At 49.0% G+C, this 282,173-nt stretch overlaps 6 protein-coding genes and 1 long non-coding RNA gene across 16 annotated transcripts; 4 read left to right on the plus strand and 3 right to left on the minus strand.

The window, feature by feature from the left end:
* The first annotated feature begins 1,405 nt into the window (after positions 1–1,405).
* On the plus strand, positions 1,406–155,740 carry TCF7L1 (transcription factor 7 like 1). Of its 2 annotated transcripts, none has more exons than XM_045079088.1 (12): positions 1,406–1,666; positions 1,750–1,813; positions 2,030–2,157; positions 136,163–136,246; positions 148,951–149,083; positions 150,079–150,184; positions 150,462–150,545; positions 151,270–151,413; positions 152,106–152,265; positions 152,346–152,453; positions 153,232–153,307; positions 154,348–155,740. In XM_045079088.1, the coding sequence occupies exons 1-12, from the start codon at positions 1,421–1,423 to the stop codon at positions 154,779–154,781; spliced, it is 1,767 nt and encodes a 588-aa protein (XP_044935023.1). In that variant the 5' UTR covers positions 1,406–1,420; the 3' UTR covers positions 154,782–155,740. The 2 variants fall into 2 exon arrangements, with proteins under 2 accessions (XP_044935023.1, XP_012906513.2); XM_013051059.2 differs by having other exon boundaries at positions 150,082–150,184.
* Positions 141,131–165,898, minus strand: LOC123391751. Its single transcript, XR_006606452.1, has 2 exons — positions 164,867–165,898; positions 141,131–145,121 (listed from the first exon to the last, which is right to left on the minus strand). It is a non-coding gene; the product is annotated as an uncharacterized LOC123391751 (long non-coding RNA).
* LOC101672654 (pollen-specific leucine-rich repeat extensin-like protein 1) lies at positions 162,704–163,857 on the plus strand. The gene is made up of 2 exons (XM_013051208.2): positions 162,704–162,818; positions 162,991–163,857. The coding sequence occupies exons 1-2, from the start codon at positions 162,773–162,775 to the stop codon at positions 163,722–163,724; spliced, it is 780 nt and encodes a 259-aa protein (XP_012906662.2). The 5' UTR covers positions 162,704–162,772; the 3' UTR covers positions 163,725–163,857.
* A 4,699-nt stretch (positions 165,899–170,597) lies between the features above and the next one.
* RETSAT (retinol saturase) lies at positions 170,598–183,434 on the minus strand. Its single transcript, XM_004742316.3, has 11 exons — positions 182,996–183,434; positions 180,853–181,035; positions 180,294–180,535; positions 179,601–179,802; positions 178,938–179,135; positions 176,824–176,943; positions 173,100–173,238; positions 172,767–172,876; positions 172,515–172,681; positions 172,151–172,310; positions 170,598–171,916 (listed from the first exon to the last, which is right to left on the minus strand). The coding sequence occupies exons 1-11, from the start codon at positions 183,165–183,167 to the stop codon at positions 171,777–171,779; spliced, it is 1,833 nt and encodes a 610-aa protein (XP_004742373.2). The 5' UTR covers positions 183,168–183,434; the 3' UTR covers positions 170,598–171,776.
* A 17-nt stretch (positions 183,435–183,451) lies between these two features.
* Positions 183,452–209,198, plus strand: ELMOD3 (ELMO domain containing 3). 4 transcript variants are annotated; one of them, XM_004742313.3, is made up of 14 exons: positions 183,452–183,671; positions 186,281–186,403; positions 186,539–186,563; positions 187,856–187,933; positions 188,399–188,468; positions 193,130–193,198; positions 194,180–194,271; positions 196,304–196,427; positions 196,706–196,828; positions 200,488–200,618; positions 205,324–205,476; positions 207,290–207,366; positions 207,616–207,743; positions 208,246–209,198. In XM_004742313.3, the coding sequence occupies exons 2-14, from the start codon at positions 186,342–186,344 to the stop codon at positions 208,446–208,448; spliced, it is 1,335 nt and encodes a 444-aa protein (XP_004742370.2). In that variant the 5' UTR covers positions 183,452–183,671; positions 186,281–186,341; the 3' UTR covers positions 208,449–209,198. The 4 variants fall into 4 exon arrangements, with proteins under 4 accessions (XP_004742370.2, XP_044935025.1, XP_044935026.1 ...); XM_045079090.1 differs by lacking the exon at positions 183,452–183,671 and adding an exon at positions 184,517–184,662; XM_045079091.1 differs by lacking the exons at positions 183,452–183,671; positions 205,324–205,476 and adding an exon at positions 184,523–184,662.
* A 2,058-nt stretch (positions 209,199–211,256) lies between these two features.
* Positions 211,257–222,735, minus strand: CAPG (capping actin protein, gelsolin like). Of its 3 annotated transcripts, none has more exons than XM_013051205.2 (10): positions 222,638–222,735; positions 217,507–217,542; positions 217,155–217,327; positions 216,902–217,056; positions 216,531–216,698; positions 215,173–215,322; positions 214,728–214,820; positions 214,154–214,286; positions 212,253–212,341; positions 211,257–211,433 (listed from the first exon to the last, which is right to left on the minus strand). In XM_013051205.2, the coding sequence occupies exons 2-10, from the start codon at positions 217,527–217,529 to the stop codon at positions 211,368–211,370; spliced, it is 1,050 nt and encodes a 349-aa protein (XP_012906659.1). In that variant the 5' UTR covers positions 217,530–217,542; positions 222,638–222,735; the 3' UTR covers positions 211,257–211,367. The 3 variants fall into 3 exon arrangements, with proteins under 3 accessions (XP_012906659.1, XP_012906661.1, XP_004742369.1); XM_013051207.2 differs by having other exon boundaries at positions 222,624–222,662; XM_004742312.3 differs by lacking the exon at positions 222,638–222,735 and adding an exon at positions 222,453–222,631.
* A 17,633-nt stretch (positions 222,736–240,368) lies between these two features.
* SH2D6 (SH2 domain containing 6) lies at positions 240,369–247,960 on the plus strand. Of its 4 annotated transcripts, XM_013051210.2 has the most exons (16): positions 240,723–240,803; positions 240,931–240,956; positions 241,303–241,337; positions 241,546–241,628; positions 241,722–241,833; positions 242,400–242,458; positions 243,262–243,328; positions 244,245–244,276; positions 244,729–244,774; positions 245,178–245,256; positions 245,434–245,464; positions 245,589–245,613; positions 246,056–246,114; positions 246,381–246,464; positions 246,642–246,800; positions 247,344–247,960. In XM_013051210.2, the coding sequence occupies exons 1-16, from the start codon at positions 240,801–240,803 to the stop codon at positions 247,458–247,460; spliced, it is 1,017 nt and encodes a 338-aa protein (XP_012906664.1). In that variant the 5' UTR covers positions 240,723–240,800; the 3' UTR covers positions 247,461–247,960. The 4 variants fall into 4 exon arrangements, with proteins under 4 accessions (XP_044935028.1, XP_004742378.1, XP_012906663.1 ...); XM_045079093.1 differs by lacking the exon at positions 240,723–240,803 and adding an exon at positions 240,369–240,423 and having other exon boundaries at positions 241,546–241,833; XM_004742321.3 differs by having other exon boundaries at positions 240,722–240,803; positions 241,546–241,833.
* The last annotated feature ends 34,213 nt before the right edge of the window (positions 247,961–282,173 follow it).

Raw genomic sequence — 282,173 nt, forward strand, 5'->3', positions numbered from 1 at the left:
GTGAGACCCAGAACGCTTCTTCCCAACTTCCCTGCAGCTTTGAACTTCCTCGCATCTGTGACTTTGTCCGTGTGTGGGGGAATCGCTGTAGAAAACTCCCTGCCACTTGCGATGAAAATAGTTTTTAGGTATTCCCATTCTGCCTCTCAGTCGCTTTTAAGATGGATGCTCTCGCCAACGCTTCCCCAGTGTGGATGGCACGAGATCCACTTTTTAAAACTTTCCCGAACTGGCTGGAGAGGGATGCTATCTTAACGTAATTCTAAGAGGCATTTCTTTCAGTACGAGGATGTTGGGTTATTTTTTATAGGCTCCTTGGCTTCCGAGGCAGGTCTGTGGACGGCTTCAGAGGTCACAGGCACACAATTTTCCTTCGCAACGAACCCAATCCGAATCCTTTCTGAAACGAGGACTGTGCACATTATTCGTTGACGGACCTGGTCTGGAACTCTGCGGCGATCTTTGGGATTTCAGCGGCGGCTGACTTTGGACACCTGAATGAGGTAAAAAGCCTGGGCTAGGGAGGGGGCGCGTTGGAACCCCGCAGGAAGGAGGAGTGGAAGGGCGCCCGGGATATTTCAGGGTGCCATAAATTTGCGCGATCCTCTGTCCTACGCATCCGGCGAGGGCAAGCCGACTGGCGGGATCCGTGCTCCGAACTCCAAGCTGCGAGAGTCCGCGGCAGGTCTGTGTGTCCGAAGCTTGCCCGCAGGGGGCAGTGCCGCCCGCCAGCGAGCCGCTGCGGTGGGAGGGGGTGTGGAAGCGGTGCGGAGTTCTGGGGGTTCTTTGGAAGAAAGTTAGGGGATGCCTAGCGGTGGGGGCGGTGGGCTGGAGGGTGCGGGAGGGCCGCCGGGGGCGCAGGGCGAGGCGCAGGGGTGGGGGACAGAGAGGGGAGGAGGAGGGAGGGCGAGGACGGTACGCGCGGCGGGGAGGCGCAGCCCCCGGAAGGTGTGAGTGAGCGGTGTGCGAGTGTGAATGCAAGTGAGTGTGTGCGCGCCGGAGCTCTCCGGGTTCCGCGAGGCGCGCGGGTGTCAGCTTGCAGCCGGGGCTCCTCCCTCCGGCCCCCCTGCCCAGGCCGGCGATCCCTCCTTCCTCCGCCGCTCGCCCCTCCCCGGCGGGCCAGGCGCTGGGACGCCCCGGCGGAGCAGGCGGCGGCGGCTGCGACGAGTTGGGGAGCGCTGGGCTGGGCGCTGCCTGAGGGGCCCGAGCCGAGCCGCCCCCGCCCCGGCCCCGCCGCGCCGGCCCGCTTCCCGCGGGGCCACGCCCTGTCAAACTTTGTTGCTGCGGCCGCCGCGGCGGCGAGCCGAGCGGGCCGGCGAGCAGGAGGGAGTGAGGGAGGGGCGGGCGCCGGGCCGGGCCGGGCCGGGCGCGGGCGGCGAGGGGCTCGGAGAGCGGCGGCCCCGGCCCGCGCGGCCCCACCATGCCCCAGCTCGGCGGCGGCGGGGGCGGCGGAGGCGGCGGGGGCGGAGGCGGCGGCTCGGGCGCCGGGGCGGCCGGCGGAGGAGACGACCTCGGGGCGAACGACGAGCTGATCCCCTTCCAAGACGAGGGGGGCGAGGAGCAGGAGCCGAGCAGCGACAGTGCCTCTGCGCAGCGGGACTTGGACGAGGTCAAGTCGTCCCTGGTCAACGAGTCGGAGAACCAGAGCAGCAGCTCGGACTCGGAGGTAAGGAGGCTCCCGCGGCCGACCCTGGGGGACCCCGGCCCCGCGCCCGCTCACCCGCCCTCGCCTTTGTGTCTCCTCCGCAGGCGGAGAGGCGCCCGCAGCCCGCCCGGGACGCCTTCCAGAAGCCGCGGGACTATTTCGCCGAAGGTACGTGTGGGTCGCGGCAGCCCCCAGTCCCGGGCCCCGTTGCGCCCAGCGCGGCAGCTCAGGCCGCCCACGGTTCCCCCGGCCCCGCGACCGTGCCCCTGCTTTCTGCCCCCCCGCGGCCACAGCCGTCCTGGAGCGCGGTCCCCGCCCCGGGTCCCCTGCCGCCTCACCGTCCCGGGGGCCTGGGCCTCACCCCCGCCTCGGTCCTGTCCGCAGTGAGAAGGCCCCAGGACGGCGCGTTTTTTAAGGGCCCCCCGTACCCTGGGTACCCGTTCCTGATGATCCCGGACTTGAGCAGTCCGTACCTCTCCAATGGACCCTTGTCTCCCGGAGGAGCGCGCACGGTGAGTGCCTGTCCGGCCGCGCCGGGGCGGTTGGGAGGCCGGGACGGCGGGATGCGCCCCCCGGCTCGGCGATGGGGTGGGGGATGGGGCCGGCCCGGGAGGATCCCAGGCAGAACATGTTTGCGGAGTTGAACTATTCTGTGGCGGCCAAGCGGTAGGCTGCGCTGGGCAGTGTCTGGATGAAAGTAAAGTTCCAATGTATTTTCCCCTTCTGTTGGGGAGAGGCTTTGGGGTTCACTCCAGGGGGTCTTCCCTGGCCTCCAAAATTTCGTTGATGGCGGTAAAGGAAAACTTGGGTTTGTGTCGGCTTTTTTTTTGGCGCGGGGGGCGGGGGGGCCTCGCTTTCCTTCCTGGAAATCCGTCAGCTTTCCCTGGCGGTTGGGCAGTGGGCCGGGGGAGCTGGGTTGGCGACGTTGCCCCCGACTTCAGTTTCACTGAGCGGCTGCAAGTTGGTTCCTAAGAAACCCAGGATTCGCGGCGGATTATTCACACCCCAGCCCCTGACCCCCAGCCGTGGAGCAGGGGCCTCAACTGTTCTGTGGAGCTTGGGATTTTAAACTCGCCTAGATGATTTGGAGGGTGACCCGAGGCATTCTTCAAGTTGAGGAACTTGGCTTTTTCCCTCTTTGTTGCCGGCTTTTCTCATTTAAAGCGAGCGCTGCGACACTTTAAACCTGTTAATGGGCGCGCATTGTGTGCTGCGCGCTGGCATTTAGAGCCGTGATTAAGCAAATTGACCGGGCCCCAGACGACGTGCAAATGAGGGAGGATTCCATCGCCCCCTCCCTGGCCCTAAATTCGCGCCCCCCGCGTCGCGAGGGGCGCTGCGCCGGGTTGGCAAGGCCTTTGTGTCCCCCGAGCAGCCAACTCACCCCACCCCGGGGCTTACTGCCCAGGTGCTAGGTCCGATGGCGGATATTCGGTGAGCGCCTACCTCCTGTGACTGTGTGCCAGGCTCTTGCGCGCTGTCCCTTGGGCTCCACGCGCGCCGTGGTGGTTCTCTTTGCTTACCAGTGCCCGCCAGTTAGTTCTTGATTCGGGGGCGGGAGGTGTTGGCGCCTCAGGAGCAGGTCCGACAAATTCACTTTTCGCTTAAGCTGTCCTTAAGTAGTAATCATAACTAAGGGCCGTTTGAGAAATGCCTGGTGGGAAATGGGCGCTGCTTGCTGGCGTGGTACAGAGTCGGTGGAGAGCGGAGGCACCGTGGTGGGCTCGGTGGAGGCGCTCTCCTGCCCGGAAGGGCTGTGGGAGTGGAGGTGGGGGGCTCTGACCTGGGGAGAGGGGCGTGGGACCACACACCTTCACCTTTCAAGCCGGGAAACCCCTGCAGCTTTGTCCCCGCTTTGGAGCACCCCAGGAAGTGCTGAATCTAAGCTGGATATAGGCATCTGACTGGTGCCTTTTCTCATTCATATTGAAAGTGGGTAAAGTAAAAGTTGAGCAAAACAAGCTGCATTGACTTTGTAGGTTTCCATTGATTCCTTTCTCTGTGCACAGGTGTAGCTCGTTTCTGCTAGCTTTGAAAGCTCACTTTTGCTCGGGTCCCTGTCACTTTGTGTGAGATGCTAGCAAAGTCCCATTTTTCCATTTACCATTAGATGTCTGGAAAGTAGAGTCTGGGAGGCATTAAGGTCCATGAGTCTGCACTGATCCAGGTCCTGGTGCAGATAAAGTCACCAGAAATGTCCCAAATATGACCAATCATTTCCCTGGAGCAGGCTATTATTCCCTTACACCCACCTGATTCTCTCTAGGGTGTTTTCATTCTTCCTCTTTGAACCGTGGCCCTGACAAGTGCGTCTTCCTCTGTTGCTCCCCACCCCCACCCCCACCCCGAGAACCCCAGGGGGATGGTGTTTCTGTTTGTGTCCATTCCCTTCTTTCTTTCAGCATCTTCTACTGTCCTTTGCTCCTTCTTCCACTTTACATGTTCTTTTGCCTAAGAACTTTCATAGGCTGATTCTCGCTGGTACCGGGGATTCCTGATGACTAAATCCAAGCCTGCTGGGGAATTTTGGAGCCCTCCTTGGAGAAGCCAGCCTTTCTCTGCCTGTCTCTGACTGTCCCTGCTCTTTCCTCCAGCTGTTCCCTGCCCAGGCCCATGTCACCGTCTTCCTTTTAAGCCTCCAGGGATGCTTGCATCTCTAGCTGTCAACCTTTCCTAAGGAACTTAGGGTGCCCTGTCCCACTCCCATACATAGGCCTGTCCCCCTGGTGAACTGCCCCGACAGAACTAATTTCAGGTTCCTGTAGTTCCTGTGCCCCTTCTGTGCCCATAATTGTGTTAGGCCTGCCTGGTTATGAAGTTCGTTGGGAACGTTTCCTGCCATTAGATGAGCTCCAGAATCTGCTCCTTTTGACCCTCTCCTTGAACATCATGGGCTTTTAGGAAAGCAAGTGAGGAAACACTTAAGCACTTGATTGTCTGGCCGGTAAGGTTGAGATGATGCTTTTCCTGTGGGTGATTATATTGTGATTAAAGGGATTCTCGCAGTGGGCAAACTGTAGGTGCAGACAAAGTGGCCCTTGGTTGGGGTCCAGGCCTGGTAAAATGAATGCAGATAGAGGGGATGGGGAGGGAGGGGTGGGGCAGGGCAGGGGTGCCTGGAATATATGATCTCTCTCTTGGCATCCCAGGTCTTTTTTTTGTTGTTGTTTTACTACTACATTTCACGACCTTAGGCGTTGGCCCTCTAAAGCCTATGAGTAGTATAAAATTAGGTGACTTCAGTTCTCTGCTGCTCTCATGCTTTCTGGAAAAACCAAGCCACAAGCAAAAGTCGGGATTGGCTAGGATGTTCTCAGGGTGTTAATTGACCCTAGGAATTGCAAGCAGCAGGGCTGCAACACCCTCATCCCCTGTCGTAATTCCTGTGGGCTGACTGGGGGGCGGGGGTGGGGTGGGGAGGCAGCTGGCCGGTCCTGCAATTTGGGCATCTCTTCCCCATGCCTTACCTTTGCCCTGCACTCTGGCTTGGCTGGGAGGCTGGGAAGTGGCCTCTTCCTGAGGCTCTTTAGAGAAGAGGTCCCCTTAGCCTGGGGTGTGTGCCAAGCCTCCCGCCATGATTCATTCTCCTCTGGAGCCCTGGGGACCCCGTGGCCTCTGAAGAGATGAATAAGAGCTTCAGAGCAAAAAGGCTTCATGCATTTACTAAACCACGTTGGTGTCGTTCACTGGTTTTTCATGAGGAAAGCGTAAGCCAACGCAGGAGAAAGTGGATGTTGAAAATAGTGTTGAGACTAATAAGGGCCCAGACAAAAATGCTGAATGTGGTTCGGTGACTTAGCTAGGAGCTGGTGGAGAGGCAGTGGACCGTGGCGTGAGTGCTCATTACATTTTGGAAAAGAACGGTTCTAGGTAGAGTTGCCAAGGGAGTCTCTAGTTTTGGGGTCCAATTTCTACATTTAAGAGCTACTATCTTGTAGCTCAAGCGTCATCCGTGGGCACCTTCCTCACACCAGCTCCACTCAGGTTTCTGTAGGAAACGTTCTGTTCTCCAGATGTGTGCCTGCTTTCAATCCTTCGTATCCCACCGCTACCCATGGCCAGTCTGGCTAGCATCCTGGATGCGCCTGGTTCCTTCTGACACCAAGAAACCCCAGCAGACATCTTTGTGTGCAGAGGGAGAAATGGTCTGTCTTTAGGAATTGTATGTAGGAGTGAATAAGTAAATCCTTTTCTTTTGGAAGATCAGTATATAAACGTGCTGCTTTTGGTAAAATTTTTTAAAGCCATCTCATCTAAATATAACTTCTGCCCCCCCCCCCCCCCCCCCATATAACTCAGTGTTTAATGAGAGTTTTTTACATGGAATGAGCTTTTGCAGGGGTCCTGCCTGGGTTGCTGCAGTTTTGGCCTTGGATTTCTGGGGTGATGGGATGACAACGGGTAACTCTCTGTGGAGGGAGCTTGAACGCTGTCTTTTTCCTTTGGGTAGGTGGGTGGATCGGGTGGGGAATGCCTGACTTGCTTTACTTTTGGAAAGTTCTAGGTTGGAATACTATTCATTGATCTCACTTCTTGGGATTCTGGAGGAGAAAGTAGGCTAGGTTACAAACAGAAATCTAACCTTGAACAGAGTGTTCCTGCCTTTACAGTGAGGTGCAGTATTACCGCCCCCAGAAATTGTGACCTGAAAAATAATTTAAATGGTTAAGTCTTCGGAAGCTGCCTTCAATCCAGATCTATACAGTACAGCTTCCTACTTGCGTTCCAGTTTAAAGTCAACTTTACGTGCCAAACTGGGAAACTTTAGATTGGCACCCTCAAGATGAACTCGGAACTCCTCAAGTTCATCTGATATTTACTGAGGACCTGTCATGGGCAGCAGGAAACAGGATGAAGTCGGCCCAGCTTTGCTCTACAGGGCGTAAAAATTGAGCAGTATGAACATAGACCTCTCTGCGGTGTTGAGAGTCCACAAAACCCAGAGAATTTTCAGAGGAAAGAGAATAAACAAGTTGTTTTGGGCTAGCATGATCAAGGAACACAGGGAGAGGAAGTTGTTTTGAACTAGTCCCTGAGGTGTCTGACTGTCGCGGTCGGTGGAGCATGTGACTCTTGATCCCAAGGTTGTGAGTTCAAGTCCCACACTGAGTGTAGAGATTACTTAAAAATAAAGTCTAGCGGGGGCACCTGGGTGGCTCAGTGGGTTAAGCCTCTGCCTTTGGCTCGGGTCATGATCTCAGGGTCCTGGGATCGAGCCCCGCATCAGGCTCCTTGCTCAGCAGGGAGCCTGCTTCCTCCTCTCTCTCTCTCTCTCTGCCTGCCTCTCTGCCTACTTGTGTTCTCTCTCTCTGTGAAATGAATAAATAAAATCTTAAAAATAAAATAAAATCTGGTGGCTGCCTGGGTGGCTCAGTGGGTTAAGCCTCTGTCTTCGGCTCAGGTCATGATCTCAGGGTCCTGGGATTGAGCCCCATATGAGGCTCTCTGCTCAGCAGGGAGCCTGCTTCCCTTCCTCTCTCTGCCTGCCTCTCTGCCTGCTTGTGATCTCTCTCTGTCAAATAAATAAAATCTTAAAAAAAAAAAAAAATCTAGAAACAATGAACCATCCCTCCCCCACCAAAACCTAGACTAGTCCTTAAAACTCAGTCGTTCTTTAAGTCAAAGTGATCCTCGTTAATTATAAAAAATTGAAACAAACAGTACACTTGTCTCCCACCCCAATTAGGAGGTAGAAGCCAGCACTGGGAGAGGAAAGGCCAAAAGTTCAGGGCTGTTTGGGGTAATACAAGTTATTCCATTTGCCTGGAAAGGATGAGGGGCAGGGGAAGCATTTTAAAAGTTCCGCTGGGAAGTGATGTGACTGGTTGGTGTGCTTAGATCATAGTGATTGGAGGGAGAGGACCCAGAAGGAGCTACGAGGGTTAGGAAACTCCTGGGGATTGGGGCAGAGGTGAAAAGTGCCCAAGAGTATCTGAATGGAGAGGAAGGATAGGAAGGGAGAGACTGGAATGGTTGCTTGAGTTTCTGCAGAAAGGGGTAGGAAGTGGAGGCAGAAGGTGGCTGATGTCACAGTTAACTCTCTCGAAGCCTCCGTGACCTGGGGGAATGCCTTCTTCTCGGCGGGGCACTGATGTGCCATCTTTGCCTGCCGCATGCTGGACAGATGCTCAGACTGGCCATTTGGCAGTAACAGCTCACACAGGCTGTGAGGGGCTTTTGTCTGGAGGAAGTGCTGAGTTTGATCGGACACGCATGGGGTCTGAGGGGATGATGATGAGTGGATAGTTGATATCGCAGCAACTGGGTGATGCAAGAAGGGACAGGATGCTCAGAGCAGAGAAAGAAGTCGCTGAGGCAGCATGGAAAGGAGTCTCACCAAGGTAAGAGGTGTACCTAGATCCTGTGACATTCTCGAAGCTGGTCCTCCGTGTCAGACGCCATGAAGAAAAGACGAGAAGATGGCGGCGTGAAGAGGAGCTTTGGGAATGTAGCAATTAGGAAGTTATTGGTGCCCAGTGAGAGAAGTAATCCAGGCAAGTGAGGGTGATAAAGATAGGGAGAGATATTGGCTCAGCACTTCCCAGCTGCGTGCCCGGACGCCTGGCCCCAGGGAGTAGCCCATCCCTCCTGCAGCCAGAACCCCAGCCCAGACTGGCAGGCAGCCTCCCCTCCTGCCCCCTGTGTACCTTACACATTTCCTGTCCACCATAACCCAGAAGATGTTGAAAACCAGAGTCCGGACAACCTGTTGAAGTTTGGCTGCGGTAAGAGGAGGGAAAGAGGAGCGAGGGGCCGTGGAGAAGAGTCTGTCTGGGACGCTGGAGTGGGAGCTTGTTTGTAGGGCAGTAGTGTGGGATGGAAGATGAATGGGGAAGAAGACAGGAGGAAGAAGAGATGGCACTGGAAATGGGAAGAAGGCAGTCTTGTTGCAGTGATGGACGTTCTCCTGATTGTGCAGACTGGCCCTGGAGGTGCAGATGAAGGTGTGGAAGGAAGCGGGGGTGGGGGGGAGGTGGTGGCAGAAAGTGAGGGGCAGTGTATCGGGTGGCTGGATAGTTTTGGTATTCTCAAACCAAGGGCCAGTTGGCTAGGGTAAGGGTCCTGGATGTTTTGGCAGTACAAGCCCGCGCTCCGCATCCCATGAGAAAACCCAAATCTTTTGGGAACCTTTTAGCTCCATGTTAAATAATGAAAGGTTGTTGATTGAGAGCTAGGACACACCTGGGACATGTTTCCTCATTTTAATGTCTGCAGCTGGCTGATTTTGAAGGAGGGTAAAGATGGGAATCAAAATACAACTCATTTGCTGTCAGAGGCAGTTACTGGGATGTGATAAATAATTGGGATGGAAAAGGACTGTCCCGCTTAAAAGCATGTAGAAAACTGCCCAAATGGGCTAATCTGATTGTATTTTTGGAGGTTTTTATATGTCCCATGCTTCATTATCTTCTCTCAGACTGGATTGGATTTCAGGGACAATGAAATAAATTGCAGTTTCCAAAACCTTGGCATTCGGGAATAAAGGGAACACAAGGGAAATAAAGGGGGCTCGCCCATTCCTCTCTACATTATAGGCGGCTCAATGAGCAACACTGGGGTGCTGGAGATTTTCTTTATTAGACTCAGAAGGTTTTAGAAACACTCTGAGTTACCTCCATTGACAGATACCTTTAAGGTTCTAAAATAAAATTTGGAATCCTAAATATTTTTGTTATATATATAGCTTGCAGATCTTCATGGGAAAATGAACAATTAGTTTAGAAATACATTTCAGAGTTTGAGAGTAAACCATAAGAATGTTTTCCTTAACATGGCCCTTTTCAGAAGCTTTTGTGGAAGTGGTAAGGGGTGATAACTAGTTACCTGGAGTCCTCAGGACAGGAAATAAATTCATACTCATACTCCCAGACTGTGCTATAGCATTTTAGAAATCTCAGTGGGGAATTGGCTTCCAGAGTCTCTGCCTCTGCCCCTCCCCCATGCACATGCTCTCTCTCATGCTCTCTCTCTCTCTCTCAAATAAACAAATCTTTTTTTTGGTTTTTTGTTTATTTTTTAAAAGATTTTTATTTATTTGTTTGACAGAGATCACAAGTAGGCAGAGAGGCAGGCATAGAGAGGGAGGGGGACGCAGGCTCCCCGCTGAGCAGAGAGCCCAATGTGGGGCTGTATCCCAGGACCCCGGGATCATGACCTGAGCTGAAGGCAGAGGCTTTAACCCACTGAGCCACCCAGGTATTCCTCAAATAAACAAATCTTTAAAAAAAAAAGGAAGAAAATATATCTGTTTCATTCAAGAGGAACAAGGCCCCACGTTTTCACCATAGTTGTAGAAAGTAACCATAAAATAAATAGAAACAAAAAATTCCCGAAAGAAGAAACTACAAATAACAACCACATATGTGAAACTAATGTTTAGCCTCCTACGTAGTGGAAACATGCTAATAAGGAAAAAAATGTGAATAAAGAAAAGGATCTCTTTTTTTCCCCCTATCAAATTACCAGAGATGTTGTCTTAATATGACTTTTAACTGCTGGCACATGTATGGTAAAGTGGGTGCTCTCATTTGCTGTTCATGAAGGGTGTGAATAACCCCCCAAGGGCTCCTGGGTGGCTCAGTCTTTGGGTGTCTTCCTTTGGCTCAGGTCATGATCTCAGGGTCCTGGGATCGAGCCCCGCATTGGGCTCCCTGCTTGGTGGGAAGCCTGCTTCTCCCACTCCCCCTGCTTCTGTTCCTTCTCTTGTTGTGTCTCTCTCTGTCAAATAAATAAGTAAGATCTAAAAAAAAAAAAAACCTCCACCCCATTTGGAAAGCACCTGGCAATAGCTCTTAAAACTTTAATATTTCTTATAGCTTCTAATCTGCTAGGAAGTAGGTACTTGTTATTCCCATTTTGCTGCTGTGCAGGCATACTAATAGGGGTCAAGTATCTTGTTCAAGGTCACACCAGTGGTAATTGATGGTGCAAAGATTTCAACTTGGTTGTGAGTTTAAAGTCTAGGTCTTCCCATTCTACCCTTGTGACTGCTCATGTGCCTGATGTAACTAAGTCCTCCTCCCATGGTGAGGACAGCTGACCTTTGTTTCTCAGTTCAGAAATCCTGATGGGGGTTACCAGTTGTGGTGGGGGGTGCGTAGATTTGTCCTGACTTAACAAATTGGACCTGGGAACGCACCTTCCCAAATAAACAGCTGTCGAAGTGAACGGCTAGGGTTTAAGTTGTTCTAGGAGGACTGTACTCTGGAGGACTTAAATAACCTCTCGTGGGTGGCCCCCAGAAGTTCACCACCGCACGTTACCCTCTTTGGAGAAGAAAGTGGTTGTGTACCAACATTAGAACTTTTTTGAACTTGCGGACAGTTTTTCCTTGTTGAAATCGGTAAGGCCTGGGGGGAATACACAAGTGGGTCTCTGGTGTAGAAGAAGGTGGGAGGAGTCAACTTGCTTGCTACCCCTGCAATTTGTATTACAACATTGTTTGGTTAATAAACCAAGCTCTGGTGAACCAAGCGTGCAAATATTCCCTTATTGTTTATTTTATAAAATATCGGATAAATTCATTGCCTTTTTAAAGGTCTCTATGTTCAAAACCAGCCGCGGTCATTTATAACTATTTCAGTAAGTTGACTATTAAATAAATACCAAACATTTACACAGAGAAATATTTTAAGAATTGCAGAGAATTGGGGCGCCTGGGTGGCTCAGTGGGTTAAAGCCTCTGCCTTCAGCTTGGGTCATGATCCCAGGGTCCTGGGATTGAGCCCCACATCTAGCTCTCTACTCAGCAGGGAGCCTGCTTCCCTCCCTCTCTCTAGGCCTGCCTCTGCCTACTTGTGATCACTGTCAAATAAATAAATAAAATCTTAAAAAAAAAAATTGCAGAGAATGTATTAGTCTCCTCTCTACTCTCCTTTCTGTGTGTGTGGGGGGGCAGTGTGGGTGTAAGATGATTTGAAATTAGGATTCAGCTCATTTGGTGCTTTTTCTTTCACTTCCCTTTCTGAAAACAATAGCATGGTGGAAAGATGAACAGGAGGGCCTTCTGAGTATGGGGATAGAAGTTGGGGAGACACTTGGGGTCCTAGCTAAGCCCTTCTGGAGATCTGGGTATTATAAGACACTAAATCTTAGTGAGATAAATGTCTTATACCTCATACAGTGAATGGGGCCATTATTTGTAGGAACGTCTGTCAAAAAAACATGCAGAAAACAGAAAAAAAATAAATGAGAGATAGTAAACCTATGATTAAAAGTATAGCTGGACCTAGGGACATCTGGCTGGCTCAGTTAGTGAAACATTTGACTCAGGGTCTTGAGTTCAAGTCCCATGTTGGCCTTAGAGCTTTATTTATTTATTTGTTTAAGAGGCAGACAGAGCACAAGCAGGGGAGGGGCAGAGGGAGGGGGAGAAGCAGACTCTCCACTGAGCAGGGAACCTGTTGTGGGGCTTGATCCCAGGACCCCCAGGATCATAACCTGAACTGAAGGCAGAGGCTTAACCAGTGGAGCCAGCCAGGTATCCCTGAAGCTTACTTTTAAAAAAAAAAAAAAAAAAAAAAAAAAAAAAAAAAAAAAAAAGACGGATTTAACAATGAGGAAGAAGTAGGAATAAGTAGGAATAAAGTGGTGGTATGGAAAGCTGATCAGTTTACAAGTTCAGATTTGTTGACAGTAGTGATTTCTGGTGTTTCGGACTATATTTTTCTCCATAAATTTCAAAAAGGCTGGATTGGGGTTGCTAAGGTCAGATGGATGTATGCCACCTACCTGCTAGGGGTGGTCCTCCCTGAGATTCTTCTGCAGGGACCTTGCCTGGGTACCTTTGGAGCCCTCCAAGCTAGAAGGGAACATCCAGCCCACCCCACCCGTGAGCAGCAGAAGCTCAGGGAGATTGTGAGCTTGCCCAGGAGCCAACAGTTAGGAAGGATGGAAACAGGACTAGGGCTCGGTTCCATCATCAGGCTTTATTACTCTCTCCACTACTTGGGGGGTCTACAGTGAGCCTTGTAGTGCCACAAAGGAAGTATGCCTCAAAATACTTACTTATTTTATTAAATCCTAACACCTGATGCATGATAAGTGACTCCCAGACATTTGTTGAATGTTGACAGCATGAATATTTAAACATCAGCATTTTAAAAAATAGCCTGTAGGCACCTGCAGTGTTCTTGGGGCACTGTGTATTACTGTTTACAACTCTTACCACATTGAATGCCTGCACGTCTGGTCTCATAATCTGTCTTATCCCGGAGGAAGCTGAGACAGAGCTAAGTGAGGGGCCCTCAGTTCCCTTTCTGGAAAGTGTTGGAGCCATCATTCCAGCCACAGTGCTAGCCTCCCCCTCTGCTGAGCATTGACCACCAAATTCATGTGAAAATGCCCTTTGGAAATAATGTGTACAAGTTAAAAGAGGAGTGAGGAGTAACATGTCTGTATTTATTCATTTTGGTGGCATTTCCAGCCCTTTCCCTTAGGGGCACTTTTAATCCCTGCTTCTGCCTGGGACAGTCAGTGTCCCAGCTTCAGTGTCTGGTCTCTTGACAGTTTCAGAGACAGTGTTCATTGTTGTCTCTTTCTTTGCTTTTCTGTGCTCTGTGGCTCCGTATAATCTGTTCCCTCCAATTTCCCTTGTGTTTTTCTTCTCACATCTTGAAGTGGTGAACTTGTTTCTTTAGATACCATGATATAAAATATTGTCAGGTGCATCTGTTGACTCGGTCTGTTGCCTGCTTCCTACTCCCGGCCAAGTTCGACTTGCTTGTGTACGTGTGAATATTCTTCTCTTTTCTTTGTTTTAAATTTTTCTTTTCTTTTTTTTTTTTTAAGATTTTTTATTTGTTTATTTGACAGAGAGAGATCACAAGTAGGCCGAAAGGCAGGCAGAGAGAGAGAGAGGAGGAAGCAGGCCCCCTGCTGAGCAGAGAGCCCAATGCGGGACTCGATCCCAGGACCCTGAGATCATGACCTGAGCCGAAGGCAGCGGCTTAACCCACTGAGCCACCTAGGCGCCCTAAGATTTTATTTTCAAGCAGTCTCTACATCCAACCTGGGGCTTGAACCCAGAAAGGAGTCACATGCTCCACCAACCGAGTCAGCCAGGTCCCCCAGAATATTACTTACTTTCTTTTTTTTTAAAAAGATTTTATTTGTTTATTTATTGAGGGGGAGAGAGCACAGGTGGATGGAAGGGCAGAGTGAGAAACAGACTCCCCAGTGAGCAGGGGCTGGATCCCAGGACCACCTGAGCGGCAGGCAGGCAGACGCTTAATCAGATGCTTTAACGGACTGAGCCACCCAGGAGCCCTGAATATTATTTTCTAGGTAAATTGGGTATAGTCTTTGCTTATCAATTATATTATCTATTTAACTATTTTTTAGGAAGGTCCCAGAGCGGGGAGGTAGAATATTAGAGTAGGAGTGTTAAAGATACGTGACATGAAAACACTTTTTTACAACATAATCTTTTCTGTGATAAAATGCTTGTCAGGGAGGGAGACTGTGGTACTGAATTCTGGAGTGGGAAATGGGTCATGATGGCAAGGCTCTCACAAGGAGAGTTAACACAGGGAGGGGCTAGGATGGTGAGAACAACTGGAGTTTGGGAGAGCCCCCCCTTAAGAGCGGTTGTGTTTGCTTGGCATTGAAGGAGGAGAGAGGAGTTGGGTGTGGTGAGTGTCCCAAGGCCTGAGGGATAGAGGAGCAGACTCTGCCAACGGGCCACTCCTTTCCCTTGGGGAGGCAGTATGGCTAAAGGGGTCTGGGACTTGAGTTTGGCCACAGTTGACGTCCCCTTGAAGCCCAGTCCAGCCCTGGTCTGGCTCTGTGCTCCCGTATCCTAGGGTGCTGTTTGGCAAAATGGGGACAATGGTGTATTTGAAGGTTACTTAATTAACATTTTGGCTGTGAATAGACTGCATTTCAAAACCAGGATTTGGGACGCCTGGGTGGCTCATTTGGTTGGGCAACTATCTTTGGCTCAGGTCATGATCCCAGGGTCCTGGGATGGAGTCCGGCATTGGGCTCTGCTCAGCAGGCAGCCTGCTTCTCCCTCTGCCTCTGCCTGCCACTCCCCTGCTTGTGTGCTCTCTCTCTGACAAATAAAGATATAAAACTTAGAACAACAAACCAGGATTTGCGCAAGACTAAAACTAAATGCATCATAGAATGAATCTCTGGGATATAAAAAGAAATGAGTAATGTCATCCAGATAATTTGTAGTATTATTACAACTTTATTAAGATGTTTGGTGACCAAAAATTTTAACCAATATCTTTTTTTTTTTAAAGATTTTATTTATTTATTTGACAGAGAGAAATCACAAGTAGATGGAGAGGCAGGCAGAGAGAGAGAGAGAGAGGGAAGCAGGCTCCCCGCTGAGCAGGGAGCCCGATGCGGGACTCGATCCCAGGACCCCGAGATCACGACCCGAGCCGAAGGCAGCGGCTCAACCCACTGAGCCACCCAGGCACCCCAACCAATATCTTTTTTTAAGATTTTATTTATTTATTAGACAGAGATCACAAGTAGGCAGAGAGGCAAGCAGAGAGCGAGAGGAGGAAGCAGGTTCCCCTCTGAGCAGAGAACCCAGTGTGGGGCTCGATTCCAGGACCCTAAGATCATGACCCAAGCTGAAGGCAGAGGCTTAACCCACTGAGCCACCTGGATGCCCCTTAACCAATATCTTAATAAGTGGAAGTTTTCCTACAGTGTTTTAAAATATCTTTATAAGAAATGATTAAATGGTATAGTCATAGGGGGACCAGAAATGCTTCAGCAAAAGTAATTAGCACATCATTTTTCAGTTCTTAGAGCAGATTATGAATTTATATGGTTATCAATTCACCTTTGGAAAGAGTTACATATCACTATAACAGAATTGCCAGTTTGTGTGAATTCTTAATCAAATAGCTCTCAACAGAATGACATATATACTGTTAGTTCATGTTAGTTTTAACTTTTTAAAATAGTTTCAGATACAGAGAAAGTACAAAATAGTACAAAGAATTCCTACGTATTTTCCTCTAGATTTCCCCAAATGTTATTATTTGCTATATTCTTTTTATCTTTCTGTTTTTCTGTAACTTTATTTCTGATCCATTTGAAAGTAAGTTGCAAATACAGTGCTCCCTTACTCCTGGATAATTTCACAGGTATGTTCTAACACCAGAGACAATCGTCTCAATGTGGTTATCAAATCAGGACATTAACATAGGCCTATTGTCTCATCTGAAGACCTTATCAGTTGTTGCTACTTCTCTTTAAACGGTCTTTTGTAGCAGAAGAAAACATTTAAAAGAATTTGGGGGGCACCTGACTGGCTTAACCCAGGGAGCATTTGACTCTTGATCTCAGGGTTGTGAATTCGAGCCCTACATTGGTTGTAGATACAACTTAAAAATAAAATCTTCAAAAAAAACCAAAAAACAAAAAAACAAAAAAAAAGGGGGAGGTGTCCAGGATGAGCCAAGTCATGTGTTACACTTGGTTGTGTCTGTTTAGCCTTCTTCAGTCTAGAACAGCTCTTTTGTCTTGTGTCTCTTGAATTCCCCACTTTTGAAGACTCTAAGCCATTTATTTTGTAGAGGAACTTTGAATTCTGCTTTTTTCCCCAGATGTTTCGTCATGAATAGATTCAGGTTCTCTGTTGCTACCGGGTTCTCTTCTCAGCAGGCACCATCTATTTTCCCCCGCTACAGTTGATGTTAATTTTGATCACTTGGTAAAAATGGTGTCTGCCAGGTTCCTCCGAGGAAGTTACTATTTTTCCTCTTTGTAATTAGTGTCTTGTGGGAAGATACTTTGTGACTACATAAATAACCTGTTTCTCATCAAACTTTTTTCCGCTGTTTAGTATCCACTGATGTTTCTTACCAGAAACAGTTATTACTCTGCAGTGGCCAAATTGATGGTCACATTTTGAAGAGTTTCGTCTTACTTATAAGACAAAGAACAAGATCTTTTTGGTCCATGGGGGATGAAAAAAATGAGCATTGGGTTGTTGTTGTTGTTGTTTATGACAGTTTCCTCTTTTCATGGTTTTTTTCATCTTTATTATGCTTGGATCATAGGTGATTTATCAAGAAAGTGTGGTACATGATTTTGAAATCTTATGAAATATTGAGGTAGCAAACTTGGCATTCGGCTCTGTACTCTCCAGAGAATGTAAAGAACTTCCTACTTAAGTTTTTAGGTTTTTATCTGATGATTCCTCTGGAGTTTTTCAGTCTGGATTTTGTTAAATGCAACCCTATGATGTCCTGTAACATGTTTTTCTGTCCCTTGTAGTTTCTGACAATTGTTAGCTGGATTTAGATGCTTTTCTTTCCTTTTTTTCTTTTCTTTTTTTTTTTAATTTGAAAATCTATTTGTCTTTATTTATTTATTTTTAAGATTTTAGTTTATTTGAGAGAGAACATGAGGGAACATTAACAGGGGGAACAGCAGGGAGAGAGAGAAGCAGACTCCCTGCTGAGCAGGGAGCCTGATGCGGGGCTTGATCCCGGGACTCTGAGATCATGACCTGAGCCCAAGGCAGATGCTTAACTGACTGAGCCACCCAGGGATCCCTCTGTTTGGCTTTATTAAGTGACTTATGATTCAGGCAACATCCCATCCAGCAGGTAGGGGGAGTCCCCTGAATTTAGATTCATGATCAAGCTTCAGGGTTCTCTCTCCTTTTTAATTTATTTTTCAAAGTCTTTTTCATAGATGGGGGTCCTTATTTTACGAAACACTTAAGGTCTGGTTGTCTGTGAAATTCGCAGCCACTGATGGCCATCACCTCCTTAGCAGTTTCAAAATGGTGGTAGTCTGTGTCGTTTCTTCTTCACCTATTAGCTACATTTTTTTAAAAGATGCATTGATGTATTTTAGAAAGAGCATGAATGTACATGAGTGGGGAGAGGGGCAGAGGGAGAGGGAGACAGTCCTCAAGCAGATTCCGCACTGAGTGCAGAGCATAGTGTGGGGCTGAGTCCTAGAGCTTGAGACCCTAAGATCATGACCTGAGCTGAAATTCAGAGTCAGATGCTTAACTGACAGCCACCCAGGTGCCCCTCATCTATGCTACTTAAAAATACACACACACACACACACACACACACATTTATTTATTTGGCAGAGTGAGAGATCACAAGCAGTGGGGAGGGGTAGAGGGAGAAGCAGATTCCCCCCACCCCCTGCTCCCCAGCAGGGATCCCGATGTGGGACCTGATCTCAGGACCCTGGGATCATGACCTGAGCAGAAGGCAGGCACCCAACGGACTGAGCCACCCAGGTGTCCTAGTATTATTCTAACTGATACTCCCAGTTGTTCTATCTTTAGCTGGTAGAATCCTCTTCCCCTTGGCTCCTGAGTCCTTTGGACACGATCCCAGTGGTCTTTGATGGTTCCTTGCTTCCTGTTATGGGAGGACATTCCAGGTTCATCTTGTGCTTTCCCCCTTCCCAGATCAGCTATTTCTAGAAGGAGCTCTGATTCCTTTTAGTGAAAAATGTTATTTAGAGACCACAGTCTGAATGCTGAGGGTGCATATATAGTTTCTAAGGTTACTCTATTTAATGTTATGAGCACACCACTCGTTTCTATAGAGTTTAGAAGTAGAATATAGTATGCCTATTGTAATTTAAAAACATTGATAAACACTTGCTCAAAAAGTATGTACTGTTCTCCTTTTTAATGTACTCTTAATATTAGTAATGCAGGTAATTAGTCCTATTTAAGAATTGTGGTTGTACATTGTAATTGTTTTCTGTATGAGATTAATGTTTCATGCTTATATTGTATTCTTCTAATAAAAAATAACATACTTCTGCCAACTGATAACATTTCAAGAAGTAAAGCTCGTAAGGAGATTTCCCCTAAACTTTACATGTAGAATGGTTGCCTGGGGACATCTGGGTGGCTCAGGTCATGATCCCAGGGTTTTGGGACTGAGCCCCTCATCAGGTTCCTTGCTCAGTGGGGAACTCCTGCTGCTCCCCCAGCTTGTGCTCACTCGTGCTTTTGCTCTCTGTCTCTGACAAATAAATAAATCTTTAAAGAAAAAGAATCCTTCCCTGTTTTTGAAGGGACATGTTCAGATAATGATGATGAATTCAAACAAACTTCATTTCCTTATTTCTCCCATTGTTACACTAATTAAATATGTTGGTCATCCCTGTGGTTATATGATCATTAACCAAGCAGAAATTCAGGCCTTCTGAAGGTTGAAGCTGGAGTCGAAGAACAGATTTCCATTGGCTGTTGAGACCAAGGCCGTATTTTGTTATATTCCTAGGACCTACCTCATAGTTGCAAAGATGAAATAAGGTTGTATGCAAGCATGGAGAACATTGTCTGGGACCTACAGTAAGGGCTTCGTTAAGGCAAACTCATTATCAGCATTGGCAGTCCTGGGTTTTCAGGACCTCCCAGCCTTTGTAAAATTTAGTCTTTATACTGAACCATTCTCTGGGCACTTACTGATAATCAGTTTTGGATTGCAAGGACTCTGGCTGCCATCTGTCCCTTTTGATCACTGTCACTCCTAGCACAGTACTTTATACACAAAATCTGCACATGTGTATTTGTTATTTATTTACATTTCCTTCTTTATGCATCTTATATAATAAACAGCAACATCTGTCTTCCTTCTGGGCATTGTAGGCTAACAAGGGGAGTCATTGTTCACTTCTGGTATCTTTCAGGGTTTAATCTTTGATAACTTGATCATTGGTGGTGATCTTTTTTTCCTTTTTTTAAACTTTTTTTTTTTTTTTAAAGATTTTATTTATTTATTTGACAGAGAGAGAGATCACAAGTAGGCAGAGAGGAAGGCAGGGTGGTGGGGGAGCAGGCTCCCTGCTGAGCAGAGAGCCTGATGCGGGACTCGATCCCAGGACCCTGAGATCATGACCTGAGCTGAAGGCAGAGGCTTAACTCACTGAGCCACCCAGGTGCCCCTTAACTTTTTTTTTTTTTTAACAGGTTTTTCTTTCTCTTTTTTTTTGAAGAATTTATTTGGGAGAGAGAGTGCATGAGAGAGAGAGAGAGTACAAGCACACAAGCAGGGGGCAGGGGGAGAGGAAGATGGAGACGCCTTGCTGAGCAGGGAGCCTGATGTGGGGCTCGATCCCAGGACCCTAATATTATGACTGAGCCAGAGGCAGATATTTAACCGACTAAGCCACCAGGTGCCCCTTCGGATGGTTTTCTCAGTTCATCCCAGTATTGAGGCTGTGCGTACATCTTTTTTTGGTGGGGGAGGGGAAAAGGGAGAGGGAAGAGAGAAAAGTCGTAAGCAGGTTCCACACCTAGCTCCAAGGCTAATACTGGCCTCTATTTCACAATCCTGAGATCATGACCTGAGCTGAGATCGAGTCAGACAGTTAACCAACTGAGCCACCCAGGCGCCCCTAGGCTGTACATAGGTCTTTCCCAAAATGAAGCAAGCGTCTGCTGGCGGTAGACCTTTGATTCTGGCCCACTGGTTTGTAGCTGTGGGTTTTCCCTCATCTGTGATACTGGGAGTATGTCAGCAGTTGTGGAAGCCATATGTTTTTATAGGTCTGTGCCAAGGAAAATACTTGAGGATTACATTAGCAACCCCAAGGTATTTTGGCTGTTCTGAGAAGACGCATAGTTTTCCCGTAATATGAACAAGAGCTTTTGTTTCATACGGAAGGTTCTTGTAGGCTACAAGAACAATAATGCCTCTCTCAGCATTTCCCAGAGTAACATCCTTGGGATGTTATTGGGTGGGACAGGACTTGGGGGGCCGTTAACACACCAGTGTGTACCAGGAATCTCTTACAGGGGAGGTCATTGTGCAGGATTCCTCCGGCCCTGTGTTTGGAATACTACCCCCACCCCAAAACCTGCCCCCCCTCCCCCACCCTCCACCCCCACGCCCAGCTTACTGCCCCCTTCCCACTCTCCGCCTCCCAGCCTCAGATGTGGTTCCTCCTTCCCTGTATGTGGACTCCCTTTACTGTTGGGAAAGAGGTGGCCTGGTCTCTGGATACCTGTCCCTGGAGCCTCAACTTACTTACCCCACTCAGGGAGTGGGGCTCTTATGCTCTCTATTGTCTTTATAGCACCAGGCATCCAGAAGGCCCTTGATAAGTATTTGTTGGAGGAATGAAGGAACCACAGGATGTTTTCTTTCTAAGTGGCATCTCATAGAACTGGTGTTCCCCAGAACTCTCTGGGAACAGTGGTTGGGTCTCGGCTACCATTCTACTACTTGTCAGAATGACTAGGACCCTGTAGCTCTTCCTAGTTCTATGTAATTTCCTCCATGTTTCCAGCTAGCAGGGAACTGTCCGTGTAGTTAATAACTTGTCTCCGTGGCACATAAGTAATCGGTCGGGATTAGAGCCTTGGTTTCCTGAGGCCTGTCTTAGGGCCCATTCCCCCAGCGCTAGGGACATACATAGGGACTAGTGTTGCAGATTGTTAGGGGAGGGAGAAATCAGATGCCCCTTTGTACACTAATTCATGCAAGCAGAACAAAGGTCCAGCTTGGTTTTCAAGTTCAAGTTGGCTTATACGTGGTCCTGGGTGAAGATTATGATCTTGGGCAAATTAAAAAACAAATGTTAAATAAGTCATAATAAGGTAGAAAGGGAGTTCAGGATTTTCGTTTTTAAGCACTTTGGGGGTAAACAGACTTCTTAAGGCAGACATTCACTTCCTCCTCCACTTAACCTCTTTCTTCCGTCTTTATGACTACTGTTCATTTTTACTTAGATTAGCAAGTGGGTAGGTGTGTACACATGGTCTTGTGTCCATGGATACACAAGCCTTGGCTACCAAGCCCCTAGCTCTTCTGAATGGGGAAAATAGAAGTTTCCTCAAATCCGCTAACACATTAAGTCCAAGGCAAGCTGCCCTCTTCCTTAAGAATAACCCACAGCTGCCCACTGCCCTGAGGCGGCCTCCGTTTCCTCAGGGATCTCTCAAGGTGAGTGTGCAGGGACACAGCACACAGAACCCCCTGTGTTCTCCCCCAGGCCGAGTTTCTGAGCACACTCTTGACTAGGCCTGGGGAGCGTGGCCTGGCAAGTTTTCGCACTAAATGGGACCCTGTATGTGCAGGCCAAAATAAGTCTGCAGGCGGTTTTTACGAGCACAGTAACTGTTTCACAGATGGAAAGATGCTTCGGAGTACTGTGTGTGTTTGTGGTCTCAGTCCCTGCAAAGTTGCCTCGCGCACACGGCGAGGACTGTACCTGGAGCGGTGGATTTCCTCTGTTCTCACCCTGCTTACCTCTTCCCTCTCAAAGTGGGCGGCCTGTTATTCCGTGTGCACGTGCGTGTGAGTGTAGATGACTCATTCTCAGCTGGGGCCATTTTTCCCCCCAGGGGACAACTGGCAAGGTCTGGAGACATTTTCCGTTGTTCCGACGAGGGGGAGAACTATTACCATCTAGCAGGTAGAGGCTGGAAATGCTGCTAAACACGGCAAAACGTAGAGGATGGATGGTTCCTCGCAACAGAAGATTTGGTCGCTCCAATGTCTGTTGTGTGGCAGTGGAGAAACCCTGGTGTGCAGACACATGTTGTGTACACCCGTGAAATAAACCGTGTGGGTGTGTCGGTGTGTGTGTTTTAAGAAGGGACCTTGGAGAGGCAGTTTACATTTTTTTTTTAAGATTTTATTTATTTATTTGACAAAAAGAGATCACAAGTAGGCAGAGAGGTAGGCAGAGAGGGAGAGGGGGAAGCAGGATCCCTGCTGAGCAGAGGGCCCAGTGCGGGGCTCCATCCCAGGACCCTGAGATCATGATCTGAGCTGAAGGCAGAGGTTTAACCCGCTGAGCCATCCAGGCACCCTGCAGTTTGGATTTTAGTTATGGTGGAAAGACACCGGGGTGGAGAGAGTTGCTCATTTCATGGAGCTAGCGAGAGACAGCAGGACTGGTCCTGGAGTCCCTCGTCTGTCTGAATAGCGCTTTGTGTAGTGATGACAATCTTATTCTTTGAGTGTTCTCTGTGTCCCAGAGAAGTATCGCATACATTCACTCATTCAGTTCTCCAAAGGACCCGATGGGTACTGTGGTTTTTTTCCGGCTTCATTCTAGAGGGAACCAAACTTGTCTGAGGCCACCTAGCGTTCCAGGGGCAGGGACTGGCAGAGAACCCAGATCTGTCCCTCTGCTATGAAGTGGCACCACCTCCCTCCCGCTGGGCCACCTGGAGGGCTTGCCTGAGCTTGAGGGACGAGGTCTGAGCCGTGAAGACTGGGTGACCCTGACCTGGGGAGTTCCTTCTAGGAGTTGCATTTTAAAGCTGCTGTTTGGGAAGGGTCAGTGCTGCCAGAGCTTTGTCTCTAAGAAACCCTGAGCTGTAGAACCCGCTGGCCGAGAAGGCCTCTGGCTGGAGAGCAGGAATGCCGGCCTGGAGCGGAGCGGGGCGGGGGAGGGCAGGTTGGGAGAGACCCTGACCGGTTTTCCCACCTTCCCCTCCTTTCTCCCTGCTCAGGGGAGGTCCTGGGGTCAGTGGGCCGCGAGGGGCAGTTAGTGGTAATTCCTCATCATTTGTGTAGACAAGGAGCCTGGCTTTGGAAGTGTCTCTTGGGATGAGAGACTGGGGGACTCTTGTCAGAGTGCTGCATGGAAGACCAAGAGGAAAGCAGGCATTTTGTGGGGAGGAAGGAAGATACGGAGCCAGACTCCTAGGGAGGTCAGCATCAACCACTCCCCCGTATCCGTGAGGCACCGGCTGCCCAGCCATGTAACGCGCTGGGACAGGAGATGGGGCAGCGGCTGGGAGCAGCCACCCAGGAACTGACCAGTGGACAGACTTCCTTCTCCTTTGTCCCCTCTGCCATGGGTGCTCTAGACCTAGGCCACTGCTCCCTTCTGGGACCACTCTATGCTCTGGGTTTAGTGTCCCAAAGACCATCCAAGTGGAAACCTAGCTAGAGCTCCAAGATCCAAACTTGCCCATGGGCTGTTTTCGCACTTCATAGATGTATTTTGTTGTGAGGAGGTGTGAGCCTGTTTAAAAATAATTTCTGACCAAACTTTTGCTGAGAGAGGTTTGGGGGCGGAGAGAAAACCCACGTTGGAGGCCTTAAGAAAAATCACTGTGTTTTAAGTTGCCAAAAGTATTGTTGCTTGGGCCAGAATAGTTCTCAGGGGACCATAGTTTTCCTATCTCCTTTTGGGGGGGGGAATTCCAGGGCTTTCTCTTACCGCTGTATCTTTTCTCTGCATGGGGTGCTTGAATAAAATGTCGCTGTGCCTCTCTCTGTAAGTGGATAATTGAGCAGAATCGCATGCTAATTTATCTCTCAGCCAGCCCTGCGGTGAGGCCTGGTTCTTTGGAGGTGGTCCAAAACCAGACAGCCGCAGCTCACCTGCTGAAGGGCCCCCGTCACCAAGGTAGGCCCAAACCCCCAGCTTGCCGCACTGTCAGGAGGGTGTGCTCCGTCCCAACAAAGCTCTCTGTTGCTGGAGAACCGCGCCTTTAAATCTGACTGCGTTTCCATCCCCGCTACAGACCGTCTTCCCTCAGGCCAGTTTCTGTCTTGGCCTTGGCTCTGAGGATGTGGGAGCACAATCGGGCTTTGTGGCAGGAGGCTTCGTGGAGCTGGGGAAAGTGGGATTCGGCCTTGTATAAATAAAGAACAGCAAGGAGCTTCAGGAAGAGGGGATTCCTGGAATGAGAGAGACTGGCGCTCGAGACAGGAAACTCTTCCTGGGGTTTCTGCAACCTCTGCAGCTTCTCCGAGGCTTGTCCTGCCTGTGGCTTCTGGGCAGCCCTGGAGCCTGGTGTCCTCCTCCTGGAGCCGACCGGACTCCGTAAGTCCCCCGGACCACCTGCTGACCTCCAGGAACCTGGCTTATGCCCCTTTTGTCGTCCAAAGAGAGGTGCTTGGCCCTCTGTGAGGCTCAGCTGTGTGCTTGGTGTCGGGTTGGCTGTCGGCTGCCCTGTCTTTCTCAGGAACCAGCTGGGCAGACAGATACCTGCCCTGCTTGGCTTTTCTTTACTCTTTGCATTTTGGTCAGGGATGTCCGCTCCAGAAGGAGCCCTGGAGACAAGGAGGGCATACCTGGCTGCCTGTGCTTGGGGACACGTGGTACCGTAGGAAGGGAGGCTTAAGCATTCCTTCTGTTTGCCATAGCACTGCCTGAATTCTGGCTGGTTTCTTTTTTTTTCTTTTTCTTTTAGTTAAAAAGAATTTTTCCTTTTTTTTTTTTAGTAGTTGCTACACCCAATGTGGGGCTAGAACCCACAATCCCAAGATCAAGAGTTTCACATTCTTCTGACCGAGGCAGCCAGGAACCCCTGTCTGGCTGGTTTAAGTGAAGGCCTTTTGACATCAGAGGTGGGAGAAGCCCGGAAGAAATTAAAGCTCATATTTAGGCCTTCTTGGCCCAAGGCTTTGATAAAGGGGATGCTTAAAGAGAAGAGCTACATCTGGTCTCCCTGTTGAGGCAGGTCTGGTCTTAAAGCGTCCTGCTGGCCGTGTGGCCTCCACAGCCTCCTGCCATGTCCCTACCAGTTTCCTTCTGCCCCTTATCAGGTCCTTCCTGGCTCAGTTTCTCCATCTGCTGCTTGGGGGCCCAGTTTCCTCCCAAAGTGTCTCCTCCCTGGTAGGCTCAGCCCACTCCTCTTCCCATGTGCTTGGACTGATGGTCACTTGGTTCTTCGAGTATCAGAGCCCACTGCTCGCAGAGAGTTTTCCGGAACGGGTACACATGCCCAGCTGGAGTCCTGGGACACTGTCACATGAGGGATGAAGGGCGCCAGCTGCGTGTCCTATCTTCTGCCAACTCTTTCCTACCTCTGCCGAAAGTTTGTGTTTTGTTTTCTTTTCAAATGGGAAAAAAAAATAATATACAGGAAGAGTGATTCTCTGGTATATAGTTGTATGAATTTTGTTTAAAGATTTTATTTATGTGTTTGAGAGGGAGGGAGAGAGCGCGTGTGCACACGGGATGTGCAAGCGCAGGGAGGGGCAGAGGGAGAGGAAGAGAGAATCCCAAGCAGAGTTCCCACTGAGCATGAGCACGGAGCCCAGCTTGCTTGATCTCCTGACCCTGAGATCATGACTGGAGCCGAGTTCGAGAGTCAGACACTTAAAGACTGAGCCACCCAGGTGCCCACCGTCTTATGCATTGTAACATACATAGACTAATGCAGCCGCTGGCCGCTACAGCTGCAAACCACTAAAAACTACTCCTCCCTTTGGCCCTGGCAACCCCTGTCTCTCTCTACCACTCTTCTCCAGGATGCGTTGGCCATGTTGTGGGCATCTTACCAGGAAATTCACTGGTTTCTGCTGGTGTAAGAAAAACATGAAAATCAAGTCCACTCTCTGGAAAGCGTCTCATTTTTCTCTGCCCTTTATTCTGACTGCACTGAACTCTGCTAGCACTCCTTCAGTGGGGACACGCCAGCGTTAACCCAGCCTTCCTCCTTCTCACCTGCCTCAGCCGTGTCTACTCATGACATTTTTTATCAGTTCCATCCCTGTTTTCTGGCGTATGGTGAAAACACTTCTCTTAGCCTGGGGCTTCAAAACTATGTGTGATAAGAAGACACAGATGAATTCTAAGTGTAAAGGAATTTTGTCAATAATAATAACCCTAAGCTAGAGACTGCCCAAGAAAGAAAGAGGAGTTTGAAAAAACATGCACGGGAAACTCTAAACAGTGGATTTGAGCCCGCCTTTTGTTTTTGAAGTCTTGGTACATGTTAAGAAAGTCAGGAGTTAATTTTGTTCCAGAAGATCATTTGCAAACATCATCAAGAACCCACAGCTCATTGCTGTTGAATCAGTGTAGGACAGGGTGGTTGTCGAGGTCTGTCTGGCCTCTCCTCGCTGGTGTGGGAGAATTAGGACGACCTGTGAACCATCAGCACCCAGACAAGAGTGCCCCTGCTGGGCGTGCTTTGGGGAATGTGCCCTTGTCCTTCTAGCAAAGGCTTTACCATCCACTTTGCTTAGAAAAAATCTGCTTCCCCAGCCTACCTGTACCCCTGAGCACTGTAACAGCTTCGCCCCATGAGAGATTTTTCCTGTTAAACCAAGTGTTGACTTCAGACTGTCCGGGATACGTTGTAGGTGCCCAACATCCTGGTAAATTTTCAGATTCTTAGATAGTTGGGAGGCTTCCATGAACTCTGGGTATTTTTTAGCATACATAAAGTCTATGGAATGGGATTTGGGTGTTTGGTTTCTAGAGCCAGAACTTAAAGTGATTGGCTCTTGTGGGAGGGGCACAGATGTGGGTCTCCTGGTGGGAAGAAGCTGAGCTGTTAGCTAGGGGAGGTGCCCCTCGGTGGGGAGGGGGCATCCCCTGACCTCCAGGCCCTCAGGGTGGGGGGCTCGCCCTTCCTGCCTCCTGGCAGCAGATGGTTCCCATCAGAGGAAGGGATTGACTTCTGTGTGCAGAGGATGGCCGCCTGTGGTGGTGGTCTTAGGTCTGGGGAGCCAGCTTAGCACGTGAAGCATGTGGGCCATAACAGGAAGTCCCTGTTTGTGCTCTTGAGCATATTGTGTCCCTGTGCAAGGGTGAGAACGATTTTCCCTACCATGGGCTGAAGGTTGTCGGCTCTTTGGCCAGGTTGGTGTCAAGGTCCTGACCTGAGAGTAGGAGCCGGAGCTGGAAGAGAGCTGGGCCTGGCTGCATCCTTACGGAAACTCAAGCTCCCGATGGCTGGGCTGAGCCAGGGTTGGGACCCAGGGGCCGAGGGTCCCAGGGGGCAGGCCCTACCAGGCAAGCCAGTGGTGGACCACAGGCCTGGCGGACTGCCCTCAGAAACCGAAGTTTGAAGATCACAGCTATGAGAGGCCCCTGAAGGTTAAGAATTCCTGGCCCATCAGAATTCCCTGGAGGCTGCCTCCCCGCCATTTTTTTTTTTTTTTTTTTTTTTTTTTTTTTTTTTTTTTTTTTTTTTTTTTTTTTTTTAAAGATTTTTTTATTTATTAATTTGACAGAGAGAAATCACAAGTAGACAGAGAGGCAGCCAGAGAGAGAGAGAGAGGGAAGCAGGCTCTCCGCCGAGCAGAGAGCCCGATGCGGGACTCGATCCCAGGACTCTGAGATCACGACCCGAGCCGAAGGCAGCGGCTTAACCCACTGAGCCACCCAGGCGCCCCTTTTTTTTTTTTTTTTTTAAATGCCTGACCCCTGTGCCCAGAATCTCTCAGTCATGGGACCCTGGTACTTATATGTCCTACCTTTAAATGTTGGTGGGTGGCTGGGTTGAGACCCTCCTGCCTTGGGCAGTGGTGGCATCTGCAGGCTGCTCTGAGGCTACAGATGGAACCCAGTCCCAAGAGGAACGTGGGAGAGGTCAGAGGAAAGTCAGGCATTGCCGTATGTATCTCAGCCGGGCCACCCCTTGTTACATACCAGATCCCCAAACCAGTGCTTGTCATGTGTGCTTGGGTCTCTGCCGAGGTATGGTCTCCTCTGTTTCTAGTCACACAAAATCATTTCAGTCCATGGATCAAGCCATCCCATGCCCTTTTGTTCTCACAGAAGACATTTCTGGTTTCTTCTCTAACATGATCTCTGAGGGCACTTTCTGTTGCCATGGGGGTGGCTTGTCCCCCCTCTCTCCCTACCCCTGCATGTCCCTCAGTTGTGGTACTCTTCACTTTAATAGCTGTCAGCTTGTTTCTGGATCATTTTTTGAGTTCCTGGCACGTAGGAACTTACTAACCAAATCTTATTAAATTGATGTTCTAATGAAAGGCATTTTTAACTCCCTTCCCTCTCTGCCACCATCCCCCCTGTTTATCAGGATTACTCCTCCGCTCAGACCCAATAAAGGCCGCCACAGACCGGACCTGTAAGAAACCAGACCCGAGGCCAGCCCCAGCACGCTCCTGAGAACCACTAAGATAAACACAAAATGCACTCTCGCCGAATTCTGAGAAGGAAAGGCCCTCAAAGGTCACAGGGTCCAGTGGCTCTCAACCCTGGCTGCACATTAGAATCATCTGGGGAGCTTTTAAAAAATGTTCCTGCCCAGCGCCCCCCCCACCCCGCCCCTGAGATTTTGATTCAGTTGGTCTGGGGTGGGGCTCAAGCTTGCGTGGAATTTTCTTAAAGCTCCCCAGGGGCTTCTAATATGCAGCCAAGTTTGTAAACCACTGCCCTAGGCCAAAACTCCTCACAGAATATTTGAATGAAAGGATTACAAAGATCCTGCCTGCTGAGGGGATGGCCTCCCAGTAAGTCCGGGGCGGGTGGGAGAGTCCCCATCCTTGCACTCCTGGGTTCCCCAAGCCCCTTCTGTCCTCCAGTCTTACCCTCTGAAAGACTTGGACTTGGACCATCCCTCCTGCCCAGGGACCAGAAGCAGACTCTGAACAGACTCTAATTTTACATTGATGAGTGGCACCAGAAGGAGACGGGCTCCGAATTAAGATCTCTTGTCCCGGTCCATACATTGGACTTCCTATGTTTCACATGTTGCATTAATTTGTGAGGGCTGCCGTGACAAGACGCCACACGCTGGGTGACTGACCCAATAGAAACGTACTCCCTCCCAGTTCTGGAGCCTTGGAGTCTGAAATCAAGGTGTCTGAAGGGTCTTTTCCCTCCTGGGGCGGTGAGGGGAGGCTGTGCTCAGTCCTCTCTCCTTGGCTCTCAGAGGGTCGGCTCCTCTCTGCGTCCCTTCACGTTGTCTTCCCTCTGGGTGTGTCTGTCCAGATATCTCCCTTTTATAAGGACCTATTTATAAGTCCTATTGGATTGGGGCCTACCCTCCTGACTTCATTTTAACTTGATTCCCTCAATGAAGACCCATCTAAGGTTACATTCTGAGGTAACTGTGGGGAGTGGAAGGGGGAGTGGAAAGGACTTCGGCATAGCCCTTTGGACTCCTATGCAGTTCAACCCTAACTATTAATCCTCCAAGTTTTCTCCCTTAACTACAGCTTTTAACGGGCAGAACGGTGCACTTTCTTTCCACCGTCACGCTCAGAGCGCAGAGCCCGGGCCTGGTTGATGGTCAGCATTCAGCCCTAACTTGCTGACAGACTGACGTCCGTTTTCCTGGTTCTGGGTACACTTGGAGGGTGATGGCTTACTGTCAGGCTTCCCAGAGGTGGGTAGGATTCCTCTAATTTCCTCACTGTGGCAGGAGCGGCTGAGGGCCCGAAAGAGAGGTGACCGTGAGGGGTGGGCCTCGCCTGCCCCTGATAAAGGCCGGAGTCAGGTGCTGGTGGTGCCCCCCAGCTCGAATGGATGCATTTGGACTCTGGAGGAGAGGCCCTTGTGGGGAACTGGTGGTTCTTCGGAAGGTATAGACGTTATCATTGGTAACCAGGTTAGGGAGTAGCGACCAGGGTGCTTCCCAAAGCTGCTTACTCTAGAGGTTGTTCTTCACACGATTCGACTCTGGACAGAGTTCAGGGAGGCTTTAAACACTTGGCTGGAGAAAAAGCGCACACTTCTTTCTCACGTACTGAAAACTTGCATTTCCTTCAATTATGAATGGATACAATCAACCATAGTGACATTAGCGGCACCTGTGACTACCACCAGTAGGAACTGTAGAGACTTTTTTTTCCCCCAATCTGTTAGAGTCCTTGTCGTCATCTCTAAGTATCATTAGCCTTATCACTACTTCAGAATTAAGATGGTTAGGAGACTCCCGGCTAGGTCATATTTAATATGGTAATTAAATATTACCATACAAAAATTTTAAAATATTTTGATAACTGCAATTTGCTCTAATTGGCTGCCTTTGGAATGCTATGTATTTAATTGGTGCATTTAATACCGTTCTGGGGAAGGTTTGCAGGCTTCCCCAGGCTGCCAAGGGGGCGGGAGATGGGTTGGGGTGTGTATCTGTGGCATTAAAGAGGTTAAGAAGCCTTGGTTTGTGTTTGTAATAACCCCTTCCTGTCCCCAGTGGGTGGGTAAATCCAATCAGTGAAGATAATTCTAGATTGCAGTCTTAACAATCACTGGTTTAGTTGATATTTGTATCCTTTATTTTTGGCCCGTTGGGGCTAAGCCTGTGTGTGTGTTTGTGCATTGACGTGGACTTGGATATTTCTTCCTATCAGAGACGATAACATTAGGGAGACATTTTAGAACCAGGCCAGCTTTAAATATGGCCTCGAGTGCTGTTGGGTCCTGCTTGGGAAAGCTGTTCTGTCTCTGTCAGTCTCCTTTGGGGCTGAGAGGGACTTTTGGCAAAATAACGTACTCCTTGCAGAGCCCAGTGTACTGGGACGTGTTCTTCTTGTTCACTGTGGAACCGTGCAAGCCTCACACCAGTGCTTGAACTGCCCATGTTGGACATGAAAGTTGGGCTCACAGGACCAGTTCCAGGTGGCCTGGGGAAATGTTGAGGGTGCCAGCTCCCAGGTCCTGGTGGGTGTGAAAATGAGTTGATTGTAGATGACTAGATTTAGGGTTTTTTTTTTGGTGGGGTTTTGTTTTTTACTTTCCTTTTGAAATAATTAGAATCGTGGATAGTTGTAAAAATAGTACATAAGAGTTGTGGGATCCCTCTCTGCAAGGTTCCGCTAGTGGAGGCATCGCCTATAGCTCAAGCTCAAGATCCTAACCAGGTCATGGACAATGGTATGTTACTGTTACCGCTAACTGGTTCACAGGCTATAATCAGTTCTCGTCGTTTTTCTCACGCCTTCGCTTACGTGTGTGTTTGTACAGTTCCGTGCTGTTTTATCCCATGCGTAGGTTTGTGTAAACACCACCACAATCACATTACAAAACCCACAGTATAGCGAGTTATTACCAGTTTTGTTAATCAAAGTACTGCCCACCCGCCTTGAGGCTGGAGATAGTGATTTCATGCATCCACGGGCCTGGGTAGCATTTGGACCCTATGCCAGGTGTGTCTGCCATCTCCAAGGTCGGATCTAGACCTGGACCCCACACAGCAGGAGTCTTGGGTGGCGGCGGTGCTCGTGATCCGTAGCATGGCATTCTAGGCCCGGGTTTGGGATCAGGGTATTTCTCTGAGCTGGAGAGTGGGTGTAAAGCAGGAGAGTGCCAGGGGATGAGGGCTATGTCCAACTCTTGGGAATCCAGAGCCTCACGGGGGTGAGAGGACAGTTAGGGAATAAGGAGGTGCCCTGGCCAGGCCTGGGCAGACATGGTGAGGGATGTAAGGAAAGGTCATACTCAGGTAGGCCTAGAGGTGCCTGGTGGCCCTGCTCGTCCTTCCCCCCATCCCTGAGTAGATTGCACTGCTGGGCCGGCTTCCAGATGCAAGATAGGCCTCATGACTTCTGTGTTTTTGTCTATATGTAACACGTGAACAAGACAAAGCCTGTGATGGTGTTCTCTGTTTGTCTCTGACTAGGGCAGGGCAGGGCCCTGTGTGATAGTTTTGGTCCACCCTGGGCCCCCATCATCACGTGCCAGATGACTTCTGGCTGGGTCCTCGGGCTCTTCCGCAGTGGACTGGGGTCTGTAACTTCAGGCTCTCTGATGGGTAGTTGTTAGGGTGGAATGCAGTTAGGATGTTTTAGGGAATGGCTTGGTTTTACTGGAGCCTGAGATAGTTAAACTCACTTTGAGATAATTGTGCAAGATGAGAATGGAGAAAAAGGAACAATATTTTCTTGTAATTAAAAGTTGAGGTAGAGGGACGCCTGGGTGGCTCAGCTGGTTAAGCAGCTGCCTTCGGCTCAGGTCATGATCCCAGCGTCCTGGGATCGAGTCCCACATCGGGCTCCTTGCTCAGCAGGGAGCCTGCTTCTCCCTCTGCCTCTGCCTGCCATTCTGTCTGCCTGTGCTAGCTCTCTCCCTCTCTCTCTCTGACAAATAAATAAAATCTTAAAAAAAAAAAAAAAAAAAAAGTTGAGGTAGGGGCACTTGGGTCGCTCAGTCGGTGAAGCGTCTGCGTTTGGCTCAAGTCGTTATCCCAGGGTCCTGAGATCGAGCCCCGCATCGCGCATTGGGCTCCTTGCTCAGTGGGGAGCCCTTTTCTCCGGCTTCCTCTGCCTGCAGCTCCCCATGCCTGTGCACTCTCCCAGAGTTCGTCCTCTTTCTCTCTGACAAATAAATAAATAAAATCTTAAAAAAACACAAAAACCAAAACCAAGTTGAGGTAGCTGAAACCTGTGAGTCTGCACACTTGAGTCTAGAGCATGGCAAGGTCGATTTGAAAGGTAAGCATCTTGGAGGGAGGAAGGTGAGATCTCAAGGACCAACATGTTGGCTAACTCTCGCAGAGGGCTCCCGCAGCCTGGCTTGCGGAGATGCTCCGACCGCCTTCCCTGCAGTGTGGAGACAGAGCTGGCTCTCCCCTCTCCTGCGCCATCTTAGAGTTGGGGTGGGGACTGTGAGTTTCCTAGGTAGGCCTCATTTTCAGAAGCACCAAGCCTGGTGTTTTCAACAAAGTGAGCAGTCTCTGCCTGGAGGGTTAAGCCAGCTTGGGCAGGAGGGGGCATGTCCTGTATTTTCATCGAAAGACAGTTGAGCAGTATAGAAAACAGAGATCCAGACATATGAAGGAGCAAATGGCCCTGCGCAAATGCAGAGCAACACATCACGGGGCACCCCCTACTGCCGTAAGAGAAGCCAGAATTTCCAGTTATATTCCGTAGCGCCTTCGTGGGCAGTTTTTGCCCCTGCCTTCCTGCTGCTAGTCAAAGACTTCCCTTATTGTGAAAGGGAGAGTTCTCTCTGATTCTTAACCTCTCTGCTAACGGGAGCAGGTTCTCTCTCCTACAAATCTTGGTACTGAACGTCTCAAGACAGAAAAACAGACCTTAGGAAACTCACCCAGAGTGGAGTTCTGATCATTGGTTTTTCCCACCTGCGCAGGAAGGCCACACCGTAGGAGGTGTGAAAGGATGCTCTTCTCTCCCCTGTAGTCACTCCCAGCCTGGAGTCTCAGCAGGAGGATGGGCAGAAAGCCTGTGGAGAGAAGGCCGTTGGATTTTCCTGCCTAGGAACATCTTAGGAAAATGCACTTGTTGTAATTTTTTATTTGCACCTGCCAATAAAAAAATAGTGAGGCAGTGGGTTTTCACACTTTGGGGAAGGATTGTTTAGAATGAGGTGGGGTGGGGGGAATTCTTTTTGAAAATGCAGATTCCTGGACTTCATCCTTGGATGTTCTGATCCAGACAGGCCAGGACTGGGGATCTCTAAGGATTCCTAGGGGCGATTCTGACAGCAAGGAGGCTTGCAAATCTTGGGGTGTGTGCTCTTAATGCACTGGGCCCAACAGTGGATTTACGTGAAGTTCTGCCCCTGTCAGGAGCCTTCAGAGCTTCTATTGTGGGTAAATGTTGGGAGGGCCAGGCCTCTCCATCTGGTCTGAGGAAACAGTCATTCTTGTAATTCAGAATGAATTGTTGTTCCATGTGTGGTAGGACTGATAGAAAGACCTATGTCATGGGACTGATCTGGGTCATGGGGGAGCTCTCCTGTCTGCTGGCTTTGCAGCATTGGCCAAGCCATTTGGCCTTTCCAAGTTTCCATCTTGTCATCTGTAGAATTATCGTAAAGCATGGTGAGGACGCATGTCGAGCGTCTCTGGTACTGAGTAGCTGCTGTTTTGATCCTATTGAAATAACCTTCCCCAGCTCCCTCCACTCCTACTTCTGGCTCTAAAACATCCTTTGTTACTGCTGGAGTCCTCATGGAGACTAGTTTCTCAGTCTTCCTTGCTCTTGGATCTTCTGGACCATCCAGTGAGATGGGCAATGCTACCCGTCAAGGCCTGTTTGAAACGTCTCCTTGATGTTGCCTCTGGAAGGCAGATTTTAGTCACATGCCCATCGTGAGGCCTTCCTTGTACTTCCACCTCAGGTTGCGTTCTGCTGTCTGTCCAGCTAAGCAGACTCCCAGCAAGACTCTGACAGGTTCCAGGTGGGGATGTTCTGGTAGTGAAGCGCCGTTCAGATAATAATGAGACCGCCCTCACATACTTTGTTCCACCCACACTCCTCGTTCCCGAACCCGCTTGGCACTTTCTTGTCTCAGGGCCTCTGTTCTGTGTTCCCTTCACTGAGAACATTGTTCGCCCTAACTGTTTGGCTCTGATTTAATAGTTGCCCCCTCAGTTCCCTGACCATCTCTTCCAGACTGCAGTGCCCCTCCCCCTACCTCCTCCTCTTCCTCCCCTGCCTTATCTTACTCCATAACACCTACCACCGATGGGCCTCCTTCACCCTGAACAGTGCCCGGAACATAGTAGGTGCTCAAAAAACAATTTTTAGTAGGTGGCAGCGGGATTTAAAAAAGATTCACATGCGCCTACTTTTCTCACACAAACCTTATTTCCAGAGAAAAATTAAACTCATCACATCAATTGCCCTTTCTTTTTTTTTTTTAAGATTTTATTTATTTATTTGAGAGAGTGCTTGAAAAAGATAAGAGTGAGTGGGAATGGGGGGCAGGTAAGGCGAAGGCAGTGCAGGGCTCAATCCCAGGACCCTGGGAACATGACCTGAGCCAAAGGCAGACACTTAACCAACTGAGTCACCCAGCCGCCCTGTCAATTGCCCTTTCAAAAGGAGAATGAAGATAATGAGAGGATCTTCTTGGTACCTTTTCCTGCTCAGTCTCAGCAGAGGGGGCCTCACCCAGGTGCCTAATTGAAATGATCTGTTCTGAGCACTGACATAAGTACCAGCCTGCACTTGCACAGCTGAGGAGCAGGGGGCTAAGGGGTCCCGGCAGCACCCAGGTGTTGGCTGACAGCCTGACAGTGAGCTCCAGAGGCAGGAGGCCGAGACCAAAAAGGGGCATCATACAGGGATACTGAGAAGCACATTGGGGAGGACATAGTCTTTTTATTATAGCATGGGGTTCCTGTTGATTGATCATTGAAACAATGACCTTGAATTACTAATAAAGATTAAGTCTGATCAACTATGCCTGTATCGGAAGATAGGGGATTAGCACATGTATTCAGAAAGACTCCCATCCAGCTGGTTTTTAAAAAAACAGCTTTATTGAGATTTAAATCCCATACCATAAAATTCATCCCTACAGAGCTGGGCGACCATCACCACTAAGTGTAGGACATTTTCATCACCCTTCCCCCACCGCCCCAGCCCTTGGCAACCTCTAATCTGCTTTCTTTGTGTTCTGACATTTCATGTAAGTGGGATAATTCCATAGGCAGTCATCGGGCCGGCCTGCTTTCACTTAGCATACGCCTTCGAGGTTCATCCGTGTAGTTACAGGTCAGTGTTTCATTCCTTTTTATGGCCGAATAGTAGTCCATGGTATGGCTAGGCCTGCCTCATCTTGCTTATCCATCCATCCCTCGATGAACATTTGAGTTCTTTCTAGTGTTCGGCTACCATTGAGCCATGGTGAAATGTAATGAAAGGCTTGAAGGGGATGGAGCTTCCTGGCTTCTGACACCGGGGTGTTGTTGCCTGGATGGGTATGAGGTCTGCCTTGGTGCACATGTCTCATCTAGCTGGTTGTTGTCGACTCCGGAAGTGGACCTTCCCCACTTCCGGTGGCCTTTCAGAGCCATTGTGCCATGCGTGTGATTACCGGAGTGTTCCTCTCCTCTGGCCCGTCAGCCACATCTGAACGCTGTAGCCTCCCCAATGTCTCTCCATCCTCCACTCTTGCCCCGCTGGTCTCTCTCTCCACAGCCTCCTGTTGGGCGCCCCTGGCTTCCTCCAGCTTCTTCCGTGTGTTCTACCTTGCTGGGGCACAGGATTCTGCCTCAGTGACTTCAGGTCCCTGTCCCGATCCCAGCTGTCCTCAGGAAACTCAGGCCAGCTCCTCGGGCCTTTTCAACATTACCTTGAACTGTTAGCTATGTTTAACTGAGTGTTTTCTCATTTCTACGGGAGACTGTCTTCTCCTTTGATGTTGTTGTCTTACCTTTGGGCCTCACCTGAGCCATAACTGCAGCGTGGCACAGACATCAGGGGACCCCCTGGGCTTACCCAGAGCAGCTCGCAGCGGGCGCTCTGTGAATGCTGCCTGGTGTGGTGTCTGGGAGTCACGAGCCCTTTACCGTGTAACTGGAGAGGTGGGAGGTATGAATGGAGGCACCTGCCCAGCTGTATAATGGTCTCTGGAGCAGGGATCAGGTTTAAATCACTTCAAATCCTGCTTTAACCTCTCATTGTTAATTCCTGATGGTGCGTGGCTGAACTAGCGGGAAACTAACCTGAATTTTGGTCAAAACTTGAACTATGGATTTTCTTTCTGATCACGTGTATCTGAAGGGACCTTTGCTGACTCCTGTTCCTGTTCCTGTCAGCTATCGATCCCAGACTGGATTAAGGATTTGCAGTTAGGATTGGCTGGCAGAGGGGGGCGGGGGGTGCTGCCTCAAGATAATGAAATCAGGAACAATGAGGTGGGGCCCCATTCTTACTGGACTCGCCATTCTCTGTTTTCCCAGTGGATCAGGTAATCTGACATTAGCAGGTAACTTGGTTGAGTTTTTCCACTGCTTCTCAGTGGTCTGTATTCATTGTCTGCTGAGATAACAGTAAGCAGAGAAAGAAGAAAATTAAAATAGGAAGCTGGGAAGGCCAGGAAGATAATGTGTAAACCTGGTAAACAAAAGTTGGCTGTAACACAAGCCAGGATGTGACCAGGTACTTCTGACCACCTCTGCGCCAGCCCCCACATTTTCCTACCTGTTGGCCTGTCTCCCTGCCTCACTGTTATCAGACATGTTTAGGTCAGTCTTCTTTTTTCTTTCTTTTTTCTTTGGCTGTTGTTCCTGAAGAGAAAGGACCAGATGGATCTCTTAGAATCAGAGTTAGAGACCGGAAGGGACAGTGTCAACTTCCTTCTGATAAAAAATTCGGTAGCTTTTGTAGGAAGCCATCGCTTCCTCTTGGCTGTGCTAAGAGGTGCTGTCACCTTTCCCTCTTAAAACAAGAGTGGGAAATGGTGTGAAATCTGTCAGGCTTTTTAGGGTGAGTGAAAACACTGGAGGCAGCCAGCCTCGGAGGCTCTGGAGGTAGGGCAATCAGAGGCAATTGCCTCAGGTGTATCCTACCTCTGTGGGGCCGAGAAGCACCAAGTGGATGGGAAGCTGTGGGGTAGCAGTCTGGGTTTTGAGATCTGGGTCCGAGGCTCCATCTTCTCTTAACCACGTGCTTACCTGCCTCACAGCAGTGGTAAGAAGTGATATCTGGAAGCACCTGAGCCCACCTGTTCCTGCAGATGGCTGATGGCTCAGCACTTCCCTCTCCCACATCTGCATGGTCAGAGGACGTGGGGCTGGGCAGTTTCTTCCCATGGTGGACAGCTCCACTTGTGGGAGGATTTCCTCCTTCCATTCACCTATTTTCTTCTCCATTCCCCACCCCGCCAGCGTCCTCCACGGTCGGTCTCACGTCTTCCATATCCTTGGCTGTCAAGCTTTCCTGTCTCAGGATAACTTGTCCTTATGTGGGCTGTGGCCTTCTTAACCTTTATACATGCTGGCAAAAATAGTGGCTTTCGGGTGCCTGGGTGGCTCAGTGGGTTAAGCTGCTGCCTTCGGCTCAGGTCGAGATCTCAGGATCCTGGGATCGAGTCCCGCATCGGGCTCTCTGCTCAACAGGGAGCCTGCTTCCCTCTCTCTCTGCCTGCCTCTCTGTCTACTGTGATCTCTGTCTGTCAAATAAATAAAATCTTTAAAAAAAAAAAAAATAGTGGCTTTCTACAAGTTACATGTTCCAGAGGAAGAACAGTGGGTCCTGGAAACCTGATATGTTTACCATGTATTTTTTTTTTTAAATGTGAAATTCCAAAGTCAATATCCACCACATTTTGTAAAAAGGAAAAATGATGATAATCCTGTCACCTAACAAACCTGTCCTCATTTGAGTGCTTCCTTTATCTCTGTTCTGACGAGTCCATATTAACGCTTATACTCAGAGTATCTACACAAGAATTTCGGTGGTTTATCCATTCACTGTGCAACAGTTTCACCCCCAGTCGTAGGCACAGCACAATGAAGAATGAAGAACACTAACATCTTGTGGTCACAGTCAGCATTGGGACGATGGCACCTCTTTCTGTGGAACGGATAGATAATCACATGTTAACTGGTGACACGAACTAGTTCTGACTGGACAGATCAATGATGTCGCAGCCCCCTACCCCTGAGAGAAAGCAGGGGACCTTGGGGGGAAGGGAAGAAATCCGCGGGAGATAGCGCCCCATTCTGGTGTCCCAGGAACATCTCCATGTGTAGGACAATGAGCTCTTTAGAGCGGAAAGGAATACGTTTTAAAATTGTTTTAATCTTTCCGAAGAAAAAAGAAAACAGTACTCTTTTTACATACTTTCCAGAATTTCCTGTGTTTCATATTAGCTGGGTACTGTTTTGGCTTCCTTTCGTGGTAGTAAACATAGTTTGTTTTGTTTAGCAATTTCCTTCCCCCTCAAATACCATCACTGATCAATCCTGCCTTTGCCTGAGTCATAAATTCACAGTTCTCTTTCCTTCCACCTCTCACCCCTCCATTTACTCCATTTTTTTGAGCTCCTGCTATGCACTACAGATTCCAGAAGGGGCTGGGGGGAGGGCGTTGTAGGAAGGCAGTGGGTGCTGGAATCCCAGCATCTAGATGCTTCCACCCACCCTCTCTGAGGGCTCACGCTCTTGAGGCCAGGAATGCTGACATTTAATGAGCACTTACTAGATAGTTTTTTGTCCGTTTTATATATAGGGAAATCGAGGTCTTGTTGAGTGTCTAGGATCAGAGAGTGCTATGGCCTCAGGTAAAGGTCTGGTTTAGCTGTGGTTGTCGCCTCTCCTGTTTGAACTTTGAGAAGCAAGGTCCTTTGAGAAGGACTGCATTTTAAAACATGATTGTCTGGCTTAGTGGGTTAAGCCGCTGCCTTCGGCTCAGGTCATGATCTCAGGGTCCTGGGATCGAGTCCCACATCGGGCTCTCTGCTCAGCAGGGAGCCTGCTTCCTCCTCTCTCTCTCTGCCTGCCTCTCTGCCTACTTGTGATCTCTCTCTGTCAAATAAATAAATAAAATCTTTAAAAAAAAAAAAACATGATTGTCTTAGGTATCTCAAGTGAGGGGTCACAGTAGAGCCTAAGGCAGCCCTGGTGGGGTGTGGACCTCCTGACTGCAGCCTGTTGTGGGTGAGTGGAGTTCGAGTGGAAGAGACAGTCAAGAAGAGGGTGCAGAGGAGAAGAAAGGGGCTCTTAACCCAAGATGGGGAAAAGTGGCCACCAGTAGTGGGGGGGGCCTTTCAGAGTCCCTTACTGGGAAAAGTACGGGTCCTGGAAGATTGAGCTGATGTCTGACATTTTGGATCCGCATTCCCTCCAAAGCCTCCTGTGTTCTGCAGACATTGTCTTCTTTTGCTGCATAACGGTAGTCGCCTATTACTGTTAAAATCAATAGAGCTACTTACCTTGAACTTAACCTGATGTTGACCTTTCCAGTGAAATTGGGAACACCTGGAGTTTGTTTCCTTCCAGTTGGGCACGGAACAGTTTCTGGTTTCCCGTGGAATGAAACAGGGTATAAATGTTGGAGTAATGATTCTCGAATGCCTCCAAATCACCTGCGGGCCTCGTCACACATGGCCGGGCACTGCCCCCAGAGTGTGTGCTTCTGTAGGTCTGGAGCGGGGCCTTGCGAGGCTGCATTTCTAACCAGTTCTCCCGTGATGATGGTGTTGCTGGTCCGGGACCGCACTTTGGGAACGACTCTACCAGAGCATCTCTCAGATCCGGGTCTTTGTTCCCCCTCTTCGCCCCACAAAACCCACACCGTGAGTGTGGTAGAGAGCTGTAGTCTAAAAAGAGGATTGATTTGGTTTTCGGCACAGAGTACTCAAGAGACTTGGGCTAAGTCCCAGAGCTAAACTGTCCCCTGGCCCTGTCCCCCCCCCCCCCCCCCCCCCCCCCCCCCCCCCGCTGAACCCCTCCCTCACCTGCCACGCCTTGCAGGGGTTAGGACAGGGCTGAGTGAGCTGCCTGGTGTGGCGAGGGCCTGGGGGCACTGCTGCTTACCTCCTTGCAGCATGTGGAATTTGACAAGCTAAGCGTTTTCCACCGTAAGTGCATAAAAAAGATTTCTTACCCTTTTTCGAAAGAAAGAAATACAACCTTTCTCTTGAGTCATGACTGTTGTTAGATGTGGAATGAGAAAAAAAAGCAGTTAATGTTCTTTTCTTCTAAACACATTCTCTGACTTTCTTTAGCTGCAGAAGACCCCCCAGAGTTCATTTTTAATGGTTTCAGGGATGTGGAGGAGTCTGATTCTCCTGCTCAGGACGCAGCTCAGCGAGGCCCCGGGCACAGCTTCAAACCCAAGTGACTGGCCAGATGGGGCAGAGGGACACCGGCTGGAGAGGAGGTCAAGGAGACCGACCCTCTCTGGGGCAGGGGAGGGGAGATGTGGGCTGGGAATCCGATGTTGAGTCTCGCAGCTTTCGAGCCTCAAGGTGCTCTTTTTGGTTAACTTTGGACCAGCAAGGGGTTAGCCAGGGAGGCTGTGGTGTGTTATGTCTGCCTGCAGGACCCATGGCCATCTCAGCCTCCTGTGGCAGACCTGGCTTGTTACCATCCCCCCTCGAGTGCACCTTGTAATCCCCATCCTGGCGAATCCTTGGTTCTCCACGCTGCAGTCCTGCTTGGTCCTCCTACCAGTGACTCCCCACCCTCTGGAGGTCACGGTTTCTGTTCCTGCCTCTGCCACCACCTTGGGTTGCTCTTTTTTCTCACTGAGGCTATTACAGTAGTTTCCAGCCAGTTTCCAATCTCTCCCCTTCCCAGTCCGTCCTTCTACTTCTGCCGTCGCCTTATCGCCATGCTAGCACCTCCTGGGCCCCGGCTGCTCCCCAAACCCCTTGACAGTTTCCCATGGCCCAGGATAAAAATTTCGTTTCTTGGCTTCCGAGCTTTCCCATCTGGGCCCACCGTGTCTGGCTGGGGTGCGAGCGGGGATGCTGGCGAGGGCCTGGACAGTCATGACAGCTTCTGAAAGAAGTGCATTTGGCAAGCTGATGACTTGCCAAAGGACAGACCGCGGTGAGAGGATTTGCTGTTCTGGCCTCAAGTAGGAACGGGGAAGAGGACATTGGCGAAGCAGGGGAAAAGGCCGTGTCATAGCAGTGGGACAAAGCCAGGGAGAAGAGCCCAGACATTAGGGGCCTGGCTAAGAAAGGCCCCATTCCGTGCAGTTGGCTCTCCCAGGGGACAGCTAAAGAGGCCTGAGCTTCTAACGTCTGGTTTTGGTGGTGCTTGTTTGGGGCCCCATGGAACATTCTGGGATGCTAACCCTTAGAAGGGCAGGCCCAGACTGCTGATAGCCAGGTCCACAAGAGGAGGGCCAGAAGGAGTTGGTGCTTGAAAAACTTTGTTGAAGACAGTAGATGGGCTTTTTAGTTTCATTTTGAGTAAGTAGAAAGTCAGTGTTCCTGATGCTTGGGATCCATGGTATCTTTTTTTTTTTTTTTTTCTAAAGTTAACTCTGGGTTTTTCAGGTTTTATTTTTTAAACTTTTTTTAAGTCTTTTTTTTTTTTTTTAAGATTTTATTTATTTATTTGACAGAGAGAAATCACAAGTAGGCAGAGAGGCAGGCAGAGAGAGAGGAGGAAGCAGGCTCCCTGCTGAGCAGAGAGCCCGATGTGGGACTCGATCCCAGGACCCCGAGATCATGACCCGAGCCGAAGACAGCGGCTTAACCACTGAGCCACCCAGGCACCCCAAGTCTTTTTTTTTTATAAGTAATCTCTACACCCAATGTAGGGCTTAAACTCATGACCCTGAGATCAAGAGCCTCATGCTCTTCTGATGAACCAGTCAGACGCCCCCATAATGTTATTTTGATAGAAAAAAATAGAAGCTTCCCAAAGCCTAACTCACCTCTGTTAAGGAGGGAAATGGAAAACAACAGAGGGGTATATGGTCTGTGTCTAGGAGGACTGTTGGAGGGGCTGTCGGAATGTTCTCCTGCCTCATCAGAGCACCAGGGCAAACACTGGGTCAGTGCCATGACTTAGATGTCAAGAGGGAGCTGGAGCTACTGGAGCTTGCCCTGGGTGTGGTGAGGGCCAGGTGGTCCTGAGTCTTAACAGAGAAGGCACTTTGCTGAGCTCTGGAGGGAAAGAGGAGAGGGAAGGGGATAGGAGCTGTGCTTCAAACAGCTGAAGGGTGTCCCAGGCTGCAAATTCAACTCTCTAGAAGGTCAGATCTGTCCAAAGTTGGGATAATAACCCAGCATCAATCATAATAGGTTATTTTTTTATGGGACACTTTACAGTTTGATAGGCCCTCCTTCTCTGGAGGGAATTCAGGTCCAGGGAGGGGTGTTGTAGGCTCTCTTGAGAGTTTGGGGAGTCTAGATCGGTGTTCCCCAAATGTGTATCAGAATTACACTTTCAAAATCTCTGAAAATGGTTTGTTCTTCACTGGACCCATAAAACCCTGCAAAAATCATGCAAATCAAGAGGTTCAGATCTTCGTGTTCACTTTAAGAACACGTGTGAAGCTGCCCAGGCCGTCCAAGGCATGCATATCTGAAAAGCCACCAAGTATCTGAAAGATGTCACTTTGCAGAAGCAGTGCGTACCTGCCATTCCATCAGGGCAATGGTGGAGTTGGGAAGTGTGCCCAGGCCAGAGTGGGGCTGAATCCAGAGTTGACAGCCCAAGAAGAGTGCTGAATTTTTACTGCACATGCGTAAAGATGCAGAGACTAATGCAGAACTTAAGTATTTAAAGGTCGATGCCCTCTCTGGTCATTGCACACAGCCAGGTGAGCAAAGCCCCCAAGATGGGATGTAGAATTCGCAGGGCTCATGGGCGGATTCACACATACATACCTGAGCTCTCCTCCCTTCCATGTTGAGATGATCTTTACCGAAAAAGAGCACATTGTTCCTAAACCAGAAGAGGAGGTTGGATAGAAGAAAATATCTCCCAGAAGAAACTGAAGAAACAAAAACTTAGACCTAGTAGCAGTAATAAGTTCTGCACAAAAAAATGCAAACCAAAGTAAAAATAAGCTAAAAAAAAAAAAAATCAGACTTGGGGCGCCTGGGTGGCTCAGTGGGTTAAAGTCTTGGGTCATGATCCCAGGGTCCTGGGATCAAGCCCTGTCCTGGGATCCTCCTGGGATGGAGCACCGAATCTTGTGATCTCTGTCAAATAAATAAATAAAATCTTAAAAAAAAAATATCAGTCTCTTGGGGCTTGCAAAGACCTGCTGAATCAGCATCTTGGGGGGGGGTGCGGGAATCTGTATGGGGTTCAGGCAGCTGTTCTGCCCAACATCCCTAGGAGAATGTCCATCCTACATGGCAGAGACCCCTGCCTGTCATGTTCTCTATTGGACTCCTAGTGTCTGCCACACAGTAGGGGCCTGACAAATGTTTGCTGCATCCGTGTGCTATTTGCCAACATAATTACGTTGATCTCTCCTAATGCCGTCCTTGTCAGCATGTGGCCCTTCCTGCTCTTTAAACACGTGGCAAGTCTTCACTCTGCCCAGGCTTTGCTCGCACCACTTCCTCAGCCTAGATCACTCCCCTGCCTCTTCCCCTGTGAAGTCCCATGTTGCTGTTGCCTGCTGACAGCGTGGCGGGCGCTGTGCTGGTTGTCACTAATCCCCCAGCCAGCCCATTACATGTGCTGCCCCCACTTTCACAGTTCCTTCCCAGCCTTTCCCCTTGTGTCCCCACTAAGGAGAGAGGGTCCTGTGAGTTTCTCTCAGGGTGTAGCATTCCTTTTTTTTTTTTTTTTTTAACAATTGGTTATTTATTTTAAAGATTTTATTTATTTGCAAGAGAGTAGTGCACATGTGCCCAAGCAGGAGGATGGGCAGAAGGAGAAGCAGACTCCCTGCTGAACAGGGAGCCTGATGTGGGGCTCGATCCCAGGATCCTGAGACCATGACCTGAGCAGAAATCACTAGGATGCTTAACTGACTGAGCCCCCCAGGCGCCCCCCTGTAACATTCTTGATAGCATCTAGGTGCCCTCCCTGGTGCTTATCAGGGAAAATATTTTTATTTTATTTTATTTTATTTTTAAGAGTTTATTTATTTATTTGACAGAGAGAGAGAGATCACAAGTAGGCAGAGAGGCAGGCAGAGAGGAAGGGAAGCAGGCTCCCTGTTGAGCAGAGAGCACCATGTGGGGCTCGATCCCAGGACCCTGAGATCATGACCCGAGCCAAAGGCAGAGGCTTTAACCCACTGAGCCACCCAGGCGCCCCCAGGGAAAATATTTTTAAGCTCAAAAATCTCTATATATGAATATATGTGTATACACACATGTACATACTTTTTTCAAAACCTAGGGATCTTCAGAATTGAAATGAATGTTTTTTTTTTAAATTTATTTAATAGAGAGAGACACAGAGAGGGGGGACACAAGCAGGGGGAGTGGGAGAGGGAGAAGCAGGCTTCCCACTGAGCAGGGAGCCCGATGCTGGGCTTGATCCTAGGACCCTGGGATCATGACCTGAGCTGAAGGCTTAATGACTGAGCCACCAAGGTGCCCCGAGATAAAAGTGTTTAACTGAGTTTAATGTTTGGTTATATGGTTTCTGTGTAGTCATCATTGCCCCTTTAGTCGTCACATCGCTCCCAGGTGAGGGATTTAGAAGGCTTGAGCTCCATCTTGCATCATAATCCTGAAGGTTTTTGGATGCTCTTCTATGGAGGATATGGGTTCTGGAGGGTTCTGTGGTCGTTAGCACCCCTTTGCCTTTATCTTCTGGCTCCCGAGGGTCTCTGCTCCTTGCCTTTCACATTCTTCAGAGATTAGTGACCTCCTGAAGGGAGGCCTCAGGAAATAATAAGCATGGGAAGCACTGACCTCTGGAGCGTGCCCTCCACACCAGACGCTGTTCCAAGTGTCTGTTCATTCCCTCATGTCATTTTTATAACAGCCCTGGGAGCTTAGTACCTATCGGCTCTGTCCGCTGTGTCTCCGGGTAGGGAGAATGAGGTGCTCTGAGGTTCTGTGATTTCTTTAATGCCACGTGGCCAGCAAAGAACAGGTGGTTGGACGGCCTCCTCCCTTGCGGGTCTGAAGCACATGAGTCCCAGGCCTGGCCCTGAGGCCCACCTTGCTCAGGGCTCACTACAGATGTTCACCTTCTGCTGGTGTGCGGGATAGCTGCTGCTGGACTGGGGTAGTCAGCTGCTGCTCCTGAGAAGAGAGAAAGAGAAACCTGGGAGAGTCACGTTTCTTCAATTTCTGAGGCTGCTCTGGGTACCTGCCTGGCTTGGGATTCTTCTAGGGGATTGGGGAAGAGACTTCGAAAAGAGGAAAGTGTGGTGAGCAGGGGGCACCTGCGAGAGGGCTGGGGCACCTGGTGAGCAGACCTGCCAAACAGGAGTGGCCAGCACGCCTCGGGGGCGGGGGAAGCATGGAGGGATTGCATTCCTCGTCCAGTCCAGTTCGGTGTGTGGCCAGAAACGAAGTGTAAGTCGTTCAGACACGTCCTTTACAAGTGCCCAGGGAAACGGTCTGCTTTGGAAGACTGAAGGAGATCTAGGAGGCTGTCCAACGACTGTGTGCTTCTGTGCTGAGCCTGGGCCCGCTTGCTGGGCAAGGCAGCCCGTGAAACAAACAGCCCTTGGGAACAAAGAATATGTGATAAGGGAGAGAATTGAGCACAGCCAGAGAAGTGAGAAAATCCAGAATGCAGGGCAGCCCCTGGAGCCAAGGAGAAGCATTCTCTTCTGTGATGGAATAATCACAGAGGAGCCAGAGGTTGCCTGGAGGAGAAGGAAGGGGATGCTGCTTGGAGGAGAAAGTCTGAGGCCAACATGTGCCCCCAGCAAAGAAAACTGGTCTGCATCCTTTTTTTTTTTTTTTTTAAAGATTTTATTTATTTATTTGACAGAGATGACAAATAGGCAGAGAGGCAGGCAGAGAGAGAGGAGGAAGCAGGCTCCCTGCTGAGCAGAGATCCCGATGTGGGACTCGATCCCAGGACTCTGGGATCATGACCTGTGCCTAAGGCAGAGGCTTAACCTGCTGAGTCACCCAGGTGACTCACCAGGCCCCCCACCGTTTTTTAAAAATTTAAATTCAACTTAGTTAACCTGTAGTGCATTATTAGTTTCAGGGGTCAAATACAGTGATTCATCGGTTGCATAGAACACCCAGTGCTCATTACATCAAGTGCCCTCCTTAGTGCCTGTCACCAGTTCCCTTCCCCTCCCACACACTGGTCTGCATCTTAAATCTAGGTTTATTGGTCCTGTGGTTATGTGTCTGGTATCATCAGGGGATGCACCTGGGGGCTGCTGGTTTCCCCAGGACCTAACTCCGTGAGCACCAGTGTAATGAGTGCCCTTTGTCTGGTGCCCAGATTGGGGAGTGGCTACAGGAAAGGCCTGCAATGTAGCCCCTACCCTCAAACACTGTCATAATGGGGAGACAGAGAACTCTGTGGAACACAATTAAACCTCTTTGGGTGGGCCCAGGGGATGGCTGAGGCCACACCGAGAGTGTCAGATACAGAATGCCTAAGGATGCAGGAGAACAGAACTGTCTGTGGCCTTGTGGAGGAGGCAGGATGTGAAGCAGACCTTGAGGAGTAAGTGGGATTTCATTTGGAGAGGAAAGGCAACAACGGTCACAAGGAGAGACAGGGTCCTCAGAACTGAACTTGAACGTCGCAGGTGGAAAGGTGGACAGCCAAGGCTCTGGGACCAGCCCCGGAGCTGCTGGAGCTGCCAGCACAGACTTCCTGATCCCGGCTGCCTGTGAATCAGGACCCAGACTTGGGCTGGCTGGCCTGGGGTGCCAGGCAGCCTGTGGCAGGCAGGAGGGCCGGACGGGGGGGGGGGGGGGCAGGAATGTGTTAACACCAGCAGCTGGCTGCTATCTGATCCTGGCCCTGCTGAGACTTCCGCTTCCCCCATTGTTAACATACCAACCCGCCTGGGAACAAATGAATGAGTGGGTAGAAAGGGTCCCTGTGTCGGCTATCAGCAGCGGGGATAAAGTAACCCCAGCTCCATGCTCTCCAGAGAGCTTGTCCGGCCAGCTTTTGACATTGGGAAACCCCAGGTGGGAAATGGCCCTCACGCATAGAAGCCCGCTGATCCTTGTTGGTACAGAATACCTCTTTTACAAAATGACCCCTCAGATGGCTTAGCCAGCGCAAGTTAATTGCTGTCTCCAGTGCAAGCCTGTAGCACTGCACTTCCTTCTGGAACCTAACCTTTCCATCTAAAAGTTCTGTCACCTTTCAGAGCATTGGTTCCCAACTTTGTGCATCAGTCACTGTAGTAAGATTGCTAGGGCCTGTTCCCGCAGAGCCTGCATTTCTAACAAGTTCCAGCTGCAGCTGCTGCTGCTGGTCCAGGGACCGCACGTGGAAAACCACCGTACTAGGGCTTCTCTGCTCTCCACCGAAGCCAGTCAGGGCAGGAGGGATGAGAGAGAGCAGAAGTCAGTCACAGTTCTCCCACTTAACTCCAAGGGCATCTGAGAAATGTCTTTTCCTGAGCCCAGGAGGAAAATAAAATGGCATTGTATTGGCCACAATTCAGAAGCATCCTGGGGGCACCTGGGTGGCTCAGTGGGTTAAGCGTCTGACTTCAGCTAAAGGTCGTGATCTCGGGGTCCTGGGATCGAGCCTCAAGTCAGGCTCCCTGCTCAGTGGGGAGTCTGCTTGTCTCTCTGCCCAGTTATCCCACTTGTGTTCTCTCTCTCTCTCTCAAATAAATAAATAAATAAATAACATTTTTTAAAAAGCGTCCTGATTGCACCTGATGCCTGCTTGAAATACTAGATTTCAAAAACCATTTCAAGTATGTCAGGAAAATAAAAATTTGCATTTACTCTTGGCACGGGTGCCTTTCAAGAAGGCCTGATGCGGGGCGCCTGGGTGGCTCAGTGGGTTAAGCCGCTGCCTTTCGGCTCAGGTCATGATCTCAGGGTCCTGGATGGAGCCCCGCATCAGGCTCTCTGCTCGGCAGGGGGCCTGCTTCCTCCTCTCTCTCTGCTGCCTCTCTGCCTACTTGTGATCTCTCTCTGTCAAATAAATAAATAAAATATTAAAAAAAAAAAAAAAAAAGAAGGCCTGATGCAGTGGAGGTCATTATTGAATTTCCAACTTGTCCCCCCATGTTAGTGTAAACCTGAGTCACTGGAGTCTTAGGTCCCTTGAAGGATGGTCCATGGTATCCCTAGTCTAACTTTTATGTCTTATATATAGGGAAGAACGCTGCAGACAGTAGTCAAGTAATTATTGTGCACAGTGGACTTTGTTTTGGATGTTCCTTTGTTTTGGATGGTGTCTTCATGTCTGTTGCCTGCTGACTCAAACCTGTACTTGCCTACGGCAGGAGGGTGTCTGAATGTTAGCCATGGTGAATAGACATGTCATTTGGTCCAGACCTGTTTTGGGGTTAAAACAGTGGGTGAATTGGTGGGTAGTTGTTACATGTGTTCCTGTGCTTAGCGCCCCAGAGGATGCAAGAGGACACCCCTTCAGGCCATTTTCAGTGAACCTACTTAGTTCTCGAGGCCAAAGCAATCCAAATAAAAGATGCAAGGGCTCAGCGGGGTTGGCAAGTGTGTTGGCCAGTTGTTGAAGGAGAGAGGCCAGCTTAAGGGAGAGAATGGCCCTAATGAGTCTGTGCTGCTCAGCCCGGTTCTGGGGCTTCAGGGTTAGTTGTGGGAGCTGCAGTTTTAGCAAGGCTTAGACAAACAGATGATAGTGAGACAGAGGCCCAGGGCTGGAAATGGTGGGAGGTGATGGGCCATGTTGGCTGCCATGATGTTGTAAAGTCGTGAGAAGGGGTGGAATATAATGAGTAGTTCAGGGGGAGGACAAGGGGAAGATGAGACCAGAGCAGGAGCTAGACAGAGTGAGGTGGGACTGAAGGCTAGAAGTAGAGCTTTTGAACCGCCGTGGCAGTCCAGGAGTATGGAGCCCTGCTGCATGGCACAGCACCGGGACTGTTCACGTGGAGTGTGGCAGGTTCCATCTTAAGGCCAGGACTTTGAGAGAGAAATTCGTTTAAAGGCAAAATGAAGTGTCTGTGTAGGCTCGAAATCTGGAGGGATCTTTCTGTGGAGCGGCTCTGACAGCTGTAAATGCCAGGCAGGACCTGGGTAGATAGAAGGCGCACCGGGATTCCCAGCAGATACACAGTCAGATCAGTATGTCGTGTACCTTAAACTTACCCAATGTACTATGTCAGTTATATCTCAATAAATCTGGAAAAAAACAAAAAAGGAGAAGGCATTCTAGTCAGCAAAGGGGCCCTGAGGGTAAGGCACCAAAAATGGCCTGAGGAATGGCCCTGAGCTACCTTGACAGTCAGGAAGAGGGGCTGGACCAGGCCTGTTAGAGGCAAAGTTATGGAAAGTAGAGTCTGGCTAAGAGTTGTGGGATATCTCAGGGGGAAGGTGGCCGGAAGGTGATTTTAGAAGTTTAGTGACCAGTACCTGGATTGGGTGTTGGAGGGGAATGAAGGGACAATAGACACATTTGAGAGCCAGCTTGCGGGAAAAAAGGTCTTCTAGTCTTCGATGGTTCTGGCATCTTCATGATGGTGATTGCAAAGAGGCTTCCTCACAACTCCAGCCCTCAGAGTGTGACAGTTGGAGGCCGGCTTCCTTACCTGGAGAGCCCAGTGGAGGATGATGTCATCCATCCACCCCTTCCTGGCCCACCCTTGCAGGTGTAAGCACACAGCTGCGGCACCGAATCCTCTTTCCATGGATGCCTCTGTGTGTAGACGGAGAGGGTGGCCCCGCTGATGTCCCCTCTCTTGGTATGGAGGCCAGGGCAAGGCAGGCTCTCAGTGACTATGTTTCCCTCAATTTGAGTACCCAGCCCTGTGCTGCCCTGCCTGGGCCTTCTCATGTCAGGAAGTGGGCCTTTGCCGGGTGACGTGGCCCAAGAGCTTCTATTCTGGCCAGGTGTAAGGTCTCTCACACGAGCCCTTGTGATCCTCACAACAAGGGGAAGACTCCAGCATCTCAGAGAGATCAAAGGTCTGCCCCAGGATGTCACAGTGAAGTTGAGTGACAGGGTCTGCCTGCCTGTGTCTCAGTTCTCTGGCTACACATCTGGAGCTTGTTCCAGCACTCAGAAACTTTCTTAGTCTTGGGTGAAGAATTTCTCTTCCTCAAGAATGTGATTGCCTACGCAGGGACTTAGGAACACCTGGGAAATCAGCTTTGGGTGCGTGTGCGCTAGGGACAAGGAGTGAGGTCGTAATAAGCAGCCCACACTGAGGACCTACCCTGCCAGGCCTGTGGATCGACTCAGGAATCCACGCACAGCGTTTCACGGATGAGGCCGCTGAGGCACAGGAAGGCCAGGTGCGTTGCCCAGTCCTGGGCAGGAGTCAGACGTTACAGCCCTCACACTTAACCTTGGGGTAGCTCCAGCACCTCACAGAAGCTCGCTTGGTCCTGAGAGCGTTGTCCAGTCTGTGCTCATGAGTGTTCTCAGGAAGCTGACTTCAGTGAGAGAATGACTATGTCCAAGCCTGAGGTGCCACACTGCACTACGACTGTGGCAGCTCATGGCCTGTGGTGGCTTTTTGAGGCTAGCTGGTAGAGAGGAACATGGTCAGAACTGAGAGGGCCCTCATTGCCTGTTTGGCTCACATTGGTGAAGGCTCAGCCTCCCAGTGTGTTTGCACTGCTGCCTCATTTTAACTTGAGCGTCATATTTTCTGAGCAGCCTGGCTAGGAGATAAGGGTTGACTTCCCAGTCAGGAGAGAATACCTGGAGAATGTTTTCAGGGCCCCTTCAAAGTGACATGGAAGAGCTGAGAGCTTGTGGCAACCTGCTGTGACTCCTCCTTGCCCTAGGGGGCGCTGTGGAGACTTGATGCTGCCTTTCTGAACACTTCCTGCCTGGCCTCCGAAAAACAAGAAATGGTAGCCTGAGACCTCATGGGACCACACTTCCTGGATTTAAAATTTTCATTTCTGTTGTTTTCGTGACTCTTAGACTTCAGATTATATGACACAAATTCATGGTTTAATAAATATGATTACATGACCATATGGCATCCATCGTGCCTTCTGAACTAGCATAGGGGAAAATTTTGTTTCTATAGTTGTAGGGTTAAAAGCTTAGTTTTTGATTCTTTTGAAGTTGGTGATATGTTCAATGTATCTGTAACTAGGATACTCTAAGAACAAGTTCCCTGAAAGGCATTTGCCTGAGTGATTCCATAAAACATCCACATAAAAGAAATAATAAACCCAGGAAGGAAGATGCTAGATAAATAATAAATACATCTTCCATACTATTGCCCTGTTTAGAATAGAAATGATTTGTTTTGAGCTAGATCTGTTCTGTACTGAGGAAACATCAGCAACTCCCTATTCTCTTAGTCCTGTGTACACTCTTCTTCGCATATAAGTTGGTACATACCCGGTATGAATGTCTGCTCATGTTGGATGAATTTAGTTTGGTGAAAACTTATCACCAGCCTCACTACCACCAATGATTGTGAACTAGATAGAGATTTTGGAAAAACTGACCTTGGCATTATCAAGTAGGTGGAACTGGTCAGAAGGTCATCTTTTTCCTCTGACTCCTTTCTAACCTCCTCTTTTCTCCCAAGTATATAGTGCATGTTTTCGTTTTATTTCTTTTTAGAACCTCCTCTTAGCTGTGAGCTGGAGAGTTCTTGAAATTTGATTCACCCCAGGATTTAAAGCTCATATCTTCTCTCTCCCCAAGGAATTTTCTGGATGAGTCCCTAAGCCAAAGGTATGACTGTCTAATAGTGGAATTTCAGTCATCTGGGACACACCAGAGAAGTTGTGTTAAGAGGCTCTTCCTGGTGTTCTGTGAATTACAGAACTCGTTATCTCCATGTGTCCTGTATTTTTTTTCCCCTAAAAGTTTTACAGTTTCATATTTTACATCTAAGTCTGTGATCCATTTTGAGTTACCCTATATATAAAGCATGAAATTGAAGTTGAGGTCGATGTTATTTGATGTCTGGTTGCTCCAGCACTGTTCGTTGAAAAGGCTGTACATTCCCCATTGAATTCATTGCACTGTTACCAAAAATCACGCGGGCATATTAGTGTGGGGCTGATTGTGTTCTGTGTTCTGTTTATCCCTCTACCACTACCACGGAGCCACAATTATTGTAGCTATATAGTAATCCTTCACATTGGTGAAAAAGTTTCCTTTATTCTTTTTCAAAATTATTTAGACTCTTTTCGGGCCTTTCTTTTATGTTCACAAAGAAACTTAAACGCCAGTGTTCATAATGGCATTACTCGAAGTTGCCACAAACTGGAAACTACCAAGATGTCCTTCAATGATGAATGGTTCAAGGAACTGTGGTGCATCTACATCAGGGAACACTACTCAGCAGTGGAAGGGAGCGAATGACTAGTACATGCAACAGTGTGGATGGACCTTCGTGAAAAGATGCCGTGTAAAACAGCCACCCTTCAAACCCTACATACTACGCTATTCCACTTATCAGACATTCTTGAAACAGTACAGTCAGAGGTGGGAACAGGTCAGTGTTGTCAGGAGTTAGAGATGGGGTAGGTGATTGGGGGCCTCCCCATGAAGGGGTAGCATGAGGGAGTCTTGTAGGCATAAGACAGTTCGATGACTTGATTGTGGTTTGATGACTTGATTGACAGTTCAGTGATTGATTATACAAAGGTACACATGTGATCAAGTTTCATGCATTCTCTTCCCTCCACCCTCACCCCCACCAACAAGTGCTTGTAAAACTGGTAAAATCTTGGGGCACCTGGGTGGCTTGGTTAAGTGACTTTGGCTCAGGTTATGATCTCGGGGTCCTGGGATTGGGCCTAGCGGGAAGTCTGCTTGTCCCTCTGCCCCTCCCTCTGCTCATGCTCTCTCTCGCTCTCTAATAAATAAATAAAATCTAAAAAAAAGAACAACAACAACTAAAAAACCAACCTGGAAAAATCAGAATAAGCTCTGTGGATTGGGCCAGTGTCACTATGCTGGTTGTGATGGTTGTACTATAGTTCTGTGTGCGGGGTGTTCACATTGGGGGCGTCTGGATGAAGAGTGCCTGGAACCGCCCTATTCCTTTCTTTTCCCGTCAGTGTATAATTATTTCAAACTAAAAAGTTAAAAAGAACTCAGAAAACAATGTATGGTCTGTTTATGTTGCATCGATAATGGCAAACCTATAAAAATACAGACGTGTTGCCTCTGGAGGGAGAGCAAGTGGCTTCTTCTGGTTCTATAACATTTTATTTCCTTAAAAAATAAGAAGTAAAAATAAAAAAACAAATCTCAGGAGAACAGCGACTGTGACAGAATGTTACCATTTGTGATTTTGGGTTGATGGGTTTATTGGTTTTTAGGTTGTTCTCTGTCCTTTTTATATATTTGAAGTATTCTGTTATTTAAAAAAACGTAACAAATGCAAGAAAACCGGTAATTGTGCCAGGGTGCATACCTGTCTCCATGTTATCTTGATCTGTTCACAGAATTTATCTGAACATTTACTACTTCCTCAGTAAAACTGCTACTCACTCACAGACTTCTTGCTTCTCTCCATGAATTACTAACTCTGAGTCGGGAAGCCCAAGAATGTAATCCATCTTTTTTACTGTGACAAGCTAATTTAATTTTAATTGCGCTTTATAGTATTGCATTATGAGGAGGAACTATCTTTAATTATCTTTTGGGGGATTGTTTCTAAAGTAATATGATCTGGGGAGCTGAGACTCATCCCTTCCAAGAGTAGCCACCTGCCCGTGAGCATAAAATATTTGTGCGCAACAGTGTAAATAGATTTCCCTGCTCTTCTGACCGGCTGAGCCTGCCCTCCCCTTGAAGCAATTAAAAGAATTCCAGGTGGGTGGTTCTCCCCTTCCTGGTCCTGTTTAAAAATACAAATGTCAGTTCAGAGATCCCCCCCCCAGCCTCCAGAAAACTCCCAAGTGAGTGAGTGGCACAAGAGGGGACCAGGTTTTTCCAATCCTCATTGAACTAGTGGCTGTGTCCTTTCGAGATCATTTTTCTTGGTGACGTGTTAAACAATCTCAGGTCAGCCGGAGTCCTTAAAGGTCACCGTGGGTGTCAGGAATGCAGCCCTGACCAGAGTATGCGCTAGGCACACGGAGGCACCCTTCAGCTCATCTGGCCCAGAGCCCCATCTTGCTATTTTAAAAAAAAAAAAGGTATTCTGTTTATTTGTTGTTTGTTGGCTTCTCATTTCTACCTCTACCCCCTCAGCTTTCTCCATGCATTGCTATCGTGTGCTGCTGTTACCCACTTGGAGGTGGTGGGGGGGTACTGTGTGGTTGGCGCCCAGAGATGCCATTGAAAATGTAGAGAAGTCTTCACACTGCTCTTTGTGGAGTGGTGGCCTCCCTTCCCGTAGGCAAACCCCGGGGCTGGAGCCCTCCCGGCTGCCCAGTGGCTTTTGTGTGTGTGCAGCTTTCAGCTCCTGTCCATCAGTCTGAATGGGCCCATTCAAGGGCATTCAAGCGCCTCGGAGACCCCGGCCGCCTGGACACAATCAGCTGAGAAGGGCGCTGTGGGCCCTGCACATGAGAATGCGCCGGCTCGGCCTGCCTCCAGAAGCCCCGATTGTTCAGCAGAGCCCGGGGCCCAGGAGTGAGCCCAGAGGGGTGACGCTGGACAGCTATTTGGGGCTCATTCATTCTGTGCGCTTGGGGGCTCAGGAAGGGAGGGGTGGGAATACCTTGCAGCGAGGGAGGAATGTGCAAGCGTGGACCTGCTGGAGCTTATCTTTGGCTCTGACCTTCAGCTTTTATCTTTGTGGATCACCCATCTGATCCCCTGCTTAAGAATGGAGACCTTGCCTTTTTTGTCTCCATAGCGCTACATCCCCTAGGCTCTCAGTAAGTGCTTGTTGAATGGGTGAACCGGGTTGATGCTCCTTTTATTTAGGCCAAGGGTGCATAGATGTAGATGCACTTTACTGTTCCTTGAAGAGGCTACAGTGTCCTCTGTCCCTGGGGTACGGGCAACCTTCTGAAAGAACTGGGATCGCCTCATGTTTGCAGGGACAGTAGACTTGAGACCCTGAAGGGACAAAAGAACATTTTCAAGGCAGCAAGTGGCCGCAGAGGATCTTGTGGGCTGTCTCTGGAATCCGCAAGATCAACCAGAGGCCAGTTTGCAGGAAGGGGCAGTACCTTGGGCTGGCTTGGAACCAGTTGGTGGTGGATGCGGATTTGGGGGCATGGACTTAATCGGCTCCCTGTGGCTTGTGCCATTTGGCAGCCAGCACCCTGGAAACCCCTGGCTCTCAGCTCTGGCTTGTGTCTTCACTGTGGCTCGGGCACCCTAGGACCACACTGAGAACAGGGGGGAGTGAAAGACACAGACCAGAATGCCAAGAGGACCTGGTGTTCCCCAGCTTTGCAAAGTTGCATTTGGTGATCACAGCAGTAGTAGTGGTATTAGCTGAAGAAATAGAATCTTCCATTTACTGGGAACTGACTGGATTAAGTGCTTTCTATGTAATAATTCATTTGGCTTATGCTTTAAGCTGTTTTTACACACACACACACACACACACACGTAAAACATATGCATTGTAAGTACTTTAAACACTTCGAGGTAGGAAAGATTATTATTCCCATTTACAGATGGAATAGCTGAGGCTCAGATATAATTAAGTGGCCTTCTAAGGCTTATGGCTGAGATTTGTGGAGATAAGGGCTCAGGCTCTTTTGTGCTAAGGTGAGGGCAGCTGCAAGCATTACTCTGGGGCAGAGAACCAAGGGATTGTCATAATTTCTACCTCAGTAGCAACTAAGTGTACAAGTGGGCGAAGGGGCTGAGGGAGAGGGGAAGCAGACTCCCCGCTGAGCGTGGAGCCCAGTGCAGGGCTGGATCTGCAGACCCTGAGATCATGACCTGAGCAAAACCAAGAGTCAAGAGTCAGACATGTAGCCGACTGAACTGCTCTTAAGCTCCTGGCGGTAGAAACTAAGTTTTAAGAGAAAAGCAGAAGGGGAAACACACACCTTTATTGGGACCATGGTGTTAAAAAAGAGGAATCTTAAGCAGACTTTCAGAGCCTCACAATTCAGCTGGGGAAGTGAAACAACATAGACGCTTTGCAAACTGCCCTCAGACAGAGGGGTGGTGGCATCTGTGCTGAGGACAGCAGGGCAAGAGGTTTCCCCCACCACCTGGGGAGGTGGTCACCATCCCACTGGGACAGATGCATGGCCCTCAGAGGTGTTGATTTGCTCCATGGCTCATGGAAGGATGGGGATCCACTTAATGTGTTGCCGGCTTCTAACATCAGACCCCTCTGCCTCTCTCGAAAGCACTGGCACAACGCAAGGACTTCGAGACAAATGTCCTGTCCTAGCTCAGATTGGGCCAAGTCACGGGACTGGCTGTGAAATGGCGTGGCCCATGCAGAGGCGTACGCAACACATGAAGCAGAGTGTGTGCTTGGTCCCCTTCTGGGGCATGCATCAGAAGTTGATCTCTGCCCTGGGTATGGCCAACTTCCTACAAAGGGACATGGCTCCCTCTTCAGCTGCAGAGAGCAAAGCTATACCTGGGGAGCAGACAAGAATTTTCAACTCCAGACCACAAAGAGAAAGCATGTTGTAGCATGGAACTTGGCGTAGTTTTGTTTTTACTGTGGTTCCAGAATCCCTTTCTCCTCTGCCTTGGAGACCTGGTGCTAGATGCGTGGACCAGTGTTCTTGCCACCACAGGGCTATGTGGGTCCTGTCCCCGGTGGCCGCTGCAGCCTCGGGAGTCTCTCTTCAGAGACTCTGCCACCCTCACACCTGGGGGACTATTTCAGCCTCGAGAACATGGGTCAGACAGCCAGTGACAAGGTGTGTTTTCTGCCAGCCTCACTTATAATTCTGGAAACATTGGAAAGACCTTGAGCAAATGACTCAACCACTCCAGACTTGGCTGTTTCAACTACAAAATGGGGATAACCGTAGACACGGCGGGGGAGGGGAGCTTCGTAGAGATGACACAAGTAAGACACACAGACCTAGTAAGGACTCAGTGAAATGAGTTTCAGTTTTTTCAGTTGAATGGACTGTGTTTAGGGCTGGGAGAAGCTGAGGGTTATTATAAGGACCCTACTGGCTGACCGCTTTCAATATATCAAGCAGTTGGGCTAAGATGCCCTTGGCGTCTCTGCCCTTTTATCCTCATGGGTGATGGGGGGTGGAGCCCAGATAGGACAGTGACTTGTCCAGTCTGGATGGACATGTCTGGAAACTGGGAAGTTAATTCCTAGCAGTGTTCAGCCTGGACTGAATCCCAGACCATGGGTTTGTTCTTTTTTTCCCTCTCTCTGTCTCTGAAGGACATCATTTGGACAGTTGGCGACAGTTGAATAAAGTCTGTAGATTGGATGATAGTATTGTGTCGATGTGAACTTTCTGATTAGGCCAATAACCTGGTAATGTAAGAGAATGTCCATTTTTAGGAGATGTATACTAAAGTATTTAGAGGTAAAAGGTATCATGTGTGCAACTTAGTCTCAAATGTTCAGAGAATAAACTATATGGAGAGAGAGAGGACAGGTTAAATGTTAACATTTGGGGTGTTTAAGTAGATGGAACCCATTTTACTCTTGCTATTTTCCAGTAGGACTGAAATTATTTAAAACAAACCTCCCCTCCCCCCCAAAAAAACCTCATCTGGGGGCACCTGGCTGGCTCAGTTGGTAGAGCATGTGACTCCTATCTCAGGGTCATGAGTTCAAGTCCCAGGTTGGGCATGGAGTCTATGTCAAACCAACCAACCAACCAATCAACCAATCAACAGACCCTCATCTGGTTAGGGCCATTTGAAATAATAGCAGGAGGATGTCAGAGTCATTGGAGAGCAGACCTGTGATCAAGATGGTGTTCCTAGCAACTTCTGCCCATGTGTGGTCATGGGGGGAGGTCCATGTGAAAGAGTGGAGTGTGGGCGGCTCTCAGGAGTGGAGTGAGATAGACCATCTGAGTGAAGAAGGGAGGAGTGGGTGGGTAAACTGAGAAGAGGGCTGAGAAACAGGAAGGAGTACTCTGGCAATGGTGTGGGCAGGCAACGGGAGAACCTGGGGGCTGCCTGCAGACTCGGCTCTAACTTGGGCCTTGGAGAGTGAAACTGTAGGAGAACCAGGCCGGGTTCTGATGGGCAGGGCAGTGGCTGGGTGGTTCAGAAGATCCTAGGAGGGTGTATGGGACCCCAGGGTGCCTTAAGACCGGTCAAACTTTAAGAGTAGGGTGCAGAATGTGGGCTCCCAGGTGCCCTTGAACCCAGGGCAAAGAGCCTGTGTGATTTACACAGCTAGCATCTGCTGGGGCCATATCACAGTGGATACCTTGGGAGTGCACTGTGTTGGGGTAGCCAGGAGGAAACCCCTGGCAGGAGATCTGGGGCTGAATCCTCCTCAGGCCCTTGGGGGTGGCAGCAGGAGGCTCCTGCTGGCAATGGAGTCTCTGTTGCGACGCCTTCTGTGTTCAAGCACCCTAGTTCAAGTTTAGTCACTCCACTTTATCTGAAAGTAGCACATGAATGGTTTTTGTTGCAAAAGATTCAAATCAAATAGAAGGAAGGGGCCAGCAGCCTCCTCCAGCCCCAGCCCTCAGTCCCATCCCAGAGGTAACAGGTGTGGACAGCTCCCTACGGTCCCTCTTCAGATCTCTGCAGTTTCATGTTTGCAGAAGGGCTGGGCTTGTGGGCTCTGGAGCCAGACTTCCTGGGTTCACGAACCACTGCCTACAAACTTTGTAACTTGGGGCACTTGACCTACCGTCATCGAAGCCTGCATTCCCTCATCTGTAAAATGAGATTGATTAATCCTACAAACCTCATGGGGGTCTTATGGACACTGAATTAGCACATTGAAAAGTAATCAGAACAGGGCCTGGCATGCAGTAACTGCTCAAGAAATGGTAGCTGTCCTTATTTATTGATACATAAGGACCTATTTTTGTTGTTGTTAAAAAACAAGTCCTACTCCGTTTTCATCAGTAGGGTTCTTAGTTGCAAACAATAGCTCTCTCAACTGGCTGAGAGCCGCAGAGAAGGCATTTCTTGAAAGGACATCAGGGTGGTTCCCAGACTTGCTGAGGAAGCCATAGACTCAGTCTGTGGAGACCAGGCAGCAGCCCAGACGACAGCCGCCACCACCGTTATGGCACAAAACCAGACCGATGCCCTGCTGCAGTTAATATTACCAGCATTTGTGGCCCCCAGCAGGAGAGGTGGACCCTGTCTCCCACCAGGACTTGAAAGGGGCAGGGATTCCTAGATATGGGGAGGAGTTCAGATGCCAGGGGCCAGTGTCTTCCTGAATAGTCTGTTGTTTGCCCGAGTTGTTGTCTGCAGAGATACACTAGCCCAGTCTTTTTTCGGGTTTGTGTAATATTCCCAAGAGGATCTTGACTTACACGCACTTAGTGATGAACTTGTAGGTTGTTTATGTTTCTTGCCCTGTTGCTTCTTGCCCCACCAAACACACTTGTACATGTATCTTGACAGCAGAGTGGCTTTTCTGTTGGGTGGATTCTTAGAGATGGAAGAGTATACATGTATTCTTTTCATTATTGTTGAAGGTGATATTTCTTATATTCTGTGGACATTGAAAGACATTTTTAATATAAGTAATTGCCACTTTAAGGAGTTTTTTAAAAATCATGATAAAATACACGTTACATACTATTTTACTATCTTAACCTTTCCTGTGTGTATAGTTTGGTTACTATCTTTGCACTGTGGGCAGCTATCTGTCTCCACCCTCTGTCTCCAGGACTTTTTTCATCTTCCCACACTGAAATTCTGTCCCCACTGAACAGCTCCCTCTTCCTCCTTCCCCTGGCAACTCCCTTGCTACTTTGTGTCGTTATGAATTTGACGGGCAAGCAGTGGTTAGAGTTTTCTCCCCAAAGTCATCCACACCAGAGTGATTGCAGGAGGGCTGAGGGATGATTTTGTTGGGGAACTTGAACATCTCTGAAGCGGGGCGGGGTGGGGGGGGGTTGGGGGGGGTGTAAGGAGTGGAGACACCGCTGTAGGCGACCACTCGGGTTTTTTGAGCATCTGCCACGTGCCCGGTGCCCTGCCCTGCTCTGTGCAGTCCTTCCTTCCTGCGGCAGCTGGTGCCTCAGCGTCACCACGAGAACTCTGACAACTCGGGATGCCGGGGCCAGGCCCGGAGTGGGCCCCACTCATCGGGACTTTGTAAGGCTTCAGGTGATTGCAGTGTGACGGCCAGGTGAGGAACCCCTGCTCTGGAGGCCAAATGCCCTTAATTGCCACCTCCCATGTGGTTTAGGGATTAGGATCATTCCTAATTTCAGGTCTGAGAAAGTGTGACTCAGCCGGTGTCCCACCTCCTGGCCCAGACCCCCTACTGCAGAGATTTCACGGCTGCCCCCGTGGATGGAGAGGGGAAGCAACAGGCACCCCCCCCCCACACACACACATTACCCCCCCCCCCCACACACACACACAGAGGCGGCTTCTCTGTCTTCCTTGGTCCCCTGCTGCCTCCTGGTCTCATCCACCTGCTTTCAGATTATTTGAATACAACCTCTCTCGTCTCCCTGCTCGGGGTTTGCTCTGCCTAGAATGTTGTTACCTTCACCCCTCAAGATAATTTCCACTCATCTGCCCCACTCTAAATTAGGCCCTCTGTTCTTTTTCCTTCATACTGCTGGAAACACTATGCAATGATAAGTTGTCTGTTTTGGTTCCCCAGTGACTGGCGTGCAGTAAGTTAGAGATGCATGAGTGGGAAGAAGGCAGTAAGGAGCAGGAGCACACACAGTTGGGAAAGTCCGGAGAACTCCCTGCTCCCACAGATGGGCCTTAAGAGCAGACATGAAAGCAGCCTGTCTTTTCAGAGGCAGATGGGGAGCTTGGAACAGTTGGCTGTGATCTTGGTCAGAGTTAAGGTCACCTTCTGAAAGTGGGGATGACAGGCAGTGGAGCTAGGATTGTGACTCGCGGGCCCCTTCATGTCAGAGTCTCCCAGAGAGCCTGACCCCTAGTGCTGCTGGGCCCAGCCCAGACTTGGATGGAACTGGTGCTGGCAGGTGGGAAGACAAGGCTGTAGCAAGGCTGTAGCCGACTGACCTGGGCTGGAAGGTCAGAGGGGATGGAGCTGAAATGCCTTAGCAGGAGCTGGGTGCAGGGTCTGGGTTGAATCTGCTATGGCTTGTGCAGCTGGGCACCCTCAGCCAGACCACAGAGCCCTCCCTGGACGGTGAGCAGGTGACATCAGAGCCTCTGCTATGGGTCATGCTTTGGGAGTTTCTCGAATGTTGGACTTGATTTTTTTTTTTAATAATTCATTTTACTATGTAAAAATGTGCAACCAAAATAAAATATGTCTGATTAAATACCTCACCTTTCAACATACCGGAGACTAATTTTGCACTGCGTGGAGCCACCACGGTGGCTCACACTGGGGCAGCTAAGTCCCCTCTTCACTTCCATTTAGGCTGGAATTCTTACAATAAGGTCAGTATTGATTAGGAAGCTTGTAGCCACACCCCCGGCTTGTTAAATATTCAGGCATGCGTATAGTCTGCTCTCCTGCCGTCTCGCAGACCCATCATGCAGACCTGCGCTGGTGCTCTGGGTGGGCCTGTCTTGGGGTGTCTTCCTAGCTTCGTGGCCAGTTTAGTAATGTGTGAATTGTTCCTTTGTGGAAGTGTCTTGTGATGATGGGTGGTTCCATTGCAGGGTTTGAATGGTTTGGTTTCTGTGTGATAAAGAGACAAGCAGTTGTGTGGGAAGGGCAGTGTTGCCTAGTGGTTCAGGGTGTGGAGACTGGGCGTGACTCCCAGCTCGACCACATGCTACCTGTGTGGCCTTGGGCAAGTCACCTCACCTCTCTGCGCCTCCTTTTCTTCATTTATTAAATGATAATAGCATTGTGAGTTTACATGAGTACAGGTAACATGCTTAGAAAAGAGTCTACCAAGTAACTATTACTGTCTAAGAATTTTCCATTGTTGTTTCTAGTGTTGCTGTCATTGTAATGATTGCAATTTGAAACAAAATTGTGTTTATGCATTCTCAGAGTATATTGCCTCCAAGGGGACCACACAAAAAAATCTAGCTATGACAATGGTGCATGGCCCTCCATAGGGTACTTGAAGAGAGACACAGTGTATCTATGGTATTGAGATTTCATTGAGTGGGGAGAGCACAAATAGGCAGAAAAGTCTATCACATACTCCTTAAGGTGGGCAATAATGAAAGAAAGGCTGAGAAACCCTGATTTCACAAAAGACTATCCTGAGATCAAAAGGCAGTCTCCTGAGGGGGCACCTGGGTGGCTCAGTGGGTTAAGCCACTGCCCTTGGCTTGGGTAATGATCTCGGGGTCCTGGGATCGAGACCTGCATCAGGCTCTCTGCTCAGCGGGGAACCTGCTTCCTCCTGCCTCTCTGCCTACTTGTGATCTCTCCTTCTCTCTGTCAAATAAATTAATAATATCTTAAAGAAAAACAAAAACAAAAAAACAGAAGGCAGTCTTCTGAAAGCCTGTTAGCATTTGCTACCACTTCCTGTCGAAATCAAGATGTTCCCCAGTCCTCTGCAATTAAAAACAAAATTCAAAAATACATCACAATACGAGGTGGCTGTTACAAGACAGCTCTCGGCTACAACCAGGGAATTCAGGGTGCTGCGAAACACCTTTGTTCTTCTCATTGATTTACCTGATTTTTAGGTCAATGATTTGCATGCTCATAACAGAAAAGGTGCCCCTGCCCAGGTTGTGGCCAGCCTCCCGGGTGTGCTGGGCGGCCAGCGCTGTGTCTCCAGCAGATTTGGTGGCAGGTATGGGCTCTGGAGAGGCAGCTGCCTGCATGAGCACTGGACAGGGTAGCAGAGGTGGAGAGCGGTGTGCGGGGGTCTTGCAGGGTTGTGAGGAGGTTGATGGCACTCCTCAGCAAAGGTTCAGGCCTCCTCTCATTCCGCGTGACAAAAGACAAAGACCCTCTTGATGGCCACAAAGGCTGGTAGAGGGACTGAAGCCCCCAGATGGGGGTACAAGCTTGAAAACCAAAGCAACTTGACCAACAACCTTCGGTTATAGTCACGTGGCCTCTCCATTACTCCTGAATTTCCCGTTTGGGGTTTTATTAGCTTGTAGTCAAAGGCGACATTGTGAAGAAACCCAGATTAGAATTCCGCTTATAAAACAGCTGAGAGAGGGAGAGAGGGATGGAGAAGCCAGGGAACTGCCCTAAAAGTCGTTGAGAAGTTACTCCAGAGAATCAGAACCCAAACGAGCCGTCTCTGTGTGTTCCTGTGTTCCGTGCAAGTGCAAGTAGGGAAGGGGCTGTGAGCGGGACCCCGGGAAGAGGTGGAGGTAGCTTCCTCCTTTCTGGTCTTGAGCCTGGAGAGTCCTCTGATCTGGGAAGAATTTCCCACGGCCAGTGGCTAGGTGGAGGCCCGGACAGCCTCCCACAAACATACTAATGAACAACACGCACTGGCCATGACTTTGCCAATTGGAAACAGCTTTGGGGCCCCAACACGAACGGGGAGCCTAATGCAGACCTGACGGGGGTTTCACCGGCTTATGGGAAAATAATGAATATCAGATAAACATGTTCCACATAAGTGAGCGCTTTGGGGTAGCTTACCTGAGACAGGGAGGCGGAATAAACCTCTTCTTCCCAGCCCTGGAAAGAGAACAGGTTTGTTTGGGGGAGGCCGGGTGGGGCGCGGGAGAGGGGTGGTTCCATTTTACCAGATCGGAAGGTGAAGACCTTGTGCCTGAGAGTTTGCAGGGTCCCCTGGCTGAGGCTGCAGCCAGCCTTCCTGTTCCTCACACCGTGGCCTGTGGCTGTTCTGCTGGTTCAAGTTGGAGTCCTAGGTTCCCAAGGACGAAATCGTAATCTGATCCCCACCCCCACTCACTCTGGTGACCTCAGTGTGCATCTTAGCCATTTTGTACTCCAGATTCTTGGTCTATAAAATGGCAACATGCTGATCTTTTTGCTGATCCCCGCCCCCCCCCACCTTTTTTTAATGTGGAAGAGACCATAAAATGAAATTCCAGTTCTAACAGCCAGAGATGGCGAGCCACCTAAAATTTTGTCCATCTCATGTTTATGAGAAAGGATAAAATAACAGATATCTAAACCAACACCAGGGACTCTTTTAAAAGCTCAAATTTTAGGGCAGTAGTTCTCAGTTCTGGCTGCATGTTAGCATCAACTGTGTTTTTTTGAAAGTTCTCCCTGGGTGATTCTGATGGGCAGCTGGGGCTGGGAGTCGTCATTCGGGGTATGCCAGTTGGATGTAAAGATTTCAGGCCTTATTCGCAGAAATATTGGGCCAGAGCGTTTTTCCTTTTCTTGCTTTCTGTCACGGCTTAAAAATACATCCGATTTATTTATTTAATTGAGATCTAATTCACATCCTATAAACTTCACGCCTTTATGAAAGCGAACCGGGGTTTGAGTACCCTCGCAGAATGACGCAGCTGTCACCGTCACCTCACCCCAGAATACTTTATCACCCCCAGAAGAAACTCATCTCTGCTAGCATGCCCTCTCTTTTACCTTCTTCCTCCAACACCAGTGACTGCTAATCTACTTTTTGTCTCTGTGTAATTGCTAGTTCTGGACATTCCGTGTAAGTGGAGTCACAGAACGTGTGCCCTTTTGTGATCGGCTTCTTTCACTTAGCACTATTTTTCCAAGGTTTCTTCGTGTTACAGGGATAATCAGGTTTAAATAATTTTCTATGGCTGAGTAATAGTCCATCGCATGGATGTACATCTTATCTACTCATCTGTCAATGGACAATTGCGGTGTTCCCACTTTTTTACTGTTATGAATGGTCTTGTTATGAGCATCTGTGCACAAGTTTTTGTATGAAAATAGACCCATATTTTCAGTTTTTGTGGGCCTGATGAGTGGAATTGCTGGGTCAGACGGGAAGGCGGTGTTTAAACATTTGAGGAATTGGCCATCTTTTTTCCAGAGTCGTTCACCATGTTCTGTTGCTGCTAGCTGCTAGCAGCGTGCGAAGGGGGCATGACTGTCACTCCGGCCTCCAGCTGGAGGCAGGAGGTAAGGCGTGTATTAAAGTCTTCGTTTTCCTGCCACGGAGGTACCACCACTCTGTTGGACCGACTGCCCACTAAAGGTGGAGTATTTCACGTCTTGAGATGCCGGATTCGTGAGCAGATAGATGTTATGCACATGCCCTCTGGGGGAATTGATGGGTCCCAGAAGCCTTTGTGGGCAGCAGGCAGGAGTGCCTGTCCGCTTCTGTCCTTTCTTCTGGTTTGTTCATATAAGGTTTTCTACGTGATTTTCTTCCCTCGTGTGCATTTTTAAAACTGGATATTATGTAAAAATTAAATCACTACCTCAGTTGAATCCTGGGGATTGAGAAGCCATTGATACAGACTGTCATCTAGTAGGCTGCTTTCTTCAGAGTTCTGTTGCTAAGAACTGACCTGCAGTTCTTTTCTTGGCGTGATGTTCGTCTGTCATTCACAGCTGACCTTTTATTATTGACCAAGATAGACTGTTCCAAATTGATGGTCCAGCTGCTTAGGGACATCACCTCTCACTTGTTGGGCTCTGTATCCTGCCTGGGAGGGCTCTGGGCAGTGGCCTCTGGGGAATATGAGGTTACATGGCCCCAGGGCGGTCTCTGGGACTGGTCTGTTGGGATGCCATCCACCTTGTGGGGGAGTTAGTGGCTGTTCCTCTACCCACCCAACACTGATCTTGCCATCTTGGTGGCCCTTTTATCCCTGAGACCTTTTTGTGTTTGTTTTTGCCCAGAGAGGCTCTGCAGTCCTCCATGGCCCTGTGGACTGGGTGCCCTCAGAATGTGTCAGTGGGTTAATGGTTTTGTGCCAAGTTCAGACTCTCATAGAAGATGGTTAAGGTAATAATGCAAAAAGATCTGTGAACAATCTTGGTTTTGCCTGCATTTGGGGGACAAGACAATATTCCCTCTTACTGATTAACCCAATTATGAACTGCCAAGTCCTGGGCTTCTGGAGGGTTCACTCTTGATCAGTTATTGTTGCACTTCATTTTCTGGAAAAAGTCAGTTCCAGAGCCTGTAATCCTTCAGCTAGCATCTGGCAGATTCTGGGTTGAGAGTGGGATCTACGCAAAACCAGGCTATCAAAATCTTGGCTAACTGAGGCCCTTTCATCTCATTAAACTTGTTTTAAAGGATCTTTTATGGGCTGGGAGCTGTTCTTGGTGCTGGGAATCTAGAGATAATGCCTCCCTTCAAGGAGCTTACAGTTCAGTAAGGAGGCCCTCATTTATTGTACTCAATTTTATAATTTTAGCAGGAAAAAATAAACCCAGGACACAAAGTTTGATAAGATGTTTTGTTCTAGTGGAAAAGAAAATAGGCTTTTAAAGATTTGCCTTTAAGGGGTGCCTGGGTGGCTCAGTGGGTTAAGCCTCTGCCTTCAGCTCAGGTCAAGATCTCAGGGTCCCGGGATCGAGCCCTGCATTAGGCTCTCTGCTTGACAGGGAGCCTGCTTCCCCCTCTCTCTCTGCCTGCCTCTCTGCCTACTTGTGATCTCTCTGTCTCTGTCAAATAAATAAGTAAAATCTTAAAAAAAAAAGAAAAAGATTTGCCTTTAAGACAATGTCCATAAATCCAGTCTCCTGACTGTGAACAATTACTCCACTCTGCGATCAGAAATGCCATTTGGAACGACAGTGTGAAGGAGCTCCATGGTATTCTGGTATTCATGGTATTAAACAAAAATGTTTAAGTTACGTTCATTCCTCATACTAAGGTTTCTCAGATACTTAAGAAGCATCCTCACTGATGCAGTACCAAAGGGGGATTTCAACCCATATTTTAAAATTAATTTTAGGGGGCGCCTGGGTGGCTCAGTGGGTTAAGGCCTCTGCCTTCGGCTCAGGTCATGATCCCAGGGTCCTGGGATCTAGCCTCGCGTCGGGCTCTCTGCTCAGTGGGGAGCCTGCTTCCGCCTCTCTCTCTCTACCTGCCTCTCGGCCTGCTTGTGATCTCTGTCTGTCAAATAAATAGATAAAATCTTTTAAATAAATAAATAAATAAAATTAATTTTAGTACTCTTTTATAACTGGTATGGGAAGAAAAACTTGTTTGTTCCTTGCTTCTATGAATCTTGTAAGCAGGGTTGATGCATGATCCTTACTATGATTTAGGTCTAGAATGTACCACCTGCCAGGCTCACAGCACCTTGGTGAAGAGGACAGGTGTGGTCTGACTCCTGTCTTCTGTGTCATTTTCTTCCTTATTCACAGCCATCAAGCTCTTCCCACCTTGGACCTTCCCTTGTGCTTCCCATTCACCCTATTCTTCATGTGGATAACCCCCTCCCAGCCTCCACGTCACTTTCTCTAGAAGACTTCCCTGGTCCCCTCATCTTAAAGAGCGCTCACCTCTTCCTGTTCTCATAGCTCCTGCCTTTTCTCCTCTGGCACTTGTCTTCTATTCACACACATCTGCCAGGTATCTGTCTCTCCAGGAACAAACACCAAGTCTAGTCTCGAGCCCTGTTCACAGAACGTCCATCATGGCATCTCCATCATGGTTGGCATTTACTAAATGGGTAGATACCCGGGTAAACGGGCAGTCTGTTGGGCAGTTTGGCAGGTGGGTGGGTTCCTTGCTTGAACAGCTACTTGAGCACGGTGACACGGCAGACACTTTCAAGGGACTGGCTGGGCATGTAGCAATGAATCAAATGTCACTTCTCCAGTTGCTTACCTTCTAGATAGGGGGAGAGACAGTGAACAAACACACAGTGTATCGGGTGGTGATAAAGAAAATAAAGCAGAGTGAGGCCCAGAGAGAGTAAAGGTCAGGATGCCTTACACACAGGTGTCAGGAAAGGTCTCACGGAGGTGAGATTGGAGCAGAGACCTGAAGGAAGTGAGGGAGTGAGCCATATCTAATTCATCACAGAAAAGCTAAATTCCTACCATTCCTTGTTTTCAGAGTGATTTCTAGGTATGTGTTTATCTTGTCACATAAGCAGTGTTAGTTTTTGCCACCAGCCTGGAGCTGAATACCCCAGTCCACTGGAGGCGGACTGGAATGGTAGGAGCTGCCTTTTTATGGAAGAGACAGTTCCAGAAAGCGGTGGGGGTGGTGGTGGCGGCAATGTTTGTGGTCCACATTTTTTTTTTTAAAGATTTTATTTATTTGATAGGCAGAGATTCCAACTAGTCAGAGATGTAGGCAGGGAAAGAGAGGAGGAAGCAGGCTCCCTGCTGAGCAGAGAGCCCGATGTGGGGCTTGATCCCAGGACCCTGGGATCATGACCTGAGCTGAAGGCAGAGGCTTTAACCCACTGATCCACCTAGGGACCCCTGTGGTCCACATTTTTAATCTTCAGTTTGTTTTTTATTATCTTGAAGAAGTGATAGATCACAGAATTCTGACCCCTTCCACCGCCACCTTAGGAGTCAATATGAAATTAAGAAGAGCAAGGTGACTTTTCAGAATATTCTGGGCTTTGCATGTCATTAATATCTTTCTCCTCCAAATCTTTTATAGAATTTTACAGCCATCATTGAGTCACAGGGACAAATATTTCTCTTAATCTAAAAAGCGCCCCCATTAAAACACAGTGTCTCGTTATGCGAGTTTTCTCCAGGTGAGACAAGTGAATATGTATGTATCTGGTGGGAAAGCAGGTGAGCCATGCAGGAAGGGCCTGGACTGTGAACAAGGCCATAAATCCCTGGACGCAGCCCAAGGAAGAAGGCAGTTTGAGACTCTAATGTCGGGCCCACAGGAGGATGGAAACCCAGGTGGCATCTTTACCTTCCTTTGCTTGAGGCTGTGGCCTGGGTTACACAGGAGGCTACTGGCGCTTGCTTGTCCTGCGTGAGTGCCTGAATGAGACCGGAGGGCTCAGTTGGATACTCTGTAACCCTTTCCATCTCCCATTGTTTGGGGGTGGGGTGGCCATGCCAGGGGTTGTAAAGGCCTGCTTTTCTTCCTTTGATCTGCCCATTGCCTATGCTCCTAGGAGGATCTGCTCCAATATCTGATCGGGCCTCTTGGGTCAGAGGAGGGAGTGGGGAACTATGATAAGGTCACTCAGAGGCATCAAACCCTCAGAACCGTCAGGACAGTGATTCTCAAACTATAGTCTCTGGACCCCGGCTTCATAGTCATCCTGGGTGCTGGGTGCTTGCTGAAATCCACATTCCCGGGTCACCCCGGGGCGTCTCATTGACACCCAGGGCTGACTTGGGGAGGAGGCCCAGGGAATGGGGAGCAACCCCTTTGCCTAGAAACCTGCTACAGATACTGTAACTTCGGATTTTAAAATGACCCCCCCCCCCCGAAATGGCCTGTATGCACATTCCCAAGGAGACCAGTTGAGCAGACAGGGAGCTCAGTCAGAATGTTAATGAATGAGGAAACTGTCCACCTTCTTTGCAAGGATCTATATTTGAGATATGGGTGTCTCTTAGTAGTAACCCAAGGCAGCATTTGAGTCTCCATAGACTTAAAATCCTGGAGAAGGGGGGGATCTGGAAGGGCCTGTCCTAGGTTATGCCCATGGGGATAGGACATGATCTTCACAGGTCATGTTGATGCACCAGTACGTTTTGAGCCCCAGCCCTGTATCAGGCCTCCTGGGGGGGCACTCCCCATGATCTGATCACTACTGGCTTATTATAATGACCTCAGCTCTGCCTCTTTCTTGCCTCCTTGGTCTCCTGTCCTGCCTGCGCCTTCCCCATACATGCTGTGTCTTCCCATTGCCGTCGCAGCTTCTCCTGGGAACTTTCCGCCCTGCTGGCGAGGCCTTGGGCCTAGCACAGCTGTAGTCCCTCTCTGGCACCCTAATATTTCTCCGGACAGCAGGGATCTCTAGCACTGCCTCAGGGTCATTGCCAAGTTGACAAGATAGACTAGAAGTGCAAAGGGCTAGGAAGGGAGAGAGCAGGGTTGCATTGGTACAGTAGCCAAGACAATAAAGATTGGAAAACAACTACTGTTTACCTGGAAAACCCTAGAGGATCAAGTGAAAACCCACCATACACAATGAGACATAGTCAACGCAGGAACAGTTTTCAGTAAGCCATCGAAGGAAGCATCTGATGACCGTGTGGAGGGCTGGGTTCATCCGGGCCGTTTTCAACCCCTTGTCCTTGTCTAGTAGGACCTCTCCCTTTCCTGGAGGATGATAATGGAGCAGCAGGTTGGGGTTTTAAACAATAATCCCACTTCTGGAGTGCTTGCCTTGTGCCAGACCTGGTTCTACGCATGTTTTTGAACTAATAAAATCCTCACACCAGCCCTGGGAGGCAGGGACTACTAGTGAGTACCAGGCTCGTCTTCCTCATTTTTAAGTAGGAACACGGAAGTGTGGAGAAGCCAGAAGACGGTCCTGAGGGAGGCACGGCTCGGGAATGGTAGAGTCTAGGATTCTGCACAAGGCTTCACCAGCGTAGGACGGCCTCCTGCCACACAGCATGATGGGTTTACTCCCAGCTCTGCTCCTTCACTTTGAGGGCAAACCTCACACATGAGAAGGGATTTGGTAAACATTGTCAGATAAGCTTGTACTTCTAGTGCAGTTTTCAGGCTTCAAGACAGCCAACAAGAGAGCTCAGAGAATTCAGTTAGCCCAGGATCCAAGTACTTTATTATTTTCTGAGAGCCTTTGAAACATAAACAGTCCCCTCATTAATTAATGAGGAATTGATTTTCCTGCCTGGAACCACCGAGAGAGCAGATCAACAGTTATTTCCATTCTGTTCCACGAGCTGTGACTTTAGGTCAGAGACTAAACCCCTCCGAACGTCCCCATCTTCATTCGTTTAAAAAGAGGCTAGATCACTATAACCAGACTCAACGGGTCCTTGTGACGATTAAACTAGCTTGTACGTGGAAGGACCTGGCACATAGTAGGGTCTCTGTGAAGGTAAGTCTCTCCCCTGTTCTACCAGGATGACATGAGGCTGTGAAGGGTTTCACAAAACATGATGACTCCTAAGACCCACTCCTTGCCCTCCATTAGCTTCTCATTTAGGTAGGAGGGGCTGTCTGAAACCGCAAACATTTAAACCCTAATTCCAGGACTGGAAGGAAAGCCCTCACCTAACAGTGCCTGAGCAGATGCCTGAGGCTCTGTTGAGAGCGCCCGTGATCTGCGCCTGTGATCTGTGCCCGTGATCTGCGCCCATGATCTGCGCCCGCTGACCCAGTCTCCTTTCACTTGTGGCTTGGGGCTAAAACAGTGATCTCACAAAGTTAAAAAATATCATGTAAAAATCTAGCATCCCTTAAGAAAAAAAAAGAGGTATAGAGGTTCTCCGAGGTGTGCCAATGCTGGGCTTAAGCTCCTGGTGGTAACAGTCTGCAGCGTCCCCTCTGATGGGCTGGGCTCAAACCCTGGTTGTGCCCCTCAGCAGTGGACATGATCTTCAGCCAGTCACCTGGCCTCTCTGTACCTCTGGGCAGTGCCAGTGCCTCTCGTGTAGTCTTGCTGTGAGGATTCAATGGTTAGTCCATGTGAAAGGCCCAGGCACAGGGCCCCCTGCTAGGACACACGCGATAATTATTATTGTGGCTGCTGTTGTTATCATGACTGCATTCCTCCTGGCCCTGGGATGCCTTCCTGTGTTTGACCTATGGTTCTGAGGAAGGCTTATCGGAGCCTGGGGTCTGGACGGTGTTTTGTAAGGATCTGTATATTGAAGAGTCTGAACTGAAAGAGGGAGAAGAGAAGACGGGGCGAGGGACCTACAGGAGTAGATGTAGGGAGGTGGGAAAGTGGGGGTACTTCGTACAGATGCATGTGGTCTTCTTGTTTCTGTTGAGTGTTTTCTCACATGTTTCCATGTGAGCTGCAGATAGGCTTGGGCCTGGGTACAGGTCAGTATCTTCAGCCCTGGAGGAAGGTTATGCTCATTCACGGATTGGGCGTGCCCAGTCCTCGGCTGAGCAGGCTGTGGTCAGGGTCACTGTGGGGTCCAGACAGAGTCGTAGGAAGGGTCAGAAGACCCTCCTGTGTCAGTTACAGGCTTAGGACGTTGACCAGCCTTTAGAAAACTGCCTTCCCCGCTCCCCCCGTAGACTAGAACAAGACAGAACTTGTGCCCCAGCAGAAGAGACTGTGTTTGAATGGAGGAATCTTGGCAGTTGGTGGTAATAGGGGAGTACACAGGCTTAGACAGGGGAAATGGGTTGACCTAAGGGAAGCCCAGAAGATGAAGAGGAGAACAAAGAGGAGGAGGAGAAATCGCCAGTTGTCCTGTGTGCCAGGGACAAGGGAGGACTTGTAGTGGCTGGATGTGGGGAATGGACTCCAGCTCTCTTTGGGACCCGAGCAGCTGTGATAGGAGACTGCTTTGGGCTTCAACATGCTGAATTTGGGAGTGGCCTTTGTCTCCCTCATTTCCAGTTCTGAAATTGTCAAATAGTCCTCCTCACAGACGATCAAATCCCCACAGTATCTCCGCAAATCAAGAATATGCTGTGATTCTCCTGTTCTCCATCCAAATGACACCTCCAAAAATATCCTCTGTGAAATCCCAGGCCCCGATGTTTTATTTGGAAGGTAGGGTCACTGTATTTACGTGTCAGCCGTACATACTTGGACGAGAGTATGAATTCCTAAGGGTCTGCCACTTCCGGCTGATCATATTAGATCCTTTGCAAGTGTCCAGTGTCGTAATACGCCAGCAGATTTAGAATTTTAAACAGCCATGGAAACAAACAGGTGCTCAGTGCAGCTAAAAATAACTGCTCTGGGAAGTGAAATTGGGGCCATGCCAAGGAGTTGAGGTGAGCAGCGCTGTGCTTCAGGAGGTGGTCAAGGCTGTGGGGAGAAAACCAAGAAAAGAAAAGCCCGTTCCCTCCTAGCCATTAGGGGTGTCTGCCTTTCTCAGAATCTCTTTCTGTGGCTGTTTGTATCCTCCAAAAGGAAATTTGATGAATCCACCCCCCGCCCCCCAAATCTAGCTTTTCTGCCTAGATTTCCCAGGAAGGCCCTTTGCAGTAAGGGCTCCTCCTGTGTAGGGTTGATGACTGGGTGGCCTCCTCTCACTCCCTTGCAGTGCTTCCCACTCCGAGGGTCTCCTGGGGCGGCGGGCAGTGCGCGGGTGACTGGGGAGCAAGCACTTTGCCTCAGCAGCCCGACCCTGGAGAGCCCTTGGAGCCCAGGCATTCCAGACCATTTAATTCTTCCTCTCCCGGGAAGGGCCTCAGCCACATCCTCATGGCCTACTGCCCTTCCTGAGGAGTGAAAGGTGGTGGCTGTCAGCGCATAAAGGATAGAGGGTGACAAGTGGGGTAAACACAGCTTGTTACTACCAGATTCAGTTACTGACCGTGCTTGAAGCTCAGTGGCCAGGGGCTTGTCCAGCCCTCGAGGACATGGCCTCTTAGGCAGCAACAGGGGTTCTGGGAAGAGGAGTTTCCAGTATCGTGGGAGGGTCTCACAAAGCTGATGGAGCGGACAGTGTAGTGATGTTATCGTAGGTTTTCATTGTCGGGAATTTTGCCCTGGGAACCTTGCTTTGACCCCCAGAATCGCCAAAACTGCACAAAAGACCTGTTTTTACACCAAAGACGCAATGTGTGATTTCTGCTGATTCAGAAACAAGCAAAATTCCATATGGTGATAAAGTTTAGGACAGCAGCTACTGTGGGGGCAGAGGAGTGTTGACTGGGAAGGGGACATGGGAGAACCTTGGAAAATGGATCCTGGAAGGTTCCCTATCTTCATCTGGTGGTGGTTACATGGGTTGGTACATACAGAAAAATAAATTGGGCTGTGTATTTAAGATGTGTGCACAGGATATATATCTCAGTAAATAAGGAAGGAAATGAAGAACGTGTGCATCAGGAGGAGGGCGACGGGGAGAAGCACCTTGGCGACATTTGAATAGTCCGGCTTTTACTGCGCTCGGAGTTTGCTGTTTCACGGTCCTAAAAAGGTCCTAAAGGTCCTTTTAGGTCCCCCAGGTCCTAAAAAAATCTGCCGTGGGTCAGCCACAAAAATTGGAAACCCCAGCTACCTATGGAGAAATACAATAACAACAAGTTTCTTTCCGAGTTTGACCGTTAAAAGAGAGTAATTTGGAAATTGCCAGCCTCGCATCCTGAATCGGTCTCTCCGTCGTTCCACGGTTTAATGAGGTTATTTAGGGCACCACGGGAAAGCTGACCCAGCCTTAACTCACGGCTCTGCCACTCAGGAGCCCTTGGGAACCTTCTAAAAAACTGTTGCCCTCTCGAAGGCGATGTGTCTTCATCCACGGACTGCGGGCCCTTCAGTGAGGAAGTGGCTGTCAAGTTACTCAGTTCAGTGCTTAGTACTTCACAGTGATCGGTGAGCGTTAATGCTGCCAGCGCCCCCGCTGCGGATTGCCACTGTCACCCGTGTCACGGAGAGTGCCCCGTGCACCTTGGCAGCCTCTTGGCCATCCCGTCCCGCATGACCCGACTTTTGCTGCCGGTGGGCTCGCTCCGGGATGCAGAGGCCCCCTCGGGCTTGGCAAGGAGCATTGGCTGGAGCGTCTGCCGGTTCTCAGAGCAGGAGCGTGGTCGAGTTGGACGGCAGTGTACCCACGTTGCAGCAGCTGTGGCGAACATCTGGCTCTGATTATCTGCCTGGGAATGGCTGGGGGTGGGAGCTCCGTGATTTATAGATGGCTCCTCTGGCTGTAAATCCCATCTCTAATTGTGACTTCTCTGTCCCTAATTGTTTGCAGAGAAGAGAGGAGCTCAATGGTTTACAATCCCTGGCAGAGCCGGAGGCTGCTGGGGGGTGCGGTTTGTTGCTAGGACACCACCGTCTTTGTTTTGGTCCCTGCTCAGCAGTGTTTTTAAGGCCCTGTATACATTTCTCTGTATTGTTAATGTAATTTGTTCAGGCAGTGAACAGCCAAGTTCAGCCGAAGGAATCTGATACTCATAACAGAAACACCAGAGGCCAGGTTTTTGTGGTCAAATTAGGGTTTTGAGGCCTAGGAAGAGAATGAAATGTTTGAGCTGGGCCAGGGGGACAATCTCCCTTTCTCCTCTGTGCGGACGCTGGCCTGGGTTCAGCTGCCTTGCAGAGCTTGGCTTGGGGCACCCGATCCTCCACATTCAGGGCTGTTAGGTGGAGAGCAGGGCCGCCCTCCTCCAAGAAAAGGAATGCAGATTTTATTCAAAAGGGATGAAAGGAAGCTTACAGAATGTGGGCAAGTTTGGGCCCTCTCTGCCCAGCCTTCTCCTCGTCCTGTTCCAGACACCTTTTATCTACTCCCACTCCCGCCCCTGAATTACTGGACTGGTGCGGAAATTAATAGCGGGGATCTGATGAGAAGGTATGTGACTGTGTGAAATGCAATTGCCCATTTCTGTTGCCCGTGAAGACCCGACACCCCTCTTGCCATCCTGGGAACTGCGCACCCCACCATACTCGGCGTTTTCCCAAATGATGGATTCCACACAACTTTCAGTGAGTGGTTAGCGATGTTAACTCAGTTCAACTTACCCTCTCCATTTTGCCTCAAAACAAAGCAAAACAAAACAAACATCACCAGTCCACATTTTCCATGCTTTCTTTTGCTTCTAGAATGCGTACAGGCTGTGAAATTAATCAGGCCAACATTACCAACCCCCTTCCTCCCTGCCGGCCTGCCTTGGAAGAGTGCCTGGTGTGCACGCATCCGTCCATCCATTTAACAATTACTGAACACCTTCTGTGGTTACCAAATAGAATATGATAGGGTCCTGGCCCTGGGGAGCTTAACATGCAGGGGAACAAACAGGAAAACCAGTCTTTACAGTCCATGTGACAAGTGGCTGGCAAAACAGAGCGGAACCTTACCTGGAGGACCTGAAAAAGGAGTACTCAAGCCTGGAGGCATGAGGGGAGGACCTGGTGAGGAGATGTTCCAGCCAGGCCTTGCAAGAGATCATCCAGCACTAGCTCTTGGAGTAGCCTGGGGCCCACTAGCCTTCCTTCTGTCCGCCCAGTGTCCGGAAGCCCCCTGGGGAGGGGAGAAAGAGATATCATCTTCTTCATGACCCTTTTGTCCCTAGACTGCTGGTGATCGACCAGGAGTTTTCAGAGGCTAACCATCCTCCATTCAGAAGGTGAGTTGCTGGGTCACCAGGATGGCTTAGTCGGTTAAGTGCCTGCATTTGGCTCAGGTCTTGAACCCAGGGTCCTGGGATGGAGTCCCCCACATTGGGCACCCTTCTCCACGGGAATCTTTTTCTCCCTCTGCCTCGCCCTCTCTCTCATGAATAAATAAATAAAATCTTAAAAAAAAAAAAAAAGGCACGTTGCACATGTGTTGAGCATGACACATGGATAGGCCCCTCCTGCCTTTACTGTGTCTAGACACTAACTTCTTCAACATAGAACATGCTTCCTTCGGCTTTATGGGCCTTTTTACCCAGCCTAAGTGTTCATAAATGACTTCACCAAATCAACCAATGAACTTAGTGTTCTTGATGATTACAAAATCAGTGAGATTGAAAGATGAAACCAGGCAAATTATACTGACTTTCACCTGAAAATTTTAACCTGCTGTGTTAGGCAGATATTAAATCTCCATGTAACTAATTGTTCACAGGAGAGGAAAGTTAAGGTGTTCTACACTCTTCATTTCCAAGATCATCCTTTACAGTGAATGAGTCTAGAGGACAGAAGCCACTTTCTGTTCACCTATGATGTCGCGACTGGTGTCAGAGCTTCCTAGCCTCTTGGCCTTGTGTCCCAGCTTGTTCCAGGGAATGCCATGCCCTGAAGCCGTGGGGACTTGGCAGTGTTCCACCCCTTACCTGTCTGTGCCAATGTGCTCACCACGGATTCTCGGGGTTCTGTGGGCATCTTTTCTTTTTTTTTTTTTTTAAAGATTTTATTTATTTATTTGACAGAGAGAGATCACAAGTAGGCAGAGAGGCAGGCAGAGAGAGAGAGGAGGAAGCAGGCTCTCCGCTGAGCAAAGAGCCCGATGCGGGACTCGATCCCAGGACCCTGAGATCATGACCTGAGCCGAAGGCAGCGGCTTAACCCACTGAGCCACCCAGGCACCCGGGCATCTTTTCTTCTTAGAAGTTTCTTGACACCCCTGCCCACCAGTGACTTAGAAATTCCTTGCCCATGATTGACTTCTGTACCTTTTTACCCAAATTAAATTAGCACCAGTCAGTTTGTACTAAAGCTGTTGTTTTCTTATTTGTCTCCTCCATTAAATAATGAATTCCTTGGGATCGGAAATAGTATTCTTCTCTTGCCTATGTTCATTGTATATTTGTGGGGTGCAAATTTCATGTATATGTCTTTTATCCCTTAAGAAGTTTGGCACTCCAGGGGCACCTGGGTGGATCAGTCAGTTACGTGGCTGCCTTCTGCTCAGTTCACGATCTCGGGTCTGGGGATCCAGTCCTGCATGGGTCTCCCTTCTCAGCAGGGGGTAAGCTTCTCCCTCTGACCCTCCTGCTCATGCTCTCTCTCTATCAAATAAATAAAATCTTAAAAAGAAAGAAAGAAATCTGGTTTTCCAGACATAGGGTTCCTTGTCAAAATGCTAAAATTTAAACTTTAATCATTTTGGTGAAAGTATTCTAAAATGTATCCTACACTTTCCTAACTTTTTGAAGAACGAAGAGAGACTCTTTTCTGTTGCATTTTGTTTTGTTTTTAATGACTTAGGTTCTGCTGTATGAACCCCAGTTTTGTGGAGGGCTGAAGTGAAACGAATCTTTCATGGGCTTTTTATAGTATTGTAAAACCATTAAATGTTTGAGTTGAAAGAACAAAAACTTGAAGCTGTCTAGTTTCTAGTCTTTTACAGATGAGGAAAATGAGTGGGAGCCAGCAGCCAGGTCTTATTTCCTAGCGGGGTTTATTTCCCATCACGACACACCTCTGACTGCCTCTACTTTCTGCCCCACCCCATCCTGAGTAATGAAATGAGGTGGATCTGTGTTCTCTGCAGCCCACCGCCTCAGGCTGCGAGGCTGCACACCTTTGTGTTGAGGGGAGGCAATGAGATCTCTAACCTCTGCCCTCCTTTCCATGAGGGGAGGCAATGAGATCGCTAACCTCTGCTTTTTGCTAATTCCCAGAGTGGGAATTTGCGATACTCATCTAAATATTATACTTCTAATGGATTAAACATATATTGTATAACCAAGAATTGATAAGTGTTTAGTTTCACTGGAAAACTGGTCATAGTGTCCTTTACCTAGGGTTGATGGACTTGATTTAGGAACAGAGTACTTGGTTCTTAGACAGCCAGATAGTTTGCAGCTGACCATCTAGGCAAAGGGAAAAACTGGAGTAGTAATACGGAAGGGTATGTTGTAATGGAGGGTGTATAAGGTGTTCAGAAAAGGTTAAATGTGTTTTTTGCTTTCTGTTTAAAAAAAGAGGCAGGATCAGGGAAGGGCAAATTAAAACCATAATGGGATGGCAAATATTAAAATAAGAGAATATAGGTGTTTGTGAGGATATATGTTAATAAGTGATGCTTCAATTAGTATATAAATAGTTTGAGGAATGATTTGGCAATACGTAATAAAATTGAAGATGCACATATCTTATGACCCAGTAGAGCTCTCCCAGGTGGCCCGAGACATGAACAAGAATAGCCATTGTTCATTGTATGTAGTAACATAAACTAGAACAGGGGCGCCTGGGTGGCTCAGTGGGTTAAGCCGCTGCCTTCGGCTCAGGTCATGATCTCAGGGTCCTGGGATCGAGTCCCACATAGGGCTCTCTGCTCAGCAGGGATCCTGTTTCCTCCTCTCTCTCTCTCTGCCTGCTTCTCTGCCTACTTGTGGTCTCTCTCTGTCAAATAAATAAATAAAATCTTTAAAAAAAAAAAAGAACATAAACTAGAACATAGTAGTCATTCATACATAACATAAGTAGAAGAGGAAACACAGCCATATAGTAGAATGAAGAGAATTAACCAGACCTATGTGTACTAGCATGAACAGATTCCGAAAGTCTATTGTTAATTGGAAAAAAACAAGTTGCTAAAGCATCTCTAAATTGTGGTGCCATTTATATGAATGTTTAAAACTCCCAAAAGAATGATAATCTATTGTGGTTATGTAGGAGAGTGGCCTGGTGCTTAGGAGATCCATGCTGATGCCTATTGGAGGATAAGGTGTCATGATGTCTACAAATTACTTTCATGTGGCTCAGCAAAATAAAAGTGTATGTACACATATCTAGGGAAGAGAGGTAAACCTAAGGCAAATTTGGGAACGTGCTACTGATGGTAAATCTGGTTGAAGAAAGGAAGAAAAGATGGGTTTTCATTGTATTTCTACAACCTCCCTGTAAATGTGGAGTTTTAAAAAATAAATCATTGGAGAAAACATCCAAATTGAGCCTGTAAATTGTAGATAAAACACATGTAATGAAAGTATTAAAACAAAGCAGAGGCATGCTAACCGGCATGTTTGGACAGTAGTCGCTTCTGGGAAAATGGATGGCTGAGTTTGGGGACTTAAGCTCTTTTAATATCCTCCTTCCCTCCCTCCCTCCCTTTCTTTCTTTCTAAATCAGGTGAGAGTTATAAGATCAATAGGGGAAAATGTGACACTGTTTAATATGGGTTATGGGTATGTTAGTGTTATTGTTTGTTTCTTTGCATTAGATATAGTTTTATTTGTAGATAGTTCCATAATTAAAAATATTTTTTAATAGTTCTGTAACTAAAAATAATATTTTTTAGAACTATAAAGAGGTAGATAAGTAAGTTGGCTTCATTTTTAAATTAAAAGTTATTGTTAGGTAACTGGTATCAAAATCCTGATACCAGACAAGGGCACCAAAAGAAAAGAAAATTACAGGCCAGTATTCCTGATGAACATAGATGTAAAAATCCTCAAGAAAATGTCAGCAAACCAAATTCAACAATACATTGAAAGAATCACACACTGTGGATCAAGTGGGATTTATTCCAGGAATGCAAGGATGGTTCAACATTTGCAAACCAGTACCATACACTACATTAATTTAAAAAAAAGATAAAAAGCATTTAACAAAATTCAGTATCCATTAAAAGCCTTTCTGGGTATAGGGGATCATACCTCAACATAATAAAGGCCATAGATGACAAGCCCACACCTAACATTATACTGAATGGTGAAAAGCTGAAAGCATTTCCTCTGAGATCAGGAGCAAGACCAGGATGTCCACTCTCATCACCTTTATTCAACATAATATTGGAAGTTCTAGCCAGAGCATTTAGGCAAGACTAAAGAAATAAAAACACCTAAATTGGAAAGGGAGAAATAAGACTGTCATATTTGCACTTGACATTATATATAGAAAGCCCTAAAGATTCCATAAAAATCTATTAGAACTAATAAACAATTCATTAAAATCAACATATGAAAGTATGTTTGCATTTCTATGCACCAATAATGAACTGTCAGAAAAACAATTTTAGTTTCATATACAGTCTCATCAAAAAGAATAAAATACCTAAGAATAAATTTAACCAAGTGGTTGAAAGGACCTGTATCCTGAAAAATACAAGACATGAACGAAAGAAATTGAAGACGACACAAATAAATGGAAACATATTCTGTGCTCATGGATTGTAAGAATGAGTATTTTTAAAATGTGCGTACTACCCAAAGTAATGTACACATTCAGGGCAATTTCTATGAAGATTCCAATGGCATTTTAAAAGATTTTATTTATTTATTTATTTATTTGACAGACAGAGATCACAAGTAGGCAGGGAGGCAGGCAGAGAGAGGGCGGGGGGGGGGAGCAGGCTCCCCACTGAGCAGAGAGCCTGAATTGGGGCTCGATCCCAGAACCCTGAGATCATGACCAGAGCCAAAGGCAGAGGCTTTAGCCCACTGAGCCACCCAGGCGACCTACTTTTTTTTTTTTTTTAAGATTTTATTTATTTCCAGTGGCATTTTAGAAATAGATTGAATAATCCCTAAATTTGCGTGGAACCACAATAAACACCAAATAGCCAAAGCAATATTGAGAAAGAGCAAAGAGAAAGTTCTGGAGGCATCCTGCTCCCTGATTTCAAACAATATTACAAAACTATAATAATTCGGCACCTGCGTGGTTCAGTCGTTGAGCTCTGCCTTTTGCTCAGATCATAATACCAGGGTCCTAGGACTGATCCCCACATAGGGCTCCCTGCTCAGCAGGAAGCCAGCTTCTCCCTCTCCCACTAGCTTTGCTTGTTATCCCTCTCTTGCTGTGTCTTTCAAATAAAAAAATAAAATCTTTAAACAGACAAACAAAAAATTATAATAACTGACAGTATGGTGTGGCATAGAAACAGCAACAGATCAGTGGAACAAAGTAAAGCGCCCACAAATAAACCATGTATATATGGTCACCTTATGAAAAAGGATCCAAGGATTTACAGTGGGGACAGGGCTGTCTCTTCGATAAATGATATTCAGAAAAGTGGACAGCCACATCCAAAAGAAGAAAACTGGACCACTATCTTAGACCATACCCAGAAATTAACTCAAAGTGGATCAACAACTTGAATGTGAAACCTGAAACCAGAAAGTTTCTGAAAGAATACATAGACTGGAAGCTCTTTGACACAGGTCTTGGTGATGACTTTTTGAATCTGACACCAAAAGCAAAAATAGTCAATAAAGAAAATACTACTAAAAAATTTGTATACTTCAGAGGAAACCAGCAGAATGAAAAGGCAACTTTCTAAATGGGAGAAAATACTTGAAAATTGTCTATCTGATAATTCCTATGACTCAGTAGCCCCCCCGCCAAAATCCAACTTAAAAATGGGGCAGATATGAATAACTGTTTGAATAGATACTTCTCTGAATAAATATTTCTCTGTGATAGACACCTCTCAGGTGCATCTTGGGGTTTACTGGTTCCCAGAGTCAGATGGGAGGGAACAAGACTGCAGGGAGACCAGTGGGCGTTTAGATGTGGCCCCGATGCAAAACAGACTAACACCCAAATCATTGTCAAAAGAGCAAGGCACATTCAAGCTTCTTTGCAACCTGGATCTAAGCCTGTCTGAGTGCATGGAGTTCCTGGAACAGTAAACACTAAAGTCAGACTTCTGCGGTGTTTTGGGCTTCTCTGATTTGTACTAAGTCCAGCTTCTCGGGTAGAGTTGGCAAAGAGTAGGCAGGATATCACACCTCCGACTAAAAGCTGGGCAGGCTTAAGGACAGAGCCAGACTGGAAATCAGCAGACCTAGGCAGAACCCAGTTATACAAATACAACTATTTGTCTATCCCTAGTGGATGTAAAATAAAGACCAAAAGAAGGGCCAAGAAGCAAAAATCTCACCCTGTTTTCATCGGCGGTTTTATTGGGTGTTGGTATTGTTATTCTGAGTCTGTTGTGTCCTGTATGTATTAAGTAAGGAGTAAATGAGTAATGATGCTGTGGTTACTGAGAGTAAGAATTTTCAGTATGAAGGAAAGGAGGCTAAGAAAAGATATCTGAGTCCTGAATGCAAATTGGAAGGACCAATATAAATCTGGATGCTTAAGGGTGCCTGGGTGGTTCAGTCCTTAAGCGTCTGTCTGCCTTTGGCTCGGGTCATGATCCCAGGGTCCTAGGATTGAGCCCTGCATCAGGCTCCCTGCTCAGCAGGAAGCCTGCTTCTTTCTCTCCCACTCCCCCTGCTTGTGTTCCCTCTCTTGCTGTCTCTGTCAAATAAATCTTTAAAATAAATAAAAACAAATAAAAAATGTATTTCCCAACTCTGTCCACTGAAAAGGCCTAGAACAGTCATCTCAGGAGCAGTTGACAACTCTCGTGCTCAGATTCTGTTCACTTATTATCATTTCCCCCTTAAAACAGGGCCTCTAGGAGAAAGAGATGATTTATTGTACAAGGTGAACCCAGAACATAGTGTCAGGTAAGAAAGTAGAAAGCTGTCAAAGACCTGGAGAGACTTGGGTATCCTGGTTCACCATTAGGGATTCAGGTACTAGGACTACTAGGTCAAAAAGACCTAGAAGCCAACCTGAAGAAGTCAAAGATGAAATAATTAGAGCTTCAGTAACAACATTATTTATTTAAACCCTTAAGTTCACAATGACTCTCAAAAAAAAAAAAAAAAAAAAAAACCCAAACCAGCAATATTGGTCTCTTTTGGAGGAAAACAGGGAGCTAAGTAAGTCATTATTTAAAAACTGATAAATATGGGGAAAGGATGTGACATCTGTGTTGCCTGTGTTATGTACCTTGTGTCGCTGGACCACCAAATAGTTGCCAGGAAAGTTTTTCTTTACAGAAGTTTCCCAGCTAATAAATCAAGAAGAAATAGTCCCGTTTCTTCTCCCCTAAATAAACTAAACTAAACTAACAGTCCGCCTGAGTCTGATCAAGCTTCTCAGTCTGATTATTCGTTGTTAAGAAATACATGGTTCTGAGAAACATGTTAAATGACAACATGAGGGTATGAGTAACAAAGTTCAGACTGTAGAAAACTCTGCAGAACCAAGAACCTGGTTTCTTCAACAGATGATACAGAGAGAAAGAGGGAAAGTGAGAGACACCCCCCCACACACCCTCCACCAAGGTCTAAAAAAGATTAAAAGCTAAAAAAAGAGCTATCCTTAAACTCTTACGGTGCATGGACCACATTTGGATCCAGACTGAAATAAACTGTAGGGGAAAAAATAATTTATAGGACAATCAGCACAGTCTAAAAGCATAGCTAGATACTTTATAATATTAGAGAATTATTGATAAATCTTTAAAACATAATCATCCTAGAGGAATTTTAAAATTTTCTGTCTTCTAGAGATACACATGTACCAATGAAATGGTATCCTGTAGTTTGGGGTTCAGAGTGGGGTCTGCAGGAAGTGGATGGGGGGTAGATGACCCGAGGTTGGCCATGAACTAGTCATGGAACACCAGTGATGGTTTAACCAGCTTCGCTGAATTCTTCCACTTTTGCATATGTTTGAACATTACCAAAATAAAAAGTTTTAAATATTTCATTTGTATTCACCTGGAAGCATCCAAGATAGGATTGAAGAGCTTGCTGGAGAGTTGAGTGTCTGAGTAGGACCCCTCAGGACCTCCCAATGGGGAGGGAGGGCAGGGAAGGGTCGGACGGGAGGGCCTGGAGAGCTACAGGAGGGTCTCCAAGAAGCAGATGTGAGGGTGTGGGCTTACTTCTAAGTGGATGTAGGTGTGCTGAGCATAGTAAGGAGGGAGAAGGAAGCCCAAGCTCAGGGGATGACCATTGCCATGGAGATAAGGCAGACTGCAGTTTAACCCTGCATGGGCTATGCTTTCTAATATTTTGTAACTAACAGAGCTTTGAGTCCTCAAAGCAACCCCCTGTGAGGTGTGTTCTGGTCTATCTCTGTTTGACAGTTGATGCTACCGGAGCACAGATCAATTACTCTCTGAAGGTTGCCTGTTTGTTAAGTGGCAAGGGCAGGATTTGAAGCCAGGCAGACCCGGAGTCAGGGTTCTTAACCTCTGCTCCGCCACCTTTCTTCATGTCAGCGCCACTTCCAGACTTCAGGGGAAATCTAAAACTCTAAGAGGTTGTCTTCCCATAAACCGCCAGAGCCATTGGTCACCTGGACCCCACTTCTGGGTCTCTTGGACCATTCAAGTGTCAGAAAATGTGGGGAAGAAGAGGATTGGCAGAATGATACCCGCTTGTATTTTTACTGAGTAAAGATATTAATAGAAAAAAACTACCCTCTACTGTCGCCGTAATTTCATTTTGAGAAGAACTTCTTAATAACAATAATCAAAGGAGAGAGAAAATGAATTCACCCAACATTACAGGTCAGTCCTTTACATTGTGTAAACTTAGCTTTAGCGAAAACTCCCCCCTTCGTCTTTACTGCTACCATTTTGATAGGTGCCACTGGTGGTCGCCACAGCTTTCAATGCCGCTGGGCCTTATTTCCTATCATTATAAAGTTTTGGGTTCTTGGAATTTGTCTTCATTGGGAAGTTTCTCAGCAAATAGATATTCGATTGGCTTAGAATCAGTCATAAATAATTTGGTGGTATTTGGATATTTATTTTTTAATGCATAATCATTGAGCAGCTCCTAGGTGTTGGGGAATGTCTTAGGGACTGAGATATAAAACAAGTTTGGGTCCCCAGCCTGGAGGGACTGCATTTCAAGTGAGGGATAGTAGTTGGTGTCCAGTTATGGGTGAGGACCTGGGGAAGGTGCCTAGGCAGGTGTGGAACATAGCCTGGCCCGTAGGAAGGAAGGGGGAAGTGGGGGTCTGGGCTCCCTTCAAGGTATGGAACTTGATGTGGGGTCCCCAAGGAATTCCTTATGGTTTGAATTAGTCAGAGGAAGCAAGGCGGGGGATGTTGTAATAAGGTCTGCTGAGGTAACAACAGTTCTTAGAAATTAGGGCCTTTTGTTTTGAAGAAAACTGAGGAGCTCTTGAAAAAGGGTAATACAATCCCAATTTGGTAGAACAAAGAAAGGAACAGAAAGATGTAAACGTCTGCATGCATGTGTGTTTATGTGGGGCTGTACATTATTGAAAGGAAAGGGAAGATTTACCTCAGACCTGGGAGAAGCAAAATCAGAGAGAATATTCCCTTGTGTTCATTGACCTATTGGAAGAGAGAAAGGGAGGGAGAGGCATGTGTATTAAAGAAAACTTGGGGGTAGAGGAAAATTTTCTTTTTTTAAAAAAAGATTTATTTATTTATTTTGGAAAGAGAGAGAATGGGGGGAGATGGGCAGAGGGAAAGAGACTGAGTCACAAGCAGACTCGACACTGAGCCCAGAACCCTCCTCGGGGCTCGATCCCATAACTCCGCAATCACTACCTGAGCCAAAACCAAGAGTTGGACATTTAACTGACTCTGCCACCCAGGCACACCCCTCTCTTTAAAAAGTCACTTAATAGGGCGCCTGGGAATAGGGCGCCTGGGTGGCTCAGTGGGTTAAGCCACTGCCTTCGCCTCAGGTCATGATCTCAGGGTCCTGGGATCGAGTCCCGCGTCGGGCTCTCTGCTCAGCAGGGAGCCTGCTTCCCTCTCTCTCTCTCTCTCTCTGCCTGCCTCTCCATCTACTTGTGATTTCTCTCTGTCAAATAAATAAATAAAATCTTAAAAAAAAAAAAAGTCACTTAATAATCCCATCACCCCAATGTAACCACTCAAATATATTGGTCCAGTTTCTGGCCAACCTTTCCTGTGGTGTGTAAGTTTCATACTTTTCAAACATCAGTGTTTTCATCCTGAGGTGTAATTTGGAGTTTCGCTTTTTTCATGTAAATTCTACCCTAAGTGTCACCCTCAGTCGATACACTTAATTAACCATTCCCCTATTTTTAGAAGTTTTGTTTTTTTCTGGTATTTCACTCTCACAAACGATACTGCAGTATCTATTATGCACAAAGCTTTTTCTGAGTTTAGGATTACTACCCTAGAGTAGGTTTCCAGACATAAGCTCTAAGTAAAAAGCTAGGAACATTTTTAAAACTCTTCATTGCCAAATTTCCTTGCAATGGGCTGAACCAGTTTACACGGAGGGCTACCAAAAGCCCCATTTCCTCCATACCCCATTTTACGGTACTCTTGTTCGTGGGGGCAGAGTCAATAGGGTTGAGTCCTTAAAAAAAAAAAAAGGAATAGCTTCAAGTTTTCACCATTTTTCCTTGGCGCTACACGGTGTACAGTTGGCCTGATTGTGTTGCCAGAGGAAAAGCCTGAGGGGATGGGTGGATATAGCCTTTTAATTAGCTGTTAGTTTGTGGTAAAGGAACAAATGTTTTAAGCTTTCCAAAACGTAGTCTAAGCTTGGATATATCCCTTGGTTTTTGAAATGTTGGTTCCCTCAGGATTAATGCTCTCTTCAGGGGGGAAGAACATATAAATGTTCCCAGAAACATTATAGGGTACGTTGAAAATACTTTGAAACTCTGCAGGAATCTTGTTGATAGCCGGGGTTGCTAAGTTAGCTCGAAGGAACAGCTCTTGCTGATAACTGATCATCAGGGCCCTGGGGAAGTCAGGTCTGTTAGGATGCCCTGGGCCCCAGGGTTGCGGTCCTGGCCCGGCCACAGAAGAGCATCTCTTCTCGGCTGGCGGATGCTTCCTCCCAGCAGCCTTGTTTGTATTTCTTCTTTCAGTTGGAAGTGGGTTTTTCCATTCCTAAATTGCTCTCAGAGACCTGATAATCCCTTCACATCTGAGAATAATTAATCACTGGCTGAGATCACAGGGCTATCTCGTCCAACAATTTGTTGTCTGGCCTCTCCCTGGACACCTGCAGTGATGGGGGCAGCCAGAGCAAATTGAATTCCTCCTCGTCCACGTGAAGAGTGCCTTTCACTCTTCAGAAGACAGCCTTCTCCTCTTGTCTTCTCATCACACTGAATGTCTCTAGACAACGTAGTTTTGAATGTCCTCAGCCTGCTGCTCCAATCGGACCTCCTGGGAGGAGGTGTATCCAAGAGCAGAACCCCGTTCCCTGGGCACTGCTGGAGGGTGTCAGCTGTTGAAGGAGCTTCCTGTGTCCATCCCTGGTGGAGCAGAATTGACCCCCCACCCCCAGTGTTAGGGTCACATGTAGCTGTCAGTTCAGTCCTGTCCCACTTCGATGCCCTCGGTGGTAGGATGTCTGTGGTTGTAGCCCTTCATCTCTCTGAACTCTTGTCTTCATGGGTTTGCCCCGTTCTCCCAGAATAGTGTAGGGGTTATGTGTGCAGACCCTCAGGTCAGAAGAGGTTCAGACTGTGCCCTGAGCCAGTCAATTAGTTTCACAGTGCCTGTTCCCTCGTGGATACAGTGGTACTCTGACAGCCCCCCCCTGTGGTGGTGCTTGTGAGGGTTAAAGTGAGTTACTATTAGCCTTATACTTAGAACAGCGCCTGGGCATTGAAAGGCCAATGAAAAAGTTCGCTAGGTTAACTATCATCTGTCACTGTCGCCTGTTGAGATTCTTGGGTGTCCTCGTTGTGTTTTCTCCAAAGCCAGCCAGGGAGCCTCCCAGAGCAGCAGCCAACATGGCCCAGGAGCCTGGGCTGAGCAGCTCAGAGCTGGAGAATTGAGGCTCCCACACCATTCCTTCTGGCCTGCCCTCTTTTGTTTTGAGGCTTATTTTGTTTTTGTTTTTTGTTTGATGGGTTGGTTTTGTGTTATTTTTAAATCTCAGAATGCTTCATAATACTGAACTTGAGCAAGTGATATGTATATATCTTCCATGTAATCTAAGCCATTTCTCTTGAATCAGATTTTCTCCTCTGAGCTGCCTTCACGTGTTCATTACTCAGTCAGTACTGACCACGTACCTCCTGTGGGCGCCATATTGCTCTGGACACCGGCCACAGGAGTGATCTGAGCATCCTGGTGAATCTCTCATTCCAGGGAAGATATGGGTAGACATCTGTATGTCTCTCCCTCCAGGTTTCGATGTTCTCTCTGAGGTTGCGTTCACCCTTAGCATGAAGACCTTGAATTTGCTGTTCAACGTGGGGGCATGAACCCACTTGACCATAACTGCTGTCTTTTCAGCCTTCTTTCCACTGTTTTTTCTCCTCATTAAGGAACATCTCCACTGTTTTTTCCTCTGTTTTCATACTCAGAAAGAACCAACATCTCAGAAAATACAAATATTGATGTTCCTCTCCCAGTTGTGGGTGTCAGAATAGTTGTTATTCATGCAGTGCTTCAGTTCTCGAATTTTTCATCTTTATCTCAACCTGGTTAGAGATCACAGCAACAGAGATTTAAAAGAGTGGGCTGCACTTAGAGCTTGGCACGTATAATTTAGGGGAATGAAGCAGATTCAGTATTTTATCCTGGCCTGCAGTGTCAGCACACTGTTTTCTTGCCTGTCATCTAAAGGACTAAATTTAGACACCCCTCCCCCCCTTTTTTAACATACCATAAAATTCACTTTTTGTGGAGCACATTTCTGTAGGTTTTAACAAATTGTACCAGCACATTCATGATCTAGAACAAGCCCACCCCACCCCCTGAGTCCCCTGTGACATCCCCATTCAGTCAATACCTTCCCTACAGTTAGTCTCGAACTCTGGCAACCACTGATCAGGTTTCTGGGTCTATAGTTTTGCCTTTTCCAGAATGACATATAAGTGGATTCATACAGTGTGTAGCCTTTTGAAATTGGCTTCATTCACATAGTAAAATGTATTTGAGGGGCACCCGGATGGTTCATTCAGTTAAGCATCCAACTTTTGACTTCATCTCAGGGTCATGAGATCAAGCCCCACTCTGTGCTCAGCAGGGAGTCTGCTTGAGACACTCTCTGTCTCCCTCTCCCTGCTCCACCCTCCAGCTCCCTTACACACACACACACACACACACACACAGTCTCAAATAAATAGATAAAGAAACATTTTATCTGTTTGACACAGAGAGAGAGAGAGACTGCGAGAGAGGGAACACAAGCAGGGGTAGTGGGAGAAGGAGAAGCAGACTTCCTACTGAGCAGGACCCTGGGATCAGGAAGGACCTGAGCTGAAGGCAGCCGCTTAAGGACTGAGCCACCCAGACACCTCAGATAAAATCTCTTTGAAAAATATAGTAAAATGTATCTGAGATTCATTCATGTTGCTGCTCACATCAGTAGCTCCTGGTCATTACCCGTTAGTAATTCCATCGTACAGATAAGCCAGTGTCTGCGGATCCGTTCACCTGTTGAAGGACATTGGGATTCTTTCCAGTTTGGGGTGGTTATGTATAAACGTTCACGTAACTTTTTCCTGTGAGAGAATAAACTTTTAATAAGACTTTTTGTTTCTCTATTGATTTTTACTTTTTTACCTCTCATGTTCTGTCCTGATTTTAAAGGCTGCAGGAATTTTGGTAGCATGTCTGATCAATTACAGATGGCAGTGCAACTTTGGAAGGAATGTTCTCCTTCTTTCAAAAGGAGATTTCAAGTATTCCCAAACAAATGCCAAAGACTCTCCCATCTCTAAGAAGTTCTGGTTTTAAACCACATTCACCATCCACTGGAATTTATTTTATGCCTGAAATAGATGGTCTGCTTAAATTTTCCTTTGTTTTTGGTTTGATATCTTTTGAAGTCACAAAGGCAGCACAGTGCTCAGCAAATGATACAGATGCCAGAAGTCCAAGAATCTCAGAACGAGGATTTATCCTCTCGACTTTGGACATGTGGGAAGAAGAGTGAGGTGAGCGAGTGTGTAGACAACAGCATTATTCTAATATGAGGGAGGAGTGTTGGGAATGGGATGAGACCTGGGGATTTAACTTGTTTCTGAGGGGCATTCCCAAATTCTGCTTTGGAATAATTCCCCAACTGCCATTTAATCATCTCCATTAAACCCTGCCCTGTCTAGTGCTCTGTGCTCCAGACACCGCTCTCCTGGGCTCTCAGTAATAGCTCAATTGTGTGTAAGTGACTGTGAAGAGGCTCTGTGTGCTGGATGAATAGCCCCCATCTCCATGGAAACCGGTGCTGGCTGAGGGGCTGACCTTTGACCCACTTGTTGCCACCATACTGTTAACCACTGGTGCCTCTTGGGTGGAAAAAGAAAGCAAGGAAATGGCTGTCAAAGTTATTTTTATTTTCCTTTAGTTTAAGCCTAGATCCACACTAAGTAGGAATAACACACCAATATTAGTCCAGAGTGCTTAGATGTTATGACTTTAATTTGCTTATAGATTCTGCCTGTCCTCCCCAACTCTCCCCCAGGCTTTTTTCCTTATCCTGCAGTGTAGAGTTCAGCCATGTGTGGTGGGATTGGTTTATCTTCACTCTCTGGAGATGCCCAGGAATATAGTTCTACGAGGCAGTTTGGAAAATGGGCAGGACCCTATACTGGGAGTCACTGTGGTGTGGGCATGGGCACATTTCTTCAACTGTACCATGGAACTAATGCTTCACCTGCGACCATGACCCTTGAGTTGCTCAGCTGAGAAGATGTGTTCAGCCTTACAACTGTAAGGCTCTCCTCTAGCCAAGACACTAGGATCTCAAGGGCAAGAGTAAATCATGCACCTTTTTGGTGATGATAAAAACAAGAACTTGGGGGCACCTGGGTGGCTCAGTGGGTTAAAGTGTCTGCCTTTGGCTCAGGTTATGATCTCAGGGTCCTAAGATCGAGCTCCGCATCGGGCTCTCTGCTCAGCGGCGAGCCTGCCTCCTCTGTCCTTTTCTGCCTGCCTCTCTGCCTACTTGTGATCTCTGTCAAATAAATAAATAAAATCTTAAAAAAAAAAGGAACTCGGCCACACAACAACCTGACAGGTTAGGCCAAAATGACTTTAGCAACCCTGAAGTGATTCGTCAGCTCTGGGCGGTCTGTGTCAGCGACTCTTTTAGTCCTTGTGACCCTCACTGCATGTAAGACTTTTTCTAGGCTCCACACTTTGCTCTGAGCTGACTTGAGTCATTGTAGTTATCCGGGACCCCATGAAGACCTCACAGACAGAATCGGGTCTGTCACCCCCAGGTTTCCTTGCAGAGGGCCTCTGATGCAGGTCAGACCCCGAGGGCTCCTCTCCTAGGTGTGTGTGTGTGGTTGGATGCCTCTGGCTGGGATGGTGTAAACATCTTGCTATCCCTGGAGCCCAGAGTCTAAGAGTGAGAGTTTAACAGGAACTGTGTCAAGAGACAGGCTGGTGGTAGGCCAGGCCCCATTAGACAAGTCAGGTACTCTCTTGTGAAGGACACTTCTTCATTCCATATATGGAAAAGGAAAGAGACCCTCAGAATTCCTATACTGGGAGCTTATACCGGGGGCCATTGGTGGTATATATCTATCCCTGGGTCATGATGTCATCGGTGGGGTCAGTGGGAACATACGAGGCAACAAGATCCCTAGTCTGAGTTCCTTGAAGAAAATTAACATGCAGAGTGACAGTTCCTCTGCTAGATACAGAAGCCTCAAAGGCTCCATGACTTTCCAGGAATTCTAGAGCAAGGGGGTTGGAAGGAGAAGAGGGACTGCAGGGGACGGCCGCAGTGACTGTGACTTCCTTGTCCTTTACTCCCTAACCCTGTCTGCCACCACGGGGGGCATCAGAGCATCAGCTTCATCCTCTGTGTCATTCTTCAGACCTCAAGTCACTGTCTTGAGTTCTTTTATAAGAATTCTGCTCTTGGGGCGCCTGGGTGGCTCAGTGGTTTGGGCTGCTGCCTTCGGCTCAGGTCATGATCTCAGGGTCCTGGGATTGAGCCCCGCATCGGGCTCTCTGCTCCGCAGGAAGCATGCTTCCCTCTCTCTCTCTCTCTTTCTCTGCCTGCCTCTCTGCCTACTTGTGATCTCTGTATGTCAAATAAATAAATAAAATCTTAAAAAAAAAAACAAAACAAAAAACTCTTGCTCTTGTATAACCCACATTAGCTGGGGAAACCGCCCTTATGAGCTTAGCCATAGGCTAGTGTGGTGCTTTTTGTGTCTGGTTGTTTCTCCCATCTTGCCTGGAGTGTGGTTCTTGCCTGGAGGAGGTAATTATTTGGGGGAAATTCTTAGGATGGAGAGGGCTAGAATACTTTCAGGGTCTTTACTTCTAGTTCTCAGGTATTATTAGAACTAGATAGCTTGTCTGGTGGGGATTTTATTTTTCTTGAAACTTTTGCGTAGTTGGTCAAGCTTGGACTCTACCATCTCCAAATTAAGGACGCCCATCCCTGGTTCCTATTTGAACCTGGTTCACCTGGAGCTCTGCAGGATGGCCATCTCTCGGTTCCTCACGTCACTGGGTTTCCCCGGCATGGGGCAGCTGCTCTGCCTCGGGCTGCAGCAAGGCTACATGGAGCCTGTGCCCGCACCCACGAGATGGTTGGCTGTAAGGAAGCCCTTCCACACACTTTGCCATTTCCAGAAAGTACCATTATCCGTGTATGGACTATTTACAGGAGGTTGGGTTGGGTTAGCATTCTCATTGCCCCAAGTTGTAGGGAGCCGGAAATACACATACATTAACCCTGAGCAGGGGGCTGGGGTGGGGGGGAATGAAAGTCCCTTCATTCTGCAGCTGTGTAAACAGTCCAGGGGGAGACAGCCTGCAGCTAAGGATAATGGGGGAGGAGGAGGGGTGCTGTGTGCAGGGGCTACCCAATCAGGGGGCCTCTGTGGGGGCCCTCCAGGACTCTGAGGGGGGTGGGGGAGGGGTGGGCACGAGCTGGAGGCATAGAGGGTGCACAGGCTCCCAGGGATTTCACATGCAGAGGGCATGCTGTCACAAAAGTAGGGGTGATGCCAAGTGAGGAGCGGTGGGAACAGCCTGGGCCTACCTGACTGAAGGAAAGCGGGATGAGAAGAAGGTGATGCCCGAAGGCTGGGAGGGGAGGTGGCATTCCAGATGAGAGCTGCTTCCCCCTGGACTGGCTGTGCAACCCCCGTGGTCAGCATGAGGAGAGGCTGTCCTTGACTCGGGGGTAGAGACTCCATTGTCTGAGAGGGGCCCTACTCACAAAGCCGCTGAGCAGGTGGGGAGGAAAGGCCATCGCGCCAAGGACTCCAGCGCCCTGCCCTTTGTGTCCGATGAGGGCTAGTGGAAGAGGGTACACAGAGCACCTGCGATGGGAGGAGGGCTGGGGAGCTGGCCTGCGACTTCCAGGTCCTGAGGGAAGGGCCAGAGCAAACCAGCTAGAAACGGTGACCCTGGAGGGAGGGGAGCTGCCTCCGAGCCAGACCCTGAGTTGAACCCCAGCCCTCACCAGGCCCTGTGTGCCCTGGACTCCTCCACTTCCTCTGAAATGCAGGTAACCTTGGCAGCCCCCATGCGGAGGCTTCTATGCAGCCCCTCTGTGAGCTGCACTGTGTCCACGCTGTTGGTCCCCGGTCACCACACACTACTGGGGCCATCAGTCAGGTTCTTCTCTCTCTTCGTTTAGTTCTCACCTGGCTTACTTGCTGGGGTCTGGCCACTGTCCTCGGATCTGAGGCCAGGCAGAAAACCAGATGGTCCAGGGCCTCGTGCCATGGACATCATTCTCTACTGGGGGGAGACAGTGAACAAATCAGAGAGCCCCAGACAGTAATGATGTGCTAGGCAGATGACTGGGAGGTGGCGTGCTAGTGCTCAGGGCAACTCTAGGTGGGCAGACTCAGTGGCTTTTGAGCAGGAGGTGGGGTGACAGGGAACCAGGTTGGAGGAAATTGGCGTGAGGGTGTCGCTGGCTCACGGAGCAGCTATAAAGGCCAGGTTGTGGGTCTGGGAATAGGGGATGGAGTCAGAAAGGAGGGCAGAACCCTTGGAGAGTTTGCATGTTATGCTAAGTGCAGAGGAATTGATGGGAGGATTTTTTGCAGGGGGTATAGCTTCATCTGATAAATTTTAAAATAACTCTCTACTGTGTGGAAAAGGGTTGGAAGGAAGGGACAGGACTTGGGTCCAGAGGGGGTACCTATTGGAGGGGGGTGCACCCTGCCTCCATCACTGACCCAGCCGCCAGGTGAGGACCCCAGCCACTCCTGTGCAAGCTCCCATCCAGGCAGGCTGTGGGGGCCCGGCCCTCCCTGGGGTTCTTGAACCTTCTCCCCCCTGCTGCCATGAGAACTGGAGCCCTGCTTGGTTATGTATACAGCTGGACAGGTGGCAGTCTTCCCCTCATTCCTGGGCACAGTGCAGACCATTTCTCATCTGTATGCAATGCTCTCCCCAATTCCTTAAGCACTGAGAAACTCTGTGCACCCCAAATTTAGTAGGAGAGGTGGATTTAGCCCAGGTCTGTTCCTGCCCTCTGGATGACTTCGCATCAATCTCTGTAGAGCATCGCTATCCAACAAAAATATAATGTGAGCCATAGAGCTCATTTGAACTTTTCTAGAAGCCACCTTAAAAAAGAAATAAAAAGACACTAGCAAATTATTTTTAATAATGTATTTTATTTAACCCAATTTACCTACGATACTATAATTTCAACATATAGTAAATATAAAAACTATTACCGAGGCACTTCACTTTTTTTTTCCTCACGTTTTTGATGTATGTTTAACATGTACAACAGGTAATCTTTTTTATTTTATTTTATTTTATTTTATTTTATTTTATTTTATTTTATTTTTAAAGATTTTCTTTATTTGGGGGAGAGAGCACAAGCGGGGTTGAGGCAGAGGGAGAAGCAAACTCCCCACTAAGCAGGGAGACCGACATAGGGCTTGATCCCAGGACCCCGAGATCATGACCTGAGCCAAAGGCAGGGACTTAACCGACTGAGCCCCTCAGGTGCTCCTAGCACATCATTTTAAAGACTCAAGCCACATGTGTCTACTCAGGACAGCTCTAAGAGCCCGTCCTGGGCAGGACGGAGGGAATAATGTCCCATGACCTCCTTCCTTCTAATACAAACAAGAGGGAGTCTGAGGCGACAGTGGAGGTAGAAGATATTATAAACTTTGGGCTGTCATTCCTGAAGGTGTGGATGGGAAAACCTGAGGAATCTAAGGACCCACGTGAGAATTTCCCTCCTGATTCCGACCGTCGCCATGTTACGAATGAGAGAGATAACTGAGAAACACAGATCGACAATTAAAACCATAAGTGGCCTAAAATGGTGTGTATGGTTATGGACTAAATTATGCAGGGGCAGGATTTAGTGTCTCCCTGAAATTTGAAAAAGTTATCTTGCAGCAAAAAAACAGAGGGAAATGTATTTTTCCCCCTAAACCATGGTAACAGTAAAAATGCATGATGCTTTTTGTTAAGTTGTATTTTAGTAGAAATAATTAAGTCTGTGGCTTTTGTTTTTGTTTTTAAGGAAATGGAGAAAGGAAGGAAGCTGGAGGCTTTAAATTCGTTATGCTAGCTTTGGATTCTGCAAAATCAGGAAATCAGAAAGTACAAGTTCTCAGAGCAGTGACATTTAACTCCATTGGGAAGGGCACGCCCAAGGTCACCCTTTTAAAGGGTTTGTCTTCCTCTTCAACATTTTTATACAGCATGTCTTCTGAAGCTCAGCATTTTTCAGTGTGGGAACAGAAGTTGGAACACTATAGGGTTTTCTGGTTGGGCTCTGTGAGAGCCCAGTCTTCAGTGCCTTCTCCATGATAATACACAATAGGAGTTTGTTGACCGACTCGCAGAATGTGACTTGAGGAGCAGGCCCAGAGGATGGGGTGCATTTTAAAGCAGTCCTCATTCCTGTGAGATAATTCAGGCCCCAGGTATAGTTTTAATTTACTGGCTCTCTTTAGAGACTTTCAAATAGAAATTAAAAACAGGCACTGTTTATTTTTAGTATTTAAGTAAAGTCTCTATTAGGCCTTTCTTTGTGCTTTAGGACCTGGACAACTGCCGTGGTCTAGGCGTTGCTCGTTTCTGTTTCTCTGCAAATATTCCTTTCTCGTTTCTTTTTGCTTTCGTTCTTTTTTATGGCAATGGGCATTTTTGAATAACACCAAGTCTAAAAACATGGAGCTTTAAGAAGCTGATGAGGACTTACAGTATCTGGATCACTTCAGATCCAACTAAACATTTACCTACATGACCCGAGCGGGAGGAAGACTCAGATGTCACCCAGCTGGCCTCTCCCATCTCTGATAGTTATGCTCCCATAATTCTAATGTGGTACCATGAGACCGGAATCCTACGGCTGCCCACTTCCCCGGGGCGTTTCTGCTAGCCCTGGGCTGCCCACTGCCCACATGGGACCCATGTCAGATCATGCCCTAGCCTGGTAAAATGCCAGCATCCAACCAAATCCACACATGTCCACTGGCGGACACATGTCACTCAAGAATTTCCTCCTCTTCTTTTTCTGTGGGTACCTCAGGTAATGCCAAGAACAGTCCTACCTTGCCTTGTCAGCTTCACTTTCTCATCCAAACCAGACCACGGCCATTATCACAATATGAGGACAAACTGTCTCTCTAGACCTCAGAAGCTGTCCTCTGTTGGCTCCGAGTCCACTCTTACTCTAGGGGGCAGTCACTGAGGTTTGTCTCTGCCTTCTTCCTCCTCGAATGGGGCTCACCATGGCCATTTGCAGTAACAATGAAGTCTAGCCCTTGTTCCCACACTCGTACTACTTGAAGACGTTTCCCCTGTGAGCCTCTTGCTTACAAGACCCCTTTTACTCAGCCTTCTCCTTTCCCATGCAGGACGTGTTGCTTCCTTCCATTTCTTCTATTTGCACATCTCCAGTTTTCTGTCTTCTTCAGGAAGGCTCCCCTGATACTCTCTCTCCCTTCTTTCCTGCTTCCCTATTTTGCCTCAGCCTTCCCTGGTATGCTGCTGCATTTTTTTTTTTTTTAACTCTTGGATGAAAGGGCATGTTTTTTCCCTCCAGCCTCTCCAGTGGAGCCTCCTACACATGTAGTCTTACAGACTTTGAGGAATAACAGACCTTGTAGACCTTACAGACCTTGTAGTCTTACAAGACCAAGATGAGCTTGAACTGGTTTCTACTTGAACCCGGTGTATTTTGGTTAACACGTGCAAGACTGGTGTGCATTCAGCAGCGGTCTCCCCTAGGAGTGTTTTCATCATTTATTAATAACCCTCTGGCACGGTGTTTCAAAAGGACTAGTTCGGTAATGTGTGATGGGTACTCTTGGCCTCATTTAGGGTTTGAGTTTCCCCTGCTGTCTTCCTGTGTTCGGGAGAGGGAGTACTGGGGTGTCTCTAGCTATCACCCAGAAGGAGCAGCAGAAAATCTGGCTATTTAAGCTTATTACCAGGAATGGTGAAGCTGAAGGAAGGCTTTTCAGTCACTCAGATGGGGCTTCACACTTTGTGTTGAGTCCCTAAAGGGCCATTTTGTACCGTACCTGTGAGGAGGCATGATGAGACATGCCTACCTGGGTACTTTGTTTGAGGAGAAAGGGATTGTGGGAACATGCCCCGTGACTCTCCGGGGGGGATCTCTCAGGGGCTCCAGTTTCTTGAAACTAAATGGAGAGAGAACCCATTTCTCTTGTGAAATCACTGTCTGCATCTGAACAGCCTACGAGGCGCTGGAAGGTCAGCAAGGAAAGGGAGGGTGCGAGGTGCCTGTGCTGTGAGGTGGGGAAAGAGGGGCTGCCTTGCCAAAGAGGCAGGCCCCATGCCTAGGAGTCTAAGAGGACAGCCGTCTTGCTCAGCGTGAAAGGTGAGGCCGGGTTCGGGTCATGCACTCATTTGGTAGATATGTACTGAGTCATCTCCGTGTGCTCTCTGCTGTCTGAGGAGGCACATATGCATGTTATGAACCACAAGACACAGGGTGCCTGTTCTCAGGGACAGTGCAGGCTAGCAAGGTTGGACTTCAGGGCCAGAGCCCGCCACACGGTGGACAGCACCCTCCGGAGGCTTGAGAGTACAGAGGGTTCAGGATCCAGCCCCAAGGAGAGAACCAACAAGCCAGGCGAACCAGAGTCCCAGCCCACCAGTGAGCGTTCTGGGGGAATCCCCCCGTTCATTTGTCCGTTCATCCATTTAACAAATATTTACTGAAGTCCTCACTAGGGGGTGACGGTTCAGTAAAGACTGACAAGCTCCACCTGTCTAGAAACCTGGCAGAAGAACGTTCGGGCAGAGGGAACGGCAAGTGTGAAGGGCCTCAGGCAGGATCACCACTGCCGTGTTTGAGGAAGAGCCGGGGAACCAGTGTGGCCGGAGCCTTGTGCTCAGGGGTCGGGGCGGGGAGCACCAAAGGAGGCAGAGCCAGGAAGGGAACAGAAGGCCAGTCAGGAGACCGAGTAGAACACGGTGAGGACTTGGATCATTTACTCTGAGTGAGATGCAGAATGTTAGAGGTTCGAGCAGAGAGGGGACAGGATCTCATCTCCGTTTTCACAGAGCTCTCAGGCTGCTGTGATAAAAGTAGACTGAGTTGTAGAAACTCAGACTAGTCAGGGGTCCATGTAGTTTAAATGGTGGCAGTAGAAGTGGGAGCGGGAAAAGTTGGCTGAATCTGCATCCATTTTGAAAGGGAAGTGGCAGGATTTTCTTGATAAGATGAAAGAGGAAGAAAAAAGTCAAGAATATCTCCTGAGGGGACACCTGGGTGGCTCAGTCCATTAAGTGTCTGCCTTCGGCTCGGGTCGTGATCTTGGGGTCCTGGGATTGAGCCCCATATCGGGATCCCTGCTCAGCAAGGAGTCTTATTCTCCCTCTGCCCCTCCCCCTGTTTGTGTTCTCTCTCGCTCAAATAAATAAATAAATAAATCAAATCCTAAAAAAAAAAGTATCTCCTAAGCAAGAGGAAGTTTTTTTTTTTTTTTAATTTTATTTATTTAAGGGAGATCAGAGAGGGGGTGGTGAAGCAGGAGTGGGGGTGAGGGCCAGAGGGAGAGGGAGAAGCAGAGTCCCTGCCCAGCAAGGAGCCTGATGCAGAGCTCCATCCCAGGACGCCATGATTATGACCTGAGCTGAAGCCAGATGCCCAACAAACCAACTGAGCCACCCAGGTGCCCCTCCTGAGCAAGAGGAAGGATGGAAATGCCATTAACCAAAATGGGGAAGACTGGGACAAGTAGATCTGGGGGTAAAATAACCAGGAGCTCTGCTTAGGGCGTGTTGCATTTAAAGTTTTTTTTTTTTTGCCATCCAGTGGCGAAGGTGATGGGTAGTAGGTAATTGAGTCTGGATTTCAGGGAAGAGGTCTGGGTGGGAGCGAGAGACTTTAAGGTCATTAGCATGTCTATGGCACCTAAAGCTGAGACTGGAGGAGATCCTGGGGGTTGAGGGCAAGAAAAAAAGGATGGGGGGCTGAGTCCTGGGCACTGCAGCGCACTGGAGAGCAGAGCAGGAACTGGGGAAGGAGATGGAGAAGGAGCAGGCAGAGTGGTAGGAGGAGGACCTGGGGGGTTCAGAGACCCTGGAGCCAGGAAAGAGAGTGTATTTTGGAAAAGGGAGAGATCACCTGAGTCAGGTACTGCTGAAGAGCCAAGTCCGGTGAGAGTTCCAACAAATGGAGGTCATTTCCGCCCTCAATAGCTGTCTGTGGCTGTGGAGTTCCCCAGCTACTCTACAGGGTAGTAGGACAGATTTTGGAGCAGGGAATCAAGGCAGATACTGGGCAAAGGAGGCTTCTCTCCAAGATTCCAGGCATGCCAGGCCACTGAGCAGCCTCAGGAGAGTCCTTGGAATCTGTACTGCGGGTTCCCATGGTTATCAGGGCTCAGGCTGTCTAGGGCCCAGGACTGGCTCAGGAGCATGCAGTCCAAGGGATTCCTCCTAAGAGTGGAAAGCAGTAGGCAGGCCTCAGTCACCATTCCCTCTGCCCTCATAGGTGGGGCAAGAGGGTGAAGAGGCTTGCACTGGCTACAGGGCAAACACGGAGTTCTGGCTTGGCAACTAGGAGCCATGTGGTGCGTCCTCGAGCTCTGAGATCTCTGGCCCAGGGCCTCCGCTGTGCATATACTGAAGGTGGCTTGTCAGATGGAACCCGTTAGCGGGTGGCCGTGCCCCGCGTGGTTATCAAGTGACTGGCCAGCTGTCCTTCCCACCAGACAGTCTGCCTTTAAATGGCAGCCAGGTGTTCCTTTGGGCTCGTGGCTTAGGGCGAAACCATCCACATCCAGTGGGGGTTCGATGCAGTGGTGTTATTTATGGCTGCCACTCATGGTGGAGGCTGGCTTGGTTCTGGTCTCCAGATGTAACAGAACCATCTAGAGAGCTTAAATCATGCACTGGAAGAAAATTGATGATGGACATCTCAACCCAAGTTGAGTGGGGTGGGGTTTCTACCTTCAGGTTACTCATAAGCTTAAAGGAACCTTAAGCTGCTCTCAGAGGAAACTCCATTACATCAGAATGGATTTAATTGTTTAATGAATTCTAAGTGTGTTAAAACTTATAAGGCAAGCTTGTTTGGGAGCCATAGAGGGGAAAGTACGAGGAGGGTTGTCACATGCTTTTTGGGACCGTGAAGAAGGAAGCTCACCCCCTAACACACCCAGCCTCTTGGCCATGGATGACCCAGATTATATCCTATACGCTTGGGTTATTGGCTGATTGACGTAGCTGGGGACTAACATCCATTATCTCATTTGAGCCTCAGAATAGTTCTAAGAATTAAGTGAAGCTGGTATCATGCCTGTTTAATAGGCGATGAGCTGAGGCTTATCGAGGTGACAGAATGGCCCCTGGCAGGACTGGGCTATCAACCGAGGTCTTCTGATTCCCACATCTGTCCGATGCCTGGTGGGGGAGGGGATAAGGAAGTGGCCCCCCTTGACACGTGTATTCACGGTTATTGCCACTGGCATTTATTCATAACAGATGGCCCAGGGATTCAGCAGAATTGCAGTTCTGAGGACTCCTGAGCATTTAACTCTCAAGACATTCTTTAATATCATGAAATCATGCCCGCTAGTCGTTACCTGATACATGCACCCCCAAGAAGGGTTTGATGTGCATTGACTTGATTGATGAGGACGACTGGCAGCCTCCCTTCCCACTTGGTCACCTGTAGGACCCGAGCGGCTCTCGTCCCCATTGGTCCTGGTTCCCCACCATTCTCTGTAAAGCGTGAATGCCAACAGCTTTCAGTCAGGGTCTGTGCCCTGTGAGTGTGGGAGGATTTTGTAGCTGTTTCCTTCATCACTGAAACAATCCATTAAGCTGTTAGGATTATGCTGTTACCGAGTTCCCTTCGTTAGTCCTTACCAGGTTTGCAGCCCTACAGGGGGCCCCTTCTGTCTTTATGCAGATGTTTGAGTGAGGACCCATGCTGGGCCTTTCACCAGACATCATGTTCCTGGAGAAAGGGATAAAAGGGAACACAACTTCCCAGGATCTTGTTTCCCCCTAAAATGGCCAAATTCCCACAATATCTGTTGTTATTATAGCCCATTAGATATATTCTGATATAAGTAGTATATTATTACCACAGTATAGAGATATGACCACTGTTATGAACACTCTCTCCCTCCTACACCATTGATTCCTATACATCCTATTTCAGAAGATTTATCTTTTTATCTTTTTAATTTTTTAATTTGTCAGAGAGAGAGAGAGAGAGAGAGCACAAGCAAGTAGAGGGGCAGGCAGAGGGAGAAGCAGGCTCCCTGCTAATAAGCAAGGAGCCCGATAGGATGCGGAACTCTGTCCCAGGACCCTGGGATCATGACCTGAGCCAAAGGCAGACGCTTAACTGACTGAGCCACCCAGGCCACCGAGGCATCGCTATCTTTTTTTTTTTTTTTTTTTTTTAAGATTTTATTTATTTATTTGACAGACAGAGATCACAAGTAGGCAGAGGGGCAGGGAGAGAGAGAGGAGGAAGCAGGCTCCCTGCTGAGTGGAGAGTCCGATGTAGAGCTTGATCTCAGGACTCTGGGATCATGACCTGAGCCGAAGTCAGAGGCTTTAACCCACTGAGCCACCCAGGCGCCCCTGTTGCTATCTTTTTATCTTTTAATTCTTTTTTAAAAGATTTATTTGTTTACTAGAGAGAGCGCATGCGGGGGAAGGGGCAAAGAGAGAGGGAGAAAGAAACTCTGGCAGACTCTGCTATCAGCAAAGAGCCTGACGTGGGGCTTGATCTCGTGACCCTGAGATCATGACCTGAGCTGCAATCAAGAGTCAGACACTCAACGGACTGAGCCACCCAGGGGTCCCCAGAAGATATATCTTAAAAGCTGATGTACTCTGTGCTTTATTTAAGACTGATAACATGTTTGGGAGACCAGAAAGCAACAGCTGAGCTCCAACATAGTCCTTAAATTCCACTGCCTTATTAGAAGAAATCTCTTCCAGTGATGAGACCTTTTATGTTTTCCTGTGCCAACATGGATATTTTGAGAAACTTTGCATCAGATCTCTTCAGAGACTTTGTATTTAACTTGCACAACTTACACAAATGGACTTTTTTTTCAAATTCACCGTTTCAGGATTCACAGGGGGAAAATAAATAAATAATAAATAAATAAAATCCAGTCTCCTCTTCAAGCAGCTAAATTTAAGTTTAAGCCAAAATTGCGAGGGTTTGAAAATCGGCTTTAAATTTAGAGCAAGACCGTAGTGAGGTTGTGCATGTGTCCTATGGCTCTGGAATTAAGCATTAATGTTGCAGCTGGATTCTATTCCTTTGTGAACATGCAAATTAACATCTTCAGTGGCTCCCTCCGCCTGCATACTTCTATACCCGTCTCCAAATGTGTTATTTGTTATTAAAATCACCATATTTATATGTGGGGGTTTGCGGTGACTTCCCCAGATGCGCTGACCCTAATTGTAACCATACAGGTTATTCAAACATACTTGGTTATTTAAAACAGAGGAGAATCTAGGCCAGTGCGCACTGTTAGTGGAGTGAAGTGGAAGTGGAAGGACGCCTTGTGGCCCATTGCGTTCAGTTCTGCTAGGCCCTAACCGTGTGTCTTCCTCTGATTAAGTGAAGGGGTAACTGACCTGGATCTTTCCAGGCGACTTACTTTTAAACCAGGAATCATGATACAGTTACAGGTCTTTAGGCTTTAGTAATATTTGTGTTTTGTGAACAGAAGACCTTGGGAGCCTGCTAACAGGCACCCGGTGATGTAGAGGACAGGTGTTCCCCAAATGTGCCTTTGGGGGATTCTGTGGGATCTAATAACAGACAGTCGCCTGCTTATCTGGACGGTGGCTTGTCCAGCCTGCAGGTGCATGGGAGGGACCCGAGGAGCTTACGAAAGGCAGACTCTGATTCCTTAGGGCAGGACAGGGCCTGAGAGTCTGCATTTCTAACACACTCCTGGTGATGCCGATGCCCTGGTCTGGGGAGCACACTTTGAGCAGCAAGGCTCCAGTTCCAGTTTCCGAACTAGAGAGGGTCAGGTCCCCCAAAGACTGTCTCCATTGGTCCCGGTTTTCCTAGCCTCCCTCTCCAGCTCACACACATTTACATTTGCAGAAGAGAAAATGGCCAACATCTGACATTTGTTTAACCAATTTTGATTGTTCTGGGTCCCTTTGGGAGTTGAGGGAAGACGAGCATCTCCGCCAACCCCCTATCCCCACCCCCAAAACCATCAAGATTGTTAGCATTGCGCTTCTATTTTTCCAAAAATGTGCATGATCTTAGCGGATCCACCCACTTTGGCCTTATGATAACAGAGGCCACTCAGCCGGCAGTGAGTGATTGGCCCAGAATAAACCCACCCAGGGTGGCAGTCAGCTCTTACTGCCCTGTTTAGACCTGGCCTGAGGATTGACATTTCCTTTTACTGTCTCAAGTGAGAACTATCCTGGGCTTCTTCCAGCAACCCGTGTCTCCTCCCAGACTCTGCAAGCCTGTGGGCGCTCCATAAATATTTGTTGACTGACTTGACTCATTCCCTGGGCAAAAAAAAAAAAAAAAAAAAAAAGAGGAAATAGGGAGAAGGGGATTGGACTTGGTTTTCTGCCTCTCCGAAGTATTGTAAGGAAAGGCCTGGCCTAAGGTCTGGTTGTTTGCAGGATGTGGCCCTTTTCACCCTGTGAAGGAGCATTAAGAAATTAAAATTTTGTTACTCCTTAACTGCAGTTTCTTTCTTGGGATGCTGAAGACAGAAAGCTGTTCCCTCCGGAATTTCCAGCTGGGAATCCAGTGGGAGAACCGGCTGCTGCGCCAGCATGACTGCTAGGAAAATGGGGTCCCTCTCTGTCCCCTGGTGGTGTGAGCCCAGGGTCTTGTGCAGTCACCCTTGCAAGGGTGAACAGAGGCCTTCGGGGTGTTTGCTCTGGCACCGCCCAGGTTCTTGGTGGTAGAAGGGTTGGGTTTTTTTCCCTGGCGGTTCTGTGGTGAGAATCTAAGCATGCATTTGTTCTCTCATAATTGCATTCTGTGCTTCCTTCCTTTTTCCCCCTCCAGAAGTGGAAGGGGTTTCCCTGGCCTGACCAAGTGTGCCAGGGGAAGGGAGTTCATTACCAGGAGCCTTTGGTAAGCAAAGACCCCTCTTGGCAAGCTGGCCTGAATAGCCACTCCACGGTGTCCTCTGGAGTCTCTCTGACCCTCCTCAGAGCTCACATCATTTTTGTCACTTCCAAGAACCCTTTCTGGAACTGAGCCTGCATGAAAGGATTTGCTCCTGAGTCTGAGCTCTGGTGGAGCATTTTCTGAAGTGTTTTGCACATGGGCCTCTGGCCAGGCCTTTTTATGGGACAGTGGGAAACTCACAGAGTGGGGAAGAGCCCGCAGTTTCCTCATCTGTGAAAAGGAGATGATAATCGTTCTTTACCTGCACTGTTGGTTATGAGGTTACATGAACTTGCATACATAAAGGCAGGGCAGAGCCAGACAGAGAAAATGTCACTGTGTTTTCCTGTGGTGATGTGTAGCGTTGGCTGTTCTCCGTGGTGTAAATACTCCCGCCACGGCCACTTTCAACCTACGGAGGCAGCGCTGACCCCGCGTCAGGACGATGCTAACGAACCGGTACCAGCTGGCGCCACCACACACTGTAGGGAGGCATCTGGGAGAGCCGGAAGCCCGACAGCTCCCGCCACCCCTGGACTTCTTCCCCCACCTCATGTTGGAGCTGGTAATTCGGCCTTTTTAACAAAAAGAGCTCAGTGATAAGATCTTGAACATAGACTCGTTCAAAAGCAGGATTTTTAATAAGCCTGGATAATTTTGGATTACGCCGTTTCCTACAGGCCCCCAAGTTGTGCTGTCCACTTCGGGAAGTCCCGAAGGCAGGGAATTAGGCACATCTGGGGGACAGATAAAGAACCTTTGAGAGATTTTTCGGAAAAAGGAAAGGAGAAACTAGAGCCTCTGGAGGATTCTTGGTGTTCGGACTGAGTGCTGGAAAAGCAGTACAGAGAGAATTAACAGCCTGAGGCCGCCGGTAGGGGGAAGAGCTCAAGCTGCCCGCCGGTGGGACTGAAACAGATGTTGGGTAGCGTCAAGGTCCTACTTTGTGTTTAGGAGGTTTGTGTGGTTTGTTTGTTTTGGGGTTTGGGTCTAATTTTACAATTTAGGAGTGGAAAGAAAAATTAAGCAATTATCATGCTGCCTGAATAATGTTTTGGAATAACCAAGAATAGGTCAGTGTACCAAGTGGGTAGGTCATTGCCCCCCCTTAATGACCTATATCCGGGCAGTATTATTGTCTAGAGTGATAACCAGTACCGTTCTCAGTACACACAAAGAGAAGGCTTATAGAAAGAAATAAAAAGCCTCTGAGTTTTATTATGCTCCGTGTATAGTGTAAACAGTGGGTGCTTAATACAAAATTGTCTCAATAAAGGGATTTTCCAGCCCCTGTACTCCGAGAGGGGCAGAACGTGCCTAGGGTCACACTGCTGGTGGGGCGAGTTGACCAGACCCATGTCTCTGACTCCAGCCTCAGCAGCTCACCGGGGGCTAGCCAGACGGCAGGTATGTGTTAGGTCCTCATCCCTCTCTTCTAGGATCACTCTTGTGAGTCTCTGCTTCCTGATTGCTCCCTGTTGACTGACACCCGTTTCAGAAAATGTCACAGTAAGGGGCTGTGTGGTGCTTGTACCTTGAACCAGGTTCTCATTCTGGTTCGGATCGCAGTTGAGAGCCTCGGGCGGCTTCCCTATTGGAGATGGTACCTCCGTGTTAGGAGGGGAGAAGGGAGGGAAAAACAGGAAGGCTGAAGGAGCAGGTAGAACAGGAAGGATGGAAGGTCTCCGTAATCACCCCAGGAGCACAGGAAACCCCTGCTTTGGTCCCCCCACCACGATACACACAGGTCCCCCTGTGCCTCTGTTTCCCCATGGTTCTCACCCCAAAAATGCTCATTCCTCCTGTCAAGGCCGTAGCCATGGGCCTGAGATGGCAGCTGTGGGGACGGGCCCCTGTGCAGGGTCAGAACTTATAGATAATTCGTGTATGCTATTGCGGGCAGTTAATACCTTCTTATAACAAGCAGACGGCTCTCCGGGCAGACAGTCCAAAATGAGTGTTTGCTCCCAGTCTGTTTCCCACTGCACCCTGATTTGAACCTCAGTGTGGTCCCTTGGCACAGCCCCTCCAAAAGAGGGGCTCCATGCCAAGCACGGCTCTTTGCTGGGAGTTTCAGGGATCCCTGGTTTCGGGGAGGGACTGGCTGAACGGAACCAAGAGGAAGGAGAAAAACCCCACGAAAGAGTGTTGTGCACAATGGAGAGGAGTTCGAAAGACCTCTATGCACAGCCAGTATCATCTGAGCAGCCCCACCCGGACCCAGGCCCCTCTAGTACTCAGCTCCATCGGGAGGCTTTCCCCAGAGTGAGTCCCACCCTTCTCGGGGCCCCAAAGTGCAGTCCCAACCTTCTAGGGTTGAAGAGATAATAGCTCAAGGGAACAGTGCTTTCTGATTTTAGAACCTCAGAAAAACGTGATCTCCATCACATAACTATAGGAAATGAAGCCTGGGGAAACAGCACAGCACTTTTTCAGAAGGCCTAAAATTAGACCTACACCACCCCCCAAAGAGGACATTACTGTCCAAGCAGAGCATGTCATGGCCTGGAAGAGGTGGCCCCTGACCTCATGACCCATTTCCTTATAAACAAGGTAGGACGTATGGACGGTGTGACAAGACTGGGGAACAGCACGGTCTGAGCTTGCATCATACTGAGTGTGACCGTGAAGGATCATGTTTCTGGAGAAGAATCCGAAGGCCCCCCAAACCACAGTGTTTTGTGATTTTTCATTGTGTGGCAGACATATCATGTAGTGTTTCATTAAAAAAAAAAAAAAATAGGGTATTGGTGGTCATTTTCATGAAGAGCTTGGCAGCAGGTCAGAACTGTAATTCCTGTCTTACCATTGTTCCTAAGGACAGAAACAGAACCTTCTCAACAACAGGTGGGAGGCCTGGCCTGGGCTGCCGTGGGAATCACTGAGTTACTGGGTCCCTGCTTTGTCCTGTGTCGGCTGGTTGACTTGGAAAATCAGTGCACAGACCAACCAGCTTCCCCCAGATTACAGGCATTGGGTTGAGCATTGCAGGAGAGTCAAAGATACAAAAGACCGTGAGCTTGTGTGGGAGCTTTCTCTCTGCCAGGCCAATACCAGGAAACAAAACTAGTGGCTGAGCCGACCCTCAGGCAGAGAAAGGTCAGTGTCTCAAGAGAAGACCGATGCTTTTGGAGCCTCAAAAAAAGGGTGTTAGACCATCTCTACTACCTTAGGAAAGAAGGGTCCTCTTTTCATTACCATTGTAAGATCTTACTTGCTAAGTATTAGCTCAGTTAAACCTAAGTGATACTAATGTCTCTTTAACAAGTAGGGACCAAGACTCAGAAAGGGTAACTATTTTTTTTTTTTAAAACAAGGTTCCATGCCCAACATGGGGCTCGAACTCACTGCCCTGAGATGACCCTTCATGCTCTACTGACTGAGCCAGCCAAGCGCCCCAAAAGAGTAACTTTAGACCAATTAACCCCATGAATAAGGAGTGTGGTCAGGATTCAGTCCTAGCTCCACCAGACCCCTCTGCGGTCTATGACCTTGCAGAGGTTAGGGGCAAGGAGTGGCAGCAGGAACCCTTGGGTCTTTGGGACCATTAGACTTTGAAGTAGACCCAATGAAGGGCTCACGGGCATGCAGCTCGTGGAAGCGCAGAAAGCCCTGCTGAGCTCAAGGAAGCCAGGTGAGTGTTTGATCTGAGGTTGCTCCTGTATCCTCTCATGGGGGATAATCATTTAGAGACCCACTGCCACTGCAAACCGTAAAGCCTTGCTCAGATCCCCCCTGCAGCGATGATCTGGACGTGATTCCCTTAGCAGGGTATGGGGCCCCAGGGCTGCCTGCAAACAGTTAACTCAGACTTGGCGTGGGCGGCAGCATAAGTGAGGGAGTCTTCTGGATGGTAAGACCTTTCCGGAGGAGCATGGGTTGGTCGCACCTGAACTTCACCAGGAATTCAAGCCAAGTGAGGCACCCTGAGCCAGGGCCCGGGTGTGTCCGTTGCCGGGGAGAGGTAGTGTCTGTCGCCTGCATCTGGAGCGCTTGAACATAGAGCACAGCCCTTTAAAGTATCCCTGTTGTAGTTCCTTTTTTTTTTTTTTTTTTTTTTTTTTAATATTTATTTGCTTGAGAGAGAGAGAGAGAAAGAGCAGGGGGAGGGCCAGAGGGATAGGGAGACTCCCTGCTGAGTGTGAATCCCTATACAGGTCTGGGCTTCATCCCACAACGTGACCTGAGCTGAAACCAAGACTCAGACAGTTAACCGACTGAGCCACCTGGGCACCCCCGCCCCAGCCTCTACCCCCGACCCTGCTTTGCAGTTCTTGTCGGCTATTAATTTGTACTATCTGTAAGGAAAAGGTTTGCCCCGTAAACCTCAGCACCTCAACCCACACTAATGAGTTTTGCTTGTGTAAACCATAGTAATTGTGGTTGTTGCTTTTTTAATTGTCCTCAAGTTTCTTGGATGTTAATGGCCTCAGGGCTGGAACTCTGGTTTGTTTCCACTGGAGGCTCTCCCCCCACCCCTACCTCCATAGCCTCTGCAGTTTGCCCCCCACACCCCCTATTTGGTGTAATAGGACGGTGAACAGAATGAGGGTCAGAGAAATGGTCCAAAGGGGCTTACTGGCCTAGACCAGGAGGCTGGACATATGGGGAAAACAGGAACAGAAGCCAGAAAGTTTTCTCATGGGCACCCAGAACTTCCAGGTCAGGAGAAGAGGAACTGAGAGGAAGAAGAGGGATTGTTGCAGGCACTCGTATCAATACAAGGACGGACTCTGACCTTGAGGGAAGGGTTGACACTAAAGCTAGACCGTTTGGTACAAGAGTCTTGAGACTGTTCAGCCTCCTGATGAACCTGGTGCCCAAAGGTGGTCCTTTTTTTTTTTTTTAAAGATTTAATTTATTTATTCATTTGACAGACAGAGATCACAAGCAGGCAGAGAGGCAGGCAGAGAGAGGAGGAAGCAGGCTCCCTACTGTGCAGAGAGCCCGACTCGGCGGCGCTCGATTCCAGGACCCTGGGATCATGACTGAGCCGAAGGCAGAGGCTTTAACCCACTGAGCCACCCAGGCGCCCCCCAAAGGTGCTCCTTGACCAGCCGCCCCTGCGTCACCCTGGAACTTGGTAGAAATGCAGCATCAAAGGCCTCAGCCCAGGCCTCTTGGCCCAGAATCTGCATTTCAGCAAGATCCGGGCTGATGCCTGGGAACTTTAGCTTTGAGAGGCTCTGCTTTGGGACAGAGTTGGCATTGAAATCACCACAGGAGGATTTTTAAAATACTCCTGCCTGGCCTTTATCCTACAGCCCAGCTGGGGTCGAGAACCCAGAACTCCAGAATGTTTCCCCACCTGATCCTCTGATTATTTTCCCGTCCCCTCTCTTCTGACCGCTGCTGCCTCTCCTGGCAGCACACCTGCACGTGGGAGGGTAAGAAAATGGCATTGACATGGACTTTGGTCAGATCTTGCAAGACAGAGAACAGGCAGCTTTTCCAGGAAGCCTCGGGGTGCAGGGCCAGTCATCTGTGTCCTGCTGTGTCCCCTGAGAGCTCAGTGTTGCCTGGAGAAGGGAGAAAACCTAACTCCGGGGATGGGGGCTTGGGTCTGCCAGGCCTGCCCAAGGGCTCCCCATCCCAGCACCTTAGCCCCTGGTCCCTGCAGACCTGCAGTCAGTCACCACAGGGCTGGAACATCCAGATTAGACCGGGTAGGTAGGGGTCATTTCCCTGTTCCTTAGGCCCTTGTTAGGGAAGCACACCCGGCCCTCAGAGTCTGGGAGCCCCTGCCCTTGTGGCCAGTGGTTCCAGTGCAGTGATTGACCGGGCCTGGCGCCTGCAGCCTTTGTCTGGGTCCCTTGCATCCCTCCCTGGAGACCATTGTCTGGGTTGGTGGGTGTTAATCCACAGCCCCTGAGCCTCAGCCTGGCAAATGGGAGGTTAATGTGCAAACAGCAGGGAGCATTGTCTGCCAGTGAAGCTGGACAGCAAGTAGGAGGGAAATAGTTAAAATCCTATTCATGGTCCAGGAGAGGAGGGAGGGGTGGGCTCCAGAGCAGGCCCGGGCCTCACGCTAGCTAATCTTGCTGGAATGTAACCAGTTTGGGCAGTTCTGGCTTCCCTGTGCCCCCGCCTCCTGGAGCTGGGCGTCCCCACAGCCCCTCCGCCTTGTGTAGGCCCAGCAGCCCAGGCACCCAAAGGTCACTCTAGGGGGTCAGAATTAGACAGCTTAGATGCGGAGGACGGGGTGAACTGTCTGTGGCAGGGGAAGCTATAGGCTCTCTATCCATAGCAGGAGTTGTATGGGGGTGGGCAGAAGACCGTGTTTGAGGAGAAAGACCCCAAACCTGTTTGGTCAGGCTGCTTCCCTGCCCGAAGGCCTGGGAATGCTGAGGGAGAAGCCCCTGCTTCCGGACATGCCAAATTATAACAGTGGGGCCTTATATGTGTGTAGGGGTCGCTAATAGAGGGGGTCAGAAGGGGGGTCAGCTCACATGTCCTGTGTTAATGCTTTACAAAGAGAATGTGTTCATGTGTTACTTCTTCGATTTACAATCAGTTTTTAAAACATTCTCTATCTTGGCATGCTCGGCTGTGAGACTCCGTGGGATAGAGTATGGGACTCCTGATCTCTCCTGGTCATGAGTTCAAGCCCCACACTGGGTGTAGAATTAAAAGAAAAGGTACCTATCTTGGTCTGGATGGTGGTTACATAATACGTTCGTGTTAAAAATTCGCTGAGCTGTATACAAAATTTGTGTACTTCCTTATATAAATTTTATACTTCTGTTTATTTTTTTTAAAGATTTTATTTATTTATTTGACAGAGAGAGATTACAAGTAGGCAGAGAGGCAGGCAGAGAGAGAGGAGGAAGCAGGCTCCCTGGGACTCTATCCCAGGACCCTGAGATCATGACCTGAGCCGAAGGCAGCGGCTTAACCCATTGAGCCACCCAGGTGCCCCATGTTTTGTTTTGTTTTTAATTGAAGTTTTAAAAAGAGAGACAAAAAATTCTCCTTCTGGAGACGCCTATGGGCATCTCTGATTGCCTGGGGCAGTGTGGGTGTCCAAGCTCCTACCCAGCTGTTTGGAAACAGAATGAAGTTGCATTCAGCCAGATTCTGGGGCTTCCCCTCTGTAGCCCCACCACTTTGCTCTTGGGATTTGGAGAAAACACCAAAGGCAGCAGCTTTAGGAAACAAATCCCAGGACCCTGTTTGGAGTGAGGTCACCTTCCCAGCCACACATGCCCTGGCCACCTGCCCAGCCCCAAGTGGCTTCCCTGTCCCCATTGCCCCTGCCCCCGGAGCCTGTGCCTGTGCACAGTGGGGATGGCTGGGCATGAAGACAGGCAGGCCGGCAGGACCCTGGACTCCTCCTCAGCTGCTGTCCACCAACACATCACCCGACACGGTTGGCAGGATTTGACACAATGAATTGCCTGGTTCTTTCTGCCTCTGATTCCATGATTGAAGATCAGGAAATGATTTCCCTCTGACTATTTTTCGGCCTCGAGACTCAGTATAACATTCAAATCCTGCCTCTGCCTCTCTTCGCTGTGTGGTCTTGGTGAAACTAAGGCCTCTCCAATCTCAGTTTCCTCACACGTGAAATGGGAATAATAACAATACTGAACTCCTAGGCTTAAAGTGAGGATTAAGTGAAAATGAATCTAATGTTGCATTCACATCTGGGATAAAGGTTAGCCTCCAACCGCATCGTAATGAAAACCACACGACACTATGCCTCACGATCCTGGGAACCCAATCCCTCCCTGTCCACAGTGTCACCCGTAGGCCTGAGCTAGAGGAGCCTCTGCAGCGTACCCCCACTTCACTAAGGGGGGGGGTCCCAATACCCCTGGTCCTGATACCTACCTATCAAATTAGAGCAGCCACGGGGCCCAGGAGGCAAGAAGTGGGCTTTTGAGACCCCTCAGGGCCATCGTCCTGGGTATGTGGGCTGAGCCCCTGATGTGCACACTGGGGAGGGCCTGAGGTGGCCTGGGTGTTCCCACGTGTGGTCCCGAGACCTCACGGTACAAGAGAGAGCTGGGGACTGGGGGGAGAGGAGAGGGTGCCAGGTCAGACTCTCACATAGGTGCCATATTCTGGTCCAGAACTCAGAACTCTAGGACTCCTGAATTTGAGACTAGGGGTTCAAATATACTGGGAAGGCGGATCTGACAAGGTACGAAGGTAGAGTGTATTCAGCGTCTTGTTAGCTTAAGCTGTAACTTTTAAATTTGATAGGAGGTCGGCTTTCATCTGTACTCCTGTCCTGGGCCCCACAGACAGGAGGGGTGGGTCTCCCCATGGACCCCTCCTTCCCCAGAGGCTGACAACCATTGACATCGGAGACTCCCTCCGTAGTTGTCATTAGGAAAACATTACCCTGGAACCTTCAGTTCAGAACTTTTGCTTATTTATGAATAACATCAGTTGTAGAATCGAGCCCTGCTCTATGTAAATTGTCCAGGTGGCAGCTTGGACTCCCTGTTCTTCAAAGGTCTGGGTCAGATCCCACCTCTTAGCCTTCGCTCCCCACTCACACCCTCCGTGGTATTTGTCACTTGGGGCACAAGTCCTGTCTTACCTGCTGGGCCACGGCTGCCTCCCAAGCCACATTGGCTTTCTGTCCCTCACATCACCTCCCGCAGGGTTGGAGCGGGCTAGATGCACAGCGAGTATTTGTGGAATGAAGGGTGAGCTCACTGCAGGCTAATTAGTGTCCTGGGGGCCTGTGTTGATTTTCCTAAACTGCTGTGTCAGTAAGGGCCACCCCCCCCTTCCATGTAAACCTTTTCAGACGCTAAAGAAAATCAGGCAGCCAGCCTTTAACAAGCCCAGTAAACCCTGCGCTCACTTTTATTATCTTTGGGGTGGGTTTGCATCTGTAGAAAATCTTAGTGTTTGCTGCTGCGAGGCAAATTTTTTGCATTCCTGTCTTCTTTCAGTGGTTTGGCCCTATGAAGCAGAGGGCCAGCCTGGAGGGAAATTGTGAAAGAATCCGAGTTTGCCTTTGGTGGTAGAAATAAAACAGCTTCTCTAGGCCTTGCCCTCACTCTTCAGCCCAGTTTACTACTAAAAATTGGCGTCTCAGGGGGTAAAGAGAGCCGTGGGATAATGGAGACCAAAAATTTGTGAGATTTGGCCATTTTGTTTTCTTTTTTCCTCGGAGAATAATCTTTTGGAAAAAAAAACTTGGATGGAGACCCTTAGAGCCACACAGTTTTTTTTACGATGAACTCAAGCTTCCAGCCATGGCTCGATTCCTTTTTTTTTTTTTTTTTTTTTTTTGAACAATGGACAATCAGTGCGGGGGGGAGAGCTGAGAAACAGGGGCATGCTGAATGGGGGCCGGGAGCGGGAGCGCCCTGCCGCCGTCGGGGGAGCGCGATGGAAGGCTCACAGAGGGACAGGGAGCCCCGGGCAGACCTCTCAGGTCTCCCCAAACCGCCTCTCTTGTGTCTCGCATTTCCTGGACGGCTCATTGCTGCACCAGGGACGGGTCCCCGGAGGTCAGACCGGGTGGACTCGCCCCCCTTCATTAAGGCAAACCCTGCTGCACGTGTTCTAATGGCATCCACAAGAAGAAATGAGGATAATGGCTAATGGCCCTCCAGCGCCGACAAGGAACCAGCCCCTCAGGTGCATTTCCCCGATTTATCCTCAGTAGTGCCGTGGGCCGAAGGCACTTGTTCTCACCCCCATCTTATAGGCAGGGAGGCTGGAATTGAAATAGAAGAAGAGAGAGTGTTGCTTCTGATTCATCACATAAAGAAACTAGGAGTGAGGTGGGTGGCGCCTGGGGGACGCAGTCAGTTAAGGGTCGTGAGATCGAGCCCCATGTCGGGCTCCATGCTCAGCCCAGAGTCTGCCCGAGATTCTCTCCCTCTCCCTTGGCCCCTCCTCCAGCTTACACACACTCAATCTAAAATAAATAAGTAAAATCTTACAAAAAAAAAAAAAAAAAAGATGGGGCAACTTGGGTGGCTCAGTTGCTTAAGCATCTACCTTCAGCTCAGGTCATGATCCTGAAGTCCCAGGATCAAGTCCTGCATCGGGCTCCTGTCTCCACAGGGAGTCTGCTTTTCTCTCTGACCTTCTTTCCTTTCATGCTCTCTCTCACAAATAAATAAACAAAATTTATTTTTTTAAATTTATTTTTTATTTATTTTTTTAAAGATTTTTATTTATTTATTTTACAGAGAGAAATCACAAGTAGATGGAGAGGCAGGCAGAGAGAGAGAGAGAGAGGGAAGCAGGCTCCCTGCTGAGCAGAGAGCCCGATGCGGGGCTCGATCCCAGGACTCTGAGATCATGACCTGAGCCGAAGGCAGCGGCCTAACCCACTGAGCCACCCAGGCGCCCCAATAAACAAAATTTAAAAAAAAAAAAAAAAAGGAAAAGAAAGAAAGAAAGAAACCTTATCTGTGAAGTTCAGACGAGAGCCTGGCCATTTGTTAACACCCGTTTGAGAGATGTTTCAATGGTCATTTATCACATGGGTGTGGGATACTGTGCTGCGGTCTGTTCTATGGATATGGAAGTAAAAATCATCACCTATCTTTCTTGCCTTCAGGAAGTTCAGGGTCACTTCAACCCTTGCAGGTAGAACGGCTCCATCCGAACAGCAGAGTGTCATCATCTCTGGGGCATAACAGTTAATTCTGCCAGGATTTGGAGGTTTTATTCTAATCACCGCACATTTGCTCACCCTCAGTGATCACATCTACTGGGACAGGCTGCACACAGGTCTGCTGAGATCCTTCTTGCCAACAACCTTTCTGCCATTTCTGATCAGTATCTTTGTGGTCTACAGTGGTTGTGTAGTAGTTGAACGTATACTCAGGAGTATTATTATGGTTTCCAACCACTTACAGAATTATTTCTGGGGTGTGTGTATGTGTGTGTTCCAAAGCCAAAGCTTATAAAATTTACTTCTGATAATATCAGTAGAATTATTTAAGCCCCTAAAACCCACCGTTAAAGTTAACTGTAATACCAGAAGGCCCTCAGGCGAAACCTCTGGCTTCCCCAGGCCTGTGGCCACTCAGTGCAGGCATTAAAGGAAAGAGCACTTTGGAGGGTTTGCAGCGATGGAGCATGAGAGCTTGGGCCACCGAAGCCACCTGCTGAAGGGTGTGCCATTGACACTGGGTACGAGAGGATACTGCACACTGGGGGATGGCTGACTACGCCAGGACCCCTATGTCTGGACAGAGGGCATAAGGACCGGAGGACAGGCTTTAGCTATAACCAAAAGCCAGCCTAAGTGATCGGGGCGAGTAGAAGTAGCTGTGGTCCAAGCCAAGAAGACTGCAGTGTGCACTCGGGGCTTCCTCTCCTGAGTTGCTCTGTCAGTTCCCTCGGGCCGTTGACAACTGTAAGGAGCGAGGGACAAAGCAGTCAGCCGGGTCAGGGGCCGTGGCTGGGAGGACTCTGTGTGCCTCAGGTACCCAGTAGGGAAGTAGACATTTCCCTCAAGGACTTGTTAAAGGTCTGGGTTCAATGTGTCCCAGAAAGACTTTTCCCCCAAGATGTTGCCAAAAGGGAAAGAGAGCAAAGTGCAGGAGGGTGAGCTTGTATATATATGGCAGATGTGTGGCCGCCGTAGGGTTTCCTAGGACCCTTGAAAGCAGGAGTGTGGAGGTGGTGCTGAGGCTGCCCCTGAGCAGGTCTGTGGCACAGCCCCTGTGGGTACCATGCGAGGACTGAGGGAGCCTTACTCCTGAGGCAGGGGCTGTTGAGGGACCTAGTCATCGGATAGTGCTGTGCCCTCTCCTCACTCTGGATCTCTAGAAATAACAGGCCATTGGAGGGGTCTCAGCATCTGTCTGTCTGTCTCTCTATGGACACTGTGATGGTTCACATCCTTCAGATGCACCTGGGGAGAGCAGAGGTCCCTTAGGACCAGCTTGCCAGCACTTGGGCCACTGGCCAGAGGTGCCCAGGATGGTGAGCCAGCCTCTGGCAAACCATGGCAGCTTTTTGCCAAAAGCTCAGGGGCATGAACAGGGAGAACCTCAGAGAATTGAGTAATGTGGGCAACTAGAACATGGCGGGAGGAGGGTGTTGTTGGAGCCTGGAGTCATGTGCTGGAGATGCCAAGAGCAGGCTGGGGCCATCATGGCCAGAGGGCATTTGTTCTGCAACATCTGGGGGCCACCAGAGCTTTTGGTGAAACAGTCCGTAGCATGAACTATAGGCTGGCCTGAGGAAGGGGAGAGGCAGGGGGGTCAATTAGGAGTCTCTGCAGAGGCCTAGGGCAGCAGTGAGGAGAAGAAGGTTTTGAGAGATGAGTTAGAATGACGGGACTTGGTCCTCCGTCGGATGTGAGGGTGAGGGAAAGAGAGAAGAACCCAAAACTATCCCCAGGTTTGTATCGTAGTCAGGGTGGCCATATTTGTGGCCTACGTTGGTTGTCTGGTGTATTAGTCAGTGTTCTCCAGAGAAACAGAACCAGTGAGGGGTGTACGATGCATGCATTCATGGGCAGTTACAGAGGCTTATAAGTCCCAAGATGGGCAGGGTGAGCCAACAGACGAGAGGCCCAGGAGCGCCAATGGTTTAAGTCCAGTCTGAGGCCTCAGACCTGGGAAGCAGGTGAGCCAGTGCTTTTGTTCTGTTCAGGCCTTCAACTGATTGGATTCCCTAATTGACGGAAGGCACTCTGCTCTCCTCAGACTACCATTTCAAATGTTAATCTTATCCCAAGACATCTAGAATAATGTTGAGCAAATATCTGGGAACCCAGTGTCCCAGTCAAGTTGACACTTAAAATGAACTTTCCCATCCCACGTAATTGTTTAAAATGTTCCCATTTACTTCAAAAGAACACTCGTTTGTAAGATTTAGGAAACTGGATCAGTGCTGGGTTTTGATGAGTGTGGGATTGAGCTGCCTGTGCAAGGTGTAGAGGAGGCAACTGGAAATGAGGGGTGAGGGCCTCAGGAAAAAGGTTGGGGGCAACCACAGAGTTGAAGGTGATCACCATATGGCTGCTGACCAGCCCACAGGGGTGGGTCTGCGGACAGTGAGGACTGAGAACACCAGCCTTTGAAGGGTTTAGGCTAAGATTCTAGAAAGAGGTAGGGGGTGAGTGTAAAAACTAGCAGAAAGCTGGAGGTAGGGGAGGTAGTCTCAGATCATCATGGCTTGTTAGGGAAGAGACCTGAGAAATGACACTGGATTTGGTAGTTAAGAGGCCAGCAGCAACCTTAACAAGGACAGTGTCCGCATTATGGAAGCCGGATTACACTGGGCCAAGGCGCCAGGAGGAGTGGAAGGGGCAAATGAGGGTGTCTTTGTTTTTTATAAAAAGACTCTAAGGGAGAAGCACCCCCAGCAGCACAGGGGCCCACCCAACTGGGGGCCCCTGGCTACCTGTACTGGCTTTCCTTATTTGGGAGGACAAATGGAAATCTAGGAGGAAGAAATTAATGACCCATTCAAACCATGACTCTGAGTTTAATTCAGCATGTGTTTGAGTGACTCTGAGTATGCCTGACCCCGAGAAATGGTTGAATAGTGTGGGGACATTGAAGAATGCAACAGAGAAAATCAAAGTGGATCAAATAGAGAAAAAAGCACTCATATGAGCCACACTTACCTTGTCTGGCTCAGTATGCATCATGGATCTTAGGATAGGGAGAGGTCATTGTCACCCAGTTCACTGTTTGCTTTTCAGAGCCTGTGTGTAGGAACGAGGGCCTTAGGAAGGAAGGGGCAGAGATGTGGATTCATGGGGCCCTCAGCCACGGGCCCTGAATGATGCCTGACCAGCTCCCAGCCCTGCTTCCCAAACAGCTGCAAGAAAGTCCAATTCTGTAAGCAGCTTTGTACACCGGCTGTACCTTGAGTTGGTGTGCTACTGGGTTAGTTGGGAGATAACATGAGATTCGAGAAATGTTTTGAGGGCTTCTGTGTGCTAAAATGTACCCCCTTCTCAGCCCCATTAACCTAGCCTTGAATATTTGAAATTCCGTAAAGACTAAGCCCTGGACTTGGTTGGAGAGGTTGGGGAATATGACACGGCCCCTCGCCCAATCCAGAAATGAGGCATGTAATATGCTGTCGCCCTCCAGAATGTTGAAGGAACACAGCAAGTTGCCCAGTAACATCATCAGGAATCATGGCTGCAAGCACATCCCATCTAACCCCTTGAGCAAGGGCCGCTCTCTGGTTTTAGATTCTCCATATTCACTAGAAACTTCCACGTTGAACCTTACCCAGTTAATTGTTCCTCTGTAGTAAAGATAATATTACGGGCAAGGATGCAGGCAGGGCTGAGACCAGGGTACCCAGCATCCAGTAGCACTAAAAACCACTGAGTGGGTAGGCGGGTAGATGCTTGCTCTGGGGGCTAAGGAGAATGTACAAGGGGCAGGACACCGATCCACGGAAGCCATCTTTGGAAGAGAAGCCCAAACAGTGTGTAGAGCTGCAGATGGGGGGTGGAGGGGCGAGGGGTTGTTAGCATCTGGAGAAAAGCCCACAACAGCATGACCTGGAGAGCTTTTTAAAAAAAAAAAATGGGTTGCTTCAGCGCTACCCAAGAACTATCAGACCATAATGGGGACCAGGGGCGGGAAACCGTTTTCTAAAGCTCCTTCAGGCAGCTCTCCAGTACCCTGGACAATCTCTACAGCTCTTCCCTTCTGTGCAGAATGGCACTCAAATCTTCCCTCTTTGGGGCCCCCTTCTGTGTGCAGGGAAGGGAAAGAGCAAGAGGAGAGGCCCAAAGTGCAGGGCCTGCAGACCGGACCCTTCCTCAGCCACGAGAGGGTGTCTGCAGCTGGCGGTCGCCACACCCCCGGCCCAGCGCATCTTGCCCAGGGCTTGGCAGAGATTCCTAAGTGGCTGAGATCACCCTTTTTCAGGCCCTAATGGGGATGGCTAGAAAGAATTGTCAGGAGCAGGCTACCATTCAAGGGAAAATAGCACTTAGAAGTTTAGAAATGTGACACTAGAGATTGAGTATAGCTTCTACAATTGGGGTTTTTTTTTCAGACTGGTTTTATGTCTTTAGGATTTCTGTGCGAAAAGTGATTTTTTTGCATGCACTTGTTCTTACTTTTGAGGAGCAATGCATACTTTGTCAAAAGAGGGAAATAAAAGGAACCCATAATTTTGTCGCCCAGAGATCAGTTCACCTTTTAGTGTATATCCTTCCAGATCTTTCTTTAGCAGGTACATAAAGATACATGGTTTTAAAAGGTGGTATTGTACATGTTTTGTATCCTGCTCTTCCACTTAGCAATATATAGTAAACAACTCTCCCTGTCTGTAAATACTGGCCTACTTCATAAATTCAGATAACATCATTGCAACACAGTGTACTTCATATCTTTCGGCTGTGATAAACAGGCTTCGATGAACTTTCTCACAGCTACATTTTGCTCACATCCTTAATTATTTCCTTAAGATACATTCCTACGGGTGGTAAGCCTTTGGAAGGCTTGATACATGCCTCCAAATTGCACAAGAAAGGTTTACTAATTTACCCTCCCACCAGCGAGGTTTGAAAAGTGCCTGTGGTAATTAAAAAAGAGAAAAGCCTTTGCCAATCTGACAGACTAGAAGTATTTAACTCCTTAGTGAGTTAGTTCATCACTTCTTTATCTCAAATGCTGCACACAACCGGAAGTAGAACCCAGAGATTTTCCTTGACTGCTTGGTTAAGTGCCTGGCCCCGAAGGATCTTTTCTGTTGGACTCACTAGGTTTTCCAAGGTCTTTCCTTGATGCCAGGTATCTGTATCCAGAGCCTTTGTTCCCCTTGCTCATTGGCCTTGCCGGCTTCCGGTGTGTGCATGCGAACCACCAGGGGGCAGTGTGGAGCTGCGGCTGCCCTTGGCACAGGGAACTCTCCACTGAGACAGTCAACTTAGACAATCACTCCTTTGTTGGGTGTTAAACATGACTCCTGCTGCTTGGCATTCATAATGTTGATTTGCTTAGAGTAATAGTTTATCCCCTTCCAATTATTTTTATATGTTCCCCTGTAGTTGATAGGTTGGTTGCAAAAAATAACCTGATCAATACCAGCCCCCAAACCTGGGTTATTCTAACCTCAACTCTGCCAGTGGCCAGAGCGCCCTTATCTGACAAGTGTCACAATGGGCTAGAAGCGTGGTATAGTTGTTGTTGTTGTTGTTGTTTCTCTTTCTCTTCCGACAGGAGTATAAATGAAGGGATTACTAAGAGTGTGGGTTTGGAGAGGAGATGGGACTTGGGCAGGTTACATAAACTCTTGCTACCTCAGTCTCTCCATCTGTTCAATGGGGAAAATAGCATCAACATATAAGGTTGAGAGGGTCCAATGATATAATATAATACATGGTAATAGCTTGGGACGGTGCCTGGCACCAGCTAACTCATTGGTCAATATTATCTTTAGAGCAATCTGTTTACTCTTCTCTGCAGACCATTTGCTCTCTTTGGCTCTTGCACCTCTGTATCTGCTTACCTGAAATGTTACCGGCATCAGACAACATGATTTCAGCAATATCGTATCCCATAGCAGCCCTGAGCAACACAGTCCCACTGTCATGTCCCCCACTACAGAAGACCCAAGAAATACCAGGTTCTGTATTATAATCAACATATACACTATAGGGGAAAAAATGAAAACCCTTGGAAGCAGATATGATAACCGCGAATGTTTGATTTCATCAGTCCTACTGTATTAAGTAAACAGAGTCTTTATGGGCCAACAGACTAGAATGAATGGACAGCCACTCACTCTATCCATTGTGTTCCTAAAAGGTTATGATTATCACTGTTCTCACTGCTCTCACCGGAGGCCAGCAAATTAAGGGCTCTGGTAACAACCCCAGGAACATGGCCAGTGATGGCCTTTGGCTTTTGAATCCATCCCCCACCCCCTCCTGGAACTGGCCGAGAAGCAACACTTGGAGAGAGAAGCCCTCGCATCCCTCATTAAGTCTAAAACTCAGTGCACTCGTTACCCAGCGCTTCTCACAAGGGATGTGCTGTGCCTCGGGCTTTGAGGCACAGCAAATAAGTTTTGTTTCCCATGGGAGGAGGAGGAGGTGACGCAGGATCCATGAGTCTGGCTACAGGCCGGGAGGTCAGCGGGGCAACACGGTGTGTGTGAGACCATGAGGCAGGACTGAGCCAGGGCAGGGAGTGGATAAAAAGCCACTGCCAAGGTCAGGGGTGTTAGAAATGGGAAAAAATACACTGTGGACAGGACTTAACGACTCCCCTTCTTCCTAGCCAGCGGATAGTGAGGGAAAAGGGAAAGGGACAGATTTCTTAGGTCTTCACTTGGGAGGGCGTTGGACGGTGGTGGGTCTGGGTGAGAAGCACTTGGGAGGAAGACTGTGGTATGTCTTGGGACATGTTGACTTCTGGGTTTGGGTACACAACCTCTTCTGGTTCCTGGGGATATCTCCACCCATGGTTTGCGGTAGCCTCTGGATGGCCATAAACATGTGATTCTACAACAGTGTTTCCCTACGGGGCCCTATATCCCCATCATCTTGGCCCCATAGCACCTATGTTACTCACCTAATTTGACTTGACTCACCTTTCCCCCCAACTTTTAAAAAAATGGAGCTTCACTAAAAACAACAGTATCCAAGAAATCGGTTTTCCTTTTTTTACATTTACAATGCGTATCTATTTTGATGCCTGTTAAAATGAAGAGTTTAAATACTAAGAAATGGGTGTTGTTCAGCAAACTTGAAATGGGAACTGGGAATGACGTGCCAACACCCTCTCAGGAAGGGAGAAGGAGGAGCCATGCGAGTTTGGTGCTGGGACGAGGGATTCGTGGTGCGCCCACAGTAAATGTTCACTTCCCATAGCCCTTCCACTATCCTATCCTAATTTTGGCGCCCTCACTTCAGTACCAGTGCAGAATCATTTGGTGGTGCCCTGTGGGTGACTGACCCACCTGTGCCCACACACGGCAGGCCCACTCGGTTGGGACGCAGGAACCTATCCTTTCGGTTCCCTAATCAGGAGTGACCGCCCTGTGTCCAGAACGCTGGTGTGGCCTTATTCTTAGCATCCTCCCTAGCCTGTTGGGGTCAGAGAGCGCCCGCAGAACTGCCCACCAATGGAGGGACCTCCTCAGACATTTCCCACTTCCCAGTGCCCAGGAGTTGTTGACTTTGGCCAGCGCTGGCTGCAGGACTGCTGGAGAAGGGTTCTGGAGGGAGGCTCTTGTCGCTCTGGGCGCTGGGAGGCCGCTCCAGGCCGCCTGGCTGTTCTTTTGTGCTGTGTGTTTTACTCGCCCATGATAAGCACTTCCTGTTCCCCATTGATTATACACAGATCCTGCTTCCTTTCTCCTCAATACCTGGGATGCTTTCCAGCTTCTCCTCCCACAGGGGAAAATCCATGAACTTTAGAATTCCCAGGCCTGCTTTTTGGTCAATGGGCTTCATGCAAGTCATTATTCTTTTTGCTGTCCTGTCACATTCTTTGTGGCTCCTTCACCTCTGTCGGGAGACTTAGTTCCTCACTGTGCCAGCCTAGAGACAAATATTGCCGAGTCCTGGTCCTACCCTCCCTTCTTATTAGCCAGAATATCTCTATCTGCCTTCGGGCATAAATCAGACAGAATAAATGGACTGCACCTCCCAGTTCAGTTTTGATCAACTGTTAGTGGCCACCTGGTGTATGGCAGTGAGGATTTTGAGCTCTTCACCTAAATAGGGAAGAACGTCATGATCTGCTAGCAGTGTCCCCCATGGGCACAAGAGGGGGTGTGGCAGCCTTCACGCTCTGTATCTGCTACCCCAAGACTCCAAGGTAAGATCGAAGCTTCTTGAAGACCGAAAGCGTGCTCGTGTACCCTTTGAGTCCTACCGTAACAGTCCAGAGCTCTGCATCCTGTTCCCAGCTGGACATCAACTTGTTTGTGGCCATGGGAAACTCTAAATCCAGAAGCTTCCAGCAGATTTGTTTCCCCCATTTTAATTTATTTTTTATTTATATATTTTTTTTAACATTTATTTATTTGACAGGGAGAGGATGAGAGAGGGAGAGAACATGAGACAGGAGGAGAGGCAGAAGAAGAAGCAGGTTCCCCTCTGAGCAGGGAACCCAATGCGGGGCTCGAAGCAGGAACCCTGAGATCATGACCTGAGCAGAAGGCAGACACTCAACCAACTGAGCCAGCCAGGTGCCCCTTGTTTTCCCCATTTTTAAAAAGAGGTTGATAATACCTGCCTTATCTTTATTTAGGGGTCATTAAGATGAAATGAGCTAATTAATATAAAATGCTTTAAGAAGTAAAATGACTACAGAAGTATCTTGCCTGTTTGACCCAGCTCTGCAGCCACCTCCTGCAAGAAGTTTTCCAGTTTTTCCATGGGAATCCTGCCCACCATAACCCCTGTCTTCCGGGAGCCTGTCATTTGCTGACTTACTTAAGGGCTTAGAAGAATCTTCCCTGGGGCTTGTCCTGCACAGAAACCGTTACCTCATGGAAGGAGCCCGGGTCACATTCATGGAGTGCTCCATGCAGAGCCTTGGCGGCTTCTCAATCCCCTTTGTTACCAGGCAGTTCTTGAAGATTGGGAAGCCACCTGCTACCTTTAAATAGCTTAGTTTTATATTTTAGAATGATATTTCTAGGGGCAAGTGACGGATGGACTCGTGGAGCTGGGGAGGGAGACAGAAGCAGCTGTGACACCAGAGAGAAGGATCTGGGATGCCTTAATCTCTGTCTAGCACCCTGTTCTTTGATATAGGTGCTGAACATTCTGTTAGTTGGAGGCAACAGAATGCACACCACCCTCCCCTTCAGCCTGACTTGCTACCGCCTACCGCTTCCAAGATACAGTCTGGAACAGAACTGAACCAGAGCCGGGAGACCAGAAGCAGACCCGAGTCTGCTGCCATTAGCCCAGCCAGGAAATAAGGAAAGCCTGAATTCCCAAAATCTAGAAAGAGGCCTGGGATCCTTGGACCTTGTTGGCCAACAGGAGGTGGGGGAAGCCAAGATGTGAAGGCAAATTTTGAGGTTTCCAGTTGGGAAAACTGAAGGCCACGGTTAGGGAAAGGAAATTAAGAGAGGATTCGTTTTTTGTTTTTTTTTTTTAAAGATTTTATTTATTCATTTGACAGAGAGAGATCACAAGTAGATGGAGAGGCAGGCAGAGAGAGAGAGAGAGGAAAGCAGGCTCCCTGCTGAGCAGAGAGCCCGATGCGGGACTCGATCCCAGGACCCTGAGATCATGACCTGAGCCGAAGGCAGCGGCTTAACCCACTGAGCACCCAGGCGCCCCAAGAGAGGATTCGTTTTAATGGTTTTGCTTACTACTCTTGCTATGATTCAGTTCATGGTCATTGTCAAAATTTCAAAGGAAGAAGAAAAACACAAAGAAGACAGTAAGGAAATTGCCTGAACTGCTCAAACCCAGTGATGTCATTTTGGTGACTGTCCTTCTAAGTTTCTGTGGTGGGCTCTTCTCCCTAAACAGTTTGTCTGAGACATTTACTCAGGTCGATACAGGTAAATGAGCCAGAGGGTACCTGGAGGCAGAAACCACAGGAGACCAGGGAGGGGAGGGCTTCCATGTGGGAGTGTTTCCCCAGAGCTGCCAGATGAGCTGGGACCTGAAGGAGATGTGCCAGGTTCGGTAACGAGAAAGCCACCTCCCTTTCTCGCGTCCTCAGTGTCCTTGCAGTGACAGAGACAGTCAAGTGACTGGAACAGAAGCCAGACCGCTGAGTGCTGAGGTGTGGATGGGAAGGGGGTGAGGAGGAGAGCATCAGAAGGACTGGAAGGGAAGGAGGGAGATGAGAGAGTGGGGCTGTGCACCAGTTCTCTGCCTACCCAGCCCCAGCCACAGTGACTTCCCGGGCTCTCCTCCTTCTCCTCCTCCTCCTCTTCCTCTCTCTCCTCCTCCCTCCTTCTCCTGCTTCTCCTGTTTCTCCTCTTCCCCCTCCCCTTCCACATGCATCTACCCCACAGGCTGTGCCTGAAGATCTGCTCTTCTTCCCTCCGAGTGAAGGTCAGGAGCAGTAGAGGTCACACGGTGCTTTGTAACTCATGGGGAGCCACGGAGAGCCCTCTACCACGCAGCTCCCCAAGGCTGCCATGACGCCTGCAGATGCCATACCCATTCCCTGCTTTTCCCTGTTGCTCCCTCACCCCACCCCCCAGAGGTGGTAAGCCCACTTCCTCCTGGCCACACACATCCTTTGTCTTTCCTTCAGATCATTACCTGTATGTGTGACAATTCCCAGCCTCACTTAGTAAGAGAAATGCACGTTGGAAGTAGAAGGAGCTGCCGCTTTTCCCCTGTCAGTTTAGCAAAGATCGGTATGTTTGATGACATTGTGGGCAAGGCTGAAAGCTCTCTCATATGTTCCTGGTAGCGGTCTAGACTGAGAAATTTGATAATACTTCTCAAAACCTTAATGTACGTACCTTTGACCTAGCAGTTCCGCTCCCAGCTGGGAAAGTATCTTACAGCTGTGTTCCTGCATGAGCATAATGAGCGTTTGGGGACATGGACTGCAGCGAAGATTGGGAAGCACTTACACATCTGTGCGTAGGGACTGTTTGTAGAATATGGCATTTCTGTGTGATGGACACCATGGAGCCGTTCCCCAGAATGACTCAGCTCTGCTTTGTGGCTGGGTGATCGAGATGGGGGCACAGACATGCAGGCTGGAGAACAGGGCACAAAGCTGCACAGGGCAGAGGCTCCTCTGGCCAAGTCTGAGTGGAGGGCCAGGACAGATTATCTTACCCGAAGCGAGGGTGGTGCTGCCTACATAGGCCGCCATAGCCATGATGAGGCCCAAGGCAGGAGGGAGGGAGGTTCCCGGCAGAGTTCAGCTGCGGGGAAGGAGGGCTAGACCTCTAAGGCCACTTGCTACCAAGAAGCTGCTCTGCTCTGAACGGTGTGTTTATCACCATATATGCTAGGTAGTGAGCACGGAAACAACCTGGGCCTGGCAGACCCCAAGATCACAGACAATGTGAGAGGCTGCCTAGATGGACAAGACTTGTAGTTCTAGATTTCAGAAATTAGGACCCAAATGCAGTTTGACTTCTTTTGAACGTCCAGTGCTCTGGGGGCAGAATTTCCTTGCTCCTTTTAAAAGGAGCAGGCAGGGGCATCTGAGTGGTTTAGTCAGTTAAGCATCTGCCTTTGGCTCAGGTCATGATCTCAGGGTCCTGGGATCAGGCCCCTCATGGGGCTCCCTGCCCAGTGGGGAGCCTGCTTCTCCCTCTGCCTCCCTGTGTACTTGTGATCTCTTTCTCTCTTCCTCTGTGTCAAATAAATAAATAAATAAATAAAATAAATAAATAAATAGATAGATAGATAGATAGATAGATAGGAGGAGCCAGCAGCTGCCAGAGGAATATGCCTGGCCAGAGCATCCGATGCTGCGCCAAGGCCTCGGGTCTGCTTCAACCCAGGATCCCATGTATCAGTCTTCCAGACATCTGAGGCCAGAGCCAGCTGCCACCAGCCTGTCCTTAGCCTCTCTTCCCAACCCTGCCAGTGGGGACTCACCCTGGTAGCCTGACATTAGCCCTGGTGGGAGTATTTGCTCTGCGGACACCAGCAAAGGCTACAAAGCGGGTTCTGATGTTTGCTCAGAGAGCCGCTTGCCACACATTGACTAGCTCTCACCCCTGAGCAGGGTCTCTCTGCAAGAGCACCCAGAGACCAGCGAGTGGTCAGACCCTGTGAATTGGCTGTCCTCTGGCCCTGGGTAAAGTGTCAGTGAGAGGCTCGTTGAGCAACAGTGACTTTCAATCTTAATGACCACACACGTATTTCCTAAGAGCTCGGCATGCGCTCAGCATTTTGCTTGGTCCTTTCCCTCATGGCTGCTACGTGCAGTAACAGAATTCTCCCGGGTGGTTGGTGCTTTGATCCCCATGTTACAGGTGGGAAACCAGAGGTTCTGAAAGGGGAGGTAGCTTCCCAGTGTCCACCGCTTATGAACAGGGACCTGCAAAGCCTCCTGAATCTGTTTATTGAGTTACCTCCATGCGTCTCCTCTCCCAGGAACCCATGGTGGTTTAGAAAGACATTTCACTTTTTTCTTCCATGGGAGGCCATCTGGTCCAGGTCCCTGCCTTCAGCCACTGAAGCAAAATGCCTCCATATTTTTAAAAAAATTTTTTTAACACATAATGTATGATTTGCTTCAGGGGTACAGGTCTGTGAATCATCAGTCTTCCACAATTCATAGCACCCATCATAGCACATACCCTCCCCAGTGTCTGTCACCCAACTGCCTTATCCCTACCCTCCACACCCCCAACAACCCTCAGTTTGTTTCCTGAGATCTAGAGTGTCTTATGGCTTGTCTCCCTCCCCGGTCCCATCTTGTTTCATTTTTTTCCCTCCCTGCCCCCCACAACCTCCCATTCTACCTCTCAAATTCCTCATATCAGAGAGATCATGTGATATTGTCTTTTTCTGGTTGACCTAAAATAACCCCATTTTAAAGGTGAAATGGTCAGGCGCCTGGGTGGCTCAGTGGGTTAAAGCCTCTGCCATTGGCTCAGTCATGATCTCAGGGTGCTGGGATCAAGCCCCATATCGGGCTCTCTGCTCAGCAGCGAGCCTGCTTCCTCCTCTCTCTCTGCCTGCCTCTCTGCCTGCTTGTGATCTCTCTCTGTCAAATAAGTAAATAAAATCTTTAAAAAAAAAAAAAAAAAAGGTGAAGTGGTCAAGGGGCACCTGGGTGGCTCAGTCTGTGGGGGCATCCAACTCTTGGTTTGGGCTCAGGTCATGGGATCGAGCCTTGTGTCGGGTTCCAGGGAGTCAGCTGGAGGATTCTCTCTCTCTGCCCTCTGTGCTGTCTCTTTCTCTCTCTCTCTAAAAAAATAAGTACGTCTTAAATAAAGGTGACATGATCGAGTTCCAGAGATATTAGAACAAGCGTGGAATCCTGGTCTCCCGCTTCTCACACTGTATCCTTCTACCACTGGAAACTGGCCTCTGTGAGGGGAGCCAATTAAAAAAAAAAAAACAAAAAACACCTTTGGTCAAGTCTGTATGCGGAATTGCCAGATTCTCCGAATTGGAAAAGGAAGAGAATAGTTCAAGGCCATCCAGGAAAGAAGGGAGTTATTTGAGGGAATGGGCAGGGAATAGGTGTTTATGGGAACCCATAACCAACCCACTCTTATTTTTTAGTTTACTCTTCAGTCATGAAATATTTTTAGAGCCCCTTCGCTGCCAGTGCACAGGAGGGGCTCCAGAAATACTTGCTGACCCAAATGCTGTGACAGGTGCTTCAGAGAAAAAAAGTTGTTTTGTTGGTTTAAAACACTGCAGAAATGTGGTTCTAAATAACTTTTCCAAGGAAAATTATGTGTCTTACTACATGAAAAAGTAGCTTGTTTGAAGATATTTTGGATTTATTTCTAACAACCTATTAGCAAAACCTTAAGAAGGAACCCCGCCTTCTACACATGAGCGAAACAGAGAGGGTGACTGTGTTGGGGATATCGTGTCAGCCAGAAACCGAAGCAAATGGAGAAGCTGCTCCTCTTTAGAGGGAAAAAAAAAGGGGGGGGGGTCGGGGAGTGAAAGTATACTTTGCTTTTTATCCTTCTGCTCTTGGAACTATGTTTAATCCATCATGTTTGGAAACCGGTTCTAAATGCTTTCACTTTATATCTTCAGTGATTTCCTGAAACGAAACATTTGTTCTTAGTTGGGAGAGCGTTTCTGTCTCCGCACTAATGAGCCCATTGCTCAATGTTGGTAGACTTTCACCAAATTTAGATCAGCTTATGTCCATTTTGACAGAAGATAGAGGATCTTAAACAGGCCTCCAGACGCTGGCAGGGTTGGGTGTCACAGCCTCTAAGCTGCATTTCCAAATTCTTGGCAATACGAGGCTAATTAACGTGGGAGCTCCGTTATGTGCGTTCCACGTCTCTAAAGGATTCAGAAGGAGACTGGGCAACCCAGTGCTACAGACACGGAACCTAGGCTTAGGAGGTCGATAAGGGCTTAAGCTGAAGATGGGACAAGGTCTGCATGCATCATGAATGCTGGCTTCTGGGCAAGAAACTGGGGATGTGAACGTGACCCTGGAGGAGCTTATGGTCCAAAAGATAGACAGAATTTGCAAATGGATAACAACAACACAGCATGAAGAATGTCATGGGAACACCAAGCACAGCTGAGGCACAGAGGTGAGAGTGCTTTACCAGTGCTCTGTGTGGGGAGCTGGGAAGGTGACCTTGGGACAGGGTTTTGAAGAAGGGTTTAGAGTTCCCTGCGAGTAAAGGATCTTGTTGGGGAGCAGCCGAGCAGATGGCAGAGAGTTTAGTAGGAACCTGAGCGCAGTTAGTGTTGAGGGGTAGGGGAGCCATGAGGGTTGAAGCTGGAAGAGGATAGGTTGGCCCCGGATTGCTGGGGAATCTGGGGGCTCTATCCCTTGACCCCACCAGCCAACCAGGAAAGGATTTTAAGTCTGTTGAATTAATTGGGTTTTATTTCAGTGTTTTGTTCCATGCCCAAAGTGGGACACAGGCTCACGACCCTGCGATGAAGGATCACGGGCTCCACTGACTGAGCCAGCCAGGTGCCCCCTGATGAGTTCGTTTTTAGAAGCTGAACTCTTACAGAATTTGGGGAGCCATTGCAGTAGTCCTGGTGAGGAATGATTATATGCCCAGCTGTGGCAGAATGGAGAGTAAAGAGAAACTGATTGTTGGTTCGCGTTTTTTTTATTTATAATACGATTCTTCGTGTTAAAAGAACGCACTTTGCACTATGTCCTTGTTACTGTGTGGTGGACAGCTGTGTGTCTGCCTGTGGGCCTGTTTTCCTACGTGGCCACACACCCCGTACAGTTTCCTAAGAGAGGTCTGCAAAAGTCCTCCTCTTTATTCAGGGGGCCTGGCGTTGGGGTCCCAGCGGGTCTGTTTATCACTGGGGGCTGGAGAGGCAGGAAAGACTGGTCTTCTAAACTGGGAGACCTCTGCTGTTGGAGCACAGAAACCGTGAGAGGGGAAAGCTAGAGGGGAGGCCCTTCTTTCTGCCGCAGGCCTGTCGCCATCATCAAGAAGTGAACGGAATTCTGAGGGGTGGGGTGTTCTCACCTGGGAAGCCTTTGGTGATGACCAGTGTCCTTGCTTCCAAATGTAGCGCACGCACGCCTTCTGGGAGCCCTACTGTTGATTCTGTAACATGAAGCTTTGCTTCCTTTCTTGCCCGGGCCCTGCCTAAAGGGTTTTCTGTGAGAACGTGTGAATGGGGAGAATGTGGGCGTTACCCAGAGTCCTGTAGAGTCCTGTCTGCACCACAGCAAGCTTGGGACCGGGCAGATTGGGGGGTGGGGGGTGGGGGGGATCGCTGCCTCTGGGAGGTAGAGGGTTAATCTCCGTAGCTCATTGGCAGTTCTGCCTCTGTCCAGGGCATGCTGGGATTTCCTCCCAGCTGTTTTACATCATGAAGATTTGTATGTGGGGGAAATTCCAGGGCACAGCTGCAATTAATCTGCTGCACAGTCTTCAAGCTAAGCAGGGATCCTGTAGGACCGATCTCAGCCTCCCTGCAGGAAAGGGGGTTCTGGCTGTCCAGGGAGAGCGCCCTCCAGAGGGGCCCTTCCCTGGGCCCGAGTGGAATGGAAATAGCCCGGCCAAGAAGCAGCACTGAGGAGGGGGCAAGAAGCAGAAAGGGAACCAGAGCACAAAGATAAAGAGGTGCAGCCCCCTTGACAAATCATGAAGCCAAAGTAACACCGACCGCAATGCTTGATGGAGATAGCACAAAAAAGAAAACTTCTGCTCACTCTTAGGCATGCAGAAGTAAAAATCTTAAGACACCCGTGGTTAGCATTCCACAGTGCAGTGCAAGAATGAACAAGCCACCGTGACCGAATAGGGTTTACCTGGGGAATGCAAGGGTGCTTTCGTGTAAGAAGAATCTGTCCCCGTGTATCCGTACCACAACCGAGGCAAAGAAAAGAAACCACACGACCGTTTTTGGTAGATTGGAGACAGTTGAACAACTGTTGGAGTGAAAACAAATTAAAACCAGGAACAGAACCGTCCTTCCTTCATTAAGGTCAAGACAAGTTCTAAGCCACAGCCTTCGTCTGCTTAACCGTGAACCGCAACAGCACCGTTTACCCAAGTGTTTTCTGTGGGACCCCAGTGTCCAGAAAGAATTTCCCAGATTCAGTAAGAGCGGGCAGCTGCCTCTGTGTTCTGTCTCAGTCACGACATACAGTAGTGTATCAAGCAGCATGTGTAACTCGAAGGTGGTACTACTAACCATTTGGGTCTGGTTTTTTTTCTTTCTGTTTCTGAGGATCCCAAGAGAGTACTTATCCCGCATACAACACCCCTTGGGTGACAAGCATTGCTGTTGCTTGGCCATGGCTTGCCTCGATGCAACCCAGGTTCCCGTGTTTTGAACTCTAGAGAGCATCCGCCGCAGGGAGGCGGGGCCGGACCAGCTTCATCGTAGTGCAGTCTGAGCAGGGTACCCTCGTCAGGAGCCAGTTGGGGTGAGCAGGTGGACCCGAGACTGGGCTTGGAGAAACCAGCATCTTCGATTTGCCCACATGCCCTGACCATGCAGAGAATCTAGGCTCCGCCACACCTGTCTCAGGCCCTGAGGACATGCTCCCACCAATAGCTGGCCCTGGGGTCATGGGAGGGCTGACTTCGGGTGAGAAGCTCCAGCCAGGGAGAGTTTTATTGCCACGAAACACTGGGTGAGGCCTGACCAGCCTCACCTCCGCATCACAGCGGGACTGCTGGCCCCTTCCGCCCGGAGCCATGGTTCTGGGATGCTCAGCTGTCGCTTCTGAGTGCTCCTTCTTCAGAATTGCAGTCCAGAGGCATTTGATAGCGAAGTAACTTCTTAGGGGGGCTCTGATGTCTTTTTATAGGTTTTCCCCCCACCCCCACTGCCCTCTGTCACTTGTTGCAAAATCTTAAAGAGCGGGCACCTGGGTGGTTCAGGTGGGTTAAGCCTCTGCCTTCACAGGTCATGATCTCAGGGTCCTGGGATCGAGCCCCTCACTGGACTCTCTTCTCAGTGGGGAGCCTGCTTTCCCCTTTCCCTCTGCCTGCCTCTCTGCCTACTTGTGAGCTCTCTCTCTCTCTGTTAAGTAAATAAATAAGAAATACCTTTAAAAAGATAAACAAACAAACAAACCTAACCAGGTCTTTAAAAAAAAAACTTTAAAAGGCAGAAAAGTTTAGAATAGGGGAAGGGACACTCCTCCATTTCCCTATCCCCAGACTGAATTCTTGCGCACCTGTACACCTACACTCCACCACACACACACACACACACACACACACAGGAAGGATGGTTCTGTTCCTGGTTCTGTATTAGGTCCCAGCTCTTCAGCCAGTCGAGCAGGGACTCCCCTTGAGGGACAGTTCTGCCGCCCTAGAGGCCAGAGAAGCTGCCGCACATCCTGCCCTGCACAGGACCACTCCCACCAATCCGCCCCCAGTGCCTGTAGCATTGTGTGAGAAACCTGCACTCAGCTCCCACAGCCTGCTCTGCCTCCCAGCCCAAAAGGTCAGCATTCTCTCCTAAACGAGGATTCGGGCGGATTCCTGTTTGATCTAAGCCAACAAGAAGAGTGCCCAGCCTGTGTCTTTAGGACTCCAGCTAGGAAACCAGATGCTGGTAGAGCTGGTGGGTTTCGGGAAGCCTTCTACTACGTTCCGTGTTGGGGTGGGTTTGGGACACTTCTCTTTGGCATGTGACACTTGCAATTGGGGTGTCGGGTTGTGACTGCTACGGAAACATCCCCACAGGAGAACACCGATGCGTAAACATTCTTTCAGCTTTGAGGTGGCCAGCCCTGTGAGAGACAGATAGGGACCGAGAAGAATCAGGCTGGGGTAGGGGTGGGGTTTCAAGAAGGTGATGTTATGGAAAGTGTTAGGACCTGTGTTGCAGAGAACAGTGTGGTGTTTGAAGTCGGGGAGCTCCACGGCCACTCCCCTCGTAAAGCTGGGCTGGTCATTCACCCTGTGTATACCTCCCTTAGCACCTCTGAAAATTTGGGACAGTCACCTCTACTTATAACAGCAGGGTTCTTGTGAAGATGAAACCCATTTATGTGTGTGAGAATGCTTTGGGGGGCACCTGGGTGGCTCAGTCGGTCCAGCATCTGCCTTTGGCTCAGATCATGATCTCAGGGTCTTGGGATCGAGCCTTGCGTCGGGCTTCTTGATCAGCAGGGATCCTGCTTCTCCCGCTCCCTGTGTCCTCAGCAGCCCCCCCCCCCCTTGCATGGGTGCACGTGTGCTCTCGCTCTCAAATAAAATCTAAGAAAGAAAGGAAGAGAGATGGAGGGAGGAAGGAAAGAAAGCAAGCAAGCAAGCAAGCGAGCTTTGGAAACTGTCCACATGGCACAAATGTTATTCACTGAGGAAATGAGTTTTAACTAATGATTCCAGTATCTGTCCAGTCCTTTAAATTTGCTAGAGGCATTGAAATCCCAGTTCGTTCACCTAGAAAGTGGAGGTTCTGGGTCGGGAAAGAGATGGGTGTGGGTGGGAAGGGTCAGCAGAACACAGGGACAGAATGCTATTCAATATGGCAGTGGGGAAGGAGGAACGGACAGGTACGAGAGGGCCCGGAGTAGAGACTGGCCTTATTTTTAGGGCCCCTAAACTCCCCCCTTTTATTCCTACTTCTCAAGCCTCCCACAGCCAGGCCTGCGTGGCCCATTCACCTGCTGTCAGTGCTGCCCACTGGCCCTCTGTAGATGTGTCTTAGGGTTATTATCCTTACCCATGGATGTTGTTTTGAAAGCCCAGACCCTGCCCTCTCAGTCCATGTTTGTGGGTGATGATGAGCAGAGGGGCACACCCATCCCACTTTCCCAGTCCTGGGCACATAGCTCAAGGCCACATCACGATTTATTTTTCCCCCTGGAATTGAATGACCAGAGCAAGGAATTAAAACTCAGAGACTTATTTCTGTCTCTCTGTGAAACTTCCTGGGGCCAGCATTTCTTACTGGAGGTGTAGCTTTCAAAGTAACCTCAAGAATTCTGTGAAGAGGCTGTGTAGCTGGTCCGCTGCCCAGAAGCACCATATCAGTGTTGACACTAAGACAACATGTGTGCTTTTGCCCCCAGCGAAGACTATTGGTTTGCTTATGGAAATGATAGCTGCCATTCATCAAACGTCTCCCACGTGGGAAGCATTGTGTTCTGTACTTGACATGGTCCCTAAGCCTTCTAACAACCAGTTAAATTCTGGACCTAGCCTTGCCTTACAATGAAGAAATCGAGACTTGGAGTTGTCAAGACTCTTGTCCAGGGTTGCACAACCTACACTGGCAGAGTGAGGCCCTCAACCCGTGAGCATTTGACTCTGGACCCCAGGGCCCCTCCCCTCCTCCCCACTCATCCTTTTCCAGGCCCTCCCCAAAAACTGCCAGGCCAGGGTTGAAGAGAGGCTTTTTGTTTAAAAAAAAAAAAAAAAAGTGTGTGTGTGTGTGTGTGTGTGTGTGTGTGTAGAGGATTTACCGTTGAGTTTGGATTAGTACAGGGTAAGGTACTGGGCAATCTTTTCAGGGTCAGGAAACGCTAGATGTTAAATCAGCATCATAGAGTCTGGATGGTTATTACCCATGACCCTTCAGGTGTCCGGCAGATGGTTTTTATTCCTTCACTCCCAGAATCTCCTGGAGGCCGTGTCTTGGGGAGTCTTGTGTGTGGTGCTATAAGCCATGGGGATGAAGGAGGCAGGATCATCTGGGAGCCCTTGGTCCCTTGATGAGCCCTGCTTGTCCCATGACTAGAGCAAGCAGAACTTGACCCTCAGCCATCGGATCTTTGGACACGTTGGTTGGTGGTGACTGTAAGCGCGTGCTGTCCCTGGAGATGATCGTTTGGACGCAGACCAGCCAGGAGCTCCTGCCAGTGCAGTGAACCAGCAGGAGCCTCCCTGCTCACTTGGGGGTGCTAGTGAGACCCCATCTCACCAGCTATCTTGTGTTTTCTGTGCCCTGTGCAGTACCTGCAGATGAAATGGCCCCTCCTCGATGTCCCCTCCAGCGCCACGGTCAAGGACACCAGGTCACCATCCCCAGCACACTTGGTAAGTCTGTTTCCCCTTTGAGCACTGGAGGGATTCTGTCCCTCACCTCAGCCCATGGCATTGCATCCCTTCTGCCGTCCCGAAGTGGATGGGGTCTGGTAGCTTCAAGTGTGTGTGCCTCGGGGGAAGGGCTGAGCTGTCGGGGGTGGAATGGCATCACCTATGTGCCCCTCCATGCCTTGCACCTCAGCACACGCGCACATACCTCCCAGGATCGTGTGTGGTTAGCAGTGGCGGCCCGACCCTGGTCCTTTCCGCCGCCCCCTCCACCTGGGCAGTAGTGCCATCCTTCCGCCCTACTGGAGCTCCTGCTGCCCTGCCCCTTGTCCTCACAGGTGCAGGCAGCGACAGTCCAAGAGGCTTTCTTGTACAGGATGTTATAGGAGAGAATTAAGTAAAACACATACAAATGAAAACCCCAGCAGGGCCACAGAGGTCTTTGTGCCAAGCCCTGTGGCAGCTCGGGCCCCAGGGGTAGAAGATCAGGATGGACCTGGGAGAGGGGAGCAGTGGGGTCCGAGCAGGTCTCACCTGCCCGGGGCTGGCAGGGGACTGACTTACAGAAGAGCTGGACCTGGGACATTGCATTCCAAGATTCCTCTTGGGAGCTTGAGGATCCCTGGGCTTGAGACCTACACAGCCTTGCAGGCTAACTGCTGTTACGTACTGTACAGTGAGCCTCAGAGTCTTAGAGGGTGCAGCTAGAAGGAAACCCACTGGAATGACCTACACATTTTACAGACAAAGAGACCTAGGAAAAGATGGTCTTATTTAAAAACATTGTTGTGGGGCACCTGGGTGGCTTAGTTGGTTAAGCGTCTGCGTTCAGCTCAGGTCCTGATCTCAGGGTTCTGGGATCCAGTCCTGTGTCAGGCTCCCTGCTCAGTGGGGAGTCTGCTTCTCCCTCTGCCCCTCCCTCTGCTTGTGCTCCCTTGCTCACTCTCTGGCAAATAAATAAATAAAATCTTTAAAAATATATAAATAAAATAAAACATTGTTATGGAAAATTTCACCTGTTTCCTTTACCCATACTCCTTCTACTACACTGGGTTGTTTTAAAGTAAATTCCAGGCATATCATTTCATCTCATTCAGGACATTTTAATACCCTGACAGCCCTTTTTCATTAAAAAGCTTAAAATCTGGTTGAGGAGAAAGAAGATACATGGAGCCCATATGATTTGCAGTAATCGTGAGAGCAGCTCACAGAGGCAGAGACCTTGGAGGTTTATAAAGGATGTCTTGTGTGGTTCTCAGGTGATGGTCACTGCTATCCACTGGGGAGGTGAGTGGGGAGAGGTGATTCCCACCCTCTCCAGGAGAGATCAGTGACTGTAGGGAACAGTCCAGTCCAGTGTGGGCTGCCCCTGAGAGGCTCTGTGGCCACTCACCAAGGCTGAACAGCCCCAAGAATAGGCCAGGGGGGTGTCTCTGGTCCCCCAGAGACCTATTTGGGATGGCCAAGTGCAAGGTCCCGATGCCCCCTAGCGGTCAGTCATGGTGGAGTACAGGGCGTCCCACGTCCACCCTGCCACAGACCTGGCTAGTCCCCTCCCGGCACAGCTCGCTCTCTCTCTCTCTGTCTAACAGTTTCAAACCTTTGCTCACTCCCCCGCCGATCCTGCGGCCTCCCCCAGCCCACTCCAGTGGACCCTAACATGCAGGACCCTCCCTCCTTTCCTCCACCCACTGTCTCTGTGCATATTGTCTAAAATCTCCATCTACTTTTCAAGGAAGTGAGTTCCCTTTCATATTAGCACGGGTACCCATTGAGCTTCCCACCCTTTCTGTTGCCCAAAGCCCTCCACCTCTGAAAAAGAAAATAAAAACCCTGTGTCCCGCCCTCTTCCTGTTGCGAGCATTTTTATACTTCACTGGCGGTGTTCACTCCCAGCTTCTCCCACAAGAGCCAAACCCCCACCTCCATCACCGCCCCCTTCGTTCTGCTGGTCCCCTGAAGCCTGGCTCAGCTCGGCCACTGGCATCGGTCAGTGTTTCCAGCCCTCTGCTTCCTGGATTCCTCCTCTCCCCTCTCCAGGAGACTGGACCCAGAGACTCTAAAAGTTCTTTGCCCTCTCTAAGCCTCCATTCTCTTTATAGACTCTTTTCCTTAAATAAATTAAGGTACCTGTTCTCACCTACGGTCTCCCGTGTGAGTGACATAAAGATACACAAAATCCCTAAACTCTCAACAGGGGTCCATGCCTGTAGCTCCAGCAGCCAAGCAAATATATCCATGGACATATGGATGGATTATACAATATATACAACCATGGATGCACGGATTTGTCCGTTGCAGATACGTGCTCTGCGGACACTAATTCAGTGTGGGGTGCAGCAGGGGCTCCTCACTTTGTCAGAGTGGAGAAGCGTGAATAGTTGACACACTACAGTGTAGGTCACAAAATGGCTCATTTTCTAGTAAGGTGTATATTATCACACTGTGTATTCTAAAATAGAAAAACAGAGGGGCGCCCAGCTGGCTTAGTCAGTGGAGTATGTGACTCCTGATCTTGGGGTTGTAAATTTGAGCCCCAAGAGAGTCTTTAAAATCTTAAAAACAAAACAAAACAGAGGGGTGTTTGGATGGCTCAGGTAGTGACCCAATCCGCCTCCCTGCTCAGCAGGGAGTCTGCCTCTCCCTCTCCCTCTGCTCCTCCCCCTGTTTATGCACACGCTCTCTATCTCTCTCTCAATAAATAAAATCTTTTATTTTATTTTATTTATTTATTTGAGAGAGAGACACAGCAAGAGAGGTTGGAACGCAAGCAGGATGAGAGGGAGAGGGGGAAGCAGACTCCCCGCTGAGCAGAGAGCCTGATGCGGGGCTCTGGGATCATGACCTGAGCCAAAGGCAGACGCTTCATGAACCACCCGGGCGCCCCTCAATAAATAAAATCTTACAAAGAAAAGAAAAGCATAAACAGGCCTTGAAAGCTTTAAGAAACATTTATGGGAGGAGACCTTAACGTTAACTTGCAGTGCTACAGATTGGGAGAAGACCTTCATTCTCGGTTTTCCCGCCAGAGCATCTCATTCCGATTCTGAGATACACGTGTGTGTAGGAGCAAAGCCTGACACACCTGGGGAGCACCGCCTCTGTGTTGGAGGATGTTAACTCCATGGGTTTGAATCCCAGCCCTGCCTTTTCCTGTTGGTGCAGCTCTAGCCAAGTTATTGCTTTTTACATTGCTTTGGTTTGCTTGTCTGTAAAATGGGAACCAGAAGAGGTCTTGACCTCAAGAGTGGTGTGCAAATGAGCCAATGCATTGTGAGGATTTTAGAATTGCGCCTGCCACGGGGTGAGCCCTCCGTGACCATGAGCTCCCTGCTGTTGCCTGTCACCACTGCTACTCTTTTGAAGATGAGAGCGATTAAAATACTGTTTAATTCGCTGACTGAGAGGTGGTGAGGGCCTGCCTTAGGGGTCAGTTCAAGTGGACAGATCGCAAAGGTAATAGATGAGGAGTCCGTAGACTCTCATCTGCTCTGCCAAGGATACGATTTACTAGGTCTGGGGTACAGTTGGTATCTTTGTTTTTTTTTTTAAGCTCCCCAGGAGATTCTAAGGGGCAGACAGAATGGAGAATCATTGCACGAATTGTAAATCAGAGGCAAATGGGGAGAAGGAGCTCGAGACAATTCTAGTTCACTAGGTGCTCGATTCCAGTTCACTAGGTGCTCGCTTCTTGAGGCTGGAGCTGGGAGCTGGGCTTGGAGGTGTTCAGAGGTCTGGACACTGGCGTTTTTATTAGAAAACTGAAAACACTCAATTAGGAGGTTTCATTTAGAAGCACAAGCAAAATATTTTAAGATGAGGTTTGCCCTGGGAGAAGGGCAAGCAAAGGAAACAGCCTGCCTACTAGGCAGAGATGGAGTGAGTCATGACAGAGCTACCTGTCAAGGAAATGTGTATAAACAAGCTGTAACTGGGCCAGGTAGGGATGGAGTTAAGTGTTCTTACGACTTGGATTTTATGCTTTAAAAACAAGCTCTAAAAAATGGAATGGCTCTGATATTTTATATGTAACGACTTGTAATATCTGTTCACTGTAATCTCCTTACATCTAGACTGATATCGGATCCCTCACTGGGTCCCTGTGTGCCTGGCCCCCGCCTTTCCCTCCTCTCTCCCTGGAACACTGTACCCTGTACACGAAACCAGTCTATGTGCTTCTAGAACATAACCAACTTGAAGACAGGAATCCCATCCGCTCTACTCACGTTTGTTTACCCTGCTCCATTAGAACGCCTAACACAGAGAAGGTGCTTGGGGAACCTCTGTGAATCAAGGGAAGAATGACCCCTCAGGGGAAAGGTGTTAGCCCTTGTAAGCCCCTCTCTCCCTCTTGCTTCAGTCCCTCTCCTCCTATAGGGCTTTTTTTTTTTTTTTTTAAACGAAGCCTTTTTTGAAACCATGAAGGTAGGGCTTGTGCTATGGAGAACACTTGGGAAGATGCCAAAGTGTGCAGAAAAAGACCTCTAATCCCACAGCCCGCACACACTTAGTGATACCTGCTCCTGTAAGGTGCTCTCTAGGAGGTGAGCAGAACGCTTCCTTTAAAGAGTAAACACCCTGTTTTGCTGTTGAACATCGGGCCACTCTCGGGAGCAACTTGCCAAGCCTCATGTCCGAGGTCCGACTGGCTGGCCGGTGGCTGGAAGCCATCCTCCCGGAGGGGCCCCTTGCTGCTCAGCTTCTCGGCTTTGCTGAGCGTGCCGCCTCTCAATTTCAAACATTTATTGAGGCTTCCCCTTTAAAATAGCGCCTCATCTCTCCATCTTCTCCACAGCACACCTGCTGTGGACCCAAGCACTTCAAAACTCCTCCTGCAGCCCGCCGCTGCCCTGTCTGCCTCCGGTACTGATTTAGGTTCTTACTGCCCAGTGTTAACTTTTTATTTTGACATAATTTTTCAACTTGCAGAAGAATTACAAGAATAATACAAGGAACCTCCCATGTGCTCTTTATCCAGATTTGGAAATTTTGCCCTATGCTTCCCTCCACCTCCGTATATATATTTGTGTATAAACACATGTTACATATATGTATGGGATTTTTAAAAACAATTTGAGAGTCACTTGGAGACATTATACCCCTTTACCCCTGAGTACTTTGGCTATATTTCCTAACAATGAAATTTCCTAACAATGAGCACAGTACAGTTATCAAAATCAAGAAATGAACATTTCATATTCCTCTCTAATATATATTCAGAATTTTGGCAAATGTCCCTAAGAGTGTCCTTATGGCCATGTGCTTCTCCCTGGCCAGAGCTCAAGCCAGGATCACACGTGACATTTACTTGCCATGTCCCTTGTCTCCTTTGCTGTAGCAGAGTTCCTCAGCCATTGTCTTTCCCGACCTTGACATTTTTTGAGACACACAGAGCAGCTGTTTTATAGACTGTTCCTCTGCTTGGGTTTGTTTGTTTCCTTGTGGTTGGACTCCGGTCATGTGTTTTTGGCAGGAACACTTCTGCACTGAGGCCGTGTCCTTCCGAGAGCCTCACACTGGGAGGCAGGTCCACGGTGTCCTTTTGTCCCCATTGCGAGGATGTCAGCTTCATTCATTCAGTTAAGGTGGCGTCCGCCATGTGTTTCCAGCATTACATTGCTCCTTGATTGTACCTAATGAGCGCTGTCTGTGGGGAGAGGCTTTGAAGCCATATAGGTGTCCTGGTTTTCATCAAACCTTGATGGGGACCTGCCTCCATCCCCTTGTTAGTTTCTGCTACTGAGAATCCAGCTTTGGGGAATTCTTCCTCCTCTCTTCCCGCTCATGAATCTTGCTGTAGAGCAGAATGGACATGGTGGCAAGCCCAATCCATGGATTAATGACCCTCATGGAAAAGATGACAACGGATAGAGGACAGAAACCAAAACACCAGTCCACAAATAAGTGTTCCTGCCAAAGAGACCAAGCCGATGGAAATGACAAAAGGCAATAAATAAAAGAAGCGAAATTCGGCTTTAAAAACAAACACTTGAATTCATAGTTTGGAAGAGCTCACCCGAATTCTAGAAAAGAAATGAAAATTGGCGTTCACCTATGCCCATCCCGAAGAAGATTTGAATTGCGAAGGTTTAAGCGTTTTGTTTTGTTTTTTTCCTACAAGCATTTATGCGGGAAGAAAAGGAAACATTTATCCCAAGAATTTTATACGCAGCCCTGTTTGCAAGGACCTCAAAAATTTGGCACTGCTTAGAAGGACCTGAAACACGTTCCAGTTCCTTAAACATTTCTCTCTCACTGGTTGCCTGGCTTTGTCTTTACGTCTTCTGTGTCTTCCCACTGATGAAGAGCTCAGAAAGCATTTAATACGGTAATAGAGACCTTTCTGTCCTCATTTTCTCTCCCGTTCCAGTCCACTGGCCTCCTTGGGGCTCCTCAGACATGCCAAGCACACCGCCTGTCTATCAGCCCCACTCCGGTGTTCCTTCTGCCAAATTGCTCCTCCCTCACCTGTCTGAAGGTCCCCCCCCCCCCTTCCCTCAGGTGTTTATTCAGAAGTCCTCTTCTCCTCAAGACTTTCCCTGTTCAACCTGGGTCATAACCCCCACTGCCCTTGGCCCTGACTTAGTGTTTCTCCTTAGCATTTCTCAATATCTGTGTTTTATTTTTAGTTGTGCTTATTGTTTATCTCTCCAGTTAGAACATGGGTACCATGAGAGTAGGAATTTGTGTCTACATAGTTGGGTCTGGTGCATTCACAAGGCCTGGAGCTGTACGTGGCATAGCACAGCTACAACAGAAATACTTGCTCCCAGGAGGGAGCCACAGGGAAACAAGCAAGGAATTTATTGGGTCACTATTACTGTTGGGATTGGTGTTTCCTGTAGGGCCAGTCAGCAATTCATTTCGTGTTATCAGAGACCCAGATTCTTTCTGTCTCTGCCCGAAAGGCCTCCAGCCCTTGGGCCACCCAACTCAGTGCCTGCTGTGTAGACAGTCTCCACAAACATTTATCTGATAAATAAAAGCATGGATTTCCATTTCTCTCAGCAGAGGAAAATTCTGTAGAGGAAACCTACATTCAGACTTCCTTTCCTTAATGGGATAGAGTGGCAAAGAGTGTATGTGTTGCCTTTCAAGTAGTATTTATTAGAGAGGGGTGTGTGTGTGTATGTGTGTGTGTGTGTTGTGTGTCCATACAGAGAGAGAAGTGAGGTCCCACCAACTCAAATTAGGTTCCTTCCTATATGGCCCTGGTTCTATTATATGTAAATCTTTCAATCTTATTTTCTGCACTACCAACCGGCCATCTCCCTCTGTAATATTTTACTAATTTTAAGGAAGACATGGGAGTACTTTAGAGACAGGTGTCCAGAAAATAGGAGTCCAGAGACTGTGGCCAATGAGGGAAACAAAGAGAAGATCTCAGAGAACAAGGTATTTCTCTTCCCACACTTGATGAGCTCTCCTTTGGTAGAGGAAATACTTATTTACGTGATATGCTGAGGTATAGGGATAGGAAAGAATCGTGGAAGTAACGTGAGGAAAATCTCTTAGCACCTGTGTTGGGGCACATGCAAAGAAAGTTGTTCTCTGCCCAAGCTTGAGCAGTGAGTCCAATTGGTTATCTCTGAAAAGCTGTGCAGACACAAGATGTTCCATTGAGGGCAAGGGGTGGGGGTAAAAACACTGTCCCTTGTGTCTTAATTTAAAGTCACCAGGAAGAAGTTCATCTTTGAGGTATGGAACATGAGGGTATCTGTGGCAGGCACTTCCCCTCTTGTTGGTGTTCAGCATAGGGCCGGTCACCTGAACTCAGCTACTTGGATTTACACATGACTGACTTTTAACTAAAATATCCTGTAAGGAAATATACAAGTAGCTTCAAAGATTCCTGCCATATCCTTAGATTGAAAATACTACTGCTTAAAAAGCATAGACCACCAAACAGCCAGCCAACCAAACAGGGCAGAACCGATACTTTTAACCGATTAAGTTCTATGACCAAGAAAGTTTGGAGACCCTCTCCCCCGACCCTGGCCTAAGTCACCATCTGTCGCAGACAGAATCAGAGTGACACTGAACATTGCAGCTGGGGGCAGCCAGTCCTTGGAAATCCTCCTTCTCAGGCTGTTGAGTATTCTCAGCAGATAGCCCTGTCTTGGGGGAAACAGATCCCCTTCCTGCTCCCACAGAGAAGATCGCCTCCAGCAGTAAACAGACAAATGGATGTAGAAAGAACAGATTTCTTAAATGTATAAAATCAAATACAGTCAGCAGCCCAGAGGAGCGCTCAGTGTCTTCCCTGGGCAGTCTGTTGGCGCGTCTGTGGCTGCTTTGTCAGTGGTCCCACAAGCTGAAGGCTCATCTTTACCTGATCTACAAAACCTTATCCTTCTGCTCTCTGAAATCAGAGTCGGGAAGAAAAGAGAATAGTGCGTGACCAGTAGGAGCTAGGAGGCTATGTGGAGGCTTCCAAAAAGTTCCTTAGAGGAGCAGCTGGAGGAGAGGGGCCTTGTGGAGAGTTGACTTCTCCGTCCGTGTTGGAATTGTATGGGGCTAGCTTTACTTTGACCTTGAATTTAAGTCCTGGATGGTAGAAGATGAGGCATTGCTTCCTCGAGGACAAGGAATTTAAAGAAAAATTTTCACCTGGACTAACTTTAGTAACAGACTAAAACATTTGAGAAGCACTTGAACTGGAAAAAGGTTGGGTCTACATTGACTGCAGAAGGATTCAGGCCCGAGATGGCTCTGAAATGCTCTCCAGATAGATCTGGACTCGGCTGCGGTGCTGAGCGAACCCCGTGCAGCACCCGTGCACGTTGTTCTGGGGTTTTCCACTGAGAGGGTTAGAATGGTTCCCAGCCTTCCTACCCTTGGCCTGCGTGTGCCGTAGACATCCTGCTTCTGAGGGCAGCTGAGGAGAGGAAAAAAGCAGAAACTTACTGGAATGGTAGCCACCAAGGAGGGCCCTACCCTGGGTCAGCTCCAAAGAAAGCAGTTCTTAATTATCCATCCCAGAGGCTGCCTCTTCCCAGACTGACCTAGGAAGAGTTTACCCTCCTCTTCTTTCTGTGAACCCACCACCTCCCAGTCCATTTTCTAGACAATGATGCCACCTAATGGGAACCAAGAATAACTCACAGAGCATTTACGTGAGGACACATTTGCTTTTTCATAGAACTCACATTTCCCTCCTTGTACTTTGCTACCTATTCGGTGCTGTGTGCCAGCTTCTGATGAGGCCGGACTCAACCGCATGTGGGCAGTCAGGATCTCATAATATTATGAAGTATTTTTAGGGGGCTATAGATACATATATTAAAGAATCACATTGTACACTTCAAATATATTACAATTTTATTTTGTCAGTTATACCTCATTAAAGCTGAAAAATGGGGGCACCTGGGTGGCTCAGTCAGTTAAGCATCTGCCTTTGGATCAGGTCATGATCTCAGGGTCCTGGGATCGAGCCCCATATCGGGCTCTGCTCAGTAGGGTGTCTGCTTCTCCCTCTCCTTCTGTGTGCACGTGCTCTCTCTCTCTCTCTCTCTCTTGCTCTCTCTCAAGTACATAAAAGATAAAAAAATCTTAAAAAAAAAAAAAGCTGAGGGGCACCTGGGTGGCTCAGCTCAGGTCATGATCCCAGGGTCCTGGGATCGAGCCCCGTGTCTGGCTCCCTGCTCAGTGGGAAGCCTGCTTCTCCCTCTCCCACTCCCCATGCTTGTGTGAGTGCTCTCTCTTTCTCTCTGTCAAATAAATAAATAAGACTTTTTTAAATTTTTTAATTTAAAAAACTGAAAAATGTTAATAAAAGATGGCTGTAGATGATGTTACTTGATATAAGTAAAAAACCATTATCTACAAAAAGTAGAAATGAATGGAGATATACCAAAATGAGAGTAGGGGCTGGGTTAGGCTATTGTGATTGTGTTTTCTTTTCTCTCTCTTTTTTAAGATTTTATTTATTTATTTTAGAGAGAGCACAAGCAAGAGCAGAGAGAGAAAGAGGGAGGGGGAAAGAATCTCAAGTAGACTCACACAGAGCATGGAGCCTGACGCGCAGCTCAGTCCCACCACCAGGAGATCATGACCTGAGCTAAAACCAAGAGTCAGTCACTTAACCAACTGAGCCACCAACGTGCCCCTGATTGTGTTTTCTAAATGCTTTATAATAGTTTGTATTTCTTTTTATCCATCAGAAGTATACTTTTAAATATAAATAAATAAAGCTGTAAAATACAGAAATAGAAACAAGAAAAACAAAGTCACCCCTAGTTCTACCCCTCAAACATACCTATTGTAAAACATACCTACTGTTTACATTTTGATGTGCTTCTAGTCTTTTTTTTTTTTAAACATAGAGTTTTATGTATTTTTTAAAAACTGTAATCATTCTAGGGGCTTCTGGGTGGCTCCGTTGGTTAAGGATCTGACTCTTGATTTCAACTCAGGTCATGATCTCAGGGTCGTGAGATTGAGCCCCACGTTGGGCTTCTGCACTCCTCAGAGCCTGCTTCTCCCTCTTCCTCTGCTCCTCCCTTTCCCTCTCCCTCTGCTCCTCTCCCAACTCACTCACTCTCTCCCCCAAATATGTAAAATCTTTAAAAAAAAAATTGTGATCATTCTGTGTAATTCTTTTATCATTTATTATCACTTTAGTAATAATTCTGTTGCTTTTATGATACTAAAAATCATCCTTTAGACAAAGCTGTTTTCAGGAAACCAAAATGCATCATTTTAGATACATTAGGTTCCATGAAATCTGATTTTTTATACTCTTTATACTCTTTTTATACTCTTACTTGCGCTCTTTGTTCATGTACGTGGTGATACCTTCAAAAGCCAGTAAGAAAAGAGGTGAAAAAATAAGAAGAAAATAATTGAAGAGTTTGTAGACCATGTCAAAGGAGCCCACTGTGGTTGGGCGGTGATAGGAAGTTCTTCCAAGCCATTACCGCAGCCTCTGGTCATGTGCTGGCGCCACCTAGTGGTTATGGTTATGAATAGTCTGAAATCTCTGCCTCCCATCCTCGGGTCTGGGAGCTGGACTCCTGGTTGCAGACCTTGTCCAGTACCCTGCCTCTTGTCTGTGCTTAGCCTACTGGAAATAGAGCAAGAATACCATCAGCATGGGTGCGTAGATGTACAGATTGGATTTCGCATGAGTACCAAATGGGCGCTGTGACAAATAAAAAAGGGCTCCAAGAATCTATGAAACGAAAAATTCAAATGGAAAGACAGCAGTTTAGAATTCTAGCCTTTGGACTGCCTCCAAGTCATTATCCATCTTGCAGATATCTTTAGAGCAAATCTCTTCTCCACTTGTAACTCATTTACCTTATTATGCAAAGAAAAAGAATTGTATGTCAGCTCTTTCTGTCAGATATATTTTGATTGGGCTCTTGGGCACACATAGATAGTACCAGAGAAAACACTCTGGTTTGTTAGACCTGTAAAGGGCTATACAAATCCAGTTCACCATTAATTAGCTGTAATAAGTGGGCTAAGCCACTTAATCTTTCTGAGCTCAGTTTCTCATCCCTCAAATGGGGATAATCATGACTTCTTCTCTGTTATAATGAGATGTATTGCCTAGCGCTATGCTTGTAGTGGGGTGTTCAGCAAACTGTAGCTCTGTGGGGGCACCTGGGTGGCTTAGTCAGTTAAATGGCTGCCTTCGGCTCAGGTCATGTTCTCAGGGTCCTGGAATCGAGTCCCTTGCTGCTCAACCAGGAGTCAACTTCTCCCTCTCCCTCTGCCCATTCCCCTGCCTGTGCATTAATTCTCCCTTCCTCTCATATAGATAAAATCTTTTTTTAAAACATTGTAGTTCTTTTTATAATAAAACTCATTGTTGGGGCGCCTGAGTGGCTTAGTCGTTAAGTGTCTGCCTTTGGCTCCGGTCATGGTCGCAGGGTCCTGGGGTCAAGCCCTGCATCAGGCTCCCTGCTCAATGGGGAGCCTGCCTCTCCATCTCCCACTCCCCTTGCTTGTGTTCCCTCTCTTGCTGTGTCTGTGTCTGATAAGTAAATAAAATCTTACGAAAAAGAACTCCTTATTGTTAAGTCAGATGATATTAAAACAATCCGGTTCACCAGTGCTAGGACACACAGGTTTTTCCCACTTTAATATCTGAAATCATGATGTGTCCGTGGCATGCCAGTGTTTTTTTCCTTCTTAGCAGTTCTATAAATAATGGTCCTTCTTACATTTGCTGGTGTTTAAAGGAAGTGTGGTAATTAGGTTAGTGGTGTTTGAAGAACTACAGAGAGACCTGTTCTAAGTGCTCTTGGATTGTGTCTGTAAAGCTGAACATGACAGCTGGTTCCATGAGGTCTGATCAGGACCAATTCCCCACTGGTCTGTTCCCAGTCTCAGACCTGAACTTGTGAGCTACTATTTCTGTGAAATCTGTTTGGAAAGGGTGTGTTGGACCTTTTAAACCACACAGATTACAGAGAGCACAGTTGATAACTCAGTGGCCTGGGGCATTTAGCACCATACAGCACACACGAAGTGTTTGTTATTTTGAAGAGGGGATGTTGGGGGGTGGGTGTCACCCTCCTCTAATTCTGTTGGTACTTTTGGTGCTGTGTAGACTGCTCTTTTCTCTCCAGGGCTGTCCGTAGGCTAGATGGTCTGTTGCGTGGAAAATACCTGGCATGTATTGAACACAGTAAATAATAGCAGATTGCGCTGTCTCCCTGGCAACTGTGCCTAGTCTTTTTCTCTCTGTCTTTCAGTCTAATAAAGTTCCTGTTGTTCAGCCCCCACATCACATGCACCCATTGACGCCCCTCATCACCTACAGCAACGACCACTTCTCCCCCGGCTCCCCTCCCACGCACCTCTCCCCAGAGATCGACCCAAAGACAGGTGAGTCACCCAGTGCACAGGCTGGCCCCCATGCAGGGCTCCAGTGGGGCAGGCTTGTCTTCACAGCCCTGGAATCAGGCAACCCTGGGTTCAGGTCACATGTCTAACTCCCAGGAGCCCATAACCTTGCCGCCTAATGTTAGCCTTTTCAGATTTTTCATCTGTGTTTCCTGTGTCCCTTTCATACCATAGAGGCATTGTGAGGATAAAAGGGAATCCCATGAGGCCATGCACAGGCCTGGCTCCACAGTGAGAATCTGTTAATACTTAGGGGGTGCCATGAGTTGGAAGTGGGAGTAAATCTTCTGTGTTGACCTTGAAGTCTAGCCCAGCTGTGGGCTGTGCCTCCCTTAACCAAGACCTTTGCCTTAATACTGAACATTTTCAAACGTAACCATTCAAGCCTGACTTCTGAGTATAGCAAAAAGTGCTGAGGTTGAGCCGGCTTTTACTTATTTATTTTTTGAACTTGTTCACCAGAACTGTCCAGCCCAGGGAGCCATAGCCTCATCAAATCCCCAGAGTGGTCATGGCTCAAAGCATTTTTGGAGCCCCTCTTTAGAGAAATCACAGTTACTGTACGTTACAGATAATGAGGACAAATGTGGAGAAGTCATCCAAAGTTTACTTCTCTATGAATGGGGCAGGTTTTCTAGAGGAAGACTAGTTGGCAGATGGCTCTGGGGGATATCTTGGGTCTCTCAGTCCAGGATTTCCAGTCCCTTTCTTGGATGACTCTTATGTGAACACCTGGAAATTATGCCTGATGACAGAGGTGGGATCCACGTAGCAGAGAGAAGCTGTGTTAGTCCTGCCTTCCCTGGATATGTCCTTGACCCCAGCAGAGCTGGGAGGTGACAGGGCCAAGATACTGAAAGAAAGGCCTTCCAAGCTCCAGCATGCCTGGGGACGTGGGGCAAGGGACTTCCAGTTTGGTGTTACTTCTGGGTGCTGTGGTAGGGCCAGGGAACAGACTGACATGTATGTCTTTGAAGCAGGAATCCCCCGGCCCCCTCACCCATCTGAGCTGTCTCCATATTACCCACTGTCTCCCGGAGCTGTTGGACAAATCCCCCATCCCCTCGGCTGGCTCGTCCCGCAGTAAGGAAACTCACCGCCTCCCTTACCCTCCGTCTTTCTTTGTGCTGTGCTTTGCCTCCTATACCTGCGGTGTGCCCTGCGGGGAGGGGGGGGGTCTGTGTGCAGCACCCCCACCCCTCACATTGGGGTCCTCTCCCCAAAGCTCATGGCTCTTACTCTTACTTCCTCCTTCTTGCCCTTTATCATCCTTCCGTCCCAGCCCCCGGCCTCCCCAGTCCGCAACAGTCCCACTGTAGCCAATATGCTGACCAGATTTCCTCGCTCCTGGCCCTGACAGGCAAGGACAGCCCATGTACTCCCTGCCTCCTGGTGGTTTCCGGCACCCCTACCCCGCCCTCGCCATGAACGCCTCAATGTCCAGGTGAGTCCTGGGACTGGGGCTGGCAGTGTGGACTGGCCTTGCAGGGAATGGTCCTCTATGAGTGTCCTTGCCATTTCTGACCATTAAAACTTGTTCTTGGCCCTTAACTGGGAGGCACGGGCTCACCTTTCCTCCCCACCCCTCTTCGCTAAGGCTCTTCCTCATGCCCCGTGGTCAGAATGGAGACCACAGACTGGCTCACTCTTTCCCCACCTCTCTGAGGGAAGAATTTCAAAGCCCTTAGCCTCCTGCCACATCCCCCCGCAACACTAGGCTTTGTGGCACTGATGCCAGAGACTGGGAGAAGATTCATTATTCCTGAAATGGGAACAGGAAAGAGGGCTTCTGTCTCAGGGGCCAGATCTACATGACAGGGGCACCTCTGTGACAAGGAAGTGCAACCCACAGGCTACGCCCTTCTCCCCCCGTGCACCCTGGCCTCTGGCCCACTACCCCTTCTTTTGTGTTTTTCATGCTACCTGCTTCCAGCATCAGATAGGGGAACCCTGTGCATCTGTGGGAGAAGGGGAGGTTTATTGGGTGTTCGCCAAACCTGGTTCTGTTGGGGTCCATGAATGGGCTCCCATTGCTCGAAGGCCTGCCACAGCTGAGGTATTATTACCCAGCTCCGCCATAAGGGGAGGCAGCTGCCATGTCCTCTGCCAGGTGACAAACATTCACCCTGAGCCCCTCTGTTGTTCCTTGTTTCCCACCTGGTACACAGCCTGGTTTCCAGTCGGTTCTCTCCTCACATGGTGGCTCCGGCCCATCCCGGTCTGCCCACCTCAGGGATTCCCCACCCCGCCATCGTCTCCCCCATCGTCAAGCAGGAGCCGGCGCCCCCCAGCCTCAGCCCGGCTGTGAGCGCGTGAGTATCAGGCGGCCTGGTTGCCGGGGTGGCCAGTCTCTGAGCAGCAAATACCCTTTGCTTTTCTCTCCTGGTGGCGTTTAGCGGGCAGCCAGCGGTTCCCTCTGCCGTATCCTCTTCTCTCTTGGCAGTTGCTCCCTTGACTCTGTGTTCCCGTCCTCTCAGAGACACATCTTTCTTTGCTCCCAGTCAGGAAAGCTTGACAGGATTTAGAGGCTGAAGGAGAACCTGAGAACGCTTCTGGCATCCTTCCTCCTCCCTCACATACAGGGAAGTGGGAGCCCCGATGGGAGGATTTTCTCTGGCCCACACCGCTACCAGTGGCAGGGCTGAGACTGTCACCATGGCCCCGGCTTCGTCCGCTGAGCTCCAAAGCCAGCGGGAGGGCCCACGTCAGCAGCCCCTGGTGCAGTAAACCTCCCTCTTGCTTCTGCCCAAAGTGCCCTTGCCCCCTTTCCTCTATCACCTGCAGCCAGCGTTCCTCACCACCTCCCCCTGCTCCTTCCTCAGGGAACTGGCCCTTCAGAGATAGGGTGTGAGGTCATTCCGAGGTTGGGGACCCCTTGTGGAGGGTGCTCATCCCCCTCCCCACCAACCCTCCAGGGCAGGCAGCCCTGAGCATCAGTGAAAGGCAGGGATGGTGGGCTGGGGGGCCCTGACCCGGGCTGACCAATAGCTCTGTGACTTCCCAGGAAATCACCAGTCACGGTGAAAAAGGAGGAAGAAAAGAAACCCCACGTGAAAAAGCCTCTGAATGCCTTCATGTTGTATATGAAGGAGATGAGGGCCAAGGTGGTGGCCGAGTGCACCCTGAAGGAAAGTGCGGCCATCAACCAGATCCTGGGAAGAAAGGTAAGGCCCGCTCTCGCCCCGGGCTGCACCGCGTCCCCTGCACTCTTCCTTCCCTGTCACTTCTGACCCTCTCTCCGCAGTGGCACAACCTGTCCCGGGAAGAACAGGCCAAGTACTATGAACTGGCCCGGAAGGAGCGGCAGCTTCACTCCCAGCTCTACCCGACCTGGTCAGCCCGGGACAACTACGTAAGTGCCACCCTTGGCCCTGGAGAGCGGTGTCCGTGACTGCACGCGGGCAACAAGAAGACTGTTTATAGAGGCCTCTTAAGGCCAGTGGGAGGCCATGTGTCTCTAGAAACAAGGAAGGCATTTTCATTCTCAGGAGATCAACAAGGACATGGCTCTGGCGTCCTAAGGACCGATGTAAATGTGTAGCGCTCTCATTTGAAGCGGACTCAGCCTTTGATTCCGTAATTGAGGACGCAGTGCGAGCTGTGTTCGGGCTCTGGTGGTGGGGGTGTTGCTGGCCAAGGGCTCTGAACCCCAGCTGGCATTTCTAATGACTCTTTGAAACTAGACCGAATTTTCTATGTCTGTTCTCATTTGCTTTTTATTTCTGGCGAGAGGCTTCCGAGCGGTCTTAGATTTTCAGTGGGGACTGAGTCTCCTCAGAAAAGATCAAGAGCCACCCTGTTCCAGGGAGGAAAATGGAAACATATACCCCAGGGCACTGAAGGGATGAGGCCTTCCAAGAAGGCCAGGACACCGGGCTGGAGGGAAAGATCGAGTGGGGGAAAGGAGGGCACCTTCCAGGGTGGCTCATTCTGCCTCCTTGGAGGCGTCGGTGGCTGTGTGACCTGAGCGGCTCCTCTCTGCCCCCAGCTCCCTCACCCAGGAAGGGTCAAGAGCAGTATGGGCCATGTCCATACTGTATGGGGGTCCATACTCCCCCACTATCTGGGCATCCCCCTAAAGAGTCGGTTATTCTGCCCCTTGGTTACCCTTTCTTTGGCCTAACTTTCAGGGTAAGAAAAAGAAGAGGAAGAGAGAAAAGCAGCTGTCACAGACACAGTCCCAGCAGCAAGTCCAAGAGGCTGAGGGTGAGTTGTTGGAAGGCACAGGCTCTTCGAACCACCGTCACAGTGGCACCTGCTGCGCCTCGTTCCGGGGTCTCTGTGGGGTTCGGCGACAGCGCTGTGTCATCACAGCTGCCATTCTCAGGGCCTCTGCCTCATGGGGGGGGGGCCTCTTGCATACTCAGGGGGTTGTTACTATTACTCCCTTTGTAGAGATGACCCAGTCACTCTGCTTGTTAAATGGCGGAGACAGAATTTGATGCCAGCACTTTCCCACTTCAGAACCTCTGCGCCTTTCAACTCACTTGGGTTGCGTCTTACTCAGGGGTTCTGGGATCAATATACCGGGCAAAAATGAATGGTATCTGAAATTATCTTTGGAATTCCCTCAGGAAGGGGCACAGTAGAGATAGACATACCCTCTATTCATGAACCCAGTAGAAGTAGGTGTTCCTCCAAGATATGGTTGGTTGAACACCCAACGAAATACTTTGCTTGGTCTTGGGGCCACTTTGTGCCAAAATTACGTACCACGTCTTTTCGCCCCAGAATCCCACCTAGCATGGTGACCTCTTCTCTCCTGCTCACTCTGGACAAGCACAGAACTTCTGAGACCAGCTGAAGAGAAGCTTATCTCTTCTCTCTCCCTCCCTCTCTCTTTGCCATCGATGTCGTTTGTATATTTGCTTACACAGGAGTACATATAAGTGAAGTATGTAAAGTCCGCTAGATACCTCACCGCTTAGCAGGCACCCTGCCATTCTGTTAGCACATAAGCCTGAATTTTTAAAGCAAATCGAATGGAGATCTACGTCCAGAAGTGCTGAGATTTAGGCAGGGAAGGGAATGATAGGATCGCCTAGGTTATGTCCCCTCCTATCAGATACTGAATAGGCATTTTGGCACTGCCCCTTCTGGACGTTCTAGAGTCCTTCAGTATGGTTTCCGCATCTTGAAAGCTGGATTTCGGGTCCCCCCCACCACCACCTCCCAGTAGGCGATCTTGTGTTCGGCCTCACCCGCGGTACTAGCTGCTCAGTCTTCCTTGTGGTTTGTCCCTGTAGGTGCTCTGGCCTCCAAAAGCAAGAAGCCATGTGTCCAGTACCTGCCCCCTGAGAAGTCCTGTGACAGCCCCGCCTCCTCCCACGGCAGCATGCTGGACTCCCCCGCCACCCCCTCCGCAGCCTTGGCGTCCCCGGCTGCCCCTGCGGCGACCCATTCGGAGCAAGCCCAGCCCCTCTCCCTCACCACCAAGCCGGAGAGCCGGGCCCAGCTGGCTTTACACTCGGCTGCCTTCCTGTCAGCCAAGGCAACAGCCACGTCCTCTGGCCAGATGGGCAGCCAGCCCCCGCTCCTCTCCCGACCCCTCCCCCTCGGGTCCCTGCCCACAGCTCTGCTGACCTCTCCTCCGTCCTTCCCGGCTGCACTCCATGCCCACCAGGCCCTTCCAGTCCTCCAGGCCCAGCCTCTTTCCTTGGTCACCAAGTCTGCCCACTGAGCTGCCCCCTGACCCATGCAGGCTGTCAAGTGACTCGTCGAGTAGTAATGATTCAGAAGAAAGGAGAAAAAAAAAAAAGGAAACTTTATTGGTCAATATTTGACCACTCTGGACTGTTCTGTAAAGTGACTGGTAACAGCAGCACTTTACGTTTTGTAGATGTAACCAGTAGCTGACCTTAAGGCTTTTTTAAAAAACAAAACAAAACTATAAAAAAAAAAATCTTTAAAAGAAAGAGAACTGAAAAGTAGTGTGTTATTCTTCCTGTATGTGCAGTGGTGGATGGACCTGGGCAGAAGACCCCTTTCTCTCTACCTCTTTCCCTTTCTGCCCTGTCCCTCTTCTCGGCGCTCCCACGTGCCCTCCGCCCCTTCCCAGTCCGCATGTCGGCCTCGGCTGGACTTCTGGCCTGTTACCTCTTCATCTAGACCCCCTTCCTGGACATTCCCTTTGACCTCGCCAAGTTTTTCTCCTTTGCTCAACTGCCTTCATCTTCGTCCTCTGCCCAGTGTAAGACTGTCATCACGCGAGAAGCCACCTTTGCCTGATTTTGTCTCCACCAGCGTCCCCTTTCCCTCAGTGGGCCCTAACGCAACAGCCTCCAGCTTTTGGTGGGCAAACATGTCCTCTGAAATGGTTCTTCCCCACGTTGAAAGGGATTCAAGGTGCCTGCCACTTCCTCGGTGAAGAAGTCTCTGTGCCACCCCCTCACCAGTCAAGACCTCCCCTCACAGTCCCAGAGTGGCAGATGGGACCTGGCCCCAAGGCCTGGCTCTTGTCCCCTGGGTCAGTGCTAGCACAATCTGCCAAAGGTCTAAACGCCCTCCCCCCTCCCCCTATCACCTCACATGCTTCTTCTGTGTGTATTTCTTTTTGTTTTTATGGGGTTTTTTGAGCAATTTAAACTTCCAGTTGTTTATTTTCACAAAAGAAAATAAAATTGCAGTTGCAAGACCTTTTCTGAGTGTTTCAGTCCTTTTGCTGAATCAAGCCCCCATCTTCATAGCAAGTCCTGTGGTAGCTTTTTGCAGGGGTTTGGAGGGGAGAATACGAAAACATGCCTGACAGAAAAATCCAACCCAACTTCCAGCCTCAAATGTCCCGAGACCAGTCAGTATCAGTGACTGAGATCCAAAGAGAGAGCAATCTTTGTCTTTGTCTTTTTATGATTGCCATGATGTAAACAGCGTCCTTTGGTTGTTTTGCATTATACCTAGCACTGAAATTCCTTTTATAACAGCTTTATTGAGCTATGATTCCCATACATGCAATTTACCCGTTGAAAGTGTACAATTCGATGGAGTTGTGTATCCATCATCACAGTCAATTTTACTGTTTTCATCACCTTGAACCCCAGACCCTTTAAAATTCACCCCCATTTTTTCCCCTTTTACCCCCATAGTCCCAGGCAACCACTAATCTATTATCTTTCTCTGGATTTGCCTATCCTGGACACATCATTTAAATGGGATCATATAGAGGCTGCCTGGCTGGCTCAGTGGGAAAAGCATGTGACTCCCCATCTCTGGTGAGTCCAAGCCCCGTGCTGGATGTAGAGATCACTTAAATAAAACCTAAATAAATAAATAAAACCTTAAAAAATAATAAATGGGATGATACACATATGGTACTTGAGTGTGTGTGTGTCTGTGTGTGGGTTTTTTGCTTTTAGTAGGCTCCCCGCGCAACGTGGGGCTTGAACTCATTACCCTGAGATCAGTAGTCCTATGCTTTACTGACTGAGCCAGCCACATGCCTTACGTATGGTCCTTTCTCGCTGACTTCTTTCAGCCTACTATTTTCAAGGTTTGTCCATGGTACAGCATGTATCAGCACTTCATTTATCTTTATTTTGGGGTCGTGCAGAGTAAGAGGGAGAGAGAATCTTCAGCAGGTCCCATACCCAGGGCAGAGCCCCATGCAGAGCTCCATCTCACAACCCTGGGATCATGACCTGAGCCAAAACCAAGGGTCAGATGCTCAACCCACTGAGCCACCCAGGCACCCCTCCTTTATTTTTGATGGTAAAATATATGTAAAATTAATTTGCCATTTTAACTATTTGTAAATGTACACGTCAGTGGCTCTCATTCCATTCACAATGTATCACACAACCACAACTTCCAAAACTTCATCTCCCTGAGCAGAATCTATATGACTACTGGGTCATCGGCCCCCTCAGCCCCACTCCCCCTGCCCCCGGTGGGGCTCATCCACTTGCTCATTCCATGAATTTGCCTATTCCAAATAGTCTGTGTAAGTGGAATCCAAATCATCTGCCCTTTGTGCCTGCCTTAGCGCACTGTTCTCCAGGGCTGTCTGTATTCTAGGATGGATTAGCATTTCATGCCTTTTTTTTTTTTTTTTTTTTTTTTAAGACTTGATAAGGAACACTGCGTGGTGGCTCAGTGGGTTAAGCATCTGCTTTTGGCTCAGGTTGTGATCCCAGAGGCCTGGGATCCAGTCCCACACCCAGCTCCTTGTTTAGCCAGGAACCGGCTTCTCCCTCTGCTTGCTACTCCCCCTGCTTATATGCTCGCTCTCTTTATGGCATATAAATAAATAAATAAAATCTTAAGGAAAAAAAAAAGATATAATACTTCTGTCTTCCCTTGCCTTTTAATGAGTACTTGTCAGATTTTTTTACCCTACTCAGACACAGCTTTTTTTATTATGGTAAAATATATATCATATAAAATTCACCATTTTGACTTTTTAAATGGGCAATCTAGTGGTATTAAGTACATTCATATCGTGCAACCATAACCACTGTCAATTTCCAGAATGATTTCATCATACAAACACAAACTACCTGTTTAACATTAACACCCCATACCCCCTTCCCCACAGACCTTAGGAAGCTCTGATCACTTTCTATTTCTGAGTTTGCCTACGCTGGGTACCTCATATAACTGGAATCTGGCTTATTTCACTTAGCATAATCCTTTCAGAGTTCATCTACATTGCAGCATGTGTCAGAATTTCATTACCTTTTATAACTAAATGATCCATTGTGTTTATAAACCACATTTTGTTTATCCATTCATCTTCCGGTGAATACGTGGGTTGTTTCTACCTTTTGGCTATTGTAAATAATACTGCCTTGAGTATCACATGTAAGTATAATGTTTGAGTTCTTGTGCTCAATTCTTTGGGATATACACCTGGGAGTGGAAATGCTGGGTCATATGATAATTCTGTGTTTTAACTTTCTGAGGAATTAGCAAACTGTTTTGCTTAGTGACTGCACCATTTTATATTTCAACCAGCAACGTGTGAGGGTCCAGTTTCCCCACATCCTCACCAACACGTGTTTTTCTGTTTTGTCCATTGTTTATTATAGCTGTGCTGGTAGGTGTGAAGCGGGATCTCAGTGTGATTTTGATTTGTATTTACCTAATACCAGTGAAGTTGAGCATTTCTTCGTATGCTTATTAGACAGCTGTCCCAGAGTATTCTATTTGTTGAAAAGACTATTCTTTCCCCCAGTGAACTGTCTTAGGACCCATGTTTAAAATCAGCTGACCATCAGTGTAGAGGCTTATTTCTGGACTTCAAATTTGATTCAGTTCATCTATAGGTCTTTAAGCCAGTACCACACTGTCCTAATTATTGTAACTTGTCATAAATTTTAAAGTTGGGAAGTATGAGGGCACCCAGCCTGCTCAGTCAGAATGGGTGACTCTTGAATCTCGGGGTTGAGAGTTCAAGACCCACACGGAGGATAGAGCTTATTTTAAAAAAGAAAAAAAAAAAGTTAAAAAAAAATAAAACTTGACAAGGGTGTGTCCTCCAACTTTGCTCTTTTCCAAGCCTGTTTTGGCTATCCTAGGTCTCTTACATTTCCATATAAACTTAAGAATTGGCTTGCCAATTTCTGTAAAGAAGTCAGTTGAGATCTTAATAGGGAGTGTGTTGGTAGATCAATTTGGGGAGCATAGCCATCTTAACAAAATTAAGTTTTCCAACCCATGAATATGGGATGTCTTTCCATTTATGTAGGTCTTTAGTTTCTACCAATAATGTTTTATGGTTTCCAGAGAATAAGTTTTGGACTTCCTTTTTTTTCTTTTTTTTAAGATCTTACTTATTTTATTTATTTGACAGAGAAAGAGCCAGAGAACGCAAGCAGAGGGAATGGCAGAGGGAGAGGGATAAGTAGGCTCCCCATTGAGCAGAGCCCCTGGGATCATGACCTGAGCCAAAGGCAGACACTCAATCATCTGAGCCACCCAGGTGCCCCTGCACTTTTTTTTTTAAAAACACCATTTTACCCCCCCCCCCTTTATTAATGTAAACTCTATGCCCAATATGGGGCTTGAACTCACAACCCCGAGATCAAGAGCTGCATTCCCTACTGACTGAGCCAGCCAGGTGCCACTACCTCTTTCGTTCTTTTTGATAGCAAATGGAATTGTTTCTTAAACAATTTCCATTTTTAGGTTGTGTATTGAAAATGTATAGAAATAAAATTGAGGGGCGCCTGGGTGGCTCAGTGGGTTAAAAAGCCTCTGTCTTTGGCTCAGGTCATGATCCCAGGGTCTGGGATCGAGCCCCACATCGGGCTCTCTGCTCATTGGGGAGCCTGCTTCCTCCTCTCTCTCTGCCTGCCTCTCTGCCTGTGATCTCTCTCTGTCAAATAAATAAATGAAACCTTAAAAAAAAATACAATTGATTTTTGTATATTGGTCTCACATCTTATAACCTTGCTGAACTTGTGTCTTGTTAAGTAGGCTCATGTCCAACATGGGGCTTGAACTCACGACTCTGAGATTAAGAGCTGCATGCTCTGCCAGCTAAGCCAGTCACGTGCCGCACTGCTGAACTTGTTTTAATGAATTTTTAGAAAATCCTCAGGATTTTCATATGCAAGATCACACCATTTGTAAACATAGTTTTACTTCTTCCTTTCCGATCTGGATACTTTCTATTTCATTTTCTTGCCAAATTGTCCTGGCTACATCTAGGACAGAGTGGAAGTCGTAAGAGTAGACATCACTGTTCCTTATCTTAGAGGGTAATTTCAAGTCCTTTACCACTAAGTATAATGTTAGTTGTGAGATTTTTGTATGATGCCCTCGTTCAGATTGAGAAAGCTCCCTTCTTTTCCTACTTTAAGTGTTTTTATCTTGCAGGGGTACAAGGAAAATTTAAGATTTACTAAAAATCCCTGCTACCACTCCCTTAAGCCAAAATGGGTGTGGGTTTGGGGTTGGTGATGCATCTGCCTTCTCTAATCCTATTCCAGTTAGAAGATCTGCCTAAAGAAGAACCACACAATGAACTAGGTGCCACAATTGATTTGTGATGCCAAACATCAGCCAGAGCTTCCATGCCACTCATTGGTTATTATGATTGGCCTTTGTCAGCTCCTCTCCAAAGCCCCTCAACAACTACACATCACCATTCTCAAATCCCCAACTCAATCCCCACCTTCCCACTCTTGAAGACTGCCCTGCCTCTTAGAATATCAAGAAAATTGAGGCCAGCTGAAATGTTCCATTTTGATCCCCCACATCCCCACCTAAATTTCCACTCACCCTCTAATCATTTTTAACTGCCTTTCCATGGGTCTCAAAGTCAACCTGTGGTTCAATCCAAAGTCAACAGCTCTGCTGCTCCCTAGACCCAACCCTTCATCTCTGGCCTTGTTCATCTCTGTACCTTGTAATCTTGGTCACTTTGTCTAATGAGCTCTTCCCCTCAGTCAACAAAAAAGTTCAATTCTCTTATATAACTTGAAACCCTCTGTTTCACATGCAAACTTCCAGAAAAGGGTAGTTACTATTTACCTTCCATTCACTACATAACCCATTGCAAACACGTTTTGCCCTCAACACTCTACTGAAATATCTAACTCCTTATCTTACTTCACCTCTGTGCTGTATTTTATTCTGTTGATTTCACTTTCCTCATAGAAACACTCAGTTCTATGACAATTGAAAGCCCTCAAAGGATGTTGAGTAAAGAAACAGTGAAAAACAAGCCCATAGTGTACCAGAAGACAAGTGACATGACTAGCTGTAGCACTAAAACTACAAAGAGGACCTGTAAGGTAAGAATTGTATGTATGGTTCTGTAACTTGCTTTATTTTCAGTTAATAATCTATCATATGCACAGACACCCATAAAAAAGGGGAAAATCAACAAAATAATCATGACAATAGCTCTGGACTACAAGATATTTTTATTTTCTTACCTTGGCTTATCTTTATATAAAAATTTTTATATAATGAACATATGATAATAACTTTGGGGAGTCTTAATTATATGCTAGATACTAGGTTAAATACTTCATATGAAATATCTAATTCTCAATACTTTTATTCCCATTACATAATGATGAAATTAATACTTAACACGGGTGAATTGCCCAAGGTCACGTAAACCATTTCCCTTCAACCTCACCTGGGAAATACCTACACTCTCTGGTCCTCAACTTGAAGGTCCCTGTCTCAATAGAGCTCACAGTTTCTGCACCTTGTTTTCTTGGCATTTCTTTGAATGTGCACTCACACACAAACATACATTCACACATAGTACAATTGTATAAATATTTGGTTAATATTTGTGTTCTCCACTAGATTGCATGCTCCATTAAGTGAGGACCTATCGTGTTTGATTCAGCAGCACATATACTAAAATTGGAACGATACAGAGAAGTGAGGACCTATCATTTTTAAAACCAATCTACAAAGCCTCTAAGCTGGCCAATGATTACAAAAGATCTCAAGCAGCAATTAACGTATAAACTAACAGTACTTCAAACAGTGGGATACAAAACTATTTACCCAATGATACCAATTTGGAGGAAAATGAATATGCATGTAAAAACAGAACAAAAAAATACACCCATTAAGACAGAGGGAGAAATTAGTATTCTTACTTGTTTAAAAACAAAACACTAGATGGGGCGGGCACCTGGGTGGCCCAGTTGGTTAAGTGTCTGCCTTCAGCTTGGGTCATGATCCCAGAGTCCTGGGATCCATCCCCAGGTTGGGCTCGCTGCTCAGCCCAGAGTCTGCTTGTCCCTCTCCCTTCGCCCTGCTGGTGCTCTGTGTGTGTGCCTCTCTCTCAAATAAGTAAGTAAAATCTTAAAAAAAAAAAAAAAAGGAAAAGGAAAGAAAAGCCTAGAAAATAAATAAAACACTACATAGAAACACAATACACTAAGTGGTAATCTGTAGCATGGTAGGAATCAAGAATTCTGATGTATACCTTTTTGTTTTTTTAATTTCATTTTGGTTTCTGAACCACTAGAATGTATTACCAAAATCAAAAATTTTAGAACATTTGCAAGGCAGAAAATACACTAAAACCTTGTGATTATCCCGTAAGAGTGGGATAAAGATTTTTCCTATTTCTATAAATACGTTCACTAAATCTTCTACAGCGAACATGAATAACTTTCATGACAAGAAAAAGGCCCTACTTTTTAGAAAAGATCTTTGGGGACCTCGGAGGGCAGTCCCCGTGGGAATGGGATGGCTCCCGCTACAAAGGTGACGGGATGAGTTTCTGTTTCCAGATGGGAGAGACCTGGGCGCAAAACCTTTGTGAGCTACGAGCAAAGAACCGAGAGAAAGGGAGAAGTTAAAAACGTGAGCTGAGGATGGAGCCGAGGCGCCGGGTCCCAGCGACGTCAGTCCCGTGGGGCCATCTGCCGGCCAGGGAGCTCTGGCTCTGCCAAGATTGTCTCGGAAATACAAGGGGGGTAAAAAGGAAAAGGGGAGTGACGTTTGCGGCGGCGGCTAGGCAGTGAAAAAATCTGGAAAAGAAAGACTGCAGGACCTCTACACGGACGAATACAGCCAAAACGGAAGAGAAAAAGCGGAAGAACCGGCCGGTCCGGCCCTCTCCTACCTCTCCACTTCCCCTCACCGGGGTTGCGGCGGAAATACGCACGCCGGAAAGGGCGGAGCTAAGAATACTAAGAGTTCGCGGACGGATCTCGCGAGAGCAGTAGAGGGCGGAAGCACAGTCTGTGCAGGATGCGGTTCCTGGTAGCGTTGGTCCTGCTGAGCGTCGCAGCGACGGGTGAGACCCCCCCCCGTGCCCCCAGTAATCCAGCTGCCACCCCCAGACCCACCACCCTCACCGCGGGTCTTCCCTGCCATAGCCACCCCTCCGCTTGTCATCACCCGCCTGCCCGTTTGGTTGTTGCCTCAGTCTCTTCTGGCTCTGAAACCAACTGGTTTCTTTATTTCAGTTTCCTTACCAGTAGAAAAGTCCGACAAGTTAAAGCCACAGGCCACGGGCAAGGGCCCTCACGAGGAGCTCCAGCCGCAGGCCGCGGGAGAGGACCCTAAGAAGGACAAGCCCGAGCCTCAGACCACGGGAGAGGATCCTAAGAAGGACAAGCCCGAGCCTCAGACCACGGGAGAGGATCCTAAGAAGGACAAGCCCGAGCCTCAGACCACGGGAGAGGATCCTAAGAAGGACAAGCCCGAGCCTCAGACCACGGGAGAGGACCCTAAGAAGGAAAAGCCCGAGCCTCAGACCACGGGAGAGGATCCTAAGAAGGACAAGCCCGAGCCTCAGACCACGGGAGAGGATCCTAAGAAGGACAAGCCCGAGCCTCAGACCACGGGAGAGGATCCTAAGAAGGACAAGCCCGAGCCTCAGACCACGGAAGAGGACTGTGACAAGAAGAAGTCCCAGACGCAGTCCTCAGGAGAGGACCCTAAGAAGGAAGAGCCCGAGCCTCAGACCACGGGAGAGGACCCTAAGAAGGACAAGCCCGAGCCTCAGACCACGGAAGAGGACTGTGACAAGAAGAAGTCCCAGACGCAGTCCTCAGGAGAGGACCCTAAGAAGGAAGAGCCCGAGCCTCAGACCACGGGAGAGGACCCTAAGAAGGACAAGCCCGAGCCTCAGACCACGGGAGAGGATCCTAAGAAGGACAAGCCCGAGCCTCAGAGCCACCACGGAAGAGGACTGTGACAAGAAGAAGTCCCAGACGCAGTCCTCAGGAGAGGACCCTAAGAAGGAAGAGCCCGAGCCTCAGACCACGGGAGAGGACCCTAAGAAGGAAAAGCCCGAGCCTCAGACCACAGAAGAGGACTCTGACAAGAAGCCCCAGACGCAGTCCTCAGGAGAGGACCCTAAGAAGGAAAAGCCTGAGCCTCAGACCACAGGAGAGGACCCTAAGAAGGAAAAGCCCGAGCCTCAGACCACCGGAGAGGACCCTAACAAGAAGAAAACCCAGACACAGCCCACAGGAGAGGACCCTAACACTGAAAAGTCTGAGCCGCAGTCCACAGGAGATGGCCCTAAAGAGGAGAAGCCTGAGCCACAGTCCAAAGGAGACAGCCCTGATAAGCTGGTCTCTAACCCATCCTCTGCTAACAAGGAGCCTACCAAGCTTGACCTAAACATACCAGCTGGCAAAGATACCTCTCTGCATGCTTTTAGAAGTGAATCTGGGGAGAGAGAATTACTAGACTCTGACTCCACTTCTCCACAGCAGGAGAAAGATGGCAAGTCTTCAGAGCTTACAGATGTGGAGGCCAAGAAGGCTGAGGAAGGGGAGACAGAACCTGAAAATTCACCACCCGAAGGAGAGAAAGAAATGCCTGGCCTTGCCTCCAGTGAGAACCATGAGGGGACACTTTCAGATTCCATGAATAGGGAGAATGATGACCTTTTTAAGGACAATCTTGGAAGTGCTAGTGCAGAGAGCAGCCACTTCTTTGCCTATCTGGTGACTGCAGCCATTCTTGTTGCTGTGCTCTACATTGCCTATCACAACAAACGGAAGGTAAGTCAAGAATTGCCTTAAGAAGAGGAATGGGATTTCCTCCATCCTGAATTCTTGGTGCGTGCGCAAATATCTATCACTCATCAGCCTGTGAGCACTGGGGGTTTTAAGACAAACTGCAGTTTTTCCTCAGATTCTCCTAGGGCGTTTACTCTCATTTTATAGATCATCTTCTTTCATGTCAGATTCCTTTGAGTACCCTCTGCTGCTGTCCTAGGTGCCAAGTGAGGACCTTAATTGGGTTCTCCTCCCGAAATTGTAAACTTAGATCGTTTACTGCCTCAGAGAACCTGAGTACCTGACAGTCTGTAAGTAGAGTACTTACTTTCCTGTTTCCACTCTGAAGATGGTGCATCGTTTCTGGTTTCCTTACCCGAGCTTTTATCTTCCATCTGCAGTCGCAGAAAGAGTGGTTACCTAGTCTTTGACAGCCACAGCAGAGAGCCCAGGACTATCTTCTACAGTCAGTTGAATTTCTGATTAGAAGAATGGCCAGAAATTGCATGGTTACACTCGTCTTCTACTGTGATAGCAGGGTTTGGTGTGGAGTAATATCTGTTGTTTAGCAACCACTCTGATGACGAAATGACGGCATTTCTCATTGAGCCCTAAGAACTCAGTAGTTTCTATAGCCTGGTTGAAATTGGAGAGTTCAGTTCATGATGTCAGTTTGCCTGTGGGTGTGAGGAATGAGGAAAGACGTTTAATAATATGGTGTGTTTCTTAGGCTACATCCAAATGCTTATCACACAGAAACCTCAGATGTGAAAATGGTAAGGTTAAAATGAAACAAGGAGAAAAAGCAGATAAGAAATAATTATTGCTTGTGGGGAAAAAAGGAATGTCTTATCCTAGAGCTGTCTGGGGCACAGTTGGCAGATCTTTGTGCTTTTGAGTAAATCATACAGACTCCCACAAGCTAAAGCCCAGCACAGTCTTCCTTCATCTGTCATTTCCTGTTTGACAGTATAATAGATTCTGATGTAACTGGAGGCCCTGTCCTCCTGAAAACTTATAATTTAAAGAGGCCTCTTTGTGGTTGTACTGCTCTTTCACTGTCAGGGTCATTAACAAATGTACTACCAGGTGATGACCTCTGATTTTAGAGACTGAAATATGCCATTGTAGAGTCACCTGTTAATTTCTTTTTCCTTTCCCCAGATTATTGCTTTTGTCCTAGAAGGAAAAAGATCTAAAGTCACTCGGCGCCCAAAGGCCAGTGATTACCAGCGTTTGGACCAGAAGGTAAGGGAAGGGAGCCCCAAGCGTGTGGGAGGCAAATGCAGCCTCAGATAGGCCCAGCAGTGCACTTGCGTTTGACATGGAGGCAGCAGCTGATTCTGGGGTGCTGCCGCCATTGCCTGTCCCTTTGCAGACCACAGAGCAGGGACATCCATTATATACATGTCTGCAACATGAGAGCTAGATATGTTTTACATCAGCTCCCTCCCTCTTATGTTCTACATCAGCCTCCTCCCTCAACAGATGAGGAAAGTCAGGCCCAGAAACATGATTTTTCCCCCCAAAGTTCATACTGCAAGTTTGTGGCAAAATTAACATTTGATGGCAAGTCTGTAGACACCTGTCCTGTGCTTTTGGCACTGAATCAGCACTTCGCAGATTTTAACCACCTTGGGAATTATGATGGAAAAGCAAAATCTGAATCCTTACCTATTGGGTGGAAGCTATGTTTTTACATTTCTAGGAGTTTCTAGGTGATGCCAAATGCTGGGGAACCATGCATTAGGTAGCAAAGCATTAGACTACACTCCCTGAATACAAATGGGTCCAGAAACAAAAAGACCTGCAACTCCCCAGATCAGCCCTACTAAGCACCGTGGACTAGGTTTCCTGAGTGTGGCCATCCCAGGCCTGTCAGAAAACAGGCTTCCTTCCACCCCACAATGCAGGAGCTGAGCAATACTCTCCCCAGAGGCAGCCTGTCTGAGTGGGAGCAGGATACTTCCACTGCCTTTTGCTGCCAGCACTCACCCTTCCTTTCCCCTTTTGTGTAGGGACAGTCGGGACATTGGTAAAAAGTGGTTGGTGGCCTGACTTCCTAAAGGAAACACAGTTTACATGTATGGCTCATACCAGCACCAGAATAAGCCACTCAGCTCAGAACACCTTTAAACTAGCCTAGTAGGTCAGCTTCAATTTAGCCCTGGCCTAGTACTGTTCCAGATAATTGACTTTAAGAATTTATTTCCCTTTCATTTTTTTCTAACTAAAAAAATGCACATATAAACAATTCAGAACAACACAGAATGGCACAAAGCAGAAGCCAGGATTCCCATATTCCTTCCACCAAATGTGCATCTTTCTGGTATATGTTTGATTTCAAACTGACTTCTAAGGTTTTATTTATTTGAGAGAGCATGAGCAGGGGGAAGGGGACAAAGGGAGAAGCAAGCTTCCCACTGAGCAGGGAGTCTGATGCTGGACTTAGTCCCAGGGCCCTGGGATCATGACCTGAGCCAAAGGCAGATGTTTGACTGAGCCACCCAGGTTCCCCAATAAGATCTTTTTCCCCCTAAAATCATAGTGAGGTATAGTCCTTCTGGAAAGAGATTAATGTTACCAATGAATTGTGTTGCTCTTGTTTCAGATTTGATTTTCCATTCTTGAGAACTTTGTCCTCCCTGCTGATTTGTTTTTAAATGGAGAGAAATGAAGAAAAAAGTACTGTGACCTAAGAGACACCCCCTCCTCTAGGATTTGGTGGCAAGTCTGGGCTGGCAGAGGCAAGGGGATTGCTTTGATTTTTGCACCTGCACTTTGGTGACCTTGTACTCCTGTGTCCCCATTATCTCTGCTCGTGTCTTCCATCCTTTCCTCCTCTGAGTTTGAGTAGAGGGAGTATGTGGGAAGCCAACTGTGACCAAAGGGAGCTCAGCCCCAGGCAGGCTACTGCTGCTGACTGCGTTCCCTTGGGTCTTGGCCATTTAGTAGTTATCCCTTGAAAATAGCATTGTGCCCACTACTATCTTTGTAGACCTAGGAAAACTCTCTGCAGGATGAGATGCTCTTGTACCAAGGCCACTTACTTGGGGGGGTTGTGCCCTTTACAAAAGATGAAGAGGTGAATGATGACAGGCAAAGGGCGACTTTAACACATAACTCTCTTGAGAGGCTCCAGCAGCAAACCAAAACAGCTTTTAAAAAGTGCTTTATTGCCTGTTAAGTCCAACATGTCTAGAGTAAGTTCTTCACGTTTTTCCAATATTTTCGTATTAAGACAAAGTCAACTTCCATTTGGTTGTACTGACTGAACTTGGGGATTCTGGAAGTAAGGCTGTAAAGCCATGGTTCCCGTTATAGATTTTTAAAAATATAGTTATGATTATTGAAATGCTTTGTTCTTCTATACTCACAATAGTAACAAATTTTTTAAAATAGGGTGAGCTCAGGCTTTGCATAAGAAGATGTGCAGGAGGGTTTCGGTTTTGATCTGCATTATTTCAAAGGGCTTTTATGAAAGGTTTCCCATAAACTCTGCTTTGCCTTTGTTGCCTAAACTAGACAAAACAGACCTGTAATCAGAAACTAACTGTACTGTCTTTTACCTTAATCTAGTTAATGGTTCTCTGATTGATACAAAATGCCAAGGGTAATTCGTAAAATTTCTCCTTCTAGCCCATATCAGACATTACTAAAATTTAAGAAATTCAGGGGTAACTGAGGTAGTGTCTTGGATCCTGCTGTGGTTTGAAGTTTTCCTTAAATCTGCTCTAGTTGTGCTACCCCATAGTAGCCTAGAGAGAGTTGTTTCTGCAGAGAAAAATTGGAAATAGAATAGCTGATCTCAGGGAAATACAAAGAATGTGGAAAGTGATGGCAGTAGGATGAATTCTGTGCTGTCGAGGAAGCCGGTCTGCAGAAGGGACCAGCCTGTTGTCACATTATCTTGCACCTTGCTTAAAACAGAGCATGGCTTTGACTTGAGATTTATGGAGATAAGGAAGGAATGAATGCTCTTGCATCATTCTCTCTGCCTGTGCACCAACCTTAAAATGCTTTCCTCTCTCTAGGGAATCTTCTGTCAGGTTCTCCTAGCATTCCATAAAACCATGGATCCCCCTGTCTACCTCTCATGGCTTAGAGAAGCAAGCTTTTATGACTCTGGTGTTCAGGACTGTGTAGATCTGCATACTCTCCAGGCCAAAGGCTCCTCTGGGAAGTCCCATGTAGGCTTCTGTGCCTTTTTGTTCTTGCTGTGTCCTCCATTCCCTGGCTTCCCCTGGCTATTCTTTGCTTAGGGTGCACTCCCTTCTATTCTTCCGCTTGTCTCCCCCAACTCTTCCTTCAGGGCCCAGGTCAGATTTTCCCACGCACCTTCCTCACTGCCCCCACTACAGAGGATTGGCTCTTTCCATTCTACTCTAAGAACTCTTAATAATGCCAGTCACAAATTTTGCAACTCCGACAAAAAAGGGCAGACATTATCTGATGTCTCTATCTGGTCTCTTCCCCCCAAAACTAAGCTGTTTGCAGGAGTGCTTGTGGCACCGTCTGCATATCTGCCTACAGGATAATGACGTTCCCTGGTATTTCAGTTCAGTGTCTCCTTGCAAAGGACACATTTTCTTTGTTTAGGACATATGAATGTAACTTAAGTAAGGTCTCACACAGCTCTTCCTGGCTACTGGTTGCTGTCCCTTTTTGATGGATTTTGCTTGTAAGGAGAACAGAAAGGTTGGTTTCAGGAACCAAGAGGGTTGGCACCAAGTGGATGCAAAATAAGTATTCTGTGGAGTCTTCATAGTTCCATTTTTTGAGCATCCAAGAAGTATTGTTTCTCGTGCTAAGAGTACGATTGAATTTAAGTTTCACTTTAGAAATTACACTGAAGGAACTCTCTCACCCCGGTGGAAAACTTGTTTCCTCAGGAGTTGTCCTTTTGAAGATGAACTCTTGGAAGCATGTTTTTCTAGGGATGATGTGGAGGAGGATGAACTGGCTAAGGCAGGTCTTTCAAGCTGGTGAGGGGAGGGGAGGCACATGGAGCCTTGAGAGGCACCCCTATCCAGACAGCTACGTGCTTGCTATCCTGCCCCAGGTTTTGGTTGCAGGGTGATTTCTATGAGGAGGAGTCTATGCTTTAGTCATGGATGTCAATAGACGGATTTGTTTTCCTGCTACAGATTACTGAGAGGAATTAAAGAATCCACTTCCGGACTCGGGGGGAGTGAAGGCCTGTCCATGTAGAAAGGCTGTAACAACTCGGAAAGACTGGACAACTAGCTATATAAATGCTGACATTTCTTTTCCCGTGATGGCTTTTAATGAAACATTTGGTGATAGAATTATAAACCTCTTTAATTCCCCTGATGGTGATTCTTATATTTTTCCTCTACTTCATGTCATTTAAATCAAAAAAAGGAAGCCTGCTCCTTGTTTTTACAGGGTAACTTGATATATAATGCTGTTATGTGTATGTGATGAAAGCTAGCACGCTTTGCACATGTTCTGAATCATTTGAACAGGGAGGAGAGTATTTTAGACACCAGACACCAGACCCTTTAGTTCTACCAGCTGTTTTCTGAAAACTCTTGCTGGGAAGGTTGTCTTTGACACTGCCTTGCTAAAGGAAGAATCCTGGGAAGAGATTTTTCAGGTTTCATTTAACTGCTTATCCAGAGAAAGACTGAATCTTAGCTCAGCTAGTCCCACAAGTAACTGTGTGAATTTCCTAAATGTCCCTGTTGAGAAACTCCTCTGTAAAGGTGTTAGATCTGAGCTGTGTAGTTTCAAGCTGCCAAAAAGCCAGCTTCCTCACATTCATAGATACTCCTTTAGTTCAGAATTTTCTCATGTTAAATAAATGACTGAAGTTGTTTCCCTTTTTGTTTACCTGATTAGTACAGTGCCACTGTTTTTGCAATGTTTTATATTTTCAGCTTTAACTTAACTATATAATTACTTTTATTTTTTTAAAAGCTTATTTGGTCTAATGATAAGTATTTTTCAGTACATAATGTTTTACTGAGCTCCTCTGAATGCCATTTCAATGTAGCTTTGTATCATTGCACAGAAACCAAAATAAACTTCAAATATTAAAGCTATAAAATCATTACATTTATTAAAATGGTAATAAAATTGACAGAAATAAGGCTAATATAAGTGAAAGGTAATTTTTTTTTTAAAGCCTTGTTAATCTTCCTATCTAATCCCCATGTGTGTACCAGTAAACAGGAACACCATCCCAGGCCTTTGCACACATTCTGTAGCTTTGCACATTCTGATCCTGACTGATTTCCAGCCGCACTGCTCCCTAACAGGCAGCCCATGTTCTGGGTCTAGTAGGTAGCTGGCTAATGTGTCTTACAGTTACCTCTGTGATTGTCCTCTGCTATATGCTTGGCGGGAATGCTCTTTCAGCCTGCTTCAACCCCGGTAAAGTCATCTTTCCACTCCTCTGCCCCCACTGCTAATGTTACCCTTTGCTGTGGATTTTTGGAAGATAAACCTTAAGGCTCAGGTACTGAGCTCCGTAAACATATCTTGGTGCAGACCCAATGAAGACCCAGTGTCACCTTGGAAGTAAGACGAACCTAGGGCCTGTTGTGTACGAATTGGATATGCTAACATATACCTTGCTGACAAATGTCTTTACCTCCACACCCACACCGAGCCCATCATAGGCATTTCCTCGACCCTCTGAAAGAGCCATTGGAACCAATAAAAATGGGGTCTGGGGGCCTCTGAATCTATGGAACTACAACCAAAACCATGCCCAGGTTTGGACAAAAGCCTGTTCAGGCCCTCTTTACCCTCAGTTGTGTGGAGCTCCTGCAGCGCAGCGTGGAGAATGGGAGAGGAGAAGCCTCGGGACAGCTGGCCCAAGCTGCTTCAGCTGGCCCATGCTTTTGAAGGTTCTCTCCACCTGACCAAAAGAATACTTGACTCTTGACAGCTTGGAGCTGGGAGGTATGAGAGTGTGGTATGCAAAGCACTGCTTGACAAGAGGAGCTCTGCAAGGCACTGACCCACCCACACCAGGTGTTTCAGCAGGGACATGTTGGAGGCATGAGAGCTCATCATTGGCCAACTGGAAGAGCCGCAGCTTGAGAACTATGATCTAAGGACTGTGACCTGTGTGTCAGACCTCTAGTCAGAAATAAAACAAATTAGAGTGCTTTATGTGAGGAAGGAACAGGACAGAAGGACACCATGGCTAATCAAGGGCTGAGCCATAGCGCTGGTGGGACTCCTCAGACCCACTGCTTACTGAACTAATGCTGCTTCTTCTGTGCGTGGATCCTTGAGTGAAGCTTCTTAAGGTCTAAGTACAAGTTCCGCTTCAGGATGGCACTGCAGCACAGCAGAGCCCCTTGCAAGGCCCCCATCAACCCACAGGTGAAGATATCCTGGCCTAGGGGACAAGAGCAAAGGCCCATGAGCACCTTCCCACAAGGAGGATGGGGAGCAAGGGCTGTCATGGTCATCCCTCCCAGCTAGGCCACCCCAGGTCCACAGCCTGCTGGGGCAGCCCATCCACGTGTGGAAGGCTGTAGGGAACAGTAGGACCTAAGGACAGAACAAAGTACTTGGGGTGACAGGGACGCCCAGGGTCTCAGGCCCTGGAGAAATGGGGCAGTCCACGTACCTGTCAGGTAGAGGTTGGGAATGGGGGTTTGGGCCCTCATGGAAGCTATCACGTGAGGATGTAGGCGATCCAGGTCATGGTCCGCCCCGTAGCAGGCACCTCGGGGAGCAGCCAGATAGAACTGGTAGGTCAGTGGGGACCCTCCGGCCACACTGTCCACCTGAGGAGACAAAAAAGGTGGGAGCGGGGCCTAATAAGGCCCTCCCCTCCTCCCTTTTCTGCTCTCCCTGACAGAGCTGTCTGTCGGCGTGGGTTCCCTTCCCTTCCCCGAGCTTGGCTGTCTCCGGGCTTTACTGCCCTCCCCAAAAGAAAAGGCAGAATTGTCACCAATTTGTTGCCATGAGCATACAGTATACCGTCCTACCTTCCCCTCTAGCTGTGGGAACAGCCTCATGACAACCGACAGGGAGGCTTCGACAAAGGAGTTTTTGAGGGTCTCATAGTCACTGCTCCGCCGACCCTTTGCTTCCTCCCGCCATTCTTCAAACCACTCATAGCAGGTGGGCATCAGCACGATCATCGTGGACCGTTCTGGGGACACAGAGCCGGGCTTATTAACCCCAGGCCCCTTCCCTGTTCCAGCCCCCACCCCCACCCCCAGGGCCCAAAGCCCCACCTGGGAACCGGTCCTCCCAAGTGGGGTCCTTGGCTGACGAGGAAGAGATGAAGAAGATGGGCACGTGTGCCGCAGCCTTTTCCCTGGGCGCCGAGAGGTAGTGCTCCATTCTGCAGGGGAGGAGTGTGGCTGCCAATCCCCAGGCCTCGCTCACTGCCACTGCACTGCCCAGAGGGTACGTCACCCCCAAGGACACCCCTCCCCAGGGACGAAGCTGAGTCTTAGTCCACATCCTGTTGCGGATTCTCCCAGCATGAAGGGGAGGAAGCAAGAGCCCTGTGGGCCACAGGCCCCTGCTGACCCCCTCTCCCCCCATGTGCACACACGCCTTACGCCTTGTCGAGATCTGTGTCGAAGCAGACAAAGTAGTTGGTGGACTGTAGCCCTAAGTCCTCCTTGGTGCCTCGAAGGCTGATGAAAACAGAGAAGGCACCCAAGCCAGGCCGCACCATCTCCAGCTGCTGCTTCACACCTGCCAAAGTGTCAGGGCTGCGTGACCTGGGGCTGTGGTGGCCGCTTCCTGCCCTGACCTTGCAGATGCCTGCTCACTTTACCCGCGGCCACCAGCCTAGCACCTGGGCCATTTTCACAGCTGTTACTTCAACACTGACTTGGCGGGGGGAGGGAGCTGCTCTTTCGTCTCCTGCCTGTAAAGAGCCCAACCCCAGGCTCCCACTCTTCTGCCTTCTCCCACCTCTGCTCGAAACACCCCTAGAAGCCCAGGAGGCTCAGCTTCCCTAAGCTGGCCCAGGGTCACAGGACAGTCTCAGGCCTACTGCCTCCAGCCTCCCCCTGATGGCTTTAAGTCATGAGCGGACTACTGTGCTCCACACTATACAGACCACACATATGCACAGCACTTTGTTACAAGCCTTGATTTCCATATAACATTTAATACAAGCCATCTAATGAATGACTATGCATAATTCCTCATGATCCGTTCAGGCAGTACGAGACCTCAACGTGGTAAGCGATGCATGTGAACAAATGCAAACAGCATTACTGACACCTAATGTTTAGAATTCAGGTAGGGGAGGAGGGAAGAGCACCCTGGAGGAGGGTGACAGACTCTTCTGAGGGCCATCTGATGTCCCCTGGACCTAAGCAGCTGGGCTTCCCCACCTCTCAACAAATGACCCCAGACCAATTTTCTGGAAGTGGCTCCCACAAAGTCTTCTTCGTTCCCATTCCCAGGACCATCACCTGCCTGAAGGGTAACTCGCCCACTGGCTGCTCTGCTTAACTTGTTGAACAAGTATTTGTTGAGGACCTAAAATGTGCCAGGTCCTCTCCTAGGCCTTGGGGATGCTACAGGGTATCAGATACAATGCCTGTCTACTGGAACAGCAACTGTTCCTGAAAGAAGTTGGCTTTTCCCACAGAGGCCACAAAGAACTGAGCAATCTGTGTAGGGTGCACATAGAAAAACAGGCCACTTCTGAGCCTATGGCATGCTAACGAAGGCAGCGGGACTGTAGGTGCACGCTGATGGGGGAAGGGGAACGCGGGCTTCCAGAGCCACAGGAGGGCGCCTGGGGCTGCTCTGGAGCTGCAGGGGCACCGGTGACCTGCATCCCAGCATCTAGGGCTGACTGCACTGCCAGCTCCCCCCTCACCAGGTGCAGTGGGGATGGTCATGGGGAAAATGGGGGGCCCAGGGAATGAGACAGTCTAGGTCTCATAGGCCCTTAAGAATAGCCACCACCTCCAGCCAGACCCTCCTTTCCTTTTTCTCCAACTAGAAGGATGTGATCCACGAACCACATACCTGGCAGAAAACAAGATCCTAGAGTTCCAAATCAGGCACACAAGGATGACATCAAGGCTGTTTTTCCCAGGCCAGCCTCCCTACTGGTACTGTCAGACCAGTCTTCCCCACTCAGACAACTTCCCCTCCAAACCATCCCCAGAAACCTCCTCAAGGCTCAGCAGTGGAATTAAGAAAAGTGCTCCCATTTACACAGGCTCCCTCTGCCTAACCGCCCCTCCTCCACACTTGACGGCAACTGGCACTTCCTGCCCCAGAGGAAGACAGACCCATGAGAATCCCCAGCCCAGAGCAGCTGGAAACAAAGGAGTCCCAGCACCTGGGGTGTGCTGAGTTAGGCATCCTCACTGCCACTGCCTGAAATGTTCTCAGACTGGATTCATCTGAGGCCGCATTTAACTCCCCACCCAAGTAGGACAATTGGTTTTTTTTTGCCAGGTGGGCCTGGTGCCATTAGATAAGACACATAAAGCAGCAAATGTTGTAACTGTAACCAGATAGTGAAGGGAGAGCAACATGGCTGCTAGGGGAGGAGGTGTGGGAGAGAGGGGAGGGTACAGGGACCCATCTGAGGACAGGGCCAGGGTTCAGAGTTTCTGAGAGACTGCCAGGCAGCAAGTACCAAAGGCAAAGTCCATCAGTCCACAGAGCCCTGCCCAGCTGCCCTGCCACTGGCCAGTCTGCCTCAGCCCACTCAGCCCATGTGGTGTGAGGGAAGGGAGGCCTTTGCTGGCACAGATGCTGGCTGAAGCCCAGCTAAGTGAGGCCAAGAGATGAGAAGGCTGGATTTTGGTCATACACATCTCGTGCCTCAGAGACCATCATGGCTGCCACCTGTCCTCTCCCCTGGAAGGACCCAGAACATCACTTTTCTACTGAACCCACTGTGCTGCCCACCTTCCCTGGCTCCTCCAGAGCAGCCACAGGCCCACCCTCTGGAGGGGAGAGCTCCTTCCCACTGCTCTCTGGGCACCCCCATGTACCAGTGAAGGCCATGGTTTCCACCCCAACCACATCTGGAGCTCTTCCTCACTCTCACCTCCCACCCCAGCCAGAGGCCTTTATCTAGGACTGTCTCTTACCCTCCTGGACTACAGATCCCCTCCCCGCCAACTGGCCTCCTATCCTCAGATCATACCAGTAGCTTTTAGTTACGTGACATTCTAAAGTCCAATTCAAAATCATAACATCTCACTCAACTCTGGCTTGGCTACTCTGTTCCCTGTAGGCTGGCTGCTCTCCTGCCCCTTTCCTTTTGTCTGGAAGCTCCACATTCCTTGGTCCAGAGTGGGCCAAGAGCCAGTCAGACACACCAGTGTTCTCATCTCAACTTGGCTACTTTCACCTGGGTGGCCTCAGGAAGTCACTTCACCTCACTTCTCCACATGCTGCGTAAACATTAGGATGATGACATCTCCCAGGTGGCAATGAGGATCATGTCATGTCAATGACAAAGGGAAAGCCTCTCACACAGACTTACCAAGGGAGGGCTCACCTGTGGCTATGCCTATTGACCCCTCGCCCCTAAAATCAGGCTTCTTGATTTTTGGACACAGCCTATCAGAAGAGATGATCACATTGAGTATTATTTCTGTCTGGGTCCCAGATTTCAAGCACAAGCCCAGAGCTCAAGGGACAGAAGAAAGCCAGAAGGATACTCCTCCTGCAGCCTCAGCCCCAATAAGAAGCTGGTTCCTGGAAGAGGCAAAAAATATAACTTTGGATCCCCAATAAAACACACAATAGTTATAGCAAGACCTTCTTCTCCATGCCGGCCTTAGCTTCCCTTACTGATACTGTCAGACGAGGCTTTCCCATTCAAAATAAGTGAGAAATTAAGGAGAAAAGTAGGATTCATACCACAAACTTACTGAAAACCCAAGAAATGTTCCTTTAGGATGCCACCCACCCTCACCAACTGTGAGAGAGATGATTTAAGATCTGGAGAAGTTAGAAATGGGCAATCTGGAATGGAGCCTTGAAAGAGGAGAGGGCAAAGTAAGTGAGGTTATAAGGGAGAGAGGGTAAATATGCCAAGAATGGAATGAGAGAGAAGGACCAAGGGCTCTTTAGGGGGTGACACAATACAAGGGAAGCTGCTTCCCAACCCCTACGCACAGTGGCCATGCTGGGAAGAGATGCTGGAGACGGCATGCTCGTGCTCACCTGTTCTGCTCAAGGACGGTCACAGGGCAGTCAGGAAGAGCAAGAGCACCAGCCGGGCTGGGCAGGCTAGCCCCAGAGGGGTGCTGGTGGGAGCTCGGAAGAGCAACGCAGCCCAGTCTTTACCTGGCAGGCAGCGGGCGTTCTCAGGTAGCAGGTACTTATAGGTATTGAAGAGTCCTGCGTCGGAGATCACGATGGGGCAACAGATGTTCACCAGCTCCTGACCATTCTTCACAGTGACGCCTACAGGCACAAGAGCTTGGCTGAGGTTCTGCGCACTCCAAGAAAGGTCCAGATCTTGCACACATCTCTCCCAGCCTACATTGCATGTTCTCAGACCTGGGCATCCAGCCCACCCAGGTCCAGGTGGGCAGGCTCTGGGCCAAACTGCAAAGTGAGTACATCTTCACCTAGCCCAAGTCACTCCTGCCCTTACTTTCCCTGGCTCTCTCCCCATGTAGGTACCCTTTTCTTTAGCCAAACCCAACCACCTGCACACTGACCCCAACAAAGCTCATGCGCTGAAGTTCTTCCACTGGAATCCCAGGCCCTTCTTCACTGCTACCAGAGTTCTATCTCCAAAACACTCTGAAAACCTCTGGTGTCACCACAACCTCTGTAAGATAAACTCCAAAGTCTTATACTGGCCTTCCAAGGTCTGGGCGCTTCTATGTCTCCAGTCCCATCTCTGGCCGTACGCACTAACCTATTGGGGACAGCATATGAAGCAGCTGATATTCAACCATATTTGACCTATAAAAATGGCAGTTTCTGGGGCACCTGGGTGGCTTAGTTGGTTAAGCATCTATTGGATCTTGATCTCAGGATTGTGAGTTCGAACCCCACGTTGGGCTCCACTCTGGGCATGGAGCCTACTTAAAAAATAAAAGGCAGTTTCTTAGGGTTCAAGCTACTACGTCCAGATGTCTAAAAATACTCAGCTCTTTCATACATCTGTTCTTTTGCACATGCTGTTCCCCTTGCCTGGAATAACATCCCAAAACCTCGGGCTAGCTTCTTCTCACACTTTACAAGCTGGCTCAGGCACCGTTCCACTCCTTCCTCCATCCTTAGTATGTGTCTCTATCTGACACTTTAAGTTATGTCTCAGTGATCTCCCCTATGAGGCTGGAAACTTCTTGAGTTACAGATTTTCTTTATAGCCATCTTATGTTTTTATCTCCATCTTTTATCACCTTGTACCTGAAAAATACAAGTAATATTCTGAACCGAATCTAATTAAACCCATCAACCCTTGCTTCATGAACCTCTTTCGGCTGGAAGAACTTGCTCTGGACATCAGAGAAAATCTCACACAGCTGACAGCCACCTCTTCTTTATCCCGGCAATTCCTGGTCTCTTCTACACATGTGTTCCCAGAGACTGCTCATGGCTTTTTCTCCCTTGATGTATGTGGTGTGTGTGTGTGTGTGTGTGTGTGTGTGTGTAGACTGCTCATGGCTTTTTCTCCCTTGATGTATGTGGTGTGTGTGTGTGTGTGTGTGTGTGTGTGTGTATGTATGTATGTATGTATGTATGTACTAGGCCATCCACTCCCCTACTCCTCCTTGCAAGATTCCTCTGGTGAGTTCACTGTCACATCAGCCCTATTCTCTCAGGCCTCTCTCTGTCTCCTTCCCAGCTGCTTCAGGCAGCCCCTAGTCAGGGATGGCCTGTTCGTTCTCTGAGTCCTTCCCTGCATACACCCTCCCCTCACAGAATTAATCCACAGTGCAATTTTGACTCTCTGTGCAGGCACCAGGAAAGACCTGAGCCAGGCTAACGAGATTCTTGGCTCTACCTGCCATTTACAGACCGAGGCCAGGGCATCTGGCTGGCCTCCACACTGCCCTTTGGAGTGCACACGTTACTTATTCATTCCGTCACTGAATAGGAACCTGTTGAGCCTCCATTATGTGCTAAGATCTACAAAGATAACAGAGATACAGCCCCTATATTCAAGGAGGTTATGGATTACCAGATAACTATTTTACCTATTGAATAAATGATTATATACTGTCCTTTGGGGGAACAGTCAACCCTTTATTCTTCCTGCCTCCTTTTTTCACCTCCAGACTAATCCCTCTCCTCAAGCCCCTGCTCTGGGCAGTTTCAGCCTTGAACTCCCCTTGTGATCAGTTCTTCTCCACCTTGTGACCACAGTTTTGATTCTCTCAGGACCCCAGTCCTGTCCCACCCTAGCCCGGGGACCAGGAAGCAGGATGTAGGGCTCTCACCACAGGCTTTCCCAGCTGAGTCCAGCAACACGCTCTGCACAGTGGCATGGGTCAGGACAGCGCCCCCGGCCCGCTGAATAACAGGGATGGTGTGGAAAGCGATCTCACTGGTACCCCCTCGGGGATAAAAGGCTCCTTCTATGTAGTGGTCAACCACCAGAGCATGCATGGAAAAGGCACTGTGGTTGGGGGTCACACCTACAGAAGCAAGGAAGGGGTGATGAGGTGAGAGCCGGCGGCAGCACCATTTAGAAAGGAACACAGTTTCCTGTCAAAAATCACATAGCCTGAGTCGACCCATCCCAGGATCCAAATGATTCCCAGGGTTAGGGCAGGCAGACAGCCTATTTCCATCCAAATAGAGGGCAACTGACAGATCCTGGGGCTGGTGGGAATGTCCTCCCTGCAAAGTGCCATGTTGTCAAGACGAGGGAGGACATCGTCGGTTGGAAAGGAAAACCATCCAGGGCACGGATGACAGAATCTTTTACCAGGGAGTCCAGAAGGTAGGTGGCCAGACTTGTTATCTGGAAGCTCCAGAGGGCCTTGGGTATATACTGCTCCATCTCAGTTAGTCAAGCAGGCTCAGGAAGAAAGACTGAGAGCCAAGAGGGCAGCACCTCCTCCTCCAGGAGCTGCCCAGGACCCAAGGCCAATACCCACCATAAGTGGGGAAGATATAGCTCAGCACCGCCCGGAGCTCCGGGGAGGCAGGCAGCTGCCACAGGACGTCAGCCAGGCTCTGGGTGGACGCACGAAGGAATGGAAAGAAACGGGTGAGCGGCCCACATTTGCTGATGAGCTGAGCTAAGCGCAAGGGGAGCATCTTCAACAGGACGGCATGGATAGCTCCACGGGACACCACCTGAGGGAAAACATGAGCCCTGAGAACAGGTCCCATATCTAGAACACTGTCAGGAAGTCACCATTCCAAGCAGGGCCCAGCACCACTTAGACCTGGCTGAACTTGGGTTTTTTAAATTCTGTCCTCCGTGAATTGTTCCCATTCCACATTCAGATAAGACCTTCTCTGCTTTTCAGGTTTCTGACCAAATTTCTTTTGAAAAATCCCATCTAATCTCAGAGGAAGTAAAAAAGCCTGTGATCTGACCAAGTAGAAGCTAGCCTTGTCAAAAAGGAGACCAGGGTGCCCCCCAGAGGCAAGAGTGAGAATGGCAGCCGCCAAGCCCAGAGTCCAGAGACTGGACCCAACTGGGCACTGAGGCCAACTAGGGATAGTGGCTGAGTTCAGGGCAGACTTGACTGTTTCTCCCTTCTTGCCAGGGAGTCGCTCCACTCATGAAGAAGGTCAGCCTTGTCAGGAATAAACAGGGGTCCTCATTATGGCCATGTTACCTTAACCAGCTTTACATATTTGTCAATGGCAGCTTCTTCCTGGGGAAACTTCTCCTTGAGGCCCTGAATGTAAGCTTTCTCCCCACTGTACATGGGGAACTCCTTTCGGCCATTGGGCCCTTCTAGTACCAGGATGTCAAAGGGAGAGGACAAGGCAGCCCAGTCCAGCTGCCCCTCTGTGATCTGGTCCAAGGCCAAACGGCAAATCCCGTCCTCTTGCATGGACCCAACATAATGGATTCCTATTGGGAGACAGAAAAAAAAGGTGTCATGAGATAAGAGGACTGACCCCTGGAAAGGTGGATAAGGAAGCAAGGTGAAAGGGGTAGTCCTGCCTGGCTGAGTCCCCCGCCCGGAGGGTACCACCGACCCTTTCCGTGGGGAGGAGTTGCAACAGAAACCACCAAATCTCTGCCCAGTTCCATACCCAGTGGTTATGGCTATCAGGCAAAGCGGTGCCTCCGAAACATCAGAGAAGTCCAGGATCCTCCCATAATGGCTTCCCCCAGCCTCCTGAAGACAGAGCCATGCTCCCAGCCCCTTCCCACATAAACCTTACCTGTGTCAAACTCAACACCTTTCTGTCCAAAAGTATGACAGCAGCCTCCAGCCTTGCTGTGTTGTTCCAGCACCAGAACTCGCTTGCCAGCTTTGGCCAGAATCGCAGCTGCAGCCAGGCCCCCAAAGCCACTGCCAATCACCACTGCATCCAGATTCTCTGGCACTTGGCTGGCTGAGAAAGCTACCGCAGAGGGAAGAGTCAGAGGGTGAGCTTCTCAGGCAGGGGCAGCGAGAGAGCAAAGAGATGGAAACCAAGGAAGACTCCACTCGCTTATACAATGCAAGTAAACTCTAGGGAGTTCGGCATAGAGTGACTGACTAAAATAACTCCACCCGTTCACCTGGGAAATTCTCAGGGACCACCCAGGCAGATTAAAGACAGTGATTTGGTTTGAGTTGGATTGATGTAATCAAAACCCATATGTACCTGGGAAGTCTCCCTACTATCAAAGAAAGTAGGAATCAGTAAACCACAACACAAACAAAACCAGAAAGCTGACAGTAATACAGGCTGAGAAACTTCAGTGCAGATAGAGAGCTGAGAAAGAAAGAAAACGAGGAGATGGGGGACAGAAGAGAGTGTTGTGGGCAGGCTGCTGGCTCACGGAACTGTCCATTCACAAGCTGGTTATCTTTGGCAAACACAGGGTCTGTTGGCACCAGTGGAGCAGCCTGGTCCTATGATGATTCTTCATGATCCCCAAGCAGAGGCTTGAGCGGGACAGAGCTGAGAAATCATAGCACCACCCCCTTAATATCAGAGAAGGCTAGAGGCAGAACTAAGGGGTCACACAAGATCTGTTCTTTAAAGATCACTCCTGAAGAATTGAGATTTGGAATTTTTCAGACTGCACAAGAACTTGGAAAACTTGGGCACCTGGGTGGCTCAGTGAGCTAAGCTTCTGCCTTCGGCTCAGGTCATGATCCCAGGGTCCTGGGATAGAGCCCCACATTAGGGCTCTCTGCTCAGCAAGGAGCCTGCTTCCTCCTCCTCTCTCTCTCTCTCTCTGCCTGCCTCTCTGCCTACTTATGATCTCTCTGTCAAATAAATAAATAAAATCTTTAAAAAAACAACTTGGAAAACTTTTCAAACATTTTTAGAGAAACAAGCACATTTTATATCACAACCCAGGTTATAAATAAGTATATAATATAAATACCTGAAACAGGAGTTTCACAATTCAACAATTCCCAGAACTATGTATGATGACTCTGATAGTTTCTATTCTATCACATTTTGAAATCCAAACCACAAAATCGAATTCATGACCCACTGATAGATGACAACCTAGTGTGAAAAAGTTATACTAGTCACCTAATTTTTAGATTAACCCAAGATTAGTGGAGTGACTTGTGAATGGTTATGCAGTAAATTAATGACAGAGTTCAAGCTAAAACCCTGATCTCAGAAGTTCAGACTAATAGTCTTTCCACTTAAAAGAGTATTGTGGCCGCCTGTATCACAAGATGTGTCACACAGAATTCTAAAATTTACAAGTGGTAGGGGCCTTGGAGATCAAAGAGGAGATCTATTTTTTTTTTTTTTAAGGCAGAACTCCTTCTTTAAAGCTTTTGAGGAACCCCAAAATATGTCCTAAAGATGAGAGTGGAGATACTCTGGTTGACCAAGGAGCAGCTCTGAGCTTGAGGCATCCTGTTGAGGTTCTTCCAAAGTTTTAGAACCAGAGTTCGACCATATAATTTGGGAGGAGGCATAACCAGTCAAATCACTTGATGGGCAAAATACAACTTCCCACACAGGTTGTAAGAAACATGCAGCTCCTCCACGCCTCTGAACCATCGAGGTAGTGTAGGTGAAAAAAGTTAAGGTCCTATAAACTAAATGGGGGGAAGGTCTCTTGTCTATCCTGTAGATCGTGGACCTGTTCTTGGGTATACCATGACCTTGGGATGCTGAGACCGGACCGCGCCCATGGAGCCACTAAGGCCTAGGGCCTGCCAGGGCTAAGGCTCCCAGCGGTAGCAGATACTAAGGCGGGACGCTTCCCCGTGCAAGGAAGCCCTCCTAACGCTTTACATTTGGGAAACTGAGGCCCAAGTAGACAGCGGCTTGCCCTGTCGGAATGGGAATGCAAGCCACCCAAGTGCAGCCCTGGAGCTCAGGGTCCCTTCCCGCTGACCTCGCTTGAGAACCTTCTTCCTGGCCTTCTTGTCGGTCACCAGCGGCGCGGGGGTACGCCTGACGTCCTCGGAGAAGGGGTTCGGGGAGCCACCTGCGGACAGGCGCAGGTGCCCTTTGCGGAAGACCGCCAGCAGCAGCAGGGCCAGCAGCAGCAGCAGCGAAAGCCACATGGCGCTGGCGGGGTCCGACGACGGGGTCCGCAGCCTCCGCGCCCAGCTTCTGCGTCGGGGACTCTGCCGCGCCTCTGTGTCCTTCTGGGCTGGGCGGGGAGACCGGGATTGGGAGGAGGCGGAGGCAGTCTCGACCACTGATACGCCAGACCTTTCTGGCAGGGAGCTTTGAGTCCGGCGCAGACTGACCCTCCCCGCGGCTCGTAAGGCTCTCGCGGTGCCAAGCGTCCTTGGCAGCCGGGAGGTGGGGAGCTTGCGGTGGAGAGGCGGCGCGGGGACGCGGTGCGCACGCGCGGGAAGGCGGGGCCGGCGTCTAGACTCTGACGCGGCGGCACCGGACTTCTGGGCCGCGGTCGGCAAACCCAGAGCGGGCGTGGGGAGGAGATGGTCTCCCCGGGCCGAGACGAGGCTGGGAGCTGCAAGCCTGAGAGAGAATCCCTCCCGGGACCCAGGAGACCTGGGTTCTGCCCTGCGCGGTGCCGTGGGCTCGCCCATTGACCCGAGGCAAGTTGCTTACCTGTTTTCCGCACCAGCTGGTGAGGAGGTTTCCGTCCGGAATCCACACAGCCCCAGTCTGGCGGGGTACCTTGGTAGAGTGAGATTCCCGCCGGGATCCGCGCGTCACAGCCGGCGAGCACCCAGCCCTGTGTCCCCCAGGTGGCCAGTCGTTTTGCCGGGGGCCGCGGCGTCCGCCTGGGATGGCGTTGGCTGCGGCGGGGGCCGGGCGGCGCCCCCAAGCCTCTACCTGGGCCCCATGGTACCTGCCTTCCGTGGAGGGGAGTGAGGGGCCGGGGAGCCGCCCAGGTACAAGCCTGATGAAAGGATCAGAGAAGGACTGTCAGACCTATTGGGCATTTGTATTTGAAGTTGTAGATCCAGTGTCGCGATTAATTACCTGTTCAGAGAGTTGAAGCTCCAACAAGAAGTTACCTCTTAATGTGTAGCTCCTTGCCTAAAGTGGGTGTACCATACTTAGTTTGGAAAGGACCTGGGGCGCCTGGGCGGCTCAGTCGTTAAGCGTCTGCCTTCAGCTCAGGTCATGATCCCAGGGTTCTGGGATGGAGCCCCGCATCAGGCTTCCTGCCCTGCGGGAAGCCTGCTTCTCCTCCCACTCCCCCTGCTTGTGTTCCCTCTCTTGCTGTGTCTCCCTCTGTCAAATAAATAAATAAAATCTTTAAAAAAAAAATACAGAAAAGGACCCATACTTATGGAAGACCATTTCTTTGGGCCCCAGCTATAAAGAATTTGCCTACTGTTGGTGGGAGTGACCTCATAACTTGCATTACTGGCTTATTTGGTGGAGTTTTGCCCTTTTCTTCTCTGGTACAGATAGTAACTGTCCCTGTTGAAGTCCTCAGAGCTCCAGCCAGAACTGAGGCACTAGCAGGTGTGTACAGCTGCTCATGCTTCTGTGCTGCCTGATTCACGTCATACGCAGAAACAGAAGAGGCTTTCTGAAATCACTAGTACCATCCCTGCCTGTCACCTTCCCAAGGTTGGCTGTGTGAGCTTTTTGTTACATGGTGTGATGGAGGTCAAGGAGGAGGGAAGGGAAAGGGATGAGGGAAGGGAAAGATGCTGAGGGCCCAGAGGACACAGTGAGAGAGAGCTAGTTCCTGAGGAACCATGACCAGGGAGCACTGTCCTTCCCACTAAATTACAGTGACCCAAATGTCCAGCACAATAGCCAGGAAGTATTCCCATTCTAGGTGCTAGGAATCAGTGCATTCTAGCGCCTGACAGATTCCAGTTTGTTACTGGCAGCCAATTCTTAGGGAATCCAAGTCATGTTCCCAAGGTCAGGAGCTGACCTCAAAAAGAGGCCACCCTCCTTCCTAAGTTCTCCAAGTCTGAAATGTGATCGTCAGTTGTTTATGGGCTATCTGCCGACTTACGATCCAGATTGTTGTCGTAACAGGCATCCAGGTTGTACAATTCCTGCATGATAAATTATGGGCCTGTCTAGCCCACTTCCCAAGATGAGCTTGTGGGATGACTGTCAGAGTTGGCCAAACTGGCTAAACGGCTGCAACATGGGCAATACTAGTGTTCACCGAGGAAGGCTAGGCAATGTGTTGCATTTTGATTTTCTATCACCATAGATATCGGGTCTAGTATTCTAAGCTCCCAGACCCAACCTGTGTCTGAGACCTAAGCAAAGCCTGAGCACTTCAGCTAAGACCACTTACAGGATGCCACACATTAGCATCATCCCTTTGATAAGCTGTTCCCATATCGAATGACTTCATTGTCAGAACCAGACCTCACCACTTAACAGCGGTGCTGCTGCCTTCTGGACACTGAGAATCCAGCCCTCAGACTCTATAGCATCCCCTTCTTTCCATCCAGTGGCATGGAAAGTAAGAGGCATTTTTTAAAAGATTCTATTTATTTATGCAACACACAGAGTGCGCACAAGCTGGGGGAGAAACAGGAAGAGGGAGAATCAGGCTTCCTGCTGAGCAGCGACCCTGATGCGGCTTGATCCCAGGACCCTGGAATCATGACCTCAGCCAAAGATAGATGCTTAGCTGACTGAACCACCCACGCATCCCAAGAGTTAGGCATTTGACTAAAGCAGCTAATTTATTCAGAAAAAATCCACAGCTGCTTAAAGATTTTTATTTATTTTTAAGATTCATTTATTTATTTTGACAGAGCATGCGAGCAGGGGCAGAGGCAGAGGGAGGGAGAGAAGCAGACTCCCCACTAAACACAGAGCCCTACTGTACTGGGAACATGATCTCACGAACCTGAGATCATGTCCTGAGCCGAAATTAAGAGCGGGATGCTCAACCTCCTGGGCTACCAGCTGCTCCTGCTTGAAGATTTTTAAAGTTAAGTGTTCAGGGTGCCTGGGTGGCTCAGTAGGTTAAAGCCTCTGCCTTCGGCTCGGGTTATGATCCCAGGGTCCTGGGATCCAGCCCCACATCGGGCTCTGTGCTCAGCAGGGATCCTGCTTCCTCCTCTCTCTCTGCCTGCCTCTCTGCCTGCTTGTGATCTCTGTCTGCCAAATAAATAAATAAATTAAAAAAAAAAAAGTCAGGTTTTCTTAACAGCAGCTTAACTGAATGATGAAACTAGTTTTATTTTGTAATTTTTTTTTTCTTCAGAGCTGAGACTTCAGAGACTCCAGAGACTTCTTTCAGTACTCACAGAAACCTAGCCTTGGTGATGGCACATGGGGACTGTTTACTTGCTCTTAGTCTGAATGACTGCCAAGAAGGAAGACAAAGGTAGAGCGGTCGGATCTCTGGCTCCCCCCGTACTTCTAATCTCAGACCTTATTAAACTCTTTTTTGAGCCAAGGATAAAGCTCACTTGAACAAATGACTTTGAGTCATGAATGAAAACTCTTGCTCTTTCCACAGTGAGAAAGAATTAAGAGATGGACAGGTAAGCAAGCACTTCTATTTGAGAAAAAAGGTATTCATTTGGGATATATTGTTATTAGTAATAACAACTAAAGTTCTACTTTAGTAATTTCTACAGTAGAACTTTAGAAATGCTTTGGGAAAACCCTCATTATAATGCTCTTTGTTCTATTAAGAGGAGCTTCTGTTCATTCACCTCTAAGTCAATTGCCTTTGCTAGTGGCGTCTTTTCTTTTCTTTTTAAAAGAGTTTATTTATTTATTTGTGAGAGAGAAAGAGTGTGTGTGCACAGGAGCAGGGAGGGGCAGATGGAGAGGGAGAAGCAGACTCGCCATTGAGCAGGGACCCTGACTCCGAGCTTGATCCCAGGATCATGCGAGTTTCCTCTTCTGTCAGCTGTCCATATCCATGCCCATTTTTCTTTTCTTTTATTTTTTTTTTTTTTTAAGGATTGTATATATTTATTTGACAGAGACATAGGGAGAGCAGGAATACAAGCAGGGGGAGTGGGAGAGAGAGAAGCAGGCTTCCCGCTGAGCAGGGATCCTGATGTGGGGCTTGATCCTGGGACCCAGGATCATGACCTGGGCTGAAAGCAGACGCTTAACGACTGAGCCACCCAGGCGCCCCCATGCCCATTTTTCTACTGGGTTTGGTTTCTTTTCCTAACTGATTTATAGGATTTTTTTCAACATATTGGGAAAATTCGTTCTGTATTTGATAATCTGAGTTGCAGAAGTTGGTTAAGTGGTTTTGTTTTGTTTGTTTGTTTTTTGAAGTTGGCCAAGTGGGTTTTTTTTTTTTTAAGATTTTATTTATTTATTTGACAGAGATCACAAGTAGGCAGAGAGGCAGGCAGAGAGAGGGGGAAGCAGGCTCCCCGCTGAACAGAGAGCCCGATGCCAGGCTTGATTCCAGGACCCTGAGATCATGACCCGAACCGAAGGCAGAGGCTTTAACCCACTGAGCCACCCAGGCACCCGGTCAAGTGTTTTTTTAAGCTCTACTGGGCAAAGGTTTAGCTGAACAAAAAGGCCAAAAGTAAGGAAACTGCTGCACTAAACTCAGAACCCTGAGACCTTTCACATGAGACCTTTCACAGAGCCAAGAAATCTGCCATAACATTAAGCCTTTTGTAGTTTTTCTTAAGACGAGGTTAAGCAGAAGTTTTCCCTTCCAGGATTCCTTACAGTTGAGTTCTCAGGAGTTGATCTGTCTTTGTGTGGGTGGTATTGGGAAAATGTGTGACATTTAAGCTGTCAGCTTCAGAGGACTGATATGTTCCCAAGAAGCTGACCCTTCTTTGTCTTACAGGTTGAAAGTGTGTGTGCTGCGTATCCTTTACCATATGACAAGGACACCGGTGTTCTTCGGGCTCTCAGAGGAATTCCTGTATGTGTCACCCACACCCCAGGACTTCCTGCCCATACCACCTTTTTTTGCATGCCGCTCTGTGGGGCCAGAAACCAGGGACTCAGGACGGCAGAGACCCCAATCACACTTGGGGGTGGAGTTGTTGGGCCACAAACATGCAAAACAACCTCTAGCTAGTAAGATAATTGCTCTAGGGAAGCAGAATGTAAAGTGCAGTGGGAATACCAAAGGCACCTCATAGTCTCAATTGAGTTGTGTGAATTTTTGTTTATTCTTTAAGGAGAGCATATGCTTGTCTCCAGGTCACCCAACTTGTACATCAGAGTTAAGAGTTTTCCATGTGTCTCTCTTTAAGATTGGCTTTAATCAAGCCATCCTTCTGACCTCCAGTTCCAAGGACATTCTGTACCGCGGGTCGGGTACGTTTGTGTGCTTGGGAGGGTATGGTCTCACTCTCATACCGAAGGTCATCTGCCCCTGCAGATCTCAGAGTTGAAGAATCATGGCATCCTCCGGGCCCTGACAGCAGAAGCCAACGGATGGCAGCCAGGTGGTAAGGTCCCCTTCAGGGCCCTTGGAGCCTGGGTGGGGCCCAAGTCAGAGCTCCCCTTTGTCTACTTTTCATCATTGGAATTTCTCTCACTACATGTCCTATAGAATTTGACAAATTTATCATTCTTCAAGGAAAATTAGAATCAACACTGGATTAGAAGTCAAAAGATTCGAGTCCTGATTTAGTGCTGCAAGCAGCTTATTATGTGCCTTGGGCAAATCAGATGTCTGCCTTGAAGACATCAGTGCCTTCTCTGTCCCCAGAGAGATATTGTAACAATGAAATGAGAGTGTATGTGAAGAGGCTTTGAAAAAGTATCCTATTTTATCTGCTTTACATGATTCTTTCATATACTCTATTTAAAACTCATTTCACTTGCTGATTTATGACACAGAAAGGTCCACTCACCAGGTGAGAAATAACCAGTTCTGGAGTCCCACATCTCTGGTTTAAGTCCTGCGTCTCTCACCCACCAACTATAGGACCCTGAGCAAGTTTCTTAACCTTCTAACCTTTACTGCACTTAGTTCATCTCTAAAACAAATTGGTCAGAACCTGAGTGATGGGAATTGCATAAGGATTACATGAGCTAAGGTGAAGTATGTAGTGCACAGACTGTAAATCTGTAGTGATGCTCAGTGCTATGTATTATTATCTTGAAGTTCTATAAACTGAAAATGTAATCTCTTTGAATATGGGGCTTATAGAAAAGTTATCTGGAGATCTATGAAGTTTCTTCTTAAGTCTTTTTTTTTTAAATTAATTAACTTATTTATTTATTTGACAGAAAGAGACACAGCGAGAGAGGGAACACAAGCAGGGGGAGTGGGAGGGGGAGAAGCAGGCTTCCTGCCTAGCAGAGAGCCCAATGTGGGGCCCGATCCCCGGACCCTGGGATCATGACCTGAGCCACCCAGGTGCCCCATATGAAGTTTCTTCTAATAAAATTTTATTTTGCTGTGTAGTGACAAACCTAACATTTATTAGAGATTTTGCCTTAAATGCCAAAATATTTTATATTTCAGTACAAGTAACATTTGTGTACCAGGTATTTTTTTTTTAAGATTTTATTTATTTATTTATTTGACAGAAAGAAATCACAAGTAGATGGAGAGGCAGGCAGAGAGAGAGAGGGAAGCAGGCTCTCTGCTGAGCAGAGAGCCCGATGCGGGACTCGATCCCAGGACTCTGAGATCATGACCTGAGCCGAAGGCAGCGGCTTAACCCACTGAGCCACCCAGGCGCCCCAGTGTACCAGGTATTTTTTAAAGATTTTTTACTTATTTGAGAGAGAGAGCATGTGCACGAGCAAACATGGTGAACAGGCACGGTGAGAAGGAGAGTCTCTAGCAGACTCTAAGATGAGCACGCCCTGAGCTGAAGTCAGACTCGAGGCTCCTCTGTCCCACATATTTTTAGTTGTATTGAACAACAGTCTTTGAGGCACCTGGGTGGCTCAGTTGTTAAGCATCTGCCTTCGGCTTGAGTCATGATCCTAGAGTCCTGGGATCAGGCCCCCATGTCCGACTCCCTGCTCGGAGGGGAGCTTGCTTCTCCCTCTCTCCCTCTGCCACTCCCCCTGCTTGTGTTTTCGCACTGTCAAACGGATATATAAAATCTTAAAAAAAAAAAAATTGCAGTTTTCTTCCAGATTGCTCTCAGCTTATTTAAATTGATAGGCTTATGAGGCACCTGGCTGGCTCAATGGGTGGAGCATACAACTCTTGATCTTGGGTTGGGAGTTCGAGCACCATGTTGGAGATTACTTCAAAAAAATAAATCTTTAAAATGGGCGCCTGGGTGGCTTGGTCAATTAATCACCTGCCTTTGGCTCAGATCAGGATCTCAGGGTCCTGGGATCGAGCCCTGTGCCAGGTTCCTGGCTCAATAGGGAATCTGCTTCTCTCTCTGCATCTCTCCCCACCACCACTTGAGGTCTCCTTCTCTCTCTCTCTCTCTCTCTCTCAAATAAATAAATAAAATCTTTAAAAATAAATAAATAAATGGGGCTCCTGGGTGGCACAGTGGGTTGAGCGTTGGACTCTTGGTTTCCACTCAGGTTGTGATCTCAGGGTCATGAGATCTGGCCCACGTTGGGCTCTGTGCTCTGTACAGAGGTCTGCTTAATACTGTCTTTCCCTCTCCCCCCAAAATAAATAAATGTTTAAAAATAAAATAAATAGGTAGGTAGGTAGATAGGTGGAGAGACTTGCTAACTCAGTGATACTGTTTCCCGTATGGATAAGTAGAAGAGAGCCCAAATCAAGAAGGCAGTTGAAAAAGGAAGAAAAGTAGAGAACTGTGCTGATGCGAGCTGCATTCGCTATCCTGAAGATTCGTGTTTTGCCTCTATTTTTTTTCTGTTGGGGGAAATTAGTATTTATGTTAGGATCATCTTCAGATGAAGAAGAGTCTCCCTAGTTCCAAGAGGAAAGGGAGGAGGTGCTCTTGCTATGCCTTGGACATTTGTCTCCAGTTTTTAGACACTAGATTGCAACTCCTAGTTGAGACCTTGTACTTTGTGTCAGCAGATTCCCAGGTGCTGGTGAGGTTTCTGCTCTGAGCTCACAACCTTCTGCCAAGTTGTTTGTAGGTGAAAGGTTGAAGGGCATCTGGCTGGCCAGCTCTTGATTTTGGCCCAGGTCATGATCTCAGGGTCATGAGATGGAGCCCCTCTTTGGGCTTTGCACTCAGTGGGGCGTCTGCTTGAAATTCCTCTCTCTCTCTCTCCCCCTCTACTTCTCCCCCTTCTTGGGCTCTCATTCTTTCTCTCTAATAAACAAGTAAATCTTTAATAAAGAAAAGAGGGGCACTTGAGTGGCTCATTCGGTTAGACATCTGACTTCAGCTCAGGTCATAAGCTCAGGGTCCTGGGATCAAGTCCTGCAAGGGACTCTGTGCTCAGCAGGGAGCCTGCTTCTCTCTCTCTCTCTCTCTCTCCTCCTTTCCCTCTGCCCCTCGCCCACTCATGCTCGCTCGCTCTCTCTCTCAAATAACATCTTAAAAAAAAAAAAAGTTTGACCAAGTTGCTTGAAACAAAGAGGTGCAGGGTGAAGAGTCTGAAGCCAGGTGCCAGCGAGGGTGAGGGGTGACGCAGCCCTCGTCAGCGCCCTCCCCAGCAGTCCCTGCTGCTGCCCCTCTCTCTCTTTTTTTTTTTTTTTTTTTGTTTGTTTGTTTTGTTTTTTGTTCAGCTGCTTTCTCCCTCCTTTTCATCATCCAGGGTCCAGTATGCTGGAAGGAAATTTTATTTTCTTCATATAGTTTGTATCCTGATGAAGTTACCTACCTTGGAAGCCCCAAGGCTCAGGGTCCCCGTCCACCCCAGGTTGGGGCTTGCATGACTGAATTCAGAAGTCCAGACCCATGTCATCCGCTTCCACAGCCCCTGCACTGCTGGACCTGAACCCAGGCTGGTGTCAGTGACACGAGCTAACACGTCCTGAGTACTGACCTTTGCATCGTATACCCACTCCCCCACCCCTGGAAGCTGAAGAGATACACCATCCTCCAGCAGGTCCAGGAGTGATGGCCGGGGGTTAAGTACTTGTCCACAGAAGTGCAGCTGGGGAGCGCAGACAGGAAGTGCTTGCCAGCAGTCTGGCTCCTGAATTGCTCTCAGCAGCAGCCCTTTAGGGCTTCCCAGCAACTTTCTCTGCCTCCATTTCTGTTAGTGTTTTGAGTTTCTGGGGGTATTTTATTTTATTTTCAAGTATTCTTTGGAAACAGTTCATTGCCCTGTGATATCCTCCATCAAGATGGGCATGGCCAAGAGGAGCTGCCCTCTCACTCTTAGCACTGGGGCTGGAGGCTGAAGGGGTCACGATTTGGGGCTTTGGACTGAAGGGTCTCCGTTTTCTCCATGTTGTATTGACTTCCTGTCTAGCAAATGGGGAAGGCCACAACAGGACGCGCGCCAGCAGTCTGGGTTAGAGTGACAGTTGCTTTTTGGAGAAAGGGCTATGCGGGGACTACAGAGAACCTGTTTTGCTGCTTTTTCTCTCTTGCTTTTCCCCCCATTCCTGGTGCTTTTATTCATTCAGCAGACCTTTGTTGAACCCTTATCCTGTGTGGGGCACTGCCCTGGGTTCTGGAAAACGTGTCCTCGTGTAGCGCCCCGTGTGGTGGGAGAGACAGTCACCACGCTGAGGAGCCTGGGTGTCAGGGGCTCGAAGAAGCTCACGGGCTCCCTCTGCAGACTTAATGGAGTCAGGCCAGGTGGCTGGCTGAGGGAGATGTCAGAGTTCACCGAGGGTTGAGGAGGAATAACAAACAGCACAAGGGTTGGGACCGGAGATGCAGGTGCCTGGGGTGACTGCAGGGGGAGAGCCGTCTGAGCAAGGGCATTGAAGGTGCAAGGGGCTGAGGAAGTTGAGGAGTTCTGGATACCCTTAGCGCACAGCTGTGGGTGGAAGAAATAGCCAAATGGTGGGATTTGGATGCTGTGCTGAAGACTTTGGGTTTTATCTAGAGAGTCATGATGGAGAACCCCTGGAGGTTTTCAAGCAGGGGATTGGCATTAGATCTGCCTTTTCGAACGCTCACTCTGGCCCCCGTGTGGAGAGGGTATCTGAGGGCACTGGGACCCAAGGACAAGGCTGAGGCTGCAGCAGCGATCCAGACTTCCCCAGGTCTCAGAGGGTCTCCTTTTCTTTTGACTACAGTTGTGAATGCGGAGGTGCTCAGAGCCCAAGAAGAATGGGAAGCTGTGGACAACATCCAGACAGAGTCAGGTAACCGCAGGAATGGCATTCCACTGCTAATGAAGGCCCCATCCACGTGTGGCTAGCGTTTCTGTGGCCCTGGGGTTAGGACACCGAATTCCTGAGAGTTCCCATTTTAGCTCCCTGACTTAGGATACAGTACCTTTCTAATCCAAAGATCATGACATTCCACCTCTGGAGGAAATGGGAGTGAATGCCACGGGAAAAGGGCTGCCATCTACTCAGACCTGAGAGAAGACAGGGAGTACCTTGGTCAGGGTCGCTTCTGCAGGGTGATGAGGTTGGACAGAAGGATGGAGGCAGGCAGCCAGGGTCCCGGCCCAAGGGTAAGCAGGTTGTTCACTATACAAGGAGGTCTCTGGAGATAGGGACTAAAGCCATCTGCTGGAAGGCTTTGAGGGCTGGGTAAATATTGTTTCACTTCGTGTTCTGACAGGTTTGGATGAAGCTGCAGGAGGGTAGAGCTTGGGCCCATATCTAGCTCGAGCTATACCTGGGCTCCTAGAAAGTCGTTATAGTGGACTATGTCAGTCATCCCCGACATTGCTAACAGATACGTTCATTCCCTGTGGACTGTACCAGAGGCTGGAGAGGGGGTCATTCATATACAGGGTGTGAAAAGGGGCAAAGTGGAAGCGAGGAAAGTTCCCGAAACAGACCTTGGCATGCTCCTCTGTGGGTACCTACTCTGGGCAGTGACTTGCCTCCTCACAGATGAATGGATTGGGACCCCCTGCAGGGCAGATCTGTCCCTACTCACTTCAGAGGTCAGTCTAGCAAGCTCCTGAACAGCCTGGTCTAAAAAGGGACCTGGCCCAGCAGAGAATGCCAGCCCCTTAAAAGAAGGTCGGTTTTAGCTGTAGATATCTGATGTCTGTCCCTGAAAGCCAGTGTTTGGCTTAGAGGTGATGATCAGAAGGCCCCCAGTGAATGTGCACAGACAGAATGACAACCGTTATAAATCTGAGAATGTCTTCCGTTTTGCCACAGGGAGTCAGGCCAGTGTAGACCAGCCTGGGCAGCTGATCTCCTTCAGTGAGGCTCTGCAGCATTTCCAGACTGTGGACCTCTCTTCCTTCAAGGTATGAAAGTAGGGAGTTTGGGGTCGCAGGCAAAGCATCTTCCCAGAAGCCAGGTTTCTATCCCACCAACCTAGGGCACTAGGCAAGCAAGATGGAAACTTCCAGCTGAGGACCCTACCTCACCTAAGAAATCTTGGAGCACAGAATCAGGGGCGGCCAAGGACCCAAGGTTCATGCAGGAACCCAGTGACCTTTTTGGGACTGTGTCCCCAGAGCTCTTGTGGCCCTGCTATACACAGAGCTCCCTGCTCTTCCCTCTTAGGGATGGGGAGATCTAGAATCAAATGTTAGATAGTTACTTAGGGAAGCAAGGCATGCTGTCTAGAAAGCTGAGTAATTCATGACTATTGTAGGAAAATCTATCATTCCCTGAACCTATCAGGGAGCCAGAAGTTATCTGGGAATTTTTAAAAATATGTGAGGTTGGAAAAAGAAACATTGAGGAAAATAAAAGCTGGTGGACTTTCTGGGGCATCTTGAATGACTAAGAGTAGTTTTAGAAGATTGTGATTTCAGAGGCACCTGGGTGGACTCAGTGGGTTAAAGCCTCTGCCTTCGGCTCAGGTCATGATCCCGGGGTCCTGGGATGGAGCCCTGTGTCGGGCTCTCTGCTCGGCGGGGAGCCTGCTTCCCTTCCTCTCTCTCTGCCTGCCTCTCTGCCTGATTGTGAGCTTTGTCAGTCAGGTAAATAAAATCTTTAAAAAAAAAAATTGTGGGGCGCCTGGGTGGCTCAGTGGGTTAAGCCGCTGCCTTCGGCTCAGGTCATGATCTCAGAGTCCTGGGATCGAGTCCCGCATCGGGCTCTCTGCTCAGCGGAGAGCCTGCTTCTCTCTCTCTCTCTCTGGCTGCCTCTCCATCTACTTGTGATTTCTCTCTGTCAAATTAATAAATAAAATCTTTAAAAAAAAAAATTGTGATTTCAGGGGTACCTGGGTGGCTCAGTTGGTTAAATGTCTGCCTTCCACTCAGGTCGTGATTCCAGAGTCCTGGAATCAAGCCCCGCATGAGGCTCCTTGCTCAGCGGAGAGTCTGCTTCTCCCTCTCCTTCCCACTCATGCTCTCTCTCACTATCTCTGTTTCTCTCAAATAAATAAATAAAATGTTTCAAAAAAGAAGAAGATTCTGGTTTCAGATCTTCAACCTAAAACCTCAGAGCTTCAAGAGAGGCTGAAAAGTCAAGAATCAGATTGGTTCATGGGATGCAGAGGGTCAGAAGCTACCAAAATCAGAATATTCTAAGGCCTGCAGCAGTGGCCCTTGAGCAATAAGTCAGCATGACCTGATTTAGGAGGTGCCCCTGTGGAATGGACAGAATGCTCCAGCAATCCCTCAGGTATCCAGTTCCAAAAGTCCCCACTAGACTCCCCTCCTCACTGGCTCCCTTGTCCTGGAGGTTGAGAGGACTGCTAGGCTGTGTAATTTATGCCCTTTGCAGAAAGAGATGGACCTATAGAAGGGAAAGCAGCCCTGCTGGGAAGCCTGGCCTGGCTTGATTGGACCAAAGCGGGGTCCCCGTGCCAGCTATCTCTGGCCATCAATGGAAAAATAGCTCTAGACAAACCCAAAGGAACAAATGCAGACAATGGGCTAATAATGCCTATACTTGGGGACATTTCTTTTCTTTTATTTCTCTTTTCTTTAAGATTTTATTTATTTATTAGAGAGCAGGAGCAAGGTGAGGGGCAGAGGAAGAGGGAGAAGCAGGCTCCCTGCTGAGTAGGGAGCCAGACACAGGGCTCCATCCCGGGATCCCAAGATCATGACCTGAGCCAAAGGCAGACGCTTAACCAATGGAGTCACCAGGTGGCCCAGGGACATCTCTTTTCTACTAATAAAAATCCTGGGAGCCAGCAGAGCCTGTGTCTGGAGATGGAGCCTGTGCTTCATAGCCCCTACCCCGTTTCCCTGGCCCAGAGACTAGCCAGTTAGTTGAGGAAGCTACTTTCTTCTACAAGTCCCTGTACCGATCCTGATGGTAAGTTAGAGCAGGTGAACCCAGCCCTTTGCTCATTACCTGCAACTTCCTCCCCAGAAAAGAATCCAGCCAACTATTCGAAGGACGGGGCTCGCTGCCATCCGGCACTGCCTCTTTGGGCCTCCAAAACTCCACCAGGGCCTCCGAGAAGAAAGGGACTTGGTCCTGACCATTGCTCAGTGTGAGTGCACGGGTGCTGCCACGAGCGGGGGCTGCGTATGTGGTCAAGCAGAGAGCACTGTTTGCACACCTGTTGCTGAGGTCTTGCATGCACCATGTTGGCAGGGAGAGCAGGAGCTATGGGGTGAAAACGTGGGAGAACACAGTCTCTTGGTACATTCCAGCTCGATCTTATCTTGGTACAGTCCAGTTCGAATGGTACATTACCATTCTCTGAGAAATAGTCCTCTCCTGAGGGGCGGGCAGTCCGACAAAGACTGGGGGTGTATTTTCGGGCAGGTGGCCTGGATAATCAGGACCCAATGCATGGCCGAGTCCTCCAGACCATCTACAAGAAGCTGACTGGCTCCAAGTTTGACTGCGCCCTCCACGGAGACCACTGGGAAGATCTGGGCTTTCAGGGTAAGAGACAGGAATGGATCATCCTCTTTTCCTTGACTCCTGAATCCAGAACTAGAGTGAGAGCCCAGATAGTCCCCTTCCTGTCATGCCAGCGCCCTGAGGCAGGGTATCTGGGGGAAGAGGGTGCGAAATACAAAGGCCCGAGGTAAGCATGTTTACTGCGCTTTAGAAATAGTAAGAAGTGTGGCTGAAGTGGAAAGGTCCCTTGTGGCCTAACAGGCCATTGTCAGACATTTACTCTAAGAGAGATGGAAAGCATCAAAGTGTTGGATTTGCAATCTGTTTTTTTTTCTTTTTCCTCTTTCCTTTTAACACAGATGAAAATTTTGCTTTATACTATTTTATTTTTTGAGTGAAACAAATTGATTTCAGCTGTTTTTTGGATTATGCTACTCTTTTTTGAAAATTTATCAAGTTACATTTATATGGAATAGGAAAATGTCCTCATTTATTTTTTTTTTTTTTAAAGATTTTATTTATTAATTTGACAGAGAAATCACAAGTAGACAGAGAGGCAGCCAGAGAGAGAGAGAGGGAAGCAGGCTCTCTGCCGAGCAGAGAGCCCGATGCGGGACTCGATCCCAGGACTCTGAGATCATGACCTGAGCCGAAGGCAGCGGCTCAACCCACTGAGCCACCCAGGCGCCCCTTATTTTTTTTTTTAATAAGGCTCCAGCTTGCCTTTCTTTCTTTCTTTTTTTTTTTTTTAAAGATTTATTTATTTATTTGACAGATCACAAGTAGACAGAAAGGCAGGCAGGGCTGGGGAGGGGAAGCAGGCTCCCCGCTGAGCAGAGAGCACGATGTGGGGCTCAATCCCAGGACCCCGGGATCATGACCTGAGCTGAAAGCAGAGGCTTTAACCCACTGAGCCACCCAGGTGCCCCAGAAAATGTCCTCACTTAAAAAGGAAATTTTATGTACCCATAATTAATTGGTCTGTTGGTATTGACACGTTAAAATCCCTCTATCTTCCCTGATCTGTAATACAATTATATTATTTCCCTCCATATGCAATGAGAATCATGTCGGTGTTACAGTTTTTATTTCAACCATCAAACAATTTAGAAAACTCAAGAGGAGGAGCTAAGTCTGCTGTATATCCCCAGATGCTTACTCTTTCCACTGCTCTATTTTTGTTCTTAGATATTCCAAGATTTCTTCTTTTATCATTTCCTTTCATTTTGAAGAACTTCCTTTAACCATTTTTTAAAGGAGGTCTGCTGGTGATAAATTCTCTTAGTTTCCCTTCCTCTGAGAATGTCTTGATTGCCCCTTCACTCCTCAAGGATCGTTTTCTCTGGACAAAGAATTCCAGGCTGACAATTCTTTTCTTGTAGCACTTGTACACTGTGCTTCTTGCTTCTGGCCTCCATGAGAAAGCTACTGTCATTTGAATTCTTTCTCCATGAGAGGTAAGGAGTTGTTTCTCTCTGCTTTCAAGATCTTTTAGAGTTTGCAGGAGTTTATGTTGTGTCTTAGTGTGGATTTCTTTGGGCTTTAACCCTATTGGGTTTGCTCAGCTTCTTGAACCTATAGGTTTATGTCTTTTGCCAAATATGGTCCATTTTCAGCCATTATTACTTCAAGTACCTTTTTTCCTTAATTTCAGTGTTGTTCACATACAATGTTATATTAGTTTCAGGCGAATAATACAGTGATCCGACAATTCCATACAACACCTAGTACTCATCAAGATAAGTGTACTCTCATCCCTTCACATATTCACCCATCCCCTCACCCGCCTCCACTCTGGTAACCATCTGTTCCCTACAGTTAAGAATCTGTTCTTTTGGGGTGCATGGGTGGCTCAGTGGGTTAAGCCTCTGCCTTCAGCTCAGGTCAGGATCCCAGGGTCCTGGGATCGAGCCCCACATCAGGCTCTCTGCTCAGCAGGGAGCCTGCCTTCACCTCTCTCTCTGCCTGCCTCTCTGCCTACTTGTGATCTCTGTCTGTCAAATAAATAAATAAGTAAAATCTTAAAAAAAAAAAAAAAAAGAATTGTTCTTTTGTTTGACTCTTTTTCTTTGTTCATTTGTTTTGTTTCTTAAATTCTACATAAATGAATACTTCAAGTACTTTGCTCAGCCCCATACTTTCTCTTCTCTTGTGGGACTCTGATGACACAGGTGCTAGTTCTTCTGTGCTGTTCATTCCTTTGGATCTCTGTTCTGTAATTCACAGATCTCCAAGGCTCTGCTCATTTTGTTTTGTTTTGTTTTGCTTTGTTTCTCTCTGATGTTCATCAGACTGGATAATTTCAATTGTTCCATCTTCAATTTCACCGATTCTTTCCTCTGTTGTCTCTATTCTGCTGTTGAGCCCATCAAGTGAGTTTTTAATTTTAGTTATATTTTTCAGTTGTAAGGGTTTTTTGTTTGGTTCTTTATACCTAATAATTCTTTACTGAGACTTTCTACTTTTTAAATTTTTTTCAAACTGTGTAATTATTTATTAAAGGCATTTTTGTGATAACTGCTATAGTAGTTTTCTGTTTTTGCTGTAACAAATTACCACAAATTTAGTAGCTTGAAACTAGATAAACTTATTAAAATTAATTAATTAATTTAAGTACTCTCTACACCCAGCATGGGGCTCAAGCTCACAACTCTGAGATCACGAGTCCCATGCTCTTCCTGTGGAGCCAGCCAGCCCCTCACCACACAAACTCATTACCTTATAGCTCTGTAGCTCAGGTGTCCGAAACAGGTCTCACTGGGGTAAGATCACTGTGGCTGCAGGACTGCATTTCTTTTTGGAGACTCTTGGAAAGACTCTGTTTCCTGGCCTTTCTCACCTTCTAGAGGCTGCCTCCACTCCTCCTTCTTCACAGCCAGGAACTTAGCATCTCCCTGAGCCTTGCATCTCTTTCCCTGATTCTGTGCTTCTGCCTTCTTCTCTCACTTTTAAGGACTCTTCTGATTACAGTGGGACCACCCAGAGAATCCAGGATAATTTCCCTATCTGCTGATCGGCAACCTTAATTCTGCCTATGATCTTAGTTTCCCCTTGCCATGCAACAAAATATACTCCTGGGTTCTAGGGATTCGGACAAGGATGTCTTTGGAGGGACCATTATTTTGCCTGTAACTGCTGCTTTAAAATCCTTGTCAGGTAATTCCAACAGCTGTGTTATCTCAGTGTTGCTATCTATTAAGTATCTTTCTCATTCAAATTAAGATTTTCCTAGTTCTTAATGTAACAAGTGATTTTTTTTTTTTTTTTGTATCCTGGATATTTGGGGTATTATGTAATGACACTCTGGATCTGCTGTAAATCTTTTATTTTAGCAGGCTTCCTCTGATGCTGAGCCAGTGGGGGAAGGAGGATGTCACTCGTTATTGCGGGGCAGGGGTAGAAATTTAGGTACCCCATTTGGGCTCTGCTGGTTCCACTGGCTAAGAGGGACACCAGTGCTTCATTACATGACTCATTACAGACGTGGACTCCACTGACGACACAAAGTTATGGGCTCAGTCCCGGCTCCCCAGTTTGCCGACACCCTAGTGAAGCTAAGGGGCACCTCGTTACAGTCAGGCAGGAGTGGGAGTCCAGGTTCCCCACTTGGCCTAACAAAGGTAGCCAAGCCCTTGAAGCTCAAGGGAGGGGGGACTTCATTTGGCATTGGGTCGCCCTCCAGTTCTTCCTCTCGGTTACAGGAGCGAATCCAGCCACAGACCTGAGAGGAGCAGGCTTCCTTGCCCTCCTACACCTGCTCTACCTGGTGATGGACTCCAAGACCTTGCTGATGGCCCAGGAGATTTTCCGCCTATCTCGTCACCATATCCAGGTGGGGCTTTGCTGGGCAGCTAGAGAAGAGGGCTGTGGAGCCATTGTTAGTACAGAATGCTCTTGAACACCAGGAGAACCTCACAGGGGGGCTGTCTCTAGTTGCTCAGGGCTCTCAGGACAACTGATGCAGGACCAGGTTTCCCCCATTAGCCTGACCTGTACTAGAATCTGAGCTCCACCACTCAGTGTGTGTCTCAGGCAAGTGCTTCAACTCCTCAAAGCCTTGTTTTTTTTTTTATCTGTAGAATGGAAATCAGGAACTCTTCAGCTGGACAATTAGAAAGATTAAATGAGATGTGTACCAGAGCACTAGGCACAGCTGTGATGTTAATGTGTCAACTCACTGTCATCCCTGAGGACATCCCTTGAGCAGCAGTAGGTTCTCTTAACCCTGAAGGAGGAGAGTTAGCTTGTTTGTGCCCCAGAGGAGGAGATCTACCTATGAGGGGCAAGGGACACATGGTCTTACTGACAGACCAGATGTGGCTTCTGTAGCTTTCGGTCTGTCCAAGCCTTCTTTGGGGTTGGGCTTAATGATTTTGCCAGGTAGTAAAGGGTAGTAGTCCCACCATTTTAGAAAACAAATCTGACCTGTTCCCTGCCATTCACCTATGCCACATTCATGGGACCTGGAATTCATCCAGTAAATAAGCTTCTCTTCAGTATTCCCTATGCTTGTTACTGTGCTTAGTGCTTGGGACACATCTATGTACAAAGATCCTTCTAGCAGAGACGACAGGGCAGTGAGCCCAACACATAAATAAATGATAGAGTATGTTCAAAGGTGGCAAGCACTAAGGAGAAAAAACAAGTAGGTTAGGAAAATATGAGGAGTGCCTTTTTTTAAGATTTAATTTATTTATTTGAGAGAGAGCACAAGCAGGGAGAGCAGCAGACAGAGGGAGAGGGAGAGGAGGCTCCCTCTCTCGATCCCAGGGTCCTGGGATCATGACCTGAGCCGAAGGCAGACGCTTAACCAACTAAGCCACCCAGGCACCTCCGTGGGGAGTATTTTACAGGGTGCTCAGGCTAACTCTCACAAGAGGGTGGGAATTAAACCTGACCTTGAAGGAGGTGAAGATGTTGGCCTACTTGGTGTTTGGGGGAGAACATTCCATGCAGAGGGAGCACTAGAGCAAAGCTCCTAAGGAAGGATCATATCTGGCACGTGAAGGGGTAGCAGGGAACAAGCTGGAACAGAAGGAGCCCAGGAGAGCAATTGGAAGGGAGGTCCTATGGCGAACAGCGAACAGATGGCAGAGGGCCTGGTAGGCTGTGGTAAGGACTTTCAGTTTTACTCCAAATAAAGTGAGGGTTTTCGCAGCCTGGAGTATGTGATCCAATCTAACTTTTTAAATGTATCCTATCAGCTGCTAGGTTGAGAATAGTCTATAGTGAGGGCTTTTATAATCAAGTCAGAGATGATGGGTATTTTCAGAGGAGGTGATGTGTAGTGGTCAGATTCTGGATGTATAATTTTTTTTTTTAAAGATTTTATTTATTGGGGCGCCTGGGTGGCTCAGTGGTTTGGGCTGCTGCAGGAAGCTTGCTTCCCTCTCTCTCTCTCTCTATCTCTCTGCCTGCCTCTCTGCCTACTTGTGATCTCTGTCTGTCAAATAATTAAATAAAATCTTTAAAAATAAAAAAATTTAAAAAAAGATTTTATTTATTTATTTGACAAGTAGAGATCACAAGTAGGCAGAGAGAGAGGGGAGGAAGCGGGCTTCTTGCTGAGCAGAGAGCCCGATGTGGGGCTCAATCCCAGGACCCCGAGATCATGACCTCAGCTGAAGGCAGAGGCTTAACCCACTGAGCCACCCAGGCACCCCCTGGATATAGAATCTTGAGCTCATGGGCTTAAGAAAGTAGAGCCAAGGTATGCCTGGGTGTCTTGATTGCCCCTTTACTCCTCGAGGATCATTTCTCTAGACAGAGAATTTAATTATTTATTTGAGAGAGAGAGAGAGCCTGAGCATGAATGGCGGGGAGGGACAGAGGAGGGAGAGAGCAAGAAGCAGACTCCCCACTGAGCACAAAACCCTGTGTGGGGCTTGATCCCAGAGCCCTGAGATCATGACCAGAGCTGAAGTCAGACACTTACCCAACTGAGCCACCCAGGCGCCCCCAGCCTCTCATTTTAGATAGAGGCCCAGAGAAGGGAAATGACTTGCCAAAGGTCCCACAGCTAATCAGTATTTCCTATAGGTCATCTCTGATCTCAGTGTCTTCCTTCTTGTGATTCATGAAGGTTCTCTTATAAGTGCTTCCTGCAGAAATACGGAAAAACGGAAGCCAGGATAGAGAGTTTTTGCCAGCTCAGAATTCCTCAGTTGAATGAGGGGAGGGAGCAGGCCATTCAGATATCTGTGGGAGGAGCATCACAGACAGAGGGAGCAACAGGATGAGAGGGGAAATGCTGGGAACTTGATCAGCAGGGATGGCAGGGACAGGCAGGGACCCAGACTGACCAGTGTGACCAATGTGTTTCTCATCCCTTCACCTGCTAGCTTCTGGGATTTATGTTTACTCCTCCACAGTATGCCTGTCGGACAATAAGACGGAATTGCAGCTTAACCTAATAAAACAAGAGGCCTGGTGCAGACGTCGGGAAGCTAGACGCTCATTCTATCTGTGGTATTATTATGGAGCTATGATTTGAGACAAATCACTTCACCTCTCTGGGCCTTACTCTGGCCTAAAAAATTCCAAGGTCCCTTCCAGATTTATTGTATAATTCCTTGAACTATAAGCAATTCCGAGGTTTTATAAGTCTTTTTTTTTTTTAAGATTTTATTTATTTATTTGACAGAGAGAGAGATCACAAGTAGGCAGAGAGAGAGAGAAGCAGGCTCCCTGCCAAGCAAAGAGCCGGATGCGGGCCTCGATCCCAGGACACTGAGATCATGACCTGAGCCGAAGGCAGCGGCTTAATCCACTGAGCCACCCAGGCACCCCCATCAATTCCGAGGTTTTAAAGTAAAACTTGACCTCAAGCCCTTATGAATCTTGAAAACACCGTTTTCCAGGAGGCATGGTGAGGTCAGAGGAGCAGTTGGTGACACAGCCCTGCCCATAACCAGTCCTGTTCTCTCCTAAGGGAAGAACTCAAGTTCAAGGTACCTGTGGTTCATCCTGCTGGAAGGGAGCTGACCAAAAATATAAGTGCTGGGCGGGAAGGGGGCAGGCTTCCACGGAATCCCAGCAGGGTGGGTGTGCTTAGCCTACGCCGCCCTGAGAAGCGGAGAGCTTACAATACAGAGACACGGCACAATGAGCTGCTTGCTCAGGGCAGGCGGGGAAGCGGCTTATAATCGCGCTTAGTCACACACACACTCCCCTAGCCTTCTGTGCAGTTTCCACCCATCGTTTCATTCCACCAACATGACTGGCTGATGAAGAGGTAGGGCAGCAGTGATCCTTGCAAACTGTTTTCCAGCAAAGGAATGTGAGGGTCAGAGAAGTAAAGCTAGCAAAGGGTAAAGCTGGGCCTGGGACCTGCCTCCTGACAGCAGGCCTAGCAGCAGGCTCCTTAGGGCAGCTGTGGTCAGCCAGCAACCCACTTGAGAGTCCCAGGCCCCTCCCCAGAACTACTGGCATGAATCTCCAGGGGCAGGGCCATGTCAGCAGCCCCCACAAAAGATGACCTGGTCTTCCTTGCTTCAGGATTCCAAGGTGGTTAAGCCCCAGTGTGAGGGATGAGGAGAAGTGAAATCTTAAATGGAAACTCAAAACAGTCCAGGTCTGGTGTCCCCTGCTGTCCCTCAGTCAGTTCCCTAAACTCAGCCTCCTGGTGGTATTTCGCTGCAGGCAACACTTTCCAAGGCCAACAGAACTGCTGGAGAAAAGGAGACAGTTAGATCTGAATCCCAGTTTTTCTCTGCTTTTTAATAAGTGGGCTTGATTAGAATGTTCCCAAGAGTGAGTGAACACGAGGTATAGATCCTCTGTTAATTATGTTGCTGCCATATTCTTATTCCCTTATTAATTTTTAGACTGAGAAAAGGCAAAGGAGAGGTCAATCTCATACAAGGATGTGGTAGATAGGCGGTTCGTGAAGGCGTATAGGTGTTGCCACTGACCTCAGCCGCTCATGTTGAGGCAAGGATGACGATCATGAACCGTTGTTAGCACCTCCTCGGACTGGCACCGTGCTTAGTGTTTTGCATATGTGATCTAGATTACTTCTGACAGTAACTCTGGGAGTAGGTCCTGGGATAGATGGTAGAAACTGAACTGTAGGTAATAAAACCTATCTCGGGGAGTGTGATGTTAGTGACTTGACTCCATCCAGCATGGCACGCGTGGCAGGGTCCCCGGGACCACCCTCAGGGTCGAGGATGTGCTGGGAGGACCCACGGGACTTGGTCTGTAGTTGTACACACAGCTCTCATCTAGTCTAGCAAAAGCAAAACCAGCAGAGGGAAGGAGTGCATGGGACTAAACTGTAGGAAGTCGGCTGGGCTTCCTTCCCAGAGTCCTCTCCTGGTGGAGTCTCACGGGACACACTTAATTCCTCCAGCATTGAATTGTGTGGCACAGGAAATGTTGCCAGCCAGGGAGCTCACTATGGAGAGACTCAGTCCCCAAGGTTTTAAGGGGGGGGGGGGGCACTTGTGCAGATACCATCTGTGTGGCACATACCCAAATGCTGGAATCACAGAGAAAAAGCAGATATTCATAAATCGCATTGTTTGCACAAACAGCTTAGGTGCATGAGTCATCCTGAGGGAATGGTGAGACCCCTTCCCAAATCCAGGTTCCCAGATGCCAGCCAGGGGCCACCCCTGCAAGCAGGACTTTCTAAGGACAGCAGTCTCGGGCCTGGTGTGTTAACTCTTCTAGCACGTCACTCAAAGGTACTTCCTTTTTGGTTTTAAGACATGGGAAAGCTAAGTCTCACAGAGTTCAGGTGGCCTTTCTAAGGACACAAAGCCAGTAGGTGGCCAGGCCAAGATCTGGAACCCAGATGTCACAGAAGACCCTGAGAAAATTCTTTGTGGAGGCAGAAGGCCCTCGACAGTTCAGTGCTGTCAGACAGAACTTTCTGCAATGAAGAGAATGTCATATATCAGCACTGTCTGATACAGAAACTACTGAGCGCACATGGCTATGGGGCACTTGAAATAGGACTAATAGGACTGAAAACTTGAGTTTTTTTCAACTAAGGAATTGAATGTTTAAGTTTGTTTAACTTTTTTAAAGAGATTTTGTTTATTTATTTGAAAGAGAGAGCACAAACAGGGTGGTGTGGGGAGGGGCAGAGGGAGAGGGAGAAGCAGACTCCCCACTAAACAAGGAGCCTGAGCCTGAGGCAAAGGCAGATACTTCACCAACTGAGCCACCCAGGTACCCGAATGTTAATTTTTTAATTAATTTTAAAAATTAAATTAATTAAATTTAATTTAATCAGGGCATGATCCCAGGGTCCTGGGATCGAGCACTTCATTGGGCTCCCTGCTCAGTGGGAATCCTGCTTCTCTCTCTTCCACTCCCCTGCTTGTATTCCCTCTCTCACTGTCTCTCTCTCTCTCTCTCTGTCAAATAAATAAATAAAATCTTTGAAAAAGATAATAAACTTAAATAGTTCTGTGTTGCTACTTACTATCATAGTGGACAGCACAGTTTTGCATCATAATGTAATGGCTTTTTCTTCTCAGGGGAAGCAGATGGGATAGACTTTGGCTCTTGTTCTAAACTAATGAGTGCACTGATCTGTGGGGCCCTCTCAGTGGGTGTCCTTGAGTATGTGCAACGGTGGAAACTAACATATAATATATGGAAATGTCCTGGGAAAAGCCTCTCTTCATTTTCTTAGTTTTTTGGTTATGAAAGAATGGGAGGGATGGGGCACCTGAATGTTTTGATGGGTTTAGCATCTGACCCTTGGTCTAGCTCAGGTCTTGATCTCTGGGTCATGAGTTCAAGCCCTGCATTGGGCTCCACACAGGGTATGGAGCCTACTTTAAAAAAATAAAAAAGAAAGGAGCATGCCCCTCCAAAAAATAAAGCATTAAAGTGGACCCCACAGGGAATTCTGAGGCCCCCCCTCCGGGGCAGCAGCCCTGCTGAACCCCATGCTGCCCCCTCTCTGACCTGCACAGCTAGTTCTCAGGCCTCTGTTACTGACAAATGGGGTGTGACAGCAAGTCAGGCTGACTTTCTACCTGCGCTGTCTACTTTTGAATGAAGTGCTTATGAGCAGTCAAATAAAAAGACGCCTAGAAAAAGGGGGAAGAGATTGTAGGAACCCGTACAGTTAGATAACCAAGCCCCACCCCTCCTGTGTTCACCCTGCCCCCAAGGGGTGGTGCAGTGCTTGGGCAGCACCACGGTGGGTCTGGTGAATGAAGGTCAAGGAGAGCCCATGGGTCAGGATGGCGAAGAGGCTGGAGAGCTAGCATGGGGGTTCTGCTTGCCGGGAGTGAATTATCCTCAGTTGGGATCCTGGTTGCAGCCCCTCAGGAAAATGACTTCAGGTTGCTGAGTCCCAACCTCCTTATCTGGGAAATGGGATGATTATTGCAAAAATCAAGTGTGGCATCAGCAATGTCAGCTGTCGCCTCCGGGCCGTGGCTGCCCCTGCTTACAGCCGGCCTTGCTGGGCTGTGGATGGCGGCTCCAGAAGGCAAGAGCCGGGGCTGCTGCTGACCTTTGCCCACTCCATTCCAGCAATTCCCTTTCTGTCTGATGTCTGTGAACATCACCCGCATCACAATCCAGGCCTTAAGGGAGGACAGCCTCTCCAGGTGAGTCCCCACTGCTCAGTCCTGGCTGCTGGCTGGCTGACGACAGGGACCCAGCAGAGCCTGCTTCCCTCCCATCCCCACGCCATTCTCCCTGCTCTCTCTGGGGAGCCCGTGCCCATCTCCCAACCCTGCCCTGGGGTCGAAGGCTGTGTGGGGAATGGCTCACTGGGGGAATGGGGCTGGCCGAGGCACCCAGCTGTTAGCCGTTGTCTGTCGGCTGCTGAGCGCACCACCCCGCTTGCGCCATAGGGAGTGTAACCGGCAGCAGAAAGTGATCCCCGTGGTGAACAGCTTCTATGCCGCCACCTTCCTCCGCCTCGCACATGTCTGGAGGACGCAGCAGAAGACCATCGCTGACTCTGGCTTTGTCCTCAAAGGTGTGCTCTTTCTTTCTTGGAGAGGCCTGAACTCCCTAGCATCCCCCTCCCCAGATTCAGGGACCCCAGGGTGGTGGCTAACCTGGTTTGGACTGTGCTTCCCTTCCCCCCAGCCCCCCACTCACACCTTCTCGAGCTCCAGCTTCTCAAAGTCTCCATTAGCCCACCCTCTGGAGCCTGCTAGCTCTCCTTTCTCTGCCACCTGTCCTCCCTTTCTGGCCTCAGACTTAGGGTGGTCATGGTTTCTGAATCAAAAGCTGGGCCCAAGAGTTGGACTAACCATTCCAAGTTGAGACTGTCCTGGTCAAGCTAGGAGGTGTGGTTGCTGTGGCCTTTTCTGGTCCGTCATCCTCCCTCTCTGGTGACCCTCCATCTTAGAACACTCCTTCACCCTTCTCCCCGCGGGGTCTGGGATGAGAGAGCTGCCTAGAGCTGCTGGGCCCGGACTAGTGTGCAGTCCAGAACCCCGTCAAGCCTTTTGTTCTCCAATCCTCTGTTCCAGACTTGGAGGTGTTGGCCAAGAAGAGCCCCAGGCGGCTGCTCAAGACTCTGGAAATCTACCTGGCTGGAGTGTCAAAGGGACAGGCCTCGTTGTTGGGAGCACCGAAGTGCTATGGGCCACAAGCCCCTCACTCCAAGGATCTCACCTTCACAGGCGTGTGTGACCTGCCACCACATTCATCCGAAGGCACGTGGCTGATTTGACCAGCCCAAGGCCGACAGAGACACTTAAAGGCTGGGCCAGAGGGGCTTGGGAGGGTGCGTGGTGCATTGTGCCAGGCGTACCCTGGCTGGGCCTGGTTGGGGAGGCCAAGGACCCTCACCCAGTGAGACTTTCAGGTTAGTTAGACCCATCCCACTCCCCACAGACCCGCCTCCAGAGCAAGAATTTGCCGTAATTGGAACTGAGTTAGTTGAGAATTGGTTTCCAGGTGAACAAGCGGATGGATCATGAGGTGGGAAGGCCCTGCGTGGATGTTCCCTGTATCCCACTGGGAGATATTCCCACACAGAGGGGCCAGAATTCTGAGTCGCTGGGCAGCAGGGCTCTCAGGCTGTGGGTGTCCCCAGGACAGGGACCTGCAGCTAGAATTTGAAGGGAGAAGGTAGCCATCGTAGCAGCCAATGGGGCAGCATGAACCAGGGCAAGAGGCCTTCACTCCATCCTCTCCCGAGCTGGTAGCCAGGCCCCTGGGGGTTTCTGGTCTGGACTTACCCCACCCTCCCCTCTCCCTATCCCTTAGTTTATGTCACAGAACCAGCTTTCTGGTGGGTGTCTCCATTGCTGCCCACCCTGCCCATCCTGGCTGTCTGCCAGCTGGGCACCCCCCTGCTGCACGCCCCCTACCCCGTGGAGGTGTGCACTTCCCATCAAGGGTGGTTTTCTGGCCTGGTTGAAGGAAGGAGGAGATTCACACACCAGCAGTTTTTGAATAAAAGAATTGTTCTAGGTCAGGTGCCCCAAGTGTTTTCCTCCAAGACAAGCCACATACCTTGCTATGGTCCTGTTCCAGGGCCTGGTGAGAGCCAGGGGCTCCAGGAGAGAAGGCTGCTCTGCCCTGGCCAGGCTCCCACTGAGGGCATGTGGTGTCTATCCTGCACTTAGAGGCCCAGACTCCTTGCACACTCTAGCTAGGGGGAAGAGTGGCCCTGGCTCTGGTTAAGATTGCTGTGCGGCCCCCACGTGTTTTTCCTACATTGGCTTCTGGGGAAGCTAGTAGCTCCATTGCTCCATTGCTCCGGGTCAGGGTGTCCTGAGCTGGGGAGACCCCACTACACCGCTCTGTCCTCTGTACCCCTTCAAGTAGACCCATGGAAGATCACAGTCTCACCCCTGCACACTTCTCCACGTCCAACCCTCTGGAGCTGGGGTGCATTGCTGAGGTGAGACAACATAGCCCCCCAGTTCAGCAGAGAACTCCGCACCATTGTTAGCAGGATGCCTCAAGGCCTGGGCTGGTAATGGACTGCAGTTTGCATCATGCCATCCTGGCCCAACCTGAACTAATCCTTCGTCCCCTTTAATTCCTCCAATCTGGGCTCTTAGTGGGCCTGCAGGGGTAGCCAACAGCATCCTGAGCTTGGTGGGGCAGGGGCGCAGAAAGGCTATGACCCAACCTCCACTTGAGAGTGTCTGTTCAGTAGCTCCTCCCCTGCAGATTCCTTCCACTTGCTCTGCAGAAGGCTAATTCTGCAGACGGGACAGACAATACCCAGTAGCCCGCAGCATGGCTGGGGACCAGTCCACGTGGGCTTCTAGCTGGAGGGGAGGCCAGAGGCCTCTGCGAGAGTCCTTTCTAACTAAGTCACTCCCCATGTAATGCCTCCAGAGTGCTCAGCTTCAGACCTTGGTACATTAGCAACAGCACAGTCCAAGGATTAAGTTGTGGTTCTCTTGGGGAAGGGGGAGGGGGGCCGAAACCCTTTGGAAGTAGATGCAAACATCTTAACCTGTGCATTTTTCTTAGGAAGGGCCTATCTAGGCCTTCCACAGGAGATGTAAAATGCTTCACAACCCTAGAAAGGTCGGAACCACGGATCTGGTGCCCCTCCTTGCTCTCCTTTGCGAATCATCCCTGGCACATGCTGTCTCCGTAGGCTGTCGGGTGGACCCCCACACAGCTCCCCAGAGAGAAGATGGGGAGATACGTAGAGGAGCTGAGCTGATTTCCCTGTGCTACTTTGCACGAAATCAAGATGAACTTGGTTAGAATTTGTTGGGGATGGAAGAATCCAGCCGATCAGAGTTCAGAAGCCACATAACCCTTGGGGCCCAGGGGTGGGAGTGGGTCAGGACAGCCGCAGCTCGGCCTGGCCTCCTGAACTCCAGTTCAGACTTACCCAGCCTTGCTCCTGCCCCCAGATTGAACACTCTGGCCTACTCCGTTCTCCCATTTGGCTCTCTAGCCTGGTTTTCCAGCCACCACCCCATGATACGAAAGAATGGCCTAGACCAGGAAAAGCAGCTTGGCCAGGACGACCAAGAAGCATGGTAACATGCAAACCAGACTCCGTGATTCTCCACACTAACCTGGGGATTCCCTGGCCCTCCAGTGCCCTGTTCCCATCGGCCTAATGTGATGCGATGTGCCCCCGAGGTGACAAGCCAGACTTGTGTGCAGTGGCAATAAGCTGTCCTCTTGGTCAGCAAGCATGTTGTTCAGGTGCCACCTCACAGTGGTTTCTCAGGGCAGCTGAGGAAATCGCAGCCCAAACAGAACTGCGTCCCCAGCCTGCTGCCCCAGCCTCATCCCAGCTGGGGACGTGTGATGCAACTGAACCCCAGTGGCAAGCAGTGCCCAGGCCCGGGGCTGTGCCTCCTCCCCACCAGGCTCCCCGAAGTCCCCACCAGCTGTCTGGAGCTCTGGGCCCCACTGCTTCGAAAGTCTGTCCCAGCCCCTGAGTGGGACAACGGGGGACTGCCGGGCCCTCCTCTGCCCCAGCCCCTGGATGAGCCCTGATGGCAAGCGGGGGAGTGAGGATTAGCTCAGGGCAGGTGGTGAGGGCAGAGGGTCAGAAAAGCACTCATCTTTATTGGACAGCCTCGGGGCCACCTCTGCACTGACCAGGCAGCCAGAAGAGGAGAAAGCGGGCAGGAGGCGGGGGTCAGGGAGGCGCACACCCTCATTTCCAGTCCTTGAAGAATTGCTTGAAGATGGGGCTCTCGCGGCCCTGGGGCAGAATCTCCACCTGCAGGAAGACCGGGGGAGAAGTCTAGCCCACGGTTCCACCAGGCAAGGCCCTAGCGGAGCTGTGGAGCAGGGTACTGGGTGCCAGGCCTGAGTCCACATGGCTGCCCAGGTCACGGATGCTCCTGGCCAAGAAATAAGCCAAGAGAGGGGACACAGCTGAGAAAACAGATGGCTTCAAGCCCTTGGGTGCATAGTCCAAGAGATGCAGCTGTCATCTCTGAGCCTTATCAGCTCCCCTTGGAATGACTCATGGAGTCACTGTGCTGGGGCAACGGGGGCAGGACAAGCCGGAGACCAGGGCCCAGAGGAGGCACACACGCTGCCTGCACCAGGCTCTCTGGGCTGCCAGAGGAGGGCTGCCCAACGTCCCCTCAGAAAATGTGTACTTTTGGGATGCCTGGGTGTCTCAGCTGAGCATCCGACTCTTGGTTTCGGCTCAAGTCATGGTCTCAGGGTCGTGAGATAGAGTCCGCATTGAGCAGAGTCCGGTGCGCTCCTTCCCTCTCTCCCTCTGCCCCTCCCCCATCATGCTCGTGTGCGAGCTCGCTCTCACTCAGATAAATAAATCTTTTAAAAAGGAGGAGAAAACACTATGTACTTTTAAATGTTGAAGGATTATCGCTTCTCAGCCTTTTGGCTAAGATCAAGTGTAAATGTTGAAGGATTAAAAGGGCTTTCAACCTGGAGGGGCCCATAGGGAGGCCTGACTGTTCCTGACTGTGCCCGAGGATTTCCAGCCCTTCTTGTCCACTCTGCAGGTTAGGGGGCCACAGGAAGAGCCCCAGGAGGGGGAGGGGGGCACCAGGTGTCTCCTCACCTGAGTGTTGGGGGCATATCGCATGCGGGAGATGAAGTCCTCGGCCACTTGGAGAGCCGCCTGCCGCTCCTTCTCGTTAGCTTTTCGCCCTGGGTCAATGGGAAGGGGAATTTTTAAAAAAGAGCGGGGACCCTCTCTAGCGTACATCCCATTTTTTCAAGGAAAGCGATCGGGGGAGGGCGGTCCATAGATAGCTGGCAGCTTCTCAAATAAATGGACCAGGAGGTGCTAAGATGCTGAGGAGTCTGGAGGTGTGAAGTCAGGCCTGGAGACTTCTCCTAATCTGGCAGCTCCAAATGGGATGGAAACTCTTCTTTCTGCCTGCTCTAATGGAAACCTTCTGCTCAGACCAGGGCCCCATGGATGCTCAGTTAGTGTTCCCCCATGGCATGAGACTCTACATCGAGAGCCCCATCCAGGACCCCTTACTGCTGGAATCTGTCAACTGTACTGTTGACGAGTATCAGCAAGTATCAAGCCTTTTGTGTAAACCTAAATAGGACAAAAGGGTGTGATTTATTATTACCTTACTCCCATGATGCCAGAGCTTATAAAAAGCAAGACCATACAGTTATTCATCCCCTCCTGTGGGCAATCCTGTTAGTGCAAGATGTGCTCTGGGTAAGGCAAGATACTTCTCTTGCTAGCTCCAAGTTTTCTTGTTTTTTTTGTTTGTTTTGTTTTTTAGATTTTATTTATTTGAGGGAGAATGAGTGAGAGAGAGCATGAGAGAGGAGAAGGTCAGAGGGAGAAGCAGACTCCCCAAGGAGCTGGGAGCCCAATGCGGGACTCGATCCTGGAAGTCCGGGATCATGACCTGAGCCGAAGGCAGTTGCTCAACCAACTGAGCCACCCAGGCGCCCCAGTTTTCTTGTTTTTATTTGTTTTTCTTCTCTGGTTTTTCTTTCCAAAATGATTCAGTTCTTTGCTTGGGGTTAAATTCCCTTCCGTGGGCATGTGGGAACCCCTCAAGCTCGGAACTGGTTCCATGGGAAAGGTACCTTGTGGCAAGAGGGGAAAAGGCAGCCCCAGTGCCCGGTCTCCTACCATCCCCGCCCCAGCTCACAGAAAGCAAGGAGAGCAGCTCCTTGCTGCTCTGGCTCTTACCTGAGCCCGGAGTATTACTGGCCAGTAGCAGCTACCCTGGGACCACCTAATCCCTCCCCATCTTCCTCCCCAGGCTAGGCTGCGGGTTTCTCTGGGCTTTGGTTGCCCCCACAAATATTTATTGAGCAAATGCTATTTCGCCACAACACTGGAGATGATATTGTTCCTGCTCTCAGGAAGATTATAATCTGGTCAGGGAGGTAAGACACGCTCGAGAAAAGAGAAGCATGGAGAAAGAAGTTCCCAGGGTCAGTCGGAGACTCAGGGATTTGTTTCAACATTTTTGGAGTTAAACCAAGCGAACAAGCTTGTACACAACAGTGTTTCTATCTCCAGCCAATGTAATTTCTTGGGAAAAACAAGTTCTACTAGTTCATTTCCCAGGGCACCAAGTGAGATCTAAGTTATCAAAAGTTTCTGTCATACCCCACGGCAGAATGGCAAGACTGGGGTCCCAACAGCCCTGAAGACCTAGGGGTGCTCTAGGACAGCAGGCCCCAAAATGTGATCCTGGACCAGCAGCAAGGCCTGGGAACCAGTTAGATATGCAAATTCTTTGGAGGGGGGGTGTCCAGCCATCCATTCTAATAGGCCCTCCGGTGATTCTAAGGCTTGCTGATACTTTAGAACCCCTGCCTGGAATTTAGGGGTGGGAACAGCAGAGAGAAAAGGCTCAGCAGCTCCCTGGTGCTGTTTTTGAAAGCAATCAGGCAGGCTGAGCCCCAGAATGGGAAGCATGCCCAGGTCTGAGCAGCTGCAGGGGCCTCAGGCTAGAATGGAGAAGCCACGTGTACCTTTCCAGATGTAGATCTTGCCACAGAGCCCGTTGTCCAGCACAAAGCAGTCATCAGACAGCAGCAGCTCAAGGGCAAAGGGACTGGAGTCGGCCACCTTGGTCAGGTTCATCTGTCCGGTGGCATCGGAGACCTGGGGGAGGACGGGCAGTGCCAGATCCTACCCGCTGCCCCCAGCACACAGCCCTAACCTCCGCCCCTAGACCACAGCCCCCAAGGTCCCCACTCATGGCCCCAGCCCAAGGAGCAGAGAGGAGACTGGGCACACCGACCCTCATGTCACCTCAGTCACTGCAGCGCCAAGGAAATTAAGTGGACTCCAAATCACAAATGAATGGAACAAACCCCAAAAAGTAAAGCTCAGCATTGGTTTCATACTTCCTTTTCCAAGAATGGGGGAGAAATGAAGTGGTCTTTATCTCCTCAAAAGGGCCAGGCATCCATCTGTTTCCCATCGTCACCCCGCTCGGAGTCCCAGATAAGCCACCCTGCTGCATGGCCCAACCTTCCCTGGGCTTCCCCCTCTCCCTTCAGCACACCCTGCCCCGGCCCAGGGCAGGCCCAGAGTGCCCACCTTATACAGAGCTGCGGCCTGGGCGTTTGTCCGGTCAGCTGTGAGGTCTTCCTCGGGGTTGCCCTCCTTCAGAGCTGGCTTGGGGCCCAGGACCTAGAGGGGCCACAGCAGGCCAGGTTTCCAGGGACTCCTGGGCATCTGCCCCAGACCTTCCCAACCCATCATGCCTGAGGCTACCACGTCTGGGGGAGGCAAACCGTGTCCTGCACAAGGGCACCCAGCAGAGGCGAGTGAGGGCTGGGTCTAGCCCAGTCCACCTGCCAGGGCACTGGTCCATCCACCCAGAGGGGCACTTTATTCTAAATCGCACAAGGCACCCTGTAAGAAGCCACAGCCCTAAGCAGTACCCCCAGACCACCCATCCCCACCCCCACCCCCACCCTCCTCTCCTGACCACCCTCCTCCCCACAGCTTCTCCCAGCTGCCGATCCCAATGTCCCCCAACCTGGATCATCTCAGCGGGCTCTTCCCCATCCGTGACGATCTCCACCTGGGCCTTGCCCTGCCGCTCACTGTCCCGGATGGCCAGAGCCAGGTCCCATGCCTTGTTGCGCTCCAGGATGTTGGACTTGCCACCACACCAAGCGAAGATGTTCTGGAGGGAAATGGGGAGGCTCAACTGCCTGTATCCAGCCTGTTGTGCGCATGTGTGTGTGTGTGGGGGGGGGGTCCTGAAGACCTGCCCCTGGGGGCAAGACCATCTAAGATGACATGACACTTTTTGCGAGAGTGTTTCTGTGGCCAGCCTATGTCCCTCCTGCTTTCCTTTTCTCCCCAAGGCTCACCCACAAATACATAAAGTCTTGATCTTGTCTGTAATCTATTTCCCCTGACTAGAAAGTAAGCTTCACTAGGCCAGGAGTGTTTTGCTTTGCTTTGCTTTGTTCACAGCCGTGTGCCCAGTACTTAAACAGAGACTGGCACATATCCAGACACGTATTAAATATGAATGAATGAATGAATGAATGAACGAATGAGTGAGGGGAGGGGTGACTGGCACCCTGGAGCCCCGTATCTCACACCACCACCTGCACCCTGCTGCACTGGTCTCCTCCCTCCACTCACTACTGCTCACCCTCCTCACACACTGCCCGAGGTGGGCTGCCTGCCTGGAGCCTTCAGTACAAGGTGCAGTCCAGACTCCTCGAACAGTCTCAGGACCTGGGTCTCAGGCTCCGCAACAATTTTCGCTCCCACAGCTCCTGTCCCCACTCAGGGTCTCAGCCCAGCTAGTCCCCTCCCTGCCGTCAGCATGTGTTTCTGCACCTCTCCCCCTTCAGTGCCTCAGCCTCCCCTGGCCTGTCCCTTCACCGGGAGAGGCAAGTCCCCCCTTCGAGAGGGTCTAGTCAGATGGCTCCTGCCTGGGACAGTGGCGTCAGCGCCCGCTAGAGGGAGCCCTCCCGGCCCCAAGCACCCCTCAGCACAAGTCCTGCTCGGAGTCCTCATGGCATCCCAGGGAGCATTACAGCAGGTGACAGGCCTGTGGGGGCTGCCTTCCCAGGGCAAGCCATTTGTGGTCCCCCGGCAGGCTCTGAGTAGGCATCAGAGACTCCCTGAGTGAAGGGCTGAGCGGACAAATGAATGGGAGGTCTGGCTGGCACGACCTTGGAGTTACAAAGGCTCCAAGAGGAGGAGACAGTGGGCTGCCGTGTTAGAGACACTGGCTAGACGGCAGAGGGAGGTTTCTGCCTTTCTGAATGTTTTTAAGATGTTTTGTAAAGGCTGGAGCGGCTTCTCTCCCGCTCTCTGGCACTCTTAAAAGCCGGGTGCCCACATGGCGCTCAGCCCTGCCAGCCTGCTCACCTGGCCCAGGTCCAGGATGAAGCAGTCCCCGGTGTTGAAGCTGTCCCAGCTCAGTGCCCTCTCGGTGGCCCGGATGTTCTTCTTCCCCTTCACCTGGTACAGTTTCTTGATGGCAGCTGGAGCGGCCCCGGGGGAGGTCTTGTGAAATGCTGAGTCCACTCCGCCCTCCTGCAGCCCAGACCAGCCAACCTTAGCAGGCTGATGGGAGCCCCCCCAATCCTCCACAGCCCCTGCCAGCGGGGGATGGGTGGAAAGTGGGGAGGACCCAGGCCTGAGGGCGCCTGGGCCTCCTGCAGGGTGAGAACTGGCTGGAAGGAGGAGTGGCTTGGAGAGAGGCCGCAGGCTAAGGGTGCCAGAAGGTGGGCTCTGACCTGGTACTTGAGGCCACGTGGGAAGTAGCTCATGAAGAGGTCGGACTCATTGCCCTGCACCTCTCGGTGCTGCACGGGCCGCTCCCCAAGCAGGGTGTTGAGATGCACGGCCAGCATAGCGCAGGCCCCCTGCTCGTCCCGGGAGGACTGCTGGCCTGCAGGGGCGGGGAGGGGCAGGCAAGGCCCGTGAGACCCATGCCAGCCCCAGCTCCCGCCGGGGCCACACCCCCAGCTTGGCCCGCAGCCTCCTTACCTATCCACAGGTGCAGGTGGGACAGCTCTTCCGGGCCATTGTGCAGCACGAGGTAGGAGTCCCCCGAGAAGAAGACGCCCTGGCTCTCACGTGCTACAGGCACTGGCTTCAGTTTCTCCACCCGCCATACATGCAGGCCAGGATCCTGCACTGAGGCTGGGAACGGAGAGCCGCTGCAGGAGGGAAGCAGGGGGGTGGTGGTGGCCAGGGCCCAGGAGGAGTGGGCCCAAGCAGACACCGGGGAGGACCGGGGTGGGCGGGGGACTGTGGTGTGGGCATGAGGGAAGCTGTGAGGAGGGCAGTTCTTGAGGAGGAAGGGAAGAAGGGAAAGGGGATGGGGCATATAGCCTACCTCTGGGGGAGGCGTGTGTACATGCTGTTTCCGGTTCTAGAAAGACAGAAGAAGCCGTTATGATTACAAATGTTATCACAACCACCCTTCACTTTGGTCTGGGGAGGCCTTTCCAGGTGTCAAATGCTATCATATTCATTAACAATTTCATCGCAAGAGCCCAAGAGATTACCCTGGCTCCATTATGCAGGCAAAGACACTGAGGCTCAGAAAATCAAAGTACAAAGCTTGTGAGTGGCTAGTGAAAACTAGGTTTCTGACTCCTGTGCCAATGTCTTTCTCTTGCTGTGACTTCTCAGCCATACCTCTCCTCTGCTTCCAGAACCCTAACTCTGGTCCTTACACGAGACTGACTGACACACAGCTCTTTAAGCAATAACTGCTTATATTAGAAAAGTAAAAAATCAATAACTTAAGTTCCCACCATAACAATGCCAGAGAAGGAAAAGAAAATTAAACCCAGAATAATCAGAAGAAATGAAATAATAAAAATAAGAGCAGAAATCAATAGAAATAAAAATATACATATGGAGAGAAAATCAATGAAACTGGGTTTTTTAAAGATTTTATTTATTTATTTGACAGAGATCACAAGTAGGCAGAGAGAGGGGAAGCTGACTCCCTGCTGAGCAGAGAGCCCGATGTGGGGCTCGATTCCAGGACCCTGGCATCATGACCTGAGCCGAAGGCAGAGGCTTTAACCCACTGAGCCACCCAGGTACCCCAAGAAGCTGGTTTTTGAAAAAAAATCAATAAAACTGATGAGCCTTTAGATAAACTGATTAGGAAAAAGAAAAGACATAAATTTCCAATTCAGAAATAAGAGAATGATTCACTACAGATTCTACAAATATTAAAAGGACAAAGAGAATATTACAAAAACTTATGCCAATATATTCAACAACATATATGAAATGGGAAAATTCCTTGAAGGATATAAATTATGAAAGTTCAATCAAGAAAAAAATAGACTACCTGAATAGTTTTCATATTTATTAAAGAAACTGAATTTGTACTTAACCCTCTGCCTCTAATTCCAAGTCATGGTACATTCTTTTTTTTTTTTTTTTCATTCTTCCTTTCTTTCTTTGAGAGAGAGGGAAAGGGAGAAGCAGACTCCCTGCTGGGCAGAGTTCGATCCCAAGATCCTGGGATCATGATCTGAACTGAAACCAAGAGTTGGATGCTCAACTGAGCCATCCAAGGGACCCCCAAGACATGGTACATTCTACCAAAACTTTAAAGAAGACAAAGTACCAATTCCATTTTCCAGAAAATAGGAGAGAGAACTTTCCCAATTCATTCTATGCCCCCAGCATTATCCTGATATAAAAAACAAGATAAATATATTATAGAAAAGAAAATTAGCGTGTACCTGATTCTAGAAGGACCTTGAGGGACTGAGGAAATTTTTCCTCCCCCACACCTCAAATGTCATGTTATTCTATAGGTCAGTGAAAGCAATCTTTTTTGGACAAGTTACTCAAGAGGGAAATGGTAAAGGCAAATATTTCAAAAATATAGATTATTATTATTTTAAATCAGCAAATGCAATAGCTACAGCTTCGCTTACCATCTGTTTCCTATGTTCCTATTACTACACAGCTTCTTTTTTTCTTTCTTGGCTTAAAATGCACAGCCCACACTAGCCAGCACTGTAACACAATTCATGCTGGGCAGGTGAACAGCATCTGTTACTCAGGGTAAGGGCCTGGGGAATTTCAGGATGAAGAGACAAATGGGCACCATGGGGAGCTTTTTGGGGCCTGGAGAAGCAGGAAGGGCAAAGAGCCATCCTTAGGGGATAAGCAGGAGAGGAGAGGGTGTTGGGTCTGAGCAGAAAACGGAGGGAAAACAGGAGCGGTGGTAATGGCTGTCAAAAACCACGGGAATCATGACTTCTTTTCCATTCCTAACTCACAGCAGAGCTGAAGGCATTGTTTGGACTCACTCTTTCCCAAAGCAGGAGGCAATGAGGGGAAATTTGGGGAGGGAACCTTTAATGTTCCTCCATTCCACAAAAGGTCACATGCTTGCCCACATCCCTTGCCACAGGCCGCTCAGCCTGTGACTCAGGTCTGAAATGGTGGGGCGGCTGTCCCACGCCCCAGCCAGCAGGGAGAGATAGTGTGAACAAGAGGGCCAATTGTGAGCTTTACTATTTTTCCTTTTATGTCCCTGACCGGGGAGCTCAGGCCATACCTCCGAAGCAGGCAGCCCCCCATCGGAACTGCGGGTCTCCGGGACCCACTTGGCCACCTGCTTCTTCATCATCCTCCCTGCCTGTTCAAATTAGCTTGGGATCTTATAAAAACACAGCTGCCCCAGCCCCAGGCCTGGAGATTTTGATCACAGAGGTGTGGAGTGGGGCGTGTGCATCTGCATTTTGAACATACGTTCCAGGTGATTTTCTGCTGCCTGTTAACTGGCCAGAAAGGCATCTCACACCTGCCTGTACATTAAAATCATCGAGTTCAAAAAAATATCCCAGTGTCCAGGCCACACACCAGAACAGTTGAAATCATAGTTCCCGGGGTGGAGTCGGGATGGAGGGCAGGTGTGAGAAGTCCCAGGGAGACTCTAAAGCTCAGGTCGAGGCAGGAACACCTGCCATCCCGTCAGATCCCTGCTGCTTGGCCTTCTGCTCTAGGGGCCATCAGACACCTCTCCCTTCCAGCGACTCTGCCCAAGCCCACAGCAGCTTGAGCTTGCCCAGTGTGCACACACCTACCCTCAAGTCCAGTGAAGCCCCACCACCCTCCAGGCCCAGACCAAACCCCAGCTGTCCAATGAGCCTGCCAGGACGTTCGGCAGTCTTTTCCGGGAGCACTCCCAGCCCTCTCACTCAGGAGCAGATACTCCAGTCTCTACCTGCAGGTTGTCTATTAGGATGATCTGGCAGCTTCACATCTCAGCCAGAGCCGCAGACTCAACTGACACACCTGTGTTCCTCCAACAGCCCAAGACAGGCTCCGTGCAATTCCATACAAAGTCTACACTGGGAGCTTGGCACTGGGCAGAGTGATGGTGGGGGCACCATGAGAAAGAACAACCCATGTCTCATGGTCTACCTGGAGGAGACAGAGAGCAGTCGGGAGCCATCACACCCAGTGGCGCCACAAACTTCCCCTAAGTGGGCAATGTCATAGAATCACAGATGTCAGCGTTAGAAAGGGCCTAAATACTTATCTAATCCTGTTCCGCATCTGCCTCCCAACACATGCCCATGCGTACACAGTGCAGGAATCTCTTCTACAGCATCCCTCACCATCCTCCTCTTGCACACTTCTGGTGATGGGGAACTTACCACCTCACAGGATAGCCTCTTCCACAAATACCTTTTACCTTAAAACCTTTGCTTCTTCCCACTCTCGGAGTACTCTGAGTTATGGATCTGCCTACCTCCCCTACTAGGCTATAAAGGCCCTTTGGGCGGAGACAGTATTTTGCCTCTCTGAACATAGCTAGAACCTGATGGGAGCAAAATATACCATCCCAAAATAAGCCTCTTTGGCATATTTTAAACCGGCTATTTTTAAGAAGCAGCAGACACAGGTAACATTCTGAAAACGAAGTAGAAGTTGTCCTTGGTAAGAGACATTTACTCTTATAAGGGAAATCTCCCTTGGTAAGGGTGTCTCCCCACGGCATCAGGAAGGGAGGGGGGATGACTGTAGCAACTTATCAAAGGGGGAAGCAGCCACTTAAATCTTCGTAACAATCTTTCCCTTGTTCATTATGCCTTTCCTGGTAACCTCCTGTAACTGACCCCCAACATCTTTTTTCTTTAACATAAGATGGTATTTAATGGTATTTCTAATGGCTTCAATCATTTCAGGGTGTTTTCCAAGTATACAGGAGGTATACACGTGATTAAACTGTTTTTCTCCTGTTAATCTGTCTTGTATCAATGTACTAGACCAGAATCTAGAAGGGAAGAGGGAAAACTTTTCTGCCGCTATAAACCCCACCCTGTGCTGGGCACCCTGCGGGAGCTCAGAGGACATACAGGATACCTAGGACTTGTAGGGCTGTGATTCCGAGAGCAGCGCAGCGGGAGCCCAAGAGAGCACCGGATTTCACAGGCTGGGACAGGTTACAACAGCCCTAGAGCCAGAAAGCAGGGGCTGGGGAATCCAGAGAGACTGTCCTGAGGCCAGGAGTGGGGGAGGGTGCACACGGGCTTGCCCTCAAACAGCCCTGACTTCCTTAGGATCCCGCCTTTGAGGACAGCCTGGGGAGCCTGGGGAGTGGGGGGGCTGCTGTGATGCAGACCTTTAAGGCAATGCTTGACACCTGTCGGACCAGCTGTCCCTGCCTGCCCTCCTGTGCTATCTCCGCCCTCCTCAAGACACTGATTTTTGATCCGAAAAGGTCTCTTCACCTCGTGGTCCATTTGCCTCTAGTTGTGAAATGAAACAGCCCTACCTCACTCCCCAAGTAAGGGAGGCAGAGTAAGCGTCAACACTAGAAATGACAGCAGGTCCCCCCAGCCTGGGACAGGGGCATTCCCGGGGGCAGGGGGGAGCTGGGTCCAGAGGCCTTGCCTGGGGAATCTCTAGCTAGTGCTCTTTTCCCTGACACCAAGTGGAGCTCCTACTCTTTCAAACCTCCTCCACCTTTCCCTCCCTACTTCCTCTCCTTCTTCTACCCCAGGCTCCGGAGCAGACCCTCGGCTGAGGTCTCACAGAATTTGCAAAATAATGGGCTGTGCTACAATTTGAATTCAAATTCTCTGCCCACTCCCGCAACCACTGCAGCCCACCCGTCTACAATCAGGCCAGTCCAGTCTCAGGGACTCGCATCCTCAAATCTGTCAGGATATCTGCACCTCCTCTCCAGCCAGGCAGGACACGCCTGACCCAGCAGTGCGTCCTCAGTATCCTAGGCACAACCCGCCCACCTCCGGGGCATCCTTGGGGGCTCCAGACAGACCATAAATGTACCTGGAGCCTGGCACAAAGCTGCCAGGACAGCGGGCTGGGGGACACCGGTCCCGGACAAAGCGGCTTCCAGAAATGTGAGTCTCTGCTTCCAGACCCTGGTAGCCAACCCTCCCCTGCCCGCGTTAGAGGGTCCCAGGGAGAAGTCCCAGGGGCCGGCTCTCCCTCACCCACCCAGCCACTTTCACCTTTCCGCAGCGTTCCTTCCTGGCACTTCTGCTTTTCAGATTCTTCCTCCCAGCCCGCCCCACCCAACTTCTCACTTCCCGAGGTCCCGGGCGGGGCTGCCCCGCCCACCTGCCCCGCCTGGCTCCGACCCCGCCCCGCCTGGCTCCGACCCCGCCCCCGTGGAGCCTGGTCCCCTCCCGCCCGGGGAGTGGGGCCGTGCTGAGGGGCCAGCCCGCTTCAATGGAGAAGGGCGAGCACTGGGGCCCAGCAGGGAATGCTTCCAGCTTGGCTCCTTGCTGGCACCCGGCGGGGCATGGGGTGCTAACGTCCACACCGGATGCGGTGGTTTCCCCATAGTGGTCTCAGGTGGCTGCAGGCCAGGGTAGCCTCTGAGTCTGGGACCTGCGAGGAGAGCCCCAGGAGAGCTACCACACTCACCAGCCGCAGGCGGACCTCTCTACCAGCCCCAGCCTCAGCTGGGTTAGTCATATTTCCTGGGTGGGGTCACTGCCTCTGCAGTGACTTCTTCCTCCTCCCCCAGACTTGCCTTTCTCCTTGCCCTGAATGCATACATTTGATTTTTCTTTTTTTTTTTAAGCTCACTAATGAGGGAGTATCTGGGGTCTAGAAAAACATTCTTTGCTGTGTCCTGCATTCAAAACGTCTCCCAAGTCTACCCTGGGTCATCTTCTCGTTCACCAGATGTTTGCGGACACACAGTCCTGGCACTGGGCACTCTGAGGGATGGCAATAAAAGGAAGGGTGGTTTGGGGCACTTGGCTGGCTCAATGGGTAGACTCATGATCTCGGGGCTGTGAGTTGGAGCCCCACACGGGTAAAGCCTACTTAAAAAAAAAAAAAAAAGGAGTGGTTCTGTCTCAACCTTGGAGCCATCTTGCCTTCATCACATCACAGGACCCTGGAGCTAGTCTGGCCAGCTTGCTTGCACACTTTCTAGAGGAGGAGACTGAGGCCCTGCGAGCACAAGTGGCTTGCCCACAGTCCTGTGCGACAAGACGCAGGTCACACAGGAATGGGAGGCAGGGGCAGTGTAAGGGGGGAAGCTGCCATTTCTTTCTGAATCCATGCAGAGGGATGCAGAGTCTGCGCGAGATCCAGGAGAAAGTGAGCACCCAGTTACTCAACCACACATGCGGCTCTAGGGACTCGGGCCTGCCTTGGCCCAGTGCTGGTCAACAGGCTCGTTAAAGATAAGGCTCAGCCTTTAGAGGCAAGGCCCCACACAGGGGCAGCAGTTTAGGCAGAACGAAGTCAAATCCAAGTGTTAAAATTTCAAGACCAGAGCAAGATGGTAAATACTATTTGGAGAATGCAGACTAGCTGACATCTGAGTGTCTTCATGGTCAAACTGCTGGTCTTTTTCATTTTTTTTTTTAAAGCCCATGCTTTAAAAAAAGGGGAGCCCATACTTCCCTTTTCTTTTTTAAGAAAGAGAGATTTATTTGAAAGAGAAAGTGAGATCACTAGTAGGCAGAGAGGCAGGCAGAGAAAGAGGGGGAAGCGGGCTCCCTGCTCTGCGGGGATGTGGGGCTCCATCCCAATACCCTGAGATAATGATCAGAGCAAAAGGCAGAGGCTCAACCCACTGAGCCACCCAGGTGCCCCAAACTGCTGGCTTTAAATACAAGGTAATCTGAGCTGTAACACCCACAAGAGCTTTGTCCCCACAAGAACCTGTGGCTGGGCAGATAGCCTGGCAGAGTAGAAAGAGCTGAAAAGTTTGACTACTTACTCGCTATGTTTAATCTGGAGCCTCACCGTACCCAGTCTGTAAGTGGGCAGAAAGATAAAGGCAAAGATTAAATGAGATCATAAAATTAACAAATAGATGCTTAATAAACTTAGACTTATTTTTCTTCCCGAAAAGAGAATTTAGTAGGGGGACCCCACTAGGTGTGCTGAGCACCTCAGGAAGTAATGCCCCTGACCCTCCCACCAGGAGCTTGGTGTAGCTGGCAAGTGGATGGGAAGTCACACCACCCCTCACCGCCTCTTGTCCCCGCCCCTTAGTCCTACCCTAGCAAGGGTTACAGATTCTGGTCTGCCCCGGGGCATAACAGGTAGCTCTTCGGTTCTGTACTGACTCTGTGCATTACGGAGGACGCGAAGGGGAGTCACTGTTCTCCACATTTGAGCCTCACTTGGCCAATGGTGGCCCCATTACCACAAACATGAAATGAGGTTTGCGAATTAAGGGCAAAACAAAAGAGCAGGTCGCTCAGCCTGGGGATCCAAGCCCCTTAGCACTCCATGAGCGACAAAAACATCTGGTAACCAGACTGGAAAGTGTGTGTGTGTGTGTGTGTGTGTGTGTGTGTGGTTTGTTTGGTTTGTTTGGTTTTAGTGTGTGTGTGTGTGTGTGTGTGTGTGTGTGGTTTGTTTGGTTTGTTTGGTTTTAGTGTGTGTGTGTGTGTGTGTGTGTGTGTGGTTTGTTTGGTTTGTTTGGTTTTCTTTTAACCAGACTCGCATTTTTCCTCTCCCTCCAGCCTGCCGCAGCGGGAATGCCCAGTTTGTTACAGATGGAATAAAATAAAGCATTTCTTTAGCAAGGATCCGCCCCCTCCCGCCTCTCCTTTCGGGAAGGCCCCTCTTTTCGGGAAGCGAGATCCGGGAGGAGGCGCCCCGGGCCAGGAGAGCCCCTCCGACCCCTGTAGCGGAGCCTGGCTCGGGGGGTTAGACCCCAGAGCGCTGCTCGCCTGCCAGCGCCTCGCCGGTAGCTCGTGGCCGTAGCGGGACCCTCCGCCGCCCCGCACGCGGGCGAGTCAGAGCCCGGAGGCCTGAACCGGCTTGGGGCGCTGCTGAGCTGTCCCTCGCCCCTGTCCCTTGCCGGGAGCCAGAGATGCTCACGCGGACCTAGAATTGTAGCGGGTATTGAGGAGGCTAATAGCAGGCCGCGCAGGAAACTCCGCCAGGGCTGGCAGTGTCCACAGCCCCAAGCCCCTTGAGCCTTGGACTCGCTCAAGCTCTCACAGCTGCTGTCTGTCCCTTGAGTGCCTACTGTGGACTCCGTGGCTTTACACGCGATGTGCTTCTGTCCTCAGACCTACTACCCTCATCATTAGGCTTCATGGACAGAGAAGGGTCAGGGAGGCTCAGAGGGGGTGACTTGTCCAGGGTCACATTGCCAGTTCAGCCACGAACCAGGATTCTCGCCCAGGCTGGTCTGGCTTCAAAGCCTGGACTAGACCTGCAATACCTCCCACCCTTCTCTCCAGAGGAAGACAGGCCAGCCTGTGTTTGCACCAGTCAGCCGGGCCCTCCAGGAAGTGAGTCAGCACAGGGGCCACACTTCCACCCTGGATCCTGAGTGGAGAGTCAGGAGCCACCGGCAAACCCCAAAAGATGTCAGCTGACAAAACACAATGCGATCAGGATATGGACCTGGCCTCCTGACCTGGGGAGATTAACAGGACATTGTTCTTCTTTCTTGGAAGTAGCTTTAAAACTTCGAACTAGGGGCACTGGGGTGGCTCAGCAGCTGACTCTTGGTTTCTCCTCAGGTGGTGATTTCATGGGTCATAGAATTGAGCCCCAGGTTGGGCTCCTGCTCAGAGGGGAGTCTGCTGGAGATTCTTTCCTTCTGCCCCTCCCCCCTCTCCTGCTTGCTAGCACAGGTGTTCTCTCTCTCAAATAAATAATAAATCTGAAAAACAAAAAACCCTAAAAACTTCCAACTAGCTTAGGGGCACCTGGAGAGTTCAGTCAGTAGAGCTTGGGACTCTTGATGTCCTGGTCATGAGTTTGAGACCCATGTTGGGGGTAGAATTTATTTTAAAAATTAATAAATAAAATTAATTTAAAACAAATTTTTAGGAGTGTCTGGGGGTCTCAGTCGGTTAAGCGTCCACCTTTGGCTCAGGTCAGGTCCTGGGAGGGAGCTCCTACTCAGTGGGGAGTCTGCCTTTTCCCCTCCTTCTGTCCCTCACCCCCTTGTGCTCTCTCTCTCTCTCAGATGAATAAATAAATAAGGATTTTGTTTTATATATCTGAGAGAGGGAGAGAGCACACGAGCAGGGGGAGGACAGAGGGAGAGGGAGAAAAAAAAAATCCCAAGTGGACCCACACTGAGCATGCCGAGGACATGGGGCTCTATCCCAGGATTCAGAGATCATGACCCGAGCCTAAGGCAGACACTTAACTGCTTAACCGACTGAGCCAATCAGGTGCCCCTATTTTTTTTAAAAAGTATTCCAACCAGGGGCACCTGGGTGGTTCAGTGGGTTGGGCTCCAGTTGTGATCCCAGGGTCCTGAGATAGAGCTCTGCGTCGTCGTCGTCGGGCTTTCTGCTCTGCGGGGAGCCTGCTTCCTCCTCTTTCTCTCTGCCTGCGTCTCTGCCTACCTGTGATCTCTGTCTGTCAAATAAATTTTAAAAAAAACTTTAAAAAAAATAAAAAATAAAATCTTTAAAAAAATAATTCCAACCAGCTTGAATTTCACTGAGGCCTACTGATAGGGCTTGGAGGAAGGGAAGCAGTTCAAAGCTTGGTACTACCTCTTTCTATCTGAACCATGCTAGGCAACCACACTTCACTGAGCAGTGCTCAGAAACCACCCTCCCCCTGTCAACTGTCCTCTTGCCAACTGCTCACCCTGCACACTCAGTTGAAATATTGGTCCCCTGCAACATGCAGCAATCCCTGTCCCCCTCCTCTGTAGTTCCCAGGTGCTCTGGGCATCAAGGCTACTAGGCCATCTGATCTACAGCCTCCATGGGAAAACTTTTCAACCACACCCCACAAGGAAAGGTGGAATTGTACCCATGCGCAACCTAATTTGCCTCTGGCCCACTTCCCAACAGTTGCCCCCTGCCAGCACCTGGCTAGACATAGTCTTCCCAGAGCATTCTCATTTTCTACATTTTTAGGGAAAATATACAGCAAGATGAACAAAGCATACGCATAATGAGTTTTGGCATATACAAACACCCATGTAAACCTATATCCTACCAAGATATAAAACACTTCTGTCCCCCTGAAAAGTTCTCTTGCCATCACTTTTTATCATCTGCTACATGCATGCCTCTTCTATCACACTGCTGGCTTCCTCAGCCCAGGAGCTACATCAGATTATTCTTGTGAAATGAAGAGTCCAAGGGCAGGCCACACCAACATGAAGGTCATATTGAGTTAAAAAGCAATCAAAACCCAGCAGATTCAGGAAAAGCTCTTTACCCCCTTCCCCTCCCAAATGCCTAAAAGAATTTAGGTTCAGGACCTGTTCCAGGAAGACAGCTATCACCATCAACAACATTATACTGTGAACTAGGTATGGTAGACTGGAAGGAACTTAGCCTGGGCCCATTTGATCAAAGTCCTCTCTGTCCCGTTGTTTCTGAGTGGCCTAGAAAACATTTGTTGACCAAACATTTACTCTTTTTCATCCTCCTGTGAGTTGCATTCTTTCCCTTTGAAGTCCCAGAACACTACCCCCTTCTTAATTCAGAATGACAACTAGATCTCATTTTGCCTGACTGTCCTTGGAATTTCCAAGTCTGTGTAGGTTCGCCATATGTACACTATTAAATTTGACTTTCTCCTGTTAATCTGTCTCACATCAATTTAATTCTTAGTCCAGCTGGAAGGACCTTGAAGAGAACAAGAAATACTTGCTCCCCACAGATGCCAGCACTCAGCAGAGCACCTAGCAGGTGAAAAATTTTTTTTACTAGATTTCTACTCTGATTAGCAGATTAGAAAGCAAAACTCCCACATTCTAGTGTGTCCCCAAGATACTTGTCACCCTGGGAAAGTCACTTAAAACTTTTGAGCCACAGGGCGCCTGGGTGGCTCAGTGGGTTAAAGCCTCTGCCTTCAACTCGGGTCGTGATCTCGGGGTCCTGGGATCGAGTCCCACATTGGGCTCTCTGCTCGGCGGGGAGCCTGCTTCCTCCTCTCTCTGCCTGCCTCTCTGCCTACTTGTGATCTGTCTCTGTCAAATAAATAAATAAAATTTTAAAAATTAAAAAAAAAAAACCACTTTTGAGCCACAGATTCCTCTCACCGTCATCCTACCTTAGGGTATTGTGGGCATGCAGTGAGATGATCCTTGGGAAGCTCTTTGAAAAAAATAAAGGCCTGGACACATGCAAGGTGCTATTACCATTATTATTAATAAATTACTTCTAGGACAAACATCTGGCTGAAAAAACACCAGGAGAGAGAGACATCTGACATTGACTTCTGAATTTGGCTGCTTGGTCTCTGGCCAAGGTCTGGAGCCATCCAAGATGGCCAGCTCTCTGCTTCTGTGTCCATGGACCCAGGTTTATGAATTGGTTTCCAGGGCTAAGGATTTCTTGAAATTGGAAAAGAGTTTCCCTAATGGAGCTCCCAACCTGGCTTCTAACTACCTTGTTGTATGATCCTCCCTGAGTCTATTTCCCATGTATAAAATGCAGACACCAGCAAAGCAGTCCCTTCTGGGTCCTGGACTGCAATCTAGAGGCACAGGTCAGGCTGAGCTGTCGTATTTTCTCAGCCTGGGAAGCTGGCAGGGATCAGTTGTAACACTTAAAAATTCCAACATCAAATTCCCCAAAATATTCCTTTGAAGGCATTGACTCGGAATGCATCTACCCTTTAAATTTGATCTGTAATGAATTTTTCTAGATCATTTCAACCAGCTCTGAGGAATGGCCAGGGGTGTGGACCGCCATATTTTCTGAATAAACCTTTTGGGTGCTCAGAGACATTCTGGGCAGTGACATGGTGGAATTTCTTGGTGACCTCTGGGAAAGTGGGACTCTTCCAGTCCAGCAAGAATGGGGCAGGAGGAGCTCCAGTGGTGCACGGTGGTGACAAGAAGGGCACTGGGTGACAGGGGCAGGAGGAAGGGCTGGTTTATCCACTCAAAGCCAGGGTCACACTGGGTCTTCAATACCACTGTAAGCTCATGATAAAGGCTAACAATCTTGGGGTGCCTGGGTGGCTCAGTGGGTTAGGCCTCTGCCTTTGGCTCAGGCCATGATCTCAGGGTCCTGGGATTGAGTCCCGCATCAGGCTCTCTGCTCAGTGGGGAGCCTGCTTCCCCCTCTCTCTCTGCCTGCCTCTCTACCTACTTGTGATCTCTATCAAACAAATAAAATCTTAAAAAAAAAAAAAAAGAGCTAACAATCTTGAGTGCTGGCACTATATGCCAGGTGTTGTCCTTTATTCGATTTTTTTCCCTTTAATCTTCCCGTTTATTCTCTAAGGTAGATGATTTTATTATCCCCATTTTGCAGATGAAGAAATGGAGGCCAAATGAGGTAAAACCAAACCAAAAAACTTGCCGCTTAGTGAGCGGCAGAGGGTGGATTAGGAGCCTGGTGGTGAGGCCATCCCAACCCTCAGAGCACACAGGCTCTTGAGGTGAAGCTGGGCTGAGTCAGGGACCCCTTCCTCCCCACCAGGCCCTGTCCTCCCTCCTTCCCCAGGGCCCACCCTTCTCGCAGCATCAAATGTTAGATGGGAGTCCTTTCACTTGTAATAAGCTACTTCTGTTCACCCTCCAGATACTTGGCTTTAAAGAAAAGAAGTTGTATTTTGCAATAATTGTAGACTCACAAGAAGTTGCAAAAAACAGTATGGAGTACTGCTACCTGCTACCTATGCTAAGTAGGGCGCCTGGGTGGCTCAGTTGGTCAAGCGACTGCCTTCGGCTCAGGTCATGATCCCGGAGTCCCAGGATTGAGTCCCGCATCGGGCTCCCGGCTCCATGGGGAGTCTGCTTGTCCCTCTGACCTTCTCCCCTCTCATGCTCTCTCTCTCTCTCAAATAAATAAATGAAAATCTTTAAACAAAAAACAAACCAAAAAAACACATTATGCTAAGTGAAAGAATCTCATCACAAAAGAACACATATCATATGATTCCATGAAATGTCCAGCACAGGCAAATCTGTAGAAATAAATAGATGAATGGTTGTCTGGGGCTGGAAGAGATAAAAAGGTGGGGTTTAGGGAGTGGCTGCTAATAGGGAGGAGTTTCCTTTTGGGGTGATGAAAATGTTCTGAAATTAGATAGTGATGGTAGTTGCACAAGTCTGTGAATGTACTAAAAAACACTGAATTGTACAGTCAATAAAGCAGTCAACAAACAAACACTCAAAGAGCTTTGTAACTTTTGAGCAGTAAGGCCATCCCTGACTCATTTGCACCCGACTTAAAAAATATATTATAGACAGGGCCCATGTTTCTACCACCCAGCTTCTCTTGATGGAGAGATCTTACATGAGTGTACCTTCCCTTTTAAAGTGAGGGTCCTAAAGGACCAGAGCCTTTTCTCCAGGGTCTCAAGTTCAAATTCTGAGGATGGTAAACCCTTACAATGCCCTGGACTTTAGAGTTTACAAAACAGTCTCATCCCCGGATGGTAACTAAATGATAATGATACTTCCCTAATATATGGAACTGTCACTATGTTGTACCTGAGACTAATATCATATTGTATTTCACCTACTTCAATAAAAAACAATAATAATAACCCGCCCCAAAACCCTGTTTATGTAATCCTCAAAGGAAACCTGTGGGCCAAGATTGTCCCATTTCTTGCTTTTCCTCCTCAGGAGAAACGTCCTTTCTCCCTGATCTCCCTCTCTATGGTTGATCTGTCAACCCTGGTCAGCTCTAATGTGCTCAGTCTGTCCTGAGCTAATCTGTTCATCATTTCGAGACATCATTGATCACAGACTCTTAAGAACTGAAAGGGCAGGGGCCCTTGGGTGGCTCAGTGGGTTGAGCGTCTGCCTTTTGCTCTTTTTTTTTTTTTTATAGACTCTTTTTTTTTTTAAGATTTTTTATTTTATTTTTTTATTTATTTGACAGAGAGACATCACAAGTAGGCAGAGAAGCAGGCAGACAGAGAGAGAGGAGGAAGCAGGCTCCCTGCTGAGCAGAGAGCCCGATGCGGGACTCGATCCCAGGACCCTGAGATCATGACCTGAGCTGAAGGCAGCGGCTTAACCCACTGAGCCACCCAGGCGCCCTGCCTTTTGCTCTGATCATGATCTCAGGGTCTTGGGATCTAGCCCCGCATCAGGCTCTCTGTCCAGCAGGAAGCCTGCCCCCCGCCCCCGCCCCGCCTGCCTCTCTGCCTACTTTTCAAAGAAATAAAATCTTAAAAAAAAAACAAAAACAAAAACTGAAAGGTCCCCGGACCCTCCCCTTGCCCGGAATGGCCCACAGGCCTGGGCTGGGCCTCCCAGGCCAAGTTCTCACTCTGGCCTTTCCTCTCCCACGTTTACACTGCGGCCTGGCTCCGCCTGAAACCAGGGCAGATGGCAGCCAGAGCACGCAACTCTTCGTGCCTCAATTTGCCCACCTAGAGGCTGGTATTTCAGGTGCCGCTGAGGCGGTGGGCCGGCTGCAAAAAGGGACACCAGAAGCCCGACCGGAGCTGCTACTCCGGGTCTACTGTGCAGATCCAGGCCAAAGAGGAATAGGATGGCACTAGCTGGGCTCAGCTCCCGTGGGACACTCTCCGCCCACCCGACCTACACAGGCGCGAATCCGCACCCGAACTACAAGTCCCAGTAGGAGTGGGCCACGGGGCGGGTCCTCGGGAGCAGTGGCCTGCGACCTCAGTGCCAACCCCAGGTCCAGTAGGCCCTCGGGCAGGAGGTCACGAGGACCGGGACGCCACAGTGGACCTCTGGACACAGACACACCCACGCACAGGCCGTGCTAGCTCCGCCCCCAGGAACTACAAATCCCAGCAAGCAGTGGGTTGCGGGGCGGGGCCTCAGAGACCGGGACGCTCGGGACCGGAAGAATGTAGCGAGAGGTGGGACCCTCATCCCGGAATGGGGGCTTCCCTGATACAGAGAAGAGGGTCTTCTCTCCCCGCCAGCCGGGCTCCCCGCCCCTGCACACACTGCTCGACTGCGGGGTCGCCGATCCGAGCCCTCCGTTTCCGCGGACCGGAGCCCTGGCCCGCCTCCCACCCTACCGCGGCCTGGGCTGCTGGGGAAAGGGGATGGTTGTTTGGGGTTTGGCCCCTCCGCTGTGGAAAGATGCAGAGTACTCCTCCCTGACCTCTTCTCCTTAGCGTGGAGCGAAGGCCTCTTCCCAGGAGGGAGGAGCAGCCGGGACCCTGGGGCGGGACTAAGCTTGTTAGGGTCCTTGTATGGCCTGCAGGTCTCCTTGAGAAGCTCGCAGAAGGCCTGGGTTCTCAGCCCCTGGGATATGTTCCCGGGCGTTCGGGCCACGGTGTCGGACCGCTGTCAGCGTCTTGCGCCCAGGCGTCAACTTTACAGGACAGACCCTGATAAGGCTGAGAGGCTGCCAGGAAGTTAGAAGCTGGGCATTCTCCTTCAGTATGCTCTGTCTCAAAATGCTCTGCTCACAGCTCAGGGTCAGCGCCAGACTCTTGTCTAACTTCCAGATTACTCAGGGATCCTCTGAGATGTTACAGAAGAGACTTACCCAATCCTTTAAATGCAAGTCAGGAACTCAGTCCAGTCTGCTCAGTGGGATGAGCTGTGGGGAGGCCCCACTTCATCCACCCTCCAGGACCAGGACAGTCTCTCTCCAGAGGCTTCTTCTCAGCTGATTTCTGGCTCCCAAGTGGGGATTCAGGTTACACCTGTATCAGGAGCAGTGACACCACAGTGGCCAGCAATATATTGGACTTTATGTCTCCAACCCTATTTTCAGTTTATACACTTTCTGATCTGATCATGTACTGCTGTGTCCCTGATCATCAAGGTTGATAGGAAAATACCTGGTTTGTGACGGTATAGTCATGACCCTGTGATACAGTGAGATTTTATTCTTCTGTACTTAGGTCGAGACCAGCTGTTTCCTAGAAATATTCCATTTATTTTTGGTACAGTTAGAAACAAATTCAGAAATGATATTCAAAGTAAATCACCCAGGTTCCCTTGGTAGCAGGAGTGGGGGTCATATTAACGAGTCAGGTGGTCTTTAAGCATACCCATTTCTGTCTGGAACGTTCTCAAACTCTTGATTTTCCAAGTACTTTGGTTGAGACAATCAACCTTTTGTTGAATAGTCCTCTGTGCCAAGAGATGAGCGATAGATACCATAGAAACTTGGAGATAGCTTTGCTCCAGGCCCTGGACTCTCTAATAAAGGCCCATTCTCTCCTGTAACAGGGAATTCTGCATTCCAGGGCTGAGCACTGGACTCTTGAACCAGTTAGAGCCTGTGTCACTTGGCCGGGTTGTGCCAAAAGCTGTTTAATGCCTATCCCTGCTTCCTGATGATCCAGCTGACAGGATGCAGGTAAAGTCACAGGGCAGTGTTAATTAGGTCATTACAGGGAATGTGGCTAAGGATAAGGTGTACCAGAATTTGGGTTCTTTCCCTTCAGGGTCATGGGAGCAATTCAGAACCATACACAGTCTATACTGGGAAGAACCTGCACCTGTGCTGGATGGAGTTATCCTCAACACATGAATGTTTTAAATAAAAGTTTGTTAAAACCGTCATTTAAAATCATAAACAAAGGGGCACCTAGCTGGCTTAGTTAGTAGAGCATGTGACTCCTGATCTTGGGGGTTGTAGGTTCTCGCCCAGCAATGGTTGTAAAGATCACTAAAAAATAAAAACTTAACAAATTCATAAACAGAAACTCGTTTTAATAACACTTTCCATCTTATTTGTGCATATTTTTAAAATCTTTCATTTGTATAGGCCTCACAAATTTGTGCCCATTTTCAAAGCAGGGTCCTTGCATCACTAGCAGGTGGTAAACCTTTGTCGGTGGTCCTGCAGGCCACGCCCCTTCCTGTCATCCTGGAGATGAGGACAGGCCGACACGCTTCTCTTTACCACCAGGGGACGCCCTTTCCCGTAGAAAGACTGCTGTGGTCCCGGTGGCCGACAGGGTCGGGATGGGGGAATGAGGGCCTTAGTACTGGCCTATGATACGATTGGATGGCTTTGGCCCAAGGCCCAGCATCCATCCCTGCTTGAGTCTCAATTTTTCCGTCGGTAAAGGCGAGGAGGGTGATCTCAGAGCCCTCCACGCCCATCAAAGGAAGGATGTGGAATGGTGACACATCCGTTAGGGGCAGTGCCTGGTCTCTCCGAAGGGGGAGGTAAAAGGCCTGGCTGGTTTTCCATAACCTCTCTCTGCTCACCAGTCCTAGGAGGGAGGAACTAGCAAGCAACGGGAATAGCAGATATCTGGCTCTCTGGCTTTGGGCTGAAGAGGGAAACCTAAGTTGGGCCATATTACATCCGTCCAGGGAGATGGGGGAGTGGGGGAATGAGGGATTGGAGCACAGGGGGAGGGGGATAGGTGCCCCCACCACACAGACACGCTCTCTGGAAGTTAAATAGAGGAAAGGACCCAGTAGGGTAAGGGCACAGAGAAGATTTCCACAGTAATCCATCTGCATTCAGGGAAGAGAGTTGTTAGCAGGTAGGACACTGTGCTCAGCCTAGGCCTAGTGCCTGATGTCCAGTGGGCAGTAAAGGAACAATCTATAGCCTTTCAGAAGAGAGACACCAGAGATGTTTGCAGAGACGCAGGCTTTTTTAAAATTCTTATTTATTTGTTACCTTTCTTTGTAGAATGTAGGCTCCAGCGGGCACGGATTTTTTTCTGCCATTCTGTGCAGTATTTCCGGTGCCCAGGCCAATGCCTAGCATTTAGTAGGTGCACACAGAGAAGCAGGCTTCAAGGGATATTTGAATATGCAGCAACAACTATTTGTTAAGAGCTGGCTCTGTGCCAGGCTTTGGGCTGGGCACTTGGAATTGGGCCTTGAACTGAACAGACACAGTCACTACCCATGGAGAGTGCTTACAGTCAAGTGGGAGTCCACAGTCTAGCTCTGAAGTAAAGCCCTAGATTTAATGATGGTGGGAGCCACAAGAGAGAGTGTGTTGTGGGGAGAGACAGTTGGCCCTAGTCTGGGACCTCGCCTGAGGGTCACAGAAGCTGTGGCCTGAAGGAGGAGGGAGGAGATGGGCCAGAGTGTTCTAGCAAAAGCATGGCAGGTATGTAACCTCTAGAAAAGGAGCCTGCTTGGGCCACCTGGGTGGCTCAGTGGGTTAAAGCCTCTGCCTTTGGCTTGGGTCATGACCTCAGGGTCCTGGGATCCAGCCGCACATCTAAAAAGGGCTCCTTTTCTAGCTTGAGGCTAGAAAGGGATGAAGGAAGCCATCTAACATTGTAAATGTTTGCAACTACCCTGTCCCCGGTCACCTTCCCCAGGCTTCCCGAATCCTGGGACATCTCCGCAGTTCTCTAAAACCAGGTGCTCCTTCTAGAATCTGGGCAGTGGCTAACAGATCAAGTTTAAAGGTAGCTAAAGCAGCTGTGGTGATCTGCATTATCAGGCCCAGGTGGAAGGGAGAGGGCTGGTGTCCGGGGAAGGGGAATGTGCTTCCACCATCTGTGAAGAGAGTCTTGTCACTTGCAGAGCTGAGTAAAGTCGCTGGAGGGTGGGGGGGCGTAAAATGTTTTTGAAGTATTACATACATAGAGAAGAGTCCTTTTTCTTTTTTTACTGTGTTTTGCTGTACATGAAGAGTACCCTCCTTTGGTTTTATTCTCTAAGGACTCGGTAGAGATTTAAATTTCTTCCAACTGAAATTTCCTTCAGTCAACAGGATGCAGAGGGACAACACCCCTCCTGTTGTCACGTCAGAGAGAAGGCAAGTGTGAGTCCGTGGAGAAAGTGGAGAGGCTGGGGCAGGAAGAGCAGATAGGGGCCTGACCTCCTTACAAGGCAACAAGAAGCATTTGGCTCTTTCTTTCAAGGAGCCATGGGGCGTCCCTCCCGGGTTTAGGCAGAGCTGTGACACGGCAAATTCTGCTATGAGCAAAGGCTCCGGAAGAGGGAAGGGCAGGGTGTGTGGGACAGAGGCGTGCCAAGCATGGGCAGAAGCAGGGTGCTAGTGGCTCGTGCTCTTTGCCCTGGAGACCCAGAAAGCTGGCATCGACCGTCAGCCCCCACCCTAACCCTTGGGAAATCTGAGGGAAACTAGAAAAAAAAAAACACAGACCTACTACACACCAAGCTCTGTATCACTTTTAGGGAGTGAGAGGGCGGGTCCCTGACCTTCGCTTTAACCCAACCTCAGAGTTCCACTGGCCTCAGGCTCCACCTGCTCAGGTAGAAATATCTTGAGGACTCCATCTCTATGACTCCTCATAGGACATTGTTTGCCACTTGCAAGGCTCCCCTCTCCCGCCCTGTATGTTCAGGCCATCCCATGCCTCGGTCTCACCTTTCCAGGAGACGCCCACATCTGGCCTCACTGGACTTCTGCAGTTTCAACTCTAGAGTTCTCAAGTGAAAGTAAGACAAGCCCACCCTAGCTAGTTTAGGCTGAAAAATAAGTATTAAAAATATTCTGTAGCTCATAGTAGCTCTGGGAGGACCAGAGAAACTCCCAGGAATCATGTCCCAAAGGTCACGGCCTAGCTGGCCCGGTGGAGGCACCTTTGTGCACAGATACCACGCTTTGCCAGCACCGCTAACCTGGGCCCTGGTAGTGGCACTAGCTTCTCAATCTCCGGACTCTGGAAATAGGACACAGCTGTCATCCCCTCCCCAGGCTGGGTTCCTCTTGGTGCCTGCTTTGGATACAAAGTTTGACATGGGGGCCTGTCGCTGGCCAAATGCTTGCACCTCAGCTTCAAGGAAGGCTGGGAAGGCCTCAAGGGGCTCCTATGGCTGGATCTAGGATTTGGAAGATGGAGAATGCCCCCAGTGCAGGACACGCTCCCCAGGCAGAAGGAATGGCACACATCCCCTTCCATTCTCTGGGAGTCCAGTCACCCCCATCTCAGGGCTCCTGCCCTCATCCCTGAGACCTTCCTCCTCCGGGTCCTCAGGAACCATGCCCTCCTCCTCACAGTGCTTCCTACTTGGCCACACCAAGGATCCCACCACCTGCCCTGTCTGCTGGACAACCTCATCAGGCACCACACCACTGTCTCAGGAAAGCTGGTATTTATTGTGCGGCTGCTGTGTGTTTCTTGGGCTCTCCCCTCATTTGACCCTCAGAAGCTCCCCCGCCAAGAGGACTGCCCACAGACATCTCCATTTACACAAGAGGAAACCGAAACGCAGAGATTGGACATCTCCTCGGGTGTGCCCTCTCCATCACTCGGAGGGGCCCCCTGAAAGCAAGGTCTGTGTCACATTCTTTCTCTGCTGGGGACCACTGTGTTCTGAACGAGCAAAAGTCCATATGGGATTCTAAACATGTCCTAGAAGTCACATGTTCTCAGACCATTTCCTGTAGAGCAGCATTTCCCAAAACTGATCATAAAATTGACCAAGGATGTTTGTTAAAAATAATATAAAGTCCTGGGGCACCTAGGTGGCTCAGTCAGTTAAGTGTCCCACTCTTAGTTTTGGGTCATGATCTCAAGGGTCATGAGATCAAGCCCTGCGTTGGGTTCCCCACTAAGCTCAGAGTCCACTTCTCTCCCTCTCCCTCTGTCCCTCCCCACTGCTTACACGTGTGTCCTCTCTCTCTCTCAAGGAAATAAATCTTTAAAATAATAATGTAGAATCCCAATTCCCTCCTGGAGTAGCCAGTCCTTAAGATTTCAGGGAACACTCTGCCAGCCACTCTCCATGCTTAACGTGCGCGTGGGTATGCACATGATCTCTCTCTCTCTCTCTCTCAAAAAAAAAAAACCCAAAAAACAAAAACAAAAAACTCAGGGAAGATCTGGGAACAAGGGCTTTTAACAAGCTCTCCAGCGATGCTTGTGATCATGCAAATAGGAGGGACACGGCCCTAGAGAGCTTTGGGTGGATTTAGACTACCCTGGGCCTGCAGATTACAGTCTGTTCCCATTGGAGATCAGCTCCTGAAGCCCAGCAAACGTGGAGAATCACTGAGTGCTGGGAAAGGGCCTTAAAACAGGTGCTCGAGGGCTACCAGACCATGGAGACTTGCAACCAAAATGTGAGCTTCCAGCAATTCCACTTCTAGGAATTCATCCTGAGGGAAGAGCTAGGCTTCTGCACTATCCTGTGCCAGGGGAGAAAGAGGTTGTCCAACAAATCAGTCTGTGTAATTAGTAAGAAGCACAGTCCACACCCCTCAGAAGGCCGGCCAGGGTGAGACAAAGCCATGAAGCAGGCTTCCTTCCATCCTCCCCGCTTCTCCCTGATCTGTCCTGGCCCATGCCCCCACCCAGATGGCATGATTCCATCCTCTGTTCCCCGGGGGGGACACTTTCACTCACCCAGGTCTTGGAATTTGCCTATGCAAAGCCCAGAACAGGAGGGAGGTGCCGGGGCAAGGGCAGTGCTGACTGGAAACCCACTTGGTTTGGGCTTCTAGAGCAGCAGCCTCCAGCTGACTTTGACCTGCTGGCCCTGTCCCATAGGAAGTCCCTTTGGTAAGGGAGCTTGCCCCCTGCATTATGGTCCAAATGTGGAACAAAGGTCAAATGGGGAGTAGAGGTTGGGGAGGAGCCTCCTGCCCCTGACCCAGGCCTGGATGGTTTCTCTGTTCTTGTTTTCTCAGTGTTTTCCACTGTACCACTTGGGTTCCCTGGTAAGCCACCCCAGTGATTTTTCATAGCTTCCGAAGCGCCCATTGGCCCGCAGGTCCCAGAACTCATCTGGTCTTCCTCTCTGAAGGCTGTGGCCAGCTCCAACAGTGGGGTTTCCTCTCTAGGGTCCTAGCCATGTGGCTTCCCAAGATGTAAGCACCTGGCTTTCACTTCTCCTTTCTGCCAACAGCCAAGACATCACCAAAATAACAGACACAGGAAAGTCACGGTGCACTAGAAAGGTCTTAGTTCATGGTCCTCCTCTGTGTTTCCTCAGTCCCTGGTTTTAACAAAGTCAGACCCCACGCCCTTCCCCCAACATTTCTCAGATGTTAAAGTAACAACACCTGGAGGTCATGGGCTCCTTCAGGCTTAAGGAAGGCATGTTTCCTGCTGTGTCTAATTCCATGACAGGAAAGGAGGGTAGGGACTCAACCCTAGATGAGATACAGGAGCACCTCCAGGTTGGTGCACAGACTCTGGGTTGGGCAAACCTGGGTTGGAACCCCACCTCCCATGCTTACTAGTTGTCTGACCTTGGGAAAGCCACTCAGTTCCTCAAAGCCTCTGAGCTCTGGGCTGCATTTGCCCTTCTTCTATGCCTATGGTGAAGCCCTCACACCCCTGGGATTAGATTCGAAGACAGGCTCTTTAGGGAGATCATTAAGGTTAAATGAGGTCATAAAGGTGGAGGTCTGATTCCATGAGACTGGTTGTCCCTTTAAGAAGGGATGAGAGATGTCTCTCTCCAGGACTGCAGAGAGTCTAGGCCATGTGAGGACACGGAGAGGAGGAGACGGTCTGCAAGCGGGAAGAGACCTCTCCCCGGAAATGAATCCTAATGGCACATTGATCGTGAGCTTCTGGCCTCCAGAACAGTGAGAAAAGTCATTTCTGTTGTCGAAGGCACTGCATCTGTGGTATTCTGTGAGGAGTTCGCTCTAATAAGCTCAGTTCCCTCACAGGGGGATAAAACTAGCGTTTGCATCATGGGGCTACTGTGAGGGTCCGGCAGGAAATACGCATGCTTCTTTGGGATTTTCTATAACATCTTCATCACCTGGAACAGTATCTGGCATAGAGAGGATGTTCAATAAATATTTACTCCATGAATAAATACAGCCATCCAGAAAGGAAGCTGTCAAACTAAATACACATGCGTATTTCTGAGCTTTTCACTAACCTCCGCTTCTTTCATCATTGGTGACCTTTCACCAGGAAAGGACAGCAAGCGAAAGTGTTTAAGAAAAGTGCAAGGACAGTGTCCTATTTTCAACTGGATCTGCCCCTTAATGGCCTCTGTTCTGTGAGTTGGGAAAGGACCATTTGGCAGACCATGGGGAGAGTTGGAGCCTCTGGGAGGAGGGGGCACGGACCAGAGAGCTTCCAGGAAGCCTCTGAGCTCGGGTCCGGCCTTGTGGGCCTGAGGCCCTGGAGCAGAGGGGAGAGCCCTTCCTCCAGAGAGGCAGAGAGGCTGGAGACCGTGGACCACAGCTGTGGGAGGCCATGTGGGGAAGCTCATGGGAGCCTCATGGGGCAACTGGGTTTGGGGTTAGAGGCCACAGCAGACCCACCTTCCTGGTGCTTGTGAGATGCAAATGATGAGAATAATAGGACCTCTGTCCCCAGGCCATTTGTGGTAGAGTCTGGGCTCCCAGGGATCAGAGCTCCTTCAGCCCAGCCATGGTGAGAGTTGGTTCTGGGGCAGCAGCAGGTGCACAGATGTACCCGCCACCCCTGGCGACCCAGGATGCTTGCTAGGGAGAGGCATCCTGGCTGCACTGACTTATGCCCCCTCCCTGATTCTTTCCAGGACAAGCTCAGGGGAAGCAAGCTCCAGTGAGTACTCAGGCTCCTCTCTTTCCTCCGCCTCCTCTCTTGTCTCTCCCTCGCCGCCGCTTTTCCTGGGCACAGCCCTACTTGCCCAGGGAGACCATCCACCCACCTCCATGCCATGCGAGCACTAGGGCTCCCGCCCCACCGGCTTCACTGGGGCACCTGCTCATCCGGCTGTGCACCCACCAGGCACCAGCTCTACCCCCAGACTGTTCTTCCTGCTGCCCCGGTCCCAGGCTATTGGCGCACAACTCCAGGGGGCGCCACTCACATAGCCGTGGCTGTGAATGTCCTGGGAGCGGTGCAGGGTCTGGCCCCTCAGGCAGAGTTGACTAGAGTCTGATTGCAGGTTGGAGCCACCCGTTCCACCCCCCAGATATGTAGGTAAGTGACGGTGGCCCCCTGGGTTTCAAAACACCGACCTCACTGGCCCTGCGGCCATGTTGGACACTGGTCATGAATAGCTCCTCTGAGTCCAGTGAAGTAGCCTGAAAGGCCCACTGTAAAAACACGGATGGTTTATTCTATGGGGGAAAGAGAGGAAGTCACTGCGGGGTGGGGGGGTGCTGGAAGGTGAGGCCAGTCTCCTCAGTCCCCTGTCCAGATTCCCCAGCCTGGAACAAAGGTGCCCCCAGCCCATCTCCTTGGCCCACCCCGGGGACCAGCAGATTTGAGGTAAGTGCAGGTGCTGAGCCTGGGGTGGAGGGAGGTGGGCCACAGTGCCTACCACTGGTACTGCCCCTCTTCTGTCCCTTCTGGAAAGCCCAGGGGGAGGAGGAAGAAGATGAAGATGAATATGAGCTGCCCCCCTGTGAGGCTCTGCCGTTCAGTCTCGCCCCAGCCCACCTTCCTGACACCGAGGAGGACTCTGTGTACTTGGGTAAGGGCTGGGCATTTGAGGCAGGGGGTTGGGTGGTCAGGCAGGACAGAGGTCCCCATGAGGAAGGAGGGCACAGGCCTTGCCTCTTCTCCCTTTGTCTGTGCTGGGACGGCAAGGGGAGGCCTCAGCCGGCAGCTGCGGAAGCTTCTGGGCTGGGCAGAGAGAGGGAAGGATGAAGGAAAGGCGGAGGGAGGAGGGAGAAAGGCAAGAGGAAGAGTGGGAAGGGGAGAGGAGGCTGGAGGGGCACGGTAACCAAGGCAACAGTGGGAGAGCAGGAGGCCCGACAAGGTCCCTGGGGCCTCCTCTGAGATCCCTCATTTCTCAGAGCAAGGGTAGGGGTGCCAGGAGAGCCTGGCTGCTGCTGGCCTCCCACCCCCAGAGCTCCTCCACGAGGCCAGGTGGGGGCAGCAAAGCTGGCCGCCTCCAGTTGCCATGGAGACGGGGCTGTGGGGAAGCCAGTGGGGGGGAGAAGGGGAGGAAACAGAGGCTAGGTGGGGGGTGGGAGGAAAATTGGAAACCTATGTGGGAGGAACCCACCGACCCACGATGCCTGGGGCCTTTTCCAGATCACGCTGGCCCCGTGGGCGCATCCAAGTCACCACCACCGCAGCCCCAGGCCACAACGGTGAACAGTACCCTCCCCCAAGCCCCTCCTTCCCCACCCACCCGACCCGGCTACCCTTTCCCAGGGTGTAAATCTAAGAGGCATCTCATTTGCAAGATTTCCCCCATATTTGCATTCAAGAGGCCCCTGAGGGTGCCTGGATGGCTCAGCTGTTAAGGTCCTGGGATCAAGGCCGGCATCGGGTTCCCTGCTCGGTGGGGAACCTGCTTCTCCCTCTCCCACTCCCCCCGGCTTGTGTTCTCTCTCTGTCAAATACATAGATAAATAATTTTTTTTTAAAAAAAAAGAGGTCCCTGAAAAATTAAATGTGTTAGAAGAGGAACCCTGTCAGCCCTCACTGCTCCCACCTTTCCCCCCCCCCCCCCCCCCCCCCAGCGCTGTGCCCCTGGCTGTCCTCATCCCCCAGGACTCACCCTTCCTCTGGAGCTGGAGCCCGGAAGGCAGGGCTGGCTCGGCTTCTCCTCCCCAGTCCCTAGAGCCTGCGGACCCCTCCCTGCCTAGACAGTGGAGAAATCCTTCATTTTGCTGCCATCACTGCCCGCTGGGCTGAGAGAAGCTTATGGTCTCACAAGTTACCGCTTTCATCATAGATTTTACTGGAATAAAAAGAAAATCAGGGAGAGATTCACAACAAAGCAAGAGCCACAGGACCGAGGCAAAGAGTCACCTCTGCACATGAGTCCTTGTGCTGCTGTGGTTTCAAGGCCCATTCCCACCCCGCCATCCTTGCCCTCCCCCTGACTCAGTTCCCCTCCCCCTCCTCCCTAACCCTAGTCCTCCTCCCCGCCCCTTTGTGCCCACAGCTGAAGGCAGTACTGAGCCTGAAGGAGGCTAAGAAGCAGGGACAGCCCTTCCCCCTCAGGAAGCAAGGTAATGAGGATGTCCTGTCTTTTTCAGAGGCCCACTGGTTGCCCACCCCTGAGGGTAGACCTGATCTCCTGTAACTTGGTTTCAGGCTTTGCCTGGTCACTTTGCAGGTTACCCCCTGCAATCACTGGGGGTCCTCGGTTTTTTGTTTTTTTTTTTTGCCTGCTGATTGCCCATCCCTGTTAAGGCAGTTCAGGGGGAGACTGAGGGCTGGAGCCCAGAAATGCTTTGCCTGAGATCACAAAGCAGCAGAGTCCCTGACTCCCAGGTCCGGTTGTGCATCTGCTGTGGTGTCCGGGCCAGGCAAGGGACACTCTGGACTGAGGAGTTCTGAAGGGCAGCCTCACCTGCCCAGAGGACCTGCACTGTTGAAACACATCTGAGTGTCATCCCCCATCCAAGGGGCCCTTTGGCTGCCCGTCTCTGATTCTGCCCTTGTCATTATTGCTATCACTGTCCAGAGACTGCCCAAGCTAAGAGCCCCGAGGCCTGTGAACACAGAACCTCTGGGGTGTCGGGATAGTGAGGGACCTCAGCCTTGTGTTTTTGTCTGAAAATGGCTCAAGAGGGGCAGTCTCCTCCTGCCTCAGGGCAAACAGCTAACCTGAGGCATGTTTGTGTCTTCTATGCTCAGTGGTTGGTAAGCCTTCATGAGCTTGGGGGTGATTTTGATTTTTGGAATACCCCGAAGTCATTTGGAGCAAGCCTGGCAAATCATTTGGGAGGTTCAGTTGGGCAGCACCCCTGGGGTTATGAAGTGGGGTGATTGGAACTCAGGTGGCTATCTCCTGGAGCTTCAAAGCTGGCTCAGGGGGTGCTCTCAGATAAGGTCCGAGGACACTCCACTCTCCCAGCTTAATTTTCGTTGAGTTCCTTTCTCTCTGTATTTCTGACTGCTGGTTTCTCTTTTTCCTTCCAGAGCTGGAAAAAGCTGCTACCCCAGCCAGAGAGGTGAGTGGCCCCCCTGCCCACCCGTCACAGGGTCCTGGCTAGGAAGTTGGCAGGGCTGGGGTAGCAGGCCTGGAAGAGCCAGGAAATATCCCTGAAACCAAAGAAAAGGGCTCAGAGCAGAGTGGCATCCTGTTTGCCATGGGCCCCTGTCAGGATGTAAGCGAGCTCTCCGTGCCCCCCGGCGCTACTGGGGAAGGCCTCCCCCAGAGGCCTCCCAGAGGCCACTCTTCCTGGATGCCCACATTTAGGAGAGCTGGAGCCTACAGGTACCTCTGAAGGGGAAGGTGCTCGTGGGTGCTCCTCCCCCAGGCAAAGGAGTAACTGAAATCATTCTAGCTAGCTCTCAGAAAGTCACCACCTTGTGAGGGGGGAGGGAGATACCCAAAGTAGCCCCCCCAAGGCTCCCCGGTGATGGATTCACCCTCTCTCCCATTTGCGGGTCAAACCCTTAGGTGCCAGGCCTTCCAAAGAAACCTGATAATAACGTCTATGTGGAATGTGAGTCCAGTCCGGGTGAACACCTCCCTCTGTCCCAGGTCCCTCCTGCCCTGGGGCCCTCGGCTGCTCAAAACAGGACACATTCTGGCTTCATGTTCTTCCCTTGTCTTCCCTCACTGTTCCACCAATACACATTTGCCTTCAGACACTCACAGGGACACCCATGCTTTGGCCTTTGGTCCAGATTGAACCCCCACTGCATAGCGGGGGGTACTTACTCAAAGGCTGCATGGGGCTTCCCAGCTCTTGTGTCAGGACAGCCCTCCCTCTGGTTGGAAGGACTCCCAGAGATCCCAGGCTGCTGAGAGGCAGCAGGCCCTGCAGGCATCTGCTCCCCTCTCTGGTCAGCGTGGGTACTCCTGCCTGGTGCCCAGCTCAGCCCAGCCTGCCCTCCCTATTTCAGTCCCAGCCTTGACTAGGACTCTGAGCTCCCAAGTCCTGATGCCCCCAATCTCTCTGCCAAGGATATCAATGGTGCCCAGGTGAGTGCCCGCTGGGTGTATGGGTGTGTGTGTGTGTGTGTGCGCGCTCACACACACACACACAAAATGGCCAACTCTGGCTTCCCCATCTCTGACCCCGCAATCTCTGGGTTCCCTGGGCTCTTTCTCTTAAAGGAAGTAAAACCTAAGCTCTCTTCCCCACCTTGCCCCCCGCAGGCCCACTGTAGCTCCCCAGGAAGCTCGGAACGTAAGAGGCTATTAGCCAGGGGACCTGTGACCTGGGGTTGGGGGTAGGCTCAGGGAGAGACTTTGGGCCCAGGGGATAGGATTACAGAATTGAGTCTCTTCTGAGCAGGCTTTCTGTGTCCCAGGGAGCAGCGAATGCCACCTCTAAAGGTGAGTACGGGCATCTTCAGTGTGGACCCTAGGCAGTCCTGCCTCCCACCCTAGCCACAGGCCTGCAGCCCCAAGTCTGCCCCCCAGCCCTCTGCCCACCTCTCATGCCCCACTTTGCTGTGGGAATCCTTGCAGCTCTGACTTCAGGTGAGAGCAGGCCTACAGGGATCCTACGGGGGCAATTTCTAGGGTCTTCGACAAAGCAGGAAACTCCCAGCCTGTACCTCAAGATCACCCCTCATTTGAAGGTCACATATGGCCTAGCTGATAGGTCCTACCAAAGTCTGAGGCCTGGAGAGGAGGGGTAACGCACTCAGTGTCCAGTTTTGGGCTTCAGGCCTATGCGCACAGCCCTCTAACCTCCCCCACCTCTGCAGCCAGACCCAAAGCCTTCTTTGTCTAATCCCCTCCCAGCCTCAACTCTGTAATCTGCTTCTCCCAGCAGGAAGGAGATCTTCTTTTTCCTCTAGAGCACCTACCTGGAGCACCTCAACTGCTGAGGTGAGGTGGGGCTAGGAGAGGGCTGGGAGGAGGCAGACAGGGACCCGCCTTGGGCTGGTGGCTGCTATCACAAGGAACACATTGAACGTGGGCATGTAGCCCTGTGCTGGGCAGCAGGCACAGACACATCTTGGTTCTACTGGCACAGACTCAGTCTGGAGAAGGCAGATGTGAACACAAAGAACCACACAGCCCAGGGTTCTCTGTGTCCCAGCCCCTCTCCAGAGCCCTGGCACATCTCTGAGTGGCTGTATGTGTACGCACAGGACGGCAGCCTGCTGGGTCAGCCCTGGTACTCAGGAAACTGTGACCGCCATGCTGTTGAGAGTGCCCTGCTCCAAGTCCAAAAGGTGGGCAACTGCAGCCTTCCTGGGCCTTTGCGGAAACCCTTCTGCTCATGGGCTATGGCTGACTGAGCAACTGGAGATGGGAGGGTGGGTGGGAGGTGGGTTGCTGACCATCTGTGGGCCAAGGCTGCAGGTAGGCTAGTTGAGAGATGGGGTTGACAGATGGGGTCTCCTCCACAGGATGGCGCCTACACTGTGCGCCCCAGTTCAGAGCCTCACAGCTCCCAGCCCCTCACCCTGGCAGTGCTTCTCCATGGCCGGGTCTTCAATATTCCCATCCGGCAGCTGGACGGTGGGAGGCATTATGCCCTGGGCCGGCAGGGCAGGAACAACGAGGAGGTGGGTGCTGGAGGAGGATGGGGACTAGCAGACAAGAGGGCACAACAGAGCCAGGTGCATTTGCCTAGGGGAAAACACACGTTTGGCATTTTTCTGGACTGGGTGGACATGACAGAAGCCAGGGACTTGAAGTCCTTCTCAGAAGGAGACACCCCCTCCTGCACGGCTCAGTCTGTCCAGGGCCCCAGGTGGGGGTGGGGGTTTTTTGTGCCTGCCACGACCCCAGCCAGGAGGAGAGTGAGCACCGGGTAATCTAGACTCTGTCCATGCCAAGGATTGGACTTTGTGCCCGGCATTTGCTGAGGTTTCCATGCTAGAAGGCCTGGGCAGAGGAAGGGCCCCAGAGTTATTTCTACCTGGCCTGGCTAACAGCACGCCCGTGGGTGCTGTGGTGAGAAAATTCCATGAGGCCTGGAACGGGGCACAAAAGGGCAGTAGAACTTCATGGGGCAAACTGAAAGGAAAGGATTTAGAAAAATGTCAACAGGCCCCTTCCCCAGCATGAGGCTCGGGGGACTCACTGATGCCCTGCGTCCTGTCTAGCTGTTTCCATCCGTGGTCGCCATGGTCCAGCACTACACACAGCACCCCCTGCCCCTTGTGGACAGATACAGCCATCGCTGTCAGCTCACCTGCCTGCTCTTCCCGACTAAGCCCTGACCACAGCGTGGATTGTACGCAACTGCCTCTGGCCCCACAGTTTGCTCTTTGCCCTAGTCACCTTGCTGTGTCCCTCTCGCCTCTCCCCCGTCTCCACCCCTCCAGGCCCTCCCCTTCTCTTGTTGCAGTCCCTGCAGACCTGGCCGAAAGGCTTTCAGAAAGGTTCCCCAGAAGCAGAAAGAACCCCTGAGACCCCACACCAGCTTCACCTGGAGCTTGGAGGTGCCCCTCCCTGCTGCACATCCAAGGCTGGGAAGCAGGGGTCAGGCAGAGCCCCCTCTCCCAGGCCCCAGGCATGGCTGGGTCTGTACTGTTCCCAAGGGCCTCCCAGCCGCTCTGGATAAAGGCCTCCTCCAGGAAGCTGAGCCTCGGGAGGCCTGCCGGGGGCACTGCTTGGACACAAAGGGAATCCTTTCACATTCTCTTAGGGGCTTAGCACAGGGCTGGCAGCTTGGTTGCACTGTACATAGTCTGCTTTCAATAAATATTTGTTGAATGAATCTGGAATCTGCTGGGCGAGGCAGAGGTGGCCTCCATGAGGCTCCAAGGTCCTTAAATGTCCCAGGATGCAGACCGGGTCTGAGCGTGGTGGAGCAGCGGTGGCCAGGGCAGGAAGGGTCAGCCCCATTTCTGTACCTGATTGGGTTTTTTACCCTTAGACGTCCCGTGGAGGGTGGCTTGCTTTTGCTTGTGTTTTCGGGGCTCAGAATGGGGTAAGGGTGTGAAAGGCTTGGTACTGTCTGCCGCCCCACATACGACGAGAACGGCCTTAAGTATTTGTCCCCCACCGAGGAATGAGCCCGAGTTTGCTCACTTGGTGTTGTCTAGAGTAGGGGAGACAGGCGGACCCCAGGAAGCAACTGGGTATTGGACGTGCCAGTCCGAAGACCAAAAGCTATGGAAGGCCCAAGGGTGGGGCTTAGAGAAGATTAGCGGTCAGGGAGCAGATCTGCCTGCCCGGGAAGGTACAGCTCCCGCTCCGGGAGCCTGGGCGGGGGTTGGGGGATGGCCAGAGATCCGCGGCCCGCCGGCTGGCCGGCGCGCGTGCGCGCGCGCGCGCGCGCGCGGGGACGGGAGCGTTCCGAGCCCTGGCCCGGCGCCCGGAACGCCCCGTGCCGGAAGCGCCATGTGACCGTGACTGCGCAGAAGCCACGAGCGTCGCCAAACAAAGGGCGGCTCTGCGGCCGCCTGGCGCTTGGGCTGGCACCGAGGGGCGGGACCCCCTACCCCAAGCTGGGCCCCCGGCCCCGCCTCCCAACGGACCCCGGGCGCTGGCCGGCGGGGCGGCTCCGCATCGGATCGTGCGGAGGCCCAGGCTGGAGCGCGGGGAGATGGGCGAGGGTCGCGGCGGACACTGGGAGATGCAAGTGCGATACGGGGCTAGGCTGGTGGTGGGGCGTTGGCGTTTGGCCCCCGCGCTCCCGGCTCTGACAGATCACCCTTTCCTTTATTTCTGTGATGGTGGTGGAGATAGAGGTCCCTACGCAATTATCCTAGGGGGAGGAGGCGTGCTCTGGACAGTGCAGGGCCTGATGGACAGTGTCCTAGCTAGCGTCTGTCTCCCAGATAAGCACTCGCGGGAATTCGGGTCAATGACTTTCAAGTCCCAGCAGGGATGTACCTTCTGGCCAGGCCACGGGGAAGGGGAGCAGCATGAGGCAGGTGGCACAGGGCAGGTGAGGGTGGCACGGCCTGTGATGTGGGAAGGGGATTAGCAGCTGGGGGCTCTCGCAGAAGTAGGTGGTTAGGAGACCTCAGGACAGCCTCCCTCGGCTCTGTTAGCCAGTCCTGGCTCCCTCGAGGCCCTATGTGGGAGTGTGGCCTGTCTCCTCTACACTTTCCCCAGTCTGATTCAGGTGGGAACTTAAGGACTGGAGAAGGTGGCCAGCCCAACCTTGGCCTCAGGGTACAATCAGACTCTCCCATCTCCCACCAGATTTTCAGCTTTCACTTCCCTTGAGGAGCCCTCTACTCAGGGCCTGCTTTTCCTAGTGGTGAATTTGCCTAGCCCCAAAGCTAGCTGGCCTGTGAGGGGAGCAGAAGCCACAGCACAGAGCTCTTGAGCCAGCAGCCTGACACTCTCAGCTTGGTACCAGCTGGAGGACTAACTTTAAGGAACTAGCCTCAGCCCTTCTCTCCTTAGGGAAAAAGAGAGGAGGAACAGTCCAGGCAGTGGGAATAGCCTGTGATAAGGGCTACCAAGGGCCCAAAAGAGCTTCGTTTCAAGAGCCACTCAGTTTAGCTAGTACCCTCCTCAACCTACAGGTTACACTTAGATGTCCCCTGTTCCAGGAAGCCTTCCCAGATCCCCAAACCTGGGCTCAGGCGCTTAGGATACCTCTTAGCGATTGCCTTTTTACTCCTAGGAAAGGACCAAGCTACCACTGCCCACTATTGTGTATTTAGGACCTGGAATACAATAGGTGCCAAATATTTGTTCAAAGAGTCATTGAATTAAAAAAGGGAAAGAAAGAAAGAAAAAAAAGTCACTGAATAGGTCAGATCCAACCTGGATTCCTCTAAAGTTATTAACATTCCTTGATCAGAGCTTCCTTAGTAAAAGTTCAATAGAACTTTCTGTGATGATAGGAACATTCTATATCTGCATTGTCCAGTATAGTAGCCACTAGCACAGAGGTTACTGAGCACTTGAGGTGTGACTAGTGTGACTGAGGAACTGAATTTTTAACTATAATTGAATTAATTTTTTAAAAAGATTTTATTTATTTATTTGACAGAGAGCAAGATCACAAGTAGGCAGAGAGGCAGGCAGAGAGAGGGGGAAAGCAGGCTCCCTGCTGAGCAGAGAGCCCGATGGCCTCTATCCCAGGACCCTGAGATTATGATCCGAGCCAAAGGCAGAGGCTCTAACCACTGAGCCACCCAGGCACCCCTAATTGAATTAATTTTAATTAATTTAAATTTAAATAGCCACATGTGGTTCCTTGCTATCTTATTGTTCCAAATCTTTTGCATTAAGTGTGAGGGGCAGTGGTAGAAGAGAAAGCTGGAGAACTTGGGAGGGGGGCTAGGTCCTGAGAAGCCTGGGAAGCCTCCATAATGAGTGTGGGCAAAGGGGAGCCATTGAGGTTCAGGGGAGGGGGGGTGCAGGAGAAATAGTATTTGAGGAGGGTCTCTCTAGCTGTGATGTGCTGAATGGGTTGAAGAGGCAGCACAGGGACAGAGAGAACAATAGGGGCTGCAGATATTTCTGTGATTCAGATGAGAGATGACATCCTTTGTTTTTGTTTTTGTTTTTGTTTTTTTTGCCATGTTAGTGTCCCTTCAAACACCCCAGCCCCACTTCCTCTCACCTAAAAGGCCAGACTCTAGAAAATTCCAGGCAGGGTCAGCAATTGGGAGATCAAGTCTGGGAGAAACGCCAATACAGAAGAAGCCCCTGTATTACCACCAGTGGTTTGCCTGTCTCCATTTGCCAGGATAGGCCTGTAGGATGGGGAGCTGAGGAAGTACGCAGCCAGGAAGTTCGTGAAAGTCCCTGGCAAGACCACACCTGCTGGGGCTCATGGTGTGCTCCCTGCAACCATTCAGCAAGCTTTTGGCTTTGGTTTCTAAAGCAGTTGCTTGACCTTCGGCAAAAATATGGGCTCTGGAGTCTGAAGGACCCACATTTAAAGCCAACTCAGTTACTCACTGGCTGTGTGTCCTTAAAGTCGGTCTCTTTAGTTTTTTTTTTTTTTTTTAATCTCTATTTAAATTCAATTGAGCTAGCATGTAGTGTATTATTAGTTTCGGGAGTAAAATTTAGTGATTCATCGGTTGCATAGAACACCCAGTGCTCATTACATCAAGTGCCCTGCTTAGTGCCTGTCACCCAGTTCCCTTCCCTCCCACCCACCTCCCCTCTGGCAACCTCTCTTTATTTTTTAAATGGGGCTAATAGTATCTACTTCTTAGGGTTACTGTGAGAATGAGAAATGATTTATGTAACATATACTTAGCCTAATGTGGAATCTGACATAGAGTGGAGCCAAATGATTGGTACCTAATGATAATCCTGTGAATAGACCAAGCTTGGTTCTGGTCCCACTTGTATGCTCTTCGGGGGCTCTTTTTGACTTGGGCTTTCCTAACAGCCCCGTACACACATACACACACGCACGTGTGCGCGTGCTCAGCCCTTAGGAATTGCAGGTACTGTGATGATTGTTTTGTCTGCCCACCTGGCTTTCCTTTCACGTCCTTCTGGTGATGTCATCCGCTCCCCCAACCATAGGACCCGCCTCTGACCTAGGTCTGACTAGAGCCAAGACAGGCCCAATTAAAGCCTTCTCTGAGATGGATATATTGATGTTCTGGGGCGCCTGGGTGGCTCAGTGGGTTAAGCCTCTGCCTTTGGCTCAGGTCATGATCTCAGGGTCCTGGAATCGAGCCCCGAATCAGGCTCTCTGCTCAGTGGGGAGCCTGCTTCCTCCTCTCTCTCTCTCTGCTGTCTCTCTGCCTACTTGTGATCTCTGTCAAGTAAATAAATAAAATCTTAAAAAAAAAAAAAAGATGGATATATTGATGTTCAGAGAAAGAAGCCATCTCTCCAAGCCTGAATTTGGGCTGCAAATGGCCACCTTCCCTACCATGGGGACAGAGCCTAACAGCAAAATCAGGCAAAAACAAGGAGCAAGACTCTTGGAGACATTGGGTCCGGGGCCAATGTCGCAGCTTTAGTTGTAGTGCCCCTCCCAGCTATGTGAGCTAGAAATTTCCTTTTTGGTTTAAGCTAGTAGGAGTATGGCATCTGATATTCGTCAAGATGACCCTTGCCTGCCACAGGCACTTGTGTGGTTGAAGTCTGGGGGCATTGGGGGTTTTTCTGAAGCATAGAGCCCTTAGTGGTAGAACCAGAGTTTAGATTTGTCTGACTGGCTCTAGGTCGGCCATGAACTCACAGCCCACACATCATTCACAAGTGTTTACTGAGTGCATATTATGTGTCACGCACCAAACTAGCATCCTGTTCCCCCTCCACACCTACTGGAGGTCTCCTCCTCCCCACCTTCACTCCTAATCTCTAAGGACCCGCAAATCAGAGGATGTGAAAAACAGTTTTCTCCCCTAGGAGGGGGAACACACTCATGGTCTTTCCAGAATCAATACTCTAGGATCCTCTTCATGTGCCAAAGATGGGAGAGGAGCCAGCCAGCTACCTACCTACCTACCTACTGCAGTCTGCTTGGCATGGAGTTGAGTCCTAGCCCTGGCCCAGAGCCCTGAGGCAGAGTTTCTGCCTGCACCCTACATGAGCGACAGGTTCCTGCTCCCTTTTATGGCTGCTGTGGTCACTTATGGGGATACTGAGGTTGTTTTAAAAATGGTTTTTATCTCAATGGACCCACATGTCCCCTTTGTTTACTTTGCAAATCTGGTTGAGGAGAGAGAGGAGTGTTGGGAAGAGAAGGACTTCTCTTCCCAAGAGAAGGACAGTGGTTTCCAAATCTGGTCCTCAGAACACCCATGGACCATGATGATGACATCAACAGTTGGTGAGGGAAAAAAAGGAGAAAAACACAACCTGCAGAGTGAGCGCTTCCTGAAGCAAAATTATTCCATTTAAAGGATGAACTTTTAGAGGGAAATCAAGCTTGTGCTCCTTTTTTGGTATCAAATCATACTTTCTTTTAGGCCACATTATTTTGCTGGGCCTCATCTTTAAAATGGAATGGGGGGGCAGGGTGCTCGGCTTACGTAACCTCCAAGGGCCTTTCCAACCTGATATCCCAAGATCTCCAGGCCCGGGGCTCATTGCTTGCTGCTTGGGACTGTGCCGCTCATAGCCTGGCCTGCTTCCCCCTTCTTCCCCGCCCCCTTCTCTACTTCTCCCCTCATCCCCTCCAGCCCTCCCTGCTCAGCACCATAATGTTTACCCTCTTGGCTGAGCTGGTCTTCTGTGCTCCTTGCAGAGCAAGTGTTTACCCCCTTCACAGTGCACTTTGGATTAATCGGACCCAGGGGATACAGCTTATAAAAGGCAAGTATAGGTTTGGAATAGCCTAATGTTTGTCCTGACATCATGAGTGGATTAGCCCAGCCTCCATAAAACCCTGGAAGGGCGGAGGGTCAGATACCAGGAGCAAACCTAAGAACAAACACCAAGACAGAGTCTGCATTAAAAGAGAAAGTTCTAGCAAAAGAATGCCATCATGGACTCCCACAGCACCCGAGCCATCTTGTCCTGTCTCTTCTTGTTAACGATGAGGAGATGAAAGCCCAGGGAAGGGAGAGAAGTCTATGGCTGGGAGTGGGATGTACATTTTTTTCTCTAGCAATGCCTCAGCTGGGGGTATGGTCTGGAGACGGAGAGGAAGTGAGGGAGACTTGGAAATTGAGTCCAGGAGAGGCCAGAAGCACTAGATTAGGGATGACCCAGGCCCCCGTGAGCCCTTGTGTCCCTCCCCCCAGCCTGCCCTCTCTGCTCTGGCCCCCCAGCTGTCCTTTCCTTTGCCTGTTGCTCTCAGCTCAGTTCTCAGGATATCACAGACAGCAGCCCTCATGGGCTTGGAGCAGGAGGAGGCTGGCAAGAGAGAGCGCTGGTTAGAGAGTGAGGAGGGCTGATGGGTGCCCCCCAGAGTGCCCGGAAACTCTGCATGCCCTTTTGAGAAGCTCCAGAAAGAGGGGAGTTGAAGAGGAGCTGGCATTGCACTTAGAACAGACTCCTTTCCCCGCCACACATGTACTGTGGACCCCAGAAGGATCCAGGGATAGAGCAGGTGCCTAGCAGTTCCCATGGAGTCCACAAACCCCAAACACTGGGGAGAACAACAGAACAGGAATCCCTCCGCGAACCTCCTGTTGCATTCAACCCTGAGGTGAATAATAAGTGTGAGATAAAGGCTGCCCTGGAAGTCTCCATGATCCGCATCCTGCCCATAACTCTAGCACCTGTTGTTGTTGGTAGAGGGTCATTTTTAAAGTGGTGATGTCAGGGGCCAGAGAGGAGCCAGCTCCAGAGTTCCCGAATCTACCTGGGAGACACCACCAGCTTTAGGAAGTCTTCCAGCAAGGAGACCTTGGCCAGCCGGGGTGGCCTCACAAGGTCCTCAGCTGTGCCTGTCCTTGAGCACACAGGCCATCTGCTGCCTGGGAAGCTGGGAGTTGGGGCAGCTGGCTGACCTGGAAATGGAGAGCCCAGGGAGCCCCAGGCTTGCTGGCTCCACCGGGCCAGCCCCTGCCTGAGAGCAGAAGCAAGGCCAGGCTCCCCTCCAGGGAACCTCCTGCCTAATTCCCAGCCAGCTCTGCAGCTGATGCAAGGCCAGAGGTGGGTGAGCTCAGCCAGGCTCCGGTGCCGGGAGCTTCTGCACCCCCTCTGCGCTCTAGAAAATGTACCAATTCGTTCCCTTCTGCCTTGGCCCTCCTGGGTCTCTAGCTCCATTCCTTCTGGAAGCAGGGCAGGGCCCTCTAAGGGAAGGCTCTGGGAACAGGTGCTGCTGGGAGCTGCGGTAGCGCTGGGCATTTCTGAGTCAGCCCAGCTGCCTGCACCCGCAGCCTGTGAACAATGTGGGCACCCAGAGTTTTGCTTCCGGAGCACCTGTTCAGGGAGGGCCTGGGCAACCGTTTGCTCTCAGGCTCTCTCCAGGCTGGCCCGATTCCTCTTCGCCAGGAGGTCAGACCCTCTTGTCCCGTTTGAGGGTAGACTTACCTCTACCTGTTTTCACTCTGTCAACGTCCAGGCCTAAGGCAGGGATGCCAAGGCCCTCTTACCCTCCCAAGGCACCGTCAGCTCAAGATGGGCATTCCTATGGCATTCGCTAAGAGCTCAGTGATAATGACGTGAGGTATAATATCATCATGTAGACGATGGGTGTCACATTTGATGTCCTCCAAGGGATGATGCCATGATGTAGGGCAGCTCCGGCAGAGAGGTCAAGGGGCAGAATCAGGAGTCATGCCCATGGGCCCGTCCATCAGGCATGGCCCTGAGCAGGAAGCAGCCTCCCACAGACTTGCTTGCTACTGGGACCCAGCTGAGGCAGAGGAAATTTTCTTGAGGACCCTGGGGACCAGGTAGAGGGGGCTGGCAGGACCAGTTGTGGAGCTGGGGTAGAGCTGTGCTGGGAGCCAAGCCCGTCTGGAAAGGCCTGGAGACATTCTGGGAGCACAGAGATGGGAGGCAGGGTACTTGGAGCGCAGAAGCCACAGCTCCTATGTGTCCCTCAGACAAAGGCTCATGGGTCACGACAACTTCAGGCTGCCACCAGCTGAGCTGGGGTCTCTGCCTGGGGACGGAAGCAGACTTTTTAGGACCAGTCCCTGCAGTTCTGGCTTGAGACCAGCAGTCGTGGCCGCTGCTGGCCTCCCTCTCCAGGCCAGGGTTGAAGGAGGCCATTCCATTCGGGCCTGCCCTTTGCCCTCGGCCATGCCTGGACCTTTCTGGGTGGCCGCACACACGTCTTCATGACCCTTGCCCACCTTCCCAGGGCTGCTTCCTGCTGGTGCAACTTGGGAGCTCGGTGAGCTCAGGCTGGCCTGGCTCGCGGGCAGGTGAGCACACAGTGCCCGGCGCTGGAGGGTACAGCCCGTGTTAGCGGCACCCGCCGTCCCTGACTCAGGCTTACCGGCCTGCAGGAGCCAGAGGCAAAGAGGAAGGCAGGGGCGCCCCTCTCATTAGAAGCACTCCGAGACAACACACCGACTGCAGGGGCCATTCCAGGACCGGCCTGCTGGACACGGCAAGCCTTTCGGTGGCTGCTCCTCGCCCTTCACCGAGCGCACCTGGTCAGAGAAAGGGGATCTGAGGAAGAACACACTGTGCACACGCAGCTCTCAACTCTGTCCTGACCTCAAACCAATTCCTAAAACAGCTTTTCAGTTGGAATTACACTGGTTTTCGTATCAGATATTCCAATCACATGCTATTAAAGTAAAAAGGTGTAAGAAGAGTCTACCACAGAGAGAGATGACGTCCCTCCCATACCTTTCGCTCTCCGCTGCCCTGTTCTCCACCCCGGACAAAACCGCTGTTACCAGTTTCTTGTGTATCTTTCCAGACAGACTAGATTAGCCACAGGGTTTGTGATTATCAGAGCTGACATAGCAAGGTCACATCTTGCTTTTCTTTTTTTTTTTTTTTTTTAAAGATTTTATTTATTTATTTGACAGAGAGAGATCACAAGTAGACAGAGAGGCAGACAGAGAGAGAGAGAGAGGGAAGCAGGCTCCCCGCTGAGCAGAGAGCCCGATGGGGGCCTTGATCCCAGGACCCTGAGATCATGACCTGAGCCGAAGGCAGCGGCTTAACCCACTGAGCCACCCAGGCGCCCACATCTTGCTTTTCTTTTCTCCTCAGGAGGGGGAAAGGTAAACTCCCCAGCTTTGAACGCTCCCTGAGAACGGACAGGAAGTGACCGGAGATTAGCTTCCCCCAGCAGGCCCATGTTCCGGTTCTCTCCCCGTCACTGCCCTCCACCTATTACTTCGCTAGATGCCCAAGGCAAGAGCGAAGGACAGATGGCTTTGTCCTCATTCCTTAGAGAGGAGGAGGTTAAAGAGCAGCAAGGTCTCACACTTCACGCTGAGGCACCCCGGTGTCCCCACACCACCACCCCCTTCCCTGGTATCTTCCCCTCGTCTCCTAAACTACCTCAAGTTCTTCATTATCTATTTGCTACAACTTGACTCCAGACATTGCAAGGGCAGGGTCAAGGTCTCCTCTTCTCTCGCCCCCTCCGAGCTGGACTCTGAGCTGGGCCCTGTACAGCCTCCCAGCAGTGGGAAACAGATGTCAGTGAGGTCCAATGAGAGCAGCACAGGGAGTGCTGTTTCTTCTGGGGGCCTCCAAGACCCAGAGGTTTGCTACCTGGACACATGCACATGCCTGACCACCAAACTCACTGACCCACAGGCCTGTGCCTTGGGAGTTCTTTCCTTGTGTAGTTGGCCCAGTTAGTTAATGGCCCTGCTCAGGAGGCCAAGGCCGTGGGTCTGCTCCTCGGGGGTGGAATCATCTTATGGTGAAACATTCTGTTCCTTGCCCGTGAACTATATAGATTGTTGCAAATGACAGCTGGGTGACAAAAAGAGATTTTCCCCTCTGTGAAAAGCAAAATGAGCAGTCATCTAGCTGAGGGGGTGACCTCCTTTGTAATCCCTTCCTCCTCCCAATTCCTCCCCACCCCCACTTCTGTGATCCTTGGGGTTTCTCTGGGGTGAGCCCCGCTTCACCGTCCAGTTCCATCCGATATGTCGAGGCTTGCTTCAGTAAAGCCTGTCTGGGGTGCCTGGGTGGCTCAGTCGGTTATGTGTCTGCCTTCATTCAGCTCAGGTCCTAATCCCAGGGTCCTGGGATGGAGCCCTGCATCAGACTCCCTGCTCTGTGGGAAACCTGCTTCTCCCTTTCCCACTCCCCTGCTTGTGTTCCTTCTCTTGCTGTGTCTCTCTCTGTCAAATAAATAAAATCTTTAAAAAAGAAAAAATAAAGCCGGTCTTCTCTGAAGGTTATAATGTGCCCAGGGTGATTAGGCTCTGAGAAAACAAGGTCATAACAGGGGACAGTGGCTTCAAAAAAGTATGAGCTGTGCCTGTTCAGTGATGCAGCAGGAACAAGAGGGAGGCTTTATTCATTTCAGAGAACACAAAGTATCTGTCAGGGCTGTCGTGTGAATTCAGGCTCCGTTCTGTGGTGGGAGTAGGATGCTGGCGGGTGACGGGGCCCAGGGAGGGAGGGCCTGTAGCGAGGCCTGTGACCCAGAGGGTGCTGACCTGAGAGGATCCGAGGCTGTGCTGCTGGAGGGACAGAACAGGTCGCAGTTGGGGACTGCAGTCAGAGAGGGGGACACCTGAGTATGGAGAAGGGTGAGAGAATGGCGAATCTAAGGAGGGGCAGGTCAGAGGTCACAGAGAAGGAAGCTGGAGGCTCCACCAGACACCAGAAAATCAAGGTACTCACCAAAGAACTCATCTGTTCCAAGAACTGGCCTCTCTACCTGCTTTCTTATTCTGCTCAGGCTGTCTCCATTCTGATGGACTGAGCACCTCCTCTGCATCCAGGACCTCACCTCTCACCAGGCTCCCCAGAGACCAAAGCTCTGTTGTGGGATCTCGGGCCCCACCTGCTTCCCAAGGATTCCAGATGTGGCATCCTCCCAAGCCTTGCTCCCCATCCCCACGCAGCCCCAAGCCTTGCCTTGTTCCCTCTGGATTTCCATCATAGGTGGCTGTGTGAGGTCAGGGTAAACTTAATTTGGAGTGTGGGATGACTATTGCATTCAGTTGGGTGGAATTGGTTTGTTGAACCATTGACCATTGAAAAGAGTGGCCTTTCTTTAACACAGCCGCAATAGCATTCCTTCAGATAAAGGACTACTAGCATCGCCCACATGGAGCCTAAACTTAGTCCGTCAATAATACTAGCAACAACACAAGGGTTCATGGTTAGTGAACGCAATCTCACCCAGCCTCTGGGCTTCCACTCTTTTCTGGTTCTCTTCATTTCAGCGGCCTCTCCTTCTCCACATATTTTTCTGGTTCCTCTTCATCTTCCTGACATCTAACATTGGAGGGCCCCAGAACTGGGCCATTCTTTTTCCTCTGTCCTTGCTCACACTAGATGACCTCATCCAGAGTCATGAAATGGGTCCATCTCCCTATGCTGACAGCAACTATGTTTATATCTCCGGCCCTAGCCTGTACCCTGAGCTCCAGGCTTGAGGACCCAACGGTCTACTCAACGCCTTGACCTAGACATCTAATGGGCATTGCCAACACACTGTCCAAAATCAAACCTTTATTTTGTGCCCCAGCCTGCTCCTTCCAGAGCCTTCCTGAAGCGGAAACTCTGGCCGTTGATTTTCCTCTTTTTTGTAAGACAAGTGCCTGACTTTGGCTTGGATCACCAAGGTCTCACTTCCAAGAGGCATCCACTCCACATTACCAGCCACAGGACTAGACTAAGAGCCAGGCCACTCCCTGGATTGAGGCTCCTTTGTTTTTACAGAATTTGGTCAATTTTGATACTTGATCATTTGGGCCCCTTGCCTTTTCTCTTCCCGTGCTTTAAATTCCCCCTCTTAATGTTTTAAATTCTCCAACACAGAGTGAGTCTATGAAACCCTAGGCCTCCACCCTTTACCCCGGGCCTGGCTGTGTATTCTCTTTCTTTCTCTCTCTCTCTCTCTCTCTCTCCCTGTGACCTCACTCTGTGGCCCCAAGCATACTATGTAATTTCCAGGTCCTGAAGTAATAAATCTTTTTTTTTTTTTTTAAAGTTTCCTGATGGTTATGGCTGAAGGGAGTGTTGCTATCATTGTGAGAACTACAGGGCCAGTCCCACAACGGCATTGGTTACCAATAGGCTGAAACAGCCACGTGATTCTTCCCACTCTCAGTAAACAGCTACATGGCACCTTCATCCTCCCAGGGCTCAGACCCAAACTGGTTCGAGGACTCTTCCTCGTGTGTTTTTTTCACACTTCACAGTCAGTATATGAGCAAATCACATTGGCTCTGCCTTCAAGATACATCCCCCATGCCCTCTTGCCACTATTCTTAGCCACCAAAGCCTTGACCTCTGCCTCCCAGGCTCATGTAACATCTGGCCCACTGTCCCCTTTCTGCCTTCATCTCCTGTCACTCCCCCTACTTGGCTCCTGCCATCCCGGCCTTCCCTCTGGCTGCTCCTCAGATCCACAGCCCACTCCTGCCCGGAGGCCTTGGCACTGCCATCCTTTTGGGTTAGAATTCTCTCCCCCAGGCCTTCAAAGAGCAGGCGCTCTCATTCCTTCTGATCTCCACTTCAACATCACCTCCTCAGTGGGACCTCCATGAACAATGTAAGATGGCAAAGCCTCCCACACTCCGGCCTCTACACGCCTCCTTACATTCTCTTCAGAGCCTTTAACTGCAGCCTGGGATCTCATATATGCGTTTGCGTATACGTGTGCACATATAAACATCAGATTCTATATCTTTCTTGGATGTTTATTATCTGCCTTACCCCTCTAGGAACTCCATGAGCATGGAGACTGCGTGTGAATTGTGCACAGCTAGACTGCAGCAACCAGAACCGTTTCTGGAACATAGTTCCATAGTCATTAACGTTATTGAATGAATCATCAGGCTTGCAGAGGCTGAATTAGTTCCCCAAGGCCAAACAGCTAGCACCTGTAGAAACTCAGAGGGTTAACAAACTTGCCCAGGGTCAGAGTAAGAGGTACAAAGCTGAGGTTCAAGCCCAGGTCCGAATTAACTACTGTGCTTTCAACCTTCCCAGCCTCCTAACGCCAACCACCTTGGTCCACCCAAGGTTCACCTTCCTGAACAGCAGTTTGCCCTTCAGTCTCTTTCTCATTGCAGTCCATGCTCTAGAAAACATAATAGTTCAAGTTCTTTTTACAGTCACATGGAGAAAATAGGAAAATATTTTTTCAGAGTAGGAAGGACAAAATTACCAATTGCCCAGACACCAGAGGCCACCATGGTTACTATATGGCTCTCTCATTCCGGTGTTTCCTGTGACATTTATGACAGGGATCATCGTTATTATCTGGGCCACAAATCCTTGGTTCTAATCCCAGTGAAAGAGAAGCAAAGGCATATTATGGTCAGAGAAAGATGAACAGGCTTTGGCTAGAGGACACAAGGACCTGAGGTCTCCCCAGTCAGGGGCAGATAAGCAGGAATGGACAAGAAGGATCTGAGGGCAGGGAGGTGGGGGCTGATGGGGATGGCCGTCTCAAGGGGAACACGGGGGGGGGGGGGGGGGCCGGGGGGGGGAAGAGAGGCGTGGCCAAGTGGGAGGAAGGCACAGAGAGCTGAGAACAGTAGCTGAGGCTGCGGAATTAGAACTCCACAAAAGAAGCCTCCTGAGATTCCTGCGTGCGAGGGGGTGGGGGGTGGGGTGGGGATAGGAGAGGTAGGGAGACATTGTGAGATAAACGGTTCTTAGCAGAGATAATTCACACAGAGGAAACTGAACTGAAAGTGAAGGTCTTTAGAAGGGGAGGAGTTAGAGATCACTCCCAAGGTGAGCGGCCGATTGCCTGGGTGGAGAGTGGCCGCTTTATCAAGACTCAGGAAGAGGGAATGGGGCCTGGTGGGACTCAGTTCTGGATGTTGGGGAAGGGCGGGGAGCAGTTCTACAAGCTGCAATGGCATAAGCACAGTCATTCTCCTGAGAAGAGGAGATGGGTGAGGAGACAAAGGGACCAAACCCGAGCCCACTTGCCTCGTCTTGAAGACCCACAACACCCAGGCCTACTGGCCTCCTCCGGCCTTCCCTCTGCTTCTGCTCAGGAAGTTCCTTCACTGCCGACGGACCAGCGTCTTCTCCACTTAGCTTGCCTCCGTGTGTTGGATTGTAGGCCTCCCTGGCGGGCTCCCCAAACACACCTCAGCTCCCAGGACTTCTTACTCTGTGTTCCTGGAGCTCCACAAATGCCCCTTGACTTGACTTTCCTTTCCCTTCTCTCCCCATCCAGTTCCTGGCTCCGTCAGCTTCCTCCGCACGGAAGGCCCGTGGGGGAGCTCGACTCTAAGAGCTGTAGGTAACCTGGTCTTTGTGTCCGCCGTGGCTAGCTGAAGCCAACTTGGTTCTGTCAGACTGCTTTCTAGTATAGATTCCTCCAACAACTCCCCAGACCAGAGTTAATGGGCCCGTGAATCCCCCAGGGTCCTGGTTCAGCTGCAGATGCCTGGGGTGAGCCCAACATCCTGTTTCTAACAATTCCCAGGTGCTGTTGATGGACTACACTTGGAGTAACGAGGACCTGGGTGAGTTTAGGGAGTCACTGTGTTCTCATCTGCCAAGTAGGGCTCTGACCACTTCACTGGGTTACCATGGGCTCAAAAGAGTTTGCGTTTGTGAAAATAAAATAAAAACAAAGTCACCGAATAAATGTCAGTTGTCCCCACCTATCTCAGGTGTCTGCCCCATCTATCTGCCAGGATGAATGGGATAAAATACACAAAAGACCTTAGCAGGTGTACAACAGAGGCTAGTAGCTCCCCCTCCAGAGGCTGCAAGGTTGTATTCATAATGGTCTCCTCCCAGGTCGGGATATATTTCTCAAAGTCAAGACAATGAAGGAGTCATTCTGGGCTGCAGTGCAGTAGGATGGTGGAAAAGAAGGAGTGTGTTAAGGGTACACAGTTCCATGAGGCCTGGCCACATAACACAGCTAGGAAAGCACAGCCTGGGCTTTCCAAAGAGATCCCACTGCCACCCCCCAAAGCAAAATTCTGTCCCTAGAAGCCAGTTGCAGTGCCCTTGCTCTGTCCTGTGAGACCAACCCAGCTCAGCTCTCAGGTCTACTCTGGCTCATGACTTCCATGCCTGCCTGACCCCTCTTCGCCTGGGAATCTGACACTGACCTTGACTACGTCTCCTCCTGTTACCTATCGCTCCGCGGCTCCCATTACATACCACTCTGGCGGTTAGTGACAGATTTCCATGCTGACACCGGCCTGCCCCAGGCAGGGTCCCATTCAGCCTGATCTGCCTGACAGGTTAGACGCCCACAGCAACCTCACAGCTGTCTACAATGAGGTGAGTGTGAAAGCTATTGCCAGCAGCAGGGGACTGTGTGTGGTGACTAACCGGGTCCCCATGCCAAGGCAGAGGTAGGAGTTGAAAATCATTCTAGGTTTAAGTCTCGGCGGTAGAATGAGGAGGTCAATTTGTTTTTGTTTTGTTTTTTCATTTCTGTCAGGGCCTCTCTGTCAGTGTACGTATAATCGTATTTGGAAATAACATCACGAATCTAAGTTTGAGACCTGTTGTGACAGTGAGACCTGAGCGTGATGGTCCTCCTGCTAGCTAGCCACCCAGTACCCACGCCCACAGGACCAGAGGGAAGCCATCTGGGGCCTAAGAGAGACCACAGTTGGCTTGAGAGGCCTGCTCAGAACCACCCTGTCCTGGGAATTGATTTCGGCTTTACGGCAATGTTCTCCAGTGTCTGATCTCCGTCTTCTATCTTTACGCAGATTCAGCATCTGCATCCGTGTGGGTGTCTCCAAGCCCTGACTTCCGCCTGACCTCTATGGTCACTCCAGTCCCACGCTGTGGCTTAATGACTGGCCTTTCTGCCTGTGATGCATAATGGACTCCTTTTTCTTTAAAATTCTGTGAAAAAAGTATAATGATATTTTATTGTATCCTTTATGTTAAAGTAGAAATTACAGGTAGACATTTAAACTAGACCACAGTGTTGTGATCCTAGCCTGGTTTTCTTCATTGTTTCAGAAGAGCACCCCAGATCAGAAGGGGGCAGGACTGTCTTTGCTTCTGCTTCTAACCCAAATTGCCAAGAAATTAAGCTCCTGTGGTCTTCAGGGATTTCACGGTCTAGCCCAAGTTACCGGCTACTGTCCCCAGTGACCTCGGGAGTCAGTCTGTCCTTGAGTCTGGATCCACCTGGACTCAAAATATTTTGACTCCAGTTTTCACCTCAAGCTTAAATTAACCTTTACCAAAAAAAAAAAAAAAAGGCTCTGTTACTCAAAAAAGTTCTTTTTCTTTTTCTTTTCTTTTTTTTTTTTTTTGTTAAATTTATGATTCTGGGGGCACCTGGGTGGTTCAGTGGGTTAAGCCACTGCCTTTGGCTCAGGTCATGGTCTCAGCATCCTGGGATTGAGTCCTGCATCGGGCTCTCTGCTCAGTGGGGAGCCTGCTTCCATCTCTCTCTCTGCCTGCCTCTCTGCCTACTTGTGATCTCTCTCTGTCAAATAAATAAATTAAATTAAAAAAAAATTTCTGGCTCTGTGCTTATGTTCTGTCCTTCAACACTTTCATACTTCTGATCCTCAGTAAGGAAAGTACATTTGATCCCGTTGTGGACACATTTAGCAGACATGGAACCACCATCGGCCCTGCTGACATGTTTGTTCATTTGAGGCAACTTGATAGGAAGGTGAGGTCTCACAGCATGACCTCCTCGATGTCAGCCCAGGAAAGCCCCACACATGTTTTGGTGCTTTCCTAACCTTCTCGGTATAAAGGGAAACAATTCTGTTACCAGGAGCTCGGGACAGCCTGGTTTTGTCAGAGGCTATGTCGTAGGACAGCCTGCGATGGTACCTCAGATGCTGGGTCATCTAAATGCCTCTAGACACTGTCCCCAGAAAATTTAAAAAAATTTTTAGTTGTGGTAAAATACCTGTAACATAGAATTTACCATCTTAGCCATTTTTAAGTGTATGGTCAAGTAATGTTTAGTATATCTACATTGTTGTGGAACCAATTTCTGGAATTATTTTCATCTTGCAGAACTGAAATTCTGTATCCAGTAAATAATATTTCCTCGTTCTCCCCTCTCTGCCCCCACCCCCTGGCAACCACCCTTCTATTCTGTCTCTGAACTTGACTAGTCTAGGGATCTCAGGTAATTGGAATCATACATTTGTTTTTTTGTGACTGACTCGTTTTACTTAGCATAATGTCTTCAAGTTTCATCCATGTTGTAGCATGTGTCAAAATAGTTTCTCCTTTTAAAGGCTGAACAATATTTCTTTGCATGCATGTATATACCTTATTTGTTTTTATCCCTCTATCTATAGATGGACACTGGGTGACTTCCACCTTTGGGCTCTTGTAAATAATGCTGCTATGAACCTGGTTGTATAAATACCTCTTCAAGACTCTGCTTTTGGGACGCCTAGGTGGCCAAATCAGTTAAGTGTCTGCCTTCAACTCAGGTCACGATCCCAGGGTGTTGGGATCAAGGCCCGCATCAGGTTCCCTGCTCAGCGGGGAGTCTGCTTCTCCCTCTCCCTCTGCTCCTACCCCTGCTTGTGACCTCTTTCTCTCTCTCAAATAAGTAAATTAAAGCTTTAAAAAAATTAATAAAATAAATACATCTTTCCTATTATAAAATTAATTCGTGTTCTTGTAGAAAACTTGGGGAAGTATAAGCCAAATAAAAATTATTCCTCATCCGTGGTGTGCTGATAAAACCACTTGATTTATAGTATTAGGTGACTTCTGTGACTTCAATACTCCCACCATGGTCAGTTTCAGCTGGCTTCCAGCTACCCATGAGACCTCACTAAATGCAGGGTAGGGAAGAGGTGTTCACAGCTGGCTTTCACACCCCCGACCCTAACTCACCGGCTGGTCAGAGCCATAGCTCATGCAGGTGGCAGTCACACAGTCAGCCATGCAATGTCTCAATGGCCGTGTCCTCCCCCTTCCGTTTCAGCCACTTCCATGATGGGATGGGAGGGATGACCTCGTGGCTTAGTGCTGATAAGGCCCTTCTCTGTCTCCTTGCTGTTCTTTTGTTTCCTGGCTTTGGATGTGATCTTGTGACTAAGTCCTGCTCCAAGCTGATGCAGCCATCTTGTGACTATGAGGCCAGACAGAGAGTTCTAGAGATGACAGCTCAGCATCTGGACTTAGTGCAACTGCTGAACGAAACCCTGGAGATGCCTATTTTCAGATTTTTTAAGTAAATAAAGATTTTTTTTTTTGATGATTTAAGCCAGGGATCAGCATGTCTTTTCTGTAAAGAACCAGATAGTAAATATTTTCAACGTTGCAGGTTACAAAATGTCTGTCACAACTATTTCACTCTACTGTTGTCACGTGGAAACAGCATATACAACACATGAAGGAAAGAGTATGGCTATGTTCCAGTCAAACTTTATTATGCATACTGAAACTTGAATTTCATATAACTTTAACATGTCACAAGATCTCATTCTTCTTCTTCTTTTTTTTTTAAAGGGAGAGAGAGAAGAGTGTGTGCAAGCAGGAGTGGTATGGGGGAGCGGGGGCAGAGGGAGAGGGAAAGAGAGAATCTTAAGCAGGCTCATGCCCAGCACAGAGCCTGTTGTGGGGTTTGATCTCACAATCCTGAACTCATGACCCGAGCTGAAATCAAGAGTTGGATGCTTAACCAACTAAGCCACCCGGGAGTCCCCTTATTTTTCTTTCAATTTTTGTTCAATCACATAAAAATATAAAAACCATTCTTGGTTCATGGGCTCTACAAAAACAAGGGACAGGCCAGATTTGGCTTGCTGGCCCATTTGCTCATTCCACGGTCAAGCCCCCACTAGGTTAGGTCTTCGGTTACCACAACAGAAAGCAGGGCTAGTCCTAGTTTACAAAGGACTGTCCTCAAACACACATAGACTGAATCTCATCCATGTTCACTCCCAGGAGTGTGAGAGGCAGCACATAACCACCTCTTTGTTGAACTTCCTCCACATTAATCAACATTTTCCAGAAAATATACTGAACACATTAAGACTAGGAAAACATAATCTGGGGTATAAATTGAGGCTTGGATATGCAAGAGTGTGCCCGGCAGTTAATTTCCCTGAGTGACTGAGCAGACTTCTGGGAAAGCACTCAATCCAAAGGCGGGACCAGCTTGGGCCAGGCAAGAGCTGTTGGAGGAGAGTCATGTCCATTGGAGGAGAGAGGTACCATGTGTCAGGTTAGAAATGAAAAAAATAGAAAAACACTTTTATTTTTCAATAAAGCCACTATGGTGGCCACCATAGTGGCTTTAGGATTCCTCCGACAAATGTAACACAGTAGGGATGAACAGGTCTTGCCCCATTTTGCAACAGAACCATGTGCCATATTGGCATCACAAAATGCCAGTATCTCCCGGAAACTAGTGGTGCCCAGAGAATATCTGGTGGGAGACTTGGGGTAGCCCTAATGCCAATGTATTCCTAAGTCCTTGTGAGCCACCCCTGAAAGACTTCCAGAATTCTTTTTTTTTTTTTTTAAGATTTTATTTATTTATTTGTCAGAAAGAGAGAGTGAGAGAGAGAGCCTGCACACAAGCAGGGAGAGTGGCATGCAGAGGCAGAGGGAGAAGCAAGCTCCTCACTGAGCAAGGAGCAGACTACTTAACTGACTGAGCCACCCAGGCAACCCTCCCAGAAATTCTTGATGAGCACTTGGCAGGGCAACGTTCTTCCTCAAGGCAGTGCTTCCCCCATGGCTTTCCCATTCAGCGCCCTCTCGGAGACTTCCCCATTGTCCCTCTGCCTGCTGTGTGTAGACTGTCTTCTCCCTTATCTAATCCAGTAGTAGCCAAGACTCAGAAGTTTCCTGTGGATAGCAGCTTCTACCTACCCCAGCAGCTGTGATGGCTCCTTCTTCCTCCTGTCCCCTCCATTTCGTTTCTGCCCTCATTATGATGACCAACAGCTTGGGGAGAATAAGAAGAGTTTCAGATTTCAATCTCCTATTTCCTAGCTGTAGTAGATCCCGAGGAACTATCCCTCTAGGGTCTTTCCTAGGGACTGCCCTTCCCCATCTCCATGACCATGGGAGCTGCCTCGTTAGTAAAATATGACTCTTACCCCCACCACTCTATTGGTCCCTCCCACACCAGCCACAGCCTCTACCCTCCTTGCCAAAGTTAATGGGCTTAGAAGGGACACGTGATTCAAACTGGACAAATGCTCACTTCCTAGGGATTAGGAGAGGCAAGTGTATTTCCCTGTATAAAACTTTAAACAACGAAAGTCAGCAGAAATCAGTATTTCCCTCCTTAAGTCCATTAAAACAACAGTGGAGGAATTTGTGAAAAGGAATAATTGAACAAGAACAAAGAAAATGTGGGAGGAGACAGAGCAACAAAAAGCTGTAAGCTGGGAAGTTAGATGGCTGCATGAAAACTGAGCTAGAAGACCTGAGAAAGCGGAATCCTAAACCAAAAAACCAAAAAACAGTACACTCTCCCTAATACACGGAACCCCCAGGAGATAGGAGGCAGCAGGTACCACTCACTTGGAGTAAGGGTAGAGCTGAGCATAAAAACAGAAGACTGATTAAGTATTGATTTAAGAAGCAATTAGTCCCCTCACCCCTCCTCCACTGCCCTTGGTGAGTGGCCGTCCCCCCCTCTACTCCAGCAGGAGACACTAGACTCTTCCACTAGGAAAGGATAAAAACAGGTTTTCTGGTGTGGAAGACATCAGTCACAGTTGAGGGCATAGGTGGCATACTGGAAACAGGGGGCTTAAGCAGAGACATCCTGTACACTAAACAAGGAGACCACCATCCCTCTTTCCCCATTCCACAATTAGAATACTGACAGACTTATTCCCTCTGAGCATGAGACTGGCAGAAACTTTTCTGGAAAGTCTGAATAAACCCAAGGAAAAAAACCTAGAGATCCTGACATCAGAGGTTTCCCAATGAACTGGCCCAGACTGATTACTCTTCATTTAAGTCCCCACGTGGCCAGCCCCACATGTGTATATGGGGTTTCTAAGGAACTTTTCTGTGCCCCACTTTTAAATACGTGTGCATCTAAGACATCCCCGGGGTGATGGTCTAGTGAGACCCCATGACCATCCTACACAGCAGTCCTAAAGAGCGTTCCACAGAAGACAAGATCAGGTCAAAGGCACTGGAAAGATTTCTTCAAGATGATGAAACTGATGGAACATTCCTTGCTTGAACATGAGAGATTTATACCGCTCTGGGGGGAGGGAGGAGACTGAGATTGGGTTAAAAAGAAGTATGTAGAAAACCAGGCAAATGAAAAAACAAGACATTACTCTAGGGAGGATAGAATTGTGAAGGAAAGGGAACATAATTTGCTGGGATGATGTAGGGCTTGGTATGTGTGTGTGAGGGGATAACAGGGTGTGGTCTGCGGGAAGTCAGTCTTCACCGTCCATCATAAGATGTCTATACCGAGGATCTGAAATTCTTCCATGGATGCCATGCTCTCTCTTTTGCTTAAACTTGTCAGAGTTGTTTTTTATTGCTTGAGTCTGAAAGAATCGCAGCTAAAACATTAGTCACAGGATCTTTGCTTGTCACTTCTATCCCTAGGCCTGTGGCTCCCCGCCCATAGAGCAAGGTCCTATTCTTTGATTCTGTGCACCTTTCAACAGTCAACCTCTTCATCTCCTCTCCTCCTACTCAGCCTTTCTGCCAGCTATCTGCCACATCCACTTGCCAAAATGAAACTTCCTTTGGGGGTGTATGCCCTGGCCCACATTGTGTCACAGAGAAAGATGTTGACAAACCCTGCCTGGAAGACAGCCTGCTGAGGCAATCCGTGGGGGAAGTGCCAGGAGGACAACAGAGCTGACTTTCCAGTATGTGGGTGTGATTGCGCTGCTCCCCAATCCTACACTTTTGGCTTTGATCGTCGACACGTTATTTAAAAAAAAATTGTATTTATTTATTTGACAGAGAGAAAGCAAGAGAGCGCAAGCAGGGGGAGGGGCAGAGGGAGAAGCAGGCTCCCCGTTGAGCAGGGTCACGCCCCTGCCCCACCCAGCCCACAATGTGGGGCTCAACCCCAGGACTCTAGGATCATGACCTGCGCTGAAGAAAGATGCTTAACTGACTGAGCCACCCAGGCACTCCAATTGTCTATATTGTATTCATTTTTTTTTCAAAGATTTTATTTATTTATTTGACAGAGATCAGAGGTAGGCAGAAAAGAAGGCAGAGAGAGAGAGGAGGAAGCAGGCTCCCTGCTGAGCAGAGAGCCCAATGTAGGGCTTGATCCCAGGACCCTGGGATCATGATCTGAGCTGAAAGCAGAGGGTTTAACCCACTGAGCCACCCAGGCACCCCCGATTGTCTATATTTTAAATTGAAAGTTGACTTATTTATAATTTTTACCCCATCTGTATTTTAGACAAATTTGAATCAACTTTACAAAATTAATAAAATATAGGCAAAGACGATTAAAAAAATAAAGACAGACACAAGGAAAGTGTGATGATACATTGATAGAATGAAGTGCTAAGTCTTATTCCAACCAAGTTCATTGGTAGGTAAGACAAAATAAAAGTTACATAATTGTGAAGTTACTCCACATTCAAAAAAACATTTATTGGCTACTGAATCAGTCGGGCTTATGTATGGCTACATATCAGAGGGAAAAAGCTAATAACGGCATGTTTTTTTTTAAGAAGGTAAAAGAAGCCCTGAAGTAGGGAAACCAGGGTTAGTAGGGAGCCTTTCTGGTCATCAGGAAACCAAGATCCCTTACCATTCAGTAGTGCTCTTCAAGTCACAGCTGTCACCACTGCGTTTGAGGAAGAAGGAAAGATGAACAGTGAGAAGGGTATTTCCTTTTTGTTTATTTATTTATTTTTAAAGATTTTACTGATTTGGGAGAGAGAGAGGAAGAGAGAGAGCACAAGCCGTGTGGGGGGTGGCGGTAGGCAGAGGGAGAAGCAGGCTCTCCGCTGAGCAGGGAACCCAATGCAGGACTTGATCTGAGGACCCTGGAATCATAACCTGAGCCGAAGGCAGACATTTAACCGACTGAGCCATCCAGGCATCCCTATTTCCCTTCTATTTTAAGGACACTTCCAGAAAGTCCCACCTAATATTTCCACTAACATTTTAATGTACTGAACTTAATCACGTGGGTACACCTGGCCACAAAGGAATCTAGGCAATGTCTTTCTGCCGGTGGATTGCTGCCCCAGATGCGCTCACTACGGAATGCTGACGTAGGCAACAAGCAGCTTCTGCTACAAATACTGACTGTGGCAGGTGATTCTGAGCTCAAGAAATACAAAGATGAAGACAACACAGTCCTCGCCCTTTAGGAATTCACACGTTTTAGGAAAACGCTAATAATCAAGGGAATATGCTACCATTAAAAAAATTTTTTTGGGAAAGATGTGAACAAAGAATTCTGGGAGAGTGAGGTAGTGATGAGCTGTCTAGAGAGACAGGGAAAGATTCATAGAGGAGGTGACCGCAGAGGTGGGCCTTCAACAGAAATTTAGACAGGAGAAAGCGTTCTAGGTGCAGGAAAGAGCATGCGCAAAGGAAGGCATTAGACCAGGTGGCTTCTTGGCCCAGGGCAGGGGAGGGAATTTTGATTCATTCTGTATTCTTTAAAATAGGGTCATCAGAGTCTTGGGGGAAGAGAAGGCCAAAATAAGGTGAAAGGGGCCAAAACCTCCACTGAAAGGATTCTAGAGGGATTGGTAAGCCCTGGAGGTTTATGGGGGCTGGGGGGGGGGTATGGTGGGGCCAGAACCAGGGAATGTGAGAATTAATGAGCTAAAACAGGAGCACGTGGGAAAGGCGATCAGCTAAGGGGCAAGCTAATTGTTTAAGTGATATGCCCTGAGGACCTGAATAAGGCCTGGTAGCCCAGAGGTTTGGAGAGGGAAGGGAGAAAAGCAAAAGTTGGCTTATCACAGGTTATAGGGAGAGTGAGGAAGAGGCAGAGACCATCAGAAGACTCTGCTGCGTCTAGTTGATCCGTGAGTGGCTTTCGATTCCCAGCCTCTTGATTCCCAAGCATTTTCGATTCCCAGCCTTTCGATTCCCAGGCATTAAACAAGGTGCCTGGCGCTGCTCTCCTCAAGGGATCAGTGCAGAACAGGCAGCTGTGCTTCCGGTCCTCAGGGAACTCCTGTCTGGGAGGGCGGGGTACCAATGAACTGAGCAATTCAAACACATTGTGGTGCCAAGCACAAGCATGTCTGTGTGGAGCTGGCTTCTGAAGAGCAGTGTGGGGGAAATGGGAGATGAAGGACAAGGTAGGCATGGGAATTAGGGCTAGATCTGTCTACTGGGGTGTAACCACTTGGACGCTTTAAATGGTCCAAAGCCCCACCCCTACTGGCCAGTCTCTAAGGCATGCATGCGTTAGAGTCTAAGTCTTCAGTTAGTGAGTGCAGTTCCCCAGGCACCTGAGAAGAAAGCTCAGAGTTCATCTCTCCTAGAACAACACCCCGTGGGAAGGCCTGAACTTTCTTTTCTGAAGTGCAGGTGGGGGGTGCATAACTATCTAGGACCTTCTGGAAGGCAGCCAGGCAATATACATTCCTGTAAAATATACATTCCTATGACCCAGAGATTCTGCTAGGAATCTATCTCAGAGAAATAATTAAGGATGTAAGCAAACTTTATATTAGCAAAAAAATGGAAATGACCTTACTGTCTAACAACTGAGAATTTGCCAAGTAGAATCATCTGATAGAATCCTATTTGGCTATTAACACCCACTGTGGTTTGGTTTTTTGGTTTTGGGGTTTTTTTTTTTTTTTTTGGAAATTTTATCTTTAAGTAATCTCTATACCCAAGGTGGAAATTGAACTCACAACCCTGAGATCAAGAGTTGAGTTGCATGCTCTACTGACTGAGCCCCCAGGTGCCCCTTATTTTACTTTTCAAATTAACTCCACTCAGGTAATGCATCTACTGTAATATATTTAATTATAATCTGCAATGTGTATTATATTTTCAGGGTCTGAATTATTAGTGTGTTTTTACTATAGTCATTACATTTCTAATATGACTGGAGTATATTATTTTAGTATATGGGTTAAATCATTATACTTAAATCATTATACATTTTTTTTAAGGTTTTATCTATGTATGGGGGCGTGGAGAGCACAACCAGGGGCAGGGGTAGAGGGAGAGGGAGAAGCAGACTCCCTTGCTGAGCAAGGAACCCGACTTGGGACTTGATCTCAGGACCCTGAGATCAGGACCCAAACCCATAGCAGATGCTCAACTGACTGAGCTACTCAGGTGCCCCAAATCATTATACTTTTAAGGTGAAAAACAGATTAGTGAAGTACATTACAAATACATTTGTGAAATTGTGATGCTTTGGACAAGCAGTAGACGAATACCCAGTAAATTTAACAATCCAGAATTTCTTTTTTTTTTTTAAGATTTTATTTATTCATTTGACAGAGAGAGATCACAAGTAGGCATAGAGGCAGGCAGAGAGAGAGAGAGAGAGAGAGGAGGAAACAGGCTCCCTGCTGAGCAGAGAGCCCGATGCGGGACTCGATCCCAGGACCCTGAGATCATGACCTGAGCTGAAGGCAGCGGCTTAACCCACTGAGCCACCCAGGTGCCCAACAATCCAGAATTTCTAATTATTTGGCATGTTCCAAGTCAGATCTGTGCTTGGTTATTGAACTTTTACTGTATTATCAAAATTTGAAGCGTGCCAAAAATTGTCAAGAAGCAAAGTAAAAAGCAAAAATAAATTTGGTCACAGTTCATCACTCAGAGACAATTAATTGTTGACATGTAGAGACAATTGTTCCAGATGTTTCTATCTGCAAATGCACAGATAGGAATGAGAATAAAAGAAAGTGTATGTTTGCATCTGTGTAGGGGAAAAAAAAAAGAAACAGTTTTACAGAGAATGGAAATAACCACAATAGCATTACCCCCCGCCAAATGGGATCATATTTTTCTTTCCAACAAAGGCATGACATTTATCAGGACAAAAAACTTAAAGGAATTCATGAACTTCAGAAAATATTTCTTGACATCAAGAAATACAGGTTCCTAAAAATTGCCCGTTAAATTAAGAAAAATGATGACATTCAGAGTTTTGAGTCATTTTTAAAAGCATATTTCACCTTTAGGCAATGTCAGTTGACTTCCAGCCAACAAACGTGAGGACATTAACACACTTGTACTTTTCCCCATTTCCTCTTCCCTTGCCTCCCCCTGATTTTTTTGGTTGTATCATTTTCACATAGGAAAGGTTAATAATATTTACATTCCATTCTTTTACCACAATTCCCACAGTTGTCTGGTTGGTTCTGTGTCTAAATGGCATTGGTGCTCATTAGTGTTCTCTTTCTATGACTTCTCCATTCCTACATTTGGAGTCATCCCTTCATTGGTGGGGTTTTGTCGTCAAGTAGTCTGTTTTCCTACAGGTCTCATAGATTCTTGCATGCTTCAAATGGTCTGCATCATTATACTTAAAGGGCACACTGATTAAAAAATTTTGGGTTATCTCTTTTCCCCAGATCTTTCCAGATATTGCTCCTTTGTCTTCTAGCATTGAGTGTTGCTTTGGGGGAAGCCAAAGGCTAACTAACTTTTATTCCTTCTGTATGACTTGCTTGTTCTCCCTGGGTATATTTAAGATTCTTCCCTTCACTCTAAAATTCAGCAACTTTACCAATATATACTGTAATCAGTGTATCGCTTAGCGTAGAAATTCAGACACAAACGCAAAAGAACAGTGGCTTTAAAAGAGAGAAATGTGTTTCTCACTTAATGATATAAACTGATACAGTAGCAATTCTCTAATGAAATGGTCAGGGGTTCAGGCTCTTTCGTTTTGCTGCTTTACCATCCCTAGGGTATTGTCCTTGTCCATGGACCAAGGTACATACTCTAGCCAATAGGAAGAAGGAAAGAGAAAAGATCAGATTCCTTCCCTTTAAGGAGGTATCCAGAAGTTGCATACAGTGATCTTTTGCTCACATCCCATTGGATAGAACTTGGTCATATGACCCTACCTAACTGCAGGAATACTGGAAATACAGTCTTCACTCTGGGTGACTATATATGCAGCTAAAAACATCCCACTGTAATGGAATGAACACTGGAGAAAAACTAGAAAATTTTGCTATGATCAATCTGTATCTGCTCTTTCCTGGGGTATGGCCTGTCTTTTCAATATGTAGCTTCAAATCTTTATTTCAGGAAAGCTTCTAGAACATCTGTGACTATTTTTTTCCTGTTCCATTTTCTGCTTTAGGAACGCCAACTATCCAGCTTTTGTACTCTGTATATCTTTCTTATTTTAACCTTTGTATCTGTGTTTGTACCCTTTGTACATGTCTTCCATATTAATCATCCTTCCTCTAAATATTTTTACAATGCTTTCTTTCCATTTTACTTTCATTTGTGTTATCAACTGTATTCATTCAGAAAACTTTTTCAGTTGTATTTATTCCAGTTCCTATTGTTTCTGCTGGTGTATGTATCTCTGTGATATTACTATCTTTTTCTTTCCTTCTTTCTGAAGTAGGCCAGCCTACTTTTCATCCTCTTCTAGGGCCTTGGGATCTCTTCTTTGCACTCTTGTTATCTTTTCTTTGAGCTCTCTTGTCAAAGAGAGACTGTTTCATCTCACATTCTTTAAGATCATGGAGAATTATTTGTTGGACTCTGTTTCCTGAAGTAATCCCTTTTCTGATGTATGTTTTTCATCTGCTTTTTGCTTATGGCTCTCTTTTCTTTATTTCGGGAGATGAAGGCCATTTATGCTCTAGGAGCAGAGTGAGAGAAAGGAGCTGGAGTTTCCACCATTCAGAGAAAGTCTTCCTCTGTTCTTTTCTTTCTTCTTCTTTTTTTTCTTTTGCCCCATGGCTACCATTTTGGTATGTATACTTCCAGAGAGATGTGTACATAATTTTCCCTTACAAAATAAGATGACAATCTACGTTCTCTTTTGCAATTGGTTTTCTTCATGTCATATATGTTTTTATGTCAGGAGATATATTTCTCCCATATTATTTAAGCAGTTGCATCACATTCCTTTGGCATGATATAGCGTATTTTTTTAATCCAGTCTCTTGGCAGGCATTTCCATTGTTTCCAGTAATTTACTATTGTAACCAAACTGATGCATGATTTAAAACCTCTTATTTTGACTCTGGATTTAAAGCTAAATCGTGGAGGATTTCACAGGTTTTCACTTTACCCTTCCTTTTTTTTTTTATGGAGATACAATTCAACTACCATTAAAGCCACCTTTTCAAAGTGTACAACTCACTGGTCTTTAGTATATTCAGAGTTGTGTAACCATCACTACTATCTGTTTCCACATTTTCGTCACCTCAAAAAGAAACACCCTATCCATTAGCAGTCACCCTCATTCCTCTCTCCTAGCTCCTGGCATCCTCTAATCTACTTTCTGTCTCTGGATTTGCCTACTGAGGACACTTCATATAAATGCAATTATAAAATAAGTTCTCCTTTGTGATTGGCTACTTTCACTTAGCATAATGCTTTTAAGGTTGGGTCATGTTGTAGCATGTATCAGTACTTTAGTCCTTTTCGTGGGCAAATAATATTTCATTATATGAATACACCACATTTTATCAGTTGATGGACATTTGTGTTGTTTACACCTTTTGATTATGATGAGAAAGCTATGAACATTTGTGTATAAGTTTTTGTGGACCTATATTTTTAATTCTTTTAAAAAAGATTTTATTTATTTATTCAACAGAGATCACAAGCAGGCAGAGAGACAGACGGGGGGGGCGGGGAGCAGACTCCCTGCTGAGCAGAGAGCCCAATGCTGTAGTTGTATATCCACTAGTGGAATTGCTGGGTCATATGAGAGGATAGACTTACTCTTGATCCCCATGTTTCTAATTCCATATGACATCACCAGTCCCTTTACAATGTGTGTCCCTAAGTCAAGAGCCTTTCAGATTTAGTTCCTACAGACACTGAATGTACAGTTTCCTGCTTGCATTGGTGGTCACCTTGCTTTAAGGGGTGGAAGAAAAGGCCCAAGATCTCATAGCTGTTTTCTCCCAATGTGTCACCTCCACTTTACACAGTATCTCATGCCTTCATGGGATCTACAGACACTTTATTTTTTTTTAAGATTTTATTTATTTATTTATTTGACAGACAGAGATCACAAGTAGGCAGACAGGCGGGCAGAGAGAGAGGAGGAAGCAGCTCCCTGCTGAGCAGAGAGCCCGATGCGGGGCTTGATCCCAGGACTCTGAGATCATGACCAGAGCCAAAGGCAGAGGCTTTAACCCACTGAGCCACCCAGGCACCCTGATCTGCAGAAACTTTAAGCTCTATTTTCTTCTACTTTGCTAATTTAGTTGCCTCTCACTCCTTCAGGGGCGAGGCCCTTTTATATTTCTTCATTGTTATTTTGTTAGGGTTTTGGGGAGGAAAGGCTATGCCTACCAGCTTGTATAACTGGAAGTTGTATTAATTATGCATAAGTTTTTCTGATTATTGCTTATCTCTGAAATATACGAGCTTTTTTTTTTTTTTTTTTTTTAGATTTTATTTATTTGACAAAGAGAGAGATCACAAGTAGGCAGCAGCAGGCAGAGAGAGAAGTTAAAACAGGCTCCCTGCTGAGCAAAGAGCCTGATGCAGGGCTGGATCCCAGGACTGTGAGATCACGACCGGAGCTGATGGCAGAGGCTTAACCCACTGAGCCACCCAGGTGCCCCAAGAGACCAGCTTTGTTAAAAATCAGTTTCGAGAAAGATGAAGCTAGTGATCTGGACAGACCACAGTTTGAAATTGTTGATTTTCCTCGAATGTTGTCACCAAATTTGTTTTTGCCTTTGTCTGGGGCCATATTCTTCCAGTTTTCAGAATGTAGGAAGTCAGTGTGTTAACACTCCCTAAGACAGGCTCTGTCTTAGTCTGTTTGGGCTGCTTTCAGAAGACACCACCTACTGGGTGCTTAAAAAGCAACATTGATTTCCGCACAGTTCTGGAGGCTGGGAAGTCCAAGATCAAGGTGCCAGCAGATATGGTGTCTGGGAAGACCCCACATGGTTCGTAGATGGACATCTTGTGCTGTATCTATATGTGGTATAAAAGGTGAGAGAGTTCTCTGGGATCTCTTTTAAAAGGGCACGAATCTCATTTAGGAGGGCTTCATCTTACCATCTGATTACCTCCCAAAGGCTCCACCTCCAAATATCCTCAATTTGGGGATTAGGTTTCAACATAGGAATTTTGAGGGAACACAAACCTTCAGTGTATACCAGGCTTTCTGATAATTAATGTGCCCTCTTTCCCCCTCCTTTGTCTCTCCTCACTCCCAGCAGATTCCCTCAGGTAGGGGGCTGGGACATAGATAATGAATATGTTACTTACACCTGACTTCTCCATGATTCGCACCTTCCTACTGCCTACATCCTGCCACACCTTGATGGAGTTACTTCTCTGGAGCCATTCCAGATGCTTGAGTTATGGTTCCAAACAGTGAATTGTAAGATGGGCTTTCTTGGGGCCCCTGAGTGGCACAATCAGTTAAGCATCTGACTCTTGGTTTCAGCTCAAGTTGTGATCTCAGTATTGTGAATCGAGCCCCAAGTCAGGCTCTGCATCAGAGTGGAGTCTGTTTGAGATTTTCTCTTCCTCTGCCCCTGCTCATGCTCTCTCTCTCTCTTTTATTTTTTTTTTAAAGATTTTAATTATTTATTTGACAGAGAGAGATTACAAGTAGGCAGAGAGGCAGGCAGAGAGAGAGAGGAGGAAGCAGGCTCCCTGCTGAGCAGAGAGCCTGATGCGGGACTCCATCCCAGGACCCTAAGATCATGACCTGAGCCGAAGGTAGCGGCTTAACCCACTGAGCCACCCAGGCACCCCTCATGCTCTCTCCCTTAAATAAATAAGTCTTTATTTTTTCTAAAGATTTTATTTATTTGTATGAGACAGAGAGAGCTAGCACAAGCAGAGTGGCAGGCGGAGGGAGAAGCAGGCTTCCCACTGAACAAGGAGCCCTACTCGGGGCTCAATCCCCAGGCCCTGGGATCATGATCTGAACGGAAGTCTGATGTTTAACTGACTGAGCCACCCAGGTGTCCTGATAAGTAAGTTTTTAAAAACAAAAAAAAAGAAAAAGAATGGCTTTCCAGAATAGTGCCCTTACCTTTACTTGGCAGTCTACAGCTTCTTCATGTCATTGAAGTTAGAGATGGGTACAAGAATGTTCAACACTGTGATAACAAAAGCTAGAAAGGAATGAGCTATCATGAGCTATCAGGAGGATGGGTAAATACAATGTTACATATTCATACAATGGAATGCAATTCACCAATACGAGTGAGTGAACTGGGGCGTCTGGCTGGTTCAGTTGGAAGAGCCTGTGACTCTTGATCTTGGGGTCATGAGTTCAAGGACCATGTTGGGTATAGAGATTTCTCAAATAGATAAATGAACTTAAAAAACAAAAAAGAGTGAACTCTAGATGGGTCTTAAAAACATACAGTTGAGTGAAAAGAAAAGTAAGTCATGGAAGAATATACTCTGTGATTTCCATAAAAGCAAAAACTCCTCAATTGAAAATATATTGTATAGGGAAATATACATGAGGAACAAATCTCTAAAGAAAGAGAAGGGAATGATTAAGTCACAATTCAGGATAGTAGTTACTGCTTGGAGGGAGAGGAAGGGGTGTAACAGGACGAGTCCACACAGGACCGTCTAAGGAACTACTTACATCAGGTTTTCTAAAAGCAGGTTGGTAGGTACATGCGTTCATTTTACTGTGATTAGTTAAATTGTTCATATACATTAAGTAATCCTTTTATTAGCATGAAATTTCATAATAAAAAATGGAATGATTGTTCCTTTTTTCTCATCTTCTAAAAGTTTCCCTTTTTCGTTTTTTGGAGGGGTTTAGGGTGGGAAGAGGAGTAAAAAATGCCTCCTCCATCTTTATCAATGACTCTTTCCCCAGAGGTTTGAATAATCCGCATGCCTAGCTTTGTAGAGATATGGGCCATTATAGCGTTTAGGTTTCTATGTAACACTGAAGAAAGAGAGTCCGTGGAAAATGGACATCAAGAAGTTTTGTGACTTCCAAGATTGTTTCTTTCTGAAACCCTTGAGATGAAAATGGCTTTAATTCAGAAAATGGCTCGTGCACTCATTTGGAGGGAAAGTAAGGCAGGATTGCTACAACAGTGACAGAAGAAGCAGCTAGGGGGACTTTACCGCTGACTCCCAGAAAAAGAAGGGGGTGGGGGACAGATGGTCTAGGTGAGCAGTCATTGGCCCAAGGTAAGACCTGCTTGAGCAGAAACCCAAGTGGACTCACATGCCCACCTCAGAGGGCATGACACTTGCAGGAAGGGTGGATATTTTTCCCCACTCAGGAGCTCTAGATCTGTTCATGCCAGAACAAATCTTGAGTTGAGCAGTGAGTGCTCAAAGCCATGGCCCGAAAGAACCTTCATGTTAGAACTTGGTGGATAGACAGGGATAGGGGTGGCATGCATGCCAAGGAAGGTCAGCGGAATCAGGCAGTGCCCGGGAGGGAATTTGGACTTTATCCTGTGCAATGAAGGGCTGTTAAAGGGTGTAAGCCAGGAAGAGACGGGATAAGATTTGAGAGAAAGCTTGTGATTACAAAAATGCTGGTAAGAATTCAACAATTTATTTAAAGGAATCTATATTGCATTAATCACATCAGCATCTACATCGATTATAATCATGTCCATATGTGGGTAAAATATGCTTTCACTCTGTGGGAGAGGGAAGTCCTGACACACATCAGGACTCAGAAACCCTCAGGAAACCCTCTTGAGTCTCCTCCCTCTTCAGAAGCTTCGTACTTCGCTTTGCAAAAAAAAAAAAAAAAAAAAGTGGGGCGCCTGGGTGGCTCAGTGGGTTAAGCCGCTGCCTTCGGCTCAGGTCATGATCTCGGGGTCCTGGGATCGAGTCCCGCATCGGGCTCTCTGCTCAGCAGGGAGCCTGCTTCCTCCTCTCCCTCTCTCTCTGCCTGCTTCTCCATCTACTTGTGATTTCTCTGTCAAATAAATAAATAAAATCTTAAAAAAAAAAAAAGAAAATTAAAAAAAAAATTAAATGATTCAGAGACCCTCTGCCAAGCTCTGTACCCACACCTTCCACTCCCCTGAGGCTTGGGGCTCACTCCAGTTAATATTAACATTAAACTGTTCTTTCCAGCAATTAGCAACAATTTCAGCTTCTCTCCTTAGGTTTTTGTTGTTGTTGTTGTTGTTTGTTTTTTAAGATTTTAGTTATTTATTAGACAGAGAGAGAGAAAGAAAGAGAGAGCACAAACAGGGGATCAGCAGGCAGAGTGAGAAGGAGAGCAGGGAGCTGAGCAGGGAGCCTGACATGCGGCTTGATCCCATGACCCTGGGATCGTGACCTAAGCCGAAGGCAGACACTCAACTGATTGAGCCACCCAGCTACCCCATCTTCTCTCCTTAGGTTAACTAAACCCATGTCCCCAACATAGGAGGAATGCTTGCCTTCTCATCTTCTGTAAAGGACACTCATCTAAGGCGCATGCTTGCCGTTGCTTCTAACCACTTTACGGGCAAAACAACAAGGGAGGAACGAAGGCACAGCCTGGAGCTATTCCAGTTAGGACTGTTAGCAAAACTAATAAGTACTATTAGGACATCAGTTTTGAATTTGCTTGCCTCTCTTATCCTCACAGCATTGGCAGAAGTGGATGTCGTATTGCAATTGGAATTAATGACTTCATTATGTAATCTTTGTTTAGTATCCAGGTCCTGTGATAAGTTCCATGGGAGCAGGGGGGCACGTCTGTCATGTCTGCCCCTGTAAACCCTGAAGAGTGCCTGGCAGGCATCGAACATTCAAAATGGATTTATTGAATGCATTTTGGATCCTCTTTTACAAGTGAGGACACCAAGGCTTAGAATTGTTAAATAGCTTACCAACTATTAGGTCACCAGCTAATCCAAACTCACATCTGTTGGACTCCGTCTTCTTAGTAGCTCCCAAATAGTCTAAGGTTTTATAAGGCTCACATAGCTTGGTCAAGTTTCTAGCTATTAAACAGAAACTTATTGAAAGATTAATTAACACCTTTTGAAAAGTCTTAGCCATTTCAGAACATAAAATGGAATGCAGAGGTGAGCAGCAGTGGAATGGTTATGTTTAAACTTGCAATGTCTCATGAAGATACGACATTGAGAAATTCATACCTGACATTTGAGAACAAAAAGCTGGCTTAGAACTTGGGGGAAGTATTGTTAGGAATTTGCTCAGCTAAATCTTCCTGAGCTCGTTATCAATAAAGAGGGTGTTTTCATTGAAACAGAGATCATTATGGTTTTATATCTCTTTTTCCTCAACTGCAACCTGTATTGGAGGAGGGCTCACCTTGTCACGGACCACTTGGCATTCGTCATTCTTACCTTGCTTGCCCAAAATCGTTGTCCAACGAGGCCTGAGTCCTGATTCCAGCCCCTTCTTCACACCTGGCCTTGCAAGGGCACACACTCCCTATTAAATATTCAATA

This window comes from Mustela putorius, unplaced genomic scaffold (genome assembly GCF_011764305.1).
Source record: "Mustela putorius furo isolate JIRA1106 unplaced genomic scaffold, ASM1176430v1.1 tig00000281_pilon_pilon_pilon, whole genome shotgun sequence".
Lineage (NCBI taxonomy): Eukaryota > Metazoa > Chordata > Mammalia > Carnivora > Mustelidae > Mustela > Mustela putorius.

Bases quoted from the DNA above. Each gene is read 5' to 3' on its own strand.
- TCF7L1 (XM_045079088.1), top strand. From the start codon at position 1,421: ATGCCCCAGCTCGGCGGCGGCGGGGGCGGCGGAGGCGGCGGGGGCGGA. The intron at 1,667-1,749 runs GTAAGGAGGCTC...TCTCCTCCGCAG, and splicing joins GCAGCAGCTCGGACTCGGAG to GCGGAGAGGCGCCCGCAGCC. The intron at 136,247-148,950 runs GTAAGTCTGTTT...TCTGTCTTTCAG, and splicing joins CACCATCCCCAGCACACTTG to TCTAATAAAGTTCCTGTTGT.
- LOC101672654 (XM_013051208.2), top strand. From the start codon at position 162,773: ATGCGGTTCCTGGTAGCGTTGGTCCTGCTGAGCGTCGCAGCGACGG. The intron at 162,819-162,990 runs GTGAGACCCCCC...TCTTTATTTCAG, and splicing joins GCTGAGCGTCGCAGCGACGG to TTTCCTTACCAGTAGAAAAG.
- RETSAT (XM_004742316.3), bottom strand. From the start codon at position 183,167: ATGTGGCTTTCGCTGCTGCTGCTGCTGGCCCTGCTGCTGCTGGCGGTC. The intron at 180,536-180,852 runs GTAAGGTTTATG...GTCTCCCAATAG, and splicing joins AGGTGTTGAGTTTGACACAG to GAATCCATTATGTTGGGTCC. The intron at 173,239-176,823 runs GTAAAGACTGGG...ACACTTTGGCAG, and splicing joins GAACGCCCGCTGCCTGCCAG to GTGTGAAGCAGCAGCTGGAG.
- ELMOD3 (XM_045079090.1), top strand. From the start codon at position 184,571: ATGCTTCTGTGCTGCCTGATTCACGTCATACGCAGAAACAGAAGAGGC. The intron at 186,564-187,855 runs GTAAGCAAGCAC...TTTGTCTTACAG, and splicing joins AAGAATTAAGAGATGGACAG to GTTGAAAGTGTGTGTGCTGC. The intron at 196,829-200,487 runs GTAAGAGACAGG...TCTCGGTTACAG, and splicing joins GGAAGATCTGGGCTTTCAGG to GAGCGAATCCAGCCACAGAC.
- CAPG (XM_013051205.2), bottom strand. From the start codon at position 217,529: ATGTACACACGCCTCCCCCAGAG. The intron at 214,287-214,727 runs GTGGGCACTCTG...GTCCTCCCCCAG, and splicing joins AGGCCGCAGCTCTGTATAAG to GTCTCCGATGCCACCGGACA. The intron at 211,434-212,252 runs GTGAGGAGACAC...GTCTTCCTGCAG, and splicing joins GATATGCCCCCAACACTCAG to GTGGAGATTCTGCCCCAGGG.
- SH2D6 (XM_004742321.3), top strand. The intron at 242,459-243,261 runs GTGAACAGTACC...TTGTGCCCACAG, and splicing joins CGCAGCCCCAGGCCACAACG to CTGAAGGCAGTACTGAGCCT. The intron at 246,115-246,380 runs GTGAGGTGGGGC...GTGTACGCACAG, and splicing joins GGAGCACCTCAACTGCTGAG to GACGGCAGCCTGCTGGGTCA.